General features: G+C 36.3%; 6 protein-coding genes across 10 annotated transcripts; 4 read left to right on the top strand and 2 right to left on the bottom strand.

The window, feature by feature from the left end:
- Nucleotides 1–57539: 57539 nt before the first annotated feature.
- LOC121425476 lies at nt 57540–80889 on the bottom strand. Its single transcript, XM_041621540.1, has 13 exons — nt 80377–80889; nt 73408–73562; nt 70815–70930; nt 67293–67414; nt 65157–65498; nt 64386–64688; nt 63549–63683; nt 62784–62936; nt 61539–61670; nt 60955–61119; nt 60458–60589; nt 59619–59775; nt 57540–58369 (listed from the first exon to the last, which is right to left on the bottom strand). The coding sequence occupies exons 1-13, from the start codon at nt 80435–80437 to the stop codon at nt 57838–57840; spliced, it is 2505 nt and encodes an 834-aa protein (XP_041477474.1). The 5' UTR covers nt 80438–80889; the 3' UTR covers nt 57540–57837.
- A 3094-nt stretch (nt 80890–83983) lies between these two features.
- Nucleotides 83984–118199, top strand: LOC121425003 (solute carrier family 49 member A3-like). 2 transcript variants are annotated; one of them, XM_041620918.1, is made up of 9 exons: nt 83984–84351; nt 99875–100030; nt 106364–106654; nt 107830–107970; nt 112274–112390; nt 113969–114121; nt 115144–115301; nt 116420–116613; nt 117083–118199. In XM_041620918.1, exons 1-9 carry the CDS (start codon nt 84139–84141, stop codon nt 117250–117252), a joined length of 1593 nt encoding a protein of 530 aa, XP_041476852.1. In that variant the 5' UTR covers nt 83984–84138; the 3' UTR covers nt 117253–118199. The 2 variants fall into 2 exon arrangements, with proteins under 2 accessions (XP_041476852.1, XP_041476853.1); XM_041620919.1 differs by having other exon boundaries at nt 84030–84045.
- An 11900-nt stretch (nt 118200–130099) lies between these two features.
- LOC121424848 (proton-coupled amino acid transporter 1-like) lies at nt 130100–147904 on the bottom strand. Of its 4 annotated transcripts, none has more exons than XM_041620661.1 (9): nt 147786–147901; nt 144950–145080; nt 144328–144442; nt 142581–143181; nt 141264–141358; nt 140470–140749; nt 139030–139232; nt 135495–135600; nt 130100–134468 (listed from the first exon to the last, which is right to left on the bottom strand). In XM_041620661.1, exons 2-9 carry the CDS (start codon nt 145006–145008, stop codon nt 134287–134289), a joined length of 1641 nt encoding a protein of 546 aa, XP_041476595.1. In that variant the 5' UTR covers nt 145009–145080; nt 147786–147901; the 3' UTR covers nt 130100–134286. The 4 variants fall into 4 exon arrangements, with proteins under 4 accessions (XP_041476595.1, XP_041476594.1, XP_041476597.1 ...); XM_041620660.1 differs by having other exon boundaries at nt 144950–145061; XM_041620663.1 differs by lacking the exon at nt 144328–144442 and having other exon boundaries at nt 147786–147904.
- An 11728-nt stretch (nt 147905–159632) lies between these two features.
- On the top strand, nt 159633–210077 carry LOC121425274 (transcription intermediary factor 1-beta-like). The gene is made up of 2 exons (XM_041621299.1): nt 159633–160232; nt 209568–210077. Exons 1-2 carry the CDS (start codon nt 159633–159635, stop codon nt 210075–210077), a joined length of 1110 nt encoding a protein of 369 aa, XP_041477233.1.
- Nucleotides 210078–228121: 18044 nt separating this feature from the next.
- LOC121425273 lies at nt 228122–240518 on the top strand. The gene is made up of 2 exons (XM_041621298.1): nt 228122–228985; nt 236856–240518. The coding sequence occupies exons 1-2, from the start codon at nt 228377–228379 to the stop codon at nt 240516–240518; spliced, it is 4272 nt and encodes a 1423-aa protein (XP_041477232.1). The 5' UTR covers nt 228122–228376.
- Nucleotides 240519–258409: 17891 nt separating this feature from the next.
- Nucleotides 258410–273960, top strand: LOC121425272. The gene is made up of 2 exons (XM_041621297.1): nt 258410–259440; nt 271264–273960. Exons 1-2 carry the CDS (start codon nt 258802–258804, stop codon nt 273958–273960), a joined length of 3336 nt encoding a protein of 1111 aa, XP_041477231.1. The 5' UTR covers nt 258410–258801.
- The last annotated feature ends 6183 nt before the right edge of the window (nt 273961–280143 follow it).

Genomic DNA, 280143 nt, shown 5'->3' with positions numbered 1-280143 from the left:
TATGCAAATGAATAATTACTACGAGCGTGAAGCGCAAGCAGAAATGAACTGAAGGAAAAGGTACTGTTATAGACTATTTGCAGTTGACCATGAAGACGTTACATATTTTAAAAATCAAATAATGCGAGCGCGAAATGCAAGCTGAAATGTTTTGACATTTTTACCCAAGGAATGAAAATTCTAAGCACTTTTTTGTTAAAAAGAATAGTTATATAACTAAACAATTGATGCGAGTGCAAAGCGCGAGCGGAAATTTCCAGATTTATACCTACTTATCGAGGCACTCTATTCAAGTTTTGTAAAGTGGGGATCTTCCTTACATAGATAATGCGAGCAGAAAATTTGTATATACGTTTTGAACTGATCGAAAAGGTGCCTGTTAAGGGCTGCTCGCACTTAGCCATTAAGACGTTATATATTTCAATAATCAAATAATGCGAGCGCAAAGCGCGAGCTGTACAATTTTGACATTTCTACATAAAGAATTTAACATTTTAGTCAATTTTTGTAATCGTAAAGAGGATGGGTATATAACTAAACAATTGATGCGAGCGCGAAGCTCGAGCGGGAAAATATTTAGACCTAAAGGCCTGGTCAACCTGCCGCGCATACATTCGTAATTCCGAAGCTTCGTAATTCCGAAGGTTCGGTTATTCCGAAGGTTCGTATTTCCGAAGGTTCGTAAATCCGAAGGTTCGTAATTCCGAAGGTTCGTCAATCCGAAAACGAAATAAGGTTCGTAATTCCGAAGGTTCGTTAATCCGAAAACGAAATAAGGTTCGTAATTCCGAAGGTTCGTTAATCCGAAAACGAAATAAGGTTCGTAATTCCGAAGGTTCGTTAATCCGAAAACAAAATAAGGTTCGTAATTCCGAAGGTTCGTTAATCCGAAAACGAAATAAGGTTCGTTAATCCGAAAATTAAATAAGGTTCGTATTTCCGAAAATGAAAATTATTCATTTTGGTAACAAAAATGATGTTGTCATTACAAGATTACACGATATTATGCAATGATAGTAATAACGATCGATGATACATGTGTGTGCTGTGGCCAAAAGCATGTATTTCATTAAGAATATAGGCGCCCTGATCAAGCATAGGCTAATTTCGATTTTATCTGAGCAATTGCTGCCTAAGCAAATGGTTTAAAGATGCAGGGGGTCAAGTGTGTTGGTCGCGTGCGAGTAACCTCTAGATAATAGGATTTGTATTGGAGGGGATGTCATTTTTAATAACAGCTTCTGCTGGTAATAAAATAAAAAATAATACTAATAATGATCCTTGTGAGATGTTGAAAGCGCGAATTGCAAGCTCAAACTAGTAGACAAACTAGACATTTCATGTAACAAGACGTGAAGTGAGCATTCGGAGCATTTTTTGTAATCGTGAGAAAGATGTGTATCTTTCTAAAGAATTAATGCGAGGGCAAGCTGTAATATGTTTATATACTGACCTGGGGCCCGTTGCATAAAACTTTTTACCTGAGAAAACTCAGGTTGTTTTTACAGGAGTTTTTGCCCTGTGCTAAAGTCATGCAGTGGCGGAAATCAGACTAACCTTAGTTTTCAGTTTTTACCAGAGTTTTCTCAGGTAAAAAGTTTTATGCAACAGGCTTCAGAAAGTAATCTTTTTAAGGACTGCATTTAGTGACTCATGAATAGAATATAATATCTCACGAACTAAATAATGAGAGCGCGAACCGCAAGCTTAAAATTTGTGATATTCCAACCTGAAAACTGGACATTCTAAGCATTCTTGTAAAAATGATAATAATAATGGCTGGGAGAACAGTTTTCAGAACTGAAGTGGCTTCCCTGGGTAAATGATATCTATATCAATATTATCATTATTATCATTCTAGGAATACATGAAATTTCCAAAAGTTTGAGCACGTGATTCGCTCGCAACATCTCACAAGGATGCCCTTTTAACAGTAATTGCTCAAAAAGGCGAATTTTACATCTTCAGATTTGATTTTTTCCCCCAAACCGCTTGCTCGCTACGCTCGCAGAAATGAAACGTAAATATATAATTTTAGTGATCACTTAAAAAAATTTGCTCAATTTAATTACTACAAAACACACAACCTGTTTACACAGGTGATAATCTCATGGTGAAAATATCCGTTTGCACCAAATTGCCCCTATTGGCTTCTTTTTTGCTTTGCCCCCCCCCCCCCCAAAAAAAAAAGGAAAATACGTTCCGCCGCCATTGGTTGAATCACGCATCGTCTTCATGGCTAACTGCAAAAAGTTCTTAAAATGTCCCCTTTAGATCAGGTCTGAGGTTATATATTTTAAATTTCTGTTCGCGCTTCTTGCTCGCAGTTATTATCTAAATTTAGTTACATAGGCATCTCGTTTTAAAGATCACAAACATATTGCCCATCATATTAAAAAAAATATATAGCTCGCATTATTTAAAAAGGGTTTATCATGTTATTACATATTTACTTTACTTTATAAGTATAAAGCTAATTATTGACTGTTAGGACTACCCTTTCAAAGAAACAAAAAAAATCAACTTTAAGCTGCCGATCGAGGAAAATATGGCTGAAAAAAAAATTGCCCCCCCCCCCTATTTGACGAAAGTTGGATCCGCCGGGAGGGAAACAGGGGGCACTTGCACCCCAAAATGAAATAAAAAACAGGGAAATTAATATTTTCCAAAATGGGAAAGTTCCTTTTTCAAAAATAAATATGCCGTTTTTTCGAAATGAAATACTCTTTTTAAAGTATACAAGTTAAGTTAAGTTTTCAGGCTGGAATATTGCAAATTTTCAGCTTGCGCTTCGCACTCTCATTCGATTGGTGAAATATGCACCCTAAAGAGGTCACTAAATGCTTTCTTTAACAGGTTCCTTTTCTGGTCAGTATGTTTAAGCTCGCGTTTTGCGCTCGTGTTAATTCTTTAGTTAGATGCACATCTTTTTAATGACAGCTTTATTTCGCTTTCGGATTAACGAACCTTATTTCGTTTTCGGATCAACGAACCTTCGGAACAACGAACCTTATTTCGTTTTCGGATCAACGAACCTTCGGAACAACGAACCTTATTTCGTTTTCGGATCAACGAACCTTCGGAACAACGAACCTTATTTCGTTTTCGGATAAAGGAGAGAAAAACAATCATCACCGCTCGCTACCGTTCACCATTTTCGATTTCGATTGTTTTTATTTTGTTCTCGATTTTTCCCCCCAACTTTGTGTGCAAAATTCGACCCTCTCTCCCTACCGCTCCACGACCGCTCCAACAACGCTCGGGCGGTGTGACCAGGCCTTAAGACCGATACTTAGGCCTAAACAAATGGACACTCCATTCATGTTCTGTAAATCATTAAACGAATGAGTAATAGGGAATTTACCTACATTAATAATGCGAGCACAATGCGCTAGCAGATTTTTTTTATTGTGATGTGAAACTGGATAATGATTTAAATAGAGAACAAGTTGACTATCTGAATAAACATGCACGTGCGTGTTTCATATTTAGACCTAGAATCTAGGCATTCTGAATACATTTTTTATCATAAAATTAAAGCGAGCGTGAACTTAAACTATTTGACATTCCGATCTGAAAAAGAATCAATTTCAGCTTCTATATTTCAAGCATTTTGAAGGAAAATTGTGAGGTGGATATGGATCGCACTTGATAAAGAGCTGATATTTTTAATTATTATCACTTTGAATTTTGACATCCTTAGGACATGCATATGAAAATGATGACTTTCTTCCTATTCCTCTTGCTAAGTGCTAAATGAAACAAATGGGACAGTTTAATTACTAAATTAATATCTCATCCATTAATGCCTAATGAGGGCGCGAAATCTAATGATATATTTTATCAACTGTCATGAAAAGGGGGTTTTAAGTAGTTTATTGTATAATCAATATTGAGACATACATAACTCGCCAATCAAAATGATACGTTTTGACAATCAGACCTAAAAAGGGATATTTTGAAAACTTTATGGAATACACGAAAATAATAATAATATCAGGTACCTGATCAATCAAAATTTGCGAGCGCGCATGCAGCACGAGCAGAAAATGTTAATATTCAGACCATAAAACTGACATTTTTACAGAGCACTTTTTAAAAACAATTTGTAAATCACACAAAATAATGAAAGCTCGATTTCCAAGGTGAAATATGTTTAGTATATTGACTTCCAAACTTGGTATTTAAACTCCATGTTGAACAAGATATGAAAATCACCTAACAGGCAATGCGAGCGCAAAGCGCGAGCGAAAATTTTATGTAGTGACATATAAGATTCTGTTTATTTTTCAAGTCTTCCCCTCATCTTATTTTATTCATTCGTCTTCCTCCTCTTCTTTTTTCTCCTCTCTTTCCCCTTTTTCTCTCTTTCTTTTTTTTTGCTCCGCCAATGGGGGGGGGGGGGCTGGGCCCCTCGGGCCCACTTCCCCCTAAATGTGTATGGTCAGATCAATTTACATTAACACATTTAACAGAGTAAGAAGAAAACAGATAGGATCTTAAATACTTTTTTAAATGCTTCAAGCGATTCAATTGTTCGGATCATTTTAGCCTTTCTTCCATATTTACATCCTAAATCTCCATTATTCTATCCGTCTATGTTTTGATCACTTCATTCCATGGATTTTCATTTTGGTCAACTGATGAAATGTTGGTACTATAACGCAACAATACGAGGTATGCAAGATAATTATACGGAGTATGCCTCGCTCACTAAATCAATTTAATTGGTGTGGCAATCTAATTTTGCATTTTGAACAGAAAATGAAAATCGTATTAAACATGTTGCCTCATAATCCCGCTCATCATGCAAAGAGAGGGGAGAAGAGGGAGAGAGAGGGGGTTGTTGTGAGCCGAGAGAAATATAGATAAAGAAGGAGATGGAGTGAGAGAGAGAGAGAGACAGAGGGAGAGATGGAGCGCGTGACTGATAGAGGGGGAGAGGGCGGGGAGAGAGAGAATGAAGGAGAGTCGAAATCATAGAGAAACGATGTCGTGAAAAGGACGAATCATGAGGCGGAGAGGGGGGGGGGCTAACAACATTCCATTTCCTGAATTAGTTATTCTTGCAACCAATGGGAGTTGAATAAATTTTTGCCGTTGCTACTCCAACAAAAAATCGTACATTTCAAGAAAGGTTTACATCATAAAGATAAACGACCACATACTACTAAATATACAGAATAAATCGTACGCCGTGAGGGATGAGCTGAAACACGATTGTTGCTCAATCGAAGCCGGTGATATCTTCTCGTTGATGATTTTCAAAAATCAAACCAGATATAAATTATCATCATCTGCATCAATAAGATAATACTAATAATATAAACCTTCAGGTGAACATCATCAGAACGACTGGGTTATTTTCATTGACTGCTTGTTTTAGGATAGAACGCTTTGAAATGAATGCACTAAGGACGAGATTGATACCCGTTCTCATTATCCAAGGGTTTTTCGAAATTGCACATGGATCTGTACCTTTTCGAGGTAAGAAACAAAAATCCAGAATGAAACTATAAATGTTATTCAACGACAGTATGGAAATATTGGTATTGATAATTCATCATATCCCTACAGTACAAATCATTTAAGAGCAAAAAAGAGCAAACCGTAATTAAGTATTCAAGTGGTGTCACACTCGAATAGCTCTCCCCTTTGGATACCGAAAAATACCCGCAAAACTTCTCTTTAAGTTAATTTTTTACGAAATGACAAACAATAACCACCCATGAACTAATCCTGTGAAAATGGAGTCAGGAGGCTTTCTGTTACCCTTCATGCCTAAAATGATATCAAGAAATAAAGTACTTGACTGTCATCTATTCCTGTCAAAATTGGCGCAATAATTATATTTTGAAACTTAATTATACAATTAAGGTCAGTTTCCTACGTGTTATTCGAATTACAGGTCGCAGCGAGAAAACAAAATGTATTTTTAAATAAAATGAGTTATGAAATGAATCACCATAGATATCAATGGAAGAAGTAGCTCAGATCTAAATTCCCCAGAGTTAACCCCCCCTTGTACATGTATAATTGTTCACATTTAAATGAAATTAAAAAATACGCTTACAATATAATGTTTCCTGATAATTTTTTCAGAGACTGTGTGCCAAGGACAGGGTCCGTCCCCCCAGATGACAATCACGTGTGACCAGGGATCGACGATCAATATCATCAAAGGGGCTTGCGTGAGGATTACTGACTGCGACGCATATGACCCCTCCCTGGACAGTCAGTGTGAAGACAGTGACAGGACGACTGGCTGGGCTGTATATTGCAGGACCATCAATCCATGTATGATCACTGGGACATGTAAGGCAGGTCAAAAATGTCCAGGGGAGTACACATATATTTACGCCGATTATGAATGTAAGTTGTAGAGCATGAATTATTGCAACCTATTTCTGACAATTTTTTTTTATTTTTTTAGAACGCAATTAAAATAAATTTCGTTATGTATATAAAACTGTCTGAAGTGAATGCTATACAACTACAAGCACGGACCAAGGGGGTGTGGGGGGCCTAAAGGCACGCTAGCCCCCGTTGGACTTTAAAGGGAGAGACGAATTGACCTTGCATGTAGGTGAAAATCTTTTTTTCGCTGGTGAACTTTCCAGTGGGTAAAATATGGCACTCCTTTAAAAAAAAATCCTGGATCCCGTAGCACCCCGTAAAATTTCAGCTCTAGATCCGCGCCTGAAGTTGAACTAAACAAAATGATAAGGACGCTACACAGCACGGGAATGTTAGCGAGAACGATAATACTTTCATGTCGTTATTCATAAAAAAAATAGGTAATATTACAACCTAGACTGATGTGCAAACCCTTCACTCGAGTTAAGTGGTCTGAATACACACCCAGTCTAATAACTTGTGTACTGAAGGCCTGATATTGAAAAGTTTTAAATGTGTTAGTCTTTTGTGTAGACCCACTTGTTGATCAATTAAGTTTCAGTCGGGGTCTGTGTGCCTGCAGACTAATTGCAACCCTTGTCTAACTTGCGTACTGGAAAGTTTGAATTTTATTCATTACATATATGTGAATGCATGACTGAGAAGTGGTGAAATACCATATTTGTCAAAATCTGCCACAAAATTAGATTGTTGTATTAAAAAGGTCTAAATTTTTTTAGAAATGTTGCCTCGTACTCCACATCCGGTACCTTCAAATTGTTTGGCATATGTAACCTTTTCGGGAACTTTCCTTACATGAAAAAAAAAACATATGTGCAGTGGCGTAACTACGGGGGGCATAGGGGGCACGTGCCCCCCCCCCCCCCCCCATCTGCTGGCAAAAAAAGCAACAAAAAAACAGGGAAAAGGTGAAAAAGAGGGAAAAAGGGAGAAAAACGTAGTGGGAAAGAAGAAATTCTTTTTCATTATAATGTCATATTATCATTATTTTATATTACATAAAAAATAAAAAAAACTCATAACTTTATGAAACATGATTTGCTCAGGGGCTATATATGTCTTCACTGTCCTGGTGCTCGCATTGTCTGTTTAATGAGATATATAATCCTGTTGTACTAAAACCTCCCGTTTTCAAGTCTATACAAACCAAATATATTTCCTCGCACTACTAATTATTATTGTTTTATGTAGTGATATATGCTTCATTTTCATAACTACTTAAACTTAAAGTGATCGCCCCATTTTAAGGTCTCAATGTAAAACATTTCCTGTCCGTGCTTACGATCGCATCAGTGGATTGGTAAGATATGTCTGCTTTGATTCCTAAAATCAGTCCTTAAAATCGCCCCTTTTCTGATCTGAATAAAAAAAAATCAGCTTGCGCTTCGTGCTCACATAATTTGGTTAGTGAAATACGCATGGTCTTCGTGGATTCCTACAAACAAGCCTAAGATTGCCCCTCTTCAGGTCTAAATTTCCTAGATTTTCAGCTCGCGCTCGCAATATTAGATTAGTTAGTTGCGTATGATAATCATGATTACAATGACTACAAAAAAGGGGTTCATGTGTTTAGATGTAATTCTGACAAAATCTGCAGGCGCTTAATTGGCACTCGCATTAGATGACTATTGTGAGATATGTATACTATTAATGGATTCCTTTAAAAATAGTCCTTGAAATATCCCTGTTTGGGGTCAATATATACAAAACTTCAGCTTGCGCTTCGCGCTCACATCATTTGGTTAGTGAAATACGCATGGTCTTCGTGAATTCCTACAAACAAGCCTTAATATGTCCCTCTTCAGGTCTGAATTTCCTAAATTTTCAGCTCGCGCTTCGCGCTCGCAAAATTTTATTAGTGAGATGCGTATGTTAATCATGATTACAATGACTATAAGTGCTTCATGTATATAAATGTATAATTCTAACAAAATCAGCAAGCGCTTGGCACTCTCATGAGATGACTATTGTGAGTTATGTATACTATTAATGGATTCCTAAAATATAGTCCTTAAAATTTCCCGTTTGGGGTCAAGATATACACAAATTTCAGAACCTCTGCATCAATTTGTAACTTCCCCACAGCTTGGATTACAGGCGCACGCCACAACGCCCAGTGTGCTCACTGTGTGGAACTATATGGACACACTGTGCTCACCGAATGCCGCAGTGGCTATCTTGTTCACAGAGTGGTTACTATGTGAAACTGTATGAACACACCGTGGTGAACCAATTCCTCACAGTCACAATCTGTTCCACAGTGTGGTTATTATGTGGAACTGTATGTGTGAACACACTGTGGCGAACCAATTTCTCACAGTGATAATCTGTTCCACAGTGTGGTTATTATGTGCAACTGTATGTGCATGAACACGTTGTTGTGAACCAATCCCACAAAGTGACAGTATATTGCACAGTGTGGCCACCGTGTGGAACTATATGAACACGTTGTGCTGAACGAATGCCACAATCTGTTCCAACGTGTGGTTATAAAGTGGTACTGTATGTGTATGAACAAACTGTGGTGAACCAATCCCACACAGTGATAATCTGTTCCACAGTGTGGATACTATGTTGAACTATATGAACACGATGTGCTGAATGAGTACCACAGTGACAATCTGTTCCAACGTGTGGTTATTATCCGGAACTGTATGTGTATGAACACACTGTGGTTAACCAATCCCACACAGTGACAGTCTGTTCCACAGTGTGGTTACTATGTGGAACTATATTATGAACATGCTTTGCTGAACGAATGCCCCTGTACCTACTTTCTTCATAGAGTGCTTTTTATCTCCACAGTGTGAAGTCACAATGACGAAAAAAGAATACATGTAATGTGTAGACTACGTGTACACAGCGGTCCATATTCTGAACTCAGTTTTAAATTAAACTCTGCTCTGAAGTTCTGATTTAACTTCGGATATAGTCAATTGCGGCAGGTATCTCTAAGAATTCAAGTTCAATTTGTCATCTCATTTGACATTCAAATTAGTCATACTATAACTGGCTGGCGCGGGCCGGAAATTATTACCGAACTAGTTTTCTTCATCATTAAAACACGAGAAAAGAGCTAAGTATAGATATTATTATGAGAATCCAAACTGTCAAAAGTTTCTTTTTACATTATTAATGTAAAAGCAATTTTTGACTTTTCGGCTGTCCACAATTTTAACAGAGATTAGCCAGGCTGACACTTGCACGACTTTTGGCCACGATTTTGTCGTGGCAACTCGTGCCATTTTGGGGCACGAACTGGGAGGCTCCCACACTGTTTACGACTTGTTCACGCATAGTTCACGACAATTTCACGACGAGTTCACGAATAGTTCACGAATGCGTGCCCGTCAGTGTCCACATTGACACGAACTGGCAAGACGAGTTCACGCATAGTTTGCGCATAGTTTACGCATTTCCCGCATTGGCACGACGAGTTTGCGCAATTCGGACGGTGTCGTGCTGAACTATTCGTGAACACGACGTGAGCTGTTTGTGAACTATTCGTGACAGTCGTTGCATGGCGCGCACTGCCACGCACTGGCACGCATCCTCCCGCATCGTCCCGACGAGTTCACGAACAGTTTGAGCATAGTTCACGACCAGGTCGCTAAATTTTGTCGTGACCAAAATTTCGAACATTTCAAAATTCTCGTCCCGACATGGCACGCAGTCACGACGTGTCACGACGAGTTTACGCACACTTCACGCCAGTTCACGACTAGTTTGAGCACTGGCACGACTTGAGTCGTGCCAATGCGTGACACAAAATCGTGCAAGTGTCAGGCTGGCTTTAGACCCATGTTGAATTACATGGACAATCGGAGTTAAGAATACAGGCCTGCGTGTTCGTCGCAAAATCCCACAGTGTAAATTGCTTCACTGTGTGGCGACTATTATGCTTTTCACACTGCATTTCCTTAACCCATACTATCCTTAACCCTATACTATTTTCTTTTTTTCACACTGTCTTTCTTAACCCCATACTATTTGCTTAGCCGGGGTTAACGTCTTAAACCCAGACTATTGTACAGCTCATGAATATTGATGATTTTGCTACACAGAGCGTGATTAATGTGCAATTACGACTTCTGTGATTGGCTAATGCTTAACCCCACTTTTCCTTAGCCCGGTTTGGTTTCACACTGCGTCTCCTAGCACCGCAACTGTGGTTCTAGCACAGCAATAAGCCGGTTAATCCTGCTTGTTTGCAGGGCCAGATAGTACCACACTACAGTATTTACCGTGCTAGCCCTCTTTACAAAAACGTAGAAGTATACTAAGCTAGCTTAATCCCTTAAAATCTGTGGGGCTAGCCCCCCAATTGCTTGGGGTTAATGGAAATACGTGCAGTGTGAAAAGCATAGACGTGTTACTTCTATGTAGAACATGCATGTTACCACAATACAGTCACAATGTTCTCATACACTTAAATATGTTTTGGCCATAATAAACACACAATGTTGACTTTATGTTCTTCCCCGGCAGGATGTACTCATGGTATGAGTATATCCTGCCGGAAAGCAGGAAAGTTTTTCGCATGTGTAATGATGCCCGTGAATTTGGAGTGCCATATGCCCAGCCAGACAAAGTAAAATTGGTGGAAGCTATTTATTTTGTGTACAGGTGTAACGCATTGTTTCGTTTCTAAGAAATATCACCTGTCGTCACAAATGTCAATAAGAGACGCGTTATTGCATACCTTAAGATTATATCTAAAAACAAATTTGGCTTCCATTTTAATTTCTATAATCGAAAAACACCATGATCCCATTAGCATATTGATGAGAAATGTAACAGCTTATTTTGTTAGCGTCGCGCACGAAAGGGATTAAATGTACTAAATATGCAGACCTTGCTCCCTTTTCTTAAAAAATTGGTTGAATAATTTAGTGTGACATGATCATAAAATGATAAGAAAGGTTACAGAAGGATGAAATATTAATTGGTTTGCATTTCTCTTATCTACAATTATTCATTGGCTTTACAAGTACACAGTGAGATCTTCAGGCACTTTTTTTTCACACACAACAGTATGAGCTTCTATGCACCACTGAAAGTGTTTGTGTTCTAGATTTTTTTTGTGTTGATTGTGATTGAGTTGGAGAGTAATATCAGCCAGGATTCCCAATTTCTAGAAATAAATAACCAGGTGGGTGTTTCATAGGGGTCCACCCGCCAGTCATAAGGACCACTGGTCATAATACCCGCTAGTTATAAGGACCGCTAGTCATAATAGTCATAAGGGTCGCTATTCATAAGGGGCTTTGTTCATAGAGGTCGCAAGTCATAATCAACGATGGGGTTCGCCATTCATAATCAAACAAGAGGGTCGCTAGTCATAATAAAGGAAGAGGGTCGCCAGTCATAAGGAGGAAAAGGGTTCGTTGATCATAAGGGTCGCCATTCATAATAGTGGATGAGGGTCGCCAGTCATAATAGTAGAAGGGGTTCGCCAGTCATAATGGTAGATGAGGGTCGCTATTCATAATAGTAGAAAGGGTTCGCCAATCATAATAATGGATGAGGGTCGCCAGTCATAATAGTAGAAGGGGTTCGCCAGTCATAATGGTAGATGAGGGTCGTTAGTCATAATAGTAGATGGGGTCCGCCAGTCATAATAATGGATGAGGGTCGCCAGTCATAATATTAGAAGGGGTTCGCCAGTCATAATGGCAGATGAGGGTCGCTAGTTATAATAGTAGATGGGGTTCGCCAGTCATAATAATAGATGAGGGTCGCCAGTCATAATATTAGAAGGGGTTCGCCAGTCATAATGGCAGATGAGGGTCGCTAGTCATAACAGTAGATGGGGTTCGCCAGTCATAATAATAGATGAGGGTCGCCAGTCATAATATTAGAAGGGGTTCGCCAGTCATAATGGCAGATGAGGGTCGCTAGTCATAATAGTAGATGGGGTTCGCCAGTCATAATGGTAGATGAAGGTCGCTATTCATAATAGTAGAAAGGGTTCGCCAGTCATAATAATGGATGAGGGTCGCCAGTCATAATAGTAGAAGGGGTTCGCCAGTCATAATGGTAGATGAGGGTCGTTAGTCATAATAGTAGATGGGGTTCGCCAGTCATAATAATGGATGAGGGTCGCCAGTCATAATAGTAGAAGGGGTTCGCCAGTCATAATGGTAGATGAGGGTCGTTAGTCATAATAGTAGATGGGGTCCGCCAGTCACAATAATGGATGAGGGTCGCCAGTCATAATATTAGAAGGGGTTCGCCAGTCATAATGGCAGATGAGGGTCGCTAGTTATAATAGTAGATGGGGTTCGCCAGTCATAATAATAGATGAGGGTCGCCAGTCATAATATTAGAAGGGGTTCGCCAGTCATAATGGCAGATGAGGGTCGCTAGTCATAACAGTAGATGGGGTTCGCCAGTCATAATAATAGATGAGGGTCGCCAGTCATAATATTAGAAGGGGTTCGCCAGTCATAATGGCAGATGAGGGTCGCTAGTCATAATAGTAGATGGGGTTCGCCAGTCATAATGGTAGATGAGGGTCGCTATTCATAATAGTAGAAAGGGTTCGCCAGTCATAATAATGGATGAGGGTCGCCAGTCATAATAGTAGAAGGGGTTCGCCAGTCATAATGGTAGATGAGGGTCGTTAGTCATAATAGTAGATGGGGTTCGCCAGTCATAATAATGGATGAGGGTCGCCAGTCATAATATTAGAAGGGGTTCGCCAGTCATAATGGCAGATGAGGGTCGCTAGTTATAATAGTAGATGGGGTTCGCCAGTCATAATAATAGATGAGGGTCGCCAGTCATAATATTAGAAGGGGTTCGCCAGTCATAATGGCAGATGAGGGTCGCTAGTCATAACAGTAGATGGGGTTCGCCAGTCATAATAATAGATGAGGGTCGCCAGTCATAATATTAGAAGGGGTTCGCCAGTCATAATGGCAGATGAGGGTCGCTAGTCATAATAGTAGATGGGGTTCGCCAGTCATAATGGTAGATGAGGGTCGCTATTCATAATATTAGAAGGGGTTCGCCAGTCATAATGGCAGATGAGGGTCGCTAGTCATAATAGTAGATGGGGTTCGCCAGTCATAATAGTGGATGAGGGTCGCTATTCATAATAGTAGAAAGGGTTCGCCAGTCATAATAATGGATGAGGGTTGCCAGTCATAATATTAAAAGGGGTTCGCCAGTCATAATGGTAGAAGAGGGTCGCTAGTCATAATAGTAGATGGGGTTCGCCAGTCATAATGGTAGATAAGGGTCGCTATTCATAATAGTAGAAAGGGTTCGCTAGTCATAATAATAGATGAGGGTCGCCAGTCATAATAGTTGAAGGGGTACGCCAGTCATAATGGTAGATGAGGGTCGCTATTCATAATAGAAGAAAGGGTTCGCCAGTCATAATAATGGATGAGGGTCGCCATTCATAATCAAACAAGAGGGTCGCTAGTCATAATAAAGGAAGAGGGTCGCCAGTCATAAGGAGGAAAAGGGTTCGTTGATCATAAGGGTCGCCATTCATAATAGTGGATGAGGGTCGCCAGTCATAATAGTAGAAGGGGTTCGCCAGTCATAATGGTAGATGAGGGTCGTTAGTCATAATAGTAGATGGGGTTCGCCAGTCATAATAATGGATGAGGGTCGCCAGTCATAATAGTAGAAGGGGTTCGCCAGTCATAATGGTAGATGAGGGTCGCTAGTCATAATAGTAGATGGGGTTCGCCAGTCATAATAATAGATGAGGGTCGCCAGTCATAATATTAGAAGGGGTTCGCCAGTCATAATGGCAGATGAGGGTCGCTAGTCATAATAGTAGATGGGGTTCGCCAGTCATAATGGTAGATGAGGGTCGCTATTCATAATAGTAGAAAGGGTTCGCCAGTCATAATAATGGATGAGGGTCGCCAGTCATAATAGTTGAAGGGGTACGCCAGTCATAATGGTAGATGAGGGTCGCTATTCATAATAGAAGAAAGGGTTCGCCAGTCATAATAATGGATGAGGGTCGCCATTCATAATCAAACAAGAGGGTCGCTAGTCATAATAAAGGAAGAGGGTCGCCAGTCATAAGGAGGAAAAGGGTTCGTTGATCATAAGGGTCGCCAGTCATAATGGCAGATGAGGGTCGCTAGTCATAATAGTAGAAGGGGTTCGCCAGTCATAATGGTAGATGAGGGTCGTTAGTCATAATAGTAGATGGGGTTCGCCAGTCATAATAATGGATGAGGGTCGCCAGTCATAATAGTAGAAGGGGTTCGCCAGTCATAATGGTAGATGAGGGTCGCTAGTCATAATAGTAGATGGGGTTCGCCAGTCATAATGGTGGATAAGGGTCGCTATTCATAATAGTAGAAAGGGTTCGCCAGTCATAATAATGGTCGCCAGTCATAATAGGAGAAAGGGTTCGCCAGTCATAATGGTAGATGAGGGTCGCTAGTCATAATAGTAGATGGGGTTCGCCAGTCATAATAATGGATGAGGGTCGCCAGTCATAATAGTACATTGTAAAAAATTAGGTGCTAATTTAGCGCTTACAGTGATTGTATAGTGATTGCACTGGGAGTGTTGGTTTTCTAGTTTAAATTTGAACTAGAAAATCAGCACTAGTAGTGCAGTCACTATACAAGCACTGTAAGTGCTGAATTAGCAATTAATTTTTACAGTGTAGTAGGGGTTTGCTAGTCATACTAGTAGATGAGGGTCGCTAGTCTTATTATTAGAAGAGGGTCGCTAACCATGATAGTGGAAGGGGTTCGCCTGTCAGTAGAAGGGAACTTTGCTACATAATAGCTGAGGTGGGCGCAAAGCGTGAGAACACAAAAAAAATGTGATTTTCAAGCCTAATATGTATTATATTGTAGTTCAAAAAGGGTATTTAATTTCGAATAAGAGCACATTTTTATTTTGAAAAATGGGATTTTTTTAAAATCATAACCAGCAGGAGCTATTAAAAATGACACCCTTTAGAAAGATAAATTATCTCATGTTATTGACATTACTTTTGTGACCATCCTGAAATGTTTTGTTGGACTTCAAGAACAGTATTTAGTTTTGAAAAAAGAGCACATTTCATTTTGCCAAAAGGCTTTTTCCTTTTGAAAAAGGGCATTTTTTTTACCTACGGCGATTTTTTTTTCATCATAACCAGCAGAAGTTGTTAGAAATGACACCCTCCCCTAAAAAAAATCAAATTATCTTTAGGCGAAAAGGTGTAGATTGTGAATGATTCCAATAACAAGGAAATCTTCTTTGAATATATGCATTTAAGATAGTGTTGACCTAAACCTGTACCACAGTATTTTCTAAAAGCCTTTTTTTTAATAGAGGTTTTTTTTTAAGAAAAATGTCTTTTCTATCTATATTATACTTTTTTTTAGTTGATGTTGAATATGATATGAGCATGAAATTATTCCTTCATATTATATATTTCATTTTTTGAAAAGGAAAAAAAAAAAAATATTCATTGTTTACAGGACACTCATTTTGTAAAGGATTTGGAAGAAAGCATCTTAAAGGAGTGGGAGGAAGGTTTTTTTCTCATATATATCATCTAATGCAATGCTATATTATTTGATAAAAACATACAACTTGTTATTAAGAGAGTAAAATGCGACACTGATGGAAAGTATGTTCCTTATTTCATTGATTTCATTGTATGGGCAAAATGACCCTAAATTTTTTAGATGTATTGAAAGTATCTTATTGGACTATGATGATCCTCATAAAATCCTATGTGGTGATTGGAACCTGGTCCAAAGTTTTGAGTCAGTGAGTTAATTTAGTTGATCCATGGCGTCAGTTAAATCCAAATCCAAAATGTTATACTTGGAGACAGCCCACACCATTGAAGCAAAGTAGAAAACATTATTTCTTGATATCTTCAGATATTATTTCTTTGGTTAGAAAATGTGATATTTTTATTTTTTTTTATTATTTTTTTTTTTAAACAAGTGCACACCTAGTTACCAATAATGCATACAGCATTTCCATTTATTTGAAAGCAGGATAAAAGAGCATTGTAGATTAAATGCCTTGCTCACGGGCATAGCTGCTGCGGCCGGGGATCGAACCCCGGACTTTCCATGTATAGCCAGGCGCCTTAGACCACTCGGCCACGGCACCTCCACGATATCCTAAATATTGATTTAGGATATCGTACCGATCACACAATGATCAGTTTAGAGATTGTGTTAGCTAAATGTTTTTACAGTATCTTGATATTGTCTTCATGGTAAAGCTTTTGAAACTGTTAGAAAAGAGAAACTCAGATTTATTATTGATTATCAGTTGTTTTTTTATACACTGTTCATAGGCGGATCTAGGGGGTCCGAGGGGCCCACCCCCCCCCCCCCCCATTGGCGGAGCAAAAAAAATAAAAGGGGGGAAGAAAGAAAGAAAGAAAGAAAGAAAGAAAGAGAGAAAAAAAAAGAAAAAGAAGGGAAAAGAGAGGAGAAAAAAGAAGGGGAAACACAAGAAGAGGAAGACGAGTGAATAAAATAAGATGAGGGGAAGCCTAGGAAAATGATTTTTAAAATCCTTAATGTCACTATAAAAAAAAATCGCTTGCGCTTCTCGCTTGCATTGCATGTAAGGTGATTTACATATCAATATGGAGATTGAAATATTAAAATTTGAAGTCAACATAGAAAACATATTTCAGCTCAGAAATCGTACTTTCATTATTTTGTTTGATTTACAAAGTGATTTTTAAAAAGTGCTCAGCAAAACTTTTTGTTTTATGGTCTGAATTTTTAAAAATTTCGGCTCGCGATTATAGCTCGCATTGATTGTTGAAAATCTATCAACTCATGCATCTTCTTCATAAATCATAAATACAAAAGTGCTTTAAATGTATAGTTTTCAGGTCATAATATTAATAGATTTCACGCTCTCACATTAGGCTTATTAGGTTAATAAATAAGATATTAATTTAAGAATCAAATTGTCCCTTTTTTTCTTATAGTCATAATTTTCATATGATGACACAATGCTCTTGGAATGTCCTGGTCCTATGTCAAAACTCAAAGTAATAATAATGAAACTTTTGAATGAAATTAAAATAATGAAACTCTTTTTTTTAAATCTCATCCATATCCACCTCATAATTTTTCCTACAAAGTGCTTGAAATACAGAGCTTAAATTGACCCTTTTCAGATCGGAATATCAAATGTTTTAAGCTCGCGCTTCGCGCTCACACTTTATCGATTTTAACGATGACAAAAGGTATTTAGAATGCCCACTCAGATTCTAGGTCTAAATCTGAAACACGCGCGCGTTTATTCAGATACGGAGCTTGTTCTCTGTATAAATCATTATCCAGTTTTATTCCACAATATAAAAAAAATTGTGCTCGCGCTTTGCGCTCAATGTAGAAAGATATCCAATTACTCATCCTTTTCATGATTTACAAAACATGAATGGAGTGTCCCGTTTTTAGGTGTAAACAGCGGCGTAACAGGGGTCGGTGGCCAAGGGGAGGGGGGGGGGGGCAAGAGACAAAAATTTCCCGGTCATATCATGGAATAAACAGGCGCAATGGTGTAATTAGGCGACGATTTCGAAAGGGCAAGACATTGTGTATCAGGCAGAATTTATCTTTAAAAAAAAGTTGCGAGAGAGCGATGCGAGCGAGCAAAAATTTTGACATTTTTAATACAAAAATCCAATTTTGTGATAGATTTTGACATGATATCCAGAGAATATATTTCACTCTTCTCTCTTTCCATCCCTTTTTTGTGATATGTACGCCACTGTTAACAGGATTATTTGCGGCAGTAGCGTGCAGAGTAAACAAAACCAAAATCAAGGGGCGCAGTATGGCGCATGTGCTAAAAAAGCTGCTTAATATAAGTCCCGAGCGAGCGAAGCGAGAAAAAAATCACCTTTTCATGAGAATCTAAATTTGAGATATCTTTTTTTACATGGTAAAACTTTTGGGGACCATGGCCCAACCCTTCCATACTCATATACGGCAGTGCTATGCGTTTGGGGTCTGGGGCGGAGCCCCCGGAACTTCTTGATATCAAAGCCATTTAAACCTCGCAGATTGCCGCTATTTAATCAAATTGCGGGTATATACAGAATATAGCTTTTACACAACACATTTATTCAACCCAGTTGAACCAAATATTTTGAGGGGGCAAAACATAGCAATGTGGGGGGAAGTCGCCAGCGAGCAAGCGAGCTGGAAAAAAAATGCCTATTGAAATTAAATTCTAATTATGTGATAGATTTCTCCATTATATTGAGCAAATAACACATTTCATTGTTTCCATTAATTTCATTATACGTTGTCTCCCATAAATTCTTTAATTTCCTCTTGGGTGTTGAACCAAGACCCCCCCCCCTGCGCCTGTACGCCAGTGATTGAAAGTAAAGCTTAATGTAGGAAGGGTCCCTAAAGGGGGGGGGGCGTAATAGAGCCATTTGAAGGTCATAGATGAAGAGCCCCTACTGCTTGGGGTCTGGGGCAAAGCCCCGGTAGCTTTTTTTTGCATAAAATTTAGCAAGCTAATAGCACAATGTTGTATGCAGTTCCTCTTTCTTCTCGCTCTTTATTTTCTATCCTCGTCAGCCCGGTCGTGTTATTAAGTTTTTATTTCTTGTCCCTTTTCTTTGTTTTCCAATTTAGCTTTTGACTAATTCCATTCTACCTTCATTTCCCGCTATTGTTTGCCATCTTTTAATTTATTTCCCATCATGCTATTGCACTATATAGGTCTATTTCAGAATGATTTGTTCTTTCTCAAATGTTTTTCTTTCGTTCTTCCCGCTTTCCTTCCTTTTCCATTTCAAAAAATATATTTTTCCTTGTTTTCTTTTTAATATATTATATTAACAATTTCTGCTCGCGCTTTGCGCTCGCTATATTAAAGGAAACCAAAACCCAAGAAGAAAAGCAATTTTACTTGAAAGAGTAAAATGAAAGGATCAATTTAAAAAAAGTTTCATCAAAATCGGTTATGAAATAAGCAAGTTATGGGAGTTTGAAAACTCTTGTTGTACTTTCTAAGGGCATCCTTAAATTGGCAAACGTGCTTCAATATGGCTGATTTTGTGGACAACTCTCCATTTGTTTTGTACACAAATTTTCAGATTTTCCTCATTATCTTTCAAGTTGCATCTTGCCTCCTTCTGAGCACAACATATGTCATGGGAAAATATAATCCACACCATATATGTCAAGGTCAGGAGGTGATAATGTGAAATATGTAAAATAAAGGGGAAAATCTGAAAATATGTGTACAAAACAAATGGAGAGTTGTCCACAAAATCAGCCATTCAGTCATTTCTGCTCGCGCTTCATTCATTTATTCATTTGCATGCACATCTTTTTCAGAAAAAATACAAAGGATTTCCAAAAAATTAGCTCGCGCTTCGTGCTCACATTATATAAATAAAGATGATATTGTCTATAAATGTTTATTCATAGGAATAAAGCTAAGAAGTGAGTATTAGGATTACCCCTTCAAAGAAACCAAAAATTATCTTCGAGTGGCCGATCGGGGAAAATATGTCTGAAAAAAATTCCGCCCCCCCCCCATTCAACATTTGTTGAATTGATTCATGATAATGGTACAGTATTGCAAGAACAAACAGACATCTTAAGAGAAATTGGGTCATATAATGAACAGTTATATAAATATCATGGAAATAGTGATGCTGAAGAACCTTTTTTTTATCTTATTAGAGAAGAGAGTTTCCATAGTCTTACAGAGGAAGACGATTCTTCTTTAGAAGGAGAAATATCTTACAGTGAAGTTGATTTTGCATTAAAAAAATATGAAAAATAATAAGCCTCCTGGACGAGATGGATTAACATCTGATTTTTTTAAAGCATTCTTTCAGGACTTAGGTATATTCTTGGTACGAAGTATGAATTTTGCTTATATTTCTGGAAAATTATCCATCTCACAAACAATAATGGCTTGATAACATTAATTCCTTAAGGTGACAAAGTAAGACATTTCATCAAAAATTGGAGATCAATTTCATTGTTGAATGTTGTTTGTAAACTGTTGTAAAGTTGTATTGCTCACAGACTTTAAAAAGTATTACCATATAATTATTCATGTTAATCAATCAGGATTCTTGTCTGGACGATTTATTGGTGAAAATAGGAAAATTTTGTATTATTTAATTGTGTATATGGAGAAGAAACTTATTCCTGATTTCTGATTTTTCATGATTTTTTGTTTAAAACGCTTTCCATTTTTAAATTTGGCAAATCTTTCATGACATGAATAAAAAATACTTGATCAGAATGCATTTTCTAGTGTTATAGTCAATGGGCAAATGACATTAAGATTCGTTTTTGTTAAGCGCTAAAAGTCTTGGGTTGTTAATTCGAAATTCACACTCTGCCAAACGAATTTATGTTGGCTTAAAAGAATACAAAGTTCTTTAAAATGCGGATGACACAGTTTTATTTCTCAATGGTGCAGCTGCCAGTTTCTGTAATGTACTAAATATTTTGGATTCATTTGCTAAATGTAGTGGGTTGAAGATCAATACGCAAAATCTACCATCTACCTCAGCTACCATTTTGACTGGCGAACCCCTTCTACTATTATGAAAATCGACCCCCATCTACTATTATGAGTGGCGAACCCTTTCTTCTATTATGACTGGCGACCCTCATCTACCATTATGACTGGCGAACCCCTTCTACTTTTATGAATAGCGACCCTCATCTACCATTATGACTGGCGAACCCCTTCTACTTTTATGTCTGGCGAACCCCTTTTAGTATTATGACTGGCGACCCTCATCCATTATTATGACTGGCGAACCCTTTCTCCTATTATGACTGGCGACCCTCATCCATTATTATGACTGGCAAACCCTTTCTACTATTATGAATAGCGACCCTCATCTACCATTATGACTTGCGAACCCCTTCTACTATTATGACTAGCGAACCTATTTTAGTATTATGACTGGCGACCCTCATCCATTATTATGACTGGCGAACCCTTTCTCCTATTATGACTGGCGACCCTCATCCATTATTATGACTGGCGACCCTCATCCATTATTATGACTGGCGAACCCTTTCTACTATTATGAATAGCGACCCCCATCTACCATTATGACTTGCGAACCTCTTCTACCATTATGACTGGCGAACCCCTTCTACTTTTATGACTGGCGAACCCTTTTTAGTATTATGACTGGCGACCCTCATCCATTATTATGACTGGCGAACCCTTTCTCCTATTATGACTGGCGACCCTCATTCCTTATTATGACTGGCGAACCCTTTCTACTATTATGAATAGCGACCCTCATCTACCATTATGACTGGCGAACCCCTTCTACTATTATGAATAGCGACCCTCATCTACCATTATGACTGGCGAACCCTTTCTACTATTATGAATAGCGACCATCATCTACCATTATGACTGGCGAACCCCTTCTACTATTATGAATAGCGACCCTCATCTACCATTATGACTGGCGAACCCCTTCTACTTTTATGTCTGGCGAACCCCTTTTAGTATTATGACTGGCGACCCTCATCCATTATTATGACTGGCGAACCCTTTCTCCTATTATGACTGGCGACCCTCATCCATTATTATGACTGGCGTACCCTTTCTACTATTATGAATAGCGACCCTCATCTACCATTATGACTTGCGAACCCCTTCTACTATTATGACTAGCGAACCCCTTTTAGTATTATGACTGGCGACCCTCATCCATTATTATGACTGGCGAACCCTTTCTCCTATTATGACTGGCGACCCTCATCCATTATTATGACTGGCGACCCTCATCCATTATTATGACTGGCGAACCCTTTCTACTATTATGAATAGCGACCCTCATCTACCATTATGACTGGCGAACCCCTTCTACTATTATGAATAGCGACCCTCATCTACCATTATGACTGGCGAACCCCTTCTACTATTATGACTGGCGAACCCCTTTTAGTATTATGACTGGCGACCCTCATCCATTATTATGACTGGCGAACCCTTTCTCCTATTATGACTGGCGACCCTCATCCATTATTATGACTGGCGACCCTCGTCCATTATTATGACTGGCGAACCCTTTCTACTATGATGAATAGCGACCCTCATCTACCATTATGACTTGCGAACCCCTTCTACCATTATGACTGTCGAACCCCTTCTACTTTTATGACTGGCGAACCCTTTTTAGTATTATGACTGGCGACCCTCATCCATTATTATGACTGGCGAACCCTTTCTCCTATTATGACTGGCGACCCTCATTCCTTATTATGACTGGCGAACCCTTTCTACTATTATGAATAGCGACCCTCATCTACCATTGTGACTGGCGAACCCCTTCTACTATTATGAATAGCGAACCCCTTCTACTTTTATGACTGGCGAACCCTTTTTAGTATTATGACTGGCGACCCTCATCCATTATTATGACTGGCGAACCCTTTCTCCTATTATGACTGGCGACCCTCATTCCTTATTATGACTGGCGAACCCTTTCTACTATTATGAATAGCGACCCTCATCTACCATTATGACTGGCGAACCCCTTCTACTATTATGAATAGCGACCCTCATCTACCATTATGACTGGCGAACCCCTTCTACTATTATGACTGGCGAACCCCTTTTAGTATTATGACTGGCGACCCTCATCCATTATTATGACTGGCGAACCCTTTCTCCTATTATGACTGGCGACCCTCATCCATTATTATGACTGGCGACCCTCGTCCATTATTATGACTGGCGAACCCTTTCTACTATGATGAATAGCGACCCTCATCTACCATTATGACTTGCGAACCCCTTCTACCATTATGACTGGCGAACCCCTTCTACTTTTATGACTGGCGAACCCTTTTAGTATTATGACTGGCGACCCTCATCCATTATTATGACTGGCGAACCCTTTCTCCTATTATGACTGGCGACCCTCATTCCTTATTATGACTGGCGAACCCTTTCTACTATTATGAATAGCGACCCTCATCTACCATTGTGACTGGCGAACCCCTTCTACTATTATGAATAGCGAACCCCTTCTACTTTTATGACTGGCGAACCCTTTTTAGTATTATGACTGGCGACCCTCATCCATTATTATGACTGGCGAACCCTTTCTCCTATTATGACTGGCGACCCTCATTCCTTATTATGACTGGCGAACCCTTTCTACTATTATGAATAGCGACCCTCATCTACCATTATGACTGGCGAACCCCTTCTACTATTATGAATAGCGACTCTCATCTACCATTATGACTGGCGAACCCCTTTTACTATTATGACTGGCGACCCTGATCTATTATTATGACTGGCGAACCCTTTCTACTATTATGAATAGCGACCCTCATCTACCATTATGACTGGCGAACCCCTTCTACTATTATGAATAGCGACCCTCATCTACCATTATGACTGGCGAACCCCTTCTACTATTATGAATAGCGACCCTCATCTACCATTATGACTGGCGAACCCCTTCTACTATTATGAATAGCGACCCTCATCTACCATTATGACTGGCGATCGAACCCCTTCTACTTTTATGATTGGCGAACCCCTTTTAGTATTATGACTGGCGACCCTCATCCATTATTATGACTGGCGAACCCTTTCTCCTATTATGACTGGCGACCCTCATCCGTTATTATGACTGGCGACCCTCATCCATTATTATGACTGACGAACCCTTTCTCCTATTATGACTGGCGACCCTCATCTACCATTATGACTGGCGAACCCCTTCTACTATTATGAATAGCGACCCTCATCTACCATTATGACTGGCGAACCCCTTCTACTATTATGAATAGCGACCCTCATCTACCATTATGACTGGCGAACCCCTTCTACTTTTATGATTGGCGAACCCCTTTTATTATTATGACTGGCGACCCTCATCCATTATTATGACTGGCGACCCTCATCCATTATTATGACTGGCGAACCCTTTCTACTATTATGAATAGCGACCCTCATCTACCATTATGACTTGCGAACCCCTTCTACCATTATGACTGGCGAACCCCTTCTACTTTTATGACTGGCGAACCCTTTTTAGTATTATGACTGGCGACCCTCATCCATTATTATGACTGGCGAACCCTTTCTCCTATTATGACTGGCGACCCTCATTCCTTATTATGACTGGCGAACCCTTTCTACTATTATGAATAGCGACCCTCATCTACCATTATGACTGGCGAACCCCTTCTACTATTATGAATAGCGACTCTCATCTACCATTATGACTGGCGAACCCCTTTTACTATTATGACTGGCGACCCTGATCTATTATTATGACTGGCGAACCCTTTCTACTATTATGAATAGCGACCCTCATCTACCATTATGACTGGCGAACCCCTTCTACTATTATGAATAGCGACCCTCATCTACCATTATGACTGGCGAACCCCTTCTACTATTATGAATAGCGACCCTCATCTACCATTATGACTGGCGAACCCCTTCTACTTTTATGATTGGCGAACCCCTTTTAGTATTATGACTGGCGACCCTCATCCATTATTATGACTGGCGAACCCTTTCTCCTATTATGACTGGCGACCCTCATCCGTTATTATGACTGGCGACCCTCATCCATTATTATGACTGACGAACCCTTTCTCCTATTATGACTGGCGACCCTCATCTACCATTATGACTGGCGAACCCCTTCTACTATTATGAATAGCGACCCTCATCTACCATTATGACTGGCGAACCCTTTCTACTATTATGAATAGCGACCCTCATCTACCATTATGACTGGCGAACCCCTTCTACTTTTATGATTGGCGAACCCCTTTTATTATTATGACTGGCGACCCTCATCCATTATTATGACTGGCGACCCTCATCCATTATTATGACTGGCGAACCCTTTCTACTATTATGAATAGCGACCCTCATATACCATTATGACTTGCGAACCCCTTCTACAATTATGACTGGCGAACCCCTTTTATTATTATGACTGGCGACCCTCATGTATTATTATGACTGACGAACCCCTTCTACTATTATGACTGGCGACCCTCATCACCTATTATGACTGGCGACCCTTATGATTAATGTAGCCTCTTCCTTTTTATGACTAGCGACCCTTATCTAGTATTATGAATACCGACCCTCGTTGTTGATTATGACTAGCGATCCTTATGATCAATTACCCTTATGGTCCATTATGAATAGCGACCCTTATCTTGCATTATGAAAATCGGACCTTATGACCCATGGTCCTTATGACCTTATGACTAGCGACCCCTTTTGCCTATTATGACTAGCGAGCTTTTGGGTATAGGATTTTACACGTTATGACTAGCGGTCCTTATGACCAGTCAGTATTATGACTTATGGTCCTTATGACTGACGGGCTTATCCCGTTTCATAAAGCTGTTCGTAAGTTAAGAGCGACTTTAAGAACGACTGGTGATCCTTTCTTACGCGCGTAACCATCGCTAATGAATATGCCGTTACCACAGTAAAGGATCACCAGTCGTTCTTAAAGTCGCTCTTAACTTACGAACAGCTTTATGAAACGGCCCCCAGGGCTCCGTAACACAAAAATTTGCGATCAATCGCTAAATAAACTGACCAATCAATATCAATGTTACACGCGCATTTGGTTTAAAATACTGACCAGGGACCAATCAGTGCGGTTCTTTCATATTTGCAATTCATCGCATACCTTTGTGCTACGGATCCCAAGACGCACCCCTCTGAATCCTGTTCGTAAATTGAAATATTTTTAAATGTCAGGAAGTATCACTCCCCATCATAAATATTAATAAACTAAGTATCTTTTCACTGTATACCTCTAGAAAATGGATCTCTGTTCATTTGCTATTTTCTATGATGATTAAAAATGCCGCAATCCCATTAGCAAATTGATAACAAATATCATAATGATCATGATTTTCTTGACGTCAGTTAGAATTAAATGTACTAAATATGCATAAACCTTGCTCCCTTTACATCAGGAAGGTGGTCGAATAATAGCGAGATGTTTTATTCATTCATTCATTCATTCGTTTATTTCCATTTTCCACAATTTCAGTTTCTTCTGTACATGTTGACATATATAAATAACAAACCATATTTCAAATATTCCTGTACAGAATATTGAAATAATCGGAAAGGATATGAAAGAGGAGAAGGAATGGGGAAGGGGAGAATGAAATGGTAAAGCAAACGATATGAGGTTGGAGAGGGGGAGGGGTGTCAAGCGGGTTAACAGCGGTAATATGTTACAGAAGGATGAAATATATGCATTTCTCTCTTCTACATTTCAAATTACATAGTTAAAGTGCAGGCGTGTTTTCTTAACACACAGAGATAGGCTCCAGGTTACAAAGAGTTACGATTGATGAGGTGAACCTCAACTATATGGAAAGCCAGCAACGTCAACATCTAAAATATATGTTTGTTCAAAATATTTTCTAGATATATATTCATACTTTCCACTCACAGCTTTCTTGAAAATTCAGTGCATGTGCTTCTCTTTGTTTGCAAAGGACTTTTTTTTTTCAAATTTCCTGAAGGAAAAAAATATGACAGTGATGGATTTACATATACTTGAGGTTGATCGGATCAATTGTAACTCTTCGTAAGGGCTTATGTCGATAGTGTGGGTGCTGTCGCGTAAGGGTGCGTCAACGCGAACGCGAAGATTCGTCCAAAGCCCCCCCCCCCCCCCCGGTTTGGCCGAAAGGGTGCGTTGGGAGCGCCACGTCGCGTCGCGTTCACTGGAACGCGCCCTTTCGTTCAAAGCCCCCCCCCCCCCCCGGTTTGGACGAAAGGGTGTGTTTAATAATAATGAATAAATAAATACAAATATTTATAAGAAAGCTGAATATAAGGTATTTTGTCAAACATTGCCAATTTGCACGTAAAATAGTGGATTTTCAATCATTTAAAGCATTGACAATTTGAGGAAAAGAAAGAAAAGTTAAACTAAGAATAATAATGATAATAATAATAATAATAATGATAATAATAATAATAATGATAATAAAATCAGATACCCACCCTTGCAATAAGCCACTTGGCGCCAATTTTTTACTCCAAATTCATTTCCATAAATTCACTCTTTGGGGTGAAAATTATTATTATTATCATTATTATAAGTATTGTTATTATTATTGTTATTATTTTTATTATTATAAGTATTATTATTATTATACAAACAACACGCACATATTATTATTATTATTATACACACAACACGCACACATACACAACAGATACATCTCACAAAATATACTGAGGCAGGGTCTCAAGTGTAAAATAAAGTAAGGTAGGGTCTGAAGAGTTAAACGTTGTGAATGCTGACCCGACATCAATTTTGGCCTTGCCCTTCCAGGACACATCTGCCGTAAGTTTTATAATTTGGGGGACACCAAATATCTCCAGGTATACGAATGTTTTCCTTTGTAATAAATACACACCTGCAAAGTATAAAATTGAAGGTAAGTTACTTTTATTTATTTGAAAGAACCTTGAAATCAGTCATAATATTTACATGTATCAATATCATACCATAAAACATTTCCACCGAAAAATCCTCATGCAGCATGCCGTCATTGTTTTTTTTATTACCTTAAAAAGAATGTTTGTGCCATATGATGATTTATGTTCCTATGCAAATTTCACATATCACTTTTTTGTTTTTTTGTTTTTTTTATTTTTTGTTTGTTCAGCTTTCTTATAAATATTTGTATTTATTTATTCATTATTATCAAACACACCCTTTCGTCCAAACCGGGGGGGGGGGGGCTTTGGACGAAAGGGCGCGTTCCAGTGAACGCGACGCGACGTGGCGCTCCCAACGCACCCTTTCGACCAAACCGGGGGGGGGGGGGCTTTGGACGAATCTTCGCTTTCGCGTTGACGCACCCTAACGCGACAGCACCCACCCTTTCGAAATAAGCCCTTCGTTAGACGGGGCCGGAGCGCCTATATACCGAGGAAAGTATTTGTGGTTTGAAGTGTTCATGTGAGATGTGCAGGCAATATCAGCCAGGATTAAAAAATTCGAGAACAAAAAATACCCCAGACCTCTCTGAATCTTGAAATGTGGCGATAAATGGTGAATGATTAAGTACTTTATGACTAATACCAAAATCAATTATTGATATATTATGTTTGTTACGTAATGGAAATTGTATTGTATACCAATGTTATGAATGCAGAAGAAAAAAATAAATCAAATCAAATCAAAATGCCTATCCTCTCTTATTCTTACAACACTGATGTCGAATTTTAATGGATTAAAGAAGAATATACATGTATATCAGTTGGTTAAACGGTGGATTTAGCTTTAAACCTTATATAAGCTATATTTAAATTCGGGCATTGGAATATCAAAAAGAACTCCCAATGTTTCGCTTTAAATCCAGAGTTCTCTTGCAATCTAGGCACTTACTACAACTAATCTGGGTTTATTCTGAATCTCCAAAGTGTATCAATTTTAAGCGGTTCAAAATTCATAATAAATTGTTTTTGATTTTTTACAGGTATTCCAGATGAAACAACCACAACAACCACCGCCACGGTAAGTCATAACTGTTCAAGTCCTCTTCCTCCTTTTTATCTCCATGTACATTAATGTGATCTTAAAGTGAAAAAAATAACACCCTGGGTAAGATTCCGGGGAGGGGGAGGGGCAAAACGGCCATATGCCTCCATTTTGTTTAGACCTAACTGTTTTTTTTTTTTTTTTAATCGTCAGAACCCCATCCCCGCGTTTACAATGAATCTATCCTAGATCTACTCCTAATTACATTATAGGCAGTAAGGGGCATAGCGTCGTCACAATGCGAACCATTTTTTTTTGAGTTGTGCCATTTACCAAAAACTACATCACAGGTAGACTGGCAACACAGAAGTAGTGAAAACTTTTTTTTGTCATGTAATATTCGGAACCATTTTCGGGGCCGCGGAAGCGGGGGGCTGAGGGGCTTCAGCCCTCCACTTTTTTTCCAAAACCGTGTACATAAACGCTAGAATGACCATATGATTGTGATTTTTTTGCATGGCCGACCCCCCCCCCCCCCCCCTTGAAAACCGTTCCGCTGCCCCTGGATTTGACCTCCATTTTGTAGTGAAAACCTTTTTTTTCTTTGCTTTCAAATTTCTCGGGAGCAACCTTATACCTCCCTTTTGAAGTGAAAACCTCCTTTTTTTTGCATTTTTGAATTTACATCAGCACCCCCAATAAAAAAATTCCCATGCAGGGCCCTGAAAAGACCCAGGACGTCCCAGCCAGCGTTTACTGATGGCAAGCCGCTTCACAATTTTGACCTATTTCCTGATAACAAGACATCAATTCTTGATAGCAACAATTATCATTTTAGTAACAACAGAAACAAGTTCTTTATATCAAGATTTTTGTTTTGTTTTGTTTTGTAATAGTATTTATTAAAATCATTCAGTTCAAAATCATACAAGTAAAAGCATATCAACAAAACACTGTTCACAAAGTCAAAAAATTATTCGCAATACAAAAAATTGTAAACAAAAAAATACAGAATATAAGATTCAAATCATTTACAATAAAGTAAATACGCAGTCTGTAAAGAAATATATGAAAAATACAGATATAGCAAAAAAATAAATATAGCGACGCAATTGAACTGAATGAGTATTAAGAGTAAAACACCCTCACATCCCAACTGCCCCCCTGTTGCACCCACAAATGTAATAACGCCCACAAATGTAATAAAGCCCACAAATGTAATAACACTTTACCCACAAATGTAATAACGCCCACAAATGTAATAACACTTTACCCACAAATGTAATAATTTCACCCACAAATGTAATAATGCACTTTACCCACAAATGTAATAATTTTTGATCGCCCACAAATGTAATAATGACTTTACCCACAAATGTAATAAATTTGAAGGGATTTTTGGCAAATCCGTTCTGAACTAAAATCGTATAGTAATGCGTTCATATAGCACTAAAGTGCAAAGTCTCTTTTCCTGACCCGGTTAATTAACAAATTATAATATAAATCCAAAGTCTTTATTCCAGACCCGGTTGTTTCAAAAATTATAATATAAATCCAAAGTCTTTATTCCAGACCCGATTGTTTACAAAAAGATAATATAAGTCCAAAGTCTTTTTTCCAGACCCTGTTGTTTCAAAAATTATTATATATATCCAAAGTCTTTATTCCAGACCCGGTTGTTTAAAAAAATAATAATATAAGTCCAAAGTCTTTATTCCAGACCCGATTGTTTCAAAAATGATAATATAAGTCCAAAGTCTTTTCTCCAGACCCGGTTGTTTCAAAAATTATAATATAAATCCAAAGTCTTTATTCCAGACCCGGTTGTTTCAAAAATAATAATATGAGCCCAAAGTCTTTATTCCAGACCCGGTTGTTTCAAAAATTATAATATAAGTACAAAGTCTTTGTTCCAGACCCGGTTGTTTAAAATATAATCATATAAGCCTAAAGTCTTTATTCCAGACCCGATTGTTTCAAAAATGATAATATAAGTACAAAGTCTTTTCACCAGACCCGGTTGTTTCAAAAATTATAATATAAATCCAAAGTCTTTTTCCAGACCCGGTTGTTTAAAAAATAATCATATGAGCCTAAAGTCTTTATTCCAGACCCGGTTGTTTCAAAAATTATAATATAAATCCAAAGTCTTTATTCCAGACCCGGTTGTTTAAAAAATAATAATATAAGTCCAAAGTCTTTATTCCAGACCCGGTTGTTTCAAAAATAATAATATGAGCCCAAAGTCTTTTCACCAGACCCGGTTGTTTCAAAAATTATAATATAAATCCAAAGTCTTTTTCCAGACCCTGTTGTTTCAAAAATTATAACATAAATCCAAAGTCTTTATTCCAGACCCGATTGTTTAAAAAATGATAATATAAGTCCAAAGTCTTTTCTCCAGACCCGGATGTTTAAAAAATATTAATATAAGTCCAAAGTCTTTATTCCAGACCCGGTTGTTTAAAAAATTATAATATAAGTACAAAGTCTTTATTCCAGACCCGGTTGTTTAAAAAATAATCATATGAGCCTAAAGTCTTTATTCCAGACCAGATTGTTTCAAAAATGATATTATAAGTCCAAAGTCTTTTCACTAGACCCGGTTGTTTAAAAAATTATAATATAAATCCAAAGTCTTTTTCCAGACCCTGTTGTTTCAAAAATTATAATATAAATCCAAAGTCTTTTTCCAGACCCTGTTGTTTCAAAAATTATAACATAAATCCAAAGTCTTTATTCCAGACCCGATTGTTTAAAAAATGATAATATAAGTCCAAAGTCTTTATTCCAGACCTGGTTGTTTAAAAAATAATGATATAAGTCCAAAGTCTTTATTCCAGACCCGATTGTTTCAAATATTATGATATAAGTCCAAACTAAGATACGATAATGATGTTCCGGTGGAATAAACATGAGAATCGAGCCTAGTCTTCTCTCCAGACCCAGTTAATTAAAACTGGTGGAATCAAAGTCTTTGTTGTTGTTTTAAATTATACTGAACATATTGTGAATATACGCGCTATGAGTAAATTGAGAATCAAGCATAGTCTTTTCTCCAGACCCGGTTATTTAAAACTAAAAACTAAAACCCTATATAGTAATGCCTTCATATAGCACAAAAGTCCAGTCTTTTTCCAGACGCAGTAGTTTCAAAAATTATAATTTAAGTCCAAAGTCTTTTTTCCAGACCCAGTTATTTCAAAAATTATAATATAAGTCCAAACTAAGATACCATAATGATATTCCAGTGGAAAAAAGGAAAATCAAGCTTAGCCTTTTCTCCAAACCTTGTTATTCAAAAATTGTAAATAACAATACAACAACAACAAAAACCGTATAAAGACCCCATAATCTTATTAATGCTGGATAACATGGATATATAGCGTAGTCTTTCAGCCAGACCCAGTCATTTGTTTTTCAAAATAAGGCTAAGAGTAAAAATATAAATAACTCAAAATCTAATACCAAGCAATCCTTGAACCTAAGGACATGTTCTTAAAAAGAGGTTTAGAATGTTGTCTTTATTCCAGACCTAATCATTACAAAAATTACGAAAAAAAAATCTTCTTACATAAGACCCTATCATATTCTCTTGGAATAACATGAGTTGTAAAACGTACTCTTTCCTCCAGACCAGGTTATCTAAGAAATTAATTAAAAAACAAAATCAAATCTAAAACCAATTTTAAAAATTTATACCTAGTGTAAAATTTGTCTGTACCCCACACCCAGATTCTTTTGCATAATAATACTAAGACCCCTACAAAACATTGTAGTTATGCATTTGCAAAGAAAACGTCCATTTTCCAGACTTGGTTATTATTTAAAAATAAAATTGTCTAAAACAAATACCCAATAATCTAACTACTGTGGAATAACATGGAGATCGATTGTAGACTTTCCTCCAGACACAATTATTTCAAGAATAAAAAACAATAAAACCCAACCCCCAACAACGAATCTAAGAACCAACAATCCTCCAAATTAAGACCAAGTACAAAAGCACATGTTTAGAGCGTTGTCTCTATTCCAGACCCAGTCATTTACAAATTAATTCAAACAATCTTAAAAACATAAGACTTTGTCATATTCTTATTCCTGTTGAATAACATTATTATTATGCTTAGACCTTCGTCTAGACCCAGCTATTTATAAGATAAACAAATATTGAAAAAATCAAAGCTAAGACCAATCTTTAAAATTAAACCCAGTTAAAATGCTTGGGTTGAGAGAGTTGTCTTTACCCCACATCCAGTTCTCTTAAAATACAAATTAAGCAAAAGATTAATCTAAAAACTTAGACACCAGCATCTCTCAAACTATAAAGCCCTTTGATAAGGCATACCGTAAGTTGGTATACAACTTGTTTTTGTTTGATGGAAGTGAAATGAATAAAATTGAATTGAATTGAATACCACAAAAACGTCAAATTAATAAAAGGTGTAAATATTCAGATCTGAATGGTACGCGCCTTAAAAACCCAAAATAACAACAACAAAACGTTATTCTACATCAATGATATTGTGGCGTCTTTGTTAATATTGTTTGTCTGTTTTTGGAAAGATAAACCTCAAGATGTTGATGGACCTGAATCCACCGAGGGGACAGCCTAACTCCCTAACTGGTACGGGTGTGGGAGGGGGCTCTTCTTTCTTTACCTGTCTCTCTTTCAGTCATTTCAAATCAGTTTTTGTCTCACCTGCGAAGCAAAGTGAGACTATAGGCGCCGCTTTTCCGACGGCGACGGCGGCGGCGGCGGCGTCAACATCAAATCTTAACCTGAGGTTAAGTTTTTGAAATGATGTCATAACTTAGAAAGTATATGGACTTAGTTAATAAAACTTGGCCATAAGGTTAATCAAGTATTACTGAACATCCTATTAGAGTTTCATGTCACATGACTAAGGTCAAAGGTCATTTAGGGTCAATGAACTTAGACCATGTTGGAGGATTCAACATCAAAATCTTAACCTGAGGTTAAGTTTTTGAAATGTCATCATAACTTATAAAATATATGAACCTAGTTCATGAAACTTGGACATGAGGTAAATCAAGTATCATTGAACATCCTGCATGAGTTTCACGTCACATGACCAAGGTCAAAGGTCATTTAGGGTCAATGAACTTTGGCCGAATTGGGGATATCTGTTGAATTCCCATCTTAACTTTGAAAGTTTATGGATCTGATTCATGAAACTTGGACATAATAGTAATCAAGCATCACTGAAAATTTTGTGCAAGTTTCAGGTCTCATGATTAAGGTCAAAGGTCATTTAGGGTCAATGAACTTTGGCAGAATTGGGTGTATCTGTTGAATTACCATCATAACTTTAAAAGTTTATGGATCTGATTCATGAAACTTGTACATAAGAGTAATCAGATATCACTGAACATCCTGTTCGAGTTTCAGGTCACATGATCAAGGTCAAAGGTCATGTAAGGTCAATGAACTTTGGCCATGTTGGGGTTTTTTGTTGAATAACCATCATATCTCTGTAAGTTTATTGGTCTACTTCATAAAAAGTGGACATAAGAGTAACCATGTATCACTGAAGTAGTTTGGAGTAGTATTCAAAGTAGTATTCAAAGTCTACCGCATGATGCAGGTGAGACGGCCAGAGGCATTCCACTTGTTTTCCTATCTTATCACTTCTTGATCACATAAATCCTCTCTCTCTCTTTACTTAACGGGTCAATATAACCACAGAAAATATATCTTAGGCCACTGAGATTATTGGAATTGTAACTAATAAAAAAAATGCTGAATATATTACAAATGGTGCTTGGTACACTGAAAATTTAAAGTACCGAAGAACTTGTTAAAACTTTATCCCCTCTTGCTAGAATGATTTTCTTTTATATAATATCTCATAGATCGTCGATCAACAACCTTATCGTTTACGGGAAGTAATCCCCATATTGTGTGCTGATATCTTATTCCTCAGTTTTTTGTTTTATATGTATCTAAAGGTTTTGTGTTTTTTTTTCATAAAAAAAGGAATGAATATACAAGAAATAATAATAATAAACAAGTGGAATGCCTCTGACCGTCTCACCTGCATCACGCGATTCAACATAGCAGCAGTGCTGACTTTGAAAAGTACTATAACTCGCACAAGATGTTAAGTGATACTTGGTTACTCTTATTTCCACGTTTTATGAACTAGACCAATACACTTACAGAGATAGGATGGTAATTCAACAAATACCCCCAATGTGGCCAAAATTCATTGACCTCACATGACCTTTGACCTTGATCATGTGACCTGAAACTTGCACAGGATATTCAGTGATACTTTATTACTCTTATGTCCAAGTTTCAAAAGTCAGATCCATAAACTTGCAAAGTTATGATAGTAATTCAACAGATACCCCCATTATGGCCAAAGTTCATTGACCTTTGACCTTGGTCATGTGACCTGAAATGCACACAGGATGTTCAGTGATACTTGATTACTCTTATGTCCAAGTTTTATGAACTAGACCAACATACTTTCAAAGTTATGATGGTAATTCAACAAAAAAAAAATCGGCCAAAGTTCATTGACCCTAAATGACCTTTGACCTTGACCATGTGACCTGAAACTTGCCCAGGATGTTCAGTGATACTTGATTACTATTATGTCCAAGTTTCATGAATCAGATCCAAAACCTTTTTAAGTTTTTATTGTAATTCATCAGATACCCCCAAATCGGCCAAAGTTCATTGACTCTAAATGACCTTTGACCTTGGTCATGTCACGTAAAACTCATGCAGGATGTTTGGTAATACATGATTAACCTTATGTCCAAGTTTAATGAACTAGGTCTATATATTTCTTAAGTTATGATGATATTTCAAAATCTTAACCTCAGGTTAAGATTTTGATGTTGATTCCCCCAACATGGTCTAAGTTCATTGACCCTAAATGACCTTTGACCTTGATCATGTGACGTGAAACTCTAATAGGATGTTAAGTAATACTTGATTAACCTCATGGCCAAGTTTCATGAACTAGGTTCTTATACTTTCTAAGTTATGATGTCATTTCAAAAACTTAACCTTAGGTTAAGATTTGATGTTGACGCCGCCGCCGCCGTCGGAAAAGCAGCGCCTATAGTCTCACTCTGCTATGCAGGTGAGACAAAAAGAAGTAATACAAATAATACTAAATAAAATTGTTACCCTACTTCTCATACAGTGGGTGGCAAAAATAGTCAATCATGACTTATTGCCAAATAAAAACATGGAATGCAATGGTTATCCCCTCTTGTTAGAATGTTTTTCTTTTATATAATATATCATAGATCGTCAATCAACAACTTTATCGTTTTCGGGAAGTAATCCCCTATTGTTTACTGATATCTTATTTCCTAGTTTTTTCATATGTATTTTAATGTTTTGTTATTTAGGTTTTTTCAAAGAAAAAAAGGAAGGAATATACAAGAAATTATTTTTTTCAAGGACAAGTCCACCCCAACAAAAACTTGATATGAATAAAAAGAAAAAAAATCAACAAGCATAACACTGAAAATTTCATCAAAATCGGATGTAAAATAAGAAAGTTATGGCATTTTAATGTTTCGCTTCATTTCGCAAAACAGTTATATGCACATCTCGGTCGGTATGCAAATGAGGAAATGATGACATCACTCACTCACTATTTCTTTTGTATTTTCTTAAATGAAATATGAAATATTTTTATTTTCTCGTCATTGTCATGTGAAATGAAGTTTCATTCCTCCCTGCAACACGTGGAAATTTATTATTTTAACATTTTGTGCTTTAGGCAAGGTGGTCCTAATCGTCAAATTCGTAAAAATTGAAATAATGTATAATTCAAACAATGAAAAACCAAAAGAAAGAGAGAGTGAGTGAGTGACATCATCGACTCTTTCATTTGGATGTAGCTGGCTCGTTCATATAACTATTTTGTTAAAAATAAACAAAACTTTGAAATGTCATAACTTTCTTATTTTACATCCGATTTTGATGAAATTTTCAGCATTGTGCTTGTCTGATTTTCCTCTATTGATTCAAATCAACATTTTTTCTGAGGTGGACTTGACCTTTAATGGTTGCAGGGTCTTTGTTTTGTTGTTGTTGTTGTGTTTCTAATGACTTTCATAACTGGGTCTGACAGAAAGACTAAGCTACATTTCCATGTTATTCAACATAAATAGGATCGTGGGTCTTTGTTTTTTTTTATATAATTATTATAATTTTTGAAATAAATGGGTCTGGAAAAAAGACTTTGGACTTATATTATAATTTTTTAATTAACCGGGTCAGGAAAAAGATTTCGCATTTATGTGCCATATAAACACATTACTATAAAGTTTCAGCTTTTAGTTACCGGGTCTGGAGCAAAGACTATGCTTGATTTTCAATTTACCATTAGCGTCTGGAGAAAAGAATAAGCTCGATTCTCATTTTTATTCCACTGGAATATCATTAATGTATCTCATTTGGGACTAAAATTATAATTTTTGAAATAACCGGGTCTGGAAAAAAGACTTTGGATTTATATCATGATTTTTTTTAAACACCCGGGTCTGGAAAAAAGATTGTGGATTCATATCATGATTTTTGAAACAACAGGGTCTGGAAAAAGACTTTGGACTTGCATTATTATTTTTTAAACAACCGGGTCTGGAATAAAGACTTTGGACTTATATAATCATTTTTGAAACAATCGGGTCTGGAATAAAGACTTTTAGCTCATATGATTATTTTTTTTAACAACCGGGTCTGGAATAAAGACTGGACTTATATTATTATTTTTTAAACAACCGGGTCTGGAATAAAGACTTTGGACTTATATTATTATTTTCTAAACAACCGAGTCTGGAATAAAGACTTTGGACTTATATTATTATTTTCTAAGCAACCGGGTCTGGAATAAAGACTTTGGATTTATATTATAATTTTTGAAACAACAGGGTCTGGAAAAAGACTTTGGATTTATATTATAATTTTTGAAACAACCGGGTCTGGAATAAAGACTTTTGGCTCATATTATTATTTTTGAAACAACCGGGTCTGGAATAAAGACTTTGGGCTCATATTATTATTTTCGAAACAACCGGGTCTGGAATAAAGACTTTGGATTTATATTATAATTTTTGAAACAACCGGGTCTGGAATAAAGACTTTGGGCTCATATTATTATTTTTGAAACAACCGGGTCTGGAATAAAGACTTTGGATTTTTATTATAATTTGTTAATTAACCGGGTCGGGAAATGAGACTGCACATTTGTGCTAAATGAACGCATTACTATACGATTTTAGCTTAGAACGGATTTGCCAAAAATCCCTTCAAATTTATTACATTTGTGGGTAAAGTCATTATTACATTTGTGGGCGATCAAAAATTATTACATTTGTGGGTAAAGTGCATTATTACATTTGTGGGTGAAATTATTACATTTGTGGGTAAAGTGTTATTACATTTGTGGGCGTTATTACATTTGTGGGTAAAGTGTTATTACATTTGTGGGCGTTATTACATTTGTGGGCGATTATTACATTTGTGGGTGTAACACCCCCCCCCCCCCCACATCCAAGCCCAGGAAGTGCGGCCTGCTTCCCTCCCCTAAACAACAGTTACCCTCCATTTCAATCTGCATTCTGTATCGCAACCATAATCTAACCAATCAATCACCCCCCCCCCTCCCAGAACGAGACTGGAGACTAGTCAATCCAGAGGCGGGATTGATTTGATTTATCGGGGATCCATATCCCCGAGAGCGCGCCATACATTGTAGCTCCCTCTGGAGCGAACAGCGTATATTAATTTTTTAAATATATATTTACATTTTACTCCAGAAGGAACCAAAATGCACCCAAAGAAACAAACCCACCCCAAAATGAGTGCCCCGACCCACTCCAAGAGGAGTGCGACTATAGGGACCAGACCATTTAGAGTGTTTAAAAAAATGTATGCTTAAAGGGATTAACTTTGTGAGCAGCCGATTTAAAAAATTCTCAAACCAAGATGAAACATGTGTACAAGTGCATGTATTAGAACTAATAAACCCTGAAAACAACCATTATTGAGAATGAAAAGCTAAAACTACAAGGCAAACCCCGATTTTGTAAATAGGCGTCTTATAGACACCTAAATAGTACACATAAGTGTATGGGATGAAATTAAGATGGTGTTTCCGGTCACTTTATATTTCAATTTTTGAAGCACTAAATCATTTTCGAACGCAATTTTTTCTGGGCTTCATTTTTGGAACATATCACAGACACAGGTGACAAGTGTGACCTTCTATAGCTCAGAGTTTTAAAAAATCAAACCAATGTTAACCAATCACTTTAACATTCTTTGCCTCAGCATCCCTAGAAAATAGACTTGTCCCATTTTCTGAAATGGTTTGTTAATAGACCTCTCTGTTCAGCTAGTTTTCTTTCTTCTTGTCTATCTTCTTGTATTTTATTCCTTAATATGGTTAAGGGTCGGTGGATCTTGTGTGTTTCTAATATTCTTTGAAATTATATACTTTATTAGGATTATGTGATTTGATATTTGAGCCTCTCCTCTAGTTGAACCTTCTACGCCTATATACGTGAACACCTTTTTGATCTATACTTGTGATAATAGGGAGTTGAAGCATGTTCCAACATATATGAATATATGATCATATACATGATCATATGTTTCTTCTTCTTTACTGCAGAATGAGCATAAATCTTCTGTTGTCATTTTAAATAAATATAATTTTTATAGTATATTGTTATTGACATTCTCTGGGTCTCTGTTCAGAATGGATTTTCGTGGTCTTAGAAAAATATCATAAATATCTTGTTTGTTATATTATACTTTTCCCCAAGCTTTTTAAATGCTTGGGGTATATACTTACTTACAAGATTATCGTATATTCTTTTGATGTGATGTCTTGCAAGTCAAAAATTAACTCACTATCTATGAAATTTTAAACCTCTTTTTTCAGTGAGTCATTCCAAAAGTATGGAATGTTATTAACAATTTCGAGTATTTTTATTTTAAAACGATCCAAACCCATTTTTGAAAGGTCAAGGTAGATTTCATCTTCCCATCTTTATCTACAATATGATGAAGTTTATAAATATTCTTCAAAAACAGCTTTCTGTTTGTCCTTTCAAACGGATGAACCTATTATTGAAAATGATCTCATTTCTTTTATTCTTCTCTTCTTTAATTAAAAAAAGTTAAATGTATTAAGATCCTCTATTACCCATGTTGAGATAAGGGTAAGAGAAGAAATGTATAGATAGTATATAGATATACAAATGTTTTTATTTTCTAAATTTTGTCCATTAATGTCAAATCCCTTTGCTTCCACCACATCAAAATTTTCATTATTCTACTAAGTATTTCTTTGTAATTTATTCTTACTTTACTTTCTCTATCTAATGGAAAATACATGTATATACCTATGATCCTAACCATCTGCTCCACTTTACCAAAAGGTAAATTTGGATCTATTTTTCCATGGTGTCCAAGTAACATAATAAAGGTGGGTTTTTTTGGTCATCCTCAACCCTGACGTTTCGGCAAAACATTCGAACAGCATATCGAGCTTTTCAATCGACTGAGTGTCTTTTACAAAAATTGTCATATCATCTGCTGAAAGAATTTGCTTTACTTCTGCATTCCCAAATTTAATTCCGTGAATTTCCGGTTCAAGTCTTATTCTGTTCGCAAAAATTTCAAATACATAAATTAAAGAGATAGGGGGATAACGGATCTCCTTGTCTTACCCCTTTCCCTATATCAAAGTAACCTGTTGAAACACTTCCATTAAAAACAGAACCTACAGCTCTTTTATACAAAGTACATATCTGTTTACAAAATGAGGGTCCAAAACCAAAAGTTTGCAATACTTTGAATAAAGAACAATGTGAAACAGAATCAATTTTCAAAATCAATGGCCAATAGATATGCCAATATCTATTTTTTTTTACCGAGCGAAAGATCATGTCAATTATAAGTCTAATAGCTTCCCCAATTTTTTTTCTTTTTAACCCTTTTAACCCCCAAAAGTTCTTCTCTTTAAATATCATACTTGGTCGAAATTGATTTTTTCATGCAACACCTCCTTTATTCTTGATGATAGTACCTTCACCAAAATCTTATAGTCTACATTCAACAGTGAGATGGGCCGATAATGTTTAATATGTAATGGATCCTTTCCTTCTTTTTGAATTAATGGTTGCTTGTCTTTGTGATGGCGAAAGTTCTCTTCTTATAAAAGCGTTATTTAAAGCCTCGACTAAAACATCTCCAATCAGCGGCCAGAACACTAAATAAAATTATACGCTAAGTCGGTCAATACCCGGTGATTTAATTAATTTCATTCCTTCTAAGGCGGCTGAACATTCACCTTCCGTAATTTTCCCTTCACATGATTTCATCGATTCTTCTGATAATTTTGTTACATCGGAGAAAAAAAATCATCATCAAGGATCTTATCGTCTCTCTTTGCATATAACATGCTATAAAAGTTCCTCATTTCATTTTTATTTTATTTTGATCAAAAGTTATTATCTCTTATTCATAATTTACGTAATTTTGTTTCCTTTTTGTTGGATTCCATTAATTGGGTGAAATACCTGGTATCCCTTTCCCCACTTTCATAAAACAAAAAGCTCTAGATCTGATTTTAAGACCTTCGCTCACCTAATCATAACATGCCTTTCATTGTCTTTTCATTCTCTAATAAACCGATTGCTTGTTTATTCATATTTGTAGTTAATCTTGTTTGAATACCATCAATTTCTTTTTTCTATCTTCGTCTTTTTAGCCTTTTCCTTTGAATATTTCCGAGAAAAATTACTGATTTTCATTTTCAAGAAATCCCCCAAAATTGTATTATCTTTGATTTCTTTTTTAAACGTTTCTTTCAAATTGATAATTTCTTATTTCATTTGTCGAGTGAAATCACCGTCTGTACATAGACTATTGTTAAATTTCCAATAAGTGCCTTTAAATGTTTGAAATGTCTGAGAGGGTTTATTAAAGAGTTGAAATACAACTGCCGAGTGATCTGGCGCTATAGACGGGATTATATCACACGTTAAAACGAATTCTCTAGATCTTTCTGTAGTAAACCAATAATCTAACCTGTTTTGCATAAAGGGGTTAATTTGTCTTAAAGTATGCTGTTTCTTAACGCCATTAATTTCCCTCCAAATATCAACTAAATTCAAATCACACACAAAATTATCAGTTCTTCTGAAAAGAAGACCGAAACTGTCTTGTATTTTTCCCATGCAGCAGGGGCGGAAATCTCTCCCAAAAGTTTGGGGGGACAAGGGGCGGGAAAATTTGACAAGCACAAAAAGGTTTTCAACCCAAAAGTAAGGTCATCCCGTCCTAAAATACATGTTTATCGATTTTGAATGATAAATTTCTTACCATCATAAAAGGCCACAAATAGTAGGGGGACATTTGATATTGTGTCCCCCTACTATTTTGAGTAGGGGGGACCACGTCCCCCCTGGAATTTCCAACCATGCCATGTAGTCAAGTCAATATTCCTTACTAAATTAAACTTTCCCCCAGAATGAGAGGAACAACTCAATCATGTTTTTTTTTCTTTTAAAACTGTATTCGATTTATGCGAGACTGTGTTTCCATCCATGCTATGACTTTGAACAGGGAAGTATACATTAACTAAAGCTAACTTTGCATCTTGTAACATACATTCCAAAATTATAAACCTTCCGTTTTCGTCAGTCTTTCTGTCCAGAATCTGAACGTCTAACATGTCTAACTTGGAACTGATTAGTACACTGACCCCCGATTATAACATGTACCATATGATTATAGTATACGTTCCCATTCCACCCAGAACCCCCATGCTTCTTCGATTTCCCTTGTACTAAAAGTTTCTTGTAAGAAAACTTCATCTGCTTTCTTATCCTTCAACCAAGTAAAAATTCTTTCTCTTTTCAACTTATCTCTTAAACTTTTCACATTCGAAGAAAGAAAACTGCAATAAACAGATAAACGATTCAAATCCATTAAGGAAAAAATAAATGAATGACAGATATTACATACCTCAAAATATTCTAGAGATGCTGAGACGAAGCTTGTTTCGAAAAGAGCCCTTCTGAGTAAGGTTTTGAAAGAATGAGAGAGTTTCTAAGCTTTTGAAAGAATGAGAGATCAAACAATGCACAGATGTAGAGACTGATAGCTTGACGCGCTCAGTCCCGTTCATTTCTTAAAGTCCTCCCTAAAAAATGCTCATTAACTAAGGCACCTGCCTGTCTTTGTAGAATTAAACAAAGCATTAAATAAGGAGAACAATTATTTTTACCTACCTTTTGTGCCTATTCACGTTCATCTATTTACATATTTACAATTGTACTACCTAGTTTTAATCAAACGACGAAACTACGCTCATAAAACAAAAGAAATTCAATACTATCAATCAAGAATATTCATTGAGAAACATGACATGGCCCACCAAGCCTGTCCGTTCTTGTCTTTTATAAAACCACAAATAAAATAAAATAAAAATGCATAGAGCTATCTTTAAACAGGCAGGGCAAATTATTTCCTATGTTGGTCTAATATGACTATAATTACAATAACGCTGGTTAAAAAACACTATCAAAAATATCCCTTGAAACTTTTTAATTACTTTAGCATATAGAATCGAACCAAAATTTTACCATACCAAAAACTCAGCACTGGCTACCTTCATTATCATTGCTCCATGAAACATTTTTTTTCCTTTAATATCTTTTAGTCAAATTGTAACCTTTGTACAGTGGCTTGCTCATTATCATGCCTACACCCCTTTCAGCTCCTTATTATAATATGCTCAGAGTGCGGGGAAAGGAAAAAAATACACCACACACAATCGTCTCACAAGCATGTGGTCGATGACATGGGTTAGTGTGGCAACTCCTGAGTGATCGCGAAGAGACCACACCCACCCGATCTGGCACGATGTCTATTTTAGTCAAGTGGTTTTGACAAGCCATAAAAAGGACCATGCTAGAACAAATTATACATGAAAACAGCCTTGAAATGACTTTCACCCTCTTACATAATTAAATCCTAAATCCTAAAACCTTCGCTTCTATAGATATAGAAAGCAAAACGTTTCCAATGCATATAGTAACAATAAAAAATAATGAGCTATGGGGGGCAAAATTCACATCAAAATACAATAGAAACTGAGACATGATCTGTCATTGCACTTATCAGTGCGTGTGATAATTACAATTTCTAGTAGTACCCTATCCAGTATTTTTTAGCATTAAAAATCAATAAAAGGCCTATATCTTTTAAAATACACAATAGAAGCAGAGAATGTCGTTGACATGCACGTCTATCCGGTTACAGTGGGTGTGACACTCACATTTTCTAATATTGACCTATTCAACATTTTAGTACATACACAACAGGCCTACATGACTTCTAAGGTATACAATAGGACTGAGAATGTAATCGACACGCTGATCTTGCATATAATGGGGCATGACCCCCCCCCCCCCCAGAAAAAAAAAAAAAAAAAAAAAAAAAAAAACGAAAAAAAACCCATATTTATGTCGGCTACAACAGTAGCTGAAAAAGACTCGTAAACGATTATATTTTACATACGAGTGGAACGGTTATGTGACAGAAAGTGTCCAAGATGCTCGGATCTGGCAGAAAGTGTGAAACTTAATTGGCACACAGGGGCACCTTTGGGCGCTGATCCCCCCAAATGCCGGCCACAAGCGACCCGAACATCAGGCCGGCCACCACCCAGAAATCCAAGACGGCCACCAAGAAAAATCCAGGCGATTCTATTAGCATCCCCAATACAGCATTGAAAAAAATGTGAAAAAATGCACAATGACTATTGCTACAAAGTTATAACATAATTAACATGTTATATGGAAGTCTTAGTCCAGGATAGAAGAGGCATAACCTTGTTTTTTATATATACAATATTTTTTGATGGTTTCTTGTCAATTCGAGGGTGCTGATTACGAATCTGAATGATGCCACTCGTGTAACCTTGAGCATTTTCCGCAAATTGGCAAAATCCAATATGGCCGCCAAAATATGCAAATTACCCATGAAATTCATAAAATTGTCCGCACATTGGCTGTGAAATGCGTGAAATTGTGTGGCAGGAGTGAAATACAATCTTAAAAAATAATTTTTGACAAAAAAATATTTTCCTGATATTCAAAATGGCCGCCATAGGCCATTGTATACACTATCATGTACAATATGAATAGGGAAAACTAATTTTCACAAAAATGAGCACTAAACTGCAAAAAATCGCGATGTATGAACGAAGTAATATATGCAAATCACCATTACTAACGAGATATAGCATTTGTAATGTCATATATGGGAAATTTGCAGTATATTGATATCTAAAATAGCCGCCACTGGCCCAAATAGTATTGCGTACAATGGCAATGGGGGCCAAAAAATTCTCAAGAGTGATCACTAAAATGCTTATTATGAAGATTAAACAGTTGGAATACTGACTATAAACATAATTATTAACGGAATATATTACTAATATGCCATGTATGTGGTGAATGTTGTATTCTGATATTCAAAATGGCTGCCAAAGGCCCTAAAACTTATTATACAGAAATGATAAATGGCAGAAGAAATCACAAGAGTGAGCGCTAAAATGCATATATATGTGATAAATTAATTGGATACTGTCTAAAAACTTATTTTCTTACGAAATATATCATTCAGGTTTTAAGTTTGTGTTAAATATTGTATTTCGACTTTCAAAATGGCCGCCATCGACATTAACCGTATTATGTACAATGCAAAGTGGGAAACCAATATTCACAGGAGTGAGCACCATAAATGCACGTAATAGTGATCTATGAGTAAAATACTGTCTGAAAGCATAATTTTTATTAAGATATATATTAATAACTTGCAGAATACTGTCCATATTCTGCCAGTTAGGTGATAAATACGGTTATTTTTAAATTAAAATGGCCGCTACAGTCCCTTACGGTATTATACACAATATGAATGGGAACAAATCATTTGAACAGAATTTGGCTTTGCTTGGTCAAATGGTGATGTATGAGTGGAACGTTGTCTGAAAACATTATTTATAACAAAATATATCATATCTTATGTAATTTAGGTGATAAATACTGTATTTCAACATTCAAAATGGCTGCCATATGCCCTTTTTGTGAACATGATTTGTCTCCACCCAAAATGTATATTATAAGATAAGTGCCTATGGTGGCCATTTTCAATTTAAAAATGCAGCATTTATCACCTTAATTACACAACATTATGATATATCTAGTTAGAAACCATGGTTTTAGACAATTATTCACCTTTACATCACAATTCACAATTATATGCAATATTTAGAGTCAAGCAAAGCCAAATTCTGTCAAAATTATATGTCCCATGTTACAATGTACACAATACTTTTAGGACCTATGGCAGCCATTTTGGATTTCAAAGTACACCATTTATTACCTCCACCATGTCCACGACCCATATGTGATGTATTTAGATAGAAATAATGTTTAAGACAATATCCTTACCCATACATCACAGTTATATGCATTTTATGATTCTCACTCTTGTGAAAATTAGTTTCCCTGTTCGCATGTTACATAATTTAGTTAGGGCTTGTAGAGGTTATTTTGAATGTCAAAATACAGTATTTATCACTTATATGAAAGAAGAAATGCGATGATTAAAAACATGTTTTCAAACACCGTTTTACTCATACAACAGGATTATATGGATGTCATAGTCAAGCAAATCCAAATTCGTACAAAATTATATGTCCCAATTCACATTGTAGATAATACTGTTTTTTTTTTTTTTTCATTAAGTTTTTATTGATCGATAAAATGATTACACAAATATCAAAATACAATCGAAATCAAACACAATAAAAATTAAAAAAATAACATAATCATAATGAATCAAAACAAAGCAGTATTACATGGAATAAAGGAGCTCAGCTAGTAAACAAGTACATCTAATATACAAGCAGTTTCTTACACAAGTACAGTGTACATCAGAACACATATTTCCACTTCCTAAAGTGGAGTGCAAGAGTACCTTTCTTTTTGGCAATGCGATATTCTGTTTCCTTACAAGTTTTCAAATAGACTTTAAAACCCTGAAATGAAGGAATGTTATTTTTGAATTTACATAAGTAAATATAATATTTGAATATCAGGAAAATATAAGTGATAAATTTGTCATCTTTAACTCCAAAAATCTTTTCAAAGGGGGATGGATTAAAAAACCTTCTTGGTATGTCGAGAAATTTCAAGAACTATTTCGTTCCAAATGATTTTCACAATGTCACAATCAATAAATACATGGATGATGGTTTCTGATAGGGAGTGACAGAATGTACAATTCGGAGAATCCTTCCTTTTAATTTTATGTAAGAAGTCGTTTAAGGAGATAGCTTTATGAAAGAGTTTAAAATAGAAAGAACGTATACGCGAGTCTATTGAACATTTGAAATTTCTCAAATGAATCTTATCCCACTCTTCAGAGTTTGGGGACAAAGACAGTTCTTCCCAGAAATCAGTGTGTTTTGTTGGACTAAAAATCCCGAGCAAAATAGGGTAAACATACTTTGGGACCTTCTTTGCTTGACATAGATTGTTTACTATTTTATGAAAAATTTCTTCATTGTCCCAATCTGACATATTTAACCAAGAATTTGGAATATTTTTCATTAAAAGTTGAAGTTTTTCCTTCCCCTTGGAGAAATGTCAAAGTCAAGAATTAGTTCTTCAAAAAGCTTGCTTCCTGGGAGTGGGGGTTCAATAAATCGCTAACAAAATTTATTCCGCAATCAAACCACTCTTGGTTAAGAAAGTACTGCTTTGTCTTGGATCTAATATGTTTGTTATACCATAAACATTGGCATGACCCCATATGTGAAAATACTGTATTAAACTCCTTCTTCACTGCTTCCTCCCTGTAAATATACCATTTTCTACACTCTGACAGTTGAGAACAACGAAGACTTTTCAAAATGGAATCAGGAGCATGGGATTTCCACAAAATATCTTTGTTTTGATGAAAGTTTTCTAGTACTGACAATTCAATTGTCTTCCACAGACTAACATATTCTTTATCAAGAAGAAGTTTCACCCATGCCATTTCTGAGACAAAGCAAAAACATAAGGGTCAATCATTCTCAATCCACCTGAACAATAATCATTATAAAAACATTTTCTTTTTACCCTATCTCTCCCACCACTCCAAATAAACTTAAAGAAAATCCTTTCTAACTCCTTGAATAGCTTGGTTGGAGTTTGTATACATAGCACAAAAAAAAGATACAATAGCTGAGGTAATAATAATGTTTTAACGACACAAACTTTACCAACTAAGGATAATTTTCTACAACGCCAACAGTTAAGGGTTGCCTCTATAGACTTCAGTTTAGGTTTATAATTAAGATCAAACATTGTCCTGGTATCTAATGAAAAAACAATTCCAAGAGTTTTGAATGTATCGGTTTTCCAATTAAGACCGTTTTCAGAATAGGGATTCACTTGTGAGCCCCTTTTAGCCCCCACCCAAACAGCCTCAGATTTAGCTATATTAAGTTTGCAACCAGAACAAGCTGCAAATTTCTTAAGCAAATCAAAAAGATTGTTAAAAGAGTCAAGTGAACCATCAAGAAAGCAGGTAGAATCATCAGCTAATAAGGATATTTTTACCTCTTGACCTTCTACAGGGATCCCTTTTATGTTTACATCTTGTCTTACACTAAGAGCCATTGTTTCAATAACTAATAAAAACAAATAGGGGGAGATTGGACATCCTTGGAAAATTCCTCTTTCCATCATAACAGCTTTAGTAAAAAATCCATTATTAGCAACATAACTCTTGCGGTTACAATATAGAGTTTTAATCCAACCAATGAACTTATCCCCAAAATTGAATTTTTTTAAAACTTTCAACAAAAATTCATGATCCACACTATCAAATGCTTTCTGAATGTCTAATAAAAGAATGGCACCTGGAATGTCATGAAGTTCTGTGTATTCTATCAAATCCATAATCAACCTTATATTATTCCCAATATTGCGACCCTTTAAAAAGCCAGACTGCTCTGGGTGAACAAGATCATTGAGACATTTCTTTAGTCTATTTGCCAGTGTTTTTGCTAAAATCTTATAATCCACAGTTAACAATGATATGGGCCTATAATTTTTCAAATAAAACTAGTCCTTGTCTTTCTTGGGAAGTAAAGTAATAATACCATTTCTTTGTGATGTAGACAAAAGGCCATTTTCTAAAGAAAAATTGAATGAATCCAATAACAGATCAGATATATCTTTCCAAAAAACAATGTAAAACTCTACCGGTAAACCATCATACCCTGGGGTTTTGTTATGCCTCATAGAGGTGATTGTCTCATATAATTCTTTTTTAGTAAGAGGATGCTCCAAAAATGATTTGTCATTATCGTTTAATTTTGGCGTTTCAAAAGACTCCAAGAAGGTGTCTGTACTGTACAAATTTTGTGTATCTTGTTTTCTATACAAGTTTTGGTAAAAGTCATTAATTTCATCTAATATGGATTGGGGATTTGAAATTATTTCATCATCAACATTTTTGATTCTATGAATGGATTTTTTCTCACCGTGTCTTTTCTCTAAATTGCAAAAATATTTGGAGCTTTTTTCTCTTTCTTCTACCCAGCGCAATTTTGATCGAATAATTAAGCCTTGAGTTTCATATTCTAATATCTTGTCCAAATCACTATGCAAACTTTCTAGGTGCTCAATATGAATCACATTATCTGGGTCATTGTTTATTTGCATTTTTACATTGTCTATTTCTTTGAACAATTTATCTTTGGCAGCTTTCCTCTCTCTCTTCTTTCTGGAACTATACTCTATACAAGTACCTGTTATTGTACATTTGAGGGCATCCCACATAATATGTGGGTTGCACATACTGTTACAATTATCTGTTTTAAAATAATTAATTGTCTCTTTCATTGTTTTTACAAAATCAGCATCATTATGCAAATAATTACAGTTTAGTTTCCAAAACCCGGGTCCCTTCTGAGGATGAGCATCTTTAAAGTTCAAGGTAACTACAGAATGATCTGATTGAATCCCAGGAATTATTTTTGATTGCAAGCAATTGTTAACAAAATTTTCAGAAACAAGAATAAAATCTAATCTGGAGAGAACCTTTGGGTTAATTTGATGCCTAGTGTATTGTTTTAAATGAGGATGAAAGTTTCTCCAAATATCACATAAATTGTATTCTTCCATCAATACTTGAATAATTTCACTAGCTTTTTCATTAGCATGTCTTTGTCTACCACCTCGGTAATCCAGAGGACCCAACACTGCATTGAAATCACCAGCACAGATTAATGAAGTATAATTAAACTGCTCTATTTTAGCAAAAACATCTAGAAAAAAATCTGGATCATCGTTATTGGGGCCGTAAATATTTGCAAGTAAAAGAGATAAACCGTTTATGGTTACAGAATAAATCAAAAATCTTCCATTTGGATCGGCGAACGAGTGAATTACCAGCGAAACATGATTACGAATCAAAATAGCGACACCACGACTATTGGAAGTATGGCTTGAGAACCAAGCATGTTCCCCCCACTGCTGTTTCCAAAATGATTCGTCTTCTGGGGAGGAATGTATCTCCTGAAGAAAAATAATATCACTGTCAATTGACCTCAAGTAATGAAATATTTTTCTTCTTTTTACATAATCTTGGATACCCCGACAGTTAAATGTGCTAAGCTTTAATGACATAAATGAAATTCTACAATATCACTGGTTCCATACCACTCTTTGAAGTATCTGCATTGCACGATAAATTGAAATAAGAATAAACACTGTAAAAGGCACATGACTGCTTGCCACCATGTAAAATCACAAGATACCATATCTAGCAAATAAGAGCTTGTATACAAACAAAGTGAGCAATTAACTGCTTTGAATTTAAACATATTACAAATAGGGGAGGGGGACAACAACAAAAAATTAGCTAAAATCGATAGGAGGGTGCAAATGGCACCAAGAATAGTGGCCAGTGACTTCAAATCAGTCTCAGCCCTGGTCCAAAGGTGCATACAACGAGAAATATGAAACAGCCTTGAGCAAAATCCACCGTGTAACCACAAAAACAAACAAAATGGACTCTCTGAATCACATATAAATCATGATCTACATAGGGGCATAATAAAAAAAAACACACAATATATCATCAGCAATAGTCAGTAGCCAATACAGAAATCAAAACACTCGTACATGTATGGTTTACAAGTAAATCGGAATAACAGAGTCATTATATAAAAAATGCTCACAAATGCCTAGAGTAGCTTTATGGGGGAAAAAACATCTCTTGGGAACACACTGTAAACAAAAAAGAAAACAGTGCAAACAAAAAAGAAAACTCTTCAGATCCCCATCACAAAGGAGAGTAAAGCCAAGGGGTAGTAACTTGAAAATATATCAAAGTGTACATTAAAACATGTGCACATTATTTTCAAAAGATATGAAAAAGACATTACCTTATAAATGTAATAAAAAAATGTCACTATGGAAGGGAGATAAAAACTAGCATTAAGCTTCACTGATACACGTAGTATCTACACATGAGATAAAGAAGTGTCTGTACAGGTAAACTTCAAAAGATATATATCAATACAACAATAAAGTTCACTCCTGTGCACAGATAGATGAGAGATAATCAGTATCAAAAATAAGTCAGTTAAACAGCCTGTATTCAAAGACATAAACAAATAAGACGAGCCATAACAACAGCTGTTCTCACTCTACTTGTTAAAAGGTAAAAAATTATGAAATATCATACAAGATTAAACAATTTCAGAGTCCATAAATATCACTTAAAAAAGATAACGCACGTCCATTCAGTTCAACCTTTAAACATGTAGAACTACGTGGAAGAGTGTTCATGAGATCCATTAGTAGATGTTTTCATTTGAAAAAGACATTCTGTAATACAATAGGATCAATCTGCTGAAAAGACTTTCCCAGTGGTTTGGTCTCTGTACCGAATTTTGTCTGGGTATGCGAAAAAAGGCTTTTTTCCTTCTGATCGTAGATGCTTGAACTTCTCCTGCTTCTTCTGGCGTAATTGAAGGACTCTCTTTGATAGATCCTCAGCAACGAAGACCTTTCGATCCCGATATTTGGAATTGGACTCCTTCAGCTTCTTCACGCACGCTTTCCTCACCCGTTCTTTGGTTGTGAAGGAAGAAAAGGCAATGTGGATTCTTCTCGGCTGCCTAGAGCTGGTCTCAGATCGATATGTGGGGGTACGGTGACACCTTTCTATCTGCGAACAATCATCCTTCGAGACATCGGCATGTTGTAAGAAATCGGTGACAGTTTTCAAACAATCTTCATGATCTTGGTTTGGATGTTCAGGAATCCCAAACAGAACAATGTTCTTTCTCCTTCCCCTATTCTCTAGGTCATCCAATTTGGCAATGAGCACCTCCTTCTCCTTCTCTAACTGCTTGACAGAATCCTTCAGGGACCCCATATCAAACTCAATGCTCTTGACTCTTTCATCATGATCAGACACCTTTAAAGAAATGTCGCTCAATTTTTATCCAACAAAGCTTCAATGCGTGAGTCAAATCTTGATTCAAAGTCATTAAAAAAAGGTGACAAACCAGGTAGGAGGAGCATCTGTGGACTCTAAACCAAGAGAACGCCTGGCGCTAGTGTTAGACGAAGCCAAATGCGTAGCCGAATCATTTCTGTACTGACCTTTGGGAACAGCGTCCGCGTTCGTTACCATACGGCTTTGGGAAGCGGTGGGACTAGAGTCAACAATTTTCGGCTTCTTGGAGAGCGGGGACGATTTGTTTGGAGTGTTTTCCAGCTGACGTGTACTCTTTGAAGGATCCATTGTTATATAAGGATAGTGTATATTATATCAAAAGAACATTCTGTAAATCCAGGAGATTCGATCACAAATCCACACGGCGAAATTTTGCTTCAAAGCAAGGGATACAAAAATTACATCTTGAAAGACATTGTACAAACAGCGCCCTCCGTAGATAATACTGTTAGGGCCTATAGGGGCCATTTTGAATTTCATAATACAGTATTTATCTCATGCATGACAAAAGAAATGATATGTCTTGCTATAAAACATGTTGTCAGACAATATTTTACTCATAGATCACAATTACATGCATTTTATGTTTCTTACTCGTGTGAAAATTAGTTTCTCTATTCGCATTGTACATGATGAAGATAGGGGCTATGGCGGCCATTTTGAATTTCAAAATACAGCATTTACCACATAAATGGCATATTTAAAACTATGTTTTTAGTCAGTTTTCCACTCGTTTGTCTTAATAATATGCATTTTAATGCTCAATCTTCTCATTTTTGGCCCCGGCCATTGCCATTGTACATAATACTCTTTGGGCCGCTGGCGGCTATTTTAGATATCGAAATACAGCAATGTTCCCATATTTGACATAATAAGTAATATATCTCATTAGTAATGATGATTTGCATATATTACTTCGTTCATACATCGCGATTTTTGCAATTTAGTGCTCATTTTTGTGAAAATTAGTTTTCCCTATTCATATTGTACATGATAGTGTATACAATGGCCTATGGCGGCCATTTTGAATATCAGGAAGATAAATATTTTGTCAAAAATTATTTTTTAAGATTGTATTTCACTCCTGCCACACAATTTCATGCATTTCACAGCCAATGTGCGGACAATTTTATGAATTTCATGGGTAATTTGCATATTTTGGCGGCCATATTGGATTTTGCCAATTTGCGGAAAATGCTCAAGGTTACACGAGTGGCATCATTCAGATTCGTAATCAGCACCCTCGAATTGACAAGAAACCATCAAAAAATATTGTATATATAAGAAAACAAGGTTTGGTCAATTTCCTATGGGGCCTATCCTGGACTATCTCAATATCATTGAACTGCATGTTAGGGAACAAAAAAAGGTAGAACTGAAAGGAGTGCTAAAAAAATGACACTAAAGAATTTTAGCTCCATCGGCTGTGACAATATATGTATTCTTTTCACCATTTACACCACATTATGAAAAATACGAGACATTTGGCTTCCTCTTGCTCGTACGCACGGACGTCCGTCGAATAACACATGATATTTTTATGAAAATATGCAACCTTTTTCTTAAAAGTTGATGGAGAGGGAGAACAATTAATCGTATCGAGTCGGGGTATTCAGAAATGAGTACAGGAGAAACTATATTTCACTGATTTTTATGATTCATCCCATTTGATTAACTCATCTATGCGTGTTTTGGGGCTAATCTTTCCCTTACGCACTGCTTTTTGGCAGAAGTTCTATGGAAAATGCACCTTTTTTCACACAAATTTTGAGACACTCTGTATTCATTCCCCCCACTGCTCGAGAATGAATGGGCAGTTAACGACGGGGTGAAAGATTTATTGAAGAATGGAGTGTATATGTCATGAAAATGAAAGCCATTTTCCCATTGGATATCTTCAATACGTGTTTTTTACTAGATGAAGTTAGTTGTCGAATAGGCTCTCCTGGCATTTGAGGTCTATATCGGTGACGTCACTCAGGATCGTCATGCCTGAACCATCGGCCGGGCAGGGGTCGCAATGGTAGTATGATTTATGCATAATGCACCCGATGTATACAATAATCTTGTCCTCCCGTTCAAATGAATGTGAAACTCATATAATTTTCATCAGATCATTCAACAGGAGTACTGTAGTACACATTTCTTTGTTACAAGTGAATTGAAGTCCCTCCAGTGAGTTTGATCACCCCTATTGTGAAAATGTATCACCCCTAGGTTGTAACACAGTCAGCTGTTTGCACTCAGGGTCACTCCGTGACCTGTGTGTGCGTTCAAGAGTTGTACACGATTTTCTGTCTCATTTAGGCAGAAATCTTTCATAATGTATTTTCCAACCGTCGAACTATTTCGTTTCTTGCTATTTCCTGTTATTTTCGATTTCCCCTCGGAAACAAGAGATTTCCTGTGTGCCGCATGTTTTTAAGACTAACAAAATAACACAAATTTTAATCTGCACTGTGATGCCTTCTTAACATGTGTTGGTGTGTTATAATAGCAGCTATTGCGCATTGACCAAATTGCTAATTCCAGGCATCACAGTGACACTAAGAATGCCATATGTATCGGGTGAAAAATCATTAAACATCACCCCCCCCCCCCCCCCGCCCCCCCCCAGCCCCACGCGACAAGAAGCCCGGCACAGAGGGGCAAGCCGAGGCGCCGACCTCAAACACCGCCGGCCCCAGCAATATGACCATCGTATTCCGGTCGGCCGGGCAGCATGGCCGCCATCCCGAAATCCAAGACGGCCGCCACGAAAAATCACCGAAACCCACTTCCCCGTCCAAAATAACATTTGGCACTGAAACCCGTAGTATTTTGGTATTTGGGTGCGTTCATTTAAAAAAAAAACCGGCTCCAAGCAATCTGACAACTGGTCGGCGGAGAAATGGCCGCCATCCCGGATTCCAATAAAATATTGCAATCATTTACCCGAGCTCCACATGATCTGCGGCACCGCACCCTGACATCGTAGTGCGTGGTGCCCACCTCAAACACTGCTGGCCTCAGAGATCTGATCCCGAGCCAGGGTTACACGGGCCTATATAATTAGATGCTTTGGCTATGAAAACCGATTTCTTGAAACAAAAAATTCAGTTATTCATACCGAGAGACAGGATTATACACACTGGCTAAAATTTACAGTCGAATGATCACTTCATTAACTTTGTGTTTTTGGTTTTGTTATTATTATTTCAGGCACGGACATCCGAAGCTCAAGTGCCAGGTAATAGAATGAGCGTTCATTTTTGAAGTATTTGATATGCAGTCAGCCATGAGTACCCCATACCCATGCGTGCACCCCCCCCCCCCCACACACACACATAAATTCAATGACATCTGAAAGCAGTTAGTGTTAACACCAGTAATTATGTGTAGATCTCACCAATTTACTCCAAAACGTAAACATATTTATTTTCATGCCTTTTTCATTTGTCCTATCTCTTTCTCTCTACACTCTTAACATACTCTTAAAACACGGATCGTGTGGTCCAGTGGTTAGAGCATTGGACTGATAATCGCAAGGTTGTGAGATCGAATCCCAACTCTGCCATTGTCTCCACTTTGATAAAAAGGCCCGAGAGTGATTATCTGTCGTCTATAACGTCAGCCACTGACTGATTAACCTAGACGTAAAATGTTTCACAGGTAATTGGTTATATACCAGCTTGGCGTTTACCAGCAAAATGCTGTCCTGCCGAGTTATAGGGCATACGGGATACCACAAACAGAAACAGAAATAGTTGGGCAAAAAAATGCCAAACTTTTAATCAAGCTTATATAGGCAACATACTGTCCACACAACTATTGATTAAAACCTGGCTAAATTGGATCATAATAAGAACCAATAATTATGAAATAAATTTGCTCTATTGGATAATGACTACCCAGAATATTTACCAACATACGTTACCCAACACTGTGGACAGTATGTTGTCCAACATTTTAGTGTGTTTCTCCCATCTCTCTCTCTCTCTTCTTCTCTGATGACATACAACGTTCTAATCTGTCTTCAAGGAGTACGGTTATTCACGAGTTCTGACATTTCTTTATTATTCAACATAGATCCATTTTACACGCCCTATGAAAATGACATGCGCTTTAAATGAATATTCAAAAAGATTGTTTCCCATTCGAATTCATTCAAAGCTTCACAATATATAGCCAACCTACTTAAAACACGAAAAAAATAAACATTTCAGACAAATACCGAAAGCAGTTAAATAATTACGCAAAACGTTCTTTACCACCACCACTATACTACCACATCTATTACTATATACTACTATCACTACTACTACTACTACTACTAATACTACTACTACTACTACTACTACTACTGCTACTACTTCCAATAATATTACTACAACTACTGATGATATTAATGATAATAATAATTATGATGATGATGATGGTGATGATGATCTTTTTTTTCTAATGCATGTATCTTGAAATAGGTCCGGTTCCTTCTCTTGACGATGGGACCCACGTAAAGGCTGCTCTCTTCAAACGAGCTAAAGGATGGCGCCTTCGAAATCACGTGATCAAAACCAAACAAGGAACCTCATTGGTCAAATGTGGGAGTGCGTGTAACGGACAAGACGGGTGTGTGTCGTTTAATGTCTGCAATGATATGTGTCAGCTCAACGATGAGATGGTTGGTGGCGATGGTGTAGCTGAGGGCGACTATGTTGTAGATGAGGGGTGTAAATACTATGAGAAACAATAAGCCTAAAACTATAACTATATACAGGATAGGATGTAAGCCCTATGTTAAACATCGTAAAATGCGAATAATGTACTTGTATTTTATGTATGTCAAAGTTTGGGTTAGTTTACTGAAATTTTCATACATTTTGGTTAAACAAATAGTGATTATCTACAAACCTTAGTAAAGAAAGATCGATTGCCTCACCTCGCGTCTAGAACTGTTCGTTTGAGAACAAAATGTCACTCTTTCTAGGAGATTAAGCATTCTTTTATGTTTCTTACAAATCTTAGCGTATGTGGGATTTTCGCCCGGATTTTTGTCCTCTAAACAAGGATGGGAAAGATAGAATGATTGTTATAACCATGAAGTCATTTCAACTAAATAATGACGCATAATTAAAAGGAAGATATAAACATGAAATAACTATACACGAAAACTGTCTCTATTGTATTTACATCGGCTAATATACAATGATGAGTATGACCCATAAAATTAATTTTGTATTAACACCTGCCATCATAATTATGTAGGTCCTTATAGATACTATCTTTTGTTCGGAGCGCATTAATTCTGGAAGTCTAATCCACTCGATAACAACTAATTTGATTTGGAATTGCCTATCATCTTAACACCGCTGTTCTGATAGATGACATCAGACGAACTGATTGGCTTTTCATATTCGTTGAAATTGTCGCTCTCAGTAACATTTGGCTTCGAACTTGCATTTTCCATGGAAATCGGATAGTCATACGCGTCATCATTCCCAACACCAATCGTTCTTCCTGTAGGTTTGGGACCCTTAAAGAGGGGTTGGTAAGCGTGTTCGGATAGGACGGCATCTGCAGTAGAGGAAGGCTGGTCCTCGTCAACGTAGTCATTACTTAAAGTGCCCATTGGAAGATTGGTTGTGACAGCACTTGGGCCCTTGTAGAGAGGCTGATATGCTCCTTCCCTTACGGCATCACCAGGTGAAGACAGCCGCACGCCAAGACTGTTGCCTAAAGAACGACTCGTGATATCGGTTCCTATAGCATCGGGTCTCTCGTTAAGAGTTTGATAAGTAGGGTCCGAGGGGGTTTCTTCAGCATTCGATTGTCGTGTTTCCGATGTCGAAATTCTGTTCCTCATCCTAAATGGAAGATAACAAGAAATTTGAACTTGGATTACGATAGTAATTTAAGAAAATATCACCTAAAAAACAAGCAAGAATACGTTACCCCGTTTTACCAAACCCAAATGTGGTAGAATGATTTTTAAAGATTATTCAGGGAAAATTAATACAGAAATAGAGATTTAGCTTGGAAATCGATAAAGGTTTATCAGCGAAAGAGTGAAAATTACGCAGGCATGACAGGTATTGTTATTTAAAAACACGAAATCGAAATTATTAATCCCATTCCTACCGTTGACTGTTCACTTTAAAAATGGCCCATTCAGATATCCACATTTTTAACCTTTCTTTAAGTAAGGAGTGAACCTCTTATAATCGTAATCACAATTTCGACAAATAATTACTATTGGTACTAGATACTTGTAACAATTTTGATGTTCAGCAATCTAATTGTAGCGACTAAAATTGGAAAATCTGAATTGACACTTGTGAAAAGCTTTATGAAAAAACCCACACACACACCACCAGGGGCCGTTTCGGAAAAACAAAACTGTCCGCAAGTTTCATATGACCTGTACGCACGATAGATATGACAGATTTCCCTTTCTTGTGCTAATTATTATCTGCATGAATTCAATCCTGTATGCTGATTGGTTTTAAGAGCATCGTTTGACCAATCATATTCTCACTATTTTGCGATGATATCGAAAATGAAACACCCACCGAAGAAAATGTACTATCATGTCATATCCCTATGCAGCCGATTATGAAAATGAATAATTATGAATATGTTCTAGTCGTGCCTAAAGTTTTTTGTGGTAAATTACGTACAGCCTTATGAAACATAATCATGTGTCCCGTCACACAAAGATTAGCGATTAATTGTACGACTGATTTTCATGATTGATTGTGCATTGCAGCCAATGAAATCAATCGTTCAAAACAGTGGCGTACCTAGGATTTTCCACAAGGGGGGGGGGGCAAATCCGTCCGGAAAAAAAATTCACAAGCAAAAAAATAAATGAATAAAAGGTCTTCAAGCTCGTCAGGGGGGCAATAAAGGTCTTCAAGTCTGTCAGGGGGAAAAAGGCCTTTCAAGCTCGTCAGGGGGGGGCAGGGATACGTCTTATGCATGGGTTGTGGCTCTTGAGGGGGGCAGACTGCCCCCCCCGTAGGTACGCTAGTGGTCAAAATATTTCTGTGATCTCAATGTTAAGCTGTATGTTACAGGCCCAGGTTGTAGAAGGTCCAGAACTGTATTCCTTACCTCAGTAATGCAGCGAGGCACGCCACAAGAAAGACGAGAATGGTCGCCAAGAGAGCCCACAAGGCACTACCACCCGTCCAGACACCAATAGATCTCTCATTGATGCCAGCTCCAGAAGATACCGTTGATATGGTACTTGTCTGCAAAATTTCTTTGACTAAAGATGTGAAATGTGTGTAAAACGAGTATTATGTAAGTCAGGAAGTTAAGGTTCGCTCTCCAACATCAATACTAGCAAACATCCAATCCAAATGATATAACGAGAAAACAATAATAAAAATGAATTATGAAATTCCACAGAATGTTCTTTCGTTCATTTCCTTTTGGGGCAAACGTAAACGTTGCATCGACATGGCGTATGTCACAGCATGTCGAATGTAACGGCGTGACTTGTATTTGATTAAGTAGAAGTTTTTGAAAATATAAATATCAGTATTGAACGATGCATTGATGTGCTTCTGGCGCATAATTTTGTCGTAGAAAACGTATTTTATTATGACTATAATGATTAATCATAAAGTAGATATTCAAGCTTACATGACTTAAAAAATAAAGTGTCGGTAAAGTGTTGCCTAATATTGGGTTAAAGGGGAACACGCCTCTTTGTTGGGTAACAATAAAGCTTGTTCCATCCACATTGCTTAAAGGTTACACAAAATTGGGCGATGATTTACCCAACATACATGTGTATGCTCCCTTTGAAACGAATGAAGTCGAGTGATTATGTCAATACAGCGCCCTTGAATATGCAACTAGATAATCGGCGTCACAAAAATGCTATATATTTGTTATTATTAATGTTTTAGAGTGAAGTATTTGGTTGGAAGGAATTAGCTTACCCGTTTGGCAGGCTGGCCCACCCCATGCAGGGGAACACTTTCCAGAGTAACAACTACCAGTCACGGAATTGCAATCTGGTGCTCCTTCAGAACAATGGCACGTCTTGGAACACGAATCAAAACAACCAACGTCTACACAGAAACAGAATAAAAGAGTTATAATACTTACTTTCTCCGACGTTCTGTGGTCAGTTTTCAAGTTCGCAAATTGTACAAATCATGTTGCTTACTACAACAGTATATCATGCAGTATTATAAATGAGTACCGTAATTCATTTACTCTTATACTGAACCAGAAAGGAGCCCTGGTAGTTTTCGGTGCACGGCAGCCTTGAGGCCATAATCTACCAAACAAGACAAAATGACCCATTTCGAAAGGAACCGCTGTCAAGAATAAGAAATTGCCGCAAACTGAATTTATTTTTTCTGATATCTATAATGATAGTATAGACCTACCATGGCCAAATTATCACCAAACAACAATTGGTTCAACTCACAGATATCGCAATATGTCCCCCTCATGGGATCCGTCATATACCCACTGGCGCACACACCGTTAGACCTGAAGCAGAAACCAGTTTGCAGATCACAGGACGCGTTCAGGCAGTGGCACACTTTACTGCAGTCCTCGCCGTAGAACCCTTCTGGGCAAATTTCAGGAACTTTGCGAAATAGTAAAATAAGAAAAAAAAAGGTGGGAACTGAAGAGATCTGTTGGTAAGTGATTCAAGGTTTGGAATCTGCACATGACAATGGACCTACTAAAAACACAAAGTGGCTGGAGGGTCTGACGTAACATACCCTCCAGCCTTCTTTTTTCCTTTGTGCAAACTAAAACTTATCGTTAATTGGAAGCATGATATTATTATCGATTAATATCTCTCTAAATATTCTCACTGCTATTTTTCTGTATATTAATTGGCTATAAAATCTATTAGTTCGTCAGACATTAGCAGTCGGTCAGAATAACATTATATACATACATTGATATACTTTATTATAATACCACAAATCTCGATCTATATCATGCTGAGGAGTGTTCCACCCTTATTCTTGTCATCGTTTCATGGATGTACTGTACCTTGACAGCTTGGACCCGTCCAGCCGTTCTCACATTCACCCGGACATTCCCCGCTGACGATATTACAGGGGTTCCCTTCTGAACAGTGACAAATTTGAAGACAGTCCACACCGTACAGACCGGCTGAACAGGCTAGAGAATGTCAAATATCAAACTACATTTCTAAATTCGGACCAATATCTGAACTATGTACATGATTAAATGCTCTTTGAAAATAGATAAATAATATCACACCACATAGCCCTATTCTGTCCACTTTATGTATTACATTATCCATCTCTTTTATCATGTATATGATTCAACAATTTGCATAAAAACTTTGGGTTGATGATGATGATGGTCCGCAGCATTTATATTGCGCCATTTATCTGTTAAACACATTCAAAGGCGCAGGCTCATCCAATAAATTAATCACTACACATCTGCCGAAATAAGTGAGTTTTCAGAGACGGTTTAAAGAGTTCTATGCTGTAAATTTCACGAAGTGAAGAAGGAAAGGAGTTCCAAAGGAGTGGAGCAATAGAAGAAAAGTTTACTTAAAGGACAAATCCACCCCAACAAAAACTTGATTTGAATAAAAAAAAAAAAAAATCAACAGGCATAACACTGAAAATTTCATCAAAATCGGATGTAAAACAAGAGAGTTATGGCAATTTAAAGTTTCGCTTATTTCTAACAAAATAGTTATATGAATAGAACGAGCCAGTTACATCCAAATGAGAGAGTTGATGACATCACTCACTCACTATTTCTTTTGTATTTTATTATATGAAATATGAAATATTGTTATTTTCTCGTCATTGTCATGTGAAATGAAGTTTCATTCCTTCCTGAACACGTGGAATTCCATTATTTTAACATTTTGTGCTTCAGGCTAGGAGGTCCTAATCGTCAAATTCGTAAAAATTGAAATATTGTATAATTCAAACAATAGAAAAAAAAATAAATGGTGAGTGAGTGACATCATCGACTCTCTCATTTGGATGTAACTGGCTCGTTCATATAACTATTTTGTTGAAAATACGCGAAACTTTGAAATGTCATAACTTTCTTATTTTACATCCGATTTTGATGAAATTTTCAGCATTGTGCTTGTCTGATTCTTCCCTATTGATTCAAATCAACATTTTTCAGAGGTGGACTTGACCTTTAACATGACAGTTGCCTATTTGAGAAAAGAAAATAACCGTGTGTAACCTAATTCTATCTTGAAAAAAGAGAGTACGTGAGCTGATCGAGACTCACTTTGGTTGCAGTACTTTCCGGTATATCCCGACATGCAATTGCACCCGTAAGGATCAGGGCGACAGATCTGACTTCCGGCACAAGGCATGCTGAGCTCCTGGTCAATTCCACACGTAATCTCACAATCTGAACCAAAGCGACCCTCGCCACATGCTTCAAACGAGGATTTAGATAGAGAAAGATTATAAAGTAATAATAATAACAATAGTCTATCAGGGGTCTCTAAGCATGCAGCGTATATATAGGCATGATAAAGATTATATACATGTAGATAATAATGATATTTTCCATTGTCAAATTTTGTTTTGAAACGATCAATATTTTTAACGTGTTTGAGAAGTCAAAGACGATTATTATTCAGCCATCCAATAATGAAATATTCCGGGTCCTCGGTGCATACAAGTTATTATAATTAATTTGCCACCCAATGGTAACACCAATGGCAATGACAATGCTCAATAGCCAATTAAAATCAAGGATTCCGTGAAAGATACTATTGGATGGCAAGTTTATATAATAATAACTTCAATGTAACGGAGCCCAGAATGCTAATAACAAATGATTCCATTGCAGGTAAATGTATCATATTCATATCTACGCATAAGAAATGGTCGAAAGGAAACGGATCTAGAATTGTTGGTATACGACCCGGCCGGGCATCGAATCCATGACCTCCCATTCATGAAGTGGCGCCCTCCCACTGGGTCACCCTGATGCCATGTATGCCACCCACTTTGAACAACTGCCACCATTTGGTTGGCCTACCTGTAAGACAACTGTCTCCTGTGAAGCCTGGTGGACAGATGCATGATCCAGAAAGATAATGGCAGATCCCTCCATTGAAGCAGGGGTTACACGTACCTAGACACGTTGGGGGACCCCATCTTCCTTCCGGACAATCTGTAGGTAATAGAGTAGGGTGATGTTCCATGAAATCTTGGTGCTCTTTTAACAAGATATCTCTTTCCTCATCAGGTTTATTATTTGCCAATGAAAAGGTTGGCACGGGTATTAAAACTTCGGCTCTGTAAGAATTACTCTTAATATTTGTTCAAATGTTGATAGGCAATCACTCGGCCTGGTTTGGCCTTCACGATCTGGATGAAAGCTGCAACTACCGTTGGATTGACGGATCCTCGCTTGAGAATAGGTAAGAATGGTTGATATAATTTCATGAAGGGTGAATGGAAGACATTCCTGCCAGCTACCCATTACCTCACCTGGGTTGAGTGCAGCACAATGTAGATCAATCTCTAGCACAAGGAAATTTCGCCGTGTTTGGGATTCGAACCCACGACCCTCTGTTTCAAAGTCAGAATACTAATTCACTGGGCCACAACACTGCACAAAATTAGTGTAATAATGTTAGCAGAGTGGGTGATATCGTTCTCAATTAACATCAAGTCCAATTCATATCAGTTGTGCAGCAGATTGATCGATACTATCAAAAGATGACGCGAACAACCATTATTAAAAATAAATGTATCGTGTTCGCCTCGCCTTGCCCCACCCCCCCCCCCCTCTCTCTCTCTCTCCCTTTCTTTCCATATTTGCCTGTATAAGGAAATCTAGTTATATTCTGGGGTTAAAATAATCACTCACCAGGAACTATAAGCCGAATTGCACTTCCATTAAACTGGACGAATCTCTGACTGTTGTTTGAATCATAGATTATTGCTACATATGTTCCCTCGTCTTCCTCCCTTGCAGACGCTATGCCATGGACTGTGTCGTGCAAAGATGGGAAGATTACATCCCCTCTGCTGATATCGGACGTATGAAATGTCCACGTAAGAAGCCGAAGACGAAGCATTCTCAGTCGTCTGATGGTATCCATTTCCACTATGACAAATGTTCCTGGGTAACTCATCACTGTAAATCGTCCTGACACTGGCTCCGCCTCTCCTGAAAAATAAACAATCCAATGGCAAATGAAAAGATTATTAACATTTGGTCCTAAGATTTTGAAAGGTTCGAAAATACATACATACATACTTATCTTTAATTCGCATACCTCTTCCTGGTAATTATTTCTAGCCGTTTCTTCAAATTGCAAAAATTTACACATTCCATCTTCTTGGAATCTACTACGCAGTTTGGAGGCATGTTTTCACATCATTTAAATCTACTTGCTATAAAGTGAAAAGAATAAGAATGGAGCCGTGTACTTTACATTACCAATCCTTTTTTGTTCCTATATTAACTTCGTTACTTTCTGGGGGTAAAGTCATGAGCTGGGCTTGACTGGTAACCCCACTTTATGAACGACCAGAAGTATCACGATTATGAAAAAAAGGAAATAGGATTCCCATTCATTTCGAAAGTATCGAGTAGGCGAGAGTATCGAGTAGGCGAAGGTAACTAATGACATACTGTCAGGTAGTCCTACAAGATGAAATGCCGATACGGTGGTTGTTGTATGCCGATCGAACTCCGACGAAACCCCGCAATCAATTTTACCGGCCGCTTGGTATTTAGAATCCGGATCCAACTGCAATTCGTGGACTGCAGACGATCGGGACGCCGGTGGTGTTACGGTGCTAGTCGGGATAGGCTGGGTTGGTGCATCCCTTCCGTCGTAGGTGATGTGTTTGCAAACGATCCTTTCTTCCATTTCGGGTGCGATTACCAAGACTTTCAGCAGAGAGACTGGATCAAATGGATTAGAAATCCACTGGTAAACTTCAGCTGGTCGCTTAATAGCGTTGTGGATATCTTTAATCGATCGATCGAGAGATTAAAGGGGAAAGAGAAAGTCAGAAAGGGAGAGGATGAGAATTGTTAAACGATATTCTCATAAAGGCTTGAACCTCAAACTGGTATCTTCAGATATACAGTCACACCGCCGGGGAATCTTATTCCAGAGCCCCATCTTACAAAGAGTTACGGTTGATCCGATCAACCTCAAACGTATGGAAATCCATCAACGTCATATTTTTTTTCTTTCCACAGGAATTTTGCACAATGTCCTTTGTAAAAAAAAAGAAGCAGACTAAATTTTGAAGAAAAAAAATAATGTAAGAATATTCAACATATTTAGAGAATGTCTTGAACAACACATGCTATAGATGTTGGCGTTGCTGGTTTTCCATAGTTGTGGATCAATCGTTTACAAGACAAGGCCCATGCCGGCAAAAGATATAAATAAGAGCATCGGTCGGTTTCATTTGTGAGACTGTGTAATCAATTGTTCCTTACAATAGGGAGTTTCGCAGTCGCGAAGGGGAAGGATTCTACAACTTGTCAAAAGCCCTTCATCACAAGCGTACCTACGGGGGGCAGTCAGCCCCCCCCTGACGAGCCACAACTCATGCAAGGACGTATCCCTGCCCCCCTCCCCTGACGAGCTTGAAAGACCTTTTTTGCCTCCCCCCCCCACGAGCTCGGAGACCTTTATTGCAGACCTTTTTTTTTTGCTTGTCAATTTTTTTTCTGTCAAATTTTTGGGCGGACGGTTTTGCCCCCCCCCCTGTGGAAAATCCTAGGTACGCCACTGCCCTTCATGACCATGATGACAAAGCAGTCTTTGTCGAAAATCGGTAAATCAAAATAACACATTCGTCCTGGACTCTGGAAAAAAGGGATATTCTTGCAAGATCAGCTGTCTCAGTTCACCATTTTTCGATAAAGACCTCTCAGCTGTTCATTGCGATTTTTCACGATTACGAAAACTAGCTATTACTAGGCTACGGACTACCGACCTTCCGACCCAGAGACGTCGATTATGGGGGGGGGCAGGGGGCGATCGCCCCACCAATGAAAATATTGGGGGGCAAACATGTCGTTTTGCCCCCCCCCCCCAATAATTCCACATGTGCTAAAAATAAAATAAGATTGTAATGTTACACGGAAATCAGCAAGCGAGATTGAGATACACAACTCGTTCTTCGTCTAAAATCGTGTTCAAAATGTCCACTTTTCAGATTGGAATATCAAAAAATTTCAGCTCGCGCTTCGCGCTCGCATCATTTCTGTAACAAAAACCTATACTCTCCATGATTAAATAGGTGAATATGGTCCCGTTTTCAGTTCTAAACCTCAAAAGAACTCCCACTTCGACTTGCAATAATCTTTTGTTGGATATATATATCTTGTTCTTTATTGAAAACGTCCATTAAACTCAATTTTTTTCAGATCGAAATATCAAAATTTTCAGCTCGCGCTTCGCGCTTGCATTAATCTGCTGGTGAGATATGTATATATATATATATATATATATATATATATGTGTGTGTGTGTGTATACATATATATATGTACACATATATATATGCATATGTGTGTGTGTGTGTGAGGGTGAGTTTGTTTTGTGTGATCGAGCGCTTTTGGATAACTGAATCATGATTTTGCCCCCCCCCCCCCATCTGAAAAATGGATCGACGCCCCTGTTCCGACCCATCTTCGATCAGCTGTGATTTTACGTGCTCAGCTGCTTATAATGGCTCTCCACTAAAGCGCCGTTGACATTATTACAGAAGCATAAAATGGTTCATTCGTCTTGTTAGCTTACCTGAGTTTTCGCAAACAAAAGAGCCCGGAGAAGAGCAGTTACGTTCCTGCCATGTTCCTTCTCCAAGTTGAACGCAGTTGATGTTTCTGATGCAAACTGGTGACCCCGTCCATCCGGTGAAACTTAAATGTTAAAATCAAAATATGAAGAGAGAGAGATGAAATGACTGAAAGGGAAACGAATGCTCCCAGTGAGTAATCGAGGAAACAGCACGCCCAAAGATGATAGTGATGATGATGATGGTGGTGATGGTTTGATTGATTGATTCATTCATTCTTTTATTTTTCCACACTTCATAAAAAGAACAATACAGAGTAAAGATGGTATTACAAAATAAAGAACAATATATTCCAATGCATAAAGAAAACATACACTACACAAAACAATAAACCAAAATCTGAACAATACTTAAATCAGACAAGAAGAAAAACAGTATATGTAAATGTGAGGGATCATTTAAAAAGTTAAAAACTTTTAAAAACATAATCCCAATTTTGTCAATAAAAGTTTGAGTTTTGCAGAGAAAGACTAGAAAAAAAAAGAGAGAGAGAGAAAAAAAAATTAATTGAGGTAACTTAGTCTAGGAAATTAAAGTTTTTGTAGAAGAAATGTTTTAAGTTTATATTTAAATACATTAAGGGATAGAGAACTTTTGACATCTTCAGGAAGACTGTTCCAGAATACAGGACCATTATGAATTATTGACTTTCGGGATAAGGATAATTTCCCACATGAAACACGGTAATCAGATTTTCTTCTAGTATCATAATTGTGAATATCAGAATTTTTACAAAATAAAGAATCAAAATTTATTGGAAGTAATTTCATGTAGTATAAATACATAAAGATACCAAGATTATAACTATATAATTCATACACAGGCAATATTTTAAACTTAAAAAAGAGTGGAGCAGTGTGAGTTCTGAAATCAGAATAAGATATCATTCTGATTACTCTTTTTTGTAAAACTAATGTTATATCTAATAAATATTTATTTGAAGACCCCCTAACAATAATTCCATAATTGAGATATGATAATATCAAAGTGTTATAAAGCATTAAGAGAATATTTTGTGGGACAAATTCACGTAATCTATTCAAAACACCTATATTTCTAGAAATGAGGGAATTTATCTTGTTAATATGACTTTTCCATTTTAAATTATCATCAATGTAAATTCCAAGAAACTTTACACTCTCCACCCTTTCTACTTCAGTATCATTAATATATAATTTAACAGATTTTTTATCTACATTGTTTCTACTGATGATCATCAAATTTGTTTTCTGAATATTCAAAGCTAAATTATTAACAGAAAACCATTCCTGTACTTTATTAAGTTCAATATTCATATTTTGTTGTAAATAACCTATGTCACTGTGGCTAAAAAATATATTTGTGTCGTCAGCGAATAGAACAAATTTTAATAAATTAGAACAGAGATGAAGATCATTAACATATATGAGGAAAAGAAGAGGACCGAGGATTGAACCCTGCGGTACGCCTATTGATACTTTCTTGAACTCAGAATGACATGAATTATAAAGAACACATTGCTTTCTATTACTTAAATAATTGTGTATCAACTTAAGGGCAATACCTCGTATTCCATAAAAAGATAATGTACTAAGCAGTATGTCATGGTTAATACAATCAAACGCCTTTTTTAGATCAATAAACACTCCAAACGTTATTTCGTAATTCTCATAAGCATTTATAATGTCATTCAAGGAATCTATCAGAGCATGAGATGTACAATGTTTTTCTCTAAATCCAAATTGTTTTTGATAAAGTATATGATTATTGTTAAAATATGTAATTAGCCTAGTATAAATACATTTCTCCAGTATTTTGGAGAAACATGATAATAAGGAAATTGGTCTATAATTTGAGAAAACAGATTTATATACAGGAATAACCTGTAATATTTTACAACTATCAGGAAATATACCTTCTTAAATATCTAAATAAATTGAAAATAAAGCATAATGGTTTACATAAAATATGATTTGTCCTTTTTACAACAACATTTTCAACACCATCAATTCCTGGGGCTTTTCCATTCTTTAAACAATTGGCAATGTTAATAATTTCCTTTTCTGTAATTGGTTTGAGAAATAAAGAACAAGGCAGTGTGTTTTAAAGGTAAAAACTATAATCAATATCACCTCTTGCAATGTTGTTTGTGATAGTATGTCCAATATTGGTAAAATATTCGTTAAATGCTAGTGCAATGTCATTTTGATTTCTGATTTCTATTTCATTATTTCTAAAAACTAAGTTATTATCAGAGGTTTCAGGTTTCTGTTTGTTTAATAGACCGTTTATAACTTTCCATGTTTTGCAAAGATTGTTTTTTACTTTATTAAATTTAGAGTAATAAAATACTTGTTTAGTTTTTCTAACAAGACTCACATATTTATTCTTAAAAGATTTATATTTTGCCTTTTTGTTATCCGTAGGTTTCTTTATGAAGTTTGCATACAACCTGTTCTTCTTTCTATACATACGTTTGAGTGTAATATTAAACCAATCATTTTTTTTTCATCTTACTATTTCTTTTAATGGGAAACTAATTTCATATATTTCAAGAATAATTTTCATGAATTCATCATATAGCAAGCTAGGGTCAGCAATATTTTGACTGTCATAAATACAAGAAAAGTCAAATTCTGATATTCTTTGTAGGAACCTAAGGATGCCATCTTCAGTAATTTGCCGTTTATAAATTTTTTTACTCGACTTCGTTGGCAACGAATAATCAAAAATAGAAAATATTGGATAATGATCAGAAACATCACAGATAACAGAACCATAATAAAGCTTACATGAGTTATTAACAAAAATATTATCAATTAAAGTTGATGAAGTTTGAGTAATCCTGGTGGGTAGACTAATTAGTGGGGAAAAAGAAAATGATGACATCATTTCAAGAAATTCATTAACATAATTCAATTGATCCATCTTTTTTATATCAATATTGTAATCACCCAAAAATATACAATGTTTCTGCTCACCATTAACCTTTTCAACAATATTGGTAAGAACATTAATAAATTCATTGATTGATGGCGATGATGTTGATGCTGATGTTTAAGATAGACGATGAAAATGGTGCTGGCACGGTTGTGCTGAGGTGGTAATGATAGTGCTCAAAGTAGAGTGACGTTCATGGTAATGAAAGTGACAATAAGGTAGTGTTGATGGTGGAGGTAGTGGTGGTGGTGGTGGTGGTGGTGGCGATGACGATGATGTTGATGATGAAGATGATGACGACGACGATGATGATGATGACGATGATGGTGGTGTTGGTGGTGGTGATGATGATGGTGGTGAATGATGTTGAAATTGACGATTCATTAACATTTAGGACAGACCTCCTTGGTCTCTTCATAATATGCAGGGATTTCGTTTTAGGACTCAGTAGCCGATTCCTTCCGCCGAAAGTATCCTTGTCACGCTTCCCTGTCTATGATGTAGTAACACCCTTCATGAAATTAATGTATATCAACCATTCTCACCTATTCTCAAGCGAGGATCCGTCAATCCAACGGTAGTTGCAGCTTTCATCCAGATCGTGAACATGGTGAAGGCCAAACCAGGCCGAGTGATTGCCTATCAAAATTTGAACAAATTCCTGAAACAAACCAAGTCAATAAAATGGGTCAGTCTTTTTTTTAGGATTGGGATACCTTTTCCAATAAAATATCTACTAGGTATATACACTCAGCAAAATAAAGTTCTTGGACACTTAAAAAGTTAAAATATTCCATATGGATATTTGATTAAAGGCAAATTATTGTATGTCAACATGACCAGACAATATTCCTCTTCCAGTACGACATGAAATTTTCATGTGAACAGTCATATGCATGGGTGATTAAATGATTTAAACAATAGCAATGTCAGTAAAATAAAATTGCAAGAAATGGATCAGTCAGTGCATGGCTGGTTATAGGCATTAAACAATAGCAATGTCAGTAAGCGAAAATTGCAAGAAAACGATCAGTCATTCTTTCAGTTGTGAAAGTTTATGTGGCATGAATATCCATCAAACGATAAAAGCAAACTTAAAGTCAAATACCACTCTAAAAGAGAAGAGAAAGTTATCCACCTTGGATGCTTCACTATTCCACTAGAATTTTAAATCAAAGTTTATCGATGAAACAAATGTCAAATTTCAGTATCTTGGCATAAGCAAAAGAAAACTCAATAAGTCGTTTGTCCATCCTGGCTCTGAATGAGTGCACCACATCGACGTCGCATGCTTGTCACAAGTCTAGTCGGTGAATTTGATCAGGGGTGATGTTGTTTGCCATGCACTGACTGATCCATTTCTTGCAATTTTCTTTTACTGACATTGCTTTTGTTTAAAGCATTTAACCACTCATGCATGACTGTTCACATGAAAATTTCATATCATACTGGAAGAGGAATATGGTCTGGTCATGTTGACATACAATAATTTGCCTTTAATCAAATATATGTATGGAATTTTTAAACTTTTTTTAAGTGTCCAAGAACTTTTTTTGCTGAGTGTATATGAAATAAATAAAGTTACACAGATAACGTGTGGTTCATCAGTACTTTATTGATTTGCTACTCGGAGTTTCACGCAGATGCGATCTTCAGGCAACAATAAAGACTAGCCTTTGTTGTTGCCTGAAGATCGCATCTGCGTGAAACTCCGAGTAGCAAATCAATAAAGTACTGATGAACCACACGTTATCTGTGTAACTTTATTTTATTTCATGCTCTGCCTCATCACAGACATCTCTTAATTACAAGGATAGCATTCACCAAGTGTATATATATATATTATACAGTATACTGGATTTTATTGCAATAACACTATCAAAATACAAACGCAAGCAGTCTATAGACTGAAATATGCGACTGTTAACATGTACAAGAAATTAAGAATCATAACAAAATATGAAGTAAACATATGAATAATACAATACCGATGAAAAAAGAAATGTATGGTATCTTTGATTTTTATTGGCTGCTCAATGCGGCCATGCAACGGGCCCCAGGGGCCCGTTGCAGAAAGAGTTGCGTTTAAACGCAATCCAAAAAATAAATCGCAAGCCCCAAATGCGCGCTGTTGATTGGTTGAAAGTCAAGTTGCGCATGATTTTTAGAGTTGCAATTAATTGCAACTCTTTCTGCAATGGGCCCCTGATCCTTGTCCCATGGTAGAACCATAGAGCTATTAACAGAACTTAGTTATGAGTGGCGTTAAGACTCCCAACAATCTTGGGGGTTTCAGCATGCCATGTGGCACATATGGAACTGAAACAAATGTTATTGATGTCTGGTTCAATTTACTGCATGGTAATAATAAACATATTTAGACACAAAGGTGTCCAAGATTATATATCGAGAACAGTTTTATCATGCTGCATTAGTCAGAATCATTACGGTTCCTAAATAATAAAACTTAGGACAGACAGGAGACAGCGATATATAGCCATTTTGGTGAGCTTTCCTTTTTTCTTACTATAGACAAGAGTTGTTAGAATTGGAGCAGCCGTCACCGACGTCAGACCTACGGAGAGGGGGCAGTCTGCCCCCCCCCTCCTGACGAGTCACAACCCATGCAAACAACGTATCCCTGCCCCCTCCTCCCTGACGAGCTTGAAAACCTATTTTGCCCCCCCCCCCCTCCCTGACTAGCTTGAAAACCTATTTTGCCCCCCCCCCCCTGACGAGCTTGAAGACTTTTTTTTTTGCTTGTCAATTAGCGTAGCTGGCGTTCAATATTTTTGATTGTTCTGATCAATTGTAACTCTTTGTTACACAGGGCCTTGATCATTTACGAGCAAAGAGACTGTACAAACTAGGAATATGAGAAAATATAAGAGGATCGTGATTGATTGATTGATTGAGTGAGTGATTGATTGATTGATCATATTATTTCCATGCAATAATTGAACAGACAACTAAAAATGAATTAAGATATGGGAGGCTTTTCCTCATGTTCTTTGAGTTCTTATACGAGTCAAAAAAGGGAATTAAGGCACAATGCCTTCATTATCCTAACCCAACATTGTATTTCAATTAATTAACACTACTAAAATCACATTTCAAAAAACATGCTGGTAAACTTACGGTAATATTCCTTGATTTTAACTGTGCTAGATCTCCACCAAAGTTCTGGCAGTAAGTTCGAGCATCATCGAAAGTTTGAGGAATATTAACGAATCGATAGGAACTTTTTCCTAACGCCTGCCAACCTGACAATCCACTTGTAATGCTGGCGGTGCCTAAGTAAAAAACAAATCGCCAGAGTACGTTATCAGGAATGGAAGGCTACACAAACTTCGAACAGAAAGGGTATTAGTAAGGGCAACGGTGGGGGCGTAAGTGCCAATTATTTGAACCAGTTGCCATGGTTGCCATGATCAGTGGCGTACCGTGGGTCACGGCATTGGGGGGGCACCAGCAAAAATTTTGAGTCACTTAGGGAGCTCAGTTGCCAGGTATACTGACCTAATAGAGACATTTTAAGGACATGCAGTGACATTAAACGAATATGTATCTCACTGATTAAATAATGCGAGCCCGAAGCGCGAGCTGAAAATTTGTGATATTTAGACCTAAAAAGGGACATTATAAGCAATTTGTTTGTAATCATGATACGTACCTCTCGCTAAACAAACAATGCGAGCACGAAGCGCTAGCTGAAATTATATGTATATATGTATATGTGTATATATGTATATGTGTATATTGACCCCAAACAGGGATATTTTAAGGGCTATATTTTAGGAATCCATTCAGAGTATACATATCTCATCATAGTCATGTAATGCTATAATGCTATCCTTTACTGATTTTGTTAGAATTACATCTTAACACATGAAGCACATTTTGTTGTCATAGTCATACGCATCTCACTAATAAAAAAAATCCTGCGAGCGCGAAGCGCGAGCTGAAAATTTAAGAAATTCAGACCTGAAGAGGCTTGTTTGCAGGGATTCACTAAGATCGTCCGTATTTCACTTACCAAATGATGCGAGCGCGAAGCGCGAGCTGAAAATTTTTCATATTGAGATCAGAAAAGTTAACATTTTAAGGACTGATTTTAGGAATTCATGAAGAGCAGACATCTCACCAATCAACTAATGTGAACGTTAGCACGGACAGGAAATGTTTTATATTAAGACCTTAAAATAGGGCAATCACTTTAAGTGGTCATGAAAAGAAGCAAATGTCACTACATAAAACAATATCTCGAATTGCGAGGAAATATATTTGGTGTACAGAACGGGAGGTTTTAGTACAAAAGGGCTATAGATCTCGTTAAACAGTCTATGCGAGCACCACGAACAGTGACACAGGCCCTTAGCAAATAATGTTTCATAAAGTGATGAAAAAATGCGTTTTTGTGATATAACATTACATAATGTAATTTAACATATTATAATGAACAATAATTTCTTCTTTCCCCACTAAGTTTCTTTTCCTTTCTCCCTCTTTTTTCTCCTTTTCCCCGTTTTTTTTTTTTGGCCAGCCGATTGGGGGGGGGGGGGCACGTGCCCCCCCATGCCCCCCGTAGTTACGCCACTGGCCATGATCAATTCTCTCTTTGGTATGTGCGATTCAACAAGATTAATCGTGAGTTTTTTAAGTGCATGCTGCATCTCGATTAATTTTTTTTTATGTTATTGTCATAATTATTTTGATTAATTATTAAATCCGGGACGTCATACTATTCAAGGGTGATCGATTATCCCCCCCCCCCCCTTGAACAGTACGTTTTTGCAGTTTGGATTTACGCCAGTGTTATCTTCTATTTCATTCAATGACAGTTCAAATCAAAACTTTGTACCTGTTATTGCGCAAGTACCGGATGTTCATGCACAATTTTTATGATGTAATTTGTAAACACATCTCCTATCATGTTGATGCATGAGTGAGTCCAACCCTCTGAGCTTGAGAAAATTTATCATTGCGTGTCTAAACAAATAAAATAGCACAAGTTTCTGACTAGACGCACTCACATATATTTATAAATCGTAATTTCCGGAGATGCTACCTTGGATGTCATATCAATATATTTATATATATTAATATTCATTCTGAAAAAAAAAAAATATATCGGCTCGATATTACTCTTATTGTTTTTATATTCAATTCGATGTAAACATGCTGATCTTGCGTTAAGCATCTAACATTGGTAATCAATAATTTCTTGATCGAAGATCACATGACTTCTATTTTCCCGTGTAATACGTTTATTCAAGAGTACGTGAAAAATATGTTTTACGAGGCTCCGATGCACCATGTGTCTTTGCCGGCATGCAAATATCTTTTAAGTATTTTAAACAAATACTTTCCAGCATAGAAGGCCTATTTTTCGATTTTGGATAATATGCTATTTCCACATATGAAAAAAGATAACTTCACTATTATAGATAATAAATAAATATTAAAAAATTGCAGTTTAATCTATAAATGTATCGTGTTTACAAGAACTTAATAATTTGATACAACATTTCATGCAATGATGCATGTCTTTGGTCAATATGGCGGTGCTAATTGGTCCCTCGTCCTCGTTTTCTCTCCTCGCTTGAATTGACTGTATATCTCGTGACTCCATTCATGCGCAGTGTCTTTACTTTACATTTTTAATTTGTTTCCAATCGATTATCTTCGGTATTTATTATTTTTACATATAAATCTACAGTATAGAGACCCCGATATCTGTGGTCTCGGTCCGCTTGATGGTTGATCGATCTCTTTTGCTTTCTCCCGATCATCTAGGCTTAAATCTTGTATTTGGTTACTAGTATACGGTTTTATAATTTGTACTTATGTATCCTCACTTGGTTTAATTATGTCATAATTTTACAGGAGAGACGGATACAGGATGAAGATTTGTTGTCTATATTACTTTCTTATTTTGTTCAATTACGTTTTGCTTCCTTTTCTTTCTTGCTCTTTTTCACAATTTTTTGTCTTGTTTTTTTTATTTATTATTTAAAGGCAGTTAAGTATACGGCATAGTGTTTTCTATTCGTTAGGTACTATGGTTTAATTCCTCCCATTTTAATGACCGACTTAACTAAGTTTCCATTTAGTTTCTTGAACAATAATGACTTGTTGTCTCTCTCGGCGCAACGTGGCACTACTCAAATATTAGATAATCATGAAAATTCCAACTACGATACATACATACGAAATTTTATGAATAACAATACTGCTAATCTTAATTACAATTTCGATTCCAATGATCAATGCGGGCAGCTCGTTACATCACAATATTTTCCAGAACAACATTTCAGATCATTCGTTACGTCAGATAAAGCGGAGGAAAACCCCTTTCTTCTCCATTTAAACATTCGCAGTGCAAGCAAAAATTTTGATAAACTTAAGTTATTTCTAGATAACAACCAGTTTCCACAATCGTCATTCATTGGTTTAACCGAAACGTGGTTCTCGGACAATCCATGTTCCCTCTTTTCACTCCCCAATTCTAATTTGATTGTTAATAATAGAACAAGAAGACCAGGGGGTGGTGTCGCACTCTACATACCGCAACAATACGATTATACTCCTATAGCTAACATGACAATATCTAACGATGTTTTAGAAACACTTTTTGTTGAAATCATAAATCCGATGGGTAAAAACTTTATACTAGGTGTATTTTATAGACCTCCACATTCAAATGCCAATGATTTTTTAGAAACCCTGAATGAAATTCTACTAAATCCTCTTTTGAAAAATAAAGATTGTTTTTTTATGGGTGACTTCAATATTAACTTAGTAAATTGCAACTCTAATAGCACCTCGCAAGAGTTTCTTGAAATGTTTCTATCACATTCTTTTTTGCCCCTTATTACCAAGCCGACAAGAGTGGCGAATAACTCGGCCACTATAATAGACAACATTTTCAGTAATACAATTCGTCAAAATCATAAAGCTGGTATAATTCTTAGTGACATCTCCGATCACTTTCCAATTTTTGCCAAATTGTCTACTAATAAATGTCTCCATAAAGAAACATTTAATCCTTCATTCCGAAAGATAACTGACGACAACATAACCAATTTGATTAATGATTTAGACATAACAGACTGGTCTACTGTATATGACTCCTCGGACGCTGACGACGCATACAACTGTTTATTACCTTACTAACATCTTCTCTAGATACACATGTTCCCCTTACAACTAACAGAAGATCAAATTATAAAAAGATCCCTATCCACCCTTGGATTACTAAATCACTCTTAAGATCCATCAACCGCAAGAACAATTTATATTACAAATACATAACTAAACCAAGTGATACATCTCGCTACAAGTACACTTCATATAAAAACACTCTTACATCTTTACTTCGTATTGCGAAAAAAGAATATTACACTTCTCAACTCGATCTATACAAAAATGACATGAAGAACACATGGAAAATCATCAATGGGGCATTAAACAATAAAAAGAAGAGTTCTACAATTACAAAAATAAAATCAAACAATACCATCACTGATGACAATAACATAATAGCAAGAGAGTTTAATTCATATTTTTCACAAGTTGGCAACAATTTAGCAAGCAAAATTCCTCAAACTAATAAATCTTACCACAATTTTCTCGACAACCCAAACCCAAACTCCATATTTTTTAATCCCACAAGTTCAAGAGAAGTTATAAATATTGTTAACAGTCTGCAGTCCAAAAAGTGCCCGGGATTTGACGGTATTTCCTACTTCCTAATTATTTTGGCTATCGTCGATCCTTTGGTGCATATTTTTAATATTGCTTTGAACACAGGAAGGGTACCCAATCTTATGAAAATCGCAAAAGTAGTCCCTCTTTTTAAAAAAGGAGATAATCAGCTCGTCTCCAACTACCGTCCCATATCATTGCTCACCTCGTTCTCAAAAATTCTTGAAAAACTTGTCCATACACGAACTAGTACGTTTTTTTAAAAAAACAATATCTTTTCGGACTTTCAGTTTGGGTTTCGCGAAAATCACAGCACCTCGCATGCAATTTTATCTTTCATTAACAAAATCACTACTTCCACTGATAAAGGTTGTCATACTGTCGGTATTTTCCTGGACTTCTCCAAGGCCTTCGACACCATTAACCACGAAATCCTTTTGCATAAACTATCTCATTACGGTATTAGGGGGGGAAGGCCTTGGAGTGGTTCAAGAGCTACCTTACAGAAAGGACTCAGTTTGTATCAATAAATAATCACAATTCATCCAACCTTCCAATTATATGCGGGGTACCACAGGGTAGCTTACTCGGTCCTCTTCTTTTTAACACATACATCAATGACATCCACAAAATTTCAAATTTACTTTCATTCATACTCTTTGCCGATGATTCTTTTCTCATGATCACACAAACCAACTTATTAGGATCGTTAACTCTGAACTCATGCATGTGACTGAATGGATCAAGGCAAATAAACTCTCACTTAACTTACAAAAGACCAATTACATGTTATTTAGTAATAGAACAAATAGTTTGCCCGACAATCTCATTTTTGAAAACACTGTCCTTGAAAATGTTTCTGAAACAAAATTCTTAGGTGTACTTATTGATAATAAATTATCATGGAAATCACACATCGATAATATATGCAAAACAATTTCAAGAAATATTGGAATTATCAACAAGCTCAATTTTTTTCTTCCATCTCGTACACTACTTACACTATATCACACCTTAATATTACCATACATTAATTACGGTATTTTGGCATGGGGTTGTGCAATTCAAACACAATTACATAGGATACTTCTGTTACAGAAAAAAGCACTTAGGATAATATTTCATACACATTTCAGATGTCACACAGATAAATTATTTTTTTTTGAAAACAAAATCCTTAAAGTTAATGATATATATCTCTTCCAACTTGGCCAATTTATGTACAAACTAAATAAAGATGATCTCCCCGCGATTTTTTCAATTATGTTCTGCAAAAACTCATCTGTACACGATTATCCTACAAGACAACGAAACTCTTATCACCTACCTCCAACCCGAACTTTACTTGCAAAAAAATTCTTTTGTCTTTTCTGGTCCCGTATATTGGAATTCCTTGCCCAACGCCTTCAAGGAATCCCCAAGCATCACAATTTTTAAACATAACCTTAAAAAGATGCTTATTTGCCAATACTTTACACAAACAAGTCAATCTACCATATAACCAAAACCATATACAAAAACCCCTCTTTTTTGTGTTTTTTTTTTTTTTTTTTTTTATCTCCCAGCTTACAACTGCCGACCTGTTTCCGCACCTGCCATGCTCCTCTTTGCACCTCCAATTGTACCTGCACACCCTTTCTCTCTCCCTACATTTGTCTCTCTGTTCCTCCCTCATAATCACAATTATTGTAAACATGTTGTTATTTTTTTATTATTATTTTTATTATTATTACTAGTATCATTTATTCTAATTTGGTTCACTATTTCGTTGTTACCTTCGATATTTTGTATAGCCTCCTTTTAAACTGTCTTCCGTCTCTCCTTTATACTATAGTTTTGTAATATACGTATAGAAACTAAGTTACGGGGGCTTGCCTCCCATACAAGCTTCGCTTTTCTTGGCAAGCCCCTCCGTTCTGTTTTATATAGTTATTATAGTCGAAGTTACTTTAATTTGCATTAGTTCTCATTGTTTATACCTTATTTCGATTGATGTTGTACTTTAAATTTGACTATGTATTGTTTGATTTTGTTGTGCTTGCTTTGTGAACGGAAAATGAATAAATCTAAATCTAAATCATTTCAGTATTGCCTTTGTATTGCTGATGTTCTACTGAATTTTTATTAATGTTTTCTTTTATGTCCTCTTTAATATTTTGGAAATAAATACTGAATTAAAAGAAGTACATATTGCTTTGTGTGAATTCATTACGGTTTCTGTTGGAATCAGTTTCTCCAATACTTTGCAATTCACACTAGTTATCAGTGAAAGATTGCTTCAAATTGTTGTGGTTTCATTCAAATGGCAGCATAAATGGCCCCCTATTTACTAACATCAGCGTCTCGGTGAGTATATATTACCTACACAATCCTTTTATGAATACAAAAAAAATATCTTACCTCTTGCAAGCAGAAAAGAATAAAACATTAATGTCAAGAACCAATTTTGCAATGACGTCATCTTCACAAAAATAATTGGATCATGAAGCTGCGATTATTGTGTAATAATGGCGTGGAACATCAGTTGATCTGTTCGTAAAAGATGTAGTTCATTTTCCAACAAGATACGATACCAAATTCGAATTTTATCCAGCGGGTTATTATAAAGATATGCAATCACCAATGACTTAACAGTGCAATCAGTATACTTCCTCAATGCTCAGTCATGTCAGTAACTACAATATAACCACAAAGCATATAGGCATGATACAGACTTAAAATGGGATCAATAAAACACAAAAGGTCAGAAAAAATCCTCATAATTACTTTTCATAGAAACTGATGTTTCCGTTCAGAAGGGAAATGCCACGGAAGAACAAAAGTGAAAGCGCCATCGGACACCAAAAAATCTGTGTTATTTTCTGGACAATATTCGAAAAAACATGTCTCGATGTTGTGCGTGTATGGGCTACATTTATCAACATTCTTCTTCATGGGTTGGTTTCGTTAATTGTTTCTACCTACCTTTGCTCAGTAAGGAAGAATCAGACATCAACCCCTTTCCACAGCACAACCGAGTAACATCATATTGAAGTATACACAATCATTAGCATTAGAAAGTTAATGCGTACTAAAATGAAAAAAAAATCAAATTTTGTGACATGTGTTTTCGGATTTCGAAGGTGCATACAAAGCACTAGCGTACCTACGGGGAGGGGGGGGGGCAGTCTGCCCCCCTGACGAGCCTGCAAGACATTTTTTGCCCCCTGACGAACTTGAAGACCTTTTTTTCTTTGCTTTTCGAACCTGAAGGCCTTTTTTATTTTATTTTTTTTTGCTCGTCAATTTTTATTCTGGTAAAAAATCCTTAAAGGAGAATGAAACCATTGGAACAAGATAGCTTGTGTGAAAACAGAAAAATCAAAGAAACAGATCAACAAAAGTTTGAGAAAAATCGGACAAATAATGAGAAAGTTATGAGCATTTTAATATTGCGATCACTATTGCTATGGAGATAGCAAATTGGCAATGCGACAAAGATGTGTGATGTCACTGATGAACAACTCTCCCCATTACTTTAGTATATATTTCACTTGAATTGCCTCTTTTATCACATCTATCCATAGATCATGTGTTCTTTCTACATGAGGGCATGTAATACATATTTTTTAAGAATACATAATGGATAAAGAGTTTGTATCATCGTAAGAAAAAGCAAAAAGAGACATTTTGAGGGATTTGTATAGTCCTCCAAAGGGAAAGTTGTTCATCAGTGACATCACACATCCTTGTCGCATTGCCAATGGGAGGATCTCCATAGCATTAGTGATCACAATATTCAAATGCTCATAACTTTCTCATTATTTTTCCGATTTTTCTCAAACTTTCTGTATTCTTATTCTTTGATTTTTCTGTTTCTACACAAGCCTATTTGTTCCAAAGGTTTCATTCCCCTGAAGACCTTTTTTTCTAGTCGATATTTTGGTGGACGAAATATATGTCCTAGGTACGCCAGTGATACAAAGGCTGAGGGGAATCCGCATCTACCATTAGATAGGCTAATCTAAGCATAGGCCAAGCCACCTACCCCTCCTATTGACGGGCGCAAACAAGATCAAGATTTTTTTTAAGAAAGAAAAAAAGAAGGAAGGGGTGGGAAAAGGAAATGTAATAAGGGTGAGAAGAGTAAAAAAAAAAAAACAAAAAAAGAAGAGAGGACTGTAATTGAATAATAATAATAAACCTTTCAGTTTACTTGTTAAGAATAAAATTTTCGATTGCGCTTCGCGCTTCCATGTCCAGCGAGATAAATTGCTTGCTCTCTAGAGGACAAGCTTAGGCCTATACGAGGCTTACACTATCCTGTTTTCATGTCAATATACAAGAAATCTGCTCATGATTCGAGTTTTCAATAATTTTTAGTATGTGTTATATCCGAGTGTTCATATCACAAAAAGGTGCTGACAAAAAAATAATAATGAAATAAACAAATAATCAGCTCATGCTACGCACGCTCACTTTATTCATGAGATAGCGCTTCAACTACCCATATACCTTTAATAATAAAATACTGACATGCTTAAAATGTTTTCAGGTCGGAATTCAAAACATTCATCTAGCGCCTGTAGTATAGAAAACAAATCAGCTCATATTTTGCACTTAATTTCTTTATTTACATACGCCTTATGATATGTATGAGATTTGTTTAAAGCTAAATACCTCCACCGTCTAAAAATACCCCTTTTCAGTGGCCAACGGGGGACAATGTTGATGAAAAAGTGGGGGCTTCGACTATAGCCAAAAAGCTTTATCCGCCTTTGCAGTTTTTGCCATGTTCATCATCATCATCATTGATCCTCATCGTTTTTTATTATTATTATTATTATTGTTGTTGTTGTTGTTGTTGTTATTATTATTTTCATTATAATTGTTATTATCATCATCATCATCATTATTATTATTGTAGTTTAGTTGTTGTTAAACAAGACCAGCTAGGTACCCTATATGACAATTAAACAGATCCCCCCCCCTTCCAACACGATCCATCGAAATTGTGTAGACTTAATTCGACCATAATTATTTTTGGCAAAGTATAATGTATTTTGTTATTTTCCTTTTTCTGGTACAGTCGAGGGGCTATAGCCTGTTCCGATTCTTTTATCTTGGTTTGATATTACAAAGGCATAGAGAATTAAACTGGATTTCGAATTGATCCATCTTATAATGGTTTGTACTTTTCATACGAGAATTATAGATCAGTCAATTAAGTCCAATTAATTGAAAAGCAGTAATTTATTTGACCGCGCGCTGATAGCCCAGGGGCCGCGGAACCGGAGGGGGGGGGTGCATGTAGCCAGCCCCACACTTTTTTTCAAAAAGCCCTGTGCAATGACCATCAGTTTGAGATTTTGTGCATTAGTCCCAATACACTTCACCTTTTATCAGTTAAAGGAAAATTTGATCGACAGTTCCCCGCCTTGTCTTGTTAAAGAAGACCAGCTAGGTACCCTATATGACAATTAAACAGATTACCCCCCCCCCCTTCCAACACGATCCATCGAAATTGTGTAGACTTAATTCGACCATAATTATTTTTTGTCACAGTATAATGTATTTTGTTATTTTCCTTTTTCTGGTACAGTCGAGGGGCTATAGTCTCTTCTTCTTTTATCTTGGTTTGATATTGCAAAGGCATAGAGAATTAAACTGGATTTCGAATTGATCCATTTTATAATGGTTTGTACTTTTCATACGAGAATTATAGATCAGTCAATTAAGTCCAATTAATTGAAAAGCAGTAATTTATTTGACCGCGCTGATAGCCCAGGGGCCGCGGAACCGGAGGGGGGGGGGTGCATGTAGCCAGCCCCACACTTTTTTCAAAAAGCCCTGTGCAATGACCATCAGTTTGAGATTTTGTGCATTAGTCCCAATTCACTTCCCCTTTTATCAGTTAAAGGAAAATTTGATCGACAGTCCCCCCCCCCCCATGCGCGTGCACCCACGTACCACCCGGGGTTTGTTATTGTCACATGACATAACTGGTCAGCCATGTGATTATTGCGCACATGCGCAATTACGGTAGTTTATCGAGTGAAGAAGTGAAGTGAAACCAAACCCAAGCAGAAGGTCTGGATATTTACTTTGTACGTTTTGATTATCACCTTTTACAAGTACTAGTCAAGCCCAATTGGTGTTATTGTAAAATTATGATCAAACGACATGTCGCAGTATAAACCTCTTTTTAATCAGAGAAGTGATGATGATGAATTTGGTTCTGGAGCTGGAGGGAGCGGACCAGCACTCCCGATACCGGGTGGTCCGGCCTTTACTCGCGGGAACGTTTCCCGTACTGGTGCGGCTGAGTATACGCTGTACAAAAGAAGGTGGCTTGTTGTTGCAGTCCTCGCATTTGTGAACATTTCAAGCGCCCTGGTGAGTATTTAGATAACCCTGTCAGGGCAATCGGCCTTATCGTCATCCAAGTCACTGGGGACAAACTTGAGACACACCTCAAATATCAGCAATCTTTCAATAGAATCCACGGTTGGAAGATTTTCAAAAGATATCTATTGTTCGCGATGCGAAACGGTGCGAAGCTTCTCACTGAGCGGGGACTTCCTTCCACCACAGGTTTTCCCATTGACACAATAACAACGGACTCGGACACTTTTTCAAACGACAAAAAATAGTCATCTTTTTTTCTTTTCTCTCCTGTATATTCTCCAAGTTGATGAACCAATGATTAAAAGAAAACACTAAAAAACAAATAAAATTAATCAAGCTAAAACCCCTATTTACTCCTCGTGATCCGAGTCCCCATCCCGTGTTGAGGTTGCCAATTTCCCATAGAAGGGGACTCGGATAACGAGGAATATGCTATTACTCGTTATCCGAGTCCCCTTCTATGGGAAATTGGCAATCTCAACACGGGAAGGGGACTCGGATGACGAGGAGTAATTAGACAGTTTTATAGTGTTTTTAAATGTGATTTTATTAATATAGTTATTCATTATTATCGAAAATATTCAGATATCATCTCTAGGAAACTGTCTAAAAGTGGCAGAGTGGTTTTGAAGAGGAGGGAAATGAGGGGTAGATGAATATCAACGGGTTAATTGCCACTCTGTATTAATTTAAGAGAGGGGACTTGGATCACGAGGAATAGTACTCCTCGTTATCCGAGTCCCCTTCTATGGGAAATTGGCAATCTCAACACGGGAAGGGGACTCGGATGACGAGGAGTAATTAGACAGTTTTATAGTGTTTTTAAATGTGATTTTATTAATATAGTTATTCATTATTATCGAAAATATTCAGATATCATCTCTAGGAAACTGTCTAAAAGTGGCAGAGTGGTTTTGAAGAGGAGGGAAATGAGGGGTAGATGAATATCAACGGGTTAATTGCCACCCTGTATTAATTTAAGAGAGGGGACTTGGATCACGAGGAATAGTACTCCTCGTTATCCGAGTCCCCTCCTATGGAAATTGGGCAGTCTCAAACACGGGAAGGGGACTCGGATGACGAGGAGTAATTAGACAGTTTTATAGTGTTTTTAAATGTGATTTTATTAATATAGTTATTCATTATTATCGAAAATATTCAGATATCATCTCTAGGAAACTGTCTAAAAGTGGCAGAGTGGTTTTGAAGAGGAGGGAAATGAGGGGTAGATGAATATCAACGGGTTAATTGCCACCCTGTATTAATTTAAGAGAGGGGACTTGGATCACGAGTAATAGTACTCCTCGTTATCCGAGTCCCCTCCTATGGAAATTGGGCAGTCTCAAACACGGGAAGGGGACTCGGATGACGAGGAGTAATTAGACAGTTTTATAGTGTTTTTAAATGTGATTTTATTAATATAGTTATTCATTATTATCGAAAATATTCAGTTATCATCTCTAGGAAACTGTCTAAAAGTGGCAGAGTGGTTTTGAAGAGGAGGGAAATGAGGGGTAGATGAATATCAACGGGTTAATTGCCACCCTGTATTAATTTGAGAGAGGGGACTTGGATCACGAGGAGTAATTAAGCACTGATGTTTTATATTCATTTAAATATTCATTCAAAAAAAACAATATTACACCTCTTCAATTTCTATCAATTGCTTTATTTTGTCGATTTTTCTTTTACTAAATAAATCAGAATTGGGTCGACCTTTTTATCAATTGCTCTATTTCGTTGATTTTTTTTATACTGATTAAGTCGGAAGTAAATCTCCCTTTATTGTTTCGTCGATTATTCTTGTACTTAATAAATCAAAATTAGATATAATACCTCTTTTCCATCAAATGCTTTATTTCGTCAATTATTTTTATAATTAGATTCGAATATACCTCTATTCTCTCTATAATGCTAATATTTCGTCAATTAGTAATATACTTAATAAATCAGAATTCTATTAGTTCTATTCTTTATTGATTTATTTCATCAATTAATTATATACTAAATAAATCTGATTTGATTCTATACCTCAGGGGCGGATATAAAATTTTCAAACGGGGGGGGGGGTAAATTTTCCAGATGAAAATATGACTAGCCAAAAAAAAGAGGGCTCACCTTAAATTGAAGGCCATTTCTTCTGTGGAAAATTTGACAAAGGGGCACTGGTCGGACGTGCCCCCCTCCCCCATGGATGATATACCTTTATTTTTCTTATACTAAATAAATCAGAATTGAATCTAGGCCTATATCTCTTACATATCGTTCGTCGATTATTTTTTATACTAAATAAATTATTCTTTCCATTGCTAGATTTCGTCTTTTATCTTTGTACTAAATAAATCAAAATTAAATCTACCTCTTTTCTATTTATTGTTTTATTCCGTCGATTATTTTTTATACCAAATTGGCCTCTCCTTTTTTTTTTTGGGGGGGGGGCGGCATGCACTTCCAGTCCTCTGGATCTGTTCTCTTTCTTTACCCGCCCCCCTTCCACTAATTCCTTCTTTTTTTCTCCATCTGGGGGGCACCTCCGCCCCCTTCTGTTTCGCTATCTATTATTATCAATTATCTTTCTTCTTTTCCCCTCTCTCGATCTCTCCTTTTCATCATTTCTGTGTGTTTCTCTCTCTCTCGGGGGGGGGGGGGAATTAAGGCCCATCCCTATAGGTCTGTTCCCTATCTTTCATCCTGTTCTTTATCATTGTGTTAATTCTTCCCCCTCTCTGTGTAACCATTTCTCTATCTTTAATTCTGTTCTTTCGCCTCTCCCCATTTCTTTTATTTATTTTCTTCCTCCCCTCTCTTCTCCCTTCCGTGTTCTCTTCCAAAGATAATTCCCCCAAAAAATAAAAAATTAAGACTCTATGAATAATAATTTGACTGAAGATAATCACCAAAGTATCAACGACTGCCCATTCGCACGATTGTTTTGAAAGCAAGTGCATTCCGTTCTGTTATTAACACTTCATTTCCAGAGCTCGTGCCAATGAAATTGACACCTCTTGTAAGAATCGCAGGATGCACGTGGTTTCAAACCGCTATCAACATTGCCTGTTTTGAAGCACACCGTACGCCGCTTTGTTGATTAATTGAAGATAACCGGGCTCGTGCCAGTGAAAACAACATATCTGATAAGCTGCATAAGAATGTGAATTGCTTCAAAGTAGGCATATCATTAATGCGCATGAACATCACCTACAAACACTTGGAACTTTACCATGTTTACACACTCAATCATTTATAACTCTTTCTCCAGGTACTGCATATAGATTCATCACAAACAACCATGTCATAACATCCAATAATCAAATTAAAATGTCATCCCGAAATTATTCTAAGAATTTTACAGGTCATTAAAGACATAATCATAGGCATAGAATAAATTTATTATATTTATTTGATGATTTGCGATATCACAATCTCTCCTTTCAATCGATTATAACTATAATCAATATACCTTCATCAGTTATTCAATGTAACACTCTAACTCCTCAAAAACTCCTCAAAACTTTCCCATTTCAGTTTTTCTCTGATTTATACAATTGTAAATCAGTATTCATATAATTATGCTAACAATATTTTTGAAATCAATATTTATGTATCACACACTTGAAATAACAAGTAAATCTTTGCATTTGATAATTACAACCTGTATCAATAAAGTCTCTATCATTTCAAGATGCAACTTACAATAAACAAGTTCAAATTGTAGCCTACAGCTGAAAAACAATCACAATAATGCTTTCATTGAATATATACATGTATATATATATATATACACGTGCCTCATATAAAATGTACATCTTAGAACTTGCAGTGAGAGAATTTCCCAGTGCAAAGTCCCAAAGTCCTATAAACCACTTTCAACAGACAATAACCAGGCTTTGCCTGTTTTGAAAAATTAACGCGATGTCATTGCACTAATAATTCGCGCTTTGTTGATTGATTGATTGATTGCAGCTAACTTTGGCTCGTGCCAGTGAAATCGACATATCTGATAAGCTGCATAGGAATGTGAATTGCTGCAACTAGTGGGCATATCATTAGTGCACATGAACATCACCTACAGACACTTGGCGCTTAACGAACTCGATCATTTTAATTATTTACCACATCGAATATATTTCCATATATACCAGCATGTATTTTTGTTTCTCGATCTTTACCTACACGAACAATTCGAACACTATATTTTAGCATAAGTTTTCTTTGATTCAAACAGTAGAAATAACGACATAAAGAGACTTCGATATCAATATTACATCGTCACGAACATGCCTCCAAATATAGTGACATCAAAAGATGCTACTTGAAAATGATAAATGTATAGTATTAATACTTGCAATGACTTCATAAATCCAAGTACAAAGGAAAAGGATCGAAGAAACATTAATTAATATTCAATGTACAATCTTGTATAGATTCAAATTAAAATAATTTCAATAAAATGGTCATGTCTAAATTTGGAAAGGAAATAGGCATACTTCAAAATGGTTTAAAATCTGTTCCAGAAAATATTAATGTTCAACTGCAAATTTGAGAATAGATCTAATGTTGATATGGACATCAATTCATGTTTCAAAGTCACTGTCGTCAGACCATTCAGAAACAAAGTTTTTCTTCGTGTATGGATTAGACTTCTTTTTTTGCGTGACTTTTCTTTGTTTGCCATCAAGTGAAACGGGGATGAAGTTACCTGGGTGACGAAGCGTCGATTTACGTGTTGTAGAAGGCTTGGTAGACCGAATTTTCGGTCGGACAGCGGCCGGCTTCCCTTGACTAGATGTGGAAGCTTCACTTTCTGTGTGAGGGGTCCTCGTCTTGGGCTCGGCACCGACAACTGGGAGGTCGGTTTCACAGCTTTCGATGGGATTTTCAACGGTTGTCTGGACAGCTTCATCTCGCGTTGACTTGACGTCTTCGTCGTCGCGATGAATTTTATCGCCTTCTCCCGCGGACCACGAGTCAAAGAGAGGAACCCGATCCAATTGAAGGTTAGGCTTCTTCGACAGAGAGTAGTACTTCGTGACGAGCAAGAAGAAGCTGAGGATTGCGTTGTGCTTAGAAACCATGGCCCGATTTCTCCAGATGAGCTCACTGAGATGCCCCTCGAAATTCTGTATACGTGTGCCGTTCATCTTCTTGAAATGATCTTTCGCCAATTTCCAAGAACCCTCAATGGTGTTGGTATGAACCTTTGTGACGTCACCGGTTTCGGCATCCCGATAGTACTGCACAAAACTGTGTTTGTGCTCGACACTGAAATGCCGGTAGCCTCTCTCGTTTAGCTTAGAGTAAGCTCGCCATCCGTCGGAATAAATGGTAAACCCCTTTTGCACATGACGTTCGATGAGTGGAAGAAGTGTCTCCTCATTCCGATTATCCACTGGATAGAGTATCAGCCTGTTACTTCCTCTCTCCACCATCCCGAATATCCAGACTCTGACACCCCTCGGATCTCCGCGGTTGTATTTACATCGGCGGCCAAATAGACTTTCATCTATTTCGACCTCACCACTCATCATCTCTTCGCCATCGCCGTAGTAGAGATCATTCGTGTACTTTCTTGTGACGTCTCTGAGAAAGTTTGCCCAATCCACAGAGGTTTTTTTATAATCAAGACCAGATTCTACTGCACATCGATGCAGAGAAGATTGCAGAATCCATTCTCTTATGAAGATCAGGATTTCTCGAACATCTAGTTGGGACTTCTCAAAGATTGAATGCTTGTGAACAGTATATGTTTTTTCATGCTTCCATGTGATGGATCCTCTGCATCTCCATATTTTTCCTCCTTTTCTATTTTTGCTTTCAATGGCCTGGCAGGGCTTGGTGCACAGCTCACAGTTCATTCTTTTTGCGATGAGATTGTGGTTTTCTAACCATTGATAAAGTGTTGCATCGTCTTGGGCAAGGAGTAGTATGAAGTTAAATGGATTCCTCCAACTCAGAAAGTCTCCGTCATTGGGGTCCCGAAGCTTACTTTTCCACGACATTGTTGGCGTTGGTGTCAAAGAAGATGATTAAAGTCTGAAGAATCGAGAGATGTCAGGTTTATTTATATGAGGCACGTGTATAAGTCTATAAGATTACCGAAGATTATTGGCTCCTCCTCTGATTTTGACCACTCCCCCTCCTCCATCTCTAGTAATATTTAGGCTTCCCATTTAAGTACTCGTATCGGCGGGTTGAAACATTCCATGCGTACAGTTTATAGCTTTTCCCTTGTTCAAATAGTCTTAGTAATGCCTCAAAATGTTGCGATGCAGCTCTGTTACGGCTAAGTCCCATGAGAAGTACCCAGTCAATGAAAATTGTTGGATTCAAGCCGTTCACAAAGACGAAAGCGGCTAGGAGACACCTATCAAAGTGCTTGACATTCTTTGTCCAGAACAATTTTCTGATCTTGCGAGGCCATTTTCTGGCATCCCCGATTATGTCTTGTATTTCAGTCCACAGACTGAAGATATCACGATTTCTCGACGACATTTTCTTCTTCAAATATTCCTATGTCACCCTTGATCTGTTTATACTAATCCAGAAACAAAATCATTCGCCACTTTTATGATACCATTGTGATATTAGGGAAAACAGTCATGCATTAACCTAACGATTTTATTGGACGAATTGGTGCACATGCGTATTTCATTTAGAAACTCTGAACCAATCACAAATCGAATGAAAGGAGATGGAGAGGCTGAGATAAAGAGGGAGGACTTTAAGTCTTGATGGATTTGTGTATCTGAAAAAAAAGTAATGGAGATTTCGGTTAGCGCGATATGTAAAGTTAGCCTCGTAAGGCTCACACACACTGGGATAGTTATAACCACGGTCATTGGATAATGATGCGCATGCGTGTTTCATCGACAACTTCCCACCACTGAGATTAGAGGAGAAAGTGAAGTAAGAGGAATTAGGCGGGAATCGAAAAAGCCCGCTCAAAAATTGGCGGTTTCATGACTGTGTATGACATTAAATATGAACTAGTACACGTGTGTAATACGTTTGATAAATGTCTGGAATAATATAGGCAAAGACTTTATTATATATATTTCCTTTGACAAACGTACTGAACTGTTGTTTCATGTAGGCCTGTCATAATGGAATGATTTTCTTCTTTTTTTGTCAATGCTTTCAACATGAAAAAAAAAATAAATCTAGATGGAACTTGGGAGATCACATTGAAGCATAGATAGAATAGAGGTGGATTCAATTCGGATTTATTCATCAGTATGAGATTGCTACGAAATCGAGCGATATAGAGAATAGAGGAACATTAAGTTCTGATTCATTTAATGTAAAAATAATCGACAAAACAAAGAAATTGAGATAATAAAAGAAGATTCAATTCCGATTTATTTAGTATAAAGATAATAGAACAAAAATCAAAAGAATGAAATCTTTATACATGTTATAAACCAGCACTAGCAAACTGTCGTCCCAATCTATGAACATAATTATTTCTGGTCGCGTATTTCAAAACGAATGAAAGGAGAGAGAGAGAGAGATAAAATTGTATGGACTTTAGAGGGGATGAACTTGTGTGTATGTGAAAAAAAAATATTGAGATTTTGGTTAGTGCTAGTGCAATGTGTAAAGTATTGCCTCATACAAAGTCTCACCCCCCCCCCACACACACACACACACACACTGGGATAGTTATCCTGAGATAGTTATAATCACGGTCATTGGACAATGATGCGCATGCGTGTTTCATCGACAAATCCCACCATTGAGATTAGAGCCCTTGAGAGGAGAAAGTGAAGTAAGAGGAATTAGGCGGGAATCGAAAAAGCCTGCTCGAAAATTGGCGGTTTCATGACTGTGTATGATATATGAACGAGTACAAGTGTGTAATACGTTTGACAAAGGGCTGGAATAATTGACAAAGACTTTATTATACACACGCACTCACACGCACACACACACATACATATTCATATATATATATATATATATACGTACTGAATTGTTAGTTCTTTCATGTAGGCCTTTTAGAACGGATTGAATTTCTTCTTTTATTGCCAATGCTTTAAACTTGAATAAAAATTCCAAACGGATTGGAGATCACGTTGGGTTTTTTTTATAAAAAAATGAAAAAAGTTTTAAAGAGTGCACACTCAGAGATTTGGAGAGAGAGTAGAGGTGGATTAAATTCTAATTTTTAAGTTTAAAATCAATCAACGTAATAAATCAATAGACAGAATAGAGAAAGCTTGAATCCTGATTTATTTAGTATAAAAAATAATCGACGAAATGAAAAAAACAGAGAAAAAAAGGCAGATTCAATTATGATTCATTTAGTATGAAAATAATCAACGAAATAAAGCAATAAAAAGAATAGAGGCCGATTCAATTCGGATTTATTAAGTGTAAAAATAATACAAAAAAGAATAAAATGTTTGTACATGTTAAAAGCCTATCATGAACCAGGACTACCAAACTTCCCAAAATCCGCATGTATTTCAGGATATTGAATTCGCTACATGCAGCGAGTCCCAATCGATGAAAATGATACTTCATGGTCGCGTGCGCGTGTTAATTTCATTCTTTGGCATTAAATCATCGCCAATTTTACTGAAATATACGATCATGACGATAGACACCTGTATTCCAGGTGCCTATGTGGTCTCTAATCGCGCGGGGTTGTGAATTTCACTTAGAATCTGTAACCGCGGCATTGGGAAATGTAAATGACCGTCAATCATGTACACATGAGAGGAGAGGGAGTTAGAGGGGGAGAGAAGAGGGGATGGGACAGGGAGAGAAGATGAAAGGGGTTTATATAGGCGACAGAATCTATAGGCTGTAATTACAACCTTATATTCATTTCCCACATTTCTCTCCCCTCAAAGACTCCTGTAGATTGACACTATAAGAATAGAAATCACTGTGAAATCATTATTAATCTGTCTAAATATTCCTCGTGATCTAAGTCCCCCCTCCCAAATTAATACAGGACGGCAATTAACCCGTTGATATTCATCTACCCCTCATTTCCCTCCTCTTCAAAACCACTCTGCCACTTTTAGACAGTTTCCTAGAGATGAAAAATGAATATTTCCAACCATACTGAATAACTATATTAATAAAATCACATTTAAAAACACTATAAATCTGTCTAATTACTCCTCGTCATCCGAGTCCCCTCTCTCAAATTAATACAGGGTGGCAATTAACCCGTTGATATTCATCTACCCCTCATTTCCCTCCTCTTCAAAACCACTCTGCCACTTTTAGACAGTTTCCTAGAGATGAAAAATGAATATTTCCAACCATACTGAATAACTATATTAATAAAATCACATTTAAAAACACTATAAATCTGTCTAAATACTCCTCGTCATCCGAGTCCCCTTCCCGTGTTTGAGACTGCCCAATTTCCATAGGAGGGGACTCGGATAACGAGAAGTACTATTCCTCGTGATCCAAGTCCCCTCTCTCAAATTAATTCAGGGTGGCAATTAACCCGCTGATATTCATCTACCCCTCATTTCCCTCCTCTTCAAAACCACTCTGCCACTTTTAGACAGTTTCCTAGAGATGAAAAATGAATATTTCCAACCATACTGAATAACTATATTAATAAAATCACATTTAAAAACACTATAAATATGTCTAATTACTCCTCGTCATCCGAGTCCCCTCTCTCAAATTAATACAGGGTGGCAATTAACCCGTTGATATTCATCTACCCCTCATTTCCCTCCTCTTCAAAACCACTCTGCCACTTTTAGACAGTTTCCTAGAGATGAAAAATGAATATTTCCAACCATACTGAATAACTATATTAATAAAATCACATTTAAAAACACTATAAATCTGTCTAATTACTCCTCGTCATCCGAGTCCCCTTCCCGTGTTTGAGACTGCCCAATTTCCATAGGAGGGGACTCGGATAACGAGAAGTACTATTCCTCGTGATCCAAGTCCCCTCTCTCAAATTAATTCAGGGTGGCAATTAACCCGTTGATATTCATCTACCCCTCATTTCCCTCCTCTTCAAAACCACTCTGCCACTTTTAGACAGTTTCCTAGAGATGATATCTGAATATTTTCGATAATAATGAATAACTATATTAATAAAATCACATTTAAAAACACTATAAAACTGTCTAATTACTCCTCGTCATCCGAGTCCCCTTCCCGTGTTTGAGACTGCCCAATTTCCATAGGAGGGGACTCGGATAACGAGAAGTACTATTCCTCGTGATCCAAGTCCCCTCTCTCAAATTAATTCAGGGTGGCAATTAACCCGTTGATATTCATCTACCCCTCATTTCCCTCCTCTTCAAAACCACTCTGCCACTTTTAGACAGTTTCCTAGAGATGAAAAATGAATATTTCCAACAATACTAAATAACTATATTAATAAAATCACATTTAAAAACACTATAAATCTGTCTAATTACTCCTCGTCATCCGAGTCCCCTTCCCGTGTTTGAGACTGCCCAATTTCCATAGGAGGGGACTCGGATAACGAGAAGTACTATTCCTCGTGATCCAAGTCCCCTCTCTCAAATTAATTCAGGGTGGCAATTAACCCGTTGATATTCATCTACCCCTCATTTCCCTCCTCTTCAAAACCACTCTGCCACTTTTAGACAGTTTCCTAGAGATGATATCTGAATATTTTCGATAATAATGAATAACTATATTAATAAAATCACATTTAAAAACACTATAAATCTGTCTAAATACTCCTCGTCATCTGAGTCCCCTTCCCGTGTTTGAGACTGCCCAATTTCCATAGGAGGGGACTCGGATAACGAGAAATAGACTCCTCGTTATCCAAGTCCCCTTCTATGGAATATTAGGCAGTCTTAACACGGGATGGGGACTCGGATGACGAGGAGTAATAAGCAATCTTATATACTGTTTTAGTGCGAATTTATTGAGTCAAAGGAAGCAATTTTTCTTCTTTCATATTCTTTATCTTTATTCAGTCAATGAATTAATTTTCTCCATCAATAAATCAAAATTGTTGTCCATTTAGAACGCCACCTCGCGACGCATGTTATAGATTCCATCACGCTCATCGCGAAAGGTAGGACATATTTTGTTTTAAAAAAGTTGTCCGTGGATCCGAGTCACCGGGGACTTGGATCACGATAATGCCGGGCAATCCTGTATTTTAGGGGTCTAAATTATTTTAGGTTGCTAACTTCAGGCAACACTTCCTGCCAACACAGCTCCACGACCGCTAGTGTTTATAGCAGTGCGTACGTACGTGCCGGGTATGGCGGGCCGTTAACTTAATGCCATATGCTGCGGTACAGAGCTGAAAGCGCCCTTCCTTGCGGTCCATTACCAATTTTCCAGTCCGTTGCTCGACTCCTTGAGTGGGAAGTGTTGCCTGAAGTTAGCAACCTAAAATAATTTAGACCCCTAAAATACAGGATTGCCCCTGTCAGCACTAAACCAAGAGCTTCGGTCTCTGTTAGTGTTGTGCATTATGTTGGTTGTTCCGCTGAACTCCGTGCGTTGGCTGGCTCCACTCAAATTAAATGCAAATAATAAATAAACAGACAGAGACCGAAGTTAGCTCGATTTGATATCTGTTCAGGGGGTCAATGGCAACACAAATTTGGCCATATGATTCTGTGTGAAGTTTGGATAAAACATAATCCAGGGAACTGCCGCCCGCTACGCGGGCGTGAGCCCAGGATCGTACGTGCAATTTGGCATACTCACCTGACAAGCTAGACAGGAATAACCGTCGTTTCTGGGGATTTATTCAACAATTTCTGACATTTTACTGTAATCCCCATTCACCGACGGTAAAGTGTCCGTGTGGGCTCCCATTTGTTATATAAGCCCAGCACCTTTGTCCGACCAGAGTCCAAAGTTTGAGGTTCTTTTACACATCGAGGTTACAATCTAAGGATATTTAAACTAAACATTCTTAATATTTAAATATTCAATTTTACAAATATTTAAAGATATAGATGAAAATGCATGAAAATTATACTTTACCGATGTTTAGTTGGGTACGACACAGGAAAACAGGTCAAAATGGCAGCCAAACTATGAAATATTTACAAACGAACGCGGAGAGGGCGTCAACAATGTACAAATGTGATATCGATATTGCATTCCACCAGCACACCTACAAGGCAATAATACGATATGATACACTCACGAAGACAAACGATAATAGTTATAATCGCGATATATCGAGACATTAACGATAATGACGTCATTCAAGATGGCAACTTGCAAGATAAACCGTCAGGTCAGGAGAAAATGGCTTAGATGACAGATTTCTCAATCATCCAGTGGATTTTTTTATCAATAAATCCGGTCCAAGGTATGCAATTACTTAAATTATTTGTATTTCCCTGAATTTCATAATTAAATTTCGCTCAAAAAACAGTTTTAAATCGCGATCTATAAAACGCTAGTTCACTATACGTTGTCTGTAGCCACGGACCCCCAACCACTTCAGTCTATGTATGGTGAGTGGAGCCAACGCAGTTCAGCGGAACAACCAAAATACAGAGACTGAAGCTTTTGGTCTACTGACAAGCGTGAAGTATGGTCAAGATAATTCTCAGAATAAATAGTTAAAACAGAAATCAAGCACTTACCACGATTATATGGATGAAGATCTAACGAGTGGGCATCTGGGCACAGACTGGAACCTCAAAATTAACAAAAAGTTCTCTCCTCTTACCCCCGTCTCGATCGGCCATTTTGTTACAGTTCATAACAAAAATCCCTGGGTTAGATAAAACAGAGAAGTGAAGTTGCGTGATCGACAGCCTAAGTAAGTCACTGTTTTTTCCCCTTTTAAGCTTATTTTTCCCCGTTTTGGTGCATTTCAGGCCAAAACGGAACCCTATAATCTTTATTTTGGTATAGTTCTTTTTACATAGTTTTGTAAAATGATAAAAAAAATAGACAAAAATGAGCCCCATCGGCGGCGGGGGATTTTGCATGTTTTTGTTGATTAGACAGAGTCTACTTCTTTACTGTAAATAAATCAGAATAGATCGCTTTTCAGGCATTGCTTTATTTCTCCGGCAGTAGAGGCACACGGCCAATATGGGAGACTCTCTCCAATAAGGGAGACAATCTCCCATATTGGAAACTTGCTTTGCAAAAGAACAAAAGAAACAACACCAACAAAAGTATGATTTTTTCCACCCAAACTTTTGTCCCACCGAGGTCAGAAGCCCATTTGTTTTGTGTGTGTATGACAACAAAAATCCTTATAAAAACAAAAGTAGACGGTGAATTTTTAAAGTAGACGGTGAAAAGGGGTAATATTTCATGAGGAATCTGCTTATCACATTTTTATTTGCCGCCAAGGTAATCCTTTTTAAGCAAATGTAAACAAAGAAAATTGGTCTCCCAAACTGGAGACTGTCTCTGGAGACTGTCTCTGAAATTGGATACCAAAATTCTTTATGAAAGTCTCTGATATTGGAGAAAATCTCTCTCGGGAGACAGTCTCCAATATTGGCCGTGTGCCTCTACTGTCCGGACTTGATTTACTCTCACTATCAGATCTACATACTTCTCTTCAGTCTCCATTGATTTATTTTGATGACTAGTACTTTTAATACTAACTACTAATACTAGATACATAAGGCCAAGTAAAATAAGAAAGTAGTTGATCGTCCTCTCGCGCATCACTTTTGGCCACCGCATGAAAATTTTTTATATTTACTATTTTCTAAAAAAAAAAAAAGAAAAAAAAATTGTGTTGTTTCTCGTCCACGCCATCTTCCCTTTTTAATTGCAGCATCAATTTTCTTGTTATTAACTATTTTTATGGCTGCTGAATAATGAAAAAATTCACAAGATTACTCTGGGATCTCTCTCGCAACTTCAAAAACAATTGCAAAGTCCGATATCGCTTAATTGCAAGAAAGAAAAAAATTCTGATTTGGTTTTTTTATTGGAATTTTGAAGATACCATCATAAATTAGCGGGGAAATAAAGTTTGCAAACTCAAATAAGATCACGGATTTCTTCATTTTTAGTGTGTTTTCGGGGACCCCGCTTACTGAATCTGAACTAATCCGTCACGTGCCCTGGAAATATGGGGCAGATAAATCAATTCTAATGACGTAATTTGTATTTCAGCGGGGTTTTTTGGTGAGTGATAGCGCCTGTACTTAGATGTGTGTTACGGTGATTGTGTGCTTGTGACTCTGTTGGTTGAACTGCATGTGTGCTAGGATGATGTGATTGACTGTGCTGGCATGACATGTGAATTTGTGAAATGCATTGCATTTTCTGGCGAGTTTTCTAATGTCAGGAGGCAATGCATCGAATATTCAATGAGGGATGTAATATTCAATATCAATTAAAAAAATGAATAAAAATTGAACAGTAGTATTAAACATTATGTAAACGAAGAAGCACCCGAAAACTGCGATGCGAAACCATGCCCAGAGCTAAAAATGAGATTGGCTCTGGAAAATTGAACAAGACTCCATGGTAATAAAAAAGACCCCCCCATGCATTTTTTACCCTTAAATAAATTAAAATGTTTAAATTATTCACTTGACATGAACATTCTGTTTGACAACAATACAGTACCAGTATACATCAATAGATTTTTATCGCACAATACATTTTCCATAGATTTCCAATCAATCGTAGATATTTATGCATATATAATAATTAACATATATATATATATATATATATATATATATATATATCTACTCATTTATTATTAATATTGAGCATACATCGATCACATAATTCGAGCTTGACATGGCCTGACAATCATTTGAATAGAAAATAGCAACAAAAAAAAGTAAATAGTAAGGACCTCCCTCATCACTGATGTCAAAAATCGGACCGAGAAAATGCCTCCTTGTTCTTAAAAGGAATAGTAAGATAGCAAATAGCAAGAACCTCCCTCATCACCGCTCTCAAAAAACCCGGACGGTCAACTACTATGTTTTTTTACTTGGCCTAAGTCAGGATTGTATCTTCCTCTTTCCATGTTTCTCACAATTAAAATTTTGATTTATTTTGTCTATTTTCATTTCACTGAAATAAGAATTGCGGGTTATTCCATGTCAAATTACCAAAAAACTTGAAAATGTTAACCTGGCCACTTTTTTTATTTTAATCAAAATTGCTATACTTGTGTAATGTGATCCCACAGTACCAAATTTCAAATTTTAGGTCAATTGGGTCAGAAGTTCGCGAGTTACGGCACATTGAATTTAAAGATTTTTCTGCAAAATGGGTGTGGTTGCCTACCTTTGAAATGCCACTTGGCCAATCTTCATAAAATGGGTATTGATGGAAAGGGAATTAAATATGAATTTAAAGTCTGGCATCATTGTTAGGATCATATTGACGGAGGTGTTTTTTACACTTGGACACTATTTTTCATGAAAACGTAAATTACCTACATTTGAAGAATCAAGGTACCCGGTAAATTAAAACTTCCGTTTTGTATGATTTCACAAGGGGAATGATATTAATTGTAAAGAATTGACACTTTTGATATTGCTTTTATTTTATCGAAACACAGACATGGATTACCTTTGCCCCGATCGCTAATTATGCTGCTGTGTACCTTAATACAACAGATGCCAATGTCAACTGGCTGTCGACTATCTACATGGTCACCACTCCATTTGGATTTGTTGCTGTGTGGTTATTAGACAGCTATGGTCTTGCACCAGTCGTAAGTTCTCTTTACTTTAAAATTCCTACTGTTGAGTGATTGCAAGTTCCATGCATCATGATAATTTAAAGTATTCCACATTTTTTTAAAGATTATATCAACCATGTACGTATGTAAAGTGGTTGTGTCTGGTAATAATATGCTTGTCAAAACCATCAGGCATTTTACGCTGTGGGCTCGATATTTACTTAAAAATGTATTTAAAGGTAAATTTTCAAAATACATATATTAGACCCAACCATTTGCTTAATAATATGGGATGTTTTTTCATGAAAGTTCAGGTTAGATTATTCCCTGATTTACAAGCTGAATGTTTGGAACTAAATATATCAGGATGTGTACAGAAATTAAATTTTCTTATTGATAGTATGTGAGCTTAATCTCGTTTTATGATTGACTGAACTTTTTATCATCAGTAGTTTGTTCGGTATTATGGATGTAACCAAATATGTAAAGTATTTTTTCATCTTTCTATTAAATTGAAATCTTATTTTATGAATTGACCCCCCCCCCCCCCATCTCAGCTGCTGATTTCGCGATCGCCGCAAAAATTTGCACATGCATTTAGCCAGCGGTATACTACAAGACTTTTAATAATTGTAATTGTTTATATTTTTTATTATTTAATTATGCAAATAAGTGCATGAAATTTGCCCTAATTATTTTGTTGTGTATATTTTTTTCCTTTAACTCACTTTGTATAGCTAGTAAAATGCTATTAAATCGTTAGAGTATCAAGTTTTACATAAACAATTATCTACCAAAAATTTGCCCAAATATCATTGATTTCTTATGTATTTTATTGATTTTTAAATTCTTATGTCTTTCTTTGTTTTTCTAACCTATGTTTTTTGTTTGTTTTTCTGATGATCTTTGTCGTGGACCCTTTTTGTCTCACCTGCATAGCAGAGTGAGACTATAGGCGCCGCTTTTCCGACGGCGGCGGCGGCGGCGTCAACATCAAATCTTAACCTGAGGTTAAGTTTTTGAAATGACATCATAACTTAGAAAGTATATGGACCTAGTTCATGAAACTTGGCCATAAGGTTAATCAAGTATTACTGAACATCCTATTAGAGTTTCATGTCACATGACCAAGGTTAAAGGTCATTTAGGGTCAATGAACTTAGGCCATGTTGGGGGAATCAATATCAAAATCTTAACCTGAGGTTTAATAAGTTTTTGAAATGTCATCATAACTTAGAAAATATATGGACCTAGTTCATTAAACTTGGACATACATGTAAGGTTAATCAAGTATCACCAAACATCCTGCATGAGTTTCACGTCACATGACCAAGGTCAAAGGTCATTTAGGGTCAATGAACTTTGGCCGATTTGGGGGTATCTGTTGAATTACAATCAAAACTTTAAAATTTTTTGGATATGATTCATGAAACTTGGACATAACAGTAATCAAGTATCACTGAACATCCTGTGCAAGTTTCAGGTCACATGATCAAGGTCAAAGGTCATTTAGGGTCAAAGAACTTTTGCCGAATTGGGGGTATTTTTTGAATTACCATCATAACTTTGAAAGTGTGTTGGTCTAGTTCATAAAACTTGGACATAAGAGTAATCAAGTATCACTGAACATCCTGTGCGCATTTTAGGTCACATGACCAGGGTCAAAGGTCAATGAACTTTGGCCATAATGGGGGTATCTGTTGAATTACTATCATAACTTTGCAAGTTTATTGATCTGACTTTTGAAACTTGGACCTAAGAGTAATCAAGTATCACTGAATATCTTGTGCAAGTTTCAGGTCGCATGATCAAGGTCAAAGGTCATGTGAGATCAATGAACTTTGGCCGCATTGGGGGTATTTGTTGAAATGCCATCCTATCTCTGTAAGTGTATTGGTCTAATTCATAAAACGTGGAAATAAGAGTAACCAAGTATCACTGAACATCTTGTGTGAGTTATAGTAGTTTTCAAAGTCAGCACTGCTGCTACATGTATGTTGAATCGCGTGATGCAGGTGAGACGGCCAGAGGCATTCCACTTGTTTCTATCATAAATAACTTAATATAAATCCATATAAACCAACAAAAATATTTTAAGAATAATCATACATTTTATATGATTTTTGGTTGAAAAACATTGCATTGACTTTGTAGTACATTTGTACCCGGAATCATGTTTTTGAGCAACTTTGGGTCTGACAAGCACTTACAAAATGTTCAGTGATTTCAGAACCTCTTTCAAGGTCATCAAAAATTTGATCTCAAAAGATGCGCAAGACTTGAAATTATAAAGTCTGCAAGTGGCGGGGTCAAAAAAATTTGCACGGTAGCGTAGCGACAAAATTTGCATAAGGGTTAATGCTTTATCGTGTTAAACCAAATTTGACTTTCTGTAATCTGTAATATTGCCTGGTAATTGCCTAGTGGCATTGCACAAGGGCAATTCCATGGTAACGGAATTACAAATCAGAGAAATTTTGCTGTTATTTTTGCTCACAGCATCCAGATATCTCAATATTTTCAAATTTTCTGAACCTAATACTATGCATGGCCACTAGTGCTATATACTGAACCAAGATTTTTAGAAAACCCCTCACACGTTCAGATGTGAATGACGGATATGTGCTATGGTAACGGAATTACCAGAGAAATTAGTAATTTTGCAACCCAAAGTTTAGTAAAAGTTTCTCTGAAATCTACAACACACTAGCTCCAAGTTAATGTCTGATTCAATTCATTATAATGTCAACTTTATTTTGAAAGTAATTTATTCACAAATATCATCAACAAATTTTGATGATTGGTCTTTCTTTAGGGCAAGTACATGGTAACGGAATTACACATAATGGTAACGGAATTACGCCTCTGACATTTGGGAAGGAAAATTATATTTTTAGGCATTTAGGACTGGTGAAATGCCTCAATAAAGCTTGTTTATACATTCTTCTCTAATACTTAACACAATCTAAGTACTTCACGTCTCTAATATTAAATAAAATATAAGTATATAGTACGTGATAGGTGGCTCTACCATGAATAAACATGATTTTACAAAATATTAGGGATCAGTAGTAAAATTACATTTTAGTTCATTTTCAATTTTAGGGGTATTAGGACTTACTAGCCACTTTTTGCCTCCTGTACTGATGGAAAGAATTATGTAAAGGCCAAAAATCATCACTAGTAATCATGGTAACGGAATTACATGGACTACAGCCATATGTATACACATTAGGAATTTTACAAAAACTGAGGACAGCATGTTATCAGATCTGCATATTTAGTCAAAGATTTGTGTAGATGATAGTTTAAGATATTCTAAAGTATTTGAATACTCAAAAGAAACATAGTTTCACACACAATTGGCATCTTAAAACAGTTAAACTGAAAACTTTCTATTTGGTTGTTCAATAAATGATTTGAAAACAAGAAACAATGCTGAAACCTCACGAAAATAGTGTTGACATTTACATCTTGAAAAAATGTAAACAACTAAGTGGTTGGTTCTTAATCAGTGCACCAATCTAATTTTTTTTTAAGGTAAGGATTCATTTTCTGTCTATATGTAGCTCACTGAGGACTGCAATTATAGCAGATCTGAGTATAAAGTCAATATCGGACATCTTCCTGACAGATGTATTTCCCAAATGTGACCCTAAGAAACTGCAGTGATTTGATGATCTTATGTCATATTCATGAAATTAGTTGGTTTTCTTGGGCCATGATTTTTTTTATTATATTAAAATTTTTATCTGTTATATAAAAGATGAAAATTTATGCGAGATGCATTTTTATCTTCCGTCTCTAAAGATATGTGACAAAGCAGTGCCTAGGATATAGACATGTTTATCGCGTATCCAATCATTGCATCACAGATGATGTGCCTGCACCAAATTTCCTTTGAAGAAAAAAAAAGAACTGCAAATAAGGTGGAGGCTACATGTATTCTCTCTATACATTTTCAATTTCAGCAATATTTCTAGGTCAATTCGCTCAAGACTTTGAAATAAGAATAAAGGAAAATGATAAATCATTTAATCATTAGAGTACTACTCTAACATTATTCTTGTAGATTAAAGAAATATTTCAAATAATTTTATTGACTATTGTTTATGAAATGAAATGAAGTACAAAATGATGTGATATTGACTTCATATTTTTGTTCATTTTTTTCAATTAAATCCCTGTAGGCACAGAATTTGATTTAATGCCATCTCACTCATTTGCCAAAACTCATGGCAGAAAGGCTTTTAATTGGTTGAATGAGATGAGTGCTACAAAAAACAGCCTTTCTCATTACAAATTGGTTCAAAAATAGGTTTGTGTCACAGAGATAAAACAAAGACAAAATGGTTATTGGAATACCATTTCGGAACGAATTTTAGGTGATTTTATATCACTTATTTTAATAGAGATAAAATATTTCATTTTATATCAGAATGTATATGAGAATACTACCACTGTCTCTTAGCATTTCTCTCACAGCAGAATGCTGTACATACATTTCTACCCATTTCAAACTGAGTTATGTTGCTGTTCTCAGATGTTAATGACCTTGTTGGTCTCAATATTATCACCATCCTCTCCTTAGAGAAGTGTTCACATTCTGTGTATCATCCTCACTTGAAGGGTCATCGTCGTTACTCACTTTATCCGTGAAGCAGTGATTATTGGATGATGCTGACTTTGCATGTTTCTGAGCATCCATTGCATACATGTAGGGGTGGAGCACATTATTGGTTTGGTGCTAATTAAGGCATCTTGAATATCTGTCAAATCCACCTTACTTTTGGAAATGTCATCTGTATAAAGATTTAGTATGATTTTTTGGCATGTGATTCTTGTAACATCTGTAAATTATGGATCTCACTTCAATCTTTTCCACTCATTACTTTTTACTGCTCGCTACACTGTTCGCCAATCAATGCCAGAGTCTGGTCCCTCACCATTGCTTGTTGCAAAGAATATATATCCAATCTTCCATTGCAAGGACAGTTACACAGAAGATATCGCTTAAACTAGTGGGCGGTCCCTTCTGAAAACTAAACCCATTTCTTTGAAGCAGAGAAATACTCCCAGCCGTCCCGGAATTTCTTTTACTGAAAAGTTCATTAAGTCTGTTGAGGGTGAATTGATCAGAGGCAATTACAAAAAAAAGGAATGCCATTCTTTTCCAAGGCACACACAGTCAGTGAACATGGTCACTTCGTGATTGTGCGTCCAGTATTTTTGATCTCATTAGAACTGGTATTTGGCAATGACATTTTTTGCAAAATCAATCTGAATGAGAATTTTGTTAAGATCATCCTGCATAATCATTTTGCTACTCCTCCCCAAGAATTGATTGCCCATTAATACTTTGTAAGGCATTCACCTACATTGTATGCTCCATCAATATACTTTATTGATGCTAATGTACATTATCTTGCCCTTTTTCTGAATGTTATACTCAGGCCATATTGAATGGGACTTGTTGTCAAGTAATTGTATAATTTCATCCTGATTTAGAGTGTAATTACTAATCAGAAGGCTTTTAATGTTTATAACTGTGATCTACAGCTAAGATATCAACATGCCATTGGAACAAAATTGGCTAACGCACACCCCTTTAAAGATATGATAATGGTAATTCCGTTACCATGTAATTCCGTTACCACAGTTACAGCAGAATTAGAAATGATATTTCAAAAAAATGTTGCTCAGTCTTTAGCAAGTCACATGAAATCAGAGAATTCAGAATTATATAAAATTCAAGCAAGTATTTAGTTCATAGGAAAAACTTTTCAGTTTCATGGTAACGGAATTACATCCGTTTTTGTAGTAGATTGCAAAATTTTCTCTGAGAAATTTGAAAATACCCATGATAAAGACATTTGCTACTGGTAATTGTTACACCTTCACACACAACATTAGATGATTTTGAACCAAAATTGTAAAATATTTTTTTAGTTATCAAATTTATCCAAAATAATGTAAAATACATGTTCTCTAATTGAAAATGGTCATCAAATTCAAAAGATTGCTCCGCAAAAACCGTAACAGATATTTAAAAAAGGTTTTCAGTTCCTTAAAATATAAGGTTTTGTGTAAAAAGGACATTCACATTCAGATGCATATTATTAATTTTGAATTTTACTGTTTTTACCCTCTCCCATGTGGAATTGCCCACAATGCACTTTGAGTGTTAAATGTGCTGATAAAATGAATTAATACCATGAGAGCTTTGTTAAACATTGAGATATCTAAAACAAGTTAAGCCACATTATGCACTTGTAAGTAAAGTTATAAACTTCATTCAGAAAAAAGAATGCCAAAAAGTTGTCAATATTAATTTGTGTTTTATTGTTGTTGTTTTTTTTTACTCAGATCATCCTTGGTGCTTGTTGTAACACTGTTGGCATCGTCATCCGCTATGTATCAGTATTCAGCTTCTTCAGCAACTATCGATACCTGGTCGTGATGGTAGGCCAAGGCCTGGCATCGTTGGCCCAACCTTGTTTCCTTTTCACCCCCACCAAGGTGGCGGCTGTCTGGTTCCCAGAGGGCCAGAGGACCACTGCAAACACTGTAGGATCTACGTCCAACCCCCTGGGAATCCTCATCGGCATGCTCCTCTCGTCGATGCTTGTCAAGGAGCCGGATGACTTGAAGTTTTTGGTAAAAGATAAATGATAGCAATATAGCGTCAAACACTTATTTATCACGAGTCTCTATCGTACTCTCCAGGGAAGCGTTTCATCAACATTTTTGTCCGACAAGTTGTCAGATCTGACATCTTTCCTTGATTCTGATGGGCTGAGAGGTACTCTTACTATGGTAATTGTCGGATAAAACAGAACTTGTCGGACAGTGTCCCTTCATGAAACGCTCTCCTGTAATGCAGTATAATTTCCCTGGATTTTTATAGCAGAGCAGCTGTTACATGCTTGCATGTTTCAAGGAATAAGTCCCTGTCAGGTACTCGTTTTCCGCACCTGGGTTGAGTGCAGCACATCTTGGATCACTTCTTGCTGAAGGAAATTACAACATGGCTGGGATTCGAACACACGGCCCTCTGTTTCAAATTCTGGAGTCTAATCCATTGCACCACAATTGATATAGATTATGTTTTAAATCCTTCTCTTGTTACAGTTTGATACAGGCAAACAAAATCCACATGATTCACACAAAAAAATCAAACCAAATTGTAGCAAGAATATCATACCTGTACATTGTACTTGTACAGTACATGTACATCAAGTTTCAGGGATTGATCTGCACATGTACATATTATACATGTATTTTTGTAACGGTACTTCTACATCCTCAATGATCACACAAAAAACAGGGGAGAATCAGTCATAGAGATTGCCTATATTCATCTCCTAATTATAAAATGAAATTTTCAGGTAAATGCAGTTGATGCAAACAAAACAAAAATTGTCTGTTCAATAATTAAAAACCTGTCCATTTTTTAGCGAAATCTGAAGCTCCGCAATGTCTAATTAATGAATGCCAAATGTTTTGAAGGATTCAGGCAGAATTGAAAAAAAATCAAATGTTTTTGTCCGAATTTGTAAAAATCTATTCAAACTCATGAGAGAAATGTAAAATAAATCATTGGGCTCCTCCTTTTCACCATTGCTAGTCAAGGAGTGAGATGGTTTGCGATTACATTGGTAAAATAGATAGTAAAATGTATATGTATGTTCAAATGGTTGAATTTCATTCAGTTATGAGACCATTGATGTTTGAAAGACAATTAGCCGATAGACACTCAGTCTGTCCAAGCAGTTAGATGTATGTTTTAGAAGGATTCTTTTGAGCTTTTTTTTTTGTTCATTTGTCCACAGTTGTTGGTATACATGATACCTGGTATTGTAAGTGGGGTGCTAGCAGTGGTTGTCATGTGCTACTGTAAGAATGCCCCGCCCACTCCGCCTAGTGCAAGTGCAGCGTCCCATCATTCATCTTTCTTCTCAGGTCTAAAACAGGTATGTTGACCTCTATATTATGGTTAAAGGGGAATCCAGCCTTGGCCATAAAATGTTGTGTTGGGAAGGAGAAAAATAAATTGAACAGAATGGTGAAAGCTTGAAAGAAATTGGACAAGCAATAAGAAAGTTATAGCTGCTTTAAAATTGAGATCTAATAATAGGTCGATTTCAAATTGGCAACTGGGTAAGTAAATTATGGCAAGGGGCAAGGACAACTTTCCCATAGGCCATGTACTGTATTATCAGGGCTTTGTGGTTTTCTCCTAAGTACCCATTCCCTGGGGCAGTAATCTAAATATAACCCATGTAGTATATTGTTTTATGTCCTCATGAAAGAAAAATATAATTTGAAATAAAACTTTTGGGAAAAATGACATTTTAGCCATAATATGTATCGGAGTACATGGAAGAGTAGTCCTTGCCTTACATCACTATGACATCACATAAGCGGCCAATTTGAAATCTCCATGGGTATAGTGATTACCAATATTTACAACTTTTAAAAATTCATATCTTTCTTTTTGTTTGTCCAATATTGTTCAAACTTTCACCCATCAACTTGTCTGATTTTTCTTTTCCTTATAAAAACATGTTTTTATTTGGGTTGGATTCCCCTTTAATTGGTTTACTGTAAACCAATTTTGTCTTTTTTCCATTTGGTCTCATCCCATATGGTCTGATCCTACTTTGGATATAAAACCAGTTTTTCTACTAACCATTTGGTGTAATTGCCATTCAACCCATTTACACGTACCACTTTGTCTAATTTCTAGTGAGGCTATACCAGGGATTTTTTTTCCACGCTAGTTTTGAGCTCACCAGGACAATAAAGTTACATTCGACCCTGTAGGAACTTCAGGTGCTTTTTTTTTCTTTAATTTTCATGGCCTTTTTAGGGGGAAAATTTGCCCCAAGCCCCCAAGTTTTGTTTTCCCTGGGCTATGTCCATGCCCCTTTAGGTCTAATATCCACTTAAACCACTTTGGTTGCTTGTACATGATTATATTCTGTTTATGAATCAATTTTTCATTTGACAAAAAAAGGATGGGACTTCCCTTTAATGTTTCGTAGAAGAACGACATTAGTAGGACAGACATTTATTTTGTCAAAGGTCCCTTCCTAGCAACCGAGACATTGGAGAAGGAGATGTTTTGGAGATGCTTTAATGCTGACCCTCAAAGGACAGAAAGTTAACATGTTAAAATTGATCAGAATATCAAGGATGAATGCAAAATATTGGAACATATATTGAATAAGTTTGAGATCACAAAGTAATATTAAGACTTGGAAAATGCAATCAATATAATTTTCATACTAACACAATGTTAGAATGTAGACAGACTACATGTATCATTCATATATCTAGGCCATCAATCATTATCAGCCTTCAATTAGATTTGTTATCAAGCAAACTTTATGAATCTGTTTGACATACACTTGAACCAAGATTAGTTTTGTTGTGGGTACTTTACATGCTTGATAAAGTACATGAACATGCCGTTTGTTTACTTTTGCTGTATTGTAGATAAATCACAGTTCTGAGCCCTGGGACAATTTATCTGAAATTCAAACGATAGAAAGTAGAAAGTGAACATGATTACAATGATTCAAGAGATCATCATGGATGAATGCAAAACATTTTATTGAAAAAATGAGATTATTGAATATGTTCAAGAACACAATAAAGTAGGCAAACCCATAATTAAACTCAAGAAAGTGTGATCCATATGATTTCATTACTGCATAGTGTTTGAATGTGGAGCGACTATCATTCATAGATCCAGGCCATCAATATTATTCTTCAAATAGAAATGTGTTATCAAGCAAACTTTATGACTCTGTTTGATGTACAATTGAACTAAGATTAGTTTTGGTTTTGGTAGTTCAGCTTCGTTTACATGCTTCATAAAGTATGTGTACATTATGCAGTTTGTTTACTTTTCAGTTTTCGAGATAAATCAGAGTTCTGGGCCCTGGGACAAGTTCTGGGACAATTGATCGAAACTTACTGTACGGCCTTTTCACACATGAATATTGAATCATCACTGTAGTGATGATTCAGGAGTTCATGATTCTAATCATGTTCTAGTTTGGTTTCACACATGCTAAAAATTTGTCATGAGCCTTATTTTTCACTGGAATCATCATTCAAATTACAATTTTTTTACCGTGTGAAAGGGCGGTTAAATACATGTCCTAGGTCTGATAACACAAAGCTTTGAAAGTAATTGATTGCTGGTTTGATCTCTATGGTTGATTCCATTTATTACTATTAAATGTCATTTAGTATTATTTGTTTGGTGTCACTTGTGCGTGAGAGGCAAAAAGCGAACTGAATCACCATGACCCGCAGGTCTCCCCTCCCCATTCATGTATAACTGATTAGGGGGGATGCAGGTGGACCGCTTCACCAGGGTTCCCCCTACCCTTATACATGTAAGAATAGTGAAGTGGGTTCTTCACATGCAAAGGTAGTGACTCTCCTCTGCACGGGGCCTCCGATTGACGTCCTATCCGAGGGACAGTGTTTTCCACTGTAACATACATGTAGCTGGCATCTATGGAATAGGAGAGAGACGTTTACACAGCGCAGGCTTCAGTCATTCCGCCTGTGGTAGACTCGAACCCATGAACTTTGGTTTGAAAAGCAGATGCTTTACCAACTAAGCCAACTTCACTCAGTGTGATCAATCATTGACACTTGTACCAATTGACACTCGAGAGATATCTGATGTTGAAATAAAAGTGTTACCTCCTTATATAGAATATTATTGAATATGGGATAACACAATCATAGCTTTCACCTACCATTTTCTTAATTGATACATTTAATTATTTAAAGATTCTTACTTTTGAAGATCAGTATATTCAGGACAGAAGAGGATCCAGGATTCTCCTAAGGGGGGGGGGCATATTTACCCCTAAGAAATTTCGACAAGCAAAAAAATGTTTTTTACTAAAAATGAAGGTCATTTTATCCCACGTTAAATTTGACAAGCCAAAAAAGGAAAAAAAAGGTTTTCAGTAAAAAAAACTGGAGGTCCTTTTGTCCCATGAAAAGAGGTCCTCATTTGTGTATGAATGATATATTCCAATTAAACATATTTGCTGTGGCTCTCAAAAGGGGGAGGGGCACACTTTTGTATGGATGTCATTTACATATTTATTGACTATGGCTTTCAATAGGGGGGGGGGCACTGGCCAGATGTTCCCCCCACCCCCCCCCCCCCCTGATACACCTCTGATTCAGGGAATTTCTCAGGCTCTTAAAGTGATTGGTTAACATTGGTTTGACTTTTTAAAAAAATGAGCTAGAAGGTCACACTTGTCACATGTGTCTGTGATATGTTACAAAAATGAAGCCAAGAAAAAATTGCGTTCGAAAATAATTATTTAGTGCTTCAAAAATTGAAATATAATGTGACCGGAAACACCATCTTAATTTCATCCCATACACTTATGTGTACTATATAGGTGTCTATAAGACACCTATTAACAAAATCGGGGTTTGCCTTGTAGTTTAAGCTTTTCATTCTCAATAATGGTTGTTTTAAGGGTTTATTAGTTCTAATACATGCACTTGTATACACATGTTTCATCTTAGTTTGAGAATTTTTTTAAATCGACTGCTCACAATGTTAAACAATACCTTTAAAGTGATATTATTGACATGATAAATAAAATGTCCCTTATCCACATAATTAATGTATCCTCTGTAATTAACATTAAGTAAAATTTCAGCATTTTCAAAAATAGCAACCTTAAACATTTTTTATCTGTTATAGAGACTAAAGGTCTTTTATCTTATTAATTGCATGATAACATGTTGACTTTGTTGATGTGTGTGGGAGGGTGGGTGGGTGTGTGTGCCTGTGTGTTGTTTTGCTGCATTAGTATGTAATGTCTACATGTGTAGCATGGTAAAGGGTGAAGCGTATTATATAAACAACAAATTGCAATGTACTCAGAATGTCTTTTTAGTCCAGTGTATTTTGGGGGTGATTTCAAGATTAGTGTTTGCATTATTGATGTGGTGCTGTGTCTGGTGTTAAATCAACACAAGCTTTAAACACCAAAATTGAAATCCACAATGTGCACTTAGTGTATCTTGTATTAAAGTAGTACATACTACTGCAGTCCAGTTGAAAATAAATGCATGCATTGTCTTATTCATTTATTTTTTTTTCTTCATTTTAAGCATGCAAGTTAATTCAGTTTGTTTCTCAGTACATGTAGGCACTTAACTGTAAAATATGAATTTTATCCTGCAATATAACAAAAATTTACCTTTGATTTACAGATCATACGCATCAAAGCCTTCTGGGTCCTATTTATTGTCTTTGGTGCTGGACTAGCAGTTTTTAACTCCATCATAACTATTATAGAGGAGGTTTTATGCCCTGTTGGCTACAGTGACGTAAGTATAGAATACTGTATGAAGTTATTTAGATTGTGCACTTTTTGTGTGGATTGAAATGAATCCAATGACCAGAGTAATGATATGCTGTATATTAGTGCTTTGAGCCGTTATGGGAAAAGCAGTATAAAACTAGCTATTATTTTTATTATCATCATCATCATTTTCATCATCATCATCACCACCACAACCATCATCATCACCACCATTACCATCATCATCATCGTCATCACCACCACCATCATCTCCACCATCATCACCATCATCATCATCATCACCATCATCATCATCACCATTTTCATCATCGTCATTATTGAGATGTTGTGTGTACTCATACAATGTATATCACTGTAGTTTTTAATAAGTGATATACAAGTAGTACTGGTACATTGCAGTTTACAACATTATACTCCGGGGAAGGAATATATTCCTTGAACGTAAAGTTGTCTTTACATTTCTGATGTGAAAAATCCTTGTTTTAATAAATTGCCTTTTCATATACACTGTAACAAAGTTATTTCTCATTTTACCGAAAATGCTACTCGATATTAAGGACATGTTCAATTTTTTCTCAGCTCAGAATTTTGTTTGTGACATTTACATTTTGGATCCCTTCCACTTGGCTTTGTTTGATTGTTATTCATTCTTGCATTTGCTTGTGATTTTATGCAAGATATTGAGCAAATGTTTTATTCAGTGCCAATTTTGAGATATTGTCCAACCAAACTGCTTTTCCTTCAGTATGGATCCTACATGTAATCAAATAATTGACTAAATATATTCAGATTCAGATATTTTTATTGTCCAATTGGATTCAAGTACAAATGGAAATTCAATTTGTTCACACAAAATCATTTAGAATATTACATGATACACACAGAAGATTACACAAATTAACAAGCAAAGATAAGAGAAAGTAAGATAAAGTCAGTGGGGTAACATAATTTCAAGTATGGCTATTAAATGCACGAATTGACACTGGAACAACAGAATTTACGAAGCGTGAGGTTCTGCCGGGAAGGGATCTCAGACGTTAGCCTGACCTCATCAAATTATAATATTTATGAAGGGCATGTTTCTTATTGGTAAGGATCTCTTTGGCTTTTTCAAGGACTCTACCTTCATATTTCATGTTGTCAGTCATTTCTTTTGGCTAAAGGAAAAATTTCTAACTGATAGTAATTACTACATGTACAGTAGTTCTATTGACCAACACACAAGTGAAATTCATTAAAAGACAATGGCCCACATTGCTATCCTGTAAACATTATCATTTTTCTTGGGTATTAGAATTATTACTCATGCTCGTACAGTTCAAGTGCCCTAGACTATGTCTCAGGGTAACTAGATTTTTTTAAGGTACCTCTTGCATGTAATTCTTACAAGTGCTCTCAATGATGTATATATTATTTTAACATTCTTGTGAACCTTCTAAAGTTTACACCGGCAGGGCAGTATAGACTGCAAATTGCCAGTGTGCTGCTGCCATGTGAGTTAGAGTGCTACCCTGAACCTCTCTACTCTCATGAACCAAGGTCCAATGACATGTTCACTCTTTATACATCTCCTCTGTTACAGAATTTCTCAGGCGTATGTGGGGCTGTCCTCATTGGCAGTGGCATCGTGGGAGCGTTTGTATCCGGGTTGTACGTTGATAGGACAAAGAAGTTTGCTCTCGTTGCTAAGGTCTCCTTTTCCCTCTGTGCTGTGTGTATAGTAGCTCTATCAGTGGTAAGTCTGCTGCCCTCTTTAGTTTATATTGCTCCAGGGTTCAAAAGGCATGTACAGTAGATATCTCACATTCAAATCTAATTTTATCATCTTTGTCTAATAAAAGCGTAATTCTCTTTCTTTTTTATCGTTTAATGAAAATTTAAATGATGCTCTACTTAAAGAGTACTTAAAGATCTCTTGCTTTTCTTGTCAGCCTCTCTGTTACTTCTCAGAGATGCTGTAGTACAAATCATAGTAACAGATCATAAGGATGATTTTAGTATTGAATGTTATGATATTAATTTGTAAAGACAATATGTATTCATTCGGCTGCAAGTACTCTTTATTGCCATGATGTACGAAACAGACAAATTAATTCTTAATTTTGTCTTGAATGTCTCTTGCGATTATGTTTTTCCTACTGCAAAGGAGTTCAAGCCATTCTGCGATTGAGGGTTGCACACATGAATGAGTAGTCAGTATAACTGTATGTGACGGTATTTGTACCATTCACTTGACTTGCTTATGACATATATTTTTAGTTTCCATTATTGACATTACTAATTAATGCAAGACCAGAGTGTAGAGTTAATGGCTGCTTTGAAGCTACTGCGCTCGTCTTCTGCATCATACATGTGCATGTTGCTTACATTTGTTAAGGGAAAAGATAAAAGCAACTGCCTCCGCTTTATTATTCTCCTGAAAGCACCAGTCTCTATATTAGTAAACATTGTGCATTTTCACCAGTATTTTGATCTTGACATGTTTTTCCTCTAATACCAGTGTGTCTGCTCAGTTTGTAGAGCATCCATCTCGAAACCAAGATGTTGGGAGTTCAAGCCCTGGCCATTTAAGACCAAAAGGACATTAAAAGTTGGTAGTTGTTGCTACCCTTCTTGGGCATAGCACAAGGTCGGTCTGGCGCTGCACAGTGGCTGCCTGTTCATGATCAGTTGGGTAAAATGATTTTTTTTTCTTTATAAGATTTCTATTTCGATTCATTTTCATTGATTTTTCTGTTTTTGTTTTATTCTATCTAGATAACAAGATATCCCAATATACCTGCAGCTATTGTTGGTGTGTGTGCAGTTGTAGGCTTCTTTGGTTTTGCCCAGTTCCCAGTCTCCTTAGAACTAGGCGTAGAAGCAACATATCCGGTGTCTGAGGGTACAAGTGCAGGGTTCCTCATCATGTCTGGGTAAGTCATTAAAGTGTTTAATCAAAAAAACATTATTTAGGCCCTGTCATGTCATTCAAGCCCTGCTGCTGGTGAGTTGGAGGAAATCACCTGCAACAATTTGAGAGCCTGTTCGAAACTTTTCTGTGTGTGCAAAAGAGACTTGTGTGCACTCCTGTGGGCAACTGCATGCAAGATACTGTCAGTGCGGCCGACCTGCAGGTAGCAAAAAAATCACCAGCAAGTAACATGCATGGCTTGCTCACAATAACATCACAAAACCCACACTCTAAAAATCCATAACTCTGTTCATCTTTGATCGATGTTTGCCAAATCATCACTAAAATCTTTCTTCTTTCTTTTCTTTTAATTAAACCAATTTCACACCAGGGTTAACTTCCCCTTTAAGCTCTCCTCTAAGTTATATTGAGCATACCATGATAAATTCCATCACTCTCATGTTTAGTTAAATATTTCCTTAGTAGTAGCTGAATGGTTAGACCTCGACATCCCAAGGACAACTTTTACACTCCAGCACGGCTCCACCTACTTTTTTTCAATTTAGAATCTTTCTTTGAGCTTCCTGCCAAGCTGTATTTGTTGTACTTACACTTCAACCACTGATTGTTATACCATTCTGCAGTCTAGTATACAGTACCCTTTTTTATTAGCATCTGAATTGTAAGACCTCTAATAATGGCAATAATAATAGCTGGATTTATAGAGTGCTTTTTGCCTGAGGATACAAAGTGCTTACCCCGGGATTCACTCAAGCTACCATCACTGGTGCTCAGTACATGCATGGAATTAATCCTGCCAGGTACCGATTCACCTCACCTGGGTCGAGTGCAGCACTGTGGGGGATAAATTTCTTGCTGAAAGTAAGCCATTGCTAGGAATCTAACCCACAACCCTCTGTTTGAAAGGCGAGAGTCAGAACCACTAGACCACACAGAGACCCGATGAACAACTCTTTAAACTCCAACAAAGATCACTTACAATGCCTGATGCCACTTATTGTCAAAGGTGATGCAGGAGTAATGGAGCATCTACTGTTCCTTCTATCACTATGGCACATCTTTCATTAAGCTCCAAGATACAGTCATTTCAACTACTCTCATTGTTTTACCATGTTGCAGTCAGGTTCAAGGTTTCCTGCTCATGTTAGCTGCTGAATGGTTAGCCAGACCTCTGACATCCCAAGAACAACTCTCAAACTCCTGCAAGGTGCCACATACAGTGCCTTCTGCCACCGTGGCGTCTATGTTCCTAGATGATTCAGGAATAATGGAGGACCTATATGTTGGTGATGCAGTATCCCAAGACATGACTGGTAAGCAAAGATAAATGGAGGATAAGTGGTATTTTTCTAATCAAACAATTAGGACAAAGTAATTTTGCTTGTGGAAATGCCACGCAATGTTTTATACACAGTATCAGACTCTTCAGATTAGAGGTAAACGTTCCAAAGACGTTACAAAAAGGAAATATTCATCAAGGAAGTATACACATCCTGTTGTTCATTAAATTATTTTACAGTACTTAACGTTTCTTTAATGTCAAACCAAGGCTTTTTCCAAATCCAGCCCTTTATCGTTGATTGAGTTCTTGTTGTTGTCATATCCAGTTTAACTGCATAGCAAATTCAAAATCTTTTGTTCTTATGAAGAATTTGGACTTCAGTGATACGGGTAAACCTCAAGTACCGGTTTTGATTTTAAATATTTTCTTTTCTCATTTTGAACCCTTCATCCCTCATTGCAATCGCACTCATCACTTACTATCTGTTTCCCTTTCTGCAGTGACAATGCTGTTTTTTGCTGGCTACGCTTCCCTCGCTGCCATCATCTACGTCCTCGGGTTCCACACCAGGTACAAGCGCTTGCGATCTGAGCATTGCAACGCTGCGGACGCCATCCTCAACTTCAGCAGACACCATTCCGGCAGCAACACGCAGAACGTGATTTACTGAACAACTCAAGAACATGTTTCCTAGACGAGCCCTGTATGCTTGGTACTACTGAATTCTGTCCTTGCCATCTTGGGTAGTGTTCTTGAAGCACCTTGTAAAGGTCACTGCACACCTTATGACTGGTCCACGATCCAATTTTAGAACAAACTGCATTTTGCTCATTTTCTGAGAATGAGAATGAAAAGTACCTTTATAGTTGAGGTTCAAATCGACTGTAAGAATACCAATATAACAAATCTGGATGATAGCAAGCCTTTATTTTTGGGTAAAGGCCAAGTTAATTTCAAAGCATAGCCAATTGTACAATTGCTATGACGTTATTACGACTGGACATTCAATTTGCTTTTATTCTAAGGATGATAGCATAATCACAGATTTGAACATAGGTATTCGTACGATGATTCAGAACATTACACGGTAAGATATTCCAGGTCTCAATATGAGCATCAGTTTCTGTGTTTATTTTTCAAAATCGGGTCACAGACCAATCGTAAGGTGTTCTGCGGCCTTTAGTGAATTTACTGATCTGAGCCAATGAGATGCAAGGATTCAGTAGCTTATAACAAATAGTGAAAATCACTGGACTATTTGTTTCATGAACTACTTCCCGGATGTATACACATCTGTGTAATTTGGGAAAATACCTGTTATTTTCTGATTTTGTATTCTACCATCAGAATGGATGTTGTCTTGCTCTATGCTATGGGAATAAAAATGTGTCGTGTGCTTCTAGTGGGTGTTTCATAAAGCTGTTCCTAAGATACAAATGACTTTACGCAAGACTGGAGATCCTTTCTTGTGCTATGTGATATCCCTATGTAATTTATTCATGACCTAAGAACGATAACAAATACCTGGGTCCCGTTGTATAGAGACTTATGCCCTTTTCACACGGTAAAAAAAATTGTAATTTAATGATGATTCCAGTGAAAAATAAGGCTAATGACGAATATGTAGCATGTGTGAAACCAAACTAGAACATGATTAGAATCACGAACGCTAATCACCGTCACGATTACAATAGCTATCATCATTACAATGATAGATTAAGATAGATGGATTTTTTCAAATGTTTTATTGTCAAGATGGTACAAGTATGAAAGTCTTATACTGGTGTGGTAGGTTGTTGTTTGATGTGCAGAGCTCTACTTTCTCTGTGCTTCTTTGACCTTGACATGAACACAATGGAGACAAGATCTGGGGCCCCATTTCCTAAAACTTTTTATCACAACAAATTTGCAATAATTTAAAGCTAATCAATGTGAATGATTTATGTAAAGTTGTTATAGAAATAGTACATTTGTCAATATATATCAATATAATATGTCTGTAAGAAATGGGGCCCTGGGGGTCCGTTTCATTTGTTGTAAGAACAAATTTGCGATAGCAGTTAAAATCTACTTATATCCTTCAATTTTATTTGCTGATAATGCATTTGTTATTATAATAAGTCTTTAAGATAAAAGATCCTGGGGTCCATTTCATAAAACTTGTTACAATAAAAACTTTGCAATAACAGTTAAAAGCTCCCGAAATCCTTCAATCTGATTGGCTGATAGTACATTTGTTATAGAAATCACGTTTTTTTTTTAAACAAGTCTTTATGAAACTGGACCCATCTTCCCGAAGCGGTGGCCGGCTAGTGTCGATCTTATGTCTCAAGTTGTCAGTGGTGTTTGTCAGGTGGTATTATACAGTGCGTCCCACAAAACAGGAAACCCGTTTTCAGAGACATATTTCACAATTATTAAATATGTTTTTACCCTGAATTTGATATTCGTGGCCGGGGGGGGGGGCACTCAGTGTATAGTGCATAGTGGGTATATGCCGCGGAGCGTACCCCCATTTTTACACTCAAATTTCCGTTCCAAGGCATAGCATTTTTGTCTTATTGAGAAAAGAACAAAGAAAGCCGTTCCAAGGCATAGCAATTTTGTCTTATTGAGAAAAAGAACAAAGAAAGCCGCTCCAAGGCATAGCATTTTCTTCTTATCGAGAAAAAAGAAGAAATAAATCCGCTCCAAAGCTTCGCATATTTTCGTTACGCCATTCCGATTGCAATGCTCTGCTACAGTGAGCTGCAAGTTTGGTGAAAAGCGGCTGCAGAGCTCACCCGGGCTGGCGGAAGCCGCGCTAGCTGCATCATGCACGCATGACCGTTCCATAGGCGTAGGGATGCATACGCACTCACACGCTGGCGATCCGTTCCAAGGACCCCCGTTTTCACAAACATTTGTAGTTCCGAAGCCCATTCCGATGACCCTCCTTTTTACAATAAGCCCGCTCCAAGGCCCCTGTTTTTTGTATCACCCGCGGCACACCCCCACCATTTTTTTGGTCGAGTGCCCCCCCCCCCCCCCGGATTCGTGGTAAGGAGTGGAACCTCATCTTTAATGAGACCCACATCTATGGAAATTACTCGTGCATGGCTGTTTAAACCATAAATATTGAGGCATGTCAGGAATGACTTGCACAGAAACTCACATGTGAATGTGAATCCATTCTCATTTCAGGGATCAATGAGAGAAACTAAACATAGAATATAACTCTAGGCAATGCTAATGGGCCAATCGTCGAATGCATTTATGCACGGTGGTCGTTCCATGAACCAATCTTGTTCAACTATTCTGCACAACCTGATTTTGACATTAAAATTTCAGACTCGTCTCATATTAGGGATCAAATTATAGATAGACAATTGAATTGTATGATGATGTAAATGAATTATCATAATTCATTTTTGTTTGAAGAAAAAAGATATGGGAATCCTGGGCGGTATTCTGAACATTGTCTTTTCTCCATATTTTATCTTTTCTCAGAGGTATGACAAAATCGGTATTCTGGTGGATTTCATAACTTTTGTCACAAAAATTGTCATAAATTTTGTCTCTTCTCTTTTACGCACACCAAAAATATGTGGCTTCAAATGTGCGTAATCCTTTTATACAAGCAAACGATGTGACAAAAGTTATGACGGGGGTAGCAGTCATAAATTTTGTCATATCTCTTAGTACCAAATATCCTGATACCCTGACGACTGAATGTCAAGCATATAAATATTATTTAGATTATATTGTGGTAGTAGTTTCACTCATCATCCATGACAATTTTCAAAATTATTTTTTCATGCTACAATTAGTTAGGCCCTACATATTAATTCCTCCTCTTTTTCTCTGTTTTCCTTCTTGTTCTACTTCTCTAAAATCCTTCACAGCTCCCTGTCTCTCTTTGTAATTAAGCGCATCAATATTCGTGTATTTGCGCGATGCCAGGGTACGATATTGAGGATACGCCCTACCTGTCATGGGGCCTTCTTATCGGCCAGAAGGGCTCCCACTGGGAACTAACGATGTTGATTGGTTTGCTTTTGGAAAGATGGGCGTGAACTTTGAGAGATATGACAGGGAAAAGACAATGTTCAGAATACCGATTTGTGACAATCATAGCGGTGTCACATCTCGGAGAGAAATGACAAATTTTATGACAAAAGTTATGACAGTGTTCCAGAATACCACCCCAGGTTTCCTTTATTCTGGGATGCACTGTATATAGAGTAACTCTGTTTTGCTCATGGTGATATTCAACATGATACTTTGGGCAACTCTGAGTAATCAGGTATAAATAATCATCCAATTTCTTTCTCTTTTTTGTAATTGATGTACATGTACCTCATACTTAAGTAGCTCTGACTGCATGATGCATTATACCTGATGACTTTCTTCTTGAACTGTATGTAGTAATGGAAAAAGATCGTCTAAGTACTTACATATATCTTGTGTGATTAATGTGTATAGATAAATTATTTTTCTAACAATCAAATATTCTTTTTATGAGTGTTTGAAATTGAAAAAGATACTGAATTCTCCAATCATTTTCAGTGAAAGATTATTATGGAAATGATGTATACAGTATCATGACAGTTGAATTGTTTTCTAAACGAAATATTTATACATATATGAACAAAAAATGATTTATGATCATTATTTTTTCACACTTTCTCAAATATTTGATGTCTATCTTCTTGTAGTATCTCCATGTAAGCCTCAATTCATTTTGCATGAACATGGAATTGGTAAGAAATAGTAACAGTACATAGCTTATCATAATTCAGATTATGTCATACATGTATATGTATATATAGAGAGAGATATCTATGTTGCTACCAAAGCAACAAAATTGTTATTTCCAAAAATTGAAATATTTAAGAGAAAATACTGCCATAAAGAGAGTGAGGTTGTTTAGACTTATATACACGTATAGAAGCACTTAATGTCGCAATGTAGTATAGAAGCACTTAATCTCGCAATGTTCATTTTTGTCTTGGATAAGGAATGCAGTCAAGCTTTGCACACAGCGATGTTTTCAGTAATAATTCAGTTGATAGTCTCGACTTCAGACCATGTTCTGACCTTGACTGAAAGTAATGCTGTGCTTGCATAAATTGATGTAGTCTCGTGGAAATACTGTAGTCTTTCTTTTGTGGCTGGAGTACATGTACCAACAATTAAATTATTATTTCATGTGAGAAATGTGTGTTACATTTAGCTTGCAGGTGTTACATTTCAGACTTAAACCATAGATGTGCAGTAGTATTTTAAAAATAATCAGAATACTGCCATATTGCATTTTCAAAAGGGATAATGAGTGCAATGTGAGTTCCATTCGAACATGGTACACATTTAAAGAAAAGAGATGTTTTAGCAATACGGTACATTATTAAAATACAGTACAGAATATATCTTTATGGAAGAGATATTTAGCTTTAAAGCACTGTCAAGTATTACGTGTATTACAGAGATATCTTTCTGTAATTGTTTTACCTCAAGGATAGACTGTGAAATAAGGGGTTCTGACCTGTCTAACAAGTTTATTTACTGTAATTTTTTTAATCGCCATACAGGTGTTGTACAGGGTCCATTGGGTTCTCAAAGGCGATTGGTCAAGACCTATGCATGAATGTCAACAACTGGAAAAGTAGCTTGTAGATTTTTTTTTTCAAAAAGCGTTCTCTTCCAAATCTTGTATGTTTTTTGTCTGTTTGTTTTTAGAGAGAGAGAGAGAGAATAGGGTCATTAGGTTAAAAAAAATTTGATTGCAAATAACACATTTGTCTCAAAACCAATGCAATATATTTTACCATATTACTCATTAATTTAATTTGTTTCGTTTCTTTTTGTGTACAGTCAGTCGGCAAGCCCTGAAAAAGTAGCTTCTTTTATCCAAGTGATATTCATGACTATAGGGTTTTTGCATTATTAATGAGCTTGGTGCGAACCAAAACACCTCTTTTTATTCTGCCATTGCTGCTCTAAATATTAACCAAATTTCATGTTTTTGGTATCTTTGTAAAGAAGAAGAATCATTCTTTCAGGTCATGTGTTTGGAATTTTTAAAAAATGTTGTAATATAGGGAAAACTTTTGATATAAAACATGAAACAAAATGATTTTTTTCATGCAACAAATGTTGTTGTTTTCACACTTGATTTCTGTTTGAGCACAAATTATTTTTAAATCATAATAAAGCTGAAGATCTACGCTTTAATATGATATAATTTGTATAAGAAGATGTATCTTAGATGGGTCAGCAGCCAGCTTTTCATAGGCCAAGTACATTTAGCAGCTCAAAAACAAGAATACTGCACTCTGATTGGTCAAAGAGACCACGCAAATTCCAATGTTTCCCACACTGGGCCTCTGCAAGGTCACACTCACCATGTGGTAATCTCTTCAAATAACCCGCGCCTGTTGTTGTGAAAACATTATTCAGCCAATCAGAACTCTGGATTTTATGTTACTCAGAAATTTTAGAAATCTCGTCTTGCATCTTGATGGAAAAAGCTGGCTGCTGACCCATCTAAAAGATGCCACATATCAAGGGTGACATTGTAAGAAAGTATAGAGTTTGAGCTTTCTGATGATATAAATAATGTTGGTACCTAAAACACAAAATGTTGCACAATTTGCAAGTGAAAACAGAGGAAGAAAATTCTGTTTGATGCATCTTTTCTGGTAAAAAATTCACTTATTTATCAAAATATTTTATTCAAAAGAAATAACCAATATGTACATATAACCAATGGTACAAAAATAATCAATTTTACTCCAGGAGAAAGTGGTTAAATTCTTTGAGAAAAAAGTCTCACAATTCACGAGATTTTGCAGGGACATGAATTCAGCCACGAGAGGACTTGGATAAATCTTGCCCATTTGCTCATTAACACAGGGGCTTGCCGACTGACTGTGTAGAATTTGTAAGTAGCATGATGTAGGGAAGAAATGTGAAATAGGGTTTATCTTCATTTACGTTATGCAGGGTCATAGTTACCTTGAAAATACATGTATAATCCTGTGGAGATTTGTACAACTCTGGTGCATCATTACTATGATAACCCATGAAATTATTAATTTTTTTTTTAATTGTACAGCATATTTATGTTTGTGACAGTGGTTTGCAGTTGTTTTTGTTTTATGTTTCTGTACATTTGTACAATTTCTTTTTAAAACCCATTTAATACTGTTATGTTAAACCAAGGTATTTAATTATGATATCCCTTCTCCTTAGTAGTCGATCTTTTTTACTATTATTTAGTGTACAGCATTTAATTGATTTTTATGACCATACTTATATTTTTGTTAGAATATTAGTGCATTTGAAGACGTGTCATATGTAATAGATAGTTTTTATGTATGGGCAATCAGTTCTTTTCACTGCTTATATTCCTTAAAGCAGAGACGAACCAATATTGCCACCTCAAGTCCTCAACTACCAAATACCTGGCCAGTTTCCTGACCTAGAATGCTAGCGTAGTCTAGTAATATAGACCCACTTGAATGGTAACATGCTAATTAACTACTTAATACATTAATACCACAATAATTGTTACCAAGTAGCAAAACAATTACTTTCCTCTCAAAATATTTTAGTTTCTCTATACAAATACAATTATAGGTCAATTTACTGTCTGTAATATAAGTAGATATCTGAAAACTTTAGACTATGTATTCATAACACACAGTCAATGAGAGACCACACACACTTCACTCTCCCTTTAAAACTACATGTAACTGATATGCATAAATTGCATGGGGATTTAAACGTTGTAACTTGTATTTACTTTTTAAAAAATCATTTTGAAGAAGTCCAGACCTCATCATTCCAAATACCATTTTGGTTGCTATATTTTGATAGAAATTATTGCACTACCATTTTAGATGTCTTTAGGAATATTCTTCTGAAGTACCAGTCTTCCAAGTGAATTTCTGAGTAACATCTAGTACCGTAAGGGCACTAGTAATCAACCTGGCATAATTCAAAGATTTTGACATATTTCCAAAAATATAATCTTAATTTCATACCTTTGTTATTTCCAGGGTAATCTGTTGTCGGTATTTTCTTTATCAATCTGTCGACTGTATGCGCGTAGGATCAAATTATGCGGCGATGGCCTTTTGCACTGAATTGCACTAGTATTCAACCTAGTGAGGATAGATAGCAAATCTCAAAAGGGTTTATATTGGTAAATTAGATCTAGATCTATGTAAGTCTCTGGCTTTGATTAATTCCCTGTTTGGTCTCATCTCAAATGGTCTAGTCCATATTCGGATGGGACAAGGGCAGATTGAGAAACAGGGCCATCTTTCATCGCTAGGTTGAATACTAGTGCCGACGGATTGAATACTAGTGCAAAAAACCGTCGCCTTGTAATTCTATCGCCCGCGCACACAGTCGACTGGTTGAAGAAAAAAATAACGGAAAAAGAATAACCAGCATTTGCTCTTAGAAATAAGACGGGTCTGAAATTCAGGTAAATTCTATGTTTCTATATATTTGAGGAAACTCTCCAAACGGGTTGAATACTAGTGCCCTTACGGTAATATATTATTGATGTAAAGCCCACGACTTCTCTCAGAACTAATGTCAACACTTCGCTCAAAATAAATATTGGTGTTCTATGCAGTTAGAGAGGTCAATTTCTAAGCATCAAAACAATAATTTGTAAAGATGATAGCTGTTAAACCCATTTTTCATTCAATGAAAAGAAAAAAAAAGTTTCCTTAAGTACATGTATGAGATTATTGTTGGCTTCTGTTTAATATTATTCATTTACTTGCAATAGTAGAAGAACAATCAATTTAATGCAGTTGAGACAATGTTGTACTTTTAAAAATAATTACTGAGGCCCTACGTAACCGCTATTTTCACTCATTAGAGAGAACTTTCCCTGGCAACTTAGACTGCAGTTTTTTAACTGGGTGGCCACAGATTCAAAAACAGTATAAACAAATCAGTTTAGAGGGCAGATTTTTGTTTTGGAGAACCTGTTTATGTCTTCTATAATCAGGGTATTAACATATCAACCAGCTGTCTGGCATCAGGAACAAACAGGTAGTATGGAACTTGTAACACAAGGCTTACTGATTGATAGTAGAGATTTTGTAAATGATTGATATTGATTATATTGATCTTTTTTTACAATTAGTCTTACAGGGCCCCATTGCAGAAAGAGTTTCAATCAATCGTAACTCTAAAAATCATGTGAAACTTGATTTTCAACCAATCAACAGCGCGTATTTAGGACTTGCGATTGATTTTTTTTACTCTTCTGCAATGGACCCCTGATCAGCTTTGTATTACTAAGTGATTAATGTACATGCACTTGCTAACATAAGCATTACTATATGAATTAAAAATTAAATCAGTGTTTTTGTGTATTAAGCGAATCTCATTCAAGCTAGATGCAAATTTTCTGTTGATGAATTATTAGAATCTTATGATACAAAAAACTTCAGCTTTTATGTTGAATTTCATTGACTTTAATTGGCAAGAGTAACTTATTTCATATAGAAAGATGCCACAGATCAATCGTATGTCTTTTTGTTGAGGGTACCTGTTCTACATGTATGTTGGAATCGCTTTCAGGTTGTATTTTCTTGTATATTTTTGTTTATAATAGGATTTTATCTGTATATTTTCTTTGTACGAATTTGTGTGCACATCAATAAAATACAGAATGATCTATGCCTTGGTGTGGTGTTAATATTGATTTGGTGTCAAACAGTTAAAACGAGTCCAAGTACAAAAGAAAAGGAAGAGGAAAGAAGTGAACCAAAACAAAAGAAGAGAAAGTAAGAGAAGAAAATATGAAAATGACAGATAAAGTTTAATTTCTTTTAAAACATTAATCATGATTAACCCTAAAAAAGGGACTGCGGGCCATTTTCATGCTTTGTATTCAAAGTCTTTGGGAGATGAAATTCATAAAAGAGTGATTATTTTTCATTCTAATTAGTTTGCTCAATTGCCTTAGGGTTTAATTTAGTTGTTAAATGGTCTGTGATTCCCAGTAAAAAAACAATAAAAAACAAAAGATGAAAAAAATAAAGAAATACTATAAGAAACAAGTGGAATGCCTCTGGCCGTCTCACCTGCATCACGCGATTCAACATAGCAGCATTGCTGACTTTGAAAACTATAACTCGCACAAGATGTTCAGAGATACTTAGTAACTCTCATTTCTACGTTTTATGAACTAGACCAATAAATCAACAGAGATAGGATGGTAATTCAACAAATACGCCCAATGTGGCCAAAATTCAATGACCTCACATGACCTTTGACCTTGATCATGTGACCTGAAACTTGCACAGGATATTCAGTGATACTTGATTACACATATGTCCAAGTTTCAAAAGTCAGATCAATAAACTTGCAAAGTTATGATGGTAATTCAACAGATAACCCATTTAGCCAAAGTTCATTGACCTTTGACCTTGGTCATGTGACCTAAAATGTGCACAGGATGTTCAGTGATAGTTGATTACTCTTATGTCCAAGATTTATGAACTAGACCAACATACTTTCAAAGTTATGATGGTAATTCAACAAATACCCCCAATTCGGCCAAAGTTCATTGACCCTAAATGACCTTTGACCTTGATCATGTGACCTGAAACTTGCACAGGATGTTCAGTGATACTTGATTACTATTATGTTCAAGTTTCATGAATCAGATCCAAAAACTGTTAAAGTTTTGATTGTAATTCAACAGATACCCACAAATCGACCAAAGTTCATTGACCCTAAATGACCTTTGTCATGTGACATGAAACTCATGCAGGATGTTTGGTGATATATATTTGACCTTATGTCCAAGTTTAATGAACTAGGTCCATATATTTTCTAAGTTATGATGACATTTCAAAAACTTAACCTCAGGTTAAGATTTCGATGTTGATTCCCCCAACATGGTCTAAGTTCATTGACCCTAAATGACCTTTGACCTTGGTCATGTGACGTGAAACTCTAATAGGATGTTCAGTAATACTTGATTAACCTTATGGTCAAGTTTTATTAACTAGGTCCATATACTTTCTAAGTTATGATGTCATTTCAAAAACTTAACCTCAGGTTAAGATTTGATGTTGACGCCGCCGTCGCCGTCGGAAAAGCGGCGCCTATAGTCTCACTCTGCTTCGCAGGTGAGACAAAAAATGGCTTTTGCAATTTTTCTTTGTAGAAACCTTTAAATTACATGTAGGTTACAAAGATGAAATCTGGCAAATGAAAGAAAATTTGAAGTAAAATTTGGTGTTGCGTCTGCAAATAATGTTTTTCACAAATAAATTTGCATATTTCATTCGAAAATGAAAATTATTGTTTTCAGATTTTTTTAATACTTTCTACGTTACATAAGGCTGAGTTAATGGCAAGAACCTCAGGAGTGATGGGGGTTTTCATAAAAGTAAAATGTACAAAACACTTAGAGGGATTGAGTGACATATTTGATTGAGACCAGTATTGCACTTAATTAAGTACTGATTGTAATTGCGAAGTGTCAGTTGATTTACGACACTACTAAAGACAAATCATCAACATATTTAAAACACAGTGCATAGGAATATTTTCACAAAAATCATTTACCATAATGAAAAAAAGGATTGAGCCAAGTCGTGACCCTTGATTGGGGCACACCAGCATGATTAACTTTGATATAAAAAAAGATTCCATGATATGATATACATTGCTTGCGATATTAAAAAAATTACAATCTGATTTATGACCAATGTGTTTTATGCGCATATTAATTTTTTTTAAATTAGAATATTGTGATCCAGGCGATCAAATGCCTTTCTAAAATCTGTACATTCAACAGTTGACACAGATTTTTTTTTTGTTTCTGCATTGTCATAGATATAATCTGCTTTCAGATGACCAGGATGTGTTTGTATGGTGTGTTCGGTGTGTATGTGTGAGAGTGTTGAATGATGGCCAGCAAATTTGTTTATCCTTTTTTTCTTCCCCCCGCCCCTTTTGTATATTATGTATTGTATTGTATTAATTTTAATGTGTTGTTACTTGTACATGTATGTTGGGCCCCAATTCACAAGCACTGCTTCTTATAGGGGTCCAAGCCTTTCATTTAATTGTTTTACATTGTATTTTTCTTTGTTTTTATGATTGGTTGAATAAACTGAAAATAATAATGTAATAGACCAACAAGATAATGTGATGTAGACAATCCTGGTTTGTTACTGAACTGATACATATCAATTTGCTTCTCAATGTCTTTCAATAACCATTGAGCCATAAAAGATTTGGCGAGCTTAGCGAAATGTGAAGTTAAAGCTATAATAGATGTAAATTATTGATGCAAGGTGGTTGAGATTTTGGAATGGGAGTTACTTGACCGAATTTCCATCAAAGGTACTATTCCTTGTCTAAAAGATATACTATTGAGTATCCTAGTAACCGGTACACTCAATTCACATGCAAAATCTCTAATAATACGAACGGGGAGATCGTCTCTGACAGATGCTTTGTGTAATTGTAATTTACGCAATTTACAATAGACTTGCCAACAACTGATCTCCGGACTTTCAAACTGAGAAGGTAACAAAGCTGGTAATGATCCTCTATTTAGAGGAGAAAGATCAGAAGCAATAAGAAATCCTTTGTACAGCAAGTAAAACATTGCTTAAATCCACAAAAAAAAACTATGTGTACATGTATATTCCTCTAAATATCCAATAGATTTGGTGATTCCAGAGGATGAGCAGTATTTGAATAAAAAATTACAAATATTGGGAGCAATAATCAGCTGCCTGCCAGGCACTTTCCTCCATGACGTGTTATCGATACATCTCAAATAGCCCAGTCCTTATAGGGTTGAAACATGAAAGAAAGGTATTTGCAAAAAATAGTGATTTTTTTACTGCTTGCCAAAAAATAGTAAAACTAGAGAAGACTCTTTAAATTGGCAACAAAAGAACAACCTGAAAACAGTAGATTTGGTGATATATCTGTATCTATTTTATTGCATATTTAAATAAACAAGTCGCATTTTGAACATTTTATTTGTAAATGATAATTTTAAAAGTTTTATGTATATTAAATGATTAATGATATATAGCATCCAAAGCAGCATAAGTTTCACCATGCCCTTTTTAAAGTCAATAAATGACATGATGAGATTAAGGTGACTACCGTTCACTTTTTTATCAATTAATAAGTGACATGATGAGTTTCAGGAGACTGCAACGTAAAATCAGTAAAGAATTAGTCCACAAATAGTACAGAGGTAGTGAACATTGTTCATATGGTAAATGACTTATGTCATATAACCTTCAGGACTTGCGTCTACATTTGCACAAGCTAAATTAATTGTTCATCCATGTAAATGTAATTAATTCCACCAATACACCTATACAAACCCCATACACTGCATTACATAAAAAACGGTAACCTAGCATTTCAAAATAAACATTATCACGTACAGTACATGTATTAGAATTTTCCTTTGCTATAATACATGTATGATTGCACCTTGATATAAAAGCATAGTTTTCTATCTCACTTTACTCATCTATAAGTTGACATTAAACTAAGAGGTAAAGAGAGTGCACTATAGAGTGTACAAAGATTATCAAAAGCTACTTTTCCTTAGCAGAAAAAATGCAGATTTCAATGCCCCTTCTACATGTATGAGCACTGCACATACACTCAGTGCAGGCATGAGAGTACAGACAAATCAAAGGTCATAATATTCTTTCAATAAATCTTTTTCTCAATGACCGTCCGGAATGAAATTAGAAATTTCACATTCTTTTTCTTCTGAAAATACATGTTTTTTTACAAACTGACAAGATAACAGTAATAACAATGCAGTCTGATATCACTTACGGTAAATTATTACCCCACTCAGCCGATTCAATAATTCTTGCCCGCATAGAATCATGCACATACCACACTCCCTGATGAGTAGTCCAATATCTATTATCACATCAACATATTGTACAGAAATGCCTGACCCGTAAAAAACTGGATGCACTCTTTGTATTGCAGACATGTGAAAATAAAAATGGCCTTTTCATGTATTTGAATATATATCCAATTATCAGGTTATCATACTTTCTCTAATAAATGCACATGTACATGTAGGCATTCTAAAACGAAAGCATGTATTTCCACAAATTATTAGAGAGTGCCAGATATCACATATGAGACGAAAGACATACCAGAGATGATTAGATAGGCACCCCACCCACAACAAAAATAAACAAAGATATCCCTGTGAAATTTGGATCTTAAATTTTGAAAACTACCAAAAGGAAAAAAAAATGTTTAAAAAAAAGTTATTATGGAGCAACATAAAGCCAAATTTCAACATATATTGTTTTTTTACTCCATCATTATGCTACCTCAGAGATGGGGATATGCAAAATGTTCATTTTTGTCAGAGCGTAATGTGACAAAACCCTGAATCGCTATGCCAAAATATCACAAAACCATTCATTGCAATGTCCAAACAATAAATAGTAAAGATTGAAATACGTCCAATACTAGTTTTGCTCTGGGGTTTGCTCTTGATAAATAATTTGTTGATTAGTTGCTACATTCACTGGTGGCAGAAGCCAAAAAATTTAGGGGGGGGGGGTCCATCTGAAATTTTGTGATGGACACAGGTAAAAAATTTGACCACCAAAAAAAAAAAATAAACTCAATTTTAGGGGGACCTGTCCCCCCGTCCCATCCCCCCCTCCCGCTTCCGCCACCTATGGCTACATTCCTCGCACTTGCATGCAAATTACCACTGACAATATTGTCATCATGAAAAGTTTTTTTATAAGGCAGGAATGGTCAGATGAAGGCCTATTTGTTACTCTTTAATATTTTAGCACCAGGTTATACATGTATACTTGTAAAAGCAAAAGTGCCTAAGATGCGCCCCCCCCAAAAAAAAAAAAACCAACATTTTCAAGTGTATCAGGCGTTGGAAGGACCCTTTCCGCATAGTTTTCTTTCATTACTTTTGGCAAGTATAGTAACAACAATAATCAATATATTCATGTAATTATATCCATAGCAATGCCATTGCCATAACTGACAATAATAATGATAATGAAACTGAGTGATGATAAGGACAAATTGTTGAAAAGGAAATGAAAAGAAATCACATTTACATTGCAGCAAAACTCGAAAAAATAAGTTACATATAAGTCAAGAGAAACACATTATTGCAATATAACATTTACATTAATTTGTGCATTGATATCATAATCCAAGATATAAAAATACTTTAATCTTAAGCAGGAAGCCTCTAGATTCCATATATTATAATTACATACTGTGCAGAGAAACTCCATTAAGTCAATTTGGTATAAAAAATAGATATCAAAACTATAAATGCAATATTTTATTTATGTCGTACACATAATAGAACACTTCCTCACACAAATGATCAAGTAGAGGAAAGGATATGTATAAATAATAAAAGAGACAAAGAGTACTTCTTTGCCAGATAATTCATTAAGTTCCAACAAAATACAAAACTTAACAATGACTAGACATTGCAATATCCCTGAAGATGTGGGGTTGCATCAAAAATTTGGAATATACATTGGAATAAAGTTTTTGTTGGAACTTCATGCGATGTTTCGATGATCGAAACTATTTATTTGTTGCAGATACCATAATGTGTTCATAGGTAAAAATCGGTTGCGGCCTATAATTTCAGCTTCGAAACATGTCACAAAACATCGAGCAATACGTTTCAACCGAGTGCTTGAAATTTCTCCAAAGTAGCAGATTCCGTCTAGGATGAAGCTTGGTCAACTAGTATTATGTAAAGCAAAGTTCACAGTTCCAGCCAAAGAAATTGAATATGATTTGATGATTCATTCAGGTTTAGCATTTATTTAAGATATTTCAATTCAAAGTGTGATATGATTCAGACAAATATAGATATTCAGATTGCAATGACTGTGTATTAAAGAGACATGGTCTAATTTCCGGTTCAATTTGTTTGTTCTCTTTATACATATTGAATTATGCCAAATTACGCTACGGTATGCTATGCTACAGTGTATGCTCATTGAGATTATATCTCTTGAACTGCATTGAACGCTACATCATTGGTCGTTTTATTAAACGTCAAAAAATCAACGCCTTAATGCAATTTTGTGCAGAATCTTCTTTTTGTCCCCAACAATCCATGAATTATCTTGCAAAGATGTACTTTGTTGTCTCTTTTGTTTCTTCATCTATATCCAAAACACAGAATTACTTATTGTCATATATATATATTGAGAACAAGAGAGAATAGGCATCCTACTTTACTGTCTGTCATCATTATAGTCTATATTTACAGACCGCTTCTGACAAAGTCTAAATAACGACAAGCTAAGAATATTCCCGCGTCATCCTTTAAAGTTGACCCTCATCTCAATATATTAATATACATGTACATGTTTATATACATTTATATGCATGTACACATGTATATACATGTACATGCACATATACATGTATATATACAATTTTGGTAGCCATACATAATTAAAAGTCCAATCCATCCCTATAACATGTTGATTTTAATATTTAAAAAAGAAAATGAACAATCAAACAAGCATTGCACTGAAAATTCCTCAAAATCCTACATGATTATGTTATTGTAATGTTCTGTTCATTTTCACAAATCCCTCTTCCTTGGTCTGTTCAAATCAGCCAATTGTCACACAAACAATATTCATTTTGTATTGTATACTATGAAATAGTTTACCCCTCATATAATAAACATGTGTAATCCATTAATGTATCTTTAATAAACTTCTGAAGAAAAAAAAATGAGTTAGGTTATCATTCGTCTTTTTAGGGGGAGTAATTAAGAACTTGAAATACAATAGGTCTGTTATGCCAGATTTAATTTATTTGATTTTTTGTGTTATGCTTGTTTCCTTTTTTTAATATATTCAACATCTTAATATTTCGGTAAACTTAGCTTGTGTTTATGCATTTGTAAGGTTGCTTTAGTTTGATTTGGAATGTTTCTTTGATTTCTAGGAAATTTTAGATTTTTTTCTTAATAAATGCCTTTCAAACATCACTTAGAAAAAAAATGTAATCATTTTTTAGTTACATAAGATTTATGACCAAGAGCAAAAAGTAACTAAGATTAGAAATGGAACAAAGATTACATACATTGACAATAACATGATCATAATGTGATATGAAAAATTGAAAGACTTGAGTAATGGTCTTGCCAAAATTTCATTCCAATATGTCACACTAAATATCTTGTCCCATCAAAAATTGAGCTAATATGATGCCAAAAATTCTTTCCAGGGTGAAGTACATGAAGAGTACATGGCAAACTGCTTTAAACATTCCATTCCTGGCATGTGGAGCATTGTGGCCCAGTGGATAAGTCTTCCTGGCCTGGCTGATGTTCTGTAGCTTCCCGTACTAACAATAATTATGCGTAGAATTTCTAGCGGACCAATTGTCGCCGGGGCAAATATGGAACCAAGTTATCTTCATTAAAGAAGTAAAAAAGAGCACAGTAAACATAGGAAAAATACAATGTTAACAAGATTTTTTGACATGTTTGGCCTCCCATACTTTAGCACAGAGTGAGACCATGGCCAAAATTACAACCGACTCCTGAATATGGGCCATATACTTTGGCCTTTAGACTTTGGCCTTTACCCTTTATGACCAGAGAATGAATAGTGCGGGACACACCCTGTAAGAGACATCAACCCTCGTGGTCAATGATGCTAACGATCGACACATACACGCCTGCTACTCCTCCGGCCACACCGATCACGATTAAGAAGATATTCTTGATCCAGACAACAGGGTTCAGCTGTTTACCTCTAAGTACCAGGTGTATCGTGCAGGGTAGGATGAAGCCTAGGATCGTACTTCCGATGGCACCTGTCGAATCAGACATATTAAAATCAATAATAAGTTTTAGAAATACCGCAATCCAACAGTTCATGGTCACTTGGTATCCTAAATCGATTTATTTTTTTTTGTCTGCAGTATACAAAAATACATGGAATTCACAGAACTTTCAATGAAAACCAATATTGTCAGATACCCAAAATGTAATTATGAAAAATACAGTAAAAAAACAAAATAAAAGCCAATGGCCCATATCCTAAAGTCAGGTTTAACTTAAACCATGGTTTTACTCTGTGCTAAAAGTAAAATTTTGGGAAGCCAAACATTTCAAAATTTTGTTTACATTGAAATGGTTCACATGTTTACTGCGCTCTTTACTAATTATCCTTCCCAGGCAGTTAATGTTTTGGGAGTCGAATGAGCCGATACAGTGAACCTCTACTGTTATAGATTTATGTAACAACTGGCTTTCCATACATGTAGTTAAACTACAACTTAAAAAGTTAAAACCAGAGTTAAAATTAAACCTGACATCAGAATATGGGCTAATGACATTTTAACTGCATATCAGTGGGAGTTCTGCCAATAAAACCTCTTCAAATTGTTTAGCATGGGCTCGCCAACAGTTGTTCTGATTAACCAAACAATCCTCTATGATTTTCATTATTCATTGCTTCATATGTTAAACATGCATGTATATCACCAAAAAACTTGAACTTCAGAAAACTGAAAATTGGGGGCTCAACCCCATAGGTAAGCATTGGTCAGTATGAAAATGCATCACTGACATATAAAATATATCAATATGTTCATACAGTATGTTAGTAGCTAGTATTCACCTAAGGCAATCCCATCCCCCTTCCCTGTAAGTCCCTCAAAACTTGTCATAAAAACTACAATAACAATACAAGTCCTCAAAAATTTTCCCAAATTTTCTCACTTATTTCTGTTATATCTTTTGTATCTTTTTTTTTAAATAACTTATTCATCGCACCTCACTATAAATAAAGGCACAGGTGTAATTCAAACAAGAGAACTGTTGTCAAAACAACTTACCGGTGAAGGCACTAAAATAAGCAATACTGTTCTTCAGAGTGAGCGCTACCCCAGCTTGAAAGACGACAATCAGAACCCTCAAAGTGTTTCTCTTCCAAGTTGCAACCTGTGTTTGAGAAAAGAAGGAAAACCATTCAAACGATTTATAACAAGTTGAGATGAAAATTTGAGAATGAAATAGAGAAAGTGGAAGAGAGAGAGAGAGGGGTGGGGTGAGAGGAAGGGGGCAGACGGGCAGGGAGGGGAGGGGGAAAGGGGAAGAGAGGGTGGAGTGAAAGATAGAGAGGGAGGTTAAGCAGAAGTGACCGAGTACATGTGATTTCTGTTGGTGTTGGGGTTGTAAATATACTTTCTTTTTGGGGGGGGGTGGGGGTATAAGGGAAAATGTGCTCAAAAATAAAATGACTATGCTAGTGATATCCAATACATGTACAGTCAAACCTGTGTTCGTGGCCACCTTTCTATAGGAACTACCTGTCTATAGCGACCACCTAATACCGATTCCCACAAAGGCAGAATGTGCATAATATGGGTCTGTCTATATAGCAATCACCCATACATAAAGGTCACATAATTATGTTTTATTACTTTTGATAATCACCATAGATACAAGGTCATGGGGTCAACTTATTATAGCATTGGACTCATGATTATGAGGGTTTGAGATTGAATTCCATCTTGGCAAATTATCTCCACTTTCATAAAAAAAAAATGGGCCAAGAGTAATTCCTGTCATCGATAAAGTCAGCCATTATTACTGATGTTATATTTAAGAAGAATTGTAAAAGCAATTACATTCATCTATTAGTCATTTCATCTTTAAGGATAGCCAAGAATGATAAAGAACATTCCAGAATGTCTTTGTAAAAGCTTTTTGTTATGCAGGCCTTGCCTATTTAAAGGCCAAGTAGTTCTATTGTTATTTGTGAATAGAGACTACCAAACAATAGAATTAGCTATGTGTTGATTTCACTGAGGTCATTCAAGAGTCTTCTGGAATTTGACTGCTCCTGAAAGAAGAATGTTCTTTTAAAAGACAATACTAGAACCTTCCATAATAATGAATACTATACAGTGCGTCCCAGAAAAAACGAAACCGAGATTTAGCGATCATTTATCATTACTTAATCATAAATAAAATAGACAAATGACCTACCAATTTAAAGCTTAGAATCTCCTCTTTCTTCTGATATTACTTAGATTATTTCTCATTCACGCATGAGTGAGCAAAAACAATTTTAAAAAAGGATACCAAAAACTCATTTGGCGGGGGGTATCTGGGTTTCAAAAAGAAAACCACATTTTTTAAAAGTTCAATATCTGCTCTTTAATTTGATACCTAAATACCAAAAAATGGTCAAGAAATAGCAAAGTTCTGGTCATTTGAAATAAGGCTTGAATTTCAATAATTTCATAAAATGAAGACTTTCTCCAGGCTGGCTTTCAAACTCACTCGACACTCTGTTTTGTTGACGATCAGCCATGCATTAAATCTTTTGTTCACCATGCGAAAGCTTCTGTGAGAAACCGGTAAAAACACGTTTATTTCATGAAATTATGGAAATACAAGCCTTATTTCAAATGACCAGAACTTTTTTATTTCTTGACCATTTTCTGTAATTTAGGCATCAAATTAAAGAGCAGATATTGAACTTTTCAGAAATGTGGTTTTCTTTTTGAAACCCAGATACCCCCCGCCAAATGAGTTTTTGGTATCCTTTCTTCAAATTGTTTTTGCTCACTCATGCATGAATAAGAAATAATCTAAGTAATATCAGATGAAAGAGGAGATTCTCAGTTTTAAATTGGTAGGTCATTTGTCTATTCTATTTATGATTAAGTTATGATAAATGATCGCTAAATCTCGGTTTCGTTTATTCTGGGACGCACTGTATAGAAGCCTCTAGAATAGTGAATTTTAGAATGATCTAGAATAGTTGTAATTAGTATATAAAGCTGGCAGATTCTTCAAGGACACCATCACATCACATCATACCAGATCACTTCACCAGATAAGATCAGAGCTAAGAGTTTCACGCCAGACTTTATGTCAGAGTTTATTTCCACCTGGAATATTTATCTCCTGTGGAATTATTTGCCCGCCATCAATGAACTGTTTGCAGTTATTTTGAGAGAAGAATTCTCAGTTCTCATCAAAATCATCAACCTGTTTTAATGAACACTCTTCAACCCATAGATTGCTGAAATTGACTGTTAATCATCGTCAACATTGTCTTCACGGACATTTCAACTCGTTACAGTGACTCTTGTTATTCATCGTGCTTCAACATCAGTTTCATCACCGCCATCATTGTGAATTTTCGCCAGCCAACTGGGATTTTATCATTTGGACCATAAATTTGGAATAACACCAGAACTGATTTCAAGAGACGTATGACTATTATTATTTATGATTTGTTTGTGTAACCTTAATTATTTCCTGTAATAAAAAAGAGGAAATTAAACTTTAATTTTACTTGTTATTTGTTGCAGTATCGTAACACTGATTAACTTAGAAGTATATTTTTTTTCCAAAGTAATTGGTTACACCGGCTTGGTGTTTGCAGTGTAAAGCTGTAGAGTTCCTACAGTTGTTATAACAGTACAGATAATAACAGCTGATAACCTGGTGGGTGTTTCATAAAGCTGTTCGTAAGTTAAGAGCGACTTTAAGAACGACTGGTGATCCTTTCTTGTGGTAAATGGTCTATTGAATAGGCGATGGTTTAGCGCTTAAGAAGGGTTCACCAGTCGTTCTTAAAGTCGCTCTTAACTTACGAACAGCTTTATGAAACGGCCCCCGGCAACATTTATATATAGCACTTAATACAAATATTTCTAAGTGCTGCATACTATTGCCCCGGCTTTAGGATGCTCGAGCATTCAAGGAATTTCTTCCTCCTGTGTGCCCATTTACTACACCTGGGTGGAAAGTGGCAAATTTAAATAAATAACTTGCCAAAAGATGCGAGTGCTGCCGTTGGATTTGAACCCCAGACTTATCCACTCAACCACAACACCTCAATAGGTATGCTGGATGAGCAAGCACCAATAACACGATATCCAAATGGCCTCGTGAAAATACAGTTAGCAAATAGAGAAAAAATATAAAAATTAAGAATTTTCATGCAAGCATTGAGAGAATTCATTACATTCCATTCCCTGTTACTTCATCCTTTTTACTCACACTCTTCAGGTCCATGACCCTGAAAATGTGGAGCGTTGTGGCTCAGTTGATAAGTCTTCTGACTTTGAAACAGAGGGTCATGGGTTCGAATCCCAGCCATGGCGTAATTTCATTCAGCAAGAAATTTATCCACATTGTGCTGCACTCGACCCAGGTGAGGTGAATGGGTACCCGGCAGGATTAATTCCTTGAATGCATGAGCACTGAAAGGCAGCTCGAGCTAAAGCCGGGATAATAATAATAATAACAACGTGCCTCGGAATAGAACATTTCTAGATAGATGGCGCTATATAAATGCCTATTATCATCATTATTAAAATGAAGGAAATCACAACAGTAAACACTTACGGAGTCGGGTATGGTAACAGTGACGACGCACTGGCGGAATGTCTGCATCATCTGCCTGGTTTCTTCATCTTCGCTGGGTTGTAAAAGCTGGGTTTTCTCATCGGTGCTCTCACAAAGGTCTTCTCTGTCATTATCAGACTTGTTAATTGAATCCTCCACTCCATCCTCCACCATCCTCTGCTTGGATGGTCCTAGACATTGCCCTGTGCAAAACAGTCAATGGTACCGTTATCCTCATCATTCATCACTTAGTTACAGGGAAAATAAGGTTCACATTTGTGACCGCCCCCCCAAAAAAAAATAAATAAATAAACTAAATAAATAAAAATAACAATAAGTCACCCTAAATGAATTTTCAGATTTCTAATGAGTTTGATAAAGAACATCCTAAAGGCCTGGTCCCACTGGCTGACGGACACAAATTGTATTCATAACGGATACAGTAGACAAGCAAAATTTCGGGGTGACTCCATCCGTTTTCATCCGCTCCAGACAATGGACAAAATGGGCGAACGATGAAATCACAGTGGACGGATGCTCGATGGATATAGAGCGCATGAAACACGTATGCAAAGAGTACACAACGTTTTCCAACGGATGATTCCGTAAATTCAGTGGGACCAACTCTTAAGAAGGATGATTCCGTAAATTCAGTGGGACCAACTCTTAAGGTTTAAATGAGATATAACTTGTCAAATTGAGAAATAATAATTCACACTACACTGTAAGAAATGAAGAGCTAATTTAGCACTTACGGTGCTTGTATAGTGACTGCACTACAAGTGCTGATTTTCTAAAAAAATGAAGTGCTAATTTAGCACTTACGGTGCTTTTATAGTGACTGCACTATGAGTGCTGATTTTCTAGTTTAAATTTGGTCTAGGAAATCAGCACTCATAGTGCAGTCACTATACAAGCATCGTAAGTGCTAAATTAGCACTTCATTTTTTACAGTGTAGTAATTTATTCCTAGCAACAAATGCCAAAATTAAGATATTCAAATGACACAAAATGTTTTGAATACCCACATTCCGTGCAACAGTTTATTCTGTGTCACCTTGTAATGAAAGAATATGAAACAATAGCTGCCCAAGAGACTACATTTAAAATAGTTATACTACAAAAAATCTATAATATTGTATTGTATTTCACATTTTTACCCTCTCTAATATATTTTTTGTATTCAGTATATTAAACTTACTATACACTGTAAGATGGGTATTCAAACAGAGAGCAGGGGAGCATTTCACCAACATTTTTATCCGACAAGTTGTCAAATCTGACAACGTGCCTCGAGTTTGATTGGCTGAGCACTGTTCCTATGGTTACTGTCGGATATAACAGGACCTGTCGGATAAAACGTCTGACAAATCCTGTCATGAAGTGTTCCCAACTTACAAGTACATTACAACACGATTGCATCTCTTCTCCCAAACTCACCGGGTGCAAATATCAACTGCTCCATGATCTCAACAATGGGAAAAACCTGAAGTGGGTAGGTGAAGACGATCGCTATGACCAGGGTGACGTTGACGGCGATCGTCAACGGATCCTGGAGAGGGAGGCTCCATATGATCATCTGTTCGACGTCTTTGCCGTAGTAGAGGTATCCCATGATGCCGATGGAAGCCATGAGGAGGGTGAAGAAGGTGACATTGATGTGCAGGAGGAGAGGGTAGAGGTGACGGTTGCCCTCCATGCTCGATTCAATCGGAATAATCTAAATTTGTAACAAGAATGACAATCTGGTTATTTAAAGCTAGATACATATGCAGTATATAAAACACTGACATGCATCTAAAGGTAAATCTAGTGCACTTACAGATTATTACATCAAGGGACTATCAGACAATTCTTTTTCTTATTTGGTAACTAGGTGTGCACTTGCTTGTTTGTTTGTTTTCAATTCATGAAAATTAAACACTTACAATTAATGATATTAGTTTTTGTTTTGACAAAACAGAAAATTTTAAAATGCCCTCTACATCAACTTTTGTGCAAGCTAGATGCTCGCACAAAATATACACAAAAATAGAAATTGAAACCGTGATCTTATTCACAGTGACTGTATCAGATTGTATCGGATATCAGATCAGACATGGCAACCATATTTATTGCTTGAAAAATTTAACACTTCAACATTTTTCGTGATCAGCGACAAAAGGTCAATCGTGGAGTTCGTAACAATTGCACGAAAGTGTGAGCGAGGTATAATCAAGGTCTTTAATACTCACTGTTCCGATGCCCTCATATGAAGCCGTCACCTGCCCGAAGAACACAGGAAATTGTTTCCAGTTCACGTTCACAATAGTTGAATTTATCTCAAAATCTGTGAAAACAAAATAAAAGAAATAATAAATTGTTGCCAGTTCACATTCACGATAGTTGAAAAATCGGTGAAAAGTAATATAGAGAATTTTTTGCCAGTTCATGTTCACAAAAGTTTAATTTACCTAAAAATCTATGAAAATAAATGTACACATACTGTAGTGCAGCATTATGCTTCAAGGAAAAGTTCACCCCCAACAAAAAGTTGATTTGAATAAAAAGAGAAAAATCCAACAAGCATAACACTGAAAATTTCATCAAAATCGGATGTAAAATAAAAAAAGTTATGACATTTTCAAGCTTCGCTTAATTTCACAAAACAGCTATATGCACATCCTGGCTGGTAAGCAAATAAGGAGACTATGATGTCATTCACTCACTGTTTCTTTTTTTTTTAATTTTATTGAAATATGAAAAATTCTGATTTTCTCCTCATTGTCAAGTGATACAATGATTATTCCTCCCTGAACATGAAGAATTAGCATTGATTAATACTATATGGTTCAGTCAAGTTGGTCCTTATTGTCAAATCTATAAAAAATGAAATATCGTATAATTCAAACAATAAAAAACAAAAGAAATAGTGAGTGATGGACATCATCAACTGAGTCACCTAGTTGTGCATATATCACCGTTTTGTGTAAAATAAGCAAAATTTTAGATGTCATAACTTTTAAAATGCATTAATGTGTGTACAGCACGATGGTATCAATTAAGATTTGCATGTATGAAACACTACATGCATGAAGTACAATATTCACGGTTAAGTAGTTTACAGTACACGATGCGTAAAATTATTGTTTTCAGTCCTTTTTATAAGGACTACTCATTCTGAAAAAGGACTCCACTTCCTAACCTACACGTTCTTGCCTTTCCATTTCACTTCTACGACACTATCCACTTTAATTTCAGTCCTTCAAGGACTTGCACAGAGCTGCCAACCTGAATATGATCATTTCAGTATTATAAAAGCTGAAAATCAGTATTTTGGTGAGATCAGTATCTTCAAAGAAATGCCATATTACAACACATAAAACTAGAATTTGAGACATCAGTATTTTGCATGAAACCATCGTTATTCTTCTAATTTTCAGTACTAAATACGGAAAATCTGTACTACTTGGCAGCTCTGCTTATACAGTGTACAGTAAACCAATTCTGCAATTGTTGATACCACCATGGAAACCTTCTAATATCAACACTGATGTTGCAGCTAAACTCACCCCTGAGAATGTAATACATGACAACGACGTAAGCTATGAGAACAGACCCGTTAGCGATGATACTGCTCGAACCAAGCTGCCTAATCTTCCTCAAAAGAGCAAACACAATGAAAATTGGGAATGGTATAAGCATCAGCAGCTGATAGGGCGGGGCCGACGAATGTGCATTGTTCATAACATGAGTCCAGTTCGCAGTCTGTGTCGTGCTCTCCATCAGTGCGTCTGCATTTGATAGTGATTGCGGTGGCGTTCGAGGGTGGATGGTCGATGCGGGTACGACGGTGCTATTCGTGACGGGGAACATCCTCTGAATGGTGTTGCCGATGAAGATAAAGTAGTTGATGCAGAAGCCAAGCTGGGTGACGAGCAGACTGATATTGGTGACCCAGGTACCCCATCTTCCCAGCGTGAGTCTCGAGATGTCCCCGTATGACAAGGACTTCTCGATGCTCTGGACCAGCTTCCTGTGTGTGTGGGAAGACTCCGGATGGAGGTTGAACTTCCTGACAATGTCTTCGATGGCATACCTCTTGCACTTGACAATGAGGTAACAGCAGTGGACTGTAGCAGTTGCAATAAGCACTAGACCAGCAATGCCAAGCTACATAAAGGATTTTTAAAGATAAAGTCAGGCCTTAGATATCATTTAGGGAAAGGTCAGTTTTTGAGAGGGAATATATCTATATGACAAAATCTAAAGGGCACATCAGTATTAAAGGCTATTATGAAAAAGGACATTTAAGGACAATACAGGGTAAGGCCATGAATTGAGTACAATTGCCACGTAGCCCATCGGCCATAATTTTACAAGACATTGTAGAGGGAACACTTGGTTTTATAGGGCAATTCCATAATTATGTAATCCCTTTCTCAGTTTATAGAGGAACCACCTGATCCATGGATTATACCATGAGTGCATACAAATGCATGGTACCTTGCTGAAATGTAGTATAAAAATTGTGACCAGGCACCACACAAAAAGTTTCATTATGTGATCAAAATTGTTTTGGTATGAGAATGGTTAAATTTTAGCTTCCTACATTTTCTAAAAGACCATACTTTTTTTAATGCACTGAAAGAAAATATTGAATACTAATCAAACCCCAAAAGCTATTTACTTTGTATTTACCCATATTTTGTCTGTGGAGATTACGTTGCAATTTGTTCTTCCTGAAATCCAAAATATTACCCTTACTTTGAACTTAGATAGATTAAAGCGAGCTGTCATTGCATTGATTTTTGTCCTAACAAAGAACGGGATGTGCTTTATTCTTATTACTTGCAATTTGAGGAGGTAATTTAATGGCTTGTTGATGAAAGCTTTATTGATTTCTAATCCTACTTTTGTAGCATTCACACAATAGTTGGTGGCTATTTTGCTTCAATGGACTGGTCAACTATAATCCCTTATTTAAATCTCAAAAGCAACATTCTTCAGGTTGCATTCTTCCCTTAAATTCCCTAACTTAACTTAAATTCCCCTAACTGAATCCTATATCATTCTAAAGCATAGAATATCCTCGTTTAATAGTTATAATAGCTGGATTTATAAACCACTTTTTGCCTTAGGATACAAAGCACAGGGCTAAGCTTGAGCTACCAGTTTTTGGCGGCGCTTAGTTCATTCAAGGAATGGATCTTAAACTGAAATTCAATACTGGTACCTTTTAACAGCCTGGGTTTCTTGTGCCTGGTCACATAAAGATCATTAAAAACAGAAAAAAACATACAAAATGTAGAAACTTACATACAGACCACTCATGCTAAGAGCAAAAGAGATTGACAAGAAGTTGGTACCAATGAATGCCTTGAATATATTGGCATTATCCAGAAAGAGTTGTCCACATTTTGAAGTAAATGACCTGGGCATGTGGAAAAAAATCAGTCAATATTGGCCTTTGCTTATACTGTTTCATAAAGGGCCAACACGCATGAATAATGGCAACTTTGCTACCATATTAACTACCATGTCGATAGGGTTCAGCAGACAATAAAAAATAGTCACCATAATCAAATTGAAATGCGTTTATCCCTCACATCTGAAGGTTATGTGCTCTCCTATTACATCAGATATCAGTTAAAGGTTTCGGGCAGTGCAGTAATGATATCAAAAGGAAAAGTGGTATACAACTGATTAAAGACAATCTTGTTCTGGATTTGTACCCACAACTTCAAATATTCTTCCTGACATGTATATAAAAAGAAAAGTTCATAATTGATTTCAAATTTAATAATTAATATTGCACTCTTTTCTGAATCAATTTTGCTCAAGAAATATTTGGAAACAATAGGCAGGATATTTATAAATCTTTATGAGTAGATGTAGTATGCTTTTCAAATTTCAAAGGATTTATTTTAAAGACACTTACCTGCCAGTTCGAGTGGTACTCCTGTCTTGCGGAAGAATAAGATAATCTTCTTGCGACATCTTGATCAATGGAATTAATTTCGGTCTTGAGAAGGGTCATTGGTTCCTTGCATCTGTGTCATAGAAAAGGATCTTAAGTAATTAAAAAACTACAATATTAAAAATATCCATCAATGTCCAATGAGAAATGTATGAAGCATGATTTGATCAACTTTTATTTCAATTGATAAATTGGTAACATTGCGAATTTTTTTTCTTTCTCCTTCTTCATGACTGCGTTTAAAAGATTATAAAAGTACATGTACATGTATTCCATGTAGAATTCAGAAACTATACCGTACTATTGGGATTAATTTATTCCTTTTCACGCACTGCAAGATCAGGCCAAGCTACCACCCTGCCTGTGGGGAATCTACAGGTAGGACTATGGTATGCCAATGTTGTACAGAGCACACACTTTTAAAAAAAATCATTAAAATATGACTTTTGTGACTAAAATTACTAATTTCCATACAGTTGCAATCTATTTTTCATTAGTAACTTGGGAGTAATTTTTGTATTCACCAGAGCGCTCAAAAACTTTAATTTGGGGCATATTTTTGTGTACGCCCTCTATTGGTGGAAAGTAATATGGCAAGAAAATTTTCATTTTTTGATCTCTATTTTTAAGGCAGTGTATACAGCCACACGCGTGTGTCTTTACCATCCAGCCACACGCGTGTGGTTATATCCAGAACACCTATCTGTGGATACCGCCACACGCCGCCAGTAATAACAGTAAAACACGTACCGCGGTATGTAGGTCTGACCGTCTATATCACGATCAAAATAACCTCATTTCTTCATTAAATTCTTACATTCTAAACCCCTTTGATTTCTTTAAATCGTTTCAATTTCATTCTCACCGTCTTCTTTCCTTGCTTTTCTTGTCATGTTACAAAAGGCCGCCTGTTAAATAGCAAATTTCCACACTTTTTCTACTTGTGTCGATTCTCTACTGAATCTAGGCTATGTGCGCGTACGTACGAAACCCAAACTGTATGTCTCGTCTACTATACTGCGCTGCGCTAACGCTGTATGGGTCTGCCACCGCGAAGCAGGAAGCCAGAATCGACACAAGTAGAAAAAGAGAATTTGCTGTTAAACAGACGACCGTTTGTAACAAGACAAGAAAAGCAAGGAGAGAAGACGGTGAGAATGAAATTGAAACGATCTAAGGATATCAAAGGGGTTTAGAATGTAAGAATTTAATGAAGAAATGAGGTTATTTTGATCGTGATATAGACGGTCAGACATACGTGTTTTACTGTTATTACTGGCGGCGTGTGGCGGTATCCACAGATATGTGTTCTGGATATAACCACACGCGTGTGGCTGGATGGTAAAGACACACGCGTGTGGCTGTATCAATGTCCAATGAGAAATGTATGAAGCATGATTTGATCAACTTTTATTTCAATTGATAAATTGGCAACATTGCGAAATTTTTTTCTTTCTCCTTCATGACTGCGTTTAAAAGATTATAAAAGTACATGTACATGTATTCCATGTAGAATTCAGAAACTATACCGTACTATTGGGATTAATTTATTCCTTTTCACGCACTGCAAGATCAGGCCAAGCTACCACCCTGCCTGTGGGGAATCTACAGGTAGGACTATGGTATGCCAATGTTGTACAGAGCACACACTTTTAAAAAAAATCATTAAAATATGACTTTTGTGACTAAAATTACTAATTTCCATACAGTTGCAATCTATTTTTCATTAGTAACTTGGGAGTAATTTTTGTATTCACCAGAGCGCTCAAAAACTTTAATTTGGGGCATATTTTTGTGTACGCCCTCTATTGGTGGAAAGTAATATGGCAAGAAAATTTTCATTTTTTGATCTCTATTTTTAATTAAGAAAAATATGATTTAAAGAATCAAATTTAAATAAGAGCCAAGTTGTATGAATAATAGGTGTAATCGTAATGGAAACTGTCAGTGTAAAAAAACAAGTATTTGCCCCAAAGAAAAAGAGAAAATTAGACAGCTTGCAGCCGTCTGTTTCGAGGAGTTTTTTAACATTTTTTTTTCAATATCTCCTCGCACACAGACGGCTCGCTATCGTGCACGCACCATTAGGGGACTTGCAATGCAAAATCCCCCCGGCGGGGCTCTTCAATTTTTGTCTTTAATGAATAAAAAAATTGACAATTATTGTGACCAAAATGCAAATTAATATTCCCTCTTGGCATTAATTGCCAAACAACAGAGAAAAATCAAGTTAAAAGGAACAAACACAGTGACTTACCTCGGCTGTCACGCAAATTCACTTCCCCGTTTTGTCCGATCTTAAGTACATAAACATATGGCCATTGAGTCCCCTGTACAGATCGCGCTAGAACTTCGGTCTCTGTATTTGGTGAGTGAAGCCAACGGAGTTCAGCTGAACAACCAACATAACAGAGACCGAAGCTTTTGGTCTAAGAGAAAATAAGCCAAACATTGCCACCCTCATTTTGCCACACATGGAGATATAACAGAGAACAAGGTTATACCATAACCTTACAGTTGCAATCTATTTTTCATTAGTAACTTGGGAATAATTTTTGTATTCACCAGAGTGAATACAACCTCGCCGGAGCTGCGCCGGCAAGCGAGCGGACCCGGTTGAAGAACACTAAATTTTATAACTCGTTCAGCTTCAGCTTCACTGACACACAACACTCAACAGGCTTTATTTTTTAATTATATTTTGCAAAATTTATGACAGTTAACATAAACTTTACATGTACACCAAAACCCAAAATGGGAATAATATACCATATCAGAATGCAGCTGTATTACTTACCAACGAGAAAGAGGAAACTAATCTATTCTCCTTTCACTTTTGTTGATGAGGGTCTCTGCCGATCAGCTGACTTTTTGAAGATATGGAACGCTCTTACAGAGTATAGAAGGCGTTGCGCGCGGTGATATCGTGCAGAAAAACAAAGAACACGAATATACACGGGGAATTGTCGGAGCCCGGTGGTTACCCAGCAGCATAGGCGGCGGAAGCGGTTGGGGAGGGGGAGGGTGACAGGCCCCCATCCCCCTAAAATTTCTTGTTGTTTTGCTTGTCATCTTTTCCCTCCTCCTTCCCTAAATTCATGTAGAACCCCCCCCCCAAAAAAAATATATATATAAATAAATAAATAAAATATACACGGGAATTGTCGGAGCCCGGTGGTTACCCAGCAGCATAGGCGGCGGAAGCGGTGGGGGGGGGGGCAGCCCCCCATCCCCCTAAAATTTCTTGTTGTTTTGCTTGTCATTTTTCGCTCCTCCTTCCCTAAATTCATGTAGAACCCCCCCCCAAAAAAAAAAATAATAAAAATTACTGGTGTCCATCCAAAAATTTGAGGTGGACCCCCCCCCCTATTTTTTGGCTTCCGCCGCCAATGCCCAGTAGTGTCATTTCTCGCATCGGCGGCGGAGGACACGCCCCTTTCTAAATTTCAGGAGGAGGGGTCGCCCCCCCCCCCCTTAAAAAGAAGAGAAAAAATGAAAGAAAGAAGCGGAAAAAAGGTGAAAGTCAATGGAAGAAAGAAAGAAAGAAACCAAGGAAGAGGAAAAAGATTACGTAAACTGAGCGAACATGCAGCCAACAAAGAAATTTAGGTCTATAGAAAAGTGAAAATAGCAGATTTTAAAACTCGTTCCCTATGCGATTTTGTTCAGAAAACTTGACAACCAACAAAAAAGTTTTTTTTTCGCACCAACATGGAGGATTAGGACAAATCTCTCCAGAATAATTAGAACCCAATTACAATAAACATCTTGGCATTGACTCTACACCCATGCTCCCAAGGATGAACAGGGATGTGTTAATTACCCTTCATGTTACAAGATTAGTAGTGAAAAGTATGCACAGTTAATAGATTGAGTCTGAAAAAATGCGCGCAAATTTCCACGCTCACTCTTTACGCTATCTCGCATTTCCTCATTTGCTCTTCTAAAACTCCCTAGCTGACAATTTTAATTCAATTTGGTTATTGCATTGAAGACTTTATTAAACAGTCCGGAGACTGGCACATACAAAGTTCACAGAATATAGAAAGTATATGAAATAAACAAATAAGAAATACCAAAATTATGAACAGTACGATTAAACATTGCAATTCAGGTTATATACATCGTCAGACGTCAGTGATGATTAAATATTATTGGTTGTTGCCTGGTCCTATATCTTTAAACCAAAAAAATGTTCTAACTGGACTAACTTGGTAATTTTATGATGTTGATTTCATATATATATATATATATATATATTACAAAATGCCCTCGGGAGATATCATATCACAATTCTGAAGCTGCCAGGGGCTTTGTTTCCTGGACCCCACCCGCCGTGGGCTTCGCGCTACAGAAATAAGAAAATATGTATAAAAAAGGAGAGAATAGGGCAAGATAAGAAGAAAAAGAAATGTAAATAAATAGGGGAGGGGGGATAATTGGAAAGTGAAAAAAATATCGAGTCATTACATAAAAATGAAATTTTCGCTTACACTTCGTGCATGCTCGCGTTCCCGGTTAAGTGAGATAATCTGCTCACTAGGATACCATCGACTGGACCTCTAGGAAGAACAGAGCCATTATATCAATGGCTCTGAATAGAGTGATCCATCCGTATATTTTTATGTGCATGTTTATATATTTATATTTAATATCATATCTTGTGCAATGTATTTTATTGTGATTTTTATACGGTAAATAAAACCAAACCAAACCAAACCAAGAGCTTTAAATATCCAATTTCAACAGTTGTTCAAAGCCAATATGCACAAATAATTTGCTTGCGATTCGACTTTCCATTGCATTCTGTTCATGCTTACAAAAAGTACTGAATAATAAAAAAAATCAGCTAGCACTACGCGCTGGCATTATTTGACAGTCAAATGTAATGAGATACTTATTCATTCATTCATTCATTCGTTTATTTCCATTTTCAACAATTACAGTTTCTTCTGTACATGTTGACATATATAAATAACAAAACATATTTCAAATATTCCTGTACAGAAAATTATATTCAAGATTATTACAAATCAGGTTGGAAATGGAAGAGGCTGCTAAAAAGCGGAGCTTGTAGAGTGCAGCCTCCTAATAAATATTATTATTCTCTTTATGTATACTGCAGAAACTGTGGTGTTAACCTGTGTACACAGATGGCCACAGCAGTTATTTTACACGGGTGTTAAATTGACGGTGTTAGTATAAACAATTAAAGGTGTTATACACAACACCTTTGGTTGTTGTATTTACACTCTTTGGTGTTATGTTCACTCTCTAGGGTGAAATTTTAACACCTCAGGGTGTGGTCCTCTATTAACACCCACTGGTGTCAGTTTTAACACCACCGTTTTTTTTTAGTGTATTACATCTACGCGCTCGCGTAAACTGTTTAGTTAAATGCCCATTCTACTCATGATGACCAAAAGTGCTTAGAATGTCAAAATTTTAGGTCAGAAATCAATATTTTTTCAGCTCGGGCTTCGCGCTTGTTTAAATAGATACCCATCCAGATGGTAACCAAATGTGTTTTAGAATATCGAATTTTGGTTCAGAATATCACAAAATTTCAGCTCTCGATACGCGCTCGATAGGGTTATTAAAAGTGCTTTGAATGTCTAGATTTTAGGTCAGAATATCAAAAATTTTCACATCAATTAATTGTTTAGATAGATACCCATCCTGTTCCTGGTCAACAAAGTGCTTTAATAGTGTTAGAATGTCAAAATTTAAGGTCAGAATCAATTGGTTTTTTAGCTCGGGCTTTTGGCTTGCATCAATTTTTTAAATATATACGTATCCCGTTTATATGGTAACCAAATGTGCTTTAGAATATCGAATTAGTTGGGCCAGAAAAAAAAATAATCAGCTCGGTGGCGCTACGCGATCGCATAAAATGTTTAGTTTAGATACCCATTTATGTTTAGGATTATCAAAAGTGCTTTGAATGTCTAGATTTTAGGTCAGAATGTCGAAAATTTTCACATCAATTGCTTAGATAATACCCATCCTGCATGTCAGGCGCGTACGCAGGATTTTTGAAAGGGGGGGGGGTTCGAGCTGATTTTTTTTTTTAATCTCCCGCCCAGTCTCTAAAAAGTGATGAGCGGGGGGGGGGGGAGAGGTGATGATTTTTTTTTCAGCGCTGCAAATAAGACAATAACATTTAAGTGGGGATGGGTATGTAACAGCGGTCATGACCCGCGAGCGAGCAGAAATATTCTCGTTTTTGCGTTGAAAACATAACATTTTTGTCAATAGTTTGTTGGCATCATAGTCGACATGTCCTTCGGATCGTAGCACTCATGATATGGCCAACCGCGTAGCCAGGATTTCATTTTGAAGGGGGCGGTAAAAGCACGCGAAGCGTGCCAACACTTACAGAGCCGCAAAGCGCGCTCCCTAGGGGGGTGGGTGCAGGGAGGGGGAGTTTCCCCCTCCCGCGCGAAGCGCGAAGCTTTTAGTGTTTCATAAATTGTCTCTAGTACCTCCAATTCGGTTGACTATATTGCGATTTTGAACCTTGTTTTCAAAAGTGATTGTAAACGCACAAAAGAGGTATACAATGGAGGAAATTAAAATGATAATAACTCCGCGTGAAGCGCGGAAGCTAAATTGATTTATCAATTTTTCTTGCCATAAAAAGGGTCCCATGAAAAGGGTATTCTGAAAGATATATTGAAACTTTCTTTGGAAAGATCAGATTTGATTACAAACAATTTAGCATCAGTGCATATTTTTAACTCGCAAAACAGAGGAGAAGATTGGTAGAGGAAGATATTCCTCCCCGCGATGAGCAATGAAACTCTGAAATTTCAAAGGGCGGACGTTTCATCAAATGTAGATATCTCTAATACCCAATCGTCTCTAATTCAATTGATTTTCTAAGCTTATTGAACTTCATTACAAGGAAAATAGTGCGCATAAAGTTGAAACTTCTGTGATTTATTGAAATTATCTATCTATATAATAAAGGATGATTAATTTTTTTGACTTATCCAGAAGCGCTTTATTTTGAATATAAAGAAACTTAAGTGTCATTCAAAATTTCAAACTGAGGGCGCAAAACAGGATAGGAGATGAATGTATACAGGGAAATGACATGAAGTTTAATACAATTTGATAAAAAAAAAATATTGTACTTTTTTATTTAATACGACACGAATTCCATACCTTCCTCTTTTTAAATTAGGAACCTGTTTGCCCCCAAATTATGGTTGTTTTATGAGCTGAAAAGCGGGAGAAGCTGACTTTATGGAGGTGACGGCAGAAACTGATATAAAGATTTTACCCGCTCGGAGCCGACCAGACCAGAAGTTGCGCGATCAATTGAAAAAAAAGATAACTTCATACATTTACTTCGGCCTAACCTTACTCAAATTCATGCCCTAATGTATACAATTTTAACTTTAACTGGCAAGAAGCACATAGCTGAGGTGGAAAAACAGGGTTAGAGAAAAGGTGGGGGAACAATGGAGAACTTCAATATTGTCATTTAACCGCGCGCAGCGCGGAAGCAAAATTCATATATGAATTTAAAGCAAGAAAAACACAAAACAACCTTTCTTCCCTTTCCTTCCTTCCCTTTTCCTTTTCTCCTCTCCTTTTTTCCTTTTTTTCTTTTTGGGGACGTTTTTTTGGCAACGCGCCTGGATATGGCCTTGATCAGAACACTAGAAACTTGAGAAATGTCATGAATAATTACGAGCGAGCGGAGCAAGCGAGCCGAAATGTTTGCGTTTTTCCGTCAAAACATACAATTCTTCTCAATAGCTTGTTGGTAATGATTACATATTAGTTGATGATACATGTCCTTCTGCTCGTAAGTCTCATGATATGGCCTTGATCAAGAGACTAGAAACTTAAGAAATTTCATAAATGATTACGAGCGAGCGGAGTGAGCGAGCCGAAATTTTCGCGTTTTCCCGTCAAAACATACATTTCTTGTCAATAGTTTGTTAGTAAATCAAGTATTAGTCGATGCTACATGTCCTTCTATTCGTAACACTCATAATACGGCCATGAACAGGAGACTAGATACTTATGGAATTTCATAAATTATTACGAGAGAGCGGAGCGAGCTAACCGACATTTTAGCGTTTTCCTTCATTTTGGTTTTCATATTGGTAAAACATATTTTGTAAGAAAACGTATGTCTTTGTCTTGGTTCACTTGTATTCATAAGTATACATCATGATAGTCATGTATGGCCTTGTTAAAGGCGATACCGTGATCATGTCGGCGACATGCGGAAATAAAAGATATAATAAAATGGAGCGAGCGAAGCGAGCGGAAATTTTTTCTGTGTTTTTCGTCGGAAACATGATATTCTGTTCATTATTGCTGTCATATACATTATTGGGTAGGGGAACTGTCCGTAACCAGACCTCCTTGACCAGACCGACCTCTGGGGAGACAAGCAAAAAAAAAAAAAAAAAAAAAAAAAGGAAACGAAAAGGGGGGGGGGGGGGTTTGAACCCCTGATCACAAAAGTACTCCTGGTCACAAAAGTACTTCAATAGAATGTCCAGTTTTGTTTTGGAATATCAACAATTTTCAGCTTGCGGTACACGGTCGCATAAAATGTTTAGAGTTAGATACCCATCCTGATTGATGACCCAAAGTGCTTAGAATGTCAAAATTTAAGGTCAGGTTATCAAAAAATTTCAGCTCGGTCTTCGCGCTCGCATAAAAAGGTTTATTTGAATACTTTACTATTCATCATTCACATTGGCGGCAGAAGCCCAAAAATTTAGGGGGTGACCACCTGAAATTTTGGGATGGACACAGGTAAAAAAATTGGACAAGCGCCCTAAAAAAAGGTCATCGACCTAAATTTTAGGGGGGACAACACACGTTTCAAGGGGGGTCCACGTGACTTTCGGGGGGACGCTGGAAATAAAATTGACAAGCAAAAAAAAAAAGGTTATCAAAAAAAATTTAGGGGGGGAGGACCGTCCCCCCACCTAAAATTTAGGGCTATATATATTATATAGTGTCGAAAATCTGTCTATCTGACGGTCAATCGGATTGGGTTCGCCCTAGCCATTAACCGTCTCTGTGGTCTAGTGGTTAAGGCACCGGCGTTCAAAGCTGGGGGCCCGGGTTCGATTCCCGGCAGAGACATTTTTTCGGCATCGCCAATTTTTCCAAAGGGTAAATAGCTCTGGGGAACCTTGATTTAAGCTACGCCTACCATTGTTCTCTTCATCCATTTCTTTACTATATATATATATATATATATATATATATATATATATATATATATATATATTGTGATGCTAAATGATGAGTAATTTTTGTCTCACCTGCGAAGCAAAGTGAGACTATAGGCGCCGCTTTTCCGACGGCGGCGGCGTCAACATCAAATCTTAACCTGAGGTTAAGTTTTTGAAATGACGTCATAACTTAGAAAGTATATGGACCTAGTTAATAAAACTTGGCCATAATGTCAATCAAGTATTACTGAACATCCTGTTAGAGTTTCATGTCACATGATTAAGGTCAAAGGTCATTTAGGGTCAATGAACTTAGACCATGTTGGAGGATTCAACATCGAAATCTTAACCTGAGGTTAAGTTTTTGAAATGTCATCATAACTTAAAAAATATATGGACCTAGTTAATGAAACTTAAACATAAGGTTAATCAAGTATCACTGAACATCCTACATGAGTTTCACGTCACATGACCAAGGTCAAAGGTCATTTAGGGTCAATGAACTTTGGCCGAATTGGGGATATCTGTTGAATAATTGAATTCCCATCATAACTTTGAAAGTTTATGGATCTGATTCATGAAACTTGGACATAATAGTAATCAAGCATCACTGAAAATTTTGTACAAGTTTCAGGTCTCATGCCCAAGGTCAAAGGTCATTTAGGGTCAATGAACTTTGGCCGAATCGGGGGTATCTGTTGAATTATCATAACTTTGAAAGTTTATTGGTCTAGTTCATGAAACTTGGACATTAGAGTAATCAAGCATCACTGAACATCCTGTGCGCGTTTCAGGTCACATGACCAAGGTCAAAAAACTTTGGCCGAATTGGGTGTATCTGTTGAATTACCATCATAACTTTGAAAGTTTATGGATCTGATTCATGAAACTTGTACATAAGAGTAATCAAGTATCACTGAACATCCTGTTCGAGTTTCAGGTCACATGATCAAGGTCAAAGGTCATGTAAGGTCAATGAACTTTGGCCATGTTAGGGTTTTTGTTGAATAACCATCATATCTCTGTAAGTTTATTGGTCTAGTTCGTAAAAAGTGGACATAAGAGTAACCATGCATCACTGAACATCTTGTGCGAGTTAGAGTAGTATTCAAAGTCAGCACTGCTTATATATTGAACCGCGTGATGCAGGTGAGACGGCCAGAGGCATTCCACTTGTTATCTAATTGCTTTGATGAAACTGAATATAACGCTTATGACCTGAATTCAGAAAGTGATCCTTCAAGACAGAGCTTTGGAAATAGTTCTCCAGTTTTACAGGTATCGTTATCTTTGTTTTAAACTTCTTCCAGAGTGATCAGATGAATAATATTTAACTTAGTGGAAGATGAAAATAGATCAAATTTTGTGGCGTAAACATTCAAACTTTAAAACAAAGGTATTGACAAACTGTATTTATACATTGAAAATTATATTTAGTGGTTTAAGGTCTAACGAATATACGTCTGGTTGCGTAATTATACATGCACTCCCGGTACAAGCAACGGGTTTTAGCAAAGTTTTGGACTAAAATATCGAATCATCTTCATAAAATACTTTAGTAGCTGTCTTACACTAAAGGCCAAAGAGGTGGCACAGTGTGGAATGTGTAAAGAAGAAAGATGACTGACCTTTTCTGACTAAAGTATTGGAAAATAAGATCAAAATCAAAGGATTTGCTCTACACTTTTGTATTATTCTGGGATTTTTTAAATAACAAATTAAAGATTTCATGACATCTGTGGGCAACTGTCCCGCCCAGTCCACTCTGTAAGGACATGCGGTAAGCTTTGTTATTCGTTATGACCATTCAACAATAAAATGTATAACTATGCAGGTGCCGCTGATCATTCTTGATCGGCGCCGATCTAGATTTGGTTAGCAATAGGCCCTTCTTCATTATTCTACCGGCGCCTATTTATTGGAATCAGGGGACGCTGATCATTCTTGACCGGCGCAGATTTAAAGTCAGGTGGCGCCGGTTAAGACAAAGGCAGCACCGATTTGTCTTGACTGGCGCCGATTTAAACAAGTAGTGCTGATTGTTTTTACCGACGTCACACAAGATTCAGGTAGTGGCAATTCATAATCGACTGGCGCCGATTTAGAACCAGGAAGCGCCGATTATTCTTGACTGGCGCCGATTTTTAACCAGGTGCTGATTGTCTTGGCGCCAATTTAGATTTAGGTGGAGCTGATTATTCTTGATCGGCGCCGGTTAAGACTCAGGCAGCGCCGATCTATAACAAGATGGCGCTGATTATTCTTGACCAGCCCCGATTTAGATATAGGTGGCGCTGATGATTATCCTTGATCGGCGCCGGTTAAGACTCTGGCAGTGCCGATTTTTCTTGACTGGCGCCGATTTATAACCAAATATAACACTGATTATTCTTGTTCGGCGCTGATTTAGATTAAGGTGGCGCTGATTATTCTTGATTGGCGTCAGTGAGATGAGGACAGCGCACTGCACTACCAGCGAAGTTGTTGGGAAAAGGGTAGTTAAAAGAAAAAATAAGGAAGATGATTGTGCTTTGCTGGGGGATAGTCTTTTCTTTACTGTTTCTAATGTTATATCAGTGTATATTTTTTTGTCTCACCTGCGAAGCAAAGTGAGACTATAGGCGCCGCTTTTCCGACGGCGGCGGCGGCGGCGGCGTCAACATCAAGTCTTAACCTGAGGTTAAGTTTTTGAAATGACATCATAACTTAGAAAGTATATGGACCTAGTTCATGAAACTTGGCCATAAGGTTAATCAAGTATTACTGAACATCCTATTAGAGTTTCATGTCACATGACCAAGGTCAAAGGTCATTTAGGGTCAATGAACTTAGACCATGTTGGAGGAATCAACATCGAAATCTTAACCTGTGGTTAAGTTTTTGAAATGTCATCATAACTTAGAAAATATATGGACCTAGTTCATGAAACTTGGACATAAGGTTAATCAAGTATCACTGAACATCCTGCATGAGTTTCACGTCACATGACCAAGGTCAAAGGTCATTTAGGGTCAATGAACTTTGGCCGAATTGGGGATATCTGTTGAATTCCCATCATAACTTTGAAAGTTTATGGATCTGATTCATGAAATTTGGACATAATAGTAATCAAGCATCACTGAAAATTTTGTGCAAGTTTCAGGTCTCATGATTAAGGTCAAAGGTCATTAGGGTCAATGAACTTTGGCCGAATCGGGGGTATCTGTTGAATTACCATCATAACTTTGGAAGTTTATTGGGCTAGTTCATTAAACTTGGACATTAGAGTAATCAAGTATCACTGAACATCCTGTGCACGTTTCAGGTCACATGACCAAGGTCAAAGGTCAATGAACTTTGGCCGAATTGGGTGTATCTGTTGAATTTACCATCATAACTTTGAAAGTTTATGGATCTGATTCATGAAACTTGTACATAAGAGTAATCAAGTATCACTGAATATCCTGTTTGAGTTTCAGGTCACATGATCATGGTCAAAGGTCATGTAAGGTTAATGAACTTTGGCCATGTTGGGGTTTTTTGTTGAATAACCATCATATCTCTGTAAGTTTATTGGTCTAGTTCATAAAAAGTGGACATAAGAGTAACCATGTATCACTGAACATCTTGTGCGAGTTAGAGTAGTATTCAAAGTCAGCACTGCTGCTATATTGAACCGCGTGATGCAGGTGAGACGGCCAGAGGCATTCCACTTGTTTTTTAAGCAGCGCCTTTTCTTTTTTTCTTTATTTTCATTTTTTCAAGCAGCGCCTTTTCTTTCTTTTACTTTATTTTTATTTATTATTTTGAGCGGCCCGCTCAAATATTAGGGGGGGGGGCTGCGCCACCCCCTGGATCCGCCGATGCTTTTCAAGACCTCGTGGTCGCGCATGGTATCCACTCGTCAATGGAAGTGCCCCCCCCCCCCCGGGTACAAGTTACGGGTGATAACTGAAATGCTCAAACAGACGGAACGGCATTAGACCCCGGGGGGGCTGGCACTCGACCAAAAAAGTGGTGGGGGTGTGCCGCGGGCGAGACAAAAAACGGGGGCCTTGGAGCGGGCTTATTGTAAAAAGGAGGGTCCTCGAAACGGGCTTCGGAACGACAAATGTTTGTGAAAACGGAGGTCCTTGGAACGGATCGCCAGCGTGCGAGTGCGTATGCATCCCTATGGAACGGTCATGTGCATGATGCAGCTAGCGCGGCCTCCGCCGGGGAGCTCTGCGGCCGCTTTTCACCAAAATTGCGGCTCTGTCAATACGATCGCAGCGGCGTAACGAAAAATATGCGAAGCTTTGGAGCGGATTTCTCTCTTCTTTTTCTCGATAAGAAGAAAATGCTATGCCTTGGAGCGGCTTTCTTTGTTCTTTTTCTCAACAAGGCAAAAATGCTATGCCTTGGAACGGAAATTTGAGTGTGAAAATGGGGGTCCCCTCCGCGGCACATACCCACTATGCATTATATACTGAGTGCCCCCCCCCCCCCATGAATGTAGGCCATGTGGTGAGATCGTCTACTGCTAACTCATAAAATGTCGGATATTTCGGTGGGAAGTTTTAAATAGAGATGATGTTCTGCTCAGAGTCAGTTGAATACATTCAAAATAAAACAAAAAACACTCAGTAATGAAAAAAATACCTTCTTTCATTCCGCATCTTTTATTTCATTTCAAATTTACAGATATTAAAGCTGATAATTATATTTTTTTGTGAGCCCTTAAGGAATTGCTTTAAGGATATCCCACCGTGACTTATTTGTTCGATAAAATAATTTACAGTATGAATAACTTTGGATAGAGCTACCAAGTCTCACGCATTATGCGTGAGACTTAAGCATTTTGGACTCTTGTTCATCCCCTCAAATCTCTGTCTCACGCAACTATCACAGCCTATCCCCATATACATTGTACACAATGTCTGTGATCTCACTCAGATTCACAAAAAATCTCACGCATAGCTGGTCTTTGAAATTGGCATCTCAAATTATTATACGATGCGATACGAACCTTATTATTCGGTAATAGATAATTGAATCAATATTTGAATTTCATCGAACAATAGTGGGGAAGAAAGACAGTGCACGCAACACCAATCTCGCATTCATTTTGACATCCTTTCCTCACGACAAATTGAATACGGGCGTCAGGTGGTGGAAAAACCCAGTTTTATTTATATCGGTGGGTTTTCCCACCTTGGTGCAGTCCACGAAAATACACATTTGAACCTTCGCGGAGTAAGAAGCAACGATAACAGGGTAGACCAATCAGGCCTCGTCATAATAACGATATGCTAACAAAGTCCAAACTGTTAACAGTTTGGACTTTGTTTGAGATCACAAATAATTTGGCGGTTAAAACATATATAGTTCAAATTCGTCAGACGTCGCTGAGATCTCAATCTTATTTTCTTTCTAACTTGCATAAACAATTCTAATTTCTTATGGCTGAAATGGCTGCGACTAGAGGAGATGCCACAGGTTCCTTGAGGAATCTTACATGTCCAATGTGTCTCGGAATCTTCACTGAAGCAACCATCTTGACATCATGCGGACACACATTCTGCAGGAACTGTCTGAAGACCTACGACCTGTCTCACCAGGACCGTAACTACATGATCTGTCCTCTCTGTCAGAAGAACACTAATTTGTCTGCGAACCGTGTCGATGGCTTGCTTGCAAACGTAACGGTTAATAAATTCGTGGACGATTACCGGGCGAAAAATGGAGGAGCAAATGCAACCACTGCTCGGATCCGCCCAAAATGCACCTCTTGCAAGCCTAAGCCACATGCTGTTTCATTCTGCAGAACTTGTAATGACCACTTGTGTGATGAGTGCCGGTATTGCCATGAGCATCTTAGTGTCTTTGAAGGTCACGATATTGTTTCCATGCAGGATGCCATTAAGAAATGTTCCTTCCACAGACTGGAGAAGAAAGATGTTTTTTGTGAGGATTGTAAAATCTACATCTGTCTCAAATGCTTACCCGACGGTCATCAGTATCATAAAATCCAGAATCGGGCCACCTTCGGTGAGGAGCTGCAGCTTGAAGTAAGTGGGTTCATAAAAAGATAGTTCTAAGACCACTGACTGTCCTTGTAACTTGTTCCAATGTACTACTTCACCCTTAAAACTACTGAATAGAAACCAAATTTAAAACGCCACCTAAGTAACTAATAGATGAATTGCCATTTTGGGCGCCTTCTTGGATTTTTCAGGTACTCTGGAGTGCTTATCATTCACTCTATCCTGTATCAACAGATTATTTTACTCCCTAGAAAAGTGGAATATGAATAGGATTCTATAGGATAGATAATGAGTGAGTTGTATCCAATTTCAGAGAATGGCAGCTATCTTGGACGCCATCTTGAAAATGTTGAAAATAACCACGTACTTTCCCTGATACAGATTTTGGTAGATTAGTAGAAATATATATATATATATATAAAAGAGCGAATAGGGATAGGGATTATATATATTCTAGATCTGCTCAATGAAAACTCATTTGCTGAGTGGTTAAAGGTGAGATGAGATTTTAAAAAGGGGGATCGTGATTATTGGAAACTGCTTTACGAAGTGATCATACGCCATTTTACCTATTCAATAAATATTGAAATATATATTTTAAAAAAATGATCATCGGCAATTACATACAACAATATAGACTAGCAAAACGTGGAAATGTTTATGAAAAGAAAAGATTTTAAATAATCTTTAAGAATATGTTGGGAGATGATTCAACATTCCAAATTATGAGCATTATGTAGTGACGTATGCTTCTTTATCATGACCAGTTAAAGTAATCGCCCCATTTTAAGGTCTTAATGTAAAACATTTCCTGCCCGTGCAAGTGTTCGCATTAAAGGATTGATGAGGTATGTCTGCTTTTCATGAATTCCTAAAATCACTCCTTAAATGTCCCCTTTTCTGATATGAATATCAACACTTTCAGCTCACGCTTCGCAATCGCAATATTTCATTAGTGAGATGCGTGTGATAATCATGATTATGTATGACTACAAAAAGTGCTTCATGTGTTTAGATGTAATTCTAACAAAATCAGAAAGCGCTTGCCACTTGCATTAGATGACTATGATGAGATATGTATACATTTACTGGATTCTTTTTAAAAAAATAATTCTCAAAATATCCCTTTTTTGATCTGAATATCAAAAGTTTTCAGTTCTCGCTTCGCGCTCGCATCATTATTTTGGCATACGTATGGTCTTAGTGAATTCCTACAAACTTAGAATGCCCCTCTTCGGGTCTAAATTGCCTAAATTTGATTAGTGAGATGCGTATGATAATCATGATTACAATAACTACAAGTGCTTCCTGTGTTTATATATATAATTCTTAAAAAAATTCAGCAGGCGCTTCGCACTCACATTCGATGAATATAGTGAGATATGTATACTCTTAATTGATTCCTAAAATACATTCCCTAAAATGTTCCTGTTTGGGGTGAATATATACAAAAAAAATAGCTTGTGCTTCGCGCTCCTATTGTTTGTTTAGCGAGACAGGTATGTAACATGATTAAACAAATTTGCTTATAATGTCACTTTCTAGGTCTGAATGTCAAAAATTTTCAGCTCGCGCTTCGCGCTCGCTTTATTTGATCAGTTAGATACATATCCGTTTAATGGCACTGTCCTTAAAATGTCTCTTTTAGGTCAGTGTACCTGGCCGCGGCAACTGAATATCTCACGCTGTGAAAAATATTGTGCCCCCTTCGAGATTTTGCCCCCCCCCCTAAAACTGAAAGTGTTCCGGCGCACCTGCAGTTACATGCACATCGTCATGAATATTAGTTTAGTTCTTGGTAGAAAATTTTTGAATAAATTTTATAATAAAGCACTATACACGGGTAGGCCTACTTAAGATACAAGTTGTATTGATTGATTTTTATTGATTTTATTTGGCAAGTCATCACAACATTTATACAGTAGGCTAATTACACAGGATAGCCGACGATAGCTCGAAAGCTTTTTTTCCAGTGGGGTCCTCGACATGTATAAAATTACGATGATAAAATGTAAAATCATGCCTTTTACACAAAAAAAATCAGAATTTACTGTCAGCAATAGAAAAGATATAGAGATGATATATACAAATAGAGTATAATAAAAAGAAAGAAGAAGGTGAAGAAGAATTAAGAATATGCCATTCTAAGGGATAACTTTCTCACCCAAAAGCCCCAAACTTGCAGTTGATGAATTTGAAATTATTGAATGCTTTATATTTCGGCACTGCCGTCAAGTAGATTTCCCCAACAGCTGACCACGAGCAGGTAGAGAGTGAGAAATCGTAAACTGCATAAAAGGTGAAAAGGGTGGATAATTAAGGACCAAGGAGTTTTTCACCCTTATAAAAAAAACCGCTATCACCCCTCGGCTCTCCTAAAGGGTGATTTACCCATTTCCACCCTTTAATTTCTGAGATCTTTATAATACGGACGTTGTGTACATGACGAAATCAATGTCGTCACCCACTCACTATCCATTTGCCATTTTATCATGAAATATTTCGGTTTTCGTTTGTTTATGATTCCTCTGTGAACATTCAGAATTGTAGTATTCACGAGCGTTATATTACTCAAGAAACAAAATAAGGTATCTAATAATGCGAGCGCAAAGCGCGCGCGAGCTTAATGTTTTTTATATTTCATAAAGTTTGACCTGAAATTTCGAACATTCTGAGAATTTTTGTAATCATAAACAAGATGCGTACCTAACTAAACAATAAATGCGAGTGCAAATCGCGATTTCTTTATAGTCCGACCTGACGATTGGGATTTTTAAGCACTTTTCGTTTTTATCAACGAAATCTAAGTAAACAATATATGCGACTGATTTTTTTTTCTTCAGTATATTGGAAAAGGGGACCTGGGGCCCGTTTCATAAAGGACTTGCAACTGTTGTAACTTTGCCATAATGGCAACTACCATTGGTAACGAGGCTCAGCAGCCAATCAAAATCAAGGTTACCATGGTAGTTACCATAATGGCAAAGTTACAACAGTTCCAAGCCCTTTATGAAACGGGCCCCTGGTATTGATTGCGGTGATTTATGAAAAGGATACACATCTCACCGATGAAATAATTCGAGAGCGAAGCGCGAGCAGAAATTTTATGCATGTTTACACTATACACTGAACCGAAAATGAAGGTTTTAAACATTGTTTGACTTGTAAGAAATTCATGAAGACGATTTTTTTTTGGTAAATAAAAATGTAAGAACTGGGCATTTTATAATGTGTAATCGTGAAATAAATGCTTACCTTATTAAGCAGTTAATGAGGCGGAGATGAACGAGCTTGACTATTACTAGGATTTCATCAAGGGGATAAGAATCTCACTAATTAAATGATGCGTGCGAGAAGCGCGAGCCGACATTTCAATATTCAGAGCTGAAAATGAAAATTTTAAGCATTGTTGCCATTTAGGAAAACTATTAGGCGGATACTTTTGTCAGTAAAAAAAAACCACCATAAATACAAGACTTCGAGAAATTTGTGGGACATGCCTTATTGTGTCCCCCACCTTTATTTTATTTATTTATTTATATTTTTGTTATATTTGTGTGGGTGTCCCCCTTTCCCTCCCCCTCTTCTGACGCCCATGTTATCATCATGCGGCTTGGTAAAACAAATTCAAAGGTGAAGTTGTAAAACGTTTTTGGGGGTCAATTATTCTTTAAATGGCATTATTGCGAGGTGTTGCGAGCGTGAATCACAAGCTAAAACTTTAGGGTAATTCAATAAAAAATAAAAATAAGTTTGTAAAAATCCGAGCAGATTTCTGCTGTCATTAAAAATATGTGAGTCTAACTAAAAAAATAACACGAGCGCAAAACGCGAGCTTAAATATACTGACCAGAAAAGGAACCTGTTAAAGAAAGCATTTAGTGACCTCTTTAGGATGCATATTTCACCAATCGAATGAGAGTGCGAAGCGCAAGCTGAAAATTTGCATTATTCCAGCCTTCATGAAAACTTAACTTAACTTGTATACTTAAAAAAAAATTGAAAAAGGAACTTTCCCATTTTGGAAAATATTAATTTCCCTGTTTTTTATTTCATTTTTGGGGTGCAAGTGCCCCCTGCCTCCCTCCCGGCGGATCCAACTTTCGTCAAACAGGGGGGGGGGGATTTTTTTTCAGCCATATTTTCCTCGATCGGCAGCTTAAAGTTGATTTTTGTTTGTTTCTTTGAAAGGGTAGTCCTAACAGTCAATAATTAGCTTTATACTTATAAAATAAAGTAAATATGTAATAACATGATAAACTCTTTTCAAATAATGCGAGCGCGAGCTATATATTTTTTTTTAATATGATGGGCAATTATGTTTGTGATCTTCAAAACGAGATACCTATGTAAATAAATTTTTGGATAATAACTGCGAACAAGAAGCGCAAACAGAAATTTTAATTATATAAGCTCTGACCTGATCTAAAGAACTTTTTGCAGTTAGCCATGAAGACGATGCGTGTTTCAACCAGTGGTGGCGGGACATATTTTGCTTGGGGGGGGGGGCAAAGCCCAAAAAGGGGCCAATAGGGGCAATTTGGTGCAAACATATATTTTCACCATGAGGTTATCATCTGTGTAAAGAGGTTGTGTGTTTTGTAGTTATTGAATTGAGCAAAAAATTTTAAGGGATCACTGATTGATAAATTATATATTTACGTTTCATTTCTGCGAGCGTAGCGAGCAAGCGGTTTGGGGGGAAAGAAATCAAATCTGAAGATGTAAAATTCGCCTTTTTGGTCAATTACTGTTAATACCCCTTTTCCACTATAGGGACAGGACAGTGTCAGGACAAGGCGCGGAATGTAATAATAACAATCCGCGACCTTTCCGCAACCTGTCCGGACATATAGGAGTGTCCGCACGCTGTCCTAAACCCTTCCTGGGGGGTGTTTCATAAAACCCCTTTTCCACTAGGGCCAGGACAGCGTCAGGACAAGGCGCGGAATGTAATAATTACAATCCGCGACCCTTCCGCAACCTGTCCGGACATTCCTAGGAGTGTCCGCACGCTGTCCTAAACCCTTCCTGGTGTTCGGGAAATCAAAATTTGTCCGCATCCAAATTTTGGTCGAGACCAAAATTTGGACGCGGATAATGAATTCCTGACACCTTCGGGACCCTGTCCTGACGATGTCCTGATGATGTCCTGCCCTTCCTAAACCCTTCCGCGTCTTCCGGAAACCATCCGCAATCAGGTCAGCTTCAAGAAGGAAAGAAGAAGCCATGCGGATTTTATCAGGAACATGCGGATTGGAATAGGAAGGCAAGCGGACAGTTTCAGGAACGTGCGGACAGGAATAAGAAGGCAAGCGGACTGTTTCAGGAACGTTCGGACTGGAATAGGAAGGCAAGCGGAGTGATTCAGGAATGTGTGGATCCAATGCTAATATGTATGGAACGAGTACACAAGTAGCAAAAACCATTTGCAAAAGCACCAGATGGGGCAACGGGATAATACAAGACAAGAAAATTACAAAAAGTAAAGAAATACGGGGTCAAGGGGCCTAATTAGTATATACTAAACAAACCTGAGAACCTAGTATTTCAAGCAGTGTTTTAAACAAAATTAGGCGAGCGCAAAGCACGAGTTGATTTTTTTTTTTTGGGGGGGGGGTTACAGACTTGAAGAAGGAATATTTCAAGCATTTTCTACTGATCTGAAAAGTGGACTTTTAAAATATTTCTTGCAATAGTGAAACTGGCAATGATGTGAGCAGATTATTTTATTCTGTACTGAACATAAAAAGATGTTTCATGCAACGTTTTATTATGAACTAGATTATTTTAATGTACTCGACTGAAAAAAGGACCTTATAGGCAGCGCTTGACTTTACAAATAGGACAAATATCATAACAAAATTAATAATACAGGTGTAGATTCCAAACTGAAATTCAAGAGTTTATTCCTATTACATTTTAAGCACTTTGTTCGATCATGAATGAGGTGTCATTAATAAGAAATAATAATAAATGGTAGCAAGTTTATAAATATCGCTTTTATCAGAACGGCTCAAAACGATTTACAGCAGGGGCAAAACGATTTACCCAGGATTCATTTCAATCCGGCATGAAAAGTGCACAATTTCCACACCCTGGGAAGCATTCCTTGCATTTATCCCGGTCTAAAAATTGCGCTGGCAAATTCAAGCATACAATAACTTTCGCTTCCAACCGGGTACCCATTTAGCACCTGGGTGGAGAGTGGCAAGGTATGCAATACGTCTTGCCAAAGGACGGTTTAGACCGCGGTGAGAATCGAACACACGACTCTCCGTTTACAAGGCGGGAGTCAGAACCACTACACCACGACTCTTTACAAAAATAGGCCTTCCTGAAAAAAGTCGTGCACAGAGCATGTTTCTCATTAACATAAAATATGAGCGCGAAGCGCGAACTCACTTCTTTCAAACATCAAGGACGAAAAAGAAAAGACCTAAGTATTTTTCGTAAAAAATGAACAGCGTGTACAATCTTCTTATGATTAAACTATTGAAAGTATGAAGCGTGAAATGGACCATTATTTTCTACAAATTGAACTAGCTGAAACGCACATATTCCCCCCGTCTGCAGGTCTGTCAATTTCTTCACTCTTCTTCCTTTTTTCCCCTCTTCTTTGGTTACTCCATTTTTCCTATTTAACGCAGTCAATAGGGCGTAGCGTTCGCATTCGGCCTCCTGGAATTGCCCATTTCCATTTTCTTACTTAGTCTATTTCAATTGGTACAAGAGGAGGCAAAGGCGATTAGACACTGGATTCACATTTTCGTCTTTAAATTAAAACTTATATTTCTAATCTTACACTTTCATAATCTCGACCAATTATTTTCTGTTCATTATCGCGATTTTTTTTCCTCGATTCTATTTCACCTTATTTCATTCATCTCCTTCGTTTATTCCTATTTCTTTTGTGCTGTTTGTATATCTATTTAATACTGGGAGGGGTAAGCCAGCAGCAGGGAGAGGAGGGCCGCATCAGCACGGCACCCCCTTTTTCTTTTCCGACATATCATTTTTTTTTAAGTTTCCCTTTCCATTTCACTTATTTTTCTTCTGTTTGTATTTTTTTAAAGGGGGAGCAAGACCACCTCACCCCTTGATCCGCATGTGCCTGTCGAATGCAATTTGCATCCTAACTTCCTGTTTTCTTCCTCTGTTGTAATATATGATTATGTATTAAATTGTAAAAAAAAATATAAGAAAGTATTGTTATAAATAGAGCCCCGACTTTGCTATGAACATATGCAGTCTTTTTAAAGTTACCTTAGTTGAAAAAAATCAAGATCCGAGATAATTTATTGTTATGTATAAAAATGCACAAAATCTGCTTTCAAAAAGTGAATACTACATTACACCGCTAACACACTTTCCTTTATCCTCCACATTTCAATCAAATAATGCGAGCGCGAGCTGAACATTTTTTACATTTCTACCTAAATACTGGGCATTCTAAGCACCTTTTAAAAGCATGAACAGGAAAGGAGTATGACTATACACTTGATGTGAGCGCGAAGCGCGAGCCGAAACGAAATTCGACATATCACGTTTTGTAAATCAGAAAAAGGATGGATAATTGGATAGATGGATAATATTCCTACATTAATAATAATATTTGGTAATCTGATCGGAAACTGGCACAAGATTCGTATCTAAATAAACATGCGTGCGTGTGTTTAGATCCGGACCTAGAATCAGGAACTTCCAATTACATTCTTTATTATAATATCAATAATAAGAGCGCGATGATCGAGCTAAATATATTTGATTTTCAGATCTAAAAAAAAGAATTTAAGCGCAGTTACGAATTGGATATTGATCTCGCTTAATAAATGATGCGAGTGCGAAGCTCAAGTTTATATTTTTATCATTACATACATTTTGAGTAGCAACCGGGACATTTTAAGGTCATTTTTTGTCTTCAAATGACTATGATGACTATCTTCCTAAGCGAGATATGAAACTTGTCGATATTCCATTCTGAGAAAAATCGGACAATGATTATTAGGAAATCATGAAAATATTGTTACATGACTTATTAATCAAATGAGGGCTCGAAATTGATATTAAGGTCAGATAACTGGACATTTTGTAATCATGAATAGGATACATGGGTTGATATATTTTTAACAAAAATAATGCGAGCGCAAACTGTGAGCCGAAAATTTTAATAAACTATCATAAAAGAGGAATTTAAAATAATTTGTTACAATTGATACAGGTATACATAACTCCCCAATCAAAATGCAAGCGAGCAGCTTTAGCTGATACTATTCACAATCAGACCATCCTAAAAAGGGATATTAAAAAAAAAATATGGAATACACGAAGAGAATAGTTTTTTGACAAATCAAATAATGCTAGCGCGCAGCGCGAGCGGAAAATGTTCATATTTAGACCATAAAATATAGTCATCTTATAGAAAACTATAAAATCTATTTGTAAATCAAACAAATTGAAAACTTAATTTCCGAGAAATGTTTTGTATATTTACTTCAAAACTTGATCTTTTAAGCTCAATATAAGTCTATTGAGCAAGTTATACATCTCATAGATTAGGCAATGCGGGCACAAAGCGTGAGCGAAAATTTAACATAGTGACATGAAATCCCCCCCCCCCATCTTATATAATTCACTCGTCTTTCTCCTCTTGTTTTTCCTCTTCGTTTTCTCTTCTCTTTTCCCTTCTGGTTCTTTTCCCTCTCTTTCCATTTTTTTATTTTTTTTCTCGTTCCAAATATTGGGGAGGGGGGCATTTGATATCAAATGCCCCCTTCCAAAAAGTGAGGGGACGCGTCGCCCCTGTCCCCCTGGGATGTCCACCAATGTATGCAATTTGATTTGAAATAAAAGAAAATCCTATATAGTCTTTGTAGTCGAAGAAAACCAAAATAACACCCCTAAATTCTTAAAAAAAATATATGGATGATAATTTTCATGGAGTATTCGCAAGTTGTCCGATTGTCCTAGTCCTTGAATTTACCACTCGTGACGTTGTCCTAAATGTCTCCGGTTCTGTCCTAATACGATCTGCATGCTGTCCGCACCGAACGCCGACAAATTTATTTAGATAATCTTGTCCTAGGACAGTCCCAGGAGTGACCTACGACAATACGCAGACAGTCCTGGTTGTGTCCTAGGACAAGATCATTTGCATAATCTTTTACGGAATTTGGTTGCGGACAGCATGCCGAAATGACAAAAGTAGCTTCCGCAACCCTTCCTGGTCTTGTCCGCGCCCTAGTGGAAAACCGCCCTTAAAACCCCTTTTCCACTAGGGCCAGGACAGCGTCAGGACAAGGCGCGGAATGTAATAATTACAATCCGCGACCATTCCGCAACCTGTCCGGACATTCCTAGGAGTGTCCGCACGCTGTCCTAAACCCTTCCTGGTGTTCGGGAAATCAAAATTTGTCCGCATCCAAATTTTGGTCTCGACCAAAATTTGGACGCGGATATTGAATTCCTGACACCTTCGGGACCCTGTCCTGACGATGTCCTGATGATGTCCTGCCCTTCCTAAACCTTTCCGCGTCTTCCGGAAACCATCCGCAATCAGGTCAGCTTCAAGAAGGAAAGAAGAAGCCATGCGGATTTTATCAGGAACATGCGGATTGGAATAAGAAGGCAAGCGGACAGTTTCAGGAACGTGCGGACAGGAATAAGAAGGCAAGCGGACTGTTTCAGGAACGTTCGGACTGGAATAGGAAGGCAAGCGGAGTGATTCAGGAATGTGTGGATCCAATGCTAATATGTATGGAACGAGTACACAAGTAGCAAAAACCATTTGCAAAAGCACTAGATGGGGGCAACGGGATAATACAAGACAAGAAAATTACAAAAAGTAAAGAAGTACGGGGTCAAGGGCCTAATTAATATATACTAAAGAAAACTGAGAACCTAGTATTTCAAGTAGTGTTTTAAACATAATTACGCGAGCGCAAAGCACGAGTTTATTTTTTTTTTTTGGGGGGGGTTACAGACTTGAAGGAGGAATATTTCAAGCATTTTCTACTGATCTGAAAAGTGGACTTTTCAAATATTTCTTGCAATAGTTCAACTGGCAATGATGCGAGCAGATTATTTTATTCTGTACTGAACATAAAAAGATGTTTCATGCAAAGTTTGATTATGAACTAGATTATTTTAATGTACTCGACTGAAAAAGGGACCGTATAGGCAGCGCTTGAACTGAAATTCAAGTTTATATTCCTATTACATTTTAAGCACTTTGTTTGATCATGAATGAGGTGTCATTAATAAGATATAATAATAAATGGTAGCAAGTTTATAAATATTGCTTTTCTCAGAACGGCTCAAAACGATTTACAGCAGGGGCAAAACGATTTACCCCAAGATTCATTTCAATCCCGCATGAAAAGTGCACAATTTCCACACCCTAGGAAGCTTCCCTTGCATTCATCCCAGTCTAAAAATGGCGCTGGCAAATTCAAGCATACAATAACTTTCGCTTCCAACCGGGTACCCATTTAGCACCTGGGTGGAGAGTGGCAAGGTATGCTGTACGTCTTGCCAAAGGTCGGTTTAGACTGCGGTCAGAATCGAACACACGACTCTCCGTTTACAAGGCGGGAGTAAGAACCACTACACCACGACTCTTTACAAAAAAATAGGCCTTCCTGAAAAAAGTCGTGCACAGAGCATGTTTCTCATAAACATAAAATATGAGCGCGAAGCGCAAACTTGCTTCTTTCAAACATCAAGGACGAAAAAGAAAAGACCTAAGTATTTTTCGTAAAAAAATGAACAGTCTTCTTATGATTAAACTATTGAAAGTATGAAGCGTGAAATGGACCATTATTTTTTACAAATTGAACTAGCTGAAACGCAGATATTCTCGCCGTCTGCAGGTCTGTCAATTTCTTCACTCTTCTTCCTTTTCCCCCTCTTCTTTGGTTACTCCATTTTTCCTATTTTTACGCAGTCAATAGGGCGTAGCGATCGCATTCGGCCTCCTGGAATTGCCCATTTACATTTTCTTACTTAGTCTATTTCAATTGGTACAAGAGGAGGCAAAGGCGATTAGACACTGGATTCACATTTTCGTCTAAAAATTAAAACTGATATTTCTAATCTTACACTTTCATAATCTCGACCAATTATTTTCTGTTCATTATCGCGATTTTTTTCCTCGATTCTATTTCACCTTATTTCGTTCATCTCCTTCGTTTATTCCTATTTCTTTTGTGCTGTTTGTATATCTCTTTAATACTGGGAGGCGTAAGCCAGCAGCAGGGAGAGGAGGGCCGCATCAGCACGGCACCCCCTTTTTCTTTTCCACCATATCATTTTTTTAAGTTTCCCTTTCCATTTCACTTATTTTTCTTCTGTTTGTATTTTCTTAAAGGGGGAGCAAGACCACCTCACCCCTTGATCCGCATGTGCCTGTCGAATGCAATTTGCATCCTTACTTCCTGTTTTCTTCCTCTGTTGTATATTTATATACATAACTACCTCTTGAATAGGAAGCAGTATGTCTTTTTAAACGGATGCAATTCTCAAATGAAAAAAAATAATTGTGGAGTTCCACAGGGTAGTCTTTTAGGCCCGATTTTGTTTATAGTTTATATTAATGATTTTTGTAGATCATCAAATGTTCTTTCTTTCATTCTCTTTGCGGACGACTCTAACTTATTTTTTTCACATAAAAATCCTCTTCACCTTGCTAATACAATCAACTCTGAACTAAAAAAATGTCACCCAATGGATAAGAGCAAATAAATTGTCAATAAATTTACAAAAAACAAAATATATGTTGTTTAGCAACTCTATTAATACACTTCCTGTTGATATTATTTTGGATGGAACTCCCTTGGAAAATGTATCCCATATTAAGTTTCTTGGAATAACAGTCGATAATAAGCTCTCATGGAAATTCCACATAGATAACATATGTAAAACTATTTCACGCAACATTGGTATAATTAACAAGCTTAAATTTTGTTTGCCATTATCGTCCCTGCTTACATTATATTCATCCCTTATATTACCTTATTTAGATTATGGAATTTTAGCGTGGGGCAACACACATCAAACACTCTTAGACAAATTACTCCTATTACAAAAGAAGTCTCTTCGTGTCATATGTCACAAAGCATATTTGTCTCATACTGACCCATTATTTTTGGAACATAAAATATTGAAAATTAAAGACTTGTATTTGTTCAATCTCAGTCAGTTTATGTACAATTATAACAATAACAACCTCCCAAATGTATTTCATTCAATGTTTCCAAAAAATCAATCCATTCATAACTATCCAACAAGGCGATTGGGTGAATTCCATTTACCACTTCTAAGAACTTTGCTGGCTCAGAACACATTTATATATGAGGGACCGAAGTTATGGAACTCACTTCATAATGATATAAGAACTGCAAAATCTTTGAACTCTTTTAAGACTAAATTCAAATTATCTCTATTAAAATCTTATAATGTATCCTCAAATTAAATCTTATTCATCATCTCTGTCAAGAGGTTAGTCATCATTTTTACTAAGACTATAATTAAAACATAAATCATCCCTTTTTTAATTGAAAAAAAATCTGACACAAGTCCTTCCCAATTGTGCTCGGTTTTTAACCTCATATATTATTTGTGTCTATCCTCTCATCTTTTTTCTCTTTCCTGTCCGCTTATCCGCTTTCCTACCGCTTATTTATTTACGGCATCAATCACATTTTTCGCGCATTTTATTCTTTCCAGGTCATTTTATATATTTTTTTCTCCTTTTATACACATTGAATCCAGTTTGCTTGAGTCCACGATGGCATGTGTTCTACCTACGTTTAGCAGCACCCATCCATCTTCTCAGGGCATTCTCCCCTTTCTCTTTTTTTTTTTTTTTTTGGGGGGGGGTGGGAAGGGTGGATATATTTTTGGATATATTTCAGGACGGTTTGTTTTATCCTATACAAACTATATTTTTTGATATCTTCGTATTTTATATTTTGTAAGTATTATTTCTCTCTCATTTATTTTTTATTTTTTTCTCATTTGATTACATATGTCTGCATTTGTACTCTGTTAATGGTTTTGTTATCTATTTTTGAGGGGCCCACATTGTACAAGCATTGCTTTTTAGTGGGTCCCTCCATTTCCATCTTAATTTAATTTCTATTGAAAAATAGTTAAAACCTCCAATGTGTTGCCCAAATCGTGTAAGTTTTTTCCACAACATATGTATTATTATTTTTGTTTCTTTGCATTGGATACAAATACTTATTTTTATATATATGGTATACAATTTGTTTTTGTTTGATGGAAGTGAAATAAATAAAATTGAATTGAATTGAATTGAATATGATAATGTATTAATTTGTAGAAAAATTATAAGAAAGTAATGTCATAAAGAGAGCCCCGACTTTGCTATGAACACATGCAGTCTTTTTAAAGTTACCTTAGTTGAAAAAAATCAAGATCCGAGATAATTTATTGTTATGTATAAAAATGCACAAAATCTGCTTTCAAAAAGTGAATACTACATTACACCGCTAACACACTTTCCTTTATCCTACATATTTCAACTATCAAATAATGCGAGCGCGAAGCGCGAGCTGAACATTTTTTTTGTACATTCCTTCCTAAATATTGGGCATTCTAAGCACCTTTTAAAAGCATGAACAGGAAAGGAGTATGACTATACACTTGATGTGAGCGCGAAGCGCGAGCCGAAACGAAATTCGACATATCACGTTTTGTAAATCAGGAAAAGGATGGATAATTGGATAGATGGATAATATTCCTACATTAATAATAAAAATACATAAACATGCGTGCGTGTGTTTAGATCCAGACCTAGAATCTGGACATTCCAATTACATTCTTTATCATAATATCAATAATAAGAGCGCGATGAGCGAGCTAAAGATTTGATTTTCAAATCTAAAAAAAAAAGAATTTAAGCGCAGTTACGAATTGGATATTGATCTCGCTTAATAAATGATGCGAATGCGAAGCTCAAGTTTATATTTTTATCATTACATATATTTTGAGTTGCGGCCGGGACATTTTAAGGACATTTTTTGTCTTCGTATGACTATGATGACTATGTTCCTAAGCGAGAGAAACTTGTCGATATTCCATTCTGAAAAAAAACGGACAATGATTATTTAAATCATGAAAATATTGTTACATTACTTATTAATCAAATGAGGGCGCGAAATTGATATTAAGGTCAGATAACTGGACATTTTGTTATCATGAATAGGATGCATGGGTTGATATATTTTTAACAAAAATAATGCGAGCGCAAACTGTGAGCCGAAAATTTTAGTTAACTGTCATAAAAGAGGAATTTAAAATAATTTGTTACAATTGATATACATAACTCCCCAATCAAAATGCAAGCTAGCAGCTTTAGCTGATACTATTCACAATCAGACCATCCTAAAAAGGGATATTTTTTTTAAAAAAATATGGAATACACGAAGAGAATAGTTATTTGACAAATCAAATAATGCTAGCGCGCAGCGCGAGCGAAAAATGTTCATATTTAGACCATAAAATATAGGTATTTTACAGAAAACTATAAAATCTATTTGTAAATCAAACAAATTGAAAACTTAATTTCCGAGAAATGTTTGGTATATTTACTTCAAATCTTGATCTTTTAAGTTCAATATAAGTCTATTTAGCAAGTTATACATCTCATAGATTAGGCAATGCGAGCACAAAGCGTGAGCGAAAATTTAACATAGTGACATGAAATCCCCTCCCCCTCATCTTATATAATTCACTCGTCTTTCTCCTCTTGTTTTTCCTCTTCGTTTTCTCTTCTCTTTTCCCTTCTGGTTCTATTCCCTCTCTTTCCATTTTTTTCTTTTTTGCTCGTTCCAAATATTGGGGAGGGGGGCATTTGATATCAAATGCCCCCCTTCCAAAAAGTGAAGGGACGCGTCGCCCCTGTCCCCCTGGGATGTCCACCAATGTATGCAATTTGATTTGAAATAAAAGAAAATCCTATATAGTCTTTGTAGTCGAAGAAAACCAAAATAACACCCCTAAATTAATAAAACAAAATATATGGATGATAATTTTCATGGAGTATTCGCAAGTTGTCCGATTGTCCTAGTCCTTGAATTTACCACTCGTGACGTTGTCCTAAATGTCTCCGGTTCTGTCCTAATACGATCTGCATGCTGTCCGCACCGAACGCCGACAAATTTATTTAGATAATCTTGTCCTAGGACAGTCCCAGGAGTGTCCTACGACAATACGCAGACAGTCCTGGTTGTGTCCTAGGACAATATCATTTGCATAATCTTTTACGGAATTTAGTTGCGGACAGCATGCCGAAATGACAAAAGTTGCTTCCGCAACCCTTCCTGGTCTTGTCCGGTGCGGACAGCATGCAGATCGTATTAGGACAGAACCGGAGACATTTAGGACAACGTCACGAGTGGTAAATTCAAGGACTAGGACGATCGGACAACTTGCGAATACTCCATGAAAATTATCATCCATATATTTTTTTATGAATTTAGGGGTGTTATTTTGGTTTTCTTCGACTACAAAGACTATATAGGATTTTCTTTTATTTCAAATCAAATTGCATACATTGGTGGACATCCCAGTGGGACAGGGGCGACGCGTCCCCTCACTTTTTGGAGGGGGGGGGGGGCATTTGATATCAAACGGAGAGTCGTGTGTCTGGACCGTCCTTTGGCAAGACGTATTGCATACCTTGCCACTCTCCACCCAGGTGCTAAATGGGTACCCGGTTGGAAGCGAAGGTTATTGTATGCTTGAATTTGCCAGCGCAATTTTTAGACCGGGATAAATGCAAGGAATGCTTCGCAGGGTCTGGAAATTGTGCACTTTTCATGCGGGATTGAAATGAATTCTGAGGTAAATCGTTTTGCCCCTGCTGTAAATCGTTTTGAGCCGTTCTGATAAAAGCGATATTTATGAACTTGCTACCATTTATTATTATTTCTTATTAATGACACCTCATTCATGATCAAACAAAGTGCTTAAAATGTAATAGGAATATAAACTTGAATTTCAGTTTGGAATCTACACCTGTATTTTTAATTTTGTTATGATATTTGTCCTATTTGTAAAGTCAAGCGCTGCCTATAAGGTCCTTTTTTCAGTCGAGTACAATAAAAAATAATCTAGTTCATAATCAAACGTTGCATGAAACATCTTTTTATGTTCAGTACAGAATAAAATAATCTGCTCACATCATTGCCAGTTTAACTATTGCAAGAAATATTTTAAAAGTCCACTTTTCAGATCAGTAGAAAATGCTTGAAATATTCCTTCTTCAAAGTGTAACCCCCCCCAAAAAAAAATCAACTCGTGCTTTGCGCTCGCGTAATTATGTTTAAAACACTGCTTGAAATACTAGGTTCTCAGGTTTGTTTAGTAAATACTTATTAGGCCCCTTGACCCCGTATTTCTTTACTTTTTGTAATTTACTTGTCTTGTATTATCCCGTTGCCCCATCTAGTGCTTTTGCAAATGGTTTTTGCTACTTGTGTACTCGTTCCATACATATTAGCATTGGATCCACACATTCCTGAATCACTCCGCTTGCCTTCCTATTCCAGTCCGAACGTTCCTGAAACAGTCCGCTTGCCTTCTTATTCCTGTCCGCACGTTCCTGAAACTGTCCGCTCGCCTTCCTATCCAATCCGCATGTTCCTGATAAAATCCGCATGGCTTCTTCTTTCCTTCTTGAAGCTGACCTGATTGCGGATGGTTTCCGGAAGACGCGGAAGGGTTTAGGAAGGGCAGGACATCATCAGGACATCGTCAGGAATTCATTATCCGCGTCCAAATTTTGGTCTCGACCAAAATTTGGATGCGGACAAATTTTGATTTCCCGAACACCAGGAAGGGTTTAGGACAGCGTGCGGACACTCCTAGGAATGTCCGGACAGGTTGCGGAAGGGTCGCGGATTGTAATTATTACATTCCGCGCCTTGTCCTGACGCTGTCCTGGCCCTAGTGGAAAAGGGGTTTAAAGAGTCGTTCGTAAGTCCAAGCAGTCGTTCTTAAGTTGAAACGGACCGAGTTGTTCGTATCTTTACGCACGACTTTACGCACAACCTTACGCACAACTCGGAGTACTTACGCACAACTCTGGGCACTTACGCACAACTCTGGCACTTACGAACAGCTTTATGAAACACCCCCCCCCCCCCCCCGGTGTTCGGGAAATCAAAATTTGTCCGGATCCAAATTTTGGTCTCGACCAAAATTTCGACGCGGATATTGAATTCCTGACACCTTCGGGACCCTGTCCTGACGATGTCCTGATGATGTCCTGCCCTTCCTAAACCCTTCCGCGTCTTCCGGAAACCATCCGCAATCAGGTCAGCTTCAAGAAGGAAAGAAGAAGCCATGCGGATTGGAATAAGAAGGCAAGCGGACAGTTTCAGGAACGTGCGGACTGGAATAAGAAGGCAAGCGGACTGTTTCAGGAACGTTCGGACTGGAATAGGAAGGCAAGCGGACTGATTCAGGAATGTGTGGATCCAATGCTAATATGTATGGAACGAGTACACAAGTAGCAAAAACCATTTGCAAAAGCACTATATGGGGCAACGGGATAATACAAGACAAGAAAATTACAAAAAGTAAAGAAGTACGGGGTCAAGGGGCCTAATTAGTATATACTAAACAAACCTGACATGCCTGAGAAACTTGTATTTCAAGCAGTGTTTTAAACATAATTACGCGAGCGTAAGCACGAGTTGATTTTTTTTGGGGGGGTACAGACTTGAAGGAGGAATATTTCAAGCATTTTCTACTGATCTGAAAAGTGGACTTACCAAATATTTCTTGCAATAGTTAAACTGGCAATGATGCGAGCAGATTATTTTATTCTGTACTGAACATAAAAAGATGTTTCATGCAACGTTTGATTATGAACTAGATAATTTTAATGTACTCGACTAAAAAAAGGACCGTATAGGCAGCGCTTGACTTTACAAATAGGACAAATATCATAACAAAATTAATAATACAGGTGTAGATTCCAAACTGAAATTCAAGTTTATATTCCTATTACATTTTAAGCACTTTGTTTGATCATAGAGCTATTAACAGATGGTTTGATCATAAATGAGGTGTCATTAATAAGAAATAATAATAAATAGTAGCAAGTTTATAAATATCGCTTTTCTCAGAACGGCTCAAAACGATTTACAGCAGGGGCAAAACGATTTACCCCAGGATTCATTTCAATCCCGCATGAAAAGTGCACAATTTCCACACCCTGGGAAGCATTCCTTGCATTCATCCCGGTCTAAAAATTCAAGCATACAATAACTTTCGCTTCCAACCGGGTACCCATTTAGCACCTGGGTGGAGAGTGGCAAGGTATGCAGTACGTCTTGCCAAAGGACGGTTTAGACCGCGGTGAGAATCGAACACACGACTCTCCGTTTACAAGGCGGGAGTCAGAACCACTACACCACGACTCTTTACAAAAAAAGGTCTTCGTGAAAAAAAGTCGTGCACAGAGCATGTTTCTCATAAACATAAAATATGAGCGCGAAGCGCAAACTTACTTCTTTCAAACATCAAGGACGAAAAAAAAGTATTTTTCGTAAAAAATGAACAGCGTGCACAATCTTCTTATGATTAAACTATTGAAAGTATGAAGCGTGAAATGGACCATTATTTTTAAAAATTGAACTAGCTGAAACGCAGATATTCTCCCCGTCTGCAGGTCTGTCAATTTCTTCACTCTTCTTCCTTTTTCCCCCCTCTTCTTTGGTTACTCCATTTTTCCTATTTTTACGCAGTCAATAGGGCGTAGCGATCGCATACGGCCTCCTGGAATTGCCCATTTACATTTTCTTACCTAGTCTATTTCAATTGGTACAAGAGGAGGCAAAGGCGATTAGACACTGGATTCACATTTTTAAACTGATATTTCTAATCTTACACTTTCATAATCTCGACCGATTATTTTCTGTTCATTATCGCGATTTTTTTCCTCGATTCTATTTCACCTTATTTCATTCATCTCCTTCGTTTATTCCTATTTCTTTTGTGCTGTTTGTATATCTCTTTAATACTGGGAGGGGTAAGCCAGCAGCAGGGAGAGGATGGCCGCATCAGCACGGCACCCCCTTTTTCTTTTCCACCATATCATTTTTTTAAGTTTCCCTTTCCATTTCACTTATTTTTCTTCTGTTTGTATTTTTTTAAAGGGGGAGCAAGACAACCTCACCCTTTGATCCGCATGTGCCTGTCGAATGCAATTTGCATCCTAACTTCCTGTTTTCTTCCTCTGTTGTAATATATGATTATGTATTAATTTGTAGAAAAATTATAAGAAAGTAATGTTATAAAGAGAGCCCCGACTTTGCTATGAACATATGCAGTCTTTTTAAAGTTACCTTAGTTGAAAAAAATCAAGATCCGAGATAATTTATTGTTATGTATAAAAATGCACAAAATCTGCTTTCAAAAAGTGAATACTACATTACACCGCTAACACACTTTCCTTTATCCTACATATTTCAACTATCAAATAATGCGAGCGCGAAGCGCGAGCTGAACATTTTTTTTACATTCCTACCTAAATACTGGGCATTCTAAGCACCTTTTAAAAGCATGAACAGGAAAGGAATATGACTATACACTTGATGTGAGCGCGAGCCGAAACGAAATTCGACATATCACGTTTTGTAAATCAGGAAAAGGATGGATAATTGGATAGATGGATAATATTCCTACATTAATAATAATATTTGGTAATCTGATCTGAAACTGGCACAAGATTCGTATCTAAATAAACATGCGTGCGTGTGTTTAGATCCAGACCTAGAATCTGGACATTCTAATTACATTCTTTATTATAATATCAATAATAAGAGCGCTATGAGCGAGCTAAAGATATTTGATTTTTAGATCTAAAAGAAAAAAAAAGAATTTAAGCGCACTTACGAATTGGACATTGATCTCGCTTAATAAATGATGTGAGTGCGAAGCTCAAGTTTATATTATTATCATTACATATATTTTGAGTTGCGACCGGGACATTTTAAGGACATTTTTTGTCTTCACATGACTATGATGACTATCTTCCTAAGCGAGAGATGAAACTTGTCGATATTCCATTCTGAAAAAAAAACCGACAATGATTATTAGGAAATCATGAAAATATTGTGACATTACTTATTAATCAAATGAGGGCGCGAAATTGATATTAAGGTCAGATAACTGGACATTTTGTAATCATGAATAGGATGCATGGGTTGATATATTTTTAACAAAAATAATGCGAGCGCAAACTGTGAGCCGAAAATTGTAATAAACTGTCATAAAAGAGGAATTTAAAATAATTTGTTACAATTGATACAGGTATACATAACTCCCCAATCAAAATGCAAGCGATCAGCTTTAGCTGATACTATTCACAATCAGACCATCCTAAAAAAGGGATATTTAAAAAAAATATGGAATACACGAAGAGAATAGTTATTTGACAAATCAAATAATGCTAGCGCGCAGCGCGAGCGGAAAATGTTCATATTTAGACCATAAAATATAGTCATTTTACAGAAAACTATGAAATCTATTTGTATATCAAACAAATACAAAACTTAATGTCCGAGAAATGTTTTGTACATTTACTTCAAAACTTGATATTTTAAGCTCAATATAAGTCTATTGAGCAAGTTCTACATCTCATAGATTAGGCAATGCGAGCATTAAAGCGTGAGCGAAAATTTAACATAGTGACATCATGAAATCCCCCCCCCCTCATCTTATATAATTCACTCGTCTTTCTCCTCTTGTTTTTCCTCTTCGTTTTCTCTTCTCTTTTCCCTTCTGGTTCTTTTCCCTCTCTTTCCATTTTTTTTTTCTTTTTTGCTCGTTCCAAATATTGGGCCGTGGGGGCATTTGATATGGCATTTGATATCAAATGCCCCCCCTCCAAAAAGTGAGGGGACGCGTCGCCCCTGTCCCCCTGGGATGTCCACAAATGTATGCAATTTGATTTGAAATAAAAGAAAATCCTATGTAGTCTTTGTAATAGAAGAAAACCCAAATAACACACCTAAATTCATAAAAAAATATATGAATGATACTTTTCATGGAGTATTCGCAAGTTGTCCGATTGTCCTAGTCCTTGAATTTACCACTCGTGACGTTGTCCTAAATGTCTCCGGTTCTGTCCTAATACGATCTGAATGATGTCTGCACCGAACGCCGACAAATTTATTTAGATAATCTTGTCCTAGGACAGTCCCAGGAGTGTCCTACGACAATACGCAGACAGTCCTGGTTGTGTCCTAGGACAAGATCATTTGCATAATCTTTTACGGAATTTGGTTGCGGACAGCATGCCGAAATGACAAAAGTAGCTTCCGCAACCCTTCCTGGTCTTGTCCGCGCCCAAGTGGAAAACCGCCTTAAAAGGGCATCCTTGTGAGATGTTGCGAGCGAATCACGTGCTCAAACTTTTGGAAATTTCATGAGGCCTAGAATGATAATAATGATACAGATATTATTTACCCATGGGAAGCCACTTTAGTTCTGAAAACTGTTCTCCCAGCTATTATTTTTTTTACAAGAATGCTTAGAATGTCCAGTTTTCAGGTTGGAAAATCAGAAAATTTTGGCTCACGTTTCTCGCTCGCATCAGGTATTGTTTATTGAGGAACTCATTCTATTCCTGGTTACAAAAAAGTATAAAATGTCCAGTTTTCAGGTGGAATATCACAAATTTTAAGCTTGCGGTTCGCGCTCTCATTATTTAGTTCGTGAGATATGTATTCTATTCATGAGTCACTAAATGCAGTCCTTAAAAGATTACTTAGTAGAAGCCTGTTGCATAAAACTTTTTACCTGAGAAAACTCTGGTAAAAACTGAAAACTTAGGTTAGTCTGATTTCCGCCATTGACTTTAGCACAGGGCAAAAACTCCGGTAAAAACAACCTGAGTTTTCTCAGGTAAAAAGTTTTATGCAACGGGCCCAGGTCAGTATATAAACAAATTACAGCTCTCCCTCGAGTTAATTCTTTAGAAGATACACATCTTTCTCACGATTACAAAAATGCTCAGAATATTTAAGTTCACGTCTTGTTACATGAAATGTCTACTAGTTTGAGCTTGCGATTCGCGCTTTCAACATCTCACAAGGATCATTATTAGTAGTATTATTTTTATTACCATGCAGCAGAAGCTGTTAATAAAAATGACATCCCCTCCAATACAAATCCTATTATCTAGAGGTTACACGCATGCGACCAACACACTTGATCCCCTGCATCTTTAAACCATTTGCTTAGGCAGCAATTGCTCAGATAAAATCGAAATTAGCCTATGCTTGATCAGGGCGCCTATTCTTAATGATATACATACTTTTAGCCACAACACACGCATGTATCATCGATCGTTATTACTATCATTGCATAATATCGTGTAATCTTGTAATGACAACACCGTTTTTGTTACTAAAATGAATAATTTTCATTTTCGGAAATACGAACCTTATTCAATTTTCGGATTAACGAACCTTATTTCGTTTTCGGATTGACGAACCTTCAGAATTACGAACCTCATTTCGTTTTCGGATTAACGAACCTTCGGAATTACGAACCTTATTTCGTTTTCGGATTAACGAACCTTCGGAATTACGAACCTTATTTCGTTTTCGGATTAACGAACCTTCGGAATTACGAACCTTATTTCGTTTTCGGATTGACGAACCTTCGGAATTACGAACCTATTTCGTTGTCGGATTGACGAACCTTCGGAATTACGAACCTTCGGAAATACGAACCTTCGGAATAACCGAACCTTCGGAATTATATACGGAACTTCGGAATTACGAATGTATGCGGTCTCTAGTCAATGCATATATCGAAGAGATGGTGCAAATGACAAGAAAATATACATTAAGAAAAAGAAAATTACAAAGATAAAAAAGACATATGAATTAACACAGGGAATTTTCCCTCTGTTAATTCATATGCCTTTAGCCATCCGATATTTATATTTTTTTCGGTGACTTAATATGGACATATATAGTAAGCCCATAAAATGGAAGAAAATATAAACATGAGAAAGTTATAAAAGAAATAGAAAAATACGTGTGCTAAATTGCATGCACAAATTGTGTAATTGGATGCACAATGGTTATTGAATGCTCTAACATAGCTCGAGGGGGTTTCACGGACGAACTCGGTTGCACTATGTACAAATTCGTATGCCGAATGGCGGATTTGGTTGCTCTATAGCGATTGTGAATGACAAATTGCCATTTTGGTCGCACTATAGCGACTTTGAATGCCGACTGGTGATTTTGGCTGCCCTGTCTAATAATTTAAATGACCTATTTATACTTTTTCATGCACTATGTGCGAAATCAAATGACTTATTTGTACTTTTGCATGCACTAAGTGCAAAATTGGACGGGAAAACCTATAATTTTGTTTTTCATTATTCATAAATAATGACGCTACATACTTCATTACTTATAAATAATTGCAATTCGTTTTTCCATTATTTATAAAGAAGTTTGTCAAGTTTTCTAATATCTATAAATAATGATTATTTATTAAACAATGCCTGTGCACATTTCTTTATTTATAAATAATTTGTTGAGTTTCCCCATTATTTATATATAATGATTATTTGTTAAATAATAGAAACGTCTACTTCATTTTTAATAAATATTTTTTCGAGTGCGCCATTATTCTCATTATTTATAAATAATCATTATTTATAAACAATTTTTACAGTTTAACATTATATACAAATAATCATTATTCATATACAAATAACCATTATTTATATACAAATAACCATTATTTATAAATAATGGAAAACTCGACTATAACATGCAAATGTGTGACCGCCCATGATAAGAATATATTCATGATGCGATCTCCTTTTTCGTGATTTTTCTTCACAAATTTTTGTCCATTTCCTCTTCAAAATGACATTTCTTGCAGCAATTTTCTAGGGATATGGTCTGATGGTAATATTCTTCATTTTCTATATAATCTTGAAAAAAGTTAAATATCATGAAAAAGCGAAGCGACCAAGCTTGTCATTTAAGCTTGGTCGCGTCGCTGTCTCGCTATCAAGATTTTTTTGGAGAAAGTTTACGCGCGTCATATGCCCCCCCCCCCGGAAAAAATTCTGCGTAAAGACATGATGATAATAATAATGAAAATGAAAAGTATATATAAATCAATGTGCCAGGCTCTTTTAAGCATGGCCGTACACAGAATTTCTTTCGGGGGGGGGAAACGTTCTCAAGTTGAAAGCGAACACAGCGAACCGACCAAGCTTGTCATTTGGGCACTTTTTAGTTTTAAAAGTGAAATTTGTAGGCGTTAGTGCACACTTTGGGTGAATTTTGTGATGATTTCAATAAAAAGATAAGTTTTCAAAAAAATTAGGGGTCATCATGCCCCCGTATTGTCGTTGCTTCGAGCCAGTGGCGTAACTACGGGGGGCACGTGCCCCCCCCCCCCATCGGCTGGCCAAAAAAAAACCGGGAGAAAAAGAAAGAAACGTAGTGTAAAAGAAGAAATTATTGTCCTTATAATGTTATACCATTATGGTTATATTATGTTGTGTTTTATTACATAAGACATATTTTTTCATAACTTTATAAAACATAATTTGCTCAGGGCCTATTTGTTCATTATTTCCAATACTCGCATTGTCTGTTTAACGAGATATACGTATAATTATGTTGTGCTAAAAACGTCCTGTTTTCAAGTCAATTTGCACCAAATATATTTCATCGCACTTCGAGTTATTATTGTTTTATGCAGTGACATATGCAACTTTTTCATGACTACTTAAAGTGATTGCCCCATTTTAAGGTCTGCATATAAAAAATTCCTGTCCGTGCTTACGTTCGAATTAGTGGAGTGATGCGATATGTCTGCATTTCATGAAGTCCTCAAATCAGTCTTTAAAATGTCTCTTTTTCTAATCTAAACATCAAAAATTTTCAGCTCGCGCTTCGCGCTTGCATCATTTGGTTAGTGAAATACATATGGTCTTAGTAGATTCCTACAAACAAGCCTTAGAATGCCCCTCTTCAGATCTGAATTTCCTATATGTTCTGGGGGGTGTTTCACAAAGATTTAAGTATGACTTAGGTCGCACTTAAATTTCGACGCGTACATGATATGTAACGCGCAATCTTATTGATCAATACGCAGTAGTGCGCATCCTCTTGGCATGATCTGACCAATGCTGTCATGCCTTCTATACTGCGCGCAACTAGACATTTAAGTGCGACTCTAAGTCATACTTAAATCTTTGTGAAACACCCCCCAGCTCACACTTTGCGCTAGTGAGATGTGTATGATAATCATGATTAAAGTGATTTCAAAAGGCTCTTCATTATGTTTGGATGTGATTCTAACAAAATCAGCAATCGCTTGGAAATCGCATTTGATGACGATGATGAGATATGTATTTTTTTTTTACTCCTAATGGATTCCCAAAAAAGAAATAGTCCTTAAAATGTCCGTTTGGGGTCAATTTATATACAAAATTTTCAGCTCGCGATTCGCGCTCGCATCATTTTGTTAGTGAAATACGTATGGTCTTCGTAAATTTCTACAAACAAGCCTTAAAATGCTTCTCTTAAGGTCTGAATTTCCTAATTCAGCGCTTAACGCTTGTTTTATTTGATTAGTGAGATGCGTATTTCAATCTTGATTAATGAGTAGTTAAGTGATAGAGCTCATCCTATGACCTATGACCACATGACCTTTAGCCATATGACCTTTGACCGGTCATGACCTTTGACCCACGCCCTTTGACCACATGACCTTTGACTCACGCCCTTTGACCACACGATCTTTGACCCACGCCCTTTGACCACACGACCTTTGACACATGACCTTTGACCCGGTCAACCATGACCTTTGACCCGACCTTTAGTCCGGTCAGCCATGACCTTTAGTCCGGTCAACCATGACCCGGACAGCCATGACCCAAACGGCCATCACGCAGACTTCCGGTCAGCCGGTGACGTCATAGAATTCCCCTTCGGTTATTGCGCCACTGTTGCGTAAGTTATAAATGATACGAAGCAGCATATAATTATGAAACAGACATAGACCCCTTGACGCGAGAACTCGAAATACCTGCTGGTAGGCAGAGAGAGTCGGATTTCACTTTTTGAATATGAAACTGTATAAATGCCTCGCATCGTGTCATATGCTAAAAATATAAATGCAACGTCGCTGCTACGTGTGACAGACTTACGCAACGGTGTCGCAATATGGTGCAATAACCAAGGTGGAATTCCCTGGGATGACGTCACGGTGGATATATGACGCTGCTTCGTATCATTCCCGACCTTTCGTTTTAGGACGCGAACGCTAATTTACAACGGTAGTTAATTTTGGAAGGGACTTTTTGGGCCCGTCATCACGGCCGTAAAACTCTGTCCTGCAATTCATATTGTGTGACATGAGATTTTTTTTCGTTTCGCATCTGCGCGGCGGAAACATTCAATGTGCTTTTCGTGTGCAAAATTCTGGTTGCTACTATGGTAACAGCGATATATCCGATTGAGGACGACTTTCCAAATCAACATTTGACTCCTCCTAGAGCTCGAGAGGCCGCCCGGGGGCCCACTTCCATTGATTAGTGGATACCAGGAGCGACAACCCGTAAAAGGGGACAGAGTGGGCAAGTACGTTACGTATAGTCCTATATGTAACGTTATAAAGGTGTCAAAACGATGTTTAAAATGCTGAAAAAGGGATACATATCCAATACTTGTAGGGTGTCACAATCCAAATACATATTAAGAGAGGCATTTTCATAATCTGAAAAAGACTTACTTCCATTGTTTAGGGTGCTTTTTGAAACCCCATGGTCGCGCCTGGTATCCACTCATCAATGGAGGTGGTCCCCCCGGAATTTGAATCCAATCCCCATTTCTGGGAAAAGTAAAACATAATGCCCATTACATCGTGTGCTTGAGGCATATCGTTTGTGTAGAAGGCGTAAATAGAACAAAGAAACCCGTTAGCTCAAACCATGGACCCTATAGGGTCGGTGCTTAAACGTATTGTACATGTATATGCTGTGTACAGAAATTGTTTCGGCTAGAGAGGTTGATCTGACACATGAAATCAATTGCTAGTGATCCACCAATAATCCACATTAACTGCAATTTCGATTCGATGGACTGTAATTATCTATATCTAAGCCTTCATTCAGTAAGTTTTTCCTCATTCAATATGTACTCGATTTGTTTGAAAAGCCACTTTCTTATCCATGTCATAATCAATTTTAGGTTCTGCATTTCCAATATCTCCAGCCATCAGTCGTAATATACATGTATGTATGGTGCGGGTGTCGCGGGAAAGGTTTTGCACACGAAAAGCAGATCTGTAGGGCCTGTAACCCCCCTGTAACACAAAGCTTAGCATTGATTGTACAGCAGTTTTCTACGTTTGATTATACTGACTTTAATGTACAATCAATCTTAAAAATCAAGTGTATGATTAAGCGTTAACTTTTGTGTTAGGGGACCCCAATATAAGCGTCGGTGAGAATTGCGAAAGGTCCCAATTTATGACTTACGCAACGGTGGCGCAATATGGCACAATAACCGAAGGGGAATTCTATGACGTCACCGGCTGACCGGAAGTCTGCGTGATGGCCGTTTGGGTCATGGCTGTCCGGGACATGGTTGACCGGACTAAAGGTCATGGCTGACCGGACTAAAGGTCGGGTCAAAGGTCATGGCTGACCGGGTGAAAGGTCGGGTCAAAGGTCATGGCTGACCGGGTCAAAGGTCATGTGTCAAAGGTCGTGTGGTCAAAGGGCGTTGGTCAAAGGTCGTGTGGTCAAAGGGCGTGGGTCAAAGGTCATGACCGGGTCAAAGGTCATAGGATGAGCTCTATCACTTAACTACTTTAATGACTGGAAAAACTGTTTCGCGCTCGCATCATTGGATCAGTGAGAGACATTACATATCCGTTTAATGGCACTGTCCTTAAAATTTCTCTAGAAAGTCAACTGGCCCATGACTGGCATTTGAGCGCGCTTTGTGCGCTCACCGAGTGACTCATTATTTTTTTTTTGCTGGTGCCCCCCCCCCCCTGCCATGACCCACGGTACGCCACAGCTTCGAGCATGGGGGGGGCGGGGTGAAATCGCCCCAAGCGGCGCCTCAAACAGAAAGTCAGAAAGAGGTTGTGGGTGGGTGGGTGTGTTTGTGTCTGTGGTGGGATAGAGAGAGCTAGAGAGGGGGGGGGGGTACGTGGAGAGAGGGAGAAAGAAGATGGGCTTCAGAAATACATCATGGTATTAACTTTGAAAATATACCTATAAAAGTGACATGCTTGCATGTTGCTATTGTGTCCCCCCATGCTAAAGTTTGGATTGACGCCCATAGTTATCATTGCAATTAACCTACTGTGAATCAAGAAATCACTTCCTCATTGTCAAATCTAAAAGTGTTATGCTTCCGTCTTTCTCGCCTACACTACGGGATTAAATATAGCAGCAGTGCTAAGTTAAAAAAAAAACAGCCATAGCTGAATACTTTTTCACAAAGAAAAAAAACCTTCATTTGATAATAAAATACTATGGTTCGTTGACTTCAAATTATGTTTGCTTTGCATGAAACTTTTTATTCATTTCATATTTTCACATCAATAACAATCTCTTATAGATTTCATTTTAATTTGATAAGTAATTTAGTAATTATGAGCAAAGTATCATTTCCTTTCCAAATTAATTGATCTAGAATGAACTTTGACCTTGAACATGGAAGCTGACACTATACTCGCATCTGATAAACAGACATTATTACTGTTTGTTATTCATTATAGCCAAGTTTGATACAATACAGACTTTTTATTCAACATTGGGTAAGATCTGGTCTCACAGGCCTAATTCATTCCCCATAGACTCATGTGTTAAATTGGCACTTTAAAAAATTCATAAAAAATAAGGATGAAATTCGGGGGTCGAATGTTTACTACCAGTGGATAGGATTTATATCTGGCAATCCATATCTGACCAGAAAAGGGTCCCTCGACCGGCTCATTTTAAAAATAAATTGGCGTGTTTGAAGACACCGTCGGGGGGAGCAGATTCATCAACTCAAACAGCAAAATAGCCGTAATCCTTCCGCCAGTCAAAATATAGTCCAAAATTGGTGATATTTCTTCCCAATTAGGGAAAAGGAAGTTCAGTAATTACCAAAAATAGAATAGATGGACAATCATATGCATACACTTTGTCAATCAGCCATATCAAAATAAAAAAAATAGCAATGGGTTGGCTCGAATGAATATCTAGGGCCTGCCACTAGTGATTAGGCCCGTGAGACCTGTAATGTATGGCACATGAAGGTTTCTTTTTAATTTACCTTCCTGGCTTTTCTTTAACATCTGTACACTCACTTTATCACAAAGAAATGCATGAAATATACAGATGTGTTATGTAATGACCATTTCTAATGTTACTTCTAATGTCTAGTGCCCTATGGATTTACATACATCCTACATGCCTATATGTAGCTCAACAATGGATGCAATGTAGGGCCCAAATCCTATAAATTATAGGCCATATGAACTCCCAAAATACCCCAGCCTAGATAGGGTTAAAGAGAAATTCCAGTAGTTGCAGTAAACACTGATTTCATGAGAAAGTCTGTAAAACAAGGCTTAATTGTCAGTATATCATCGAGGATCTAGATCTGGTACAGTTACATTAACTGAACTTTGTGAAATCTTGAAATCTATGCTGAAAAATGTTCACACCGAATATCCCCAACACAGATAAGCCCACGTGGGACAATGTATAATTATTGCTTAGGGCGTCGGGCCCGACGCCCTACCCGATTCCTGTGCTTATTTGCTGATTTCTCAGCAATTACACAATTTCTTCCAGAATTCTTTGGCACATGCGTTTTATTTATACAAACAGACACTTTGGTGGTCATTTCATTGGATTCTGTACGAACTCATTTTGATATCGTTACCAAAACTAGCATTTACCTTTAAGGGTCAATGAAATTAGACCATGTTGGGGGAATCAATATCGAAATTTTAACCAAGGTCCAGTTTTTGAAATGTTGTCATAACTTGACCTAGGTCATAAAACTTAGACATAAGGGTAATAGTGTATCACTGAAGATATTCCTTGAGTTTCAGGTCACATGATTAAGGTCAAAGGTCACTTAGGGTCAAACTATGGCCATGTTAGTGTTATTTGAGGAATTATCATCATAACTTTAACCCTAAATCTCCGGGGTATTTTGATTCTTGTCATTCCGGGGGGGGGGCCATTATGGCCCCCCCTTAAGATCTCGGCCGCCGATCGCGCGAGCGACGCAAAAATTTGCACGCTGGTAGTGTGCGATATAATCTACAAGGCTGTATGGTAAAATTTTCCAAAATAATGAGATTTTATTTTCTATGAATTAATTATGCTAACTTATGCATAAATCATACTTTTTGCTCTAATTCACTAAATAAAGCTCCTAGAATGCTAATTTTTGGTAAATTTTTTTTTTGTAGCATTCTTAACAATCGTAATTCAAAAAAACTTTGGTTTGGAAATAAATTTCTTATGTATTTTATTGTTTTATGAATTTCTTATGTATTTCTTTGTTTTTTACTTTTTGTTTTTTATTGTTTTTTTCAATTGAAATTGTTCCAGATATAATTCTGATCATAAACAAGGCAAAATTAATTAAGTTTAATCAGTAAAAGTAGAAATAATGATACATTTATGAATTTTGGCTAAATACGCAATTTGCATTGGATTTGTACATGAAATCACGTTTATGAGCAATTTTGGGTCTGACATGCACTTGCATAATGTTGCGTAATGTCGTAACTGCGTACTAGTCTGCTATGCAGACTCTGAATGGCTCGTGAGGTGGGATCTGCTACTGGTTTGCGAAGCAAACCAGCCTGAAAGGGTGAGCGAAGCGAGCCATTTCAGAGTCTGCTTCTTCTTTGGAAATCTTGTTCCCACGGTCAAAATAAGTCCCACCCACCCAAAATTTCAGAGAGCTTTCATTGGATAACTTCATCTGTCTATCAACCAAATTTTAGGACCCCTGAGGAGTGTAGATAATCCCCTACTTTAACCACAGAGCCACGAGCAGGGTTATTATATAATACCCTGGCTCAGGCCATCAGAAAGTGTTTACATATGACATTCCACTGAGCAGCTGCATGTATGGCTCCATTGCCCAAACCAATACATATTGTGTATGCATGGTAGTGGATAGCTCTATTATGGTATTATCATTATCAAACACTTATCATCATATCTAACTCATTCAATTCAATTCAATCTTTATTTCACAAATAGTATAAAAATACAAGGAAACATCAAATAATGCGATTAGATAATAAAAATAAATTCCGTGGCTTCCATGAAGGTAATAAGAAACCTGTGAGGCTGGATCACCAAAACATAGTAAAAACACAACATTAATACAAAACAAAATGTCATATCATTATAATAATTAGTGCAGGAAAAGGGAGGAAAAAACAACAACACATTACAAAGAACACGAGTTGAGGGGTCTATACAGTACAAGTATGCATCGATATCAACTGCGAGAATTAATAATCATTTCCTAGAAAATTTGTATACTGTTTTCTAAAGGGAGATAAAAATTGTGAATTAGTTATTATTTGGGGAATCTTATTCCATTGTTTGGGACCTACATAACCCAGCTTCGTGACTAGACCTGATAGACCATAAATGAAATTTATTGGAAGAACGGGCATTATGGTTATGAACTTGATTACTGTATTGAAAAAAGATCTGAAAACTCTACATGGGTAGCAACCTCTGCTTGTACGTATACATAAATATTGTGAGTTCTTGCTTATTAATATCATAAGGACAGTTTCTTAAAGTTCAAGACCACCCCAGGAAAATGGGAAAATGCTGACTTGAATAAATACTGAAAAATCAAACTAGCATATAGTGCAAAAAATTTCATCAAAATCGAATGTAAAATAAGAAAGTTATGACATTTCAAAGTTTCGCTTATTTTTAACAAAATAGTTATATGAACGAGCCAGTTACATCCAAATGAGAGAGTCAATGATGTCACTCATTCGCTAAAATAAATAGTGAGTGGATGACGTCATAGTCTCCTCATTTGCATACCAGCTAGGATGTGCACATAATTTAAATTAAGCGAAACTTTGAAATGTCAAGACTCTCTTATTTTACATCCGATTTTGATGAAATTTTCAGTGTTATGCTTGTTGGATTTTTCTCTTTTTATTCAAATCAACCTTTTTGTTCGGGTGGACTTGTCCTTTAAAGTTCAAGTCCACCTCAGAAAAATGTTGATTTGGATCAATGGAGAAAAATCAGACAAGCACAATGCTGAAAATTTCATCAAAATCGGATGTAAAATAAGAAAGTTATGACATTTCAAAATTTCGCTTATTTTTAACAAAATAGTTATATGAACGAGTCAGTTACATCCAAATGAGAGAGTCAATGATGTCACTCATTCGCTATTTCTTTTGTTTTTTATTGTTTGAATTATAGAATATTTCAATTTTTACGAATTTTACGATTATGACATCCTTGCCTGAAGCACAAAATGTTAAAATAATGGAATTCCACGTGTTCAGGGAGGAATGAAACTTCATTTCACATGACAATGACAAGAAAATGAAAATATTTCGTATTTCATATAATAAAATACAAAAGAAATAGTGAGTGATGTCATCAGTTCCTCATTTTCATACCGACCGAGATGTGCATATAACTGTTTTGTGAAACGAAGCGAAACTTTAAAATGCCATAACTTTCTTATTTTACATCCAAGTTTGATGAAATTTTCAGTGTTATGCTTGTTGAAATTTTCTCATTTTGTTCAAATCAAGTTTTTCTTGAGGTGGACTTGTCCTTTAAATAAATGCGCGGATGGTGCTAGGTAATGGAAATTGGTAATTATTCTTAAGTTTCTTTTGAATTTTGAATATTGAGTCCAAATTCATATGAGGTTACATTGGTATTGCAATATTTTAAATAAGAGTGAATCATGGAATGGTATAAAGTTATCAGATTTTTATGAAGCAAACTACGCTTAAGTTTGTAAATTAAACCAGTATTCCTTAAAACATGTATCATAATGGTACTTAAACTCGAAATATTATCCAACTCAAAAACACCATAGAGTTCAGAACTTGAATAATAGATAGTTTACAAAATGAAAATCTTAAATTTCAAGATTGTAAGTTTGTAAACTATCATACTTTAAATCAAACAGGATAGCTATGTTTTATTATTTTGTTCCTGTTTGGAATTAACTTCTAACCACAGTTTGTTGATTGGACCTGGGACCTTGTATGTATATATTCACTTCTCCATGCATGCTACTGTATTCAACCTGTTTTACTGTTATGTTTACAGCTCGGTTTGATATTAATTAGCCTTAATCAGCATCATTTAAGTTGTCATGCCCAGCAACATTCGTTCACCTTTGTCATGTTTGTATTGAAAGTGCTTTTATGCCAGCCATAATACCAGTGGTAAAGACGTATGTGACAAATCTGGTACTTTCAATTCAAACTCATAAGTATGCTGAATGACAATGTTGGCATTTTTTTTATATAAACTTAAATCGGATTTATTTGATTTAAATAAGATTTTTAAAATTTTAATGTGATTTTTCTAACAGATTTTTTTTTAAACAAAGCGCAAACACCCAAAATTTAACCCTTTACACTGACATCAATTTTAAGATCATACATTTCACCACTAAGAATATTCTTAACTATATTTCATAATCAAATCCAGTCAAAATATAATTTACAGAAAATATTAAAGCCATGAATAGGCTGACATTTTCTGCTGTGTCTAAAGTGAATGTAGAGAGCTTCTACTGATTGGTTCAAAGGAACTGTCTTGGTACAGCTAATGCTGCAAAGTTGGTGTTCATTTTAAAACTCTGAACATTTAATGAGAATCAGTTTATTTGGAAGAATTCCATGACTCAGAGATTCAAATTCTCCAAAGAGAAACATTTTTTAAATCTTATTTTCAAGCCCATGATTGAAGATCATAATGTTAAAGAAAACTGCACTTATCTTTTGTTTGTTTCAACCCCAAGTTGTTCTTTGAGCCAAATTGGAACAACTGTTTCAAAGCATTGGCTTGCAAAACTTTGACCGACTGCATTCAAACTTAAAGAAATGGACCAGGCTGAAAATATTCACGTCTAGATAAATAGAGTAAAATGATGAAAATTTCACAAAAATTTGATGACAAATAACGAGGTTATTGTATTTTAAACTTTATCAGTATTTTGTGAAAAACAGTTATATTTACATCGTCATGAATATTCATTTGGTGGGTTAATGATGTCACATCCCATCTTTCCTTTTTCTTATAACACGAAATCATAATTATTTCATTTTTTCATACATGTGTAAATAATGTGTCTCCATTATGATGAAATAAGTTGCGGCAATAAATAACTAATGTACTTAATTAGTTCTCAAATCAATTTTTTTAGTTCTTGGTAATTTTTTTTTTAATAAACCTGATATCATATAATTATGATAAAAAGAACAAGTGGAGATATGCCACCATCAGCCCAACTAATGGATATTCATGAAGACATGCCTAGTTTCACCGGAAAGATGGAAAAGAAATCTTTAAAATTCAATAACTTTGTTATTTGTTATGCGATTTTGATCACATTTTCAGCATTTTGAATTTTACTCTATTAATCAGTGAGATATAAATTTCTCCAGCCTGGACAATTCCTATAAGTTCTTCTTTGAGCCATAGTTGGAACTATTGGACTATTTCAAAGCATTTGCTTGCAAATTTTTGACAAACTTGCATGTTGATTTAAATGATTTCTTTCACAATAAACTTGAATACCTGCAGTATCATTGGCAGTTGTTAGAAGTTTTGCAAAAAATAAGAAAACGGGTCCCTTATACTACTGTGTCGGCCTATTTATTTGAATAAGACATATAAAAGAATAAAATGATAAACTATTGGTCTAATGGGTCACCAGGGACATTGCAGAATTTTACTTTTATTGTACATAGCTCCATTCAAAACATTCACTAAAAAATGTACAAACATAAATCCTTTTGGCGAAGGGAACTAAAATGTATAGTTGCTATGATTTAGTCATGTTAGTGCCCTTTGCCAAGAACATTCAACCATTTTTAAAATAAAAATGTACATTTTACTGAATCTTTTTCAGTGAACTGGCTGAATGAAGCACAATCTCACTCAGAATGTCTGAACAGGCTTTTTCTAGTAGGATCCAAGGTTATAACCCATCCTGGCAAAATTTATGTTGAGATTCGGCCTAATAAGTTCAGAGTTCCTGTACTTTTCTTTCTTGAAAACTGTCCTCTAAAACACTTCTGAAGTTTGACATAAAGAAATAAGAACTGTTTTACTATCAACAAAGTCCACTCATACATACAAGTCGAGTAGGGGTCCCATATAGGCTACATGTACATCTTTGGTTTTGCAAGATTGACTTGATTAAGTTGATTTTATTGATTTGATTTCAATTGTTATGAGTAGATATAAAGGGTTTATTCCTTTTCTCATGATATAAAGTTGGTAAAATCTTACTCTTTTGAATTTAAAAAGTAAAACTGCCACAAACAATAAATAAAAAAAAATCCCAAATTTGTAGATGTTCCAAGTCATGCACCCCAACAAAAAGCTGCTTTGAACATGTTGAATAGTAAGAGAAAATCAGACAAGCATAACACTGAAAATTTCATCAAAATCCAATCTAAAAGAAGAAAGTAATGACATTTTAAAATTTTGCTTAATTTAAAAAGAACAGTTGTATTTATATGCAAATCCTTGTCGGTATGCAAATGAGGGGACCGATGACATCACTCACTATTCATTTTGTATTTTATTATGTGAAATGTGAAATATTTTTATGAACAAAAAAAAAATCCCCCCCCCCTGAACATGTGGGATTACATTGTTTTAACATTTTGTAGTTTAAACAAGAGGGTCCTATTTTTTAAATTCGTAAAAATTGAAATGTTGTATTATTCAAACAGTACAAATACAAAAGAAATAGTGAGTGAGTGACATCATCGACTCTATGATTTCCATATCACTGAATTGTCCATATAACTAAGGGCCTTTTCATAAAGCTGTTAATAAGTTAAGGGCGATTTTAAAGGACATATCCACCCCAACAAAAACTTGATTTGAATACAAAGAGAAAAATTCAACAATCATAACACTAAAAATTTCATCAAAATCGGATATAAAATAAGAAAGTTATGACATTTCAAAGTTTCGCTTATTTTTAACAAAACAGTTATATGAACGAGCCAGTAACATCCAAATGAGAGAGTCGATGATGTCACTCACTCACTATTTCTTTTTTTTTATTGTTTGAAATATGAAATATTTTGATTTTCTCGTCATTGTCATGTGAAATGAAGTTTCATTCCTCCCTGAACACATGGAATTCCATTATTCTAACATTTTGTGCTTCAGGCAAGGAGGTCCTAATCATCAAATTCGTAAAAATTGAAATATTGTATAATTCAAACAATAAAAAACAAAAGAAATAGTGAGTGAGTGACATCATCGACTCTCTCATTTGGATGTAACACTGGCTCGTTCATGTAACTATTTTGTTAAAAATAAGCGAAACTTTGAAATGTAATACTAATAACTTTCTTATTTTACATCCGATTTTGATGAAATCTTTAGCATTGTGCTTGTCTGATTTTTCTCTGTTGATTCAAATCAACATTTTTCTGAGGTGGACTTGACCTTTAAGAACGACTAATGATCCTCTCTTACGCGATAAATCATCGCCAATATATATACTATTTACCACAAGAAAGGATCACCAATCGTTCTTAAAGTCGCTCTTATACGAACAGCTTTATTAAACACCCACCGGTTTGTGAAAAATAAGCGAAACTTTAAGATGTTTTATTACTATCCTATTTTACAGCCAATTTTGATGTAGTTTCCAGCGTTATTCTTTGATTTTTCTCTATTTTTATTCAATTAAACTTTTTCTGGGGTGGATATGACCTTTAAAGCAATGATTTGAAAAAATAATCATCATAGTGATTTAAATCAGCCAATCCTGCTGAATGAACTGAATATGAAAACAATTAGCTTTGTCAACACATGCAATGTCGATGCCAAAGATGTGAAAGTTGCATATAGTTATGCCCGGGAGCTATATATGCCTTGATGTTTTTTAATTACCTGTTTACTAGTGCAAACTGCTTACATGTATGTGCCCCATTGGTTTGAAGGATAATTATTTCGTTTCCAAATCCCGGTTCCAAATATTAATTTGTTGGATTTGAATTGTGGAAAGTAGGTCAGATCTTTGTTGTCTGTTAAATATGTGCTTACCGGTTATATTGGCTGTAGTGTATGCTATTTATATCATTTCATAGGCGGATCCAGGGTGGGCCCGAAGTGTCCGCCCCCTTATATTGGCAGAACTAAAAGAAGGAAAAAGGCGGAAATAAAAAAGAAAAAGAAGGGAGAAGAGAGGAAGAAGATAAAAAAGAGAAGAAAGACAAGAGAATAAGATAAGGTCAGGGGAACTCTGGGAAAATAACAAAAATATGTAAAATTTTCACTCCCGCTTCGCGCTGACATTGCCTGTTCGATGAGATACATATCTTATTTCAGTTCGGACCTCGAGCTTTCATTATTTTGTTTTACAAATGATTTTTTTTCATAAGTGCTTTGTAAAATGTCCGTTTTATGGTGTGAATATCAACATTTTCAGCTTTCGCTGTGCGTTCGCATTATGTAATTTGTCAAGTACTGTACATATTGTCTTTGTGTATTACATTAAAGTTTCAAAATATCCCTTCTGAGGTGTCTGATTGTGAAAAAGTAGGCATATGAGCTAGCGCTCTGCGCTAGCATTTTTGATTGGTAGGTCCAGTATAGAAAACGGTTCTGTACATTAATCAATCGGTTCCATTATAATGTAGAAATGATAAAGATACATCATTTAAAAACAGGATATTTAAGGAAGGGAAGAAGAATGAGAGAGCAAGTGAAAGATAAAACGAAAATAAAAATAAGAAAGAAGGAAAGGAAAGAATGAAAGAGTAAAAGAGAGAGAAAGAGAAAAAAATGGGGGAAAAAAGGAGAGTGAATGAATGAATGAATGAAAGAAAGAAAGAAAAAGAAAGAAAGTAAGGGGGTCACAGGAAAAGAAGAAGAGAAAAAAAGAAATAAAACAGAAGAGAAGAAAGAAAGAGGAAAAGAAAAAATCAAGAAGAATCAAAGGGAAAAAAAGAAAACGAAAAAGAAAGAAAGGAAAAGAAAGAAAGAAAGGGCAATGTTTATTTTTATGTCACTTATTAGGCCCAATTACATGACGGGGGTGATCTTCTACATATTCATATTCTGTATACACGTTCCTCTCTGCATGGACCGTTATAGAAGATATTTCCAAGGAGATATCATCTAACTCCTTGATATTTCAAAGTATAACACATATGTATCTACCCATGTATGTTATGTATAGCCATAGAGCTATTAATAGCTCTATGGTATAGCCATGGACCTACATACATGTAGCAAGCCCAGAATGTGAAAGAGAATGGCCCTATTTGTATACATTCCACAAGATAAGAAATGGTCATAACAGCTGGATCCTAATCCCTCTCTTGCCCCTACTTCCACAAATCTGCTGTCAATCATGGTATCTACTGGCAACGGAGGGTTTCAGCAAGCTCCGCCTCACATCCACGTTTCGTGGATGTGGCTCAAAGAAGTTGTAGACCCACTTCTGCAGCCTCAGTAGACCTAGTCTGCTATGCAGACTCGTTGAATCAGCTGAGGTACACACACTGCAGATGTGGGTCTACATTTGTAGACTAACCGCGTACCCGGGCGTCACAACTTTGGTCTCAAAATTCGCGCGAGACTTGAATGTAAAAAGTCAGTGAGCTGCGAGGTGAAAAAATTTTCGCGCAGCAGATATATCGCGAAAATTGTTGAGGGGGGGGGCCATTATGGCCCCCCCCCCGGGAGAATTAGGGTTAAAACTTTATAGATCTAGTTGATGAAACTTGGACATAAGAGCAACCGTGTATCCCTAAATATTATGTGTGAGTTTCAGGTCACATGACCAAGGTCAAAGGTCACTTAGGGTCAACAAACTTTGGCCATATTGGGGGTATAGGAGGAATTGCCATCATCCTAAGAAGAAGGGGGGGGGGCTGATTCACCCCCTCGACATTTTTCGCGATAAATCCCTCACTCGAAATTTTTTGACCATGTCGTTCACTGATTTTTTACTTTCAAGTCTCGTGCAACTTTTGAGACCAAAATTGTGACCCCCGGGAACGCGGTTCCGAAATTACGCAAGATTGCGTAAGTGCATGCAGTCCCAAAATTACTTAAAACATGAATTTGTGTACAAATCCAATGCAAATAATGTTTTTAGCCCAAAATTCACAAAATGTATCATTATTTTTCCTTTTACTGCTTAAAATCAATTAATTTTATCTTGTTTATGGTCAAAATAAAGTCCCCGATAATTTCCATTGACAAAACAATAAAAAATAAAAAGTCGAAAAACAAAAAATACATAAGAAATTTAGAAAACAATAGAATATATGTGTATATATATATATAAGACATATATAAAAAAATACATAAGAAAATAAATGTGATGTTGAAATTTTTGAAAAATAAATTTGATCAGATGCCTATCTAGAGTCTATGAAACAAAAATTAGAATTTTAGGGGAATTATTTTATTAATTAGAGCAAACTTATGATTTTGAATTAGCATAATTAATGAGCAGTGAGATTTTTGCCAGAATTTGATATTAGTTTTGTAGATAAAGCCATGGGTAATGCGCGTGCTAATTTGCATTCCGATCGCGCATTCGGCGGCTGAGATCATAAGGGGGCTGGATGAGCCTCCCCCGTCTTCTTAGGCGTCGAAATAGCCAAGTCTATTTAGGGTTAAAAGTCTATGGATCTAATTCATGAAACTTTGTGTGTGTTCCAGGAACATGGCCAAGATCAAAGGTCATTCAAAGGTTAATGAACTCTGGCCGTGTTGGGAGTATGTGTTGAATTGGCATCACAACTTAGGAAATTTATGTATCTAGCTCATGAAACATCGACAGAAGGGTAATCAAGTATGAATGATTGTTTTGCACATGTCTTATGTCACATGATCATGGTCAAATGTCATTTTGGGTCAATGGACATAGTGTTTTTATATAATTTTGGTGTTTTCTTCTGTGAATAACTATTCATTAGCTGTTTTCAAAGGAAGAACTGCTGCTATATCGAATTGCGATGCAGGCGAGACTGCCAGAGGCATTCCACTCGTTGAAATGTTATCATAACTTACAAAGTGTGTAGACCCAGTTCATGAAACTTGGATATAAGGGCAATCAAGTATTACTGAGCATCCTAACTGAGTTTCAGGTCACATGACCAGGGTCAAAGGTCATTTAGTGTCAATGAACTTAGACCATGGTGGGGGAATCAATATCGAAATCTTAACCTCAAGTATTTAAATATTAATTAAATTTATTTATTTCTTCTGTTTTTCATTGTTATTGATGTAGATGATGTGATGGTGTAGCTTTGAAATTAAGATAAATTTATCCTCGAGTAGCTTTGAAATTAAGATAAATTTATCCTCGTGTAGCTTTGAAATGAAGATAAATGTATCCTTGTGTAGTTTTCAAGTCAAGATTAATTTATCATGTAGCCTTGAAATTAAGATAAATTTATCCTCGTGTAGCCTTGAAATTAAGATAAATTAATCCTTGTGTATCCTTGTAATTAGGATAAATTTATCCTCGTGTAGCCTTGAAATTAGGATAAATTTATCCTTGTGTAGCCTTGAAATTAGGATAAATTTATCCTCGTGTATCCTTGTAATTAGGATAAATTTATCCTCGTGTATCTTTGTAATTAGGATAAATTTATCCTCATACAGCCTTGAAATTAAGATAAATTTATCCTCATGTAGCCTTGAAATTAAGATAAATTTATCCTCATGTAACCTTGAAATTAGGATATATTTATCCTCATCCAGCCTTGAAATTAGGATAAATTTATCCTCATGTAGCCTTGAAATTAAGATGAATTTATCCTCATGTAACCTTGAAATTAGGATAAATTTATCCTCATGCAGCCTTGAAATTAAGATAAATTAATCCTCGTGTATCCTTGTAATTAGGATAAATTTATCCTCGTGTAGCCTTGAAATTAGGATAAATTTATCCTCATACAGCCTTGAAATTAAAATAAATTTATCCTCATGTAGCCTTGAAATTAAGATGAATTTATCCTCATGCAACCTTGAAATTAGGATAAATTTATCCTCATGCAGCCTTGAAATTAAGATAAATTAATCCTCGTGTATCCTTGTAATTAAGATAAATTTATCCTCATGTAGCCTTGAAATTAAGATAAATTTATCCTCATGTAACCTTGAAATTAGGATAAATTTATCCTCATGCAGCCTTGAAATTAAGATAAATTTATCCTCATGTAGCCTTGAAATTAAGATGAATTTATCCTCATGCAACCTTGAAATTAGGATAAATTTATCCTCATGCAGCCTTGAAATTAAGATAAATTAATCCTCGTGTATCCTTGTAATTAAGATAAATTTATCCTCATGTAGCCTTGAAATTAAGATAAATTTATCCTCATGTAACCTTGAAATTAGGATAAATTTATCCTCATCCAGCCTTGAAATTAAGATAAATTTATCCTCATGTAGCCTTGAAATTAAGATGAATTTATCCTCATGTAACCTTGAAATTAGGATAAATTTATCCTCATGCAGCCTTGAAATTAAGATAAATTAATCCTCGTGTATCCTTGTAATTAGGATAAATTTATCCTCGTGTAGCCTTGAAATTAGGATAAATTTATCCTCATGCAGCCTTGAAATTAAGATAAATTTATCCTCATGTAGCCTTGAAATTAAGATAAATTTATCCTCATGTAACCTTGAAATTAGGATAAATTTATCCTCATGCAGCCTTGAAATTAAGATAAATTAATCCTCGTGTATCCTTGTAATTAAGATAAATTTATCCTCATGTAGCCTTGAAATTAGGATAAATTTATCCTTGCGTAGCCTTGAAATTAGGATAAATTTATCCTCGTGTATCCTTGTAATTAGGATAAATTTATCCTCGTGTATCCTTGTAATTAGGATAAATTTATCCTCATGCAGCCTTGAAATTAAGATAAATTAATCCTCGTGTATCCTTGTAATTAGGATAAATTTATCCTCGTGTAGCCTTGAAATTAGGATAAATTTATCCTCGTGTATCCTTGTAATTAGGATAAATTTATCCTCGTGTATCCTTGTAATTAGGATAAATTTATCCTCATGCAGCCTTGAAATTAAGATAAATTAATCCTCGTGTATCCTTGTAATTAGGATAAATTTATCCTCGTGTAGCCTTGAAATTAGGATAAATTTATCCTCATGCAGCCTTGAAATTAAGATAAATTTATCCTCATGTAGCCTTGAAATTAAGATGAATTTATCCTCATGTAACCTTGAAATTAGGATAAATTTATCCTCATGCAGCCTTGAAATTAAGATAAATTAATCCTCGTGTATCCTTGTAATTAGGATAAATTTATCCTCATGTAGCCTTGAAATTAGGATAAATTTATCCTTGCGTAGCCTTGAAATTAGGATAAATTTATCCTCGTGTATCCTTGTAATTAGGATAAATTTATCCTCGTGTATCCTTGTAATTAGGATAAATTTATCCTCATGCAGCCTTGAAATTAAGATAAATTAATCCTCGTGTATCCTTGTAATTAGGATAAATTTATCCTCGTGTAGCCTTGAAATTAGGATAAATTTATCCTCGTGTATCCTTGTAATTAGGATAAATTTATCCTCGTGTATCCTTGTAATTAGGATAAATTTATCCTCATGCAGCCTTGATATTAAGATAAATTTATCCTCGTGTAGCCTTGAAGTTAGGATAAATTTATCCTCGTGTAGCCTTGAAATTAAGATAAATTTATCCTCATGTAGGTTTTAAATTAGGATAAATTTATCCTCATGTACGTTTTAAATTAGGATAAATTAATCCTCATGTAGCCTTGATATTAAGATGAATTTATCCTCATGTAGTCTTGAAATTAAGATAAATTTATCCTCGTGTAGCCTTGAAGTTAGGATAAATTTATCCTCGTGTAGCCTTGAAATTAAGATAAATTTATCCTCGTGTAGGTTTGAAATTAAGATAAATTTATCCTCATGTAGCCTTGAAATTAGGATAAATTTATCCTCATTAAGCCTTGAAATTAAGATAAATTTATCCTCATGTAGCCTTGAAATTAAGATAAATTTATCCTCGTGTAGCCTTGAAGTTAGGATAAATTTATCCTCGTGTAGGTTTTAAATTAGGATAAATTTATCCTCATGTAGCCTTGAAATTAGGATAAATTTATCCTCGTGTAGCCTTGAAATTAGGATAAATTTATCCTCGTGTATCCTTGTAATTAGGATAAATTTATCCTCGTGTATCCTTGTAATTAGGATAAATTTATCCTCATGCAGCCTTGATATTAGGATAAATTTATCCTCATGTAGGTTTGAAATTAAGATAAATTTATCCTCGTGTAGTCTTGAAATTAAGATAAATTTATCCTCATGTAGCTTTGAAATTAGGATAAATTTATCCTCGTGTATCCTTGTAATTAGGATAAATTTATCCTCGTGTATCCTTGTAATTAGGATAAATTTATCCTCATGCAGCCTTGAAATTAAGATAAATTAATCCTCGTGTATCCTTGTAATTAGGATAAATTTATCCTCATGTAGGTTTTAAATTAGGATAAATTAATCCTCATGTAGCATTGATATTAAGATAAATTTATCCTCATGTAGGTTTGAAATTAGGATAAATTTATCCTCATGTAGCCTTGATATTAGGATAAATTTATCCTCATGTAGGTTTGAAATTAGGATAAATTTATCCTCATGTAGGTTTGAAATTAAGATAAATTTATCCTCATGTAGTCTTGAAATTAAGATAAATTTATCCTCGTGTAGCCTTGAAGTTAGGATAAATTTATCCTCGTGTAGCCTTGAAATTAAGATAAATTTATCCTCATGTAGGTTTTAAATTAGGATAAATTTATCCTCATGTAGGTTTTAAATTAGGATGAATTAATCCTCATGTAGCCTTGATATTAAGATAAATTTATCCTCATGTATGTTTGAAATTAGGATAAATTTATCCTCATGTAGCCTTGATATTAGGATAAATTTATCCTCATGTAGGTTTGAAATTAGGATAAATTTATCCTCATGTAGGTTTTAAATTAAGATAAATTTATCCTCATGTAGCCTTGAAATTAGGATAAATTTATCCTCGTGTAGCCTTGAAATTAAGATAAATTTATCCTCATGTAGGTTTTAAATTAGGATAAATTTATCCTCATGTAGGTTTTAAATTAGGATGAATTAATCCTCATGTAGCCTTGATATTAAGATAAATTTATCCTCATGTAGGTTTGAAATTAGGATAAATTTATCCTCATGTAGCCTTGATATTAGGATAAATTTATCCTCATGTAGGTTTGAAATTAGGATAAATTTATCCTCATGTAGGTTTGAAATTAAGATAAATTTATCCTCATGTAGCCTTGAAATTAGGATAAATTTATCCTCATGTAGCCTTGAAATTAAGATAAATTTATCCTCATGTGGCCTTGAAATTAAGATAAATTAATCCTTGTATCAGCAGGATGAAGTAATCCGTACAATTGAAATAGATTTGTATGATATATTTATTTGATCTGTTTTTCCTATTAAATGGTTGTATTAATTGAAATGCTGTTTCCGTTTGTTTCTTTTATTGTTATAGACTTGCAAACATACATTGAATTGCCAATAGTCATTAAATAGAGTGATTGGAGAGAATGTGTAGATGAGAGAACAAGTCATAAAAGTGGTTGTTACGTGCAAAAATGTGAAATAAATATTGTGGAGTGAACATGATGAATATTTGAAGAAAAATGAACAAAGATTCATTCATTTTGAAAAGATTTACTGTTTAATGCAAATTGTAGATATGAATAGTGTGCATATCTGGATTCAAGATCTGCCCACAATATAAATACCAGATTCACATGAGTTTAATTAGATAACAATAAAAAGAAATGAGAATCAACATACAAGCATACTATACATTCACATCTTCCTATGACCAGGGCCCAAGCCAGGGTGTAAGAGAAAGAGACAGGGGTTAGATGGCTTGTATTCTAAATGGATGGGGGCTAGTCTGGCTAGAAGTCAGTAAAAGTTGAACAAGATAGCAGTAGAACTCATTCTCAGCCCCCCCTGGCCACATACTAACTATGCTTTTCTCTACCCCCCCCCCCCTCCCTCTTGAATCCACCACTCTTCAGCCAAATTCTAAAGTTTTCTCTTCTCATTCCCTTCCCCATGAACCAATTTCACAAGCTCAATTGATGCAAGGCCTATCTAATGTGTACTTAATCTCGTGATGGGTGCAATACACGATTTACAGCAGCGCTCGTCGGTAACTTGCCTTCTAATAATCAGTTATCTTTTGATAATGAGACAAACCTTAATTCTTTACATAATCACGACGTCCCAATTAAGGACAAACTAAAAGATCTACATAAAAAGGGTATGAAAATCATACAGTTAAATGTTAGAAGTTTACTGCGTAATATAGATGAAATAAAGTTATTACTTGACGAATACCACATTGATATTGCCGCTTTGAACGAAACTTGGTTGGACGATACTATTATGAATAGTGAAATTCATATTGATCAATATAAAATTGTTCGTAAGGACAGAAACCGGCATGGAGGAGGCGTCGCCGTCTATATACGAGATAGCCTTGACTTTGAAGTATTGAACCATGATTCGTTGTGTAATTTGGAAGCTATTGTTCTTCTTGTTCGCAATAAATTTTCCCATCCATTTGTCTTTGTTACTTGGTATCGCCCTCCAAATAGTTATTCTGATCTTTTTTGCCACTATGAATCACTTTTATCTTTTATCGATAGTTTTAATCACAGTACAATTATTATGGGCGATCTAAATTGCGATATTTTAAAGACCCCTTTACATAGTGATACCAAGAGATTGATGCAAATACACGATATTTATTCTCTTGACTATATAAATCGCACAACTGGCACTCGTATTACTGAAACTTCATCGAGTTTGATAGACCTGATGGTTACCAACAGGACTGACCAAGTAAAGGTGTCTGGTGTCGTTGATATAGGGTTGAGTGACCATGCAATGAACTATGTTGTCTAGGGATCATCTTACACTAACCATAGTCCACGTACTATAAGTTATAGAAAAATGAAAGGTGTCGACATTGACAATTTCTGTGAACAACTTGAAAAGCAACCATGGGAAAATGTATACTTAGCGAAGGATGTTAATGATGCTGTTCAACTGTGGGAAAATTATTTGATGGATGTTGTCAATTCTATTATGCCTGTTAAATCTAGAAAAATAAAAAAGAAGCTGTCTCCATGGATAACTCCAGATATTATAAATCTGATAAAAGATCGTGATAAAGCTAAAAGAAAGGTATGGAAAAACAAAACTAGTGATGCTACAAATTGTTATCGAAAATTAAGAAATAAAGTAACCTCAAAGATAAGGAAGGCAAAAAAACAGTACTATGTTGATAAATTGTCCTCTGCAATGGGGAGATCTACTGAAGTTTGGAAGGTTTTAAGATCTGTCCTACCAACGTCACGTTCCAGCAGTGGTGAATCTGGCGTAAATGATTCTGTAGACAAAGCTAATGAATTTAATACTTTTTTTTCTTCAATTGGCACAGAGCTAGCCTCTAGTTTTAATGATGTTCAACATTCTACAAACGACACTGTCAGTGATACCATTAATGCTAACTTTACTTTTCAGATGGTTACTGACGAGGACGTTCGGAAGGAAATATTAAAACTAAGAGACAACATTTCTATCGGTTTAGATGAGATCTCATCCAAGATCCTGAAGATGTGTGCTCCCATTATAGTTCCATATCTTACCCACATAATAAATAGATCTTTTATCGAAAATAAATTTCCAAACCAATGGAAAAAGTCTAAAGTCATTCCTATTCATAAATCAGGTAACAGAAAATCTCCAAATAATTTCCGTCCGATTTCAATTCTACCCACTGTATCGAAATTACTTGAAAGATTCGCTCAGCGGCAATTGATCTCATTAAAAAAAAAATAAACTGTTATCCGAAGTTCAGTTTGGGTTTAGGAGTAAACACTCCACCTTGACTTCTTTAGTTAGAATTACAGATCAGTGGATGCAGGAAGTTTTTAAGTTTTAAAAAAAGCTTTCGATTGTGTTGACCCTTATTTACTTCTTCAAAAATTACGCAATATTGGTGTTTCTGATGAATGTTTGCCGTGGTTTAAAGATTATTTGCATAACAGGTTTATTTCTACTTGTCTTGGTTCTACTCTTTCTAGTCCTTTATCTATTTCTCTCTGAGTCCCACAGGGTTATATTCTGGGACCTTTGCTATTTATTATTTTTATCAATGATATAACTTTATCTGTACATTTTTCTTCGGTCCAACTCTATGCGGATGATACTGTCATTTATTTTTCTGATTTTAATGTTAAAAGTGTCGAAAATAAGCTTAATTATGATTTGTCGTTTATTTATAAATGGATGTGCAATAATAAGTTGACGTTGAATTTTGATAAAACTGTATATTTACTTATAGGCTCGAGACATATGTTAAGTAAATGTAACGTTTTAAATGTATATATTAATAACATTGCAATTCAACAGTCTACTAATGTTAAATATCTCGGATTTATAATTGACAATAAACTGAAGTGGGATGTCCATATTGAAAACCTATGTAGAAAGGTCGGTAAGTTAGTCAAATATTTGGGTAGACTCCGCTATTTTATTAATGAGACAAATCTAAATTTGATTTACAAAGCCATTATCTTGCCCCTTTTCGACTATGCGGATATTTTAATTGATTCTTCTAATAAAAAACTTACCAAACAATTGCAAACCCTCCAGAATCGTGCTAGCAGAATAATAATGAAAGTCAACCCATATGATCATATCTCTAATGCACAAATTCATTCAGTCTTAAATTGGTCTTCTCTGGAATCAAGACGTAAGAAAAATCTCAATATATTTGTTTATAAATCAGCCCATAACATGTTGTCTCCAATTATGTCCGATATGTTTCAGCCATCTTCCCATCAATATTCACTACGTAATTGTCATAACTTTACTTTACCCAAACCCAAAACAGAATACTCTCGTCGCACTATCCAATACAGAGGTGCATCTCAATATAATACTCTTCCCCATCACATTAAATTATTAGAAAATATCGATGCCTTCAAAAAAGGCCTTAAAAACATTTTTCCAGACTTCTTGTAAATTTGATTCAGACCCCTCTTTCTTACTTTGTTATCGTGTATATCTATATGTTGTAAATACGTTTTTTTTTTTTTAACCTTTTTCACATTTTGTAAACGTCTTTATCGTAAGTCGATTAGTTTGTCTTTTCCTGTGTTATATTTACATGTATATCTATGTAAGGGACCCCTCTGTAAAACAGCGTTGATATGTTATCAACGCTGAGTAGGGCAATCCTTCCGTCTTTTTAATGATCGTTTCTTTGTAACTGTAAATATATCTATCGTTGTTGTAATTTTTAATTGACGGAAAATAAATACAATACAATACAATATTACAATATAACTTACAATTACGCAATATGAATTATCTGTATTGCGCATGCTCTTTCTCTGTTAATGTTGTTATAAATTGAATTGCACATGACTGAGACTAAAAATTTTCTATGTATCTTATTATCAAATGTATTCAAAATATAACTTGTCTATCAATTTGTTTATAAAATACAATGTTACTTTTACCATTATTATCTATCATCATTATTTATCTATTGTTTTTTTGGGGGGGTGAGGGGGTAGGAGATCCTCATCCCCAATGGACCATGCATGTCTGCAATTATATAGAAACTGTTTTCCTTTTCCAATTAATAGATTCAACACTTATCAATCAGCGAACCCCCCTCAAACATCGAAAAAGAATGATGTCTCCAACAGCTGTCTATATATCTGTGATAATTTATATCTTAATTTTTCATCAGAGTAAGATAAAACATTAAATTTCATAGAATTACTCGTATGATTGGTTGATATAAGTCATGCCAATGGTAACTTTGGTTGTATCGTTTGTTAGAGCTCCGATGTTTTGTTTTTCGATAAAATATATAATGTGCGTTATACAATTTTGTATAATGTTGTCTTTCAAATGATTTTTTTTAGGTGGACAACCTTGTCAAACGATGCGTAACTAAGGAACCAGAACTGCAGAAGAACATTCAGAATGTAGCGGTTCAACAAAATGAGGTAACCATTGCTATGCAGAGGCTTCTGAATGATGTAAACAATGCCTACAGAATAAAAAGCAGAAGGTTGAAAGAGTATCATCAGATTCTCAAGACACAAATTCATACACTAGAAAAGAGTTATGGCGACGCCTTAAACGGCGTGAAATTCAATGATCTACAGAAGATTGAAGGTATCCGTAGTTCAATAGCCAGGATAGCACAGATAGATAAAGACACACTGGGCAATCTTGAGACAGAGTATCTGTCTGTTCATAAATTTATGTGTAAAGATCTAGATTACTTGCTGAAAGAGGGTAATGGTTGCACTTCGGCTGAGGTCATTAAGAATAAAGCTCAAAGGAATAAGTTCAAGCCATCTGGTAAAACTCGAATTACTCTTGGGAGCATATCAGGATTCACCGATACCACCCCGGGACTGCGATGACAGCAAAGATTAAGGTAAAGAAGGAGAAGGGTCATAGCAAGAAAAAGAAGAAAAAGAGGAATGTGGAGAAGAATAAAAAGACAAACCAGAATAGAAAAGACGAGCTGAAGAAGAAGAAGAAGAAGAATGGAGAAAATGGACTTAATGTTGTTGGGCAAATCATACCAGGATCCAGCAAACAAATTTCTGGGGCCGCTAGTATGAATAAACCGGATACTACACAAAGGAACATCTCCAAGCCCCATGATAGTACTCGCCGTGACCTCGAGAATATCACAAAACAGAAGGGTCACACTGCCATTACGATGGAAGCACCCGGGAAGATGTTAATGTCTGCCGGTAATATTCGCAAGGACACCCGGAGCATCTCTGAGTCTTCTGATAGTTCGGTAGCCATTAAGAAATGTGGTAAAAAGAGGTTGAAGTCCGCGGATGACAACCCCTTTTTCGTCTCAGGGTGCATCAGTTCAAGGGAGGCAGCACGGAAAAGGTTTAAGTCTGGAGATGATAATCGTCCTAACCACGGGAGCATCTCAGAAGGTGCTGATCAAGCTCCCTCTGGGACTAACACTGGAGAGAAGGCATTGGAGTCTAGAGAATCTCCCGCTGCTATCGTTAGAAATGTACCGCCGCTCAAGAGAACAAATTCTGTTGATTACCATACTCGTCCTGGTTCAGAAAGCATGGTACGATCTGCTGATCACACGTATGCTGCATGTGCAACAATTGCAAAGATAAGTCAGAATAAAGTAAGGTCTGCGCATGGTCCATCTCTTGTGTTCACAGCGGTCACAAAATCTACTAATCACACTTCTGAAATACCTGTTGCGATGAAGTCGCAAGATAAGAATTCAAAGCCTAACCCGGGGAACATTTCAAGACCCCGTGATGACACATGTATGCCTACATCAGTCATGGACAACAAAAGACTATATGAGAAGAGAACAAAGCTTCAAGACGATTCTCGTCTTGATCCTGAACCTAACGCTAAAACCACTGTTCACTCTCCTGCTCCTGCCGGAAGCCCAACTAGAATGGACGCACATAGCACTAATATTCCCAAGCCTGATGACAATGTTCGACTACTTGGGAGCATCTCGGATTCCACTCATGCAAAAATGGCGGGAGCCATGACGAAGAAAGTGCAGAAGACATTGAAGCTTACAAATGATACTCATCTTGATTCTACAAGCATCCAAAGATCAAATAACTCCTTTGGGGCGGCCATTACAAAGGAAAAAGAGGACGGAAGGCTCACGTCTTCACCTGCTTCTATGGTTTCACCTGGCAAAACATCAGCGCCTGTCTCTAAGAAAAATGTAGAAGCGAATATATCAAAACCTCAAAGTAATATTCGTCTTGATCACGGGACGATCTCGAGTTCTAATCATACTTCTGGGTCAGTCGTCAGAAATACAGAAGGTCTTAGAAGGTGCAATTCCAAAGATGATTCATGCTTGGGGCCTACGGTTCACAAGAATTGTTTAGCACAGAAAACTCAAATTTCCAAACCAGCTGATTCTCGCTTCCCCGATAAAATCCCAAGATCCAATATGTCCGTGGCAGAAATTAAGAAAGTAGGCCCAAAGGAGAAAAAATTTAAGATTCCAAGAAAACCGCCAAATCAAGACATTCACCCTGTGACTACCACTGGAGCTTCTCCGGTGTCCGGAGAATCTCCAGCAACAATCGGTAAGAAAATGCCCATGCTTAAGAGAACAATGTCGGTTGATAATTTTATTCTTGGCTCGGAGATAATCTTTAGATGTACTGATCACTCTTCTGCGGGAACCATTAGCAAGAAAAGTCAGAACAAGTCGACGTCTGAAATCGTTGCACCCATGGACCTCAGGATGCTCCAAGGATCTACGAACTATACTACAGAAATGTGTACTGCAGAAAAGACACAGGGGAAGAGTTTGACGTCTGACCTTGGGAACATTTCAGAAGCTGGTGGTGACACATATAGCCCTACACCAACCATGGAAAAGAAAGGACAACTTGAAAAGGTAATAAAGCGCGAACATGACAATTGTTTCGACCCAAACCCCAACTCGAAAACTTTTATTTTTCATCAACATCCTGTGAGCATCTCGGGATCCACTGATCAAAAATCTACGGGAGCCGTGAAGAAGAAAGCAGATTTACAGGAGATAATTAAGAAATCAAATTCTAAAGGTGATACTAATCGTGGGGTCGCCACTGCGAAGATAACACAGGAGACACTATCAAAGTCACTCGATAACAGTCGAGACCTCGGGAGCATCTCAGTCTCAACTAATCACACGTCTATAGCAACCAATGCAAAGAGAGTAGAGGAAAGTAGGTCCAAGGTTGCAAGTGATACCCGTCTTAACATAGATAGCCTTCCGGGATCAAGTCGGAAATTGGAAGTCGTGGGATCTGTAGGCCTACGAGGATCGATGTGGGGGCTGGCTAAGTACTCTGACCGAAGTGTGGCTATCCGCCATGGTTACACAAACGGTATTGACATCATCGATGTAGCAGGCGAAAAGTACCAATGCACTGCGAAGAATTGCTATGACTTTGTTTTCCAACGAGACAAGTCGATATGTATGTCAGTGGGTAATACAGAAGCACATATATATTCTCCCGGTGGCTCCAAGAAAGCAACAATCCGCGTTAAAAGTAACGGCAATTTTATCGCTGTGAACAAGAGTCCATCAGATGAAATCCTCGTTACCAACAATGGATATCAAGTCTATATCTTTGACGAATCGGGATCCAATCTTAAACATACCGTTCGAACAGTACAGAGCAGGACAAGACAGGTGTCTGCCACTTCATCAGGTCTGGTCGTAACTAGCTCGTGTTGTTACACAAAACCGAGTATTGTGGCGGTCTATGACAGGAAGGGGAATGCAGGCAAGCCCCTGATTGCTCCAAACGATGTCTACCTGTATGTTGCCGTAGATGAAAATGACAGAATTTACATAGCGAGTGTTGATTGGAAGAATAGTAAAGTGGTGATCAGGCTCTATGATCTTGATGGTCTGAATCTGAAGCAAAGACTTGAGGTTGGTGCTCTTGATATACCGTTATGTGATTACTGGTGTACCTTAGTTTCTCTCTCCCCAGACTTGCTCGCTTTTGCTTGCCCCCAGAAGTTGTACTTTATCAGAGTTCCATTCTAATCCAACTCATATATACATTGAGTATAGTTTCCATGCCTTTGTTTAATGAGTATAAAGCCGTGGTGTAGTAGTTCTGATTCTTGCCTTGTAAACAGAGGGTCATGTGTTCGAATCCCACCGCAGTCACTGGCGTCCTTTGGCAAGGCGTTAATCCACACTTTGCCACTCTCGACCCAGCTGTTAAATGGGTACCCTTTAGGATGTGAAAGTCATTGTAGCTTGTCCAGTACTGTTTGCGCCTCACTGGGGACTGACTGGAATACTCCCCAGGGAGTTGAGGATGTGCATAGATTGTGTGCGGGAATGACTTATTGAATCCGATGACCGGGTAATAATATATCTGTAAAGCACTTAGACACATCGTTCCGATTGTATTAAGCGCTATATAAAAACGGATCATTATCAATTTAAATCCAATACAACTCTAAGATAGTCATTGGATCAGTACATCGCAGTAGATCGTTGTAGAGTTTCGTCAAGTTATCATTTAAAAAAGAGGTGGCACACTATATCGTTTTTGGACAAATTTCTAAAGGTCGCTATTGAACCGATATCTTGGCCGTCACAATTCGTTTTCTTTTCGTTTTTTCCTTTTTTCCTGGTCGTGAACCTATTTTTTGACGTCCTGGTGGTTTTGGGGGTAATTAAAAGACAAAATCAAAAAATGAAAATAAAGGAAAATAGATTCTTAATGTGATAAACAAGGGTTCGACTTTGCCGTTAGTTTTGGCTTTTGCTCATGCTGGCCCTGTTCTATGGAATGGTCTTCCCCTGATAATCCGTGAATGCACGTCCATTGATACTTTTAATCGTTACCTTAAGACTCGTCTATTCAATGCCTCTTACTCTTAATTATTCCTGGATCTATTACTATTATATTTGTACCTGTTCTCTTTCGTCCTTTCTTTCTTCTTTCACTGCGCCTTGGGCACTCTGCCGAGTGGATTTGGCGCATTACAAATCACATATATTATTATTATTATTAGTTCTGCCACAATCATTTTTGAACCACATGCTATTTTTTTTTGGGGGGGGGGGATACACCACCACTCAGCTGATAAGTTGAAATAGCTGTGAAATCAATGTTATGTAAATCTGATGTTTTTCAATATTATAAAGCTGATTTGTAAAAGAATTATGAGGGCTATTTTGGCAAAAAGTGTTTTTGTATTATCGCCTTGATGAGTGTGAAGTCTAACAGAATGTTTTTTCGGTCTTTATTTCTTAAGTCTTCCATTTTCATTACTGATAAATGAAAGTATGTGCATATCCATGTAGACTGTAGTTATGTAATACAAATGAATGTATCTTTCTCTGTTGTCTTCCATGGATCTCTGTAAAAATTAACTTTACAAATCTATTGAATGAAAAATTGATACATGTATATATATCAACTTGAATATTGACAGATTAATTTATATTTCCTAGCGATGATAGCGGAAAATATTTAATGTTTCGTTCTAACCATGTGATTTGAATATGCCTTCCCTTCCTAGCTTTGTCTTCAAAATCGCCCACCTACCGGATAGAGTGGTCGTAATAATAGCTCAATCGATACAAAAGTATATATATTCTATTTAAATGAAAATGATTATCAAAAAGTAGGCACATGACACATAACTTGTATATATGTGTATATATATGCTTGTAAAGGAAAGGTTTGTTAAAGGTTGATTAATACATTAGGATGGTCCTATGGAGCAGCTTTTTGACCGCTTATGGTGTCCTTTCATCATATGCAGTAGAGGTATTAATTTCTAAATGGAATTAGAAGTCATTGATGAGACACCTTTGTTTATTTTGTGAGTCCGCAAAAAGACTCCTCAATGATTAAAAATGTTTGAAGTACGTTATCACAGACGTCGATATTTGGCACATGGGCTAATTACGAAATGATCTATTGATTTAAGATGTTTGTGATTTACAGTCTGAAAGACCTGTTGTTAAATTCTCAAATTGCATCAACTTCTTAAAAAATCGTAGCAGTAAACCTGCATGATGTGACAAAAGGTTTTCATTGTGGGAGGTTTTTGTTTTTTATATGATTGACATGACGTATAGGTTTTCAATCAAACATCATAAATAACAATAATTTTCCTTAAAAAAGCATGATATTTTGATGAAAATGAGACGAAAATCAAATCAATTTCTAGACTGGTATCGCTACGTTCCCCTAATTTCGTTTTCTCTTCATTCTGAAGATGGCAGACTTGTCGCGATGTTACCAGTTAATGACTATCATTTTACATTGTGGTGAGGGGAGGGGGAGAACCTACGATAAAAAATGGCCTCCTCTTAGTAGTTGAATGTCAAATTTATTTGCTGTCATTATCGTTATGTCTTGTTATAGATGCGGAGTAATTGAATCTATATACATACAACTTATCATATTTATTTTGATATTGCATTATATATTTTGAGGAATAATCTAGTACTTGATGTTAAATTTACCTGCTGTCATTATCGTTATGTCTTGTTATAGATGCGGAGTAATTGAATCTATATGCATAGAATATATTATATATATTTTGATATCTCATTATATTTTTTGAGGAATAATCCAGTACTTGATGTTAAATTTACCTTCTGTCATTATCATTATGTCTTGTTATAGATGCAGAGTAATTGAATCTTTATGAATACCATTTATCATATATATATATTGATATTGCATTATGTTTATGATGGAAATTTGCTTGCTGTCATTATCGTTTTGTCTTGTTAGCCATGAAGGGTAATCAATCAAAGAATGAATACTCAATGAATATAGTCATTTATTTTCAAATAGTTAAGTCTCGCTATTTATGATGATGGATAATCAAACATTTAAATGAATACTTGTCATATCGTTACAACTTGAAATTCATGAGGAATAATCAATATTGCTTGAATATATTCTTGCTGTATGCATTCGTTTTTATAATCATGAAGAATTATCATTAATTGAATATAATACTTATCATATCGTTACATTTCCATATACATGGGGTCGGGTGTATGCATGCTTTTCATATCATGCTATCTTTCATGAGGAATAATCTTATATGTATATATATATATATATATATAATTGTGGTTATATATCCTATGCACACGTTTTTATACATTTATGAGAAAGAATTTACTGAATGTATTCGTGTTGATTATGCATACGTCTTTTTATCTATTTGGGATATAATCATTGAATGTTCATTATTGTTCTTGTTATACATACGTCTTTTCCTTGCCTAAATGATTTTAAGTTCAGAGGGCCCTGCGGATATTTATTATTTTGTATAGGGGGTGTTGATTTAAAGTTTGCCAAGCACACACACACACACACACATAAAATGGCTTCACTACAAAATGGAGCAAATTTTAGTTATATTTCTACATTCTGATGTCACACCTTACAGAATCCCAGGGAGTGCTGCATATGGAAAATAACACACGCAGTAACCCCCCCCCCCCGAACTTCCGCACCCCAACACTCCCGCTTCCCAGGGCCATGTCAGTTTACTGAATATACTTATCATATCATTACATCTTATTGTACTATAGGAATAACAAAATTAATAATATCGAAAAGTATGCCTTTCATATAGTCTTATCTTTATGAATTATGCATTAGCAATAATCAAGTGCTTATATTTTTATATACCATGATAAATAATTTAGTACTGAATGAATTCTTGTTGTCTTGTCGTTACCATTTTATATTAGAGAAGAACAACGATCTTATTGTCAGGTCGTTACATCTTCATATACATGAAAAATAATCAAGCAATTGAAATAAATGCTTTTCAAATCGTGTTATCGTTATATTCATGAGGAATAATAAAGATGTATTCTTGTGGTCATATCGATATTTGCACATTTTTATATTCATGAGGGATAATGAATTAATTGAATGTATGTTTGATTTGATGTCATAATGTACACATCTCTACATTAAAGAGGAATAATGAGGAATTTGAAAGTATAATTGTCATGTCGTTATAACATAACATTGAAAGGAGAAAATTAGGAATATACTCATTGTCAGTTTGTAACATCTTTATATTCATTATAGGAATAAACCAGTTTACTTGTTATATTGTTGATGATTGATTATTTAATTCAATATATACGATGGTTTGTACTTATTGGAACACTGATGAAACATGAAATAGTTGAGTGTTAAATTTGTTTTGATATCATTACGTTTTTGATAATCATGATATGATCGAATAGTAAACATTTTCCCATTTGCATACGTATTTTTCATTAGCAGTAATGAAACAATTGAATATATACCTGTCATATTATTCTGACATGGTATTTTTGAAGAATAATTAGGCCATTGAATGTTATCATATCCTAAATATAATTGATATTCATTAGAAAAAAATCATGCAATGGATTTTTTAATAATAATGTTTTTCATATTAGTCTGATGCTCATCAGGGGTAATGAAGCAATTCATAATGTTGTTTTTCTTAATTGTTGTCATATTGTCACGTCTTTAGTGGGGGCATTTATCCCCCACGTCCACAAACACCCATTTTCGGAGTATAATTTTGATATTACTCGTGCATCAGATAACTTTTCAACACTTCACTGTCAAGAACTGAAATTTTCACTTCACTCCATTGCTTACTGAAGTTTTCTAAAATGTTATTTAATCCCCCCAGGAAAATAAAATCTTCGGGTGGCCTTATTAGTAGTAGGTTTACAGTCGTATTTTTGATTATTTAGATGAATAATCAAGCGATGGTCATATTGTTACAGCATGATTTTCAGGATGACATTGTGCATAATGTGTCCAAAATTATAATTTCCATGTATATATTGGTATATATATCGACAATTTTACGTGACTCGTTTTATATTACCCCTTACTATGTTACATGTCTTAATTCTCCTCTCGTATATAAACCCCTAAAAAAAAGTTTTGCAACTCAGTTTTGGGGATGATCTCTTTTTGGTTACAGAAGTATAAAAGATGAAACTGGTATCATTGGAAAGCTGAATTATTCCTCTTTACAGTGATATGCCATTTGCTGTAATTATGTAATCATGGAATATGCAATCACCCTGAACATTGAGAAAATTCAAAAGTGAAATGTTGCAAAATGCATTGATTTCTAACAAGAGTCTTCATTTCTATAAAATTTCCACCATGCAGGTGACAGTGAATGCACTCGGTCCATCCTCGAAACAATTGGAAATTCGCTATTAGAAACAACGCATTTTGCAACATTTCATTTCTAATATTGCTGTGTATTATCATGTCTGTGTATTTCATGATAACACCAACATTACAAATGACACATTATTGTAACGAAAAATAATCATGCTTTTTGAAGATATCACTTTTACACATGATGATGGCACATTAAGAAATGTATTGGCACTCAAACTTGCAGTTTGAGTTGCAGAACTCAAACATGACATGGCAACGAATTTTGCAACATTTCATTTTTTTACATTGCTGCATATTTATCATGTCTGTGTATTTCATGATAACACTGGCATCACAAATTACACATGATTGTAAAGAAGAATATTTATGCTTTCCATTGATACCACTTTAAAATATGATGATGGCACACTAAGAAATTTATTAGCACTCAAACTTGAGTTGCAGAACTTTTTTTTTGAGGGGTTTATTTCTTCTTCCTGTATTCCCATGGGATTTTTGTTATACACTCTAAAAAAAAGGTTTACCTAAGATCAGGTAAATGGGAACATGCATGTTGGTTGGTAAAAAGATATATTTTGTAAATTTTACGCGCGTTGAGATAGCCCTATGTGGGGTAAAAAAATACCCAGCAAGCATGAATGTTCCCTTTCTACCCAATATTTTGTGCAATTTTACTGTGTACTTTCTAGAGTTCATAGACAGATACATAATTATATTAACTATACTCTGCTGAAAGGACGTTGACATATATTCCACATGATATTGCCGTTTGCACAACATACAGCCATCTATCCACCCATCCACTCACTCACTTATTCACCCACTCACTCAATCACCCATAGAGTACTCTACATTCTATGCCCACATCCACCCCACACGCGCGTTCGTACACTTTCTCATATATCTAGCACACACATCCATCATACGCACACCTTCACAAATTTAAACGCGCATTTCACGTATGTTGAATTAAAACAGCAATTATAATTGATGTTAATTCTACCATGACAAATTTTAAAAAAGTATTTGAACTATTTGGAGTATCAACTAATAAGTTTTTGCCCTATTCATTTTTTTACTGGTTAAATGTCACAACATGTCACAATAACTCTGATCTGTCATAATAAGTTGTGAATATTGTAATTTTATCTTGAATATGACTTTATGATTCAATAGAACATAAAGAAACCTGGAACTTGATGTATTTTTAAGTGTTGTTCATGTGTATATCATGCGTGGGTGGAGGAAGAATACAAGAATCAATTCGTACAAAACTGCAAACATATTCATGATATCGGTGACTGAAAAAAATCATTATTCCATTTTTTCTGGGGAAATAATACTGTAAACATGATATCTTTGGAATGAAAATGGGTTGGCCTCACTGGCGTAAATCCCGGGGGGGGGATATTTCCCCCCACTTTTCGAGAAGGGGGGGATGGCCTGTACAAACATCCCCCCACTTTTTACGGAAGAAATGAAAGAAAATCACAAGAGATAATTGTTTTGTTGGTAAAATTCTTCCTAAAATAACGCTTAACAAACAAAATAATATTATTGGATCATAAAATGCAAATAAAGAGCCAGTTCACCATTTGCAAACGAAATACTTTTGTCCTTATTATAACATTGAAGAGAAACCCCCGTTTCTTCCCATTCATCAATGTTGGGGTTTGGGGGGGAAGGATTAAGATGGAATTTCAAAACATTTTGAAATAATCTCTAATAAAGCCATCAAACCATCATGGGGTAGAAAAGATAACAACATGGGAGGGGTATTTGCCAAATGGACATACAGTGGCGTAACTACCGGGGGGGGCATGGGGGCACATTCCCCCCCCCCAAAAAAAAAAAAAAATCGGGGAAAAGGAGAAATGAGGGAGAAAGGAAGAGAAACGTAGTGGGAAAGAAGAAAATATTATTCACTATAATGTTATATTATATTTATTTATGTCAAATTACATAAGAAACATTTTTATCATAACTTTATGAAACACAATTTGCCCAGGGCCTACGTCTTCATTGTTCCTGGTGCTCTAACAAGATATATAATCCTGTTGTACTAAAACATCACGTTTTTAAGTCAATTTAAACCAAATATATTTCCTAGCACTTGAGTTATCATAAGTGACATATGCTTTTTTTACAAGTCATGACTCAAATAGTGATTGCCGCATGTTAAGGTCTTCGTATATAAACATTTCCTGTCCGTGATTACGTTCACATTAGAGGATTGGTGAGATATGTCTGCTCTTCATGCCTGTGAATTCCTAAAAATCAGTCCTTAAAATGTCCCTTCTTCTGATCTGAATATCAAAATTTTCAGCTCGCGCTTCGCGCTCGCATCATTTGGTTAATGAAATACGTATATGGTCCTAGTTAATTCCTACAAAGAAACCTGAGAATGCCCCACTTCAGGTCTGAATTACCTAAATTTTCAGCTCGCGCTTCGCGCTCGCAATATTTGATTGGTGAGAAAAAATCATAAAAATGAAGTCTACAGAATGGGTTAAAAAGATGCCAAGTGGGAACCTGAGAAAAGGGGCAAGTCGCTGTTTTGTCAATTTGAAGTATATCCATGGAGCTATAATAGCTCTATATGTATAACTAACCGGCTTAACTCATGCACTGTAGGGCGTTAGAATTGCCCACTTTGGCCCATGTTACTCAATCACCTTTGAAATGATTGAAAAAGAGACACAACTCAGTTTCAGTGTGGTATCAATGATTTTATTTACTGAAGCCAAAATGTTTGCAAGATAGAAAAAAATATTCAACCTTTTTTAGAAGCAGGGTTTAACCAAGTAACGTATAACAAAAGTATTCCATAAAAATCTTTCGTTCAGTTAAATGTTTATAATTTGAATGAGGCAACCTTAAAATAACTTTTATCCTGAGATTCTAAGCAATGCATGACCAATTTTGGGAATCCAAATATATACTTTACCATCAAATCCTCTCGATGGCATTTACCCTTGTCAATCTTATTGCAAGCCGCTTAGGAACATTCATATTTAGGTATATTCGTATAACTATTCTTTTTATATTAAAAGATGAATGTAAAACATATTGCTTAATTTTGCCACCCACTCCCCCCCAAAAAAAACATGAAATAAAAATGAAAAGAGAACAGGAAACGGGCATCTGTCATGACGGTTGTCGTTCTTGTTTATATAGTCCAGCTCCTGGACTGTTGTTATTTTGTACGACACGACTACCAAACACCCAACACACTACACGCATACACACACCTTAAGCAATGCATGATCCTGGAATCCCAAGATACTTTACCATGCAAATCCTCGAGTGGCATCTACCCTTGTCAATCTTTGTTACGGAAGTTACATAATGTTACAAACTGCAATATTTATTTTGCTAGCTTAGGAAATTCCATATTTAGGTATATAGCCTTTTTTAATAAATAAAGATAAATGTGGAAAGATTCCTTGATTTTGCCACCCCCCCCCCAAAAAAAAAAAATGTTTAAAATAGTGATTTAAAACATAAAGTTTTAGGCAACGGATTTATGTCAATATCTGTGTTTTTGTCATGATTTATGCTATAAATCGTGACATGAATCAATACATAAACTTTTAAGAAACAGGACCCAGAAAACAGAAACTGTAAATTTTGTTGTAGTTGTTGTTCACAGTTGGAATGAGAGAGGCGGATAACCGGGCCCCAGAATTTTAGATCATCTTAAAAGTTTCTGGCAATAAACAAAATTAGACAGTCGCAGGCCCGTAACCAGGATAAGTTCTCTGGGTTACGAGGAATCCCGCCGATAGCCAAAAAGAAATAAGGGGAAAACAATTTTTTTTAACCCAAAAAGGACTCTGGGGAAATGAATAATAAAAAAAAAGGTGAATGAAACAAGAGGCTCAAAATTCACGTTTGCAAGCTAATATACACAAATTATTACTAGAATCTTTATGATGTAATCGCGATTTTTTTTGTATCGTTTTGTTTCATCGAGATACGCAATTATAAGCATCCTGTTCTTGATTAATTAATGATGAATAGCCAAAATGTTTGATTATCGAAATACGTATTTCATTCCTAAATTCCAACAAACCATGAGCGTTTGAAATATCCCTTTCCATATTTTCATGTCAGTATGCCTATATCAATTATTTCAGCGCATTTCATGCGCATTAAAGGGGTCATCCAGGCTGAAAAAATATGATCTGAAAAGATAATAAACAAAATACTGCAAATATGAGCAAAATCGGACAAGGAGTTATACGAAGTCAAGCTATTTTAAAGATTTGCATTATTTTTGTGAAACAGTTTAGTCTATGCATATCTTCATGAATATTAAAAGAGTTAATTGATGGTGTACATGTAATCCCCACTTGTTCTTTTGTATTTCACTGCATGAAATTATTTTTTTTAGTCAATTTAGATCCTCTTTATTTGAAAGCGTGCTTAAAATGTTTGGTTTTCATATTGGAATGACACATATTTTTAGCTCACAACCATCATTGTTAATGATTACAAAGAGTTAATAGAATGTCCCGTTTTGGGGCCTAAGCCTAAACCTCAAAAAAGCGCGCGTTTCACGTTTGCAATAATTGTTTGATTGGATATATAGGCCTATCTTGTTCTCAAATTAATATGTCCATAAATTATTTTTTTCAGATCAAAATATAAAAACTATCAGTCGCATCAATTAAGATACCCATCCTTGTAATTAGTACAAAGAGTGTTTAGAATGTCAAGCTTTCAGTCAGAATGACACGAAAAAAAATTAGCTAGCACTTTGCATTGATTTTGATTGATTGATTGATTGATTTTATTTAAACGCGGTAAAAAGCCCTCGATCAGCCAATGGCTGGTTTTCAGAGAGGCCGTGCAATATACAAACAAATACAAATAATAACAAATCATAACAAAGTAAAATGAGTAAAACAATAAAACAAAATACTATATACAAAAACAAAAATGGAGGATGAAAAAAAAACAGAAATAAAATCAATACAGAAAAACGCAATTGTAACAAACATAAAAAGAAAGTTTGGTAAAAAAGGATGATCAAGATTTCAGGACTTTTTCAATTTCAGATTCAAATGAATTTAGATTTGGTAAAGTGCGAATACGTTCTGCCAATGAATTAAAATCAAGAATGGTAAGATATAGGCTGCTATTTCGTGCAAAGTCTGTTTAGGGTGTTTTTAGGTTTATTATATTGTTTGAGTTACGGAGTGTGTGAGTGGAATGTTTCTTAAGACCAATCCTATTACATATAAATTGCGGTAAAACCTTATTGAGTAACATAAATATTAATACAAGTGCTTGTTTTTTCCATCTAAGGACGATTTGTTCAGCATTCAATTTGTGTATAATGCTGATGTGCTGAACAGGGAATCTACTTTGAGCATAATTCGAAGAGCCCTATTCTGCATTACAATGAGACGGATAATTTGAGTTTTTCCTGCATTTCTCCAAATATATGAACAATAGTCAAAGTGGGGTAAAATAAGACATTTATACAATGACATAGCAGTATCTTGAGATATATATGGTCTCACGCGTTTTAAACAGTATAGACTTAAAGTAATTTTGCTTTTCATCTTATCAATTTGGTCATTCCACGTCATTTATTCATTTAGTACCACGCCGAGATATTTGCATTTGTGCATACGATTAATAGGCAATGCATTCGCAATAATATATAGTTTCTTCAGATAACATCCTGTTTATTTTTACCAAAAAAAATGCTTAGAATGTCAAGTTTTCAGGTAAGACTATACAAAAGTTTTAGCTCGCGCTTCGCGCTCTCATTTTTTATTAGTGAGATTCTTCCCATGAGTCATTGCAAATAGTTTTTCTTTCTCTTTCCTTAGCCATGAAAGCTACCGTTTCTGCCGACTTCAGCATTAGACAAAGCCATGGCACCTGTTCTGGAACTAGAATCGTATATCTCAGCAAAGTACAGCAAAGAAGTGTACTAACTTCCGTAACAATTACGGAAAGAACCTATATAGCAAAGGATATTAGAAAATTTAAGTACTAAAGAAGATGCCAATATTCAACATATATATATTCAAAATTCCAAAAGCATTAAATATCGTATATAATTCTCGGGAAATTGTTTTCGTTGGCAATTTTCCCTCTTTTCAAAGTGATGTTGAAAATAAGTTGTGCAATAATTATTTGACAAGGATGTATAGCTATGATTTTTAAGGGTACCTAGGTGGGGTGAGGGTACCTTATATAATTTATATCTGTATGATCCGGATTGATTCAGTCAAGCACAAATTTGTAGCATATTCAAGAACAATAATGCGTTACGGAAGTTAATGTCTTTATGCTTTATGGTCCAACGTGGTCCTTATTTAGCAGCCCTACCTTTGAAAACTGTATTCATTATGAAAGGTGTCTCTTGTACTGAATCCTTAACAGAACTACCAAATTGCATATTTTTTAAAGGTGCCTTACGGATGTTAAAGGGAAATGAAACCTTTGGAACAAGTAGGCTTGTGTCGAAACAGACAAATTAAAGAATAAGATCAAAGAAAGTTTGAGAAAAATCGGACAAACAATGAGGAAGTTATGAGCATGAGTTATGAGTTATTAGGAAAAACATATACAATTCCCTATTATCTATTAATGAATATCACTTTACTTGCAGACACATAATCATATTATATCAGTCAGTTTGAAAGGGAGAAAAAAACTTGTGGCAGTATTCGTTACGGAGGTTGAAATGAATTTGGGACAAAGTTAAAAGTGAAAATAATCACAAAGTGATCTTCAAATACTAGGATAAGCGCAATATGTCAGACGGTATACACCAAGCTGCCCTCACCACATTTAAAAGAAAATGATAGTAAAATCAAAAACTGACCAGAGAGTCTGACATGATTCTATCAAAAAGCAAAAATAAAATAAAATTAGAGCTTCACTATAGTCTACTATTATCACTGGTCGCATATGCTTTGTGGAGCTAGTCTTTTAATGTCATTGTCTTGATAATATTTTTGTAGAAAATGTTCAGGTTTTTGTGAAGCTAGCGGCCATAAATAATTTATTTCCAGGGACCTCGGGGAAGAACAGATGGGCTAGATTAATAGCCCATCTGAAACAAGTCATCCCGGAGTCATCTCTACGATATGTTTAAGTTTTATATGATATGTTGTATTACACTGAATATTTTTGTCATGATTCTATTGTAATACTTTGATCTTACCTAACATATACTTTGTTTATATTTATATATTTTTATCGTAAATAAACCAAACCAAACCAAACCAAAACATGCTTTTTGTGAATTGTAACATTTTTTTTTAGAATGACCCTGGTGAGATCGTCTACTGCATGCCAACTCATGAAATATCGGATGTTTCGGTGGAGCATTTAATTAGATATCCAGCTCCGAGTCAGTCGAATACAGTAGTCAAAACGAAATAAAAACACTGAGTAATGAAGTTTACATTGTTTAATTACGCATCTTTTTATTTCATTACACATCATTTTGAATTTACATATTTAAAAGCTGATGAAAAATTCTTTTCTTTGTGAGCCCTTTATAAAGGGATTGCTTTGAGGATATCCCAATTATTCATTAAATAACATTATTTACAATATGAAGAACTTTGGAATATACGATGCGATACGAACCTTATTATTCGGTAATAGAAAATTGAATCAATATTTGAATTTTATCGAACAAAAGTGGGGAAGAAAGACAGTGCACGCAACAACAACCTCGTATTCATTTTGACAGCCTTTCCAGGGGCGGATCCAGGATTTTGAAATAGGGGGGGCGCCAGCGGCGAGGGAGCGAAGCGACCGAGCGGGGGGAGGGTGTGGGAGGGGGGATACCCCCCTCCCACGGCAAGGACTTTTTCAAAAAATCATGTCCAAAAGTCGTATTTTGAGAGCACCTTTAGAAGAAAAATGCACACTTAAATCACTGTAACTTCATGAATAAAAGACACATACTGACTCATTTAGGAGCTGGTTTCCAGTCACACACCGTATAAGCGGTCATTCAAAACATACATTTGGCAAAGGCTCTTCACTTGCTTGCATCGTGTGATTGAAACGTCAAATTTAAATGATACGAAACTGAGACTTGTAATCGATAAGTTCCGAATAATCCATTCTGTTTATTGTCATTTGTGTATTTACATTGTGTGTTTCAAACGAGAATTGTTTAGTCGTATGGCAACATGCATAAAATTTGGTTCTTTTTTCCCCAAAATGCACAGTAAATTGTTACAAACTACAGAAAAAACGACATCATCTTCTGGTAATCAACCTTTTCCCTCGTATTATTTTCAAATCATCTTCAATAATCCAGTCATTCTGCACAACCTCAAAGTAATATAATGCTTCTTAAGGGGATTCTCATCATATTTATTGTTTACGTTAAAAGTCTCTCATCGCGTTGCCATCTTAACTTATGACCAGCCAGGATGAAATTGTATTTATATTTATTTTAACATAAGATAATCAATTTTTACGAAGCACTTGTTAAAACTATACCACAAATAATTAAATAAGGTCAATGATAAAATGCTAGAAAATACATGTAAGGAGCTTTGATATCCAGTCCATAATTGTATAAGTTATAACTATCAGTGGCAGAAAATGTAAAATAAACCGAGGCTCGTCTTCGGTATACAGAGTTCAGAAGGCATTTTGTAAGCTTTTCATTTATGATTTTTTTTCGATTTTGCTGGCAATTTTTTTTAAAGATATATTGTAATCAGCAGACCTATAGATTATCAAACATTAAAAATGGGGTAAGGGGGGGGGGGGTTAATGTCACAATTTCTACTTTTTAACAATACACAATGTGTCCTCGGGACGTTTTTCCCCAGCACGAAAGTATTTTTATTCTCCCCCCCCCCCGTCACATAAAATCTTCGCTCCTTACGCTGACATATAGCTGCCTATACACAGCAAACGCGGAGTGGGGTCGACTGGTGATTGAGAATATACAATTTTGCTCCTTGATAATTCGTTGGAATGATTGCTTCGGCGAAACTTAGTTGGGGCGCCCTGGATAATATGCCTCTGAATCTACCAGAAAGTGTAAAAATTAGTTTACATTAAATACAAATATGTCTGACCTATACATTTCAGTGAAAACGTACATGACCAAGGCAGAATGATAATGCTGCGCACGTGGCGCCCGATATAGGGCTTCATCTTTGAGTGAAGAATAATCTCGGGGATAGACATTATCATTCGCATCGTTGACACTTTTTCTCGCGATCTGTTACTTATAATTTACATGTATTTGCCATAAGAAAGGACAAACGCATGTTACAACAAACACAAAATTTCGGGAAAAAATGATATCCAATCCAACATATTCACACTGGTCACTGCACTGCAACTCCCGATTACAAGTGGTGCAACTTTCCAACCAATCGACTCGCGCGCCCTGGAATTCCGGAATTTACATATTGCAATACAGTATGACATAGGTGCATTTGTGCGAACACAAAGGCCATGAGCGTAAGTTAAAATATAGTTTTGACTAGATCTAACCCTTGAAATTGACTACATTGTACCAATCCAGTAAATATAACCATCCAAAAAATTAAAAAAAAAAAATTCCGGCGAAAATAGGGGGGGGGGGGGGCGCGCGCCCGGGGCGCCCCCCTCTGGATCCGCCACTGCTTTCCTCACGACAAATTGAATGCGGGCGTCTGGTGGTGGAAAAACCCAGTTTTATTTATATCGGTGGGTTTTCCCCACCTTGGTACATCCCGCCAAAATGAGCCGATGTACCTGTAATACATATTTGAACCTTCGCGGAGTAAGACGTATCGACAACAGGGTTAATCAGGATCTTTATGATAGCGATATGCTATCTATTTACAGAAATAGGTTAACAGTTTGGACTTTGTTTGATCACAAACAATTTGGCGGTTAAAACATATATAGTTCAAATTCGTCAGACGTCGCTGAGATCTCAATCTTATTTTCTTTCTAACTTGCATAAACAATTCTAATTTCTTATGGCTGCAATGGCTGCGACTAGAGGAGATGCCACAGGTTCCTTGAGGAATCTTACATGTCCAATGTGTCTCGGAATCTTCACTGAAGCAACCATCTTGACATCATGCGGACACACATTCTGCAGGAACTGTCTGAAGACCTACGACCTGTCTCACCAGGACCGTAACTACATGGTCTGTCCTCTCTGTCAGAAGAACACTAATTTGTCTGCGAACCGTGTCGATGGCTTGCTTGCAAACGTAACGGTTAATAAATTCGTGGACGATTACCGGGCGAAAAATGGAGGAGCAAATGCAACCACTGCTCAGATCCGCCCAAAATGCACCTCTTGCAAGCCTCAGCCACATGCTGTTTCATTCTGCAGAACTTGTAATGACCACTTGTGTGATGAGTGCCGGTATTGCCATGAGCATCTTAGTGTCTTTGAAGGTCACGATATTGTTTCCATGCAGGATGCTATTAAGAAATGTTCCTTCCACAGACTGGAGAAGAAAGATGTATTTTGTGAGGATTGTAAAATCTACATCTGTCTCAAATGCTTACCCGACGGTCATCAGTATCATAAAATCCAGAATCGGGCCACCTTCGGTGAGGAGCTGCAGCTTGAAGTAAGTGGGTTCATGAAGAGAAAGTTCTAAGACCACTGACTGTCCTTGTAACTTGTTCCAATGTACTACTTCACCCTTAAAACTACTGACTAGAAACCAAATTAAAACGCCACCTAAGTAAGTAATAGATGAATTGCCATTTTGGACCCCATCTTGGATTTTTCAGGTACTCTGGAGTGCTTATTATTCACTCTATCCTGTATCAACCTATTATTTTACTCCCTAGAAAAAATGGAATATGAATAGGATTCTATAGGATAGATAATGAGTGAGTTGTATCCAATTTCAGAGAATGGCAGCTATCTTGGACGCCATCTTGAAAATATTGAAAATAACCACGTACTTTTCCTGATACAGATTTTGGTAGATTAGTAGAAATATATATAAAAAAAGAGCGAATAAGGATTATATATATTCTAGATCTGCTCAATGAAAACTCATTTGCTGATTGGTTAAAGGTGAGATGAGATTTTAAAAAGGGGGATCGTGATTATTGGAAACTGCTTTATGAAGTGATCATAGGCCATTAAACCTTTTCAATAAATATTGAAATATTAAAAAAAAATGATCATCGGCAATTACATATATACAACAATATAGACTAGCAAAACGTGGAAATGTTTATGAAAAGAAAAGATTTTAAATAATCTTTAAGAATATATTGGGAGATCAACATTCCAAATTACGAGCAAAATTTTATGTAGTGACATATGCTTCTTTTACATGACTAGTTAAAGTAATCGCCCCATTCTAAAAACATTTCCTGTCCGTGCAAGCGTTCGCATTAAAGGATTGATGAGATATCTGCTCTTCATGAATTCCTAAAATCAGTCTTTAAATGTCCCCTTTTCTGATATGAATATCAACACTTTCAGCTCGCGCTTCCCAGTCGCAATATTTCATTAGTGGGATGCGTGTGATAATCATGATTATGTGACTACAAAAAGTGCTTCATGTGTTTAGATGTAATTCTAACAAAATCAGCAAGCGCTTGCCACTTGCATTAGATGACTAGGATGAGATATGTATACATTTACAGGATTCTTTTAAAAAAACAGTCCTCAAAATATCTTTTTTTCTGATCTGAATATCAGTTTTCAGTTCTCGCTTCGCGCTCGCATCATTATTTTGGTATACGTATGGTCTTAGTGAATTCCTACAAACTTAGAATGCCCCTCTTCGGGTCTGAATTACCTAAATTTGATTAGTGAGATGCGTATTGATAATCATGATTGCAATGACTATAAGTGCTTCCACAAGTGCTTCCTGTGTTTATATATAATTCTAAAAAAAATCAGCAGGCGTTTCGCACTCACATTCGATGAATATAGTGAGATATGTATACTCTTAATTGATTCCTAAAATATATTCCTTAAAATGTTCCTGTTTGGGGTGAATATATACAAAATATTAGCTTGTGCTTCGCGCTCCTATTGTTTGTTTAGCGAGACAGGTATGTAACATGATTAAACAAATTTGCTTATAATGTCACTTTCTAGGTCTGAATGTCAAAAATTTTCAGCTCGCGCTTCGCGCTCGCATTATTTGATCAGTTAGATACATATCCGTTTAATGGCACTGTCCTTAAAATGTCTCTTTTAGGTCAGTGTACCTGGCAACTGAATATCTCACGCTGTCAAAAATATTGTGCCCCCTTCGAGATTTTGCCCCCCTAAAATTGAAAGTGTTCCGGCGCGCCTGCAGTTACATGCACATCGTCATGAATATTAGTTTTAGTTCTTGGTAGAAATTTTTGAATACGCATATTTTATAATAAAACACTATACACGGGTAGGCCTACTTAAGATACAAGTTGTATTGATTGATCATTGATTGATTGATTTTTATTGATTTTATTTGGCAAGTCATCACAACATTCATACGGTAGGCTAATTACACAGGATAGCCGACGATAGCTCGAAAGCTTTTTTCCAGTGGGGTCCTCGACATGTATAAAATTACGATGATAAAATGTAAAATTATGCCTTTTACCCAGATAAAAAAATCAGAATTTACTGTCAGCAATAAAAAAGATATAGAGATGATATATACAAATAGAGTATAATAAGAAGAAAAAGAAGGTGAAGAAGAATTAAGAATATGCCATTCCCTCGGCTCTCCTAAAGGGTGATTTACCCATTTCCACCCTTTAATTTCTGAGATCTTTATAATACGGACGTTGTGTAAATCACTAAATCAATGACGTCACCCACTCACTATCCATTTGCCATTTTATCATAAATATTTAGGTTTTCTTTTGTTTATGATTCCTCTGTGAACATTCAGAATAGTATTCATGAACCTTTTTTTTATCTTACATCTCACTTCGATGAAATTTTCAATGTTATGTTTGTTTGATTTTTTCTCTGTTCATGAAAAATAGAACTATTTTGGGGGGTGGACTTGACATTTAGTAAGTTATTTTTTCTACATTCGATTACCTAAAGAACTTCCGTTCGCAACCAGTTCTATTGCAATATAACTTACAATTACGCAATATTAGTCCGGGGGCTGGGAGAGTTTATTCAGCTGATCGGTTACAAAAGGTTTGACGGTCCCAAGATGCTGGCCTGATATCAGTGGTCAAGAAAAAGTGTTGCTGCCTGGTCATATCCTATACGGAAGGCCCAGAGGAACACATTTTTGGCGGTCATCTTGAATTTTCATGAAAATCAATTATTTTCATATTTTTTCACAAAGATGGAAAAATATTAAATAAATACGCATTTCACATTGATTTAGACAGTAGAAATCGATTGCAAGTGCTTTCAGAACAGTCCGGTTAATATTTTTGAAAAATATAAGAAATTATGCCAAAATTTTCATGTTTTTAGGCAAAAATTTGCATTTGCATTGATATCTTTCTGTTTTTTGTCATTGATATCAGCAATCAATGCAAAATATCAGCATTCAACACGAAAGAGAATATATTTACGAGAACACTGATATGCTTCATGACAGTATTAATGTCTTAACTTGCTTATATATAGGGATAATACCTCCAAATGCATTCCCCGATATTGCGATAAAATGGCACCAAAAATCAACCTCCGTCACAAGTCACACAAGTGATACCGATTTCAATGCGCTCGCTAGCTTGCCTTTCAAAAGAGTACAATAGACTCATTTTGGTCTTACCTTTCCTTTGTTGGTGTGACTAGCACGCATTAATGCATGTAATGAGCGTCGCGATAGAAAAGTGTATGTTACATAATATGGGTATGAGGGCAAAAAGCGTTTTTTACACATTTAAGCAACTTTTGTGTTAATGAAACCTCTTGGAAAAGTTAGAGGAGGAATTGCTCTGTATGTCGCAAGCAATTACATTCGGACACCTTAAAGAGCCTGTCGACAGTACCCCACCCTTATCCGAAGCTTGACTTCTAAAATATCTTGCCTTTCGGAGCCCTCAATGTGGGAAAATGATGCTTCGGTTAGGTAAAAAAAAAAAAAAAAAACTTTTATTTTCTTGAAATCACTTGGAGACGAAAGAATAGGCATTTCTCTATCAGCAACATTTAAAGAAGTGAGGGCACAACAAAGCCTACCCTCTACGGGGTCTGCCCCAAGTCACCCAACCCCATTTTCGTATTTTGCCCATTTCTTGGAAAAGTCGTCATTTTGGAGCCCCATTGATGGAAAAAGTGTTTCTACTATGTAATGAAACCACTTATTGTTTTAAACCACTTGAAGACAAAAAAGTAGACTTTCTTCTATCTGTTACATATAAACAGGGGCGGAAATCTCTCCCAAAAGGTAGGGGGGACAAGGGTCTGGAAAAATTGACAAGCAAAAAAAAAATGCTATTATCTAAAATTTAAGGTCATTTATAAAATCAAAATATATTTGACAAGCAATAAAAAAGGTCATCTTGTCCCAAAACGCACGTTTTATTCCCACTTTGAGTGATATATTTCTTAGCATCACCAAAGACCTAAAATAGTAGGGGGACATTTGATATTGTGTCCCCCTACTATTTTGAGTAGGGGGGACACGTCCCCCATGTCCCCCCTGGGATTTCCGCCCATGCATATAAAGAATTACTGGAAAATGGAAACCATCCCCGTCAGTGGGATGCCGAAAACGCTATCCCCTTTTTCCATATTTTGCAAATTCATGGAAAAATCTGCAAATTTTGAGCCCCCACTGAGGCTAAATGGTGCTTCTGCTAAAAAGCAATCATTTTTCCTGTCTTAAAACCACATGTAGACGAAAGAGTTGCCTTTCCTCTATCAGTTACATATATAGAGGTACTGATACAGCAAAGCCTATCCCCGTCAGAGGCTCCTGAAATTACCCATCCCTTTTTTGTATTTTACCTTTTTATTAGAAAATCTGCGATTTTAGGGCCCATATTGAGACAAAAAGATGTTCCTTCTATATAGCAAATCACTTTCATTGTCTTAAAACTACTTGGATAAGAAATAAAAGGTTTTTTTTATCTGCTACACATACCGAAGTGCTGGCATATTAAGGCCTACACCCTCCGGGGCGGCTGAGGTCACCTAACCCTTATTCCGCATTTTAACAATTCATAGGGAAATCTGTCAATGTGGAGCCCTCACTGAGGCTAAAGAGTGTTTCTATCAAAAAGAAATCCATTTTCATTGCCTGAATCTACTTGGAGACAAGATAGTATCATTTATTCTATTAGTGACGTATAAAGAAGTGCTGGTACAACAAAGCCTACCCCCGTCGAGGGCTCCCGAAATTACCCAACCCTTTTCTGTATTTTACCTTTTTATAAGGAAATCTGCGAATTTGGAGCCCCCACTGAGGCTAAAGGGTGCTTCTGCCAAAAAGCAATCAATTTTCTTGTCTTAAAACCACACGGAGACGAAAAAGTTGCCTTTCCTCTATCGATTACATATAAAGAGGTACTGATAAAGCAAAGCCTACCCCCCGTCAAGGGCTCCCGAAATCACCCAATCCTTTTCCGTATTTTACATTTTTATTAGAAAATCTGCGAATTCGGAGCCCACATTGAGGCACAAAGATGTTTCTCCTAAACAGCAAAATACTTTCATTGTCTTAAAACCACTTGGATGTAAAAATGTAGTATTTTCTCTATCTGCTACATTATAACGAAGTGCTGCCACATCGTAGCCTACCTCCTCAGGGGGCAGCTGAAGTCACCAACCCCTATTTCGTATTTTTCTAGGAAAATTCGCCATTTTGGAGCCCCAATGGAGACCAACGGCGTTTCTGCTTTGCAGAAAGTCACTTTTTATTGTTTTGTAACTCGTGGGAGACAAGAAGGTAGGATTTTCTCTATCAGCTTCATTTAACCTACCCCCAACAGAGGCTGCCGAATTCCCCCACCCTTTTGCCTATTTTCCCACTTTACTGAATAATTCCCAGTTTTTGACCGCCTTGTTCAGGAAAATTAGCATTCCTGCTATATAATGAAGCCAATTTTATTTTTTGAAGCAACTTAAAGATGAAAGAATAGGCATTCTTCCATCAGCTACATGCAAAAAAAATCGTACTGGCGCATCGAAGCTAGTCAATTCAAGGGCTGCTGAAGTCACTCCATCCTGTTTGTCCATATTTTCCCTCTTTATTGGAAAATTCGCAGTGTTTAGCCCCATTGATGCAAAAAGGTATTTCTGCTATGAAGTAAACCACTTTTTCTCTTCAAACCTCCTGGAAATTAAAAAGAAGTCTTTTTTAATATCAGCTTCATATAAAAAGATGCCGGCACATCAACGCCTACCCTCTTCAGTTTCTCCAAATTGGCATATTTTCCCCATAAATTGGCAGAATACGAGAAGGGGGGCAGTGACTTCAGAAGCCCCCTGAGGGGGTAGGCTTCTATGTGCCAGCACTTCGTTATATTACGAAGCAGATAGAAAAAATATTACTCTTTCCTATCTGGTTTTAAGACAATGAAAGTTGTTTGAAAAGATAGGAGGAACATCTTTTTGCCCCAATATGGGTTCCAAATTCGAAGATTTTCTAATAAAAAAGGTAATATACAGAAAAGGGGTGGGTAATTTCAGGAGCACCTGGCGGGGGTAGGATTTGCTGAACCAGCACCTCTATTTATGTAACTGATAGAACAAAGGCAACTCTTTCGTCTCCATGTGGTTTTAAGACAATGAAAATGGATTGCTTTTTAGCAGAAACACCCTTTAGCCTCAATGGGGGCTCCAAATTTGCAGATTTTTCCATAAATTTGCAAAATACGGAAAAAGGGGATGGTGTTTTCGGCATTCCACTGACGGGGGTGGTTTCCATTTTCCAGTAATTCTTTATAACAGATAGAAAAAAGTCTACTCCTTTGTCTTTAAGTGGTTTAAAACAATAAAAGTGGTTTCATTACATAGTAGAAACACTTTTTCCATCAATGGGGCTCCAAAATGACGATTTTCCAAGAAATGGGCAAAATACGAAAATGGGGTTGGGTGATTTGGGACAGCCCCCTTAGAGGGTAGGCTTTGTTTTGCCCTCACTTCTTTAAATGTTGCTGATAGAGAAATGCCTACTCTTTCGTCTCCAAGTGATTTCAAGAAAATAAAAGTTGTGTTTTTTTTACCTGACCGAAGCATCATTTTGCCACATAGCCATTTATGTAATATACACTTTTTCTTTCGCGACGCTCATTACATGCATTAATTCGTGCTAGTCACACCAACTAAGGTGAGGCAAGACCGATTGAGTCTATTGTACTCTTTTGAAAGGCAAGCTAGCGAGCGCATTGAAATCGGTATCAATAGTGTGGCTAGTGACAGAGGTTGCTTTTTGGTGTCAATTTATCGCAATATCGGGGAATGCATTTTAAGGTATTTTCCCTATATCTAAGCAAGTTAAGACATTAATACTGTCATGAAGCATATCAATGTTCTCTTTAATATAATCTCTTTCGTGTTGAATGCTGATATTTTGCACTGATTGCTGATATTAATGACAAAACAGAAAGATTTCAATGAACATTTTTGCCTAAAAACATGAAACTTTTGGCATAAATTATTATATTTTTCAAAAAATATTAACCGGACTGTCCTGAAAACACTTGCAATCGATTTCTACTGTCTAAATCAATGTGAAATGCGTATTTATTTGATTTTTTGTTGTTGCAAAAATATGAAAATAATTGATTTTCATGAAAAATTCAAGATGGTCGACAAAATTGGGGTCCTCTGGGCCTTCCGTACAGGATATGACTCGGCAGCAACACATTTTCTTGTTCACTGATATCATGCCAACATCTTGGGACCATCAAACCCTTTGTACCCGATCAGCTGAATAAATTCTCCCAGCCCCCAGACTAATATGTATTATCTGAATTGCGAATGTTCTCTCTCTGTTTTTGTTGTTATTACTGAATTGCACGTGACCGAGAATAAAAAAATTCTATGCATTTTGTTATCAAATGTATTCAAAATATTGTTACTTATCCATCAATTTATTTGTAAAATACAATGAGTGTTACTTTTATCATTATGATCTATTATTATCTCTAAATCTCTAATCATTATTTATCTACTCTTTTTTAAGGGGAAGGGGGGGGGGGGAATCCTCATCCCAAATGGACCATGTCTGCAATTATATAGAAACTGTTTTTCTTTTCCAATTAATAAATTCAACACTTATTAATCAGCGAATCCCCCTCAAACATCGAAAGAGAATAATGTCTCCAACAGCTGTCTATATATCTGTGATAATTTATATCTTTAATTTTTCATCAGAGTAAGATGAAACACTAAATTCCATAAAATTACACGTATGATTGGTTGATATGAGCAATGCCAATGGTAACATTTATTGTATCGTTTGTTAGAGCTCCGATGTTTTATTTTTCGATAAAATAAATTATGTCCATGACATAATTTTGTATAATGTTGTCTTTCAAATGATTTTGTTTTAGGTGGACAACCTTGTCAAACGATGCGTAACTAAGGAACCAGAACTGCAGAAGAACATTCAGAATGTAGCGGTTCAACAAAATGAGGTAACCATTGCTATGCAGAGGCTTCTGCATGATGTAAACAATGCCTACAGAATCAAAAGCAGAAGGCTGAAAGAGTATCGTCAGAACCTCAAGACACAAATTCTTACACTAGAAACGAGTTATGGCGACGCCTTAAACGGCGTGAAATCCAATGATCTACAGAAGATTGAAAGTATCCGTAGTTCAATAGCCAGGATATCAAAGCTAGATAAAGACACACTGGGTAATCTTGAGACAGAGTATCTGTCTGTTCATAAATTTATGTGTAAAGATCTAGATTACTTGCTGAAAGAGGGTAATGGTGGCACTTCGGCTGAGGTCATTACGAATAAAGCTCAAAGGAATAAGTTCAAGCCATCTGGTAAAACTCGAATTACTCTGGGGAGCATATCAGGATTCACCGATACCAACCCCGGGACTGCATTGACAGCAAAGATTAAGGTAAAGAAGGAGAAGGGTGATAGCAAGAAAAAGAAGAAAAAGAGGAATGTGGAGAAGAATAAAAAGACAAACCAGAACAGAAAAGAGGAGCTGAAGAAGAAGAAGAAGAAGAAGAAGAATGGAGAAAATGGACTTAATGTTGTTGGGCAAATCATACCAGGATCCAGCAAACAAATTTCTGGTGCCGCTAGTATAAATAAAACGGATACTACACAAAGGAACATCTCCAAGCCCCATGATAGTACTCGCCGTGACCTCGAGAATATCACAAAACAGAAGGGTCACACTGCCATTACGATGGAAGCACCCGGGAAGATGTTAATGTCTGCCGGTAATATTCGCAAGGAAACCCGGAGCATCTCTGAGTCTTCTCATAGTTCGGTAACGATTAAGGAATGTGGTAAAAAGAGGTTGAAGTCCGCGGATGACAACCCCTTTTTCGTCTCAGGGTGCATCAATTCAAGGGAGGCAGCACGGAAAAGGTTTAAGTCTGGAGATGATAATCGTCCTAACCACGGGAGCATCTCAGAAGGTGCTGATCAAACTCACTCTGGGACTAACACTGGAGAGAAGGCATTGGAGTCTAGAGAATCTTCCGTTGCTATTGTTAGAAATGTACCGCCGCTCAAGAGAATAAATTCTGTTGATTACCATACTCGCCCTGGTTCAGAAAGCATCGTACGATCTGCTGATCACACGTATGCTGCATGTGCAACAATTGCAAAGATAAGTCAGAATAAAGTAAGGTCTGCGCATGGTCCATCTCTTGTATTCACAGCGGTCACAAAATCTACTAATCACACTTCTGAAATACCTGTTGCGATGAAGTTGCAATATAAGAATTCAAAGCCTAACCTGGGGAACATTTCAAGACCCCGTGATGAAACATGTATGCCTACATCAGTCATGGACAACAAAAGACTATATGAGAAGAAAACAAAGCTTCAAGACGATTCTGGTCTTGATCCTGAACCTAACGCTAGAACCACTGTTCACTCTCCTGCTCCTGCCGGAAGCCCAACTAGAATGGACGCACATAGCACTAATATTCCCAAGCCTGATGACAATGACAATGTTCGACTACTTGGGAGCATCTCGGATTCCACTCATGCAAAAATGGCGGGAGCCATGACGAAGAAATTGCAGAAGAATATATTGAAGCAGGCTCATCTTGATTCTACAAGCATCCGAAGATCGAATGACTCCTTTGGGGCGGCCATTACGAAGGAAAAAGAGGAGGGAAGGTTCAAGTCTTCACCTGCTTCTATGGCTTCACTTGGTAAAACATCTGCGCCTGTCTTTAAGAAAAAAGTAGAAGCGAGTATATCAAAACCTCAAAGTGATATTCGTCTTGACCACGGGGCTATCTCGGGTTCTAATAATACTTCTGGGTCAATCGTCAGAAATACAGAAGGTCTTAGAAGGTGCAATTCTGAAGCTAATTCCTGTGTTCGGCCTACAGGTCTCAAGAATTGTTTGGCACAGAAAACTGAAATTTCCAAACCAGCTGATTCTCGCTTCCCCGGTGACATCCCAAGATCAAACATGTCCGTGGCAGAAATTAAGAAAGTAGGCCCACAGGAGAAAAGATTTAAGATTAAAAAAACCCCGCCAAATCAAGACATTCACCTTGTGACTACCACTGGAGCTTCTCCTGTGTCCGGAGAATCTCCAGCAACAATCGGTAAGAAAATGCCAATGCTTAAGGGAACAAAGTCGGTTGATAATTTCATTCTTGGTTCGGAGAGAATCTCTAGATGTACTGATCACTCTTCTACGGGAACCATTAGCAAGAAAAGTCAGAACAAGTCGACGTCTGAAATTCATGCACCCATGGACCTCAGGATGCTCCAAGGATCTACGAACTATACTACAGAAATGTGTACTACGGAGATGACTCAGGGGAAGAGTTTGAAGTCTGACCTTGGGAATATTTCAGAAGCTGGTGGTGACACATATAGTCCTACACCAACCATAAAAAAGAAAGGACAACTTGAAAAGGTAATAAAGCGCGAACATGACAATTGTTTTGACCCTAACCCCAACTCGAGAACTACTGCTTTTCATCAACTTCCTGTGAGCATCTCGGGATCCACTGATCAAAAATCTACAGGAGCCGTGAAGAAGAAAGCAGGTTTACAGGAAATAATTAAGAAATTAAATCCTATAGGTGATGCTAATCTTGGGGTCGCCACTGTGAAGAAAACACAGGAGACACTATCAAAGTCAATCGATAATAGTCGAGACCTCGGGAGCATCTCAGTCTCAACTAATCACACGTCTATAGCAACCAATGCAAAGAGAGTAGAGGAAAGTAGTTCTAAGATTTCAAGTGATACCCGTCTTAACTTAGATAGCTTTCCGAGATCAAGTCGGAAATTGGAAGTCGTACGATCTATAGGCCTACGAGGATCGATGTGGGTGTTGGCTAAGCACTCTGACCGAAGTGTGGCTATCCGCCATACAAACGGTATTGACATCATCGATGTAGCAGGCGAAAGGTACCAAGGCACTGCGGAGAATTGCTATGACTTTGTTTACCAACGAGACAAGTCGATATGTATGTCAGTGGGTAATACAGAAGCACATATATATTCTCCCGATGGCTCCAAGAAAGCAACAATCCGCGTTAAAAGTAACGGCAAATTTATCTCTGTGAACAAGAGTCCATCAGATGAAATCCTCGTTACCAACAATGGAAATCAAGTCTACATCTTTGACGAAGCGGGATCCAATCTTAAACATACCGTTCGAACAGTACAGAGCAAGACAAGACAGGTATCTGCCACTTCATCAGGTTTGGTCGTCACCAGCTCGTGCAACACGAAACCGAGTATTGTGGCGGTCTATGACAGGAAGGGGAATGCTGGCAAGCCCCTGATTGCTCCAAACGATGTCTACCTGTATGTTGCCATAGATGAAAATGACAGAATTTACATAGCGAGTGTTGATTGGAAGAATAGTAAAGTGGTGATCAGGCTCTATGATCTTGATGGTCTGAATCTGAAGGAAAGACTTGAGTTTGGTGCTCTTGATACACCGTTTTGTAATTACTGGTGCACCTTAGTTTCTCTCTCCCCAGACTTGCTCGCTTTTGCTTGCCACCGGAAGTTGTACTTTATCAGAGTTCCACTCTAAGCCAATTCATGTACATGTAGTATAGTTTCCATGTTTGTTTGATGAGTAAATCCGATACAACTCCAAGATAGTAATTGGTTCAGTACATCTCAGTAGATCGTTGTAGACTAGATCGTCAGGTTATCATTTAAAAAAAGAGGGGGCACAATATATAGCGTCTGGGACAAATTTCTAAAGGTCGCTATCGAACCAATATCTTGGCCGTCACAATTCATATTCGTCTTTCGTTTTCTCATTTTTTCCTGTTCGTGAACTTATTTTTTGACGTCCAGAGGGTTTTTGTGTAATAAAATCCAAAATCAACAATGAAAAAAAAAGGAAAATAAATTCTTAATGTGATAAAAAAAACTAAAAAGTACGACAAATGATGGTAGGGGTGCGACTTTGCCGTTAGTTCTGCCACCATGATATTTGAACCACATGCTATTTTGTTTAGATACGCCACCACTCAGTTGATAAGTTGAAATAGCTGTGAAATCAATATGTTATGTAAATATGAGTTTTTAATATATTATAAAGCTGATTGTTAAACGAAATTATGACAGCTGTTTTCGCAAAAACTATTTTTATATTATCGCCTTGATGAGTGTGAAGTCAAACGGATTTTTTTCGGTCTTCATTTCTTAAGTCTTCCATTTTCATTACTGATAAATGAAAGTATATGGCATATACTTTCATTTATCAGTAATGAAAATGGAATACATAACTATTATCTATGCATTGCATAGATTATAGTTATGTAATACGAATGAATTTATCTTTCTCTGTTGTCTTCCATGGATCACTGTGAAAATTAACTTTACAAATCTATTGAATGAAAACTTGATACATGTATATATCAACTTGAATATTGACAGATTATCTTATATTTCCCAGCGATGATAGCGGAAAATATTTAATGTTTCGTTCTAACCATGTGATTTGAATATGCCTTCCCTTCCTAGCTTTGTCTTCAAAATCGCCCACCTACCGGATAGAGTGGTCGTAATAATAGCTCAATCGATACAAAAGTATATATATTCTATTTAAATGAAAATGATTATCAAAAAGTAGGCACATGACACATAACTTGTATATATGTGTATATATATGCTTGTAAAGGAAAGGTTTGTTAAAGGTTGATTAATACATTAGGATGGTCCTATGGAGCAGCTTTTTGACCGCTTATGGTGTCCTTTCATCATATGCAGTAGAGGTATTAATTTCTAAATGGAATTAGAAGTCATTGATGAGACACCTTTGTTTATTTTGTGAGTCCGCAAAAAGACTCCTTAATGATTAAAAATGTTTGAAGTACGTTATCACAGACGTCGATATTTGGCACATGGGCTAATTACGAAATGATCTATTGATTTAAGATGTTTGTGATTTACAGTCTGAAAGACCTGTTGTTAAATTCTCAAATTGCATCAACTTCTTAAAAAATCGTAGCAGTAAACCTGCATGATGTGACAAAAGGTTTTCATTGTGGGAGGTTTTTGTTTTTTATATGATTGACATGACGTATAGGTTTTCAATCAAACATCATAAATAACAATAATTTTCCTTAAAAAAGCATGATATTTTGATGAAAATGAGACGAAAATCAAATCAATTTCTAGACTGGTATCGCTACGTTCCCCTAATTTCGTTTTCTTTTCATTCTGAAGATGGCAGACTTGTCGCGATGTTACCAGTTCATGACTATCATTTTACATTGTGGTGAGGGGAGGGGGAGAGCCTACGATAAAAAATGGCCTCCTCTTAGTAGTTGAATGTCAAATTTATTTGCTGTCATTATCGTTATGTCTTGTTATAGATGCGGAGTAATTGAATCTATATGCATAGAATATATTATATATATTTTGATATTGCATTATATATTTTGAGGAATAATCTAGTACTTGATGTTAAATTTACCTGCTGTCATTATCGTTATGTATTGTTATAGATGCGGAGTAATTGAATCTATATGCATAGAATATATTATATATATTTTGATATCTCATTATATCTTTTGAGGAATAATCCAGTACTTGATGTTAAATTTACCTTCTGTCATTATCATTATGTCTTGTTATAGATGCAGAGTAATTGAATCTTTATGAATACCATTTATCATATATATATATTGATATTGCATTATGTTTATGATGGAAATTTGCTTGCTGTCATTATCGTTTTGTCTTGTTAGCCATGAAGGGTAATCAATCAAAGAATAAATACTCAATGAATATAGTCATTTATTTTCAAATAGTTAAGTCTCGCTATTTATGATGATGGATAATCAAACATTTAAATGAATACTTGTCATATCGTTACAACTTGAAATTCATGAGGAATAATCAATATTGCTTGAATATATTCTTGCTGTATGCATTCGTTTTTATAATCATGAAGAATTATCATTAATTGAATATAATAGTTATCATATCGTTACATTTCCATATACATGGGGTCGGGTGTATGCATGCTTTTCATATCATGCTATCTTTCATGAGGAATCTTATATGTATATATATATATATATATATATATATATATATATATTATTGTGGTTATATATCCTATGCACATGTTTTTACACATTTATGAGAAAGAATTTACTGAATGTATTCGTGTTGATTATGCATACGTCTTTTTATCTATTTGGGATATAATCATTGAATGTTCATTATTGTTCTTGTTATACATACGTCTTTTCCTTGCCTAAATGATTTTAAGTTCAGAGGGCCCTGCGGATATTTATTATTTTGTATAGGGGGTGTTGATTTAAAGTTTGCCAAGCACACACACACACACATAAAATGGCTTCACTACGAAATGGAGCAAATTTTAGTTATATTTCTACATTCTGATGTCACACCTTACAGAATCCCAGGGAGTGCTGCATATGGAAAATAACACACGCAGTAACCCCCCCCCCCCCGAACTTCCGCACCCCAACACTCCCGCTTCCCAGGGCCATGTCAGTTTACTGAATATACTTATCATATCATTACATCTTATTGTACTATAGGAATAACAAAATTAATAATATCGAAAAGTATGCCTTTCATATAGTCTTATCTTTATGAATTATGCATTAACAATAATCAAGTGCTTATATTTTTATATACCATGATAAATAATTTAGTACTGAATGAATTCTTGTTGTCTTGTCGTTACCATTTTATATTAGAGAAGAACAACGATCTTATTGTCAGGTCGTTACATCTTCATATACATGAAAAATAATCAAGCAATTGACATAAATGCTTTTCAAATCGTGCATGTTATCGTTATATTCATGAGGAATAATCAAGATGTATTCTTGTGGTCATATCGATATCTGCACATTTTTATATTCATGAGGAATAATGAATTAATTGAATGTATGTTTGATGTACACATCTCTACATTAAAGAGGAATAATGAGGAATTTGAAAGTATAATTGTCATGTCGTTATAACATAACATTGAAGGGAGAAAATTAGGAATGTATATGTATACTCATTGTCAGTTCGTAACATTTTTATATTCATTATAGGAATAGACCATTTTACTTGTTATATTGTTGATGATTGATTAAATAATTCAATGTACACGATGGTTTTATCTTATTGGAACACTGATGAAACATTAAATAGTTGAGTGTTATTTTTTTTAATATCATTACGTTGATATAATCTTGATATGATCGAATAGTAAACATTTTCCCATTTGCATACGTATTTTTCATTAGCAGTAATGAAACAATTGAATCTATACCTCTCATATTCTGACATGGTATTTTTGAAGAATAATTATAAGCCATTGAATGTTATCATATCCTAAATATAATTGATATTCATTAGAAAAAAATCAAGCAATGGATTTTTTTTATAATAATGTTTTTCATATTGGTCTGATGCTCATCAGGGGTAATCAAGCAATTCATAATATTGCTTTTCTTAATTGTTGTCATATTGTCACGTCTTGAGTGGGGGCATTTATCCCCATACACCCACAAACACCCATTTTCGGAGTATAATTTTGATATTATTCGTGCATCAGATAACTTTTCAACACTTCACTGTCAAGAACTGAAATTTTCACTGTACTCCATTGCTTACTGAAGTTTTCTAAAATGTTACTTAATCCCCAGGAAAATAAAATCTTCGGGTGGCCTTATTAGTAGGTTTACAGTCGTATTTTTGAGTATTTAGATAAATAATCAAGCGATGGTCATATTGTTACAGCATAATATTCAGGATGACATTGTGTCAAAAATTATAATTTCCATGTACATATTTGTATATATATCGACCATTTCATTTGACTTGTTTTATATTAAGCCTTGCTATGGTACATGTCTTAAATTCGCCTCGTGTATATATATATTTCTTCTTCGTGTAGTCCCTTGGGATTTTTGTTATACACTCTAAAAAAAGGTTTATCCAATATCAGGTAAATGAGAACATGCATGTTGGTTGGTAAAAAGATATATTTTGTAAATTTTACGCGCGTTGAGATAGCCCTATGTGGGGTAAAAAAAATACCCAGCAAGCAGTGGCGGACCGTGACCCCGAGGAGACAAAGCATTGGGGGGGGGGGCACGGCATTGTTCACGAACAATGCAGTGCCCCCCCCCCCAATGCTTTGTCTACTCCGGGTCACGGTCCGCTACTGCCAGCAAGCATGCATGTTCCCTTTCTACCCAATATTTTGTAGAATTTTACTGTGTACTTTCTAGAGTTCATAGACAGATACATAATTATATTAACCATACCCTGCTGAAAGGAAGTTGACATATTAATTAGATTCCACATGATATTGCCGTTTGCACAACATACAGCCATCCATCCACCCATCCACCGATCACTCACTTATTCACCCACTCACTCAATCACCCATAGAGTGCTCTACATTCTATGCCCACATCCACCCCACACGCGCGTTCGTACACTTTCTCATATATCTTGCACACACATCCATCATACGCACACCTTCACAAATTTAAACGCGCATTTCACGTATGTTGAATTAAAACAGCAATTATAATTGATGTTAAGTTTACCATGACCAATTTTAAAAAAGTATTTGAACTATTTGGAGTATCAACTGATAAGTTTTTGTCCTATTCATTTTTACTGGTTAAATGTTATGCAGAGGCTTTTAAATTGTAAAAAGTAGTAAGATTTTGAATACTCTTTGTAGCCAACACAGAAATAAGCATTCCATCCACTTCAAATGATAGAAATTTGAGGTGTAACCCTGATATTTCAAAATGTTTTTTGGGGGAATTCAAGACTTTTTGAACCTACACATGCGCAGCAAAGTAGCAACTATTAGCAACTATGTCACAATAACTCTGATCTGTCATAATAAGTTGTGAATATTGTAATTTTATCTTGAATATGACTTTATGATTCAATAGAATATAGAGAAACCCGGAACCTGATGTGTTTTTAAGTGTTGTTCATGCGTATATCATGCGTGGGTGGAGGAAGAATACAAGAATCAATTCGTACAAAACTGCAAACATATTCATGATATCGGTGACTGAAAAAAAATCATTATTCCATTTTTTTCTGGGGAAATAATACTGTAAACATGATATCATTGGAATGAAAATGGGTTGGCCTCACTGGCGTAAATCCCGGGGGGATGGGGGATATATCCCCCCCACTTTTCGAGAAGGGGGGGATGGCCTGTACAAACATCCCCCCACTTTTTACGGAAGAAATGAAAAAAAAATCACAAGAGATAATTGTTTTGTTGGTGAAATTCTTCCTAAAATACCGCTTAACAAACATAATAATATTATTGGATCATAAATGCAAATAAAGAGCCAGTTCACCATTTGCAAACGAAATACTTTTGTCCTTATTATAACATTGAAGAGAAACACCCGTTTCTTCCAATTCATCAATGTTGGGGTTTGGGGGGAGGGATTAAGATGGAATTTCAAAACATTTTGAAATAATCTCTAATAAAACCATCAAACCATCATGGGGTAAAAAAGATAACAACATCGGAGGGGTATTTGCCAAATGGACATACAGTGGCGTAACTACCGGGGGGCATGGGGGGCACATTCCCCCCCCCCCATCAGCTGACCCCCAAAAAAAAATCGTGGAAAAGGAGAAATGAGGGAGAAAGGAAGAGAAACGTAGTGGGAAAGAAGAAAATATTATTCACTATAATGTTATATTATAATTATTTATGTTAAATTACATAAACACATTTTTATCATAACTTTATGAAACACAATTTGCCCAGGGCCTACGTCTTCATTGTTCCTGGTGCTCGCATTATGTGTTTAACAAGATATATAATCCTGTTGTACTAAAACATCACGTTTTTAAGTCAATTTAAACCAAATATATTTCCTAGCACTTGAGTTATCATAAGTGACATATGCTTCTTTTACAAGTCATGACTCAAAAAGTGATTGCCCCATGTTAAGGTCTTCGTATAAAAACATTTCCTGTCCGTGATTACGTTCACATTAGTGAATTGGTGAGATATGTCTGCTCTTCATGCCTGTGAATTCCTAAAAATCAGTCCTTAAAATGTCCCTTCTTCTGATCTGAATATCAATAATGTTCAGCTCGCGCTTCGCGCTCGCATCATTTGGTTAATGAAATACGTATATGGTCCTAGTTAATTCCTACAAAGAAACCTGAGAATGCCCCACTTCAGGTCTGAATTACCTAAATTTTCAGCTCGCGCTTCGCGCTCGCAATATTTGATTGGTGAGATGCGTATGATAATCATGATTGCAAAGACTACAAAAAGTGTTTCATGTGTTCAGATGTAATTCTAATAAACTCAGCAAGCGCTTGGCACTCGCATTAGATGACTATGGTGAGATATGCATACTCTTAATGGATTCCTAAAATATATTCCTTAAAATCTCGCTGTTTGGGGTCAAAATATATTGAAGTACGATATATACGGCAATATAGTTTGGGCAACGTGTGCAAAAACTAAAATTAATATAATATACTTATTACAGAAAAAAGCAATTCGAATTTGTACTAATTCGCAATATTTATCACACACAAATCCATTATTCCATAAACTAAAGACTCTAACTATTTTTGACATAAACTCATTTCAAAGCTTACTGCTTATGTTCAAATACGTAAATAACATGCTCCCACCTTCATTTCACAATTTTTATACTATGAACACATCTATCCATTCATACCCTACGCGGAACTCTTCTAATTTCCATTTAATCAACCCCAAATTGCTTATTGCGCAGAGATCCATAAGACACCATGGTCCTGATTTGTGGAACTCTCTACCTGAATCTATAAAAAGATCCACGTCTCTTTACTCATTTAAGGCAAACGTTAAATCTATGTTGATATCAGAATATTTGAAGTAAAATTTCTGTGTCGATGTGTCATCATTAAAGCATCATCACCATCATCCTCTCCATCGCCTTCATCTTCACCATTTCACCATCATCTTCATCCTTATCATCTCCATCTTCATTGCTCAAATTACATTACTGCTGTTTTTCATGAAATGAACTGTTTATCGATTCTGCTGTATTAATGTATTATATTAATTAATGAGTTCTAACCTGGGGTTGTCATTTTTTCAAGCAATCTGCTTATGATGGCAATCCTTCTCCTGCAAATTGTAAATGTTAACTAATTTGGTATGAGATCAGTTTTTGTTTGTAATGATAATTTTAGTACATTTAGTTATGATTCATGCCAAAAAAAGTTCTCAAAATACTATGTTTGTTATGTTATGGAAAATGTATTATATACGAATGATGTAATTGCAGAAGTAAACAATAAATCAAATCAAAATCAAATCAAAATTTCAGCTCGCGCTTCGGGCGCTCACTCAGTGATTCAAAAAAATTGCTTGTGCCCCCACAATGCCGTGACCCACGGAACGCCAGTTTGGACATAATGACAATTCCTTGCATATCAAAACACATGATTGCAAAAAAAATGCCAAAATATTTCAGTCATCCCCCCACCCATCAACACGGATTTACGCCAGTGGGCCTCTTTGCTAATTTGTAGTACATTTTCTCTTTTTTGTGCAACACATAATAATGATTTCCAGGTGATTTTTTCAGGACCTCATTTTACCACGTATCACAGAAACAGGTAACAACCTCGGGAATTTATAGCTCAGATTTTTGAAAGTCAAGTCAATGTTAACCAATGTCTTTACATTTTATTTTGCTCCGAGCTTTCTCAACATAGGACTTCAACATATATCATAAATGGGGATATTTGTGTCTGTGATATTGTCAGACATTGTAAAGGGAACAATTTTTAATATTTAAGGTCTTTAATATACTGTTCTAGTTTTACTCTTCAAGTACATGATGTATTATATTTGATAATGCACAGCGCAACGTCCAGCATTAATTAGTATTTGCTCAAGGTTTGGTGATGAAAATGTCCTTCCAATAATATCATGAGAAACACATGGACAGTAAATTGCCGCGTGATAATGGATAGTAGTTGTCTCTTTGCGGCGCCAACTTTGTGTTTTTTTTTCTTCATGACTTCCATGTCTAATCCAAAACACACATAATTCGATTTATACGCATCAACCGAGGACCTGCAGAGTATACCAAACACCGCGAAAGCACACCATACACAAGTCGATCACTTTCGCTGTTAGTCCCGCACCTGATCCATTGCATAGGCTTTGTTCCTTTTGCTTTAATGAATCTAGACCGCAGTTTCTTAAAGGTCTGATAACCAGACACAAATCCTTACATCATTGCGGCGCCCTCGACAACAAAAATTCTGAGCTTCTCCACGTAGTCCAAGTACATTTGTCGGCTACCATTGGCTACTCTAATCCAAATCCTGCTTTGGAGATGGCGATTTTTAGCTTCTGCTTCAACTGTCGTTTGCTTTTATAAGGAGGCAAAATGAGCTGGTTGAAGCATTTGTGCGACATGGGAAGCCTAAATGAAAATTAAGAAAGAAAGACATGTTTAGATTTCATGAGCATGTACATTTTTCATTCAAACATCATACTGGTGCCATGTCGGGAATTCTTATGACTAGCATTGAAAATATCTTTTAGATATGCGTAAATCTGAATGACATTTGGCGTAAGGTGCATGCAGCTTTGGGGACGGGGTATATAGTTTTTTAAAGAGCCCTTCAATCTCCAAACACCCTTTTTATAATCAACTCCCAGAGGCAAAGCTACTACATACCAAAGAAATATTTTGGTACAAAATGAGGGAGGCAATCCCAAGACCCAATAATCAAAGCTTTAACGGTTCTCTGTAAAGGATATCAGCCAGAAATGTGAGTAAATATGACTCCAAAAAGTAATTCGTGTGATGTTTATTCTTATACTTAAGGCGTCAGATGTGTCGATAAAAAATAACTGAGATGCTTTAAGTTCAAACATTCAGACCACTGGGAATTTATGCCAGTGGCGTAAATGCGTGTTGATGGATGGGGATGACTGAAATATTTTGGCATTTTTTTGCAATCATGTGTTTAGATATGCAAGGAATTGTCATTGATATGTCCACACTGGCGTTCCATGGGTCACGGCATTGTGGGGGGCACAAGCAAATTTTTTAAAATCACTGAGTGAGCGCGCGAAGCGCGAGCTGATTTTTTTAAATTCACATCTAAAAATTGACATTATGATAAAATTTATGTAATCATGATAGGTACCTGTCTTGCTAAACAATGCGAGCGCGAAGCACAAGCTGAAATTTTCGTATATTTTGACCCCAAACAGCGAGATTTTAAGGAATACATTTTAGGAATCCATTAAGAGTATGCATATCTCACCATAATCATCTAATGCGAGTGCCAAGCGCTTGCTTAGTTTATTAGAATTATATCTGAGCACATGAAACACTTTTTGTGGTCTTTGCAATCATGATTATGATTATCACACGCATCTCACCAATCAAATATTGCGAGCGCGAAGCGCGAGCTGAAAATTTAGGTAATTCAGACCTGAAGTGGGGCATTCTCAGGTTTCTTTGTAGGAATTAACTGGGACCATATAGGTATTTCATTAACCAAATGATGCGAGCGCGAAGCGCGAGCTGAAAATTTTTGATATTCAGATCAGAAGAAGGGACATTTCAAGGACTGATTTCATGAATTCACAGGCATGAAGAGCAGACATATCTCACCAATTCACTAATGTGAACGTAATCACGGACAGGAAATGTTTTTATACGAAGACCTTAACATGGGGCAATCACTTTTTGAGTCATGACTTGTAAAAGAAGCATATGTCACTTATGATAACTCAAGTGCTATAGGAAATATATTTGGTTTAAATTGACTTAAAAACGTGATGTTTTAGTACAACAGGATTATATATCTTGTTAAACAGACAATGCGAGCACCAGGAACAATGAAGACGTAGGCCCTTGGCAAATCATGTTTCACAAAGTTATGATAAAAATGTTTCTTATGTAATCTAACATAAATGATTATAATATAACATTATAGTGAATAATATTTTCTTCTTTCCCACTACGTTTCTCTTCCTTTCTCCCTCATTTCTCCTTTTCCCCGATTTTTTTTTTTTTTTTTTTTTGGGGGGGTCAGCTGATGGGGGGGGGCATGTGCCCCCATGCCCCCCCCCCGTAGTTACGCCACTGTATGTCCATATGGCAAATACCCCTCCGATATTGTTATCTTTTTTACCCCATGATGGTTTGATTGTTTTATTAGAGATTACTTCAAAATGTTTTGAAATTCCATCTTAATCCCTCCCCCAAACCCCAACATTGATGGATTGGAAGAAACGGGTGTTTCTCTTCAATGTTATAATAAGGACATAAGCATTTCGTTTGCAAATGGTGAACTGGCTCTTTATTTGCATTTTATGATCCAATAATATTATTTTGTTTGTTAAGCGGTATTTTAGGAAGAATTTCATCAACAAAACAATTATCTCTTTTGATTTTTTTTTATTTCTTCGGTAAAAAGTGTGGGGGGTGTTTGTACAGGCCATCCCCCCTTCTCAAAAAGTGGGGGGGGGGTATATCCCCCATCCCCCCGGGATTTACGCCAGTGAGCCACCTCAACAAAAAGTTTATTTGAATCTTTGAATAAGCACAATACTGAAAATTTCATCAAAATCGGATATAAAATAAGAAAGTTTTGACATTTTAAGGTTTTGCTTAATTTCACATAACAGTTATATGCACATCCATGGTATGCAAATGAGGAGACTATGACGTCATATTCATCCTCATTGTCAAGTGATTAATTCCTCCCTGAACATGTAGCTTAGGCATTATTTACTACTATATAGGCATATGTTTCAGCCTGGTGTTTCAGTCGATCAATTGGTCCTTATTGTCAAATCTATATAAAAAAAATATTGTATAATTCATTCAATAAAAAACAAACGAAATAGTGTAGTGATGGACATCATCTACTAAGTCACCAAGTTGTGCATGTGTACTGCATGTTTTGTTGAAAAATAAGCAAAACTTTAATGTCATAAAGCTTTCTTATTTTACATCCGATTTTGATGAAATTTTCAGCATTATAAATGCTAGTTTGTTTTTTTCTCTATTTTAGTCAGCATTTTCCTGGGGTGGACTTGACTTTAAGTGTTATACGTGCAAAATGAATGAAAATTATCGAGACCAATCGGTTATTAGACCAAATAGCCATGGACGAAATGGTGACTAGAAGTGACGATAAAAATTGTCAATGGACCCAATGGTTGTTTGGCGGAATGGCATGTAGACGTGACTGTAAACCATGTGGTGGGTCATTCTCAGAAAAATGCGCTAATTGATGGGAAAAAATCATAAAAATTAAGTCTACAGAATGGGATTGTGTATAAAACCATGACAAAGTGGCAACAAAAAAGGGGCAAGTCGCTGTTCCGTCAATTTGAAGTATAACTTTATTACCGGCTTAATACTCATGCACTGTAAGCAGTGGCGTAACTACTGGGGGGCATGGGGGGCACGTGCCCCCCCCATCGGCTGATCAAAAAAAAAAAAAAAAAAAACGGGGAAAACGAGAAAAAGAGGGAGAAAGGAAGATAAACGTAGTGGAAAAAAGATATTATTGTTCATTATAATATCATATTATATCGTAATTATGTTATGTTATATTACATAAGAAACATATTTTTCATAACTTTACGAAACATGATTTGCTCAGGGCCTATGTCTTCATTGTTCCTGGTGCTCGCATTGTCTGTTTAACGAGATATATAACCCTGTTATACTAAATCCTCCCGTTTTCAAGTCAATATACAACATACTGCCAAATATATTTCCTCGCACTTCGAGTTATTATTGTTTTATGTGCAATAGTATGCTTCTTTTTCATGACTACTCAAAGTGATTGCCCCATTTTAAGGTCTTAATATAAAACATTTCCTTCGCAGTAGTGGATTGGTGAAATATGTCTGCTCTCCATGAATTCCTAGAATCAGTCCTTAAAATGTCAATTTTTCTGATCTGAATATAAAAAATTTTCAGCTCGCGCTTCGCGCTCGCATCATATAGTAAGTGAACTACGTATGGTCTTCGTGAATTCCTACAAACAATGCCCCTCTTCGGGTCTGAATTTCCTAAATTTTCAGCTCGCGCTTCGCGCTCGCAAGATTTGATTAGTGAGATGGCTATGTTAATCATGATTACAAGTGCATTATGTGCATGTTTAGCTGTAATTCTAACAAAATCAGCAAGCGCTTATTGGCACTCGCATTAGAAGACTATGGTGAGATGTGTATACTCTTAATGGATTCCTAAAATATAGTCCTTAAAATCTTCCTGTTTGGGGTCAATATTTACAAAAATTTCATCTCGCGCTCCGCGCTTGCATTATTTAGTGAGACAGGTACGTATCATGATTACAAAAGATTAATTATAGTGTCCCTTTTTAGGTCTGAATATCAAAAATTTTAAGCTCGCGCTTCGCGCTCGCATTATTTGACCAATGAAATACATATCCGTTTAATGGCACTGTCCTTAAAGTGACTTTATTACGTCAGTATACCTGGCAACTGGGCGCGCTTCGCGCGCTCACTATTGACTCAAAATTTTTGCTGGTGCCCCCCCAATGCCATGACCCACGGTACGCCACTGACTGTAATGCGTTAGCATTGCCCACTTTGGCCTTTGTTACTCAATCACATTTGAAATGATTGAAAAAGAGACACAACTCAGTTTCAGTGTGGTATCAACAATTTTATTTACTGAAGCCAAAATGTTTGCAAGATAGAAAAAAAGATATTCAATATTGCTTTTCCGAAGCAGGATTTAACCAAATAACACAAAGTATACCATAAAAATCATTGCACATCATTCATTCAGTTTTATTTTCATAATTTGAATGAGGCAACCTTAAAATAACTTTTATCCTGAGATTCTATGCAATGTATGACCAATTTTGGGCATCCAAAGATATACTTTACCATCAGATCCTCTCGATGGCATTTACCCTTGTCAATCTTATTGAAATTAAATCAAGTAAAATTGCAAGCCTTTTGTAGGAACATTCATATATTTAGGTATATTCGTATACTTTTTTTAATAATAAAAGATGAATGTGGAACGCATTGCTTAATTTTGCCACGCCCCCCCCCCAAGAGAAAAGGAAACGGGCAACTGTCATTTTTATTGCCGTTAATTCTTGTTCATATATAGTTGGAATGATAAAACGAATAACCGGCCACAGAATTGTAGTTCATCTTAATGGTTTCTGGCCCTGAGTACTCCTAAGCAAGCTAGATCCTAAGCAATGCATGACCAATTCTGGAATCTCAAGATACTTTACCATCAAATCCTCGAGTGGCATTTACCCTTTTCAATCTTTGTTACGGAAGCCAGTTACAAACTGCAATATTTATTTTGCTAGCTTAGGAAAATCCATATTCAGGTATATAACCTTTTTTAATAAATAAAGATAAATGTGGAACGATTCCTTGATTTTGCCACCCCCCCCCAAAAAAATAAAAATAAAAATAGTGATTTAAAACATAAAGTTTTAGGCAACGGATTTATGTCAATATCTGTGTTTTGTCATGATTTATGCTGTATGACATAAATCATGACATGAAACAATACATAAACTTTTATGCAACAGGGCACAGGAAACAGAAACTGTAAGTTTTGTTGTAGTTGTTGTTCACAGTTGGAATGAGAGAGGCGAATAACCGGGCCCCAGAATTTTAGTTCATCTTAAAAGTTTCTGGCAATAAAAAAAATAAAACAGTCGGAGGCCCGTAACCAGGATGAGTTCTCTGGGTTACGAGGAATCCCGCCGATAGCCAAAGAGAAATTAAGGAGAAAACTTTTTTTTAAACCCAAAAAGGACTCTGGGGGAAATGAATAATAAAAAAAAGAAGGTGAATGAAACAAGAGGCTCAAATTCACATTTGTAAGTTAATATACACAAGTTATGACTAGAATCTTTATGATCTAATCGAGATTTTTGTATTGTTTTGTTTCTCGAGATACGCAATTAAGCATCCTGTTCTTGATTTAAAAAAGAATGATGAATAGCCAAATGTTTGATTATCGAAATACGTATTTCATTCCTAAATTCCAACAAACCGTGAGCGTTTGAAATATATCTTTCCATGTTTTAATGTCAGTAGGCCTACTGTATATCAATTATTTCAGCGCGTTTCATGCGCATTAAAGGGGTCATCCAGGCTGAGAAAATATGATCTAAACAGATAATAAACAAAATACTGCAAATATGATCAAAATCGGACAAGGAATTATACGAAGTCATGCTATTTTAAAGATTTGCATTATTCTGGTGAAACAGTTTAGTCTATGCATATCTTCATGAATATTAAAAGAGTTAATTGATGGTGTACATGTAACCCCCACTTGTTCTTTTGCATTTCATTGCATGAAATTATTTTTTATTCAATTTAAATCCTCTTTATTTGAAAGCCTGCTTAAAATGTCTGGTTTTCATATTGGAATGACACATATTTTCAGCTCACGCTTCGCACTCATTGCGCATCATTTCCTTAGCAAGACAACCATCCTTGTTTATGATTACAAAACGGAACATTCTATTAACTTTTAGTAATCATAAACAAGGATTACTAAACGGAACATTCTATTAACTTTTAGTAATCCTTGTTTATGATTACTAAAAGTTAATAGAATGTTCCGTTTTGGTGCCTAAACCTAAAAAAAGCGCGCGTTTCACGTTTGCAATAATTGTTTAATTGGATATATATCTTGTTCTTAAATTGAAATGTCCATAAATTATTTTTTTTCAGATCAAATCATACAAAATTTCAGTCGCATCAATTAAGATACCCATCCTTGTAATTAGTACAAAGAGTGTTTAGAATGTCAAGCTTTCAGTCAGAATGATACGAAAAAAAAATAACTAGCACTTTTCATTCGCATTAACATATAGTTTCTTCAGATAACATCCTGATTATTTGAAAAAAAAATGCTTAGAATGTCAAGTTTTCAGGTTAGACTATACAAAGGTTTTAGCTCGCGCTTCGCGCTCACATTTTTTATTGGTGAGATTCTTCCCATGAGTCATTGCAAATAGTTTTCCTTTCTCTTTCCTTAGCCATGAAAGCTACCGTTTCTGCCGACTTCAGCATTAGACAAAGCCATGGCACCTGTTCTGGAACTAGAATCGTATATCTCAGCAAAGTACAGCAGAGAAGTGTACTAACTTCCGTAACAATTACTGAAAGAAATTATATAGCAAAGGATATTAGAAAATTTAAGTACTAAAGAAGATGCCAATATTCAACATATATATATTCAAAATTCCAAAAGCATTAAATATCCTATATAATTCTCGGGAAATTGTTTTCGTTGGCAATTTTCCCTCTTTTCAAAGTGATGTTGAAAATAAGTTGTGCAATAATTATTTGACAAGGATGTATAGCTATGATTTTTAAGGGTACCTAGGTGGGGTGAGGGTACCTTATATCTGTATGATCCGGAGTGATTCAGTCAAGCACAAATTTGTAGCATATTCAAGAACATATTCAAGAACAATAATGCGTTACGGAAATTAATGTCTTTATGCTTTATGGTCCAACGTGGTCCTTATTTAGCAGCCCTACCTTTGAAAACTGTATTCATTATGAAAGGTGTCTCTTGTACTGAATCCTTAACAGAACTGCCAAATTGCATATTTTTTAAAGGTGCCTTACGGATGTTAAAGGGAAATGAAACCTTTGGAACAAGTAGGCTTGTGTCGAAACAGACAAATTAAAGAATAAGAACAAAGAAAGTTTGAGAAAAATCGGACAAACAATGAGGAAGTTATGAGCATGAGTTATGAGTTATGAGGGAAAACATATACAATTCCCTATTATCTATTAATGAATATCACTTTACTTGCAGACACATAATCATATTATATCAGTCAGTTTGAAAGGGAGAAAAAAACTTGTGGCAGTATTCGTTACGGAGGTTGAAATGAATTTGGGACAAAGTTAAAAGTGAAAATAATCACAAAGTGATCTTCAGACGGTATACACCAAGCTGCCCTCACCACATATAAAAGAAAATGATAGTAAAATAAAAAACTGACCAGAGAGTCTGACATGATTCTAACAAAAAGCAAAAATAAAATAAAATTAGAGCTTCACTATAGTCTACTATTGTCACTGGTCGCATATGCTTTGTGGAGCTAGTCTTTTAATGTCATTGTCTTGATAATATTTTTGTAGAAAATGTTCAGGGTTTTGTGAAGCTAGCGGCCATAAATAATTTATTTCCAGGGACCTCGGGGAAGAACAGATGGGCTAGATTAATAGCCCATCTGAAACAAGTCATCCCGGAGTCATCTCTACGATATGTTTAAGTTTTATATGATATGTTGTATTACACTCAATATTTTTGTCATGATTCTATTGTAATACTTTGATCTTACTTGACATATATTTTGTTTATATTTATATATTTTTATCGTGAATAAACCAAACCAAACCAAACCAAAACATGCTTTTTGTGAATTGTAACATTTTTTTTTAGAATGACCCTGGTGAGATCGTCTACTGCATGCCAACTCATGAAATATCGGATGTTTCGGTGGAGCATTTAATTAGATATCCAGCTCCGAGTCAGTCGAATACAGTAGTCAAAACGAAATAAAAACACTGAGTAATGAAGTTTACATTGTTTAATTACGCATCTTTTTATTTCATTACACATCATTTTGAATTTACATATTTAAAAGCTGATGAAAAATTCTTTTCTTTGTGAGCCCTTTATAAAGGGATTGCTTTGAGGATATCCCAATCATTCATTAAATAACATAATTTCCCGGGGGGCCACTTACATTGACCAGTGGATACCATGCGCGACCAAAAAAACATGTGAAAAGGATGTCTTTTTCACGATAGGGCACGTTACGTACGTAACGTGATAAGGGTGTCAAAAACACAAAAATAATGAAAAAAGGGTATCTATTTCGCTAGGAAATTACGTGTTTAGGGTCGAATTTTCCGGGATAATAAAAAAAAAAAAAAATGTTTTATGAAGGATGTCCTTTTTGCCCCAACACTTCGTGTTTAGAGTCCGATTTGCGCGAGGTGTAGAAGTGGGGTCGTACTAAACCAAATAAAGTAATGCCGACGACCGAAGGACCCGTAATAATAAAACATTCCTGTACTTGTAAGTTGTTTAGGGGTTCATTTCAGGAAATATATGCCAAGATATGGTATCGTTTTGTTTCTAATACTTGTTAAGGGTAGGGTTTCACACGCCAATACTTGTTAAGGGGTGCATTTTCAGAATATGGAAATTACGTGTTTAGGGTGCTTTTCGAGACCCCATGGTCGCGCATGTATCCACTTGTGAATGGAAGTGGCCCCCGGGCATAATTTACAATATGAAGAACTTTGGAATATACGATGCGATACGAACCTTATTATTCGGTAATAGAAAATTGAATCAATATTTGAATTTCATCGAACAAAAGTGGGGAAGAAAGACAGTGCACGCAACAACAACCTCGTATTCATTTTGGCAGCCTTTCCTCATGACAAATTGAATACGGGCGTCAGGTGGTGGAAAAACCCAGTTTTATTTATATCGGTGGGTTTTCCCACCTTGGTGCCTTCCACGAAAATGAGCCGATGTATAATACACATTTGAACCTTCGCGGAGTAACTTGAAGACGCAACGATAACAGGGTAGACCAATCAGGCCTCGTCATAATAACGATATGCTATCTATCTACAGAAATAGGTGAACAGTTTGGACTTTGTTTGATGACAAATTCTTTGGCGGTTAAAACAAATAATTCACATTCGTCAGACACCGCTGAGATCTCAATCTTATTTTCTTTTTAACTCGCAAGAAAAATTCTAATTTCTCATGGCTGTAGAGGCTGCGACTAGAGGAGATGCCACAGGTTCCTTGAGGAATCTTACATGTCCAATGTGTCTCGGAATCTTCACTGAAGCAACCATCTTGACATCATGCGGACACACATTCTGCAGGAACTGCCTGAAGAACTACGACCTGTCTCACCAGGACCGTAACTACATGGTCTGTCCTCTCTGTCAGAAGAACACTAATTTATCTGCGAACCGTGTCGATGGCTTGCTTGCAAACGTAACGGTTAATAAATTCGTGGACGATTACCGGGCAAAAAATGGAGGAGCAAATGCAACCACTGTTCAGATCCGCCCAAAATGCACCTCTTGCAAGCCTCAGCCACATGCTGTTTCATTCTGCAGAACTTGTAATAACCCCTTGTGTGATGAGTGTCGGTATTGCCATGAGCATCTTAGTGTCTTTGAAGGTCACGAGATTGTTTCCATGCAGGATGATATCAAGGGAAAGTCCATCCTCGATCCTCTGACGAAGAAATGTTCCTTCCACAGACTGGAGAAGAAAGATGCATTTTGTGAGGATTGTAAAATCTACATCTGTCTCAAATGCTTAACCGACGGTCATCAGTATCATAAAATCCAGAGTCGGGATACCTTCGGTGAGGAGCTGCAGCTTGAAGTAAGTGGGTTCATAAAGAGATAGTTCTAAGACAACTGTCTTTCTTGGTCCAATGTACTACTTCACACTTAAAAATGCATAGAAACCAAATTAAAAGGCACTTAAGTAAATAGATGAAATTTATTGCCATTTTGGGAGCCATCTTGAATTTTCTCATGTTCCCTGGAGTGCTATATTCACTTTATCCTGTATCAACAAATTATTTTACCCCCTAGAAAAATGGAATATAAATAGGATTCTAGGATAGATAATGAGTGAGTTGTATCCATTTTCATTGAATGGCAGCTATCTTGGACGCCATCTTGAAAATAACCACTTTCTCTGATACGGATTTTTTTTTAGTAGAAATATATAAAAAGAGGAAATAGGGATTAAAATAATAGTTCAGATTTGTTCAATGAAAACTCATTTGCTGAGTGGTTAAAGGTGAGATGAAAATGAAAAAGGGATCGTGATTATCGTGAATATCACAGGCCATTTTATATTAAAATGATCATCGGCCATCATAGACTAACAAAACGTGGAAACAGTACAATGATGCATAGAAAAGAAAAGGTTTTAAATAATCTTTAAGGATATATTGGGGGATGATAAAATAAACAAAATTCATACTAAAAATATTTATTACATTGTGGTGTTATTTAATGTGATCCCCTATGAATGAATAAGTCCCCTATAAATTAATGCAATTGTAAAGATGAGTGATGGATCATCGGCATTCAATGTCATCAGTATACCTCACCCAGGCGCGCATCCACTTCACAATTTTTCCACATAGTGCTTGAAATATTGCTCAATCTGGTCATTTTTCAGATCGGAATATCGCACTCACAAATTATTGATGTTCATGATAAAAAAATGTCTTCAGAATGCCCAAATTCGCGGTCTAAATCTAAAAAACACGCACGTATGTTCATTGAGAGCTGGTTCATCTGGTTTAAGATCAGAATATCAAAATATTTCTGCTAGCGCTTCCCTTTTTTTTGTCAATGTGGCATGACCAATTACCCGTCCATTTCATGATTTACAAAACATGAATAGAGTGTCTCGTTTCTAGTTCTGAATTTCAATATATCCGCTCGCGCTTCGCGCTTGCATTAATATGTTGTTACATATTCCGTTCTTAATTACAAAAAGTACTTAGAATGTTATGTCGGAATGTAAAAAAATGAACTCACATTATTAAATTGTTAAAATATGTATCGTTTTTATGGCTTACTGCAGAGAGTACTTAACATGCGGCCCCTTTCGATCAGGCAAGAACGTATATTAAAAAGTTCTGCTCGTGCTTCACGCTCGCTGTAATGGTCTTAAAATGCATCTTGCTTAGGATCACAAACATTGCACAGAATGTTCAATTTCTAGGACAATATGCATAAATTTCCCCTCTCCCAATAGATGATCGCGCTTCGCGTTCGCAATAATTGAATAGGGCTTATAAGATTTTTACATATCTATGTTATTTTCTAATAAAAAAATAATAAAGCAAAGAGGTGACTGTTGGGACTACCCCTTCAAAGAAACAAACAAAAATCATGTTTGAGTGGCCAATAAGGGAAAATGTGAGAGAATTTTTTTGGCCCCTCCCCTATTGGCGAAAGCTGGATTCACCCTTGTCACAGTACACTTATTTTGATGAAAACGGTAGGCCAAATATATATTTTTTGTACAAATTATCCCTGCTTCCTCAAAGATACCATGATACTGCACCACCCCCCCCCTTATTCACGAAAATTTTTATTGGTTTCATTTCATTTATTAGTTTCTGCAACACTTTTTCATAAACACATTAACAAAGAAAATACAATAATAATATTGTGACGGTTTTTGTCCCCACCCCTTAAAAAAAACTTATGATGAACGATGCTGTTATGAAACACTATTATTTATTGTACATGATTATGTAAAGATGTCATGTTGAGTTGTCACCCTATATAAACTAAAGAAATAGTACTTACCTCTGATATTTTCCAGTAATAATGTATTTCAGGGAAGCTGGCTGATTGTCAAACAAGTTTCGGTCAGGAATCATCATTTATACGTCCTGTAATAGTTAGGGTTGGAATTCATTGTGACGTCATAGTAGTATCGGCCTTTGGTCGGCAGACAATGAGTGACGCGCATTCATTGTGACGTCATAGTAGTTTCACGTTGGGCGGGGTAATTTTGACCAATCAGGGGACAGGATTTGGGGGTATAAATAGGGAGCGGGAGGCACAAATTCGGCGTAACTTGTTCCAGACGCCATCTTGAAAGGTCACGGTCAACTCCATCTGTAAACAATTTCTCTTCCTCTCAAATTCAATCTTGAACATCTCACACTGTAAGTACTTATTTATGATTCTTTAGGGGAAAGAAATATGAGGTTGATGTAAACTGCTTCCTAAAATTGATTTTAAAGAAATTTATAGGATAAAAGATAGATTTTGTGAAGGAAAAATTGATTCTTGAACAATGGATTTTAAAATGAGGGTTTTGTAAGAAATTTCATTCAAGAAGTACTTTAATATCTATTGAAGATAATTTAAATGATCTATTATGTGTATGTTGAGATTATTTTAACTGAATTGTTGTATTGTTCTTGTCAGATTGGAACAATGGTGAAAATTTTCTAAGTGTCACTACTTTGGCCTTTTAGTCGAAAATTGTCTAAGTGTCACTATTTTGGCCTTTTAGTCAAAAGTTTTCTAAGTGTCACTATTTTGGTTCTCTTACTTAGGACATGGACAGATAATAATCACTAACTACATTCATTGTATTTAATTATTTATTAATCAACAACTAAATACAAGATGATTCCAGCACCAGTTACGTGTAGGGTCTGGGACCCTGGCATTATTAACAAATATCTCTGGCTTTCAGATCTTGAACATTGAATATATTTTTTTTTTCCAATTTCTTTTTTAATTGAATATATTACTTACTCTTAGTCTTTGGCTAAACCCTAAAGTTGAGTGTGTCTCATAGTACCTTAAATTCATGATTTGTACCAATTAATTCTTGAATCACCATAGAATGTACCATAGATCAAAATATTCTAAGTATTGACACTTCTGGTCACTTCATGGTATGAAAAATATTCCAAGTGTAGACACTAGCTGTGGCCATTTCATAGATTTTATTTTCTAATAGACACTTTGGTCATTCATGGTATAAAAATATTCTAAGTATAGACACTGTGGTCATTACATAGACCGAAATTATTCTAAGAATAGACATTTTGGTCATTTCATAGATGGAAAATATTCTAAGAATAGACATTTTGGTCATTTCATGGTACAAAATAATATTCCAAGTTTAGACACTGTGGTCATTTCATAGATCGAAATATTTTAAGTCTAGACACTGTGGTAATTTCATGGTACAAAATAATATTCCAAGTGTAGACACTGTGGTCATTACATAGACCAAAATTTTTCTAAGTATAGACAGTTTGGTCATTTTACATGGATATGAATTTTGTTGTGAATGAAATTATTTATGCTTAGTAAATTTTCAAGTATAATAGTCTTGGTGGTGTCACTAGTTCCCCCCCCCCCCACCATCACAACCAGAGGTGGGTGCTGAGGAATGTGACAGGGAATGGCAATGAGATGAACTCATCGATGATCATTCAATGGAATTAGAAAGAACATAAAGCAAATTTACGATGAGATGATCATTCTTCTTGGCCATCATGGAGGACTATAATCTTTGATGACGATGATGATGAGCAGAGGAATAAACCAGGATTGAAGAACTTAGATGCCCCAACCCTCTAACTTAGTGCACCACCATGCTTGATTTATTTAATGTTTACCTATGTAAGAGATACTAGAGTTTCAACTCTGAAAGTAATGGTCCAGGTTAAACACAGAAAGTTGTTTCTTAGTAAAGATTTCTCTTTGCATAGTTTCTGGGAGATAGCATCTCTGAGGCCAGTTACTATAAGCGACGGTGATTAGAAAGTTTAGTAGGCATGGACCGACAGAGTGGTCATGTTTACATGTTTGCGGCCAGTTATTTGAGTTCAGGTTAAGCCCAGGAGGGGAGTGTTGGAGTTGGTCTGGTTTTGAGACAATTGGAATCTTATATTAAAAGGAAAGGTTGTGTTGTGCGCTGGTCGCATCAACATGTTTTAGGAAATTGAATTGGAAAAGAAGAGATAAAACTAACTAAGAAACTAGGTTAGATTTGTTTGGAAGACCGCGAGATATAATAACAGGCCTACTCGGAGATAAGTTATGGTATGAATGAATTTGAAATAGAAAGTAAGGAATGTGAAATTAATCTAATGTACCTTAGGCTTATAGAATTTTCACTTCTCTTGGAGTGAACCAGTTTACTATGTCAGATTATCCTGAGCTCAATGTAAATAGATGTAAAAACGTTCAGATGTACAGGCGCGGATCCAGGAGGGGGCCGAGCCGGCCCCCCCCCCCTATTTTTTGACAACCTGCAGAAAAAGTGTACTCTTTATCTTGATAGAAACTACGAAAAACAGAAAGAAAAGTAAGAAAGAGGTATTATACCCATGATGTGTAACTAACAGTCTCGTAACGGCCGGCCCGACCCCGAAAGGAAACAAGAAAAAGGTTAGGGAAACAATTGTAAAATAGACTTTATATGAAAAATTTCGCTCGCGCTCGCATTGCCTGTGTAATGAATCTCATTCAAGAGGATGAAATAACACTTCCTATTATATCCACTTCTGAAATCAATTTGCACACAATGTTCGCACATCAAGCTTTCATTATTTTGTTTGATTTACACAAATTGTTATATCAAAATTCTCAGCGCGCTCTCGCATTGTTTGATTTGTGAGATACCTATCTTCTTTGGAAATTCTTTCCAAAATTTGTCAAAATGCTCTTTTATCATGTCAGTATATCAAAGAATTAAGCTCAGATGCTTCGCACTCGCATTTAATTGCTTGAGACACACAGCTTGTTCTTTATTTAAATAAAAACGCGCTTAGACAGTCCATTTTTCAGGTCGGAATATCAAAAATTTTGAGCTCGAGCTTCGCACTCTCATTATTTATTGTTGATATCCTCTTCATTAATCACTAAAAACAGTCCTAATTGAGTCCCTTTTCACGTTCGCGCTCGCATTGTTTAGTTGGATACTTATCTGTTTTTCATGATTATAAAAACTGCTCAGAATCTTCAGTTCTAAGGACATAAAATATCAAAGAATTTTAGCTCGCGCTTCGCGCTCGCATTATATATTAAGACCACATGAGATACCTTATCTTGTTTATAACAAGAAAAACTAATATATTTAAAACTTCAGTCTTTAGTTAGGACTACCCCCTGAAAAAAACAGAAAAAATCAGATTATAGCGGCTAATCGAGAAAAATTTTGATGAAAATATCTTCGCCCCCCCCCCCCCCCTATTGGCGAAAGCTGGATCCGCCCCTGTGTACAGACTACAAACATCAGTTTTATTGCATTGTCGCCCAATGGCGACAATGCATTGTTCTTGTTCCATATTCCTATTCCGTAATCTTCTTCTTCCACCAAAATCCCATTTGTTTAATACATGATTTTGTTAGCTCTACCCTGACTCCGTCCCTCATCCAAATTCATCCAAATTTGGTAGACATGTTGTCCAGCATCCCTAGTTGTGCCTCTCGTCTTCCATTTTCCAAAATCACTCATGCATGACCATCCAGGCGCCATTTTGTCAATTTCAAGTCCATTTGCATACCATTCTTCATTCTTTCATATCTCAATTATCCTGCATGCTACAGACTTCTAACAAATTGCTATAGATAGTCCAAGACTTTCTCTATCATCTGCGACGCATAACCTGACCTTCAAAATGCCATCTTCATGTCCTAAATTCAAATCCGAAATAGCCTTCCTTCAAAAACGTCATATTTATTGAAATGTAAAGTCATAAATTCGTAAAATGGCCATAACTTTCTTGTTTTGATTCATTTTGAACTCATTATTTCAAGAATTGATTACGGTATTATAACATACAGGCTATTGAGTTTTCACGCATCATTGACCTTCCGTCATCGAAATAGCGCCCTCTAAAGTTTCAAAAACGCTTACCTTTGAATGCTCCTCATTGCGTCATGCGTGGCCAAACCCGTACCCTTTTTTTAATTTAGGGTCTTCAAGATATGATCTTTCATGCCATTGAAAAAAATATATACCTTACAACTGACGAAATATCTGAAAAATGCTCCCGAAAATCAGCAAAATACCCCAAAATGCACTTTAATGCCAGCACAACTTCAACTTGCTCTTATTTCCATATTATTGAAGCTTATTCTTTCTAACTTGGCTGATATGAGTATTGATATATACTTCAACCGTTCGTCAACCTTTTGTAACAAAAACTGACAAAAATCTGACGTCAGCTTCAAATTATTGTGCAAAACCTTCATTTTTAATGTCTTTCTTTATATGGCATTTACTTCCGGTCTATTGCCTGCTCACAAATAAAAGTGGTATCAATGTCACCGCATTGGAATACTCTTTCCAGTGATACCAAATACGACATAGGTCACAACAGAAAATTTCAAGATAAGTCAATCTGAACACATGGTATACTGCTCACTATGTACACATTATCAACAACAGAATTGTACACAGTGTCTATTGCATCGGTTTCGCACAAAAACGAACTACTATGGCACGCCATTTGTCCAGTAAGGCGATAAACTCAGTTTATGCATGCACATCATTCTGGTATGTACTTAACACTGGGTTACGTTGATGAATTGTCAGCGAATTTGTATGCTTATTTCTATTACTCTCTCTGCGTCTTTCTCTCTCTCTCTCTCTTTCTTCAGTGGCCACATGGTCTAAAAATGGACGAAATTTGTTTGACTCGAGAATGTAATTTCCTATGAAAAGCAAAATCTGCCAAAATCCAATTTAACATGTAATTTTTGTTAGTCCTCTCCTGCCTCCGTTTCTCATCCAAATTCATTCTGATTTGGTAGACATACTGTTCATAATTAGGGACCATAACCTTTAGAAATAGCGCCTTCTATTGCAAAGTCTTGAAATAGTTAAATTGCCATAACTTCCTTGTTTGAATTTATTTTGGTCTCATGTTTTCAGGGTTTGCCAATTGTATCGTTTCACGTACATGTACTCCAACTGTGTATTACGCATCAGTGACAATTCTTTTAAAAAATAGCGCCCTCTGATATTTTGAGAATGTATATCATCTAGAGTTTTCTCTTGATCTCCTCCTGTTTCTAAATCAGAGGCGTCAATGCATGCACATCGTTCTGAAACGATTGCAGTTCTAGTATTAAAGTTCAAGTCGCATGTTATTTCAAAGTATTCCTAGATTAATTTATTGCAGCACTGCCTGACCAATAGCTTGAGATGAATGATGATGGAAGTCATGTCATGAGAGTCACAAGATAAGATTGTGAGTAAATTATTTAGTCAAAGTTTGCTTGATGCAAATGACCCTTTTAAGCCATCGAATCTTGCTTGGAGTGGGAGAAGTACGAGACTTACATGTAAAAGCGGGGGGCTAAGACAGTGCAATGAGAGGCCCGATACGAGTTGAGAATGGCTGCTTATACATGGCCAGCCTAGTGCATGTGCGAGAAATTGTCAAAGTACGGAGCTTGTGGTTAACTAGACAGCTGGCAGCCGTCTGTTTCGAGTTGTTAAACATTTTTTTTTTAATTTCTCCTCGTACACAGACGGCTCGCTATCGTGCACCCACCATTAGGGGACTTGCAATGCAAAATCCCCCCGTCGGGGCTCTTCAATTTTTGTCTTTAATGAATAAAAATTTTGAAAATTAACGCGACCAAAATGCAAATTTATATTCCCTCTTGGCATGTGTATACAGATTGAGCGCAGGGGCGGAGCGGAGCGACCGAGTGAGAAGTTTTGCGTTTTTAGAATGTGATATTGGGCTCATTTAAGCACTTTGACTGCATTTAAAGATTAACAGATTATTTTTGTCTCGCCACGTACGTACTCCTCCTCTCTGAAAAGTGTGTGTGTGGGGGGTGGTGTATCTCCCATCTCCGCGGGATTTCCGCCCGTGATGGTAGACACATACACACTAAGAAATAAAGGTTCCAAATTGAACCCCGAAAGGTTGATGCAAAATCAGCACCCTATGGGTTCAAAAATTGAACCCCCTGATTTGGGGTTCAAAAAATGAACCCTGCGTTTGGGTTCATTTTTGCACACTGCTGGTTCAAAACTGCACCCCTAAATTTAAATTGAACCCCTGGGGGTGCAGTTTTGAACCCGCAGGGTGAAAAAATGAACCTCAACCGTAGTGTACAATTTTTGAACCCCAAATCAGGGATTCAATTTTTGAACCCATAGGGTGCTGATTTTGCATGAACCTTTCGGGGTTCAATTTTGAACCTTTATTTCTTAGTGTGTACTGGTAGGCATTCTTAAGATACGATACAAGTATTATATTAATAGATCGTTGATTGATTGGTTCTTATTGATTTTATTTGGCAAGTCATCACAACATATATACAGCTAATTGCATAGGATGCCCGACTAAAGTTCGAAAGCTTATTTCCAGTGGGGTCCTCGACATGTATAGAATTACGATGAGAAAATGTAAATTATTCTTTTCACACAAAAGAAAAAAATCAGAATGTACTATCAGCAATACAAAAATACAAAGATGACATATACAAGAAGAATATAAGAAGAACAGAAGAAGAAAAAGAAGGAGAAGAAGAATTAAGAATACGCCGCTGTATAATAGACGAAATTCTCACCAAAAATCCCAAAACTTGAAGTTGATGAATTTGAAATTATTGAATGCTTTAATATTTCTGCATTGCCATCGCTTCAAAGTAGATTTTCCAAACAGCTGAGCACGAGTAGGAGTGAGAAACCGTAAACTGCATAAAAGGCGAAAAAGGTGGCTAAGGGCCAAGGAGTGTCAACGGTTCAGCATTTTTCAACCTTATAAAAAAACGCCCCTCGGCCCTCCTAAAGGGTGATTTACCCATTTGCACCCTGCAATTTCTTAGATCTTTACAATACGGATGTTATGTAAATGACGAAATCAATGACGTCACCCACTCACTATGTATTTGCTATTGTATAATGAAACCTGATATATTTCGATATTATTTTGTTTATATGATTTCTCTGTGAACATTCAGAATTGTTGTATCATTCACGAGCGTTATATTACTCAAGAACCAAAATAAGGTATCTAATAATGCGAGCGCAAAGCGCGAGCTTCATGTTTTTTTATGTCATAAATTTCGACCTAAAATTGAACATTCTGAGCAATTTTTTAAATCATAAACATGATGCGTACCTAAATTAACAATAAATGAGCGTGCAAAGCCCGATTTTTTATAGTCCCACCTGACAACTGGGATTTTTTAGGCACTTTTCGTTTAAGAAATCTAAGTAAACATTAAATGCAACTGGATTTTTTTAGTATATTGGAAAAAGGGGACCTCTTATTGATTGTAGTGATATATGAAAAGGATACAAATCTCACCGATAAAATAATTCGAGGGCAAATTTTTATACATGTTTACACTACACTGAACCGAAAATGAAGGTTTTAAACACTATTTGACTTGTAAGAAATTCATGAAGACGATTTTGGGGGGTAAAAATAAATGTAAGAACTTGGCATTTTGTAATGTGTAATCGTTAAAAAAGGACTATTTTCATGACTATTACTAGGAATTTATCAAGGGGATAAATATCCCAGAAATAAATGATGCGAGCGCTAAGCGCGTGCCGAAATTTCAATATTCAGAGCTGAAAATGAACATTTTTAGCTTTGTTGCCATTTAGGAAAACTATTAGGCTGATACCTTTGTCAGTAAAAAAAAAACCTCCGTAAATAAAAGACTTAGAGAAATTTGTGGGACATGCCTTATTGTGTCCCCCATCTTTATTTTATTTATTTATTTATTTATTTATTTGTCTATTATTTTATTCATTTATTTCTATTTTTTTGGGGGGTGTCCCCTTTTCCCTCCCCCTCTTCTGACTCCCATTTTATCATTGCAATTAACCTAATGCAAATCAAGAAATGACTTCCTCATTGTCAATTCTAAAAGTGTTATGCTTCTATTATTCTCGCCTACAGGATTAATATAGCAGCAGTGTTAAGTTTAAAAAAAACAGCCATAGCTGAATACTTTTTCACAAAGAAAAAAAAACTTCATTTGATAATAAAATACTATGGTTCGTTGACTTAAAATTATGTTTGCTTTGCATGAAACTTTTTATTCATTTCATATTTTCACATCAATAACAATCTCTTATAGATTTCATTTTAATTTGATAAGTAATTTAGAAATTATGAGCAAAGTATCATTTCCTTTCCAAATTAATTGATCTAGAATGAACTTTGACCTTGAACATGGAAGCTGACACTATACTCGCATGTGATAAACAGACATTATTACTGTTTGTTATTCATTATAGCCAAGTTTGATACAATACAGACTTTTTATTCAACATTGGGTAAAATCTGTCTTTTTTTTAAGTTGATACATTTTATTGAACCCAAATTACTTTTGGTATTGCTTAGTGACCTCAAATATAATTCATCCATTCGCCCATATTTATCACTATCGTTATGTAAGTTGTAGGCAATACATACTTACAGCTTCAAAATAATGGGCTTGTTTTTTATATGTTGATGCCACAAATTAGTTAAAGTTCATTGACCCTTATATACGATCTTTGACATAATTACGTGCCCTTGGATTTCTTTTTCAAACTGCTCATTGATAAGTCAGATAAGCTATCACCCTTACGTCTAAATTTCATGAAAGAGGCCCTTACTGATTACACTTATATTGGGTAACTTTGGGTAAAATTTTAACCAGCACGAGGGTAATTATGGGTCCAACAAAGGTGAGGAAGTATTTTACCCAGTGCGGGTAGCACTGGGTAAAAGCAGGCGAGATAAAAAATTGAAATGTTCTATATTTGATTTAATGAAAAAAGTGAGTGTGTGACATCGTAAGTTATCTGTATACTAACTATAATGTATTAAACAGTTATAAATAGTTAGTAACTATATGATGTATTATAACTATTGTGTGAAAGTATGCTTAACTTTTAAAAGTCATATGAACCTTTTTTTTTATCTTACATCTCACTTCGATGAAATTTTCAATGTTGTTTTTTTTCTCTGTTCATGAGAAATAGAACTATTTTGGGATGGACTTGACATTTAGTAAGTTATTTTTTCCAAATTCGATTACCTGAAGAACTTCGCAACCGGTTCTATTGCAATATAACTTACGCAATAAGTATTATCTGAATTGCGAATGTTCTTTCTCTGTTTGTGTTATTACTGAATTGCACATGACCGAGAATAACAATTTTCTAGGTATTTTGTTATCAAATGTATTCAAAATATTATTGCTTGTCTATCAATTTATTTGTAAAATGCAGGGTTACTTTTATCATTATGCTCTATCATTCTGTTTTTCTCTATCACCATTATTTATCTATTCTTTTTTAAGGGGAAGGGGGAATCCTCATCCCAAATGGACCATGTCTGCAATTATATAGAAACTGTTTTTCTTTTCCAATTAATAAATTCAACACTTATTAATCAGCGAATCTCCCTCAAACATCGAAAGAGAATAATGTCTCCAACAGCTGTCTATATATTTGTGATAATTTATATCTTTAATTTTTCATCAGAGTAAGATGACACACTAAATTCCATAAAATTACACGTATGATTGGTTGATATGTCAGGCCAATGGTAACATTGATTGTATCGTTTGTTAGAGCTCCGATGTTTTGTTTTTCGATAAAATAAATTATGTCCATGATATAATTTTGTATAATGTTGTCTTTCAAATGATTTTGTTTTAGGTGGACAACCTTGTCAAACGATGCGTAACTAAGGAACCAGAACGACAGAAGAACATTCAGAATGTAGAGGTTCAACACAATGAGGTAACCATTGCCATGCAGAGGCTTCTGAATGATGTAAACAATGCCTACCGAATCAAAAGCAGAAGGCTGAAAGAGTATCATCAGAACCTCAAGACACAAATTCATACACTAGAAAAGAGTTATGGCGACGCCTTAAACGGCATGAAATCCAATGATCTACAGAAGATTGAAGGTATCCGTAGTTCAATAGCCAGGATAGCACAGATAGATAAAGACACACTGGGTAATCTTGAGACAGATTATCTGTCTGTTCATAAATTTATGTGTAAAGATCTAGATTACTTGCTGAAAGAGGGTAATGGTGGCACTTCGGCTGAGGTCATTAAGAATAAAGCTCAAATGAATAAGTTTAAGCCATCTGGTAAAACTCGAATTACTCTTGGGAGCATATCAGGATTCACCGATACCACCCCCGGGACTGCGATGACAGCAAAGATTAAGGTAAAGAAGGAGAAGGGTCATAGCAAGAAAAAGAAGAAAAAGAGGAATGTGGAGAAGAATAAAAAGACAAACCAGAATAGAAAAGACGAGCTGAAGAAGAAGAAGAAGAAGAATGGAGAAAATGGACTTAATGTTGTTGGGCAAATCATACTAGGATCCAGCAAACAAATTTCTGGGGCCGCTAGTATGAATAAACCGGATACTACACAAAGGAACATCTCCAAGCCCCATGATAGTACTCGCCGTGACCTCGAGAATATCACAAAACAGAAGGGTCACACTGCCATTACGATGGAAGCACCCGGGAAGATGTTAATGTCTGCCGGTAATATTCGCAAGGACACCCGGAGCATCTCTGAGTCTTCTGATAGTTCGGAAGCCATTAAGAAATGTGGTAAAAAGAGGTTGAAGTCCGCGGATGACAACCCCTTTTTCGTCTCAGGGTGCATCAGTTCAAGGGAGGCAGCACGGAAAAGGTTTAAGTCTGGAGATGATAATCGTCCTAACCACGGGAGCATCTCAGAAGGTGCTGATCAAGCTCCCTCTGGGTCTAACACTGGAGAGAAGGCATTGGAGTCTAGAGAATCTCCCGTTGCTATCGTTAGAAATGTACCGCCGCTCAAGAGAATAAATTCTGTTGATAACCATACTCGCCCTGGTTCAGAAAGCATCATACGATCTGCTGATCACACTTCTGCTGCACGTGCAACAATTGCAAAGATAAGTCAGATAAGGTCTGCGCATGGTCCATCTCTTGTTTTCACAGCGGTCACAGAGTCTACTAATCACACTTCTAAAATACCTGTTGCGATGAAGTCGCAAGAGAATAATTCAATTCAGCCTAACTTCGGGAACATTTCAAGACCCCGTGATGATACATGCGTGCTTACGTCAGTCACGGACAACAAAAGACTATATGAGAATAGAACAAAGCATCGAGATGATTCTCGTCTTGTTCCTGAACTTAACTCTAGAACCAATGTTCACTCTCCTGCTCCTGCCGCAAGCCCAATTAGAATAGAAGCACATAGCACTAATATTTCCAAGCCTGATGACAATGTTCAAATTCTTGGGAGCATCTCAGATTCCACTCATGCAAAAATGGCGGGAGAGATGACGAAGAAATTGCAGAAGAATATATTGAAGCATGCTCATCTTGATTCTACAAGCATCCAAAGATCGAATGACTCCTTTGGGGCGGCCATTACGAAGGAAAAAGCGGACAGAAGGGTCAAGTCTTCACCTGCTTCTATGGTTTCACCTGGTAAAACATCAGCGCCTGTCTCTAAGAAAAAAGTAGAAGCGATATCAAAACCTCAAAGTGATATTCGTCTTGATCACGGGACGATCTCGAGTTCTAATCATACTTCTGCGTCAGTCGTCAGAAATACAGAAGGTCTTAGAAGGTGCAATTCTAAAGATGATTCGTGCTTGGGGCCTACAGGTCACAAGAATTGTTTAGCACAGAAAACTCAAATTTCCAAACCAGCTGATTCTCGCTTCCCCGATAACATCATAAGATCTGTGGCAGAAACTGAGAAAGTAGGCCCACAGGAGAAAGCATTTAAGATTCCAAGAAAACCGCCAAATCAATACATTCAGCCTGTGACTACCACTGGAGCTTCTCCGGTGTCAGGAGAATCTCCAGCAACAATCGGTAAGAAAATGCCCATGCTCAAGAGAATAAAGTCGGTTGATCATTCTATTCTTGGTTCGGAGAGAATCTCTAGTGATCACTCTTCTGCGGAAACCATTAGCAAGAAAAGTCAGAACAAGTCGACGTCTGAATTTGATGCATCCGAGGACCTCGGGATGCTCCAAGGAACTAATAACTATACGACAGAAATGTGTACTGCGGAGAAGACCCAGGGGAAGAGTTTGAAGTCTGACCTTGGGGATATTTCAGAAGCTGGTAGTGACACATATAGTCCAACACCAACCATGAAGAAGAAAGGTCAACTTGAAAATGTAATAAAACGCGAACATGATTATTGTTTTGACCCTAATCCCAACTCGAGTACTACTGTTTTTCATCAACTTCGTGGGAGCCTCTCGGGATCCACTGATGAAAAATCTACGGGAGCCGTGAAGCAGAAAGGAGGTTTAAAGGAGATAATTAAGAAATTAAATCCTATGGGTGATACTAATCTTGGGGTCGGCACTGTGAAGTAAACGCAGGAGACACTATCAAAATCAATCGATAATAGTCGAGACCTCGGGAGCATCTCAGTCTCCACTAATCACATGTCTATAGCAACCAATGCAAAGAGAGTAGAGGAAAGTAGTTCTAAGATTGCAAGTGATACCCGTCTTAACTTAGATAGCTTTCCGGGATCAAGTCGGAAATTGGAAGTCGTACGATCTATAGGCCTACGAGGATCGATGTGGGTGTTGGCTAAGCACTCTGACCGAAGTGTGGCTATCCGCCATGTAAACGGTTTTGACATCATCGATGTAGCAGGCGAAATCCTCGTTTCCAACAATGGATATCAAGTCTATATCTTTGACGAAGAGGGATCCAATCTTAAACATACCGTTCGAACAGTACAGAGCAGGACAAGACAGGTATCTGCCACTTCATCAGGTTTGGTCGTCACCAGCTCGTGCAACACGAAACCGAGTATTGTGGCGGTCTATGACAGGAAGGGGAATGCTGGCAAGCCCCTGATTGCTCCAAACGATGTCTACCTGTATGTTGCCATAGATGAAAATGACAGAATTTACATAGCGAGTGTTGATTGGAAGAATAGTAAAGTGGTGATCGGGCTCTATGATCTTGATGGTCTGAATCTGAAGCAAAGACTTGAGGTTGGTGCTCTTGATACACCGTTATGTAATTACTGGTGTACATTAGTTTCTCTCTCCCCAGACTTGCTCGCTTTTGCTTGCCACCAGAAGTTGTACTTTATCAGAGTTCCACTCTAAGCCAATTCATGTACATGTAGTATATAGTTTCCATGTTTGTTTGATGAGTAAATCCGATACAACTCCAAGATAGTAATTGGTTCAGTACTTCTCAGTAGATCGTTGTAGACTATCGTCAGTTTATTAAAAAAAAGAGGGGGCACAACATATAGCGTCTGGGACAAATTTCTAAAGGTCGCTATCGAACCAATATCTTGGCCGTCACAATTCACTTTCGTCGTTCGTTTTCTCCTTTTTTCCTGGTCGTGAACTTTATTTTTGACGTCCAGAGGGTTTTTGTGTAATTAAAATCCAAAATCAACAATGAAAAAAAGGAAAATAGATTCTTAATGTGATAAAAAAAAAACTAAAACGTACGACAAATGATGGTAGGGGTGCGACTTTGCCGTTAGTTCTGCCACCATGATATTTGAACCACATGCTATTTTTTTAGATACGCCACCACTCAGTTGATAAGTTGAATAGCTATGAAATCAATATGTTATATAAACATGATTTTTTAAATACATTTCAAAGGTGATTGTTAAACGAAGTTATGACTGCTGTTTTCGCAAAAACTGTTTTTATATTATCGCCTTGATGAGTGTGAAGTCAAACGGATTGTTTTTCGGTCTTCATTTCTTAAGTCTTCCATTTTCATTACTGATAAATGAAAGTATATGGCATATACTTTCATTTATCAGTAATGAAAATGGAAAACATAACTATTATCTATGCATTGCATATATTTTAGTTATGTAATACGAATGAATTTATCTTTCTCTGTTGTCTTCCATGGATCTCTGTGAAAATTGACTTTACAAATCTGTTGAATGAAAACTTGATACATGTATATATCAACTTGAATATTGACAGATTATCTTATATTTCATAGCGAAGATAGCGGAAAATATTTAATGTTTCGTTCTAACCATGTGATTTGAATATGCCTTCCCTTTCTAGCTCTGTCTTCAAACTCGCCCACCTTCGGGATAGAGTGGTCGTAATGATAGCTCAATCGATATATATTCTATTAAAATGAAAATGATTATCAAAAGTAGGCACATGAAACATAACTTTACATATATGTATATACAGTGCGTATCAAAAAAATGGGACAGTTTTGAAAAGTCTATAAAAAAATTGTTTCAAAATATTATATCTATATTTTGATGTTAATAGATGCTCTTAGATCTTATCTTTCAAATACCATTTAAAAATGAAATTGTCTTCATGCTTGAGCGATCAGGGGACGTTTTTGTCGGGGGTTCAAAAGTAGGCTTGCGCTAAGTAGCAGAAATGAGAAATTTGATGATTAGACTTTTGGCTAATCAGCAGACTCTCTCTTAAATCTTTTTATTATCTTTGCCATAACTTTCGAATTATGCTGTCAAATTTCCTTTACAAATTAATTTATTTACCTGAATTATTTTGTTTTTCATTTAAATTTCTTTTACCTTAGAATTTTCCTTCATAAGTAAGATAAGGAGACTTTTTGTCAACCCAAGTAAGAAGATTTACATTTTTAATTGGGAGAATTGTAATTATTCAAATCTTTTTAATATGTGAAACACATTATGATATGGTAGCTTTAAAAGACATGAATCCATTTTTAAGGGGTTATTGAATCCTTCACCAAGTTTAATTATGTTCTTGATAGGAAAAACAGGAAAGAACTCATGTCTTTCAATGGCAATGGTGTATTGAGTCAATTTCGAAGGAGCAAGATATGGCAGATCGGGTAAAATTTATTAAAAAGTTGTGAAGCGAGCAAGCAAAAATATCCACTTTTTTATTACAATATCAAATTTTGTGATTTTGACATAATATTCAGAAAATGATATCATATTTCGTTTTCTATGCTTTCTATTATTTTTTTTCTCCACTTTTTATTCTTGGTCATAATTTTTTTTTATTGGGGGGGGGGGGGGAGCACCTCGAGCCCCCAACAATCAGTATGCCACTGTTCAAAGGCACCATAACCTTTGTAGCACACAATGAAAAGATTGGGAGAAAAAAAACACGCTCTCCCATACTTCGGTTTAAAAAAAATTGTTCTTGCCTAAAGAAGGAATATTCAAAGCTAAAAGAGAACATGTTAAAAAGGAACAACAACAGAAATATTCAAACAAATAAGTACATTTGGAAATGAATTTTGACCGGATAATTCGAAAATTAGGGCAAAGATAATGAAAAGGTTAAGAGGAAGACTGCTGATTAGCAAGAAGTCCGACCATCATATTTATCATTTTATGCCATTTTGGCGCAAGCCTCCTTTTTAACCCCAAACAAAAACATTCCGTGTTCGCTCAAACATGAACGAAACCAAATTGTTTTAATGGCATTTGAAGGATAAGACTTCAGAGCACCTATTGATACCAAAATATAGAGATCATAATTTGAAACCAAAATTTTATAGACTTTTCAAATCTGTCCCGTTTTTTTTTATACGCACTGTATATGCTTGTAAAGGAAAGGTTGGTTAAAGGTTGATTAATACATTAGGATGCCCCTATGGAGCAGCTTTTTGACCGCTTATGGTGTCCTATCATGATATGCAGTAGAGATATTAATTTCTAAATGGAATTAGAAGTCATTGATGAGACACTTTTGTATTTTGTGAGTCCGCAAAAAGACTCCTCAATGAATAAAAATGTTTGAAGTACGTTATCACAGACGTCGATATTTGGCACATGGGTTAATTACGAAATGATCTATTGATTTAAGATGTTTGTGATTTACAGTCTGAAAGATCTGTTGTTAAATTATGAAATTGCATTAACTTCTTAACAAATCGTAGCAGTAAACCTGCACGATGTGACAAAAGGTTTTCATTGTAGGAGCGTTTTGTTTTTTATATGATTGACATGACGTATAGTTTTTCAATCACACATCATAAATAAAAATGATTTTCCTATAAAAAAAGCATGATATTTGGATAAATATGAGACGAAAATCAAATAAATATCTAGACTGCATCGCTACATTGCACTAGATCGCCTAACTTCGATTTCTCTTCATTGCACTAGATGGCAGACTTAATTGTCGCGATTTTACCAGTTAATGACTATCATTTTACATTGTGGTGAGGGGAGGGGGACAGCCTACGATAAGAAATTGCCTCCTCTTAGTAGTTGAATCTCAAATTTATTTGCTGTCATTATCGTTATGTTTTGTTATAGATGCGGAGTGATTGAATCTATATACATACAACTTATCATATTCATTTTGATATTGCGTTATATATTTTGAGGAATAATCCAGTACTTGATGTTAAATTTATTTGCTGTCATTATCGTTATGTTTTGTTATAGATGCGGAGTAATTGAATCTATATGGATACCATTTATGATATATATTTTAATATCGCATTATATTCATGATGGAAATTTGCTTGCTGTCATTATCGTTTTGTCCTGTTATTCATGAAGATTAATCAATTAAAAAATGAATACTTAATGAATATATTCATTTATTTTCAAATAGTTAAGTCTCGCTATTTATGATGATGGATAATCAAATATTTGAATGAATACTTGTCATATCGTTACAACTTGAAATTCATGAGGAATAATCAATATTGCTTGAATATATTCTTGCTGGATGCATTCGTTTTTATAATCATGAAGAAATATCATTAATTGAATATAATAGTTATCATATCGTTACATTTTCATATACATGGGGTCGAGTGTATGCATGCTTTTCATATTATGCTATCTTTCATGAGGAATGATCTTATAATAATAATAATAATAACATTTGTAGGGCGCTTTATACTGGTGTTTCAAAGGTTGGCAGATTATAATAATATACAGTCAATCGGTCAAAAAAAATTATGAGGAAATGTGAGCTTTAAGTGACGATTTGAAAATTTCTACGGAGGGAGCATTATATGTTAATATATTATTGTGGTTATATATCCTCTGCACAGTTTTTTTTTTATACATTTATGAGAAAGAATTTACTGAATGTATTCGTGTTGATTATGCATACGTCTTTTTATCTATTTGGGATATAATCATTGGATGTTCATTATTGTTCTTGTTATACATACGTCTTTTCTTTGCCTAAATGATTTTAAGTTCATAGGGCCCTGTGGATATTTATTATTTTTTTATAGGGGGTGTTGATTTAAATTTGCCAAGCACACACACACACACACACATAAAATGGCTTCACTACCAAATGGAGCAAATTTTAGTAATATTTCTACATTCTGATGTCACACCTTACAGGAGCCGATTGCACGAAAGGGTTTTTCCAAGGACTGTCTTTCGTGTCGCCCATCTTTTATGAAACGCTATAAGCGGGGTGTTTCTGAAATTTATGATAAAGAATAAGATTCGTTAGCTTGCTTTTAAATCAAATTTTATACAATTTCATGATATATCACATATTTTATAAACAAACATTTTGTTTATTTTAATGGACGAATGAAATATGTTTGCAGATGTTTTATTTAAAATGCGTTTCACATGGCGCATCATAAAAGATGGGCGACACGAAAGACGGTCCTTGAAAAGACCCTTTCGTGCAATCGGCCCCAGAATCCCAGGGGGTGCTGCATATGCAACATAACACACGCAGCACCCCCAACACCCCCTCTTCCCAGTGCCATGTCAGTTTACTGAATATACTTATCATATCATAACATCTTACTGTACTATAGGAATAACAAAATTAATACCGAAAAGTATGCCTTTCATATAGTCTTATCTTTATGAATTATGCATTAGCAATAATCAAGTGCTTATACTTTTATATACCATGATAAATAATTTAGTACTGAATGTATTCTTGTTGTCTTGTCGTTACCATTTTATATTAGAGAAGAACAACGATCTTATTGTCAGGTCGTTACATCTTCATATACATGAAAAATAATCAAGCAATTGAAATAAATGCTTTTCGAATCGTGTTATCGTTATATTCATGAGGAATTATCAAGATGTATTCTTGTGGTCATATCGATATCTGCGCATTTTTATATTCATGAGGGATAATGAATTAATTGAATGTATGTTTGATGTACACATCTCTATATTAAAGAGGAATAATGAGGAATTTGAAAGTATAATTGTCATGTCGTTATAACATAACATTGAAGGGAGAAAATTAGGAATGTATATGTATACTCATTGTCAGTTCGTAACATCTTTATATTCATTATAGGAATAGACCAGTTTACTTGTTATATTGTTGATGATTGATTAAATAATTCAATGTACACGATGGTTTTATCTTATTAGAGCACTGATGAAACATTAAATAGTTGAGTGTTAAATTTGTTTTAATATCATTACGTTTTGATAATCATGATATGATCGAATAGTAAACATTTTCCCATTTGCATACGTATTTTTCATTAGCAGTAATGGAACAATTGAATCTATACCTGTCATATTATTCTGACATGATATTTTTGAGGAACAATTAGGCTATTGAATG

This window comes from Lytechinus variegatus, chromosome 12 (assembly GCF_018143015.1).
Source record: "Lytechinus variegatus isolate NC3 chromosome 12, Lvar_3.0, whole genome shotgun sequence".
In the NCBI taxonomy this organism is placed as follows: domain Eukaryota; kingdom Metazoa; phylum Echinodermata; class Echinoidea; order Temnopleuroida; family Toxopneustidae; genus Lytechinus; species Lytechinus variegatus.
Note: the sequence above shows the minus strand (reverse complement) of the source record. Positions and strands in the feature narration are given on the sequence as shown.

What these genes read in the sequence shown, in the direction of transcription:
- LOC121424848 (XM_041620661.1), bottom strand. Translation starts at nt 145,008, where the DNA reads ATGTCGCAAGAAGATTATCTTATTCTTCCGCAAGACAGGAGTACCACT. An exon ending in GCAGTTGATATTTGCACCCG is followed by an intron (nt 139,233 to 140,469) that starts GTGAGTTTGGGA and finishes TGTTTTGCACAG; the next exon opens with GGCAATGTCTAGGACCATCC. An exon ending in TTATTTTAGTGCCTTCACCG is followed by an intron (nt 134,469 to 135,494) that starts GTAAGTTGTTTT and finishes CTGATTCGACAG; the next exon opens with GTGCCATCGGAAGTACGATC.
- LOC121425273 (XM_041621298.1), top strand. Translation starts at nt 228,377, where the DNA reads ATGGCTGCAATGGCTGCGACTAGAGGAGATGCCACAGGTTCCTTGAGG. An exon ending in GTGAGGAGCTGCAGCTTGAA is followed by an intron (nt 228,986 to 236,855) that starts GTAAGTGGGTTC and finishes ATTTTGTTTTAG; the next exon opens with GTGGACAACCTTGTCAAACG.
- LOC121425476 (XM_041621540.1), bottom strand. Translation starts at nt 80,437, where the DNA reads ATGACGTCATTGCAAAATTGGTTCTTGACATTAATGTTTTATTCTTTT. An exon ending in TTCTTTTCTGCTTGCAAGAG is followed by an intron (nt 73,563 to 80,376) that starts GTAAGATATTTT and finishes TTTTTTACTTAG; the next exon opens with GCACCGCCAGCATTACAAGT. An exon ending in CGGAAAGTACTGCAACCAAA is followed by an intron (nt 61,671 to 62,783) that starts GTGAGTCTCGAT and finishes GACATTCTCTAG; the next exon opens with CCTGTTCAGCCGGTCTGTAC.
- LOC121425003 (XM_041620918.1), top strand. Translation starts at nt 84,139, where the DNA reads ATGTCGCAGTATAAACCTCTTTTTAATCAGAGAAGTGATGATGATGAA. An exon ending in TGAACATTTCAAGCGCCCTG is followed by an intron (nt 84,352 to 99,874) that starts GTGAGTATTTAG and finishes ATCGAAACACAG; the next exon opens with ACATGGATTACCTTTGCCCC. An exon ending in GCCCTGTTGGCTACAGTGAC is followed by an intron (nt 112,391 to 113,968) that starts GTAAGTATAGAA and finishes CCTCTGTTACAG; the next exon opens with AATTTCTCAGGCGTATGTGG.
- LOC121425274 (XM_041621299.1), top strand. Translation starts at nt 159,633, where the DNA reads ATGGCTGCGACTAGAGGAGATGCCACAGGTTCCTTGAGGAATCTTACA. An exon ending in GTGAGGAGCTGCAGCTTGAA is followed by an intron (nt 160,233 to 209,567) that starts GTAAGTGGGTTC and finishes GATTTTTTTTAG; the next exon opens with GTGGACAACCTTGTCAAACG.
- LOC121425272 (XM_041621297.1), top strand. Translation starts at nt 258,802, where the DNA reads ATGGCTGTAGAGGCTGCGACTAGAGGAGATGCCACAGGTTCCTTGAGG. An exon ending in GTGAGGAGCTGCAGCTTGAA is followed by an intron (nt 259,441 to 271,263) that starts GTAAGTGGGTTC and finishes ATTTTGTTTTAG; the next exon opens with GTGGACAACCTTGTCAAACG.